This window comes from Heteronotia binoei, chromosome 6 (assembly GCF_032191835.1).
Source record: "Heteronotia binoei isolate CCM8104 ecotype False Entrance Well chromosome 6, APGP_CSIRO_Hbin_v1, whole genome shotgun sequence".
NCBI classification, from domain to species: Eukaryota; Metazoa; Chordata; class Lepidosauria; order Squamata; family Gekkonidae; genus Heteronotia; species Heteronotia binoei.
This window is the reverse complement of record NC_083228.1, coordinates 57,029,375-57,317,732: the sequence shown is the minus strand read 5'-3', so window position 1 is coordinate 57,317,732 and position 288,358 is coordinate 57,029,375. Positions and strand designations below refer to the sequence as shown.

Sequence of the window (288,358 nt, the reverse complement as noted above, 5' to 3'; positions counted from 1 at the left end):
TTGAAACATCTCCACCACACTTCTTTTTCCATTTGTTTTTTTAAAACATCCAGCTTGATAAAGATTTTTGAAGAACTCAAAGGCTTGCTGGTTGTTTTGCTTCATTTGGGTTAGTCATAATACATTAAATATTGCATTGTAATGGGAAACCACTGTCATTAGTTAATTGGATTGCTGAACTCAGCGTTCAAAGATTGCTAGTGTGTGCATTTGTGTGTGGGAGGGAAATAACTTGTCTGTATTAGAGATGGAATCAAATGTGCCTTCTCACTAAGCAGAAGACATGGTCTTTACTAAGACGTTGCAGCTGTTTTTCTGAGTCAGACCCTTCATGGCTTCTTTCCCAAAAAATCTGGGCTAGACAATATGGACAGTAACAGGGATTTATTAACTTCTGCAATATAAGAACATAAACATTGCCTTGCTGGGTAAGACCAATGTTCTAATAATAGCCACCTGCCTCATAGATGGCTGTGAGGATAACTACTGTTAAGAAATTTGTATGGCACAGCAATGGTTTTTATTTTTTTAAATACATATTTACCAAATGTTAGTGCCAGTGAAATATGATTCGGCACACTGTGAACTTTGTTCAAGGCCTGATTTAAACATGAATTTGGTGAGGCAAAATAGCTGTGACATTGCACAGCTTTTGTTTAAACTGGGAGGCAACCTACACAAAGCAGCTATACATGCTTAGCAGGCCAGTACAATGACTGCTCAAGTTACCAGTCTTTGGTGTAGTAAGCACACAAAACCCATTTCCCACAGGTAATCCCAGTGTAAGTGATGCCACTCATTGGGCTTTTGCAAAGTCACATGTTTTTTTCTGCTCACCTACATCAATTTAAACGAGGCTGAAATTGGACCACTGCCTGTGTAAAACAGCTGGTGCATGCTTAGATGGCATACTAACAATCGCCAAAAGCTGTAGCAATGCTAACCAGCAGCAGGGCTTTTTTTGTAGCAGGAACTTCTTTGCATATTATGCCACACAAACTCAATGTAGCCAATCCTCCAAGAGCTTACAGTAGGCCCTGTAGAAGAGCCCCATAAACTCTTGGAGGATTGGCTACATCAAGGAGGTGCAATGCAAAGGAGTTCCTGCTACAAAAAAAAGCCCTGACCAGTATCCATGCACAAAAGCACTGTGGGTTCAGACTACAGTAATTCTGCATAAGACTGAACAAAGAAGGAGTCAAGTTGCACCTTTAAGACCAACCAAATTTTATTGCGAACGTAAGCTTCATGCAGTTTGTTGTTGAAGAGAAAATGTATTTCAGCCCACAATACCTGATCCCTTCGTCTGAAGTGTGCTTAGAGAGCACAGGAAAGCTTGCTTTCTCAATAAAATTTGGTTGGTCTTATAGGTACCACTTGACTCCTACTTTGTTCAACTGCTTCAGACCAACACGGCTGCCCTCTTGGATCTATCTGCAGAAGATTGCTCTTCACATATTCTGCGAAGGCAGCAGCCCTGTTTAAAGAAGGCTTCAGGAGTTCTTCTGACCTTCCACCCTGCCATTTTAACCAGGCCTCTGGCAAGATGGAGGTCAAACTTCTAACCTTGGGATGTTTCTCACTACTTTCTCCTCGGATTTGTCAACGCCGGCGGGCCTGTTTTGCCCCGAAAAGGACCCTAGTAAATACAAGCATGCAGCCGGCAAGCGTGACTTGAGGACACCGCCCAGCGGGCGGAGCGAGGACGGCCTCTCGTCATAATCCTCCTCATGCTGATGAACAACGATGACAGCGAAGGCGAAAAGTGACTAAAGGAGGAGCTGTCGGGCGGACTGTCCAAAGGCTCTAGAGGCGCCCAGAAGTTTCCAGCTGGGCAGCTGCCCTGCGTTTCTCCTCCTCCTTTTCCTCCCCCTTCCCCTCCTCTTTGGCGCGGAGCTGCTATTTCCAGACACTTCCACCCCTTTCTGTGTCCCCTCCCTCTCCCCATTGAGCGATAAAGGTGCTCGGCTGGCCGCGGTGACTCTCTTAACTCTCCGGTGCATGGCCCGGCTGGCTGCGGCGTGCTGCTTCCTGCTGTTTGTAGATCTCACCGGTGTGTGTGCCCCGCCAGTTTCCCTTCCTTGAGCGCAGCATGAGCGCGGCCGCTCAGTCCGTTGTGCACACCGGCGGAGGTGATCCCCTGCCTCCGGGCTGGGAGGTGAAGATCGACCCGCAAACCGGCTGGCCTTTCTTTGTGGATCATAACAGCCGCACCACCACTTGGAACGACCCGCGCCTGCAGGGGGACCACCTGAAGGTACTGCCGGGGAGCACGCTGGGGCTGCTGCACGGAGCCTGGTTTGCCCCCCTTTTGCTTCGCGCGGGAAAGGGGACAGGGCAGCGTCCTCTGCTCGCTTAGGCCTAAGTCAGCTGAGTTGTCGAGGACAGGGCAGCAGGGGCCGAGTGGCCCTTCGGTCCCTTCCTTCTGGCCCCTGGCGTCAATGATAATGTGGTTGAACTGGAGGGGTCCCTGGGAGGTCTCGAAGGGAGAGACGGAAGACTGTTTGCGGAGAGCATTGGGAGGGGGTTCGGCTTCCTTCCTCAGACCTTGCTCGGGACATGGCACTGACGAAAGGGGGAGCAGCAATTTTTGACCGGTTCGGGATGCGGGGAGAGGGAGGGAGCGCCTCCCAGGACACGGGAGTGCGGATTCCTTCTCTTCTTCAAACATGGGTGTGAGGGCGGAGAGGGGAGACAAACTACTTGGAGTACTTCTTGGATGGCAGAGGAGTAGGTGTGGGTGAAGGGGGATTCTTTCTCGGTATATGGCATTGTTGCGGGAGTTGAGGAGTCATTTCCTTAACTCAGTTTTTGGCACTTGTGAAAAGGGGGGTGGGCTGTCAGTAGAGGGCCTGGAGGGCAGCCCTCGCGGAATCCTGCTCCACCCTCAACGCACGACGGCGCCTCTTGAAGGACAGCGGCCGACCGCTTTCCCGAGGAGCTGTTAGCAATGCAATGGGGCAGTGCCAGGAAAAGCCTCCCCCCCTCCCCCTCCCCACATGGCAATGCAGTGAGGCTAGGAGCTGGCTTTTGTCTCTGACGCACTGCAGTCCTTTTTTATGCGTTAAATCATTTGATACCTCAGCCCTTGCAGTGTTTATTTAAAGTTGGTTAAGTCTAAGGCAGCCGGGAAAGAGACAAACTTCTGATTTAGCTTGCAGTGGTATGCACCTCAAGCAAAAGACAGCATTTCTTTCAAGTGCATTCCTGCTGGGGTTTCCTTTTCTAGTTTGCAAAAAAAAAAAAATGTTATAGATGCTCTTCAGAATTGATTATGATTGAAAGATTATGTAAAAACAAGTGTGTCGTTTTGTGACTATTAGTTTGTTCCTTAGTTATGCAATGACAACTTGTCTGAACTAGGAAGTTTAACAGCCTAGTGGAAAATAATTGTTGGGTGTTTTTCCTATATGCTTAATAGGCATTTGTCTATGCATGCTTTAGAGATTAGTACAGTTGATGAAAGAGTCTGTCATTTGGGGAGAAGGCTGTATTCATAATATTCAGATATTACTGGGATATATAGTTGGGCAGACAGTTCTCACCAGGAAGCTGAGCAACTCTGTGCTAGCAAGAAACAGCACTGGAAGGCATTTGAGTGGCTTCACTAGAGCAATGCATTTGGCCTTCACCCTAAAAGCCTTATAGCCTCAGCTGCCAGGGAAAGTTCTTAATGTTCTGTAAAGCAGTTTCCAGCTGTTCCTGTTAAAAAGTGATACTGTGCTGGTGGTCAGATAGCTGCAAATCTGGGACCCAGAAGCAACAGGCAAATCTTCATTATGGATTTAATAAATTATTCTCCACTATTTTGTGAATATCAGGAGGGGGGGGGATTCTGTATTTACAAAAATCAGTGCTGAGGGAATACCTATTTTTTTAGTTATAGATACACTGCCAGAAAGTATATGTGGAAAATTGGAATTCTACATGGCTAAAAGAGAGAAATGGCAATCAGTGATAGTGAAAATATTGGTGAAAGTAAAAATGAATACTAGACATAGCTTATATATAATGGTACCACCCCTACCATAGCTTATATATATATATATATATATATATATATATATATATATATATATATATATATATATAATGGTACCACCCCTTAGTGCTGACTGTGAAAGATTGTTCTTCAAAGGTGATGGCCTGATGTGAAGAAACTAGGGTTGTCAGGGCACCCCTCTCTCCCATGGCAGGGCATGGGGGGTAGGGTTGCCAGATCCAGGCTGGGGAACTCCTGGAGATTGGGGGTGGAGCCTGAGGAGGATAGGGACCTTAGTGGGGTTCAATGCCATAGAGTCCACCCTTCAAAGCATCAGGTTTCTCCAGGGAAAACAGATCTCTGTACTCTGGAGATAAACTATAATTCAACAGGCCCCATCTGAAGCCTGGCAACCCTAGAAGAAACCAAGGAATGCACATATCTTGACTTGATCTACGTTGAAATGCTGGTCTTAATGGGTGTATCCTAAATTTTAAGTGTTAAAGAACCCCAAACCCTAATTTTGATACTTACTGGGTAATCTGACAATCCAATTGTAATCAGAGTTATTCCAGTCTAAAATTATTTATTTCAGCGGGTTTAGGCTGGAATACCCCTGCACAGGATTATATTTGCCAGTTTTCAGCTTTCCAGATAGCCTGGAAATATTTTAACAATTTGAGCACACACTTTGAGGAGAGAGAGTACTTTAAGTAAATCAGTACAGCCCAGACATCTTACATAAAATAAACTGACCTAACATGGAAGAGTATTGTCAAGCTGACTGATAATGGCATCTAGATTACATGTATTTGGCCCGAATCTACAGAATTATGCAAGTTAAAGTTAACATGTTGATATGTTAGCCTCTGGAAAATAAACTGTGTTGGGTTTAAGTCCTTCAGCATGCCATGTAAAACACAGCATGTGTTGAAACTTCAAACGATGGTTTCAGTGCGAAGAACCATGAGTGAAATTCTTTCAGAAGAGATCTTTCCTGTCTAGCCTTTATGCTACAGCCCCCTGAGGTTGCTAAGTTTCTGTTGAAGGTTGGGCACCCTTGGAAATGGCATGGGTGGTCAAACAGGAGGCGCTGCAACTTGAGAGAAATCCCCCCCCCCCCCCATCAATAGAAATCCTGGAGTGGATCCAATCCAGTAAGACCATGTCTGCTGTGGAATTTCCTGTACATCTTATTTGGTGCTTTGTCAGTGAACCAGAAGTGTGAAAAAAGTGTGCCCACAGAAAGAAGGTACTTTGTTGTTTGGATCTTCGTGCAGCTTTTATAACCCCCAACTTCCCTTTGGTCTGCTATGGATACCAGTACAGTAGCCTTGTGGCATGCACAAATGAGATATGCTGGATCAATACATTCAGGTGCAAACAACAAAACCTTCCATTGTTGCATTCTAGTTTGTGACTTTTCAGTAAACATCTCTTCTATCTTGTAACGTTTGCCAGTTTAAAAATTCACAATTATTTACTGCCCTAAAATTATAGATTACCATTGAAAATACAAAGGTAGCAAGTAAGAAGATCACATTTCTTTTTTCTTTGTTATAAATTAGGGGTTATTTTGAGTTTACATGCATTATTCTAAATTAAATTAGGATGTATTTTACTTGACATACTGGCCTTTGGAGACACATAATATGCGCTTTTCCAACCTTTTAATGAGCAATGAAATGCAACTATGTGGAAGCTGGTGAAAATGTTTCCATGTAGAAGTAGCTCTGTGTGACTTATGTGGCATGTAGGACAGCTCACCACCTGGATTGACCCTGTCATGAGAAGAGTCTGTACGGCAGCACTGTATATTCCTGGCAGCAGTTAGCGTTGGCATGGAGACTATCTATGCACTGGGGCCGATCCACATTGTAAGCTGCTCCCACACATTGTAACAGCTGTGTAATGCGGTATGAAAATATTTCAGTGGCCTTCTTGTGACTGTTAAGTGTTTCACTAGATCCTCAGTGCATTGGTGTTCTCAGAACACAGACTACGTTATGTACTTGTAACACAGCACACTGAAATGCACAGCACGCTGAAATGGTCTCTTGCCTTACTAGGGAGCCAGTTTCTGGGACAGCTGGAAAGGGAAAGTCCCATTGCTGGGATATGGAGAAGCTTGATCATTGACTGTACAAAATGCAGAGTCATATCAACACACTAAGCAAGAATTAGAGCAGTTGCAAAATTAGGCCAAGGTAGGACAGCCAGCCTGAAATTTCCCTGCTTAAATTTCAAGCTGTATAAACAGAGGAAAGTTGTGATTTTTATATTGATTCAGTCGTTACTCTGAAAACAGTATCTCAATCACAAGTAGAAACAACGTTTAAAAAGCAGGGTAGAGATTATAAAAATGAGTACTACCATCATGCAGGGGTGGCCAGTGGTAGCTCTCCAGATGTTTTTTGCCTACAACTCCTATCAGCCCCAGCTATTGGCCATGCTGGCTGGGGCTGATGGGAGTAGTAGGCAAAAAACATCTGGAGAGCTACCATTGGCCACCCCTGTATATAGAACACTAATTTTCATTTGCAAACTGCGGAAAGGGCTGTGTACACTAATGGCTACATATTCATAATCATACAGATTTTATTCAATGTCAAATCATAAGCATGGTCCCATCAACTATGTTTTCCATCTCCTCTCTCCCCACCCTATACTAGGACACTCTAAAATATTAGAGGGGGCTGCTGCATGAAAATGGGAAAATATCCCATCTGGTAGTGCAGGAGGGTCAAACATATGACCTGGGAACTGTCCTATCCAGGTCTGTTATCCGGCCCATGAGCAAGGAAGAGGAGAGTGGTGGCAGCAGCAAGAGCAGCTAAAAGACCTGCATCGGGTTGGCTGACTGGAGGGTCTATCCTCCACTTTTCTCTCTTGATTGGGCCAGGCTGTGCACATGTGGCTGCTGCCCCCTCTCCGCCATCTGACAGAGATGGGTGGTCGCCATCTCCTTGTCAGTGCCTATGTGTGCTAGGCCTCCCCCTTTGCTTCAGCAGCAGAAGCCAACTCCTTCACCACTGTTGCCACCATCTTCTCCTCTGCCTGCTCTCTCTCTTTTTCCACTGCATTGCTGGGGAAGCAGCCCTTAGGGAGGAAGGAGGAAGTCATTATGTGTGAAGGTGGTGGTGTGGTGGAGCTGCTGATGGAAACGGGTGTTAGGGGAAATGTAGGAATGGGAATGCCACAGTGTATCAGAGGGAGAGGTAAAAAGGGGAAGCATGGATCAGAGGGGTTGAAGTGCATGTAGTGCAGGAAGAGAAATATAACTGTTAGGATAGGGAAGGTGCTGGGTGTTTGTATTTGGAGGGGTAGCATGCAAGAGCACTGATGTAGTTGGAGGTTAAGATAAAACAAAGTTTTGAGCTACCTTAAGGGTTAATGAGAATTTGTTGCATCTTTTTTGTATTCTAGGCATCTGCACCTTGTTTTTCTCCCCAATTGTGGACCCAAAGTAATTTACAAGTATTGTTCTACCCATCTTTGTTTTTGTTCTCACAACTGTGTAGACCAGGGTATGTTAAACTGAGAGAGCCACTGGCCCAAAGTTACCCGGCAACTTCCATGGCAGAGTGGGGCTTATGAACCTGGGTCTCCCAGTTGTTAGTCCCCATGCTTGAACCTCAGCACCATGGGATGTATGTGTCTTTGTGAAAGGCCAGGCGGTCTCTAAGTGAGACGGAAATGTAAAGAAATAAGTGCTCAGTGGGAGCAGCTGAGATATGAATGAATCATACAGAGGTAGTGGGAGAAAAGTAGTTGACAGGTGGCTAGTGAATCTGTGGAGGGTTCATGATTTTTGTGGTAGACTGAGCAAGTGTTGAGGATGGTGGCTCCAGTTCCTTGGAGAGTTTATATCATATGTATACATTTTGAGGTGGATGTCTCTAAGTGGGGGGAAAATCCTGCTTCATACACACAAATGTTTCCAGGGTTGCAGAGAAAAAGGCTGTTTACCTAGTGTAGTGGGGATGTTTATATTCAGAGAGGGAAAAGGGCCCCTGGGATTACTTGTGCCAGGGAGTGGGGTTGGGGGATAGACAGGAAGTTTCTGAGGTGGGAGGCATACTCCAGGCAGATTACGCATAGTGAGTCATTACAGTGGATAAAATGGGACATTCATACTCCTCCCCACCTACCTGAAAGGATGCCACAAATCACAGGTAGGTAGGGGAGTATTGTGATGCTGTACTGAAGGTTAAGCAGCAAATTTTACTAGTTTGGGGTTTTGAATTACACCCAATCGAAGGCTTTTGTTTCTAAAATTCTGTCGTATGTTTGGGACAGCATACATCTGTGAACAGCTCTTTTCTCTAAAAAAAGTCAATAAATAAAAAATATGTTCTCATATTATAGATACACACCTGAACAGCATCCCCAAGATTGCTACAGCACAGACATTAACTCCAGATTTTGATGCAAGTGGCATCAGTTATCAAAGATTGTTAAATAAAGGAAATTCAATTAAGAGTGTTACTGTTTTAAGCATGTTTGTATTTTGAGTAAAAATAATATTGTTAATTGGGGTTCACTGTGCCCTTTATACAGTTTGTGTCTCGGGTACCTGCCATTTATGTTAAATCTGGCCCTCATAACAAAATAGTTTGACATTTCTGTGTTAGTGCAACTTCCAATTTATATAGAATACAAGAGGAGACCACTGGTGCCTTAAAGTGCTAGTCTAACTTTTTGCTAGTCTTTAAAAGGTGCCACCGGACACATTTTTTATTCTGCTTCTATAGACTAATACAGCTATCCATCTATAATTATCTTTTAGCCATATATATTCGGGACTCCCAGTGTTGTGTCCATGATGTGGAAGTTCTGTTTTCATTGATGAACTTAAGTTCTGCAAAATGGCCCATATCCAGAGATATGGAGTGTCTCATAAGTTCAGCCCACTGATTGTAGACTTCTCCACTTTCATTGAACCTTTTTGCACATCTGCCAAGGAATTCAAGCAATTGGGTCAGAAAACAAAACCACATGTCTTAGCAGAAGATAGAGGGAAGGCCTGCATTCAGTTCATGCATAGCTAGCCTCACCTCACTCCCATTTAGACCTAGAATAGGCAACTATGGCTTCATGTTTCAGGAGATCAGCATATAGAAAAACCTGTATTTCAAGGAGGCAGATCTTTCAGTTGAGAAAACCCAGTAGGCTTCTGAGGTACTCCAGAATTTTCTAGAAGAATATTGGGGAGGTGGGAAGCTACATTAATGCTTTGGAAAATGTAGTTCTTTTTCCTCCTCTGTGTCATAGAGTTGCCAGGTCCCCTCACCTGTTTGGCAGGGGGATTTGGGGGGCATTCCAGGGGTGGGCAGGGAAGTTATGTCATGTGCCTGAAGCAATAATGTCACCCAGAACTGATGCTCTGGTTTTTTGGGCAAATTCTATGGTCAAATTGGGCTTTAACCATGGAGTTTGCCCCAAACCCAGAGCATCCCCTGTACAACACCGCTGATGCAACGAGGTGCTGGGAACCTGTTTGTTGAACTTTTGATCGTTCAATGTAGAAAATCATGGATGATTAATTTCAAACTGAAGCTGCTTTTCATATTTCTAAAACTAATATAGAGCTTTCTGTGAATGTTTGGGTTTGATCATGTATAAATAATAGTTAAAATGTTTTTTCCAGCCAGGACAATTATTTAGACTTTTTTAAAGAAAAAGGAAAGAATTGCAGAAGTCTTTGAAGAATTGCTTGGAAAACAATGTTTTGTAGGTGGTAACATAAGTAAATAAAAACAAAGTCAAGACATATGTTTTTCTGGAAATAACTTCAAATTTGTTGCTTAGGAGTGATATAAGTGGTTGACAGACTATAGATGTGTGGTTGTGGACTGGCGTGGTTACTGGAATCTGGCATCAAATTTACATTATAGGGCAGAAGCTTGAGAAAGTTGTTCCAGGGTGGTGCAAACATTCAAATGAGGTCACTTGCAATAGTTAACCATGATTGGCATTGTAATTCCATGGTTTATTATAGCAGAGCTAGGAATACAGATAACTTTAGATACCATTAAAGTGACCACAGATCTTAAAACTTAACCTGGCCACTGTGATACATACTTATAAAGTAAATACACTACAAGCTGGCAGATAATGGATGGGTAATATTAATATTCTTTTTGCTTTATAGAATTTTTTTTTAAAATCCACCTTATTGCTGTGTACTATATTATATAAGGGTGTTTGTGAAACCCGCTTGGTTTTCTACTTGCTTAAGTCATGAAAAAGAAAGCTTTGCTTATAAATGATTGGAGTTTAAAGGGAGCTATCGTGTCTGCTGGCTAATTTTCTATATTAGAACAATTTTAAAGAAACAAACCAAGTTTCACTGGGATAGTTTCCTTTTGGAAGGCTTGTAAAATTAGTCAATGAAAACCACAGCTAAGTAATACTGACATATTTTAAGATAATTTAATTTTTTTAAATGTTCCTTTTTAAGTGGTGCGTGTGTGTGTGTGTGAGAGAGAGAAAATGGTGTATTTATTTATTTTTATTTATTTATTTAATTCGATTTATATCCCGCCCTACCCCACCGAGGCGGGCTCAGGGCGGCTTACTGGACTAGGCTAGAGTACTGGACTAGGATCTGGGAGACTCACTCTGCCATGGAAGTTCAACTGGATGAGCTTGGGCCAGTCAGTCTCTCTTAGCCTAATGTACTTTAAAGGGCTATTGTTGTGAGGATGGAGTGGAGGAGATGAAATGTTGTTACCTCCTTTGAGTCCCTATTGGAAAGCAAAGCAGGGTATAAATAATATATTTGAATTAGCAAAGGAATGGAATTCCTCCCCTGGTCCTTCCCAACTTGTTTTCCATTTAACATATGTTGGGCAGATATATGTCTCCCAATCTGCTTCATGGTTGGTATTTTCCTATTCCTTGCTTGGATTTTTACTTCCTGGGGCCCTTCCGTCAGAGCTTCAAAGCATGCCAGGTTTGTCCCTTTTTATTGTTCATCTGTCTAGTTTTCTGCTTGGGATAAGAATGAGCACTGCCTGCCAATTTTGTTTTACGTTCTTGAGGAGGCCCAACCTACGTATTTGTTTTGAGGTCTGGGGAGCTTTGGATGACACGTTGATAGAATACTTATAGGCTAGATAGAATACTTATAGGAAAGTGGTAATAACCAGGGAGCTTCTGGCTTTCTAGGGAATTTTCTCCTCACATTTCAGCCTACTCTCAGTTTAGGCAGTTGTGCCCCTTTATACCTTCCCAGTTCATTGATCATCACTCTGCCACTACTTCTTCCTCCTCATTCCTACACTCCATTGCTCCCTGCATAATATTATCTGCATCCTGAACTAGTAGGAATTGCAAGAGTTAAGGCCTCTTAACTCTCCTCCTTTTAAGCATTTTATGAGGGCCACAGCCTGTACTTGAAGATCCACATGACTAGGCTTGTATTCATGAGAAGTGAAGGGTGATTATTTCTTTTGCATGTTTTACATGGCAAGATACAACATCAAGATCATAGATCCGCTCCTCTGCCTTTGAGTCATGCAATGAAAACAAATAGCTTGGTGCAACGTGTGTATCTTTCTCATTTCCAGCAAGGAAGTGTTCTTCTGTAGGGTTTGTTTTAAGGGATCTTCTTTTAATTTTTGACTTTTTGAGGGTATAGCAATGACACAAACTCTTTTTATCCTGCATTTGTTTCAGCAGCTTCTGATGGAATCTTTGAGTCCAGCTTCCATTTATGGGTGAATGGGGTGAATGCCTTGATATGTTTCTTGAAAGTCAGGAATTACATGAATTGAGGACCCATCTCAGGATGTAGTTTTGATTATTTAAAATGTTAAATAGGAAGCAGGGTGGAGTGTCTTTGGTGCTGGTTTTGGAAACCATCACAAAGCATGAAATAAAATTACAGCATTGATTAAGATAGCACAAGCAGAGTTCTACATAAACAATGATGAGCCCACTGAGATAATAAAATATCCTGAACTAAAATTTCTTGTGAATCAACTTGGCATGGTTGAAATACATGTGGCAGATATGTAACTGTTGAAGCCAGTACTGAGTGTACATAAGCATTCTGTGAGATGAATGTTACAATATAAATCAGGAGTATATCTGCTTGCAAAATAAGTAGCCATAACAAGTTATGGCTCAGGAGACCAGAATTAGCACTGTCACATTATTCAATTAAAATGGGAAGGTTGGGGGGTGGGAACATGGCATTTCAGTGGTTTCGGTTGTATAGTCCAAAAAGTGCTGCTGTGGAACTGCTGCTTGGCCTTGTGACATTTAAGCTGTGATGCCCCACAGGGATCCATCTTTTCCCCCATACTGTTTAACATCTATAGGAGAGCAGTTGTAGAAATCATCATAGGATTTGGTATGAGGATGTTCCAGTATGTGACTTTTGCTCAACTTTATCCAGGACATTTCTTTATAAGACTTTGAATGGAAGAGTTATTCAGCTTTTAGTTGTTTTTATTATTTGCTTTTACCTTGTGCTGGTTTATTAGTATTATGTTATATTCCTGGATGAATTTGTCTTTTATTGAATTCTTTTTATTTTCTTTTTTGCCTTAATATCCTTAGCAACTCTTTGCTTGTTTTATTACTGATCTTAATATTTATACATTTTAGGCTTTACTGGTTTGGTTATTTTGCTGTTCTGTTTTTATTTTATGTATAGCCTTGAGCAAGTCTCCAGAATGGCAGCATATACCTATTCTAAATAAATCATTATGAATACATGTATTTGTTTATATTATCCATTTGTTTACACGATAAAAAAAAGGACAGAAAAATTCTACATATCTACAGCATGAAACATCAGGATTGAAGGGAATTAATGTGTTGATAGAGGTTGATAGGGTGTTGTAATGAGACAGCACAGAAGTCCTGTCTAAATTGTCAACTTGTTTTGCATATCTTTTCATTGGAGTAGTTTGTGCAGTTTGAATTCATCCCATTCGTGTTAGTGAACTGCATTAAGCATTGCTGTATAATGCATTATGCTTGTATGCTTTATACTTGTATACATTATACTTGTATATAGCTATATTTAATGTACCCCTGCTTTTTGTTGATTATTAATTGATTCAAAGCCCAGACCATAATTCCAAGAAACAGAAATATGTACAAAGAGAAAACATATTAAGAACAGTGTAATAGAGAACCTGAACAAATCACAACAAAATGTGAAAATCTGCTACAAAAGGGCTAGTACATGCATGTCCTCAGTTTCACACATAAAATTTCAGATTCAGAATCATGACATTGTATCTGTTCCAGCCTTTCTGCATGGTTGAAGACATGGCTAACTCGTTTGAGTATTTGTCTCTATAAGGAATGCAAGAAAGCAAAGCAAGGACATTTCTGCTTGCCTCACCAATAATGTTTCTTTCTGCTTGCACAATGTATTGTGAGACAACTGTGTACTCTATTACAAAGGTGACACATGCAGGTGTGTAAAAGATGCCTTCTATATTCTTACTCCAGGGCTCAGAATAAGGCTGAGAGATGTCATTCTACTTCTGACCATGACTACTTGGGAAGTCACACATAGGATACAGTGATGGAATATTTTTCTTTCCCAGTTGCACAGTTTGTTCTGGCTGCACCCTTGTTTATTTTACCAATGATCTCACAATAGCAACCAAACTCTCTTTAACAAGATGAATACTGTAATTCCCATCTAGGAAGTCTTTCGGCATTCTCTTTCTACATGCAATCTTGCTAGTTAGCCACTATTAGTGGAGAGTCAGCTCACTTCACAAGTGGTTTGCTAGTAAAATAGTCTTGTTTCATCTTAAAAAGGATCTCTTCCTGTGTACTTTTCTGTCTCTTGCTAGGGACAGCAGAAGAGACAAAATAACACCCTCCATCAAAAGTGGATGGAGTAACAAAGAAGCATGTGAAGTTTTCTTCCTGCTGAACTTTTCTGTTTGCCTTCTGCTATGTTTTTGAGCCATTTTTATGGTTTGGAAGACAAAGTGTGTGTGTGTGGGTATCTCAGTGTTTCTAGTAGACAAATAAAAAGCAAGAGAAAGATACAAAGAATATAGGATAAAGCTGCCGATCCAACATTAAAAAACAGACAGAAAATCTACAGGCAACTAGTATGTTTGTGTTTGTTCTCTTTGTACCTCCCCACCATCAAAAAGCCTGGCTATCAAATGGTTAGCTAAATGGCTCCTACAGATGCCAGGAAAGATCTTCAAAGGTGAGAGATGTTCAGAGGTGGCTTGCTATTGATTGCCTCTGTGTAGCAACCATGGACTTCCTTAGTGGTCTCCCATCCAAATATTAACCAGGATAGAGACCCTGCTAAGCTTTTGAAATCTGACGAGATCAGGCTAACCTAAGCCATCCCTGCCAGGCCTTATTACAGCCTTAGCTGTTGTATATTTATTTTAAATTCTTGAGTCCCATAAATATGCTGTAGAATTGAAAACCTGTTCTAAGTGAATATCTGCAAGTCTGTCAAATATACTTAGGCATATGTACCCAAATAACTATGCAAAAATGGGAAGTTTATCAGAGACAAAGATAACTGGAAACATTGCAGTCCTGATCAGTTTCCCTGCATAAATTCCAATGTAAGCATATAGGGTTAGACCCCATTGAAAAGATGACTGCATGTTGAGGGACTTCACTTCTCAGAAACAAGACTTTCCTGCCTCCCGCTCCCACAGTAGCTTGAAATGCCCCTTGGGGGAGGGAGGGGTCATCAGGAGCAGCATGATTAGGGAATGGGAGGGCTGCAGTGGGAAGGCATGTAAGGATGTTTTCCATGGGAACCAACTCATAGATTTAACAGCCTTCAGAATGTGTAAATCAAAAGATAGTTTCATCATACGCTGGGGGAAGTAGCCTGTTATCTCTCTGTGCTGCATTGTAGAAGAATGGAAAATATGGTGTGACAAATTCTAGGAAGTCATGGAAAAGTAGTTAGGTGACTGTCATAATTATGCAGTTTATAGTGTATTTCTAAAGCAAAATGTCCATGACTGCAGTGTTTGCAAAGTACTCACTGTTTATCTTTATAGAAGTCTGGATTTGTTGATGGTGGTTCTGCTATTCATCCCTTGTTTTCTTGAATTGGAAAATTATTTATAAATTGTACCTGGCAAAAGAAAATAAATTTAGACTCTGTAAGTCTTTGTGATTTAGGATGACACTTGGAGATGTTTAGCTGTTTTAGGTTTGCACAACCAGGGAACCTCCAAAGACTTTCAGGAGTCATGTGTGTCATCTTCCCTCCTCCACTATTTATTGTTTCGCTTCCTTGAAAAGCTCCCACGGGCATCTATCTCTTCCTGCTTCCTATATACCTGCCAAACTACTTGCACGCATGTCTTCAGATTCCACACCACCACCACCCCCCAGCAGCCTCTACCCAAGAAAACTGTAACCAAATTGTAAAGTACCAGCACGCAGTACTGGCCAGTTTCACAGTGGGGGAATCTGGAAAACTTGCAGAGGGCACCTCACTATCCCCTATATCCTTCACCTCACACTATTTACTCTTTCTCTTCTGGCAGCCTTAATATTTTTACCTTTTTGTGCTTCCTTCTCTCATTTTCACTCACCTGCTAACCTACCTTTCATCTGTCCCTCACCTTCAGCTATATGTATTATTTATTTCCTTCATAAAAGTAAATGGGTAGTGTCACAAATGGCAAAGTTCATTGCAAGGGTAATAAAGCTTTTGTCAAAACCATCTGCTGTTAGTGTGGCTGATGGATAAGGTTATGTATTATGTTTACTGATTGGTTAATTGTTCAGTTTTAAAGTGTTAACATGATTTTAATGTTTGCTACAAATGTTAAATGGATACTAAGAATTTTTAATTAGTATTATAATAATTATTGTATTTATTCTTGGTGCTGCTTGCTAAGGCCATGAGCTAATGCAATGAAGTTTATGATAATGGTTTACTTCATTTATATGCTTGTCTTTTCCACAATGGTTACCCAAAGCAGGTTACATTGTTCTCCTCTTCTTCATTTTACCCTCAGAATAATCATGTGAGGTAGGTTATATGTGATAGACTCAAAGTCACCCAATGAGTTTCTGCAGCAGAGTGGGGATTTGTACCGGGGTCTTCCAGATTCTAGTCTAAAACTCTACCATTGTGGCATGACTACCACTACCATTGAACAATAGCAAGCAGCCAGATCTGTGTGAGTCATGTGGTGTCAAATTGCTTGGTGATTGCTGCCATGCTTGGCCCTAATAAATCCTCCCTCAAAGGCAAAACAGTCCTGGAAAGGATCCTGTCCCCTCCCCTTTTGTTTTACTAACAGAAGATTTCTGGCCACATTATTATAATAGCCTGGCCACCCCCACAATGACCACTGAGAACACATTTATTTCTTAAAGATACAGGCACTGCTATTGTTTTGGGTTTTTAAACCCTCAGTGCATTTTTTTCCTGTTAGATTACAGATTTTTCTGAAAACCTGAGACTTCTTTATATTTGTAGAAAAGACTGTCTTGTCTGTTTGTGGGTCCAGTCTCTGGATTAAGTATCCACGGATTTGACTGTGTTGGAAATTAGAAATATTGATGATAGTTTGAATTGTTGATACTGTTTTAAATGTATTTTATAGTTTAATTGTTTTGTTGAATTTTTCATTTAGGATACTTTCTTACATAAACATGTTGGGTCCCTAATAACAAAAATCTAGACTCTTTAGGCCTCCTGGTTTTGAAGAAATGTTTGAAAATATGGGCAGTATCTGCTAAGCACAGACCAGAAAGGGGCTATGAAGGCTTCCCAGTAGTGAAGGGCATGGCTTTTACCCCTTGGGTTTTCCATAATATCCCACACTCCAGTACATTTTGTTAATTATAAGAGAAGCCATGTTGGATCAGGCCAATGGCCCATCCAGTCCAACACTCTGTGTCACACAGTGGCCAAAAAAAACATCAGGAGGTCCACCAATGGGGCTAGAAGCCCCCCCACTGTGCCCCCCCCCCAAGTACCAAGAATACAGCATCACTGCCCCAGACAGAGAGTTCCAACAATACGCTGTGGCTAATAGCCACTGATGGACCTCTGCTCCATATGCTTATCCAATCCTCTCTTGAAGTGAATTCCCTCTTGATGCTATCTAGTCACTTTGCAAACATGCCAGACTTTGTATTTGGATTAATTTAGAAAAATTAAGCCTAGATAAGTATCATATATGGATAACTATTACAGCAGAATTTATGGTCTCTGTTCAAGGCTTTTTAAAAGAGTAGAGCAAAATACAGGGACTAGGTTTTAATCCCAGGTTCTCATAGCTGTTCTTTTCGTTCTGAGTAGATCTAAAGAATAATGCATTAACCAGAGTACAAGTTCATGCTGTTCTTTTAAGGTGATGTCACCACTTCCCTTATAAACTCTTTTTCAGTGTTCTAAGTATGCAGTAAAATTTTACTCTGGGTGGAAGTTTGGCATAAGAGTTGTTACCTCTGTCTTGATTACTTGTCGATGTGGTTGTATTATATTTTCATTAGTTTTTGCTTACAATGAACACATAAGGGGCTGCAAAAAGACACATTTAGAGCAAAACAGACAAGTGGCATTACTCATTCCGAGGCTAAAGTAAGAGAAAGAATCACTGAAAGAAAAGATGTTTCTCAGGATTGTTTCAATTTCCGATTATGATGAATAAAAAGAAAATCAGTCTTTTTTAAAAAAAAATCCTACCACCACCTCCAGAACAAAAGTGTTAAAAGATCATTTAACATATAACATTGAAATTAGATCTGGATTTAATGCAAACAATCTACATTTGAATTCAGACATTGTACAAATGGGTGTTATGTAAATTCCCTTCTAAACAGTTTTAGGATACTGACTAAACTTTATGCCAGCATAACTCAGTCTAGGTTTTGTGTTGTGAGTGGGGGATAGTAGGCTGATGTCACTGGTATGTGTCTGTGTCATTGGGTTTTCAGGTTGACTGGTGTAATCTTTGCCTGTCCCAGGTGGCAGTGCTGGTGGGGAACAACACACTGTGTCATGATTGGTGAGTGCCAGTGATGTTATTGTAGACTCTGGCAAAATTGCTGTGTTCTGGTCACCAGGTGGGAAACAAGTCCCAGCAACCACAGGGTCTAACAGAACTCTGCACTCAGGTCACATTCCAGAGACCAATCAAAGGCAAGCTCAGAAGGCAGTCCAAGGTCTCAGTCCAGAGTCAGGTTATATATTCCAAAAGGCAGAGTCAAAAGCAGTCCAAGGGTCAGGGAACAAGAACAGCTACAAAACTGGTCTGACAGCTGGTGGAGTAGTCAGCAAAACTGCAGACAAGTTGTTCCCACATAAGCCTCTTCCCTGCGAGATGACTTGGGTCCTCCACTCCTGAGGAGTACTGGGGCCCAGATCCTATGATAACTTATTGGTTTCCACCATTTCCTAAGCAGAGGGGAGACCACGGGCTTCTAGACACGCACTCCAGTGACTGGTTCATCTTTACCTCCTCTGCTCCTGGGGTGCTTAGGGAGATAGTGGCAGGTTTGGTCATGAGCAGGTTCATGTTGGGGCTTCCAGGCCTCAGGGCTCTTCTGGATCAGGGGTAGGGTTGCCAGCTGCAGGTTAGAAAACACCTGGAAATTTTGGGGTGGAGCCTGAGAAAGGTAGGGTTTTGGGGGGAGGGGCCTCAGCAGGGTATAATGCTACAGAGCCCACCTTCTAAAGCAGCCGTTTTCTCTAAGTGAACTGATCTCTGTCACTGGGAGATAATTTGTAATCCCTGGAGACCTCCAGCCACCACCTGGAGGTTGGGAACCTGTGCTTCTGTATATGAACTTCCAAGGGAGACAAAGATGGAGAGGTGAATCTTAGGTGGGTCTCAAATTCAGAGTGTGTTATGAGTGGGGAAACAACATCCAAACAGAAGGATAGACTATATCCTTTGGAAAGAAGGAGAGTAGCCAGAATTTTCAACAGTCAAGGATACTCTTCCATATGCACCCCTGGGTAATTGTAGATTCCTAGGATCCTCTTCCTTCTTCAAAAGGTACAGATTCCTAGAGTCCCCTTCCTTCTGTAAAAGATGTAGACACCAGAATCTAATTTCTGGGATATCTCCAGCTTTGACCTGAAATGCATGCCATTTGATTGAACACTGAACTAAATACATAGTCTTGCTATATTGTATAATTATTGAAAAGAGATGATGATTAACTAGGTTGTGGATTCCTGGAAACTTCTTCTTTAAAAAGTTATGGGAATCAAAATGTAGTTCCTGGAGTTTTTTCAGCTTTGATCTGAAATGCATACACTTTATATGAATGTCAAATTAGATAGATACTCCTGTTAGTATGTAATTATGCAGATGAGATTATAATTAACAGAAAAAACATTATTGTATATGAATGAAAGTGGTTTTAGAACCATGTTCTTATGCTTCTGATACATTTTTCTATTCTTTTTATAAAATGCAACCAAACATAATCCCTGGAAATTTATCACGTTTCCTGCCCTACTTCAAAAGGAAGACTTTTGAAGTTTTTCTTAATGGAGGATGAACTGTTTCACTGAGAACTAGTTTAGTCTGTTTATTATCTATTCATTATTTAATTTAAATATGTATATCCTGTTCTTAACATAAAAACATATCTAAGGAAGCATACTGTTAGTTAAAACAATAAAATATTTAAATGCATACAAAAAGTTGAGGAAAATGTTGAACTTGAATGCTGTAGAGCTGATTAATTGGCCCCTAACTGACTTGCTAAGGAGCCCCGTGGCACAGAGCGTAAAAGCTGCAGTACTGCAGTCCTAAGCTCTGCTCACAACCTGAGTTCGATCCCCGGTGGAAGCTGGGTTTTCAGGTAGCCGGCTCAAGATTGACTCAGCCTTCCATCCTTCTGGGGTCAGTAAAATGAGTACCCAGTTTGCTGGGGGGAAAGCATAGATAACTGAGGAAGGCAATGGCAAACAATCCCATTTAAAAAGTCTGCTGTGAAAATGTGAAAGCAACGTCACCCCAGAGTCGGAAACGACTGGTGCCTGCACAGGGGACCTTTCCTTCCCTTTCCCCAATTGACTTGCTGGGTGAGATGCTTCTTGGTTTTGGTTTCTCAGTCTTCGACAGATTCTGTATTTAGCACTTTCCTTCCTTCTGTGCAGGGCTCCTCAGTACTTCTTTCCCCCAGATTCTGCATTGGCATCTCTGGAGTCGAGCTGTGTGCTCCCTGTTTGTTCCCTGCCCTGTGCAAACTTTTGAGAGCCAAGAACAAGACCAGGACAAAAGCTAATGCAGAATCTGGTCTTCGTTACAAGGAGGAGTGTGAAAGATGCCAGTTTCATTGACTGTTACCAAACTACTACTAAACATTCTGTTTGTGTTTTTTACAGCACAGTTTGTTTTACCCCTTTGTACAATCATCTGGTAGCCTAGGTTTAGGATGTTTCCGGATTGTGACCTGGCAGGGAAATGTTTGAAATCTTAAAGCTTTTTTACATTTCAAGCTGTGATACAACTAACACAAATACCTGTGGGTAGGCAGGCAGGCCTTTTTGTTTGCAGTATGTTCTGTGAACTTGCTGCTAAAGCTGTGTTAGCCATTCAAGATACCTTTTGTAATTCCTTGCATTTACTACTGAGGATTATGTATCTCTTGAAGGCCCATCTTAAACCTGATGAAGGCAGACCTGTGTCTTTGAGTACTCACCCATCCTATGTAAAGGATGTCACATGAAAAGGATTTGATCATGAAGCTCATTGTTGCAGGTTGCTGAATGCGCCTAGCACTGGTCTCCTTGCAGAAGTTTCTCCTCCAGTTATTTTCTCCCAGTGGGGTTAATTTTGAGTAAAGGAGTGTAGCTGGGAGGAAACTAATCTTGAACAGTGGATGATTGGATAGTGGTAGCAATGGACATGAGAACCACTTTCCTTTAAATCATGCAATTACCACCATTTTACATGTCATTCGGGTAGATCCTCATTTTAAAATACAAGTCTGCCACCATCATACTTAGTCTGGCTCTTATTGAATGATATTTATCCTGTAAGCGACAGCAGTGCTTGTTATTTGATCTCACTTGGAGATTCATCTAGAATATGGTCCCAAAATAGAAAGGCTGCTGCAGGAAGAGCTTCATTAGAAGAGCTATCAGGGTGGGTGGGTGGGGGGAAGTCCTCTTGTAGAAAGTTTAGTGTTCATCCTGTGCAGTTTTAGTATCCACTCATAAGCATACTGAAGTATAAGACCCATTATGTTTATCTGTTTTTGAGGATTTGCACCCAAAGCAAACAGAAGCTTGGCTTCCTCTATGGACTTGCACAGTCCACCAGCATTTTAATAAGGGAGTGTTGGTGATCAGAATACTTGTGAACATTCCATGAAATCACAGGACAACAGCCAAATTCTAGGAAGGCTCATATACAATGTATTTAGGATCAGGTTCTCTGAAGCTTAAAGTTTGGGTGCTCCTGTTCTTGGTTACAAGCTCAGTGAAGAGGTTTTATGCAAACAAAAATTGCATGGATGTAGACTGTAAAAGTGGTCCCAGTATATTATTATGATGTACTTTGTGTTTACATAAGGTTTCATGGTACTTTATGCTGCCTGTGCTATGCAGACTTCAGTCAAATTGCACATAGGGATGCCTAAGAGATTCCTGTCCCTTTCCTATCCCATTCTGGTTGCTATTGCAGCACAGACTTCTGCATTCACTGCAGCACCTACTGAAATGGATAGGATTAGGGTGCCAGTTGAACAAACATATTTTAAAAATGACAAGTATTGGTATTTAGATACTTTGCTATTTATTATAATCCATTGATCAGCTGAAGAAGGCAGTTGTATCAGTCAGTTTCACAGACTTTAAAGTATATGTCTTTCCACTCAGCCAAGTTTAAATCTATTATTTATCTGCATGTAATTATATCATATAGATGTTGTTCAGAGGAGTTCTAGTGGGAATATGTGGGTGTTTTTTTTTTTTAGTTGGTGTCCTTTCCTAGCTGCTTATTCTGAACTGTACATATCCTAATTTCTAAACCTGTACTGTGTGTTCTGTTTGGTTGTTTAGGAAAGCCAGTCATCAGCAAATGGTCCATCTCAAAACAGTCCAAACCAGTCCCAAATCACAGAAGGAAATATGGTATACCCAAAGCTTCGTCCTGGTTACATCCCCATTCCAGTCATCCATGAGGGTGCAGAGAACAGGCAGCAGTACTCCTACTACCCTGGCCACCAGCCCGACATGCAGCGTGTCAAGGCAGACACAGTTCCGACAACAATGCGGGCTCCATCACCTTTGAGGGGGAGTTTTGCCCGTCCACAGTCTCCTGCTCGGGGACTTGCAGAAGCTGCCCAAATGGATAAACAATGTGGACAGACAACAGCAGCTGCACCAGCCCAAGTATCCTCCCCTCATGGATCTGAGGTAATCTAATGGTATTGTTGTGGTATATTTTTTTCATTAGAAGCTTTGTATCACTTAGGATATCCTCCCTGAAAATATGTGTGTGGGTGATATGTATGTTGAAATACTGCCTCCACATGTATTCAAGGTCCATAATTTTTTTTGATTGAACCAAATATGTTAATCAAAATACATAAGAAACTATGCAGTGTTTCTGTTGATTCTTTTAAGAGAGGAGTGGAAGCTTTCCCCCCAATACCTTACAAATGCTAAATGTGCTGCCATGATGATATGAAAGCAAATTCATGCTAGCTTTTTGTATTACTACAGTACAAATCAATAATATTAATTATGGCTTGAAAGTAATTTCAGTAACTTCCATGTGACATGGTTTAGGATGCATATGACAATATAAAGTTGAGCTATAGAAGCAGCAACACAATTGTCTTTTCCAGTAGTTTAAAAATATTTATTTCTGTTATTTATAATATATTTCTCAATGAGAATCAAAGTGGATTACATGGTGTAAGTCCAATAAAATCACAGGATGTCTCACTGAATCGTCAACAGTGCAGTAGGGTTTGGGAAAGAAATCTGAAAACAAGCAGAAATCTGAAACAAAGTATAAGCGGTTAAACATGACATGTTAAATGGTGTGGAAGAAACTACATATAAGCAGCAAAATATAAGAACATAAGAGAAGCCATGTTGGATCATGCCAGTGGCCCATCCAGTCCAACACTCTGTGTCACACAGTGGCCAAAACAGTAGCATAGGCTACATTTATGTGTCCTTTATGTGTATTCTGAGATGGTAGCTAGCAAATATACAGAAGGAATGTGGTGTAATAATTAAAATGTTGGACTAGGCTATGAGAGACCTGGTTCCAGATCTCCATTCTGTTATGAAGATTTCTGGAAAGGACAGAATTGATGAGAATCAATGCAATAGTTGATGTCTGTATGCATTTTATTATATATAAGTTTGAGCAGACAAAATCATTCATACTTCATGGTTTGTTTCTTTTCAGAAGTAAATGATGTTTACTATAATTCCAAAATGTATTATTTAATCTTAACTCATATATACATGGATGTAACAGTATAATCATAAACTGAAGGGTCTTTTTGCTGATATGGGCATGTCCAATGCATTCAGAATTCTGTATTTGTGGCAGTTTATAGTCCTTCTGTTGTTATGTTTCATGTTTCATGCTCTGTACTGTGTATATCTCCAAAAGAAATTAAATCAGTGGAGTCAGACAGTAGACAGTGTTAATTAATGAATCAATACATTTTTTTACTCAGCCTGTGGTTTAGTAGCTGTACATTTTTCTCTTCCATAAAATTCCTGTGTTTTATTTATTTTCATTTATAACCTATTTCCAGAAGGATTACTGTGTTAGTCTAAGGATAGCTTTACATGCACCTGATTAAGGGGCACAACTGCTGCAGTAAATCTGTCAGTCATGAAGATGCTAAAAGCATTTCCATTTCCATTTATACTCAGTTAATACAAAACAAATAACTAAAACATATAGAACAAAAATTAAAGTTATTCCTCTCAGGTTTTCAGTGTTCTCCACAGTTGCAGATTAGATGTGGGAGGGCCCAGAAGGGAGCCTTCTAAAGATTGAGAAATACTTCATAACATTAAAACAACTTTCTTGTGGTGTTTGTAACATCTTCGGTCCCCATGTAGGGGGGGGGGGGTAGCATTACTGGCATACCAAGGCAGTATAGGCCGCGCACGTAGATCAAATTAAGCACATGGCTGCTATCTTGAGATCAATAAGCCCTTGGTATGGATCGTTATGATAGGATAGTCAGCCATTTGCTAACTCAGCTTTAAATATTGATGAGTCTTTTTGGAAAATAAAACAGCAAACATGAAAATGAACATGATGAACATTAATAATGAATCTTTCTTTCCCCCCAGCAGCCTCCATCACCTGCATCTTCTGAATCGTCAACTGTTTCTTCTCAGTCCTCAGGCAGACCCAGCTCAGGAAGCCATCAGCTCCCTCGTGGATATATTCCTATCCCTGTGATCCATGAGGGAAATGTTCCAAGACAACCATCACAAGGCTATCATCAGGCACAGAAGACACACTACCCAGCCCAGCAGAGTGATTACCTAGCTCACCCACCAGTGTTCCACCAAATTCAAGTTGATGACCGGGATCAGAGGCCACAACGGGCACAGTCCCCATTCAAGGTGTCACAAAGAGGTTCTACAAGTCGTGAAAGCTCACCGGCCAGAATCCAGTCCCCAACTCCCATTAGAATACAGTCTGTCAGACCTCAGGTAGGTGTGATGAACCTATATAAATAACTCCCTTTCGTTAGTAGCTACTCTGCAAAATGTTGTATTAGTCTTGTAGACTTTACAAAAAAAATATTGCTAAAAACCTTAATCCATTAACTGACAAAATTGACCAGGTAATCATTGCACAATAGATTAAAAATTACAATTTTTTTCTCTCATCTGCTTATTTTACTCTTTGCAGCTCTTCATGGTGTCAGGAGAGGTCTGGAAACAGTAATACAGAGAATAATCCCCATCCATTTTCTATCAGTTGAAGCAGCCTCCAGGGTTTTTTCACATAATGCCATATTGTTAGGTTAATCAACTTTTTAAAATGGAATTCACTTCAGCCTGCTCCATTGAGTTTTGCTCTCTATAGCATCCAACTCACTAGTTCCTTTTTGTACTTTCTCATATCTTTTATCCCCATTCATATTTTTAAAATTTGTATTTTATCTTTCTCTTTTCTTCTAAAGTTCCCTAAGCAGTCTTCATAACTGTTAATGTCCATACAAGCTTCTTCTTTGAGTTAGGTAACAGCTAAAAACAACCTTGTAAAGATGGACATAAATCCCTACATAGGCAACATCTGAGAAAGGTCATGGTATCTGGGAATTTACAATTTTTCTCATCCTGTTTAGAGCTGAAATCATTATAATTGTTTTCTGGGGTTGCATTTATCACTAACCAGCATGTCATGCTTTTTCGCCAGGCATCTCAGCAACAAATGCCAACCCAAGGATCACCAGCAAGCCTACCACCTGAGGCTAAGGTGGATAACAAGGTAGGCTCATCTGGAACAGAGGGTCCTGCTTCATACATCCCCATTCAAGTCATTCATACTGATGCTGACACAAAGCCACCTCCACAGAAACCACCTCCTCCAGCAGAGGATGTTGATAAAAAGATTCCTTGCCCTGCTAAAACTGCTCCTCTAGAAGAAAGGCATATCCCACAAGAACCTGAAGCACAGAAGCCTTCAGAGACAGGAGAACTTCAAAAGCATCCAGGAGTCTTGAAAGTTGAAGCCATTCTAAACAGAGTGCAATCACTGGAGCAGGCAGTTGATTCCTTTGATGGTAAAAAAAATGACAAAAAGTACCTGATGATAGAAGAGTATTTGACCAAAGAGCTGCTAGCCTTGGACTCTGTAGATCCTGAGGGTCGTGCAGATGTTCGGCAGGCCAGGAGAGATGGTGTAAGAAAAGTCCAGAATATATTGGAAAGACTTGAACAGAAAGCAGAAGATGCCCCAGAGCCTGTACAAGTGGATGGGTCATCTTTGCCTGAAAACAATCCACAGGAAAAAATGGATGTAGATTCTATGCTGGAAAACACTGTAAAGGATGTAAATAACAAGAATACCAAAGAGCAGATCAAAATGGAAATGCAGCATCCTGAATCTAAGGAAGGAGTAGTTACCAGTCTTGCCAAAGAAACAAACACATCTGAAAATGTGACTGAACCATAGCCACAAATGAACATTAAAGTCCTCAGACTCTTTAACTTAAAGTGTGCGTTAAGTGATTTTTAACTTGCATGCATTACAGGCGCTTTGCACCAATTGGTTTTTAAGAAACATAGCAGCTTGGGACATTAAACATTCAAGTGGGGTAGCTAGCGGGGGGCATAAGGAAAAGAATGCATTATTCCTATATTCTATGCACTGCTCAGTTGTAAAATGGATGTTTACAGGCGAAAAATGTCTTGGGTTAATATTGGCAAATGAAATTGCTAGCCAGCCACATCAGGAAAAAAACAAATTTGATCTTCCATCCTTCCTTCCTTCCGTCACTTTAAGTAATAACACTTGAAAAGTATGTTAAGAAATAGGGATATTTGTGTGTTCAGAATTTCAGTGCAACATTTTAAATAGGAAAAAATAAAATATACTGTGGAAATCTGGTGAACCTGTGTGGTTTATAAATGGCAAGCATATGCATTTACGGTTCATTAATTGAAAAGCAAAATCTGTGTAATAATGTAATATCGTTTATTCAAACCAGCCAAACTAGCAAACTTCTGTATTAGTTCCAGACTAAATTAGCAATTAGTACTGATTTTCCCCTTCCTGCTGCAGATACCCTACCCCATCCATGTTGCTTCTTAGGGCCTCCTATCCCCCAGGAGTATCATTTTGTGGACATCAGCAGGCTGCTTTTGAAGGGGGGAAGGTAGGAAAATGCCATTCCATTTATATGGGCCCAACCTATAGTGTCTGTTTTTGATGCAGGATGTGACTAGAACCAAATTGCACTCATGGCATACTGGAAATAGACACCATCCATGTGAAGACCCTGAGTCTAGCAGTTGACCAAATCTCTCTAGCCTGGTGGAACATGCAGGTCCCTTTAGAAGGCTGACAGTGTAAGAAAAACGTTAAGTTTTGTGGATGCAGTAAGTAAAGAGTCAGTAATCCACATTGGTCAGAATTGTTTTCTTGACTAAATTCAGGCACCTGTAAATTTTAAAAAAAGACTTACCTGCATCTGTTCATAGCAAAATCAAAATGGCAGGTAATACTAACTAGACATCTGTTAATTACCTCTCACGGTATAGGCAATGCCGACTTATATTTGCTTTCAAATTAGTCCTTGATCTGTCTAGTTTATGTACAGTCCAGTGTGACTTGCCCAAATTGGGGCAGATAATGTATCAATCAGAGGATGAGGTACCCAGGAGGGGCATTGGCACAAGGCTCTTTGCAAGATGCAAAGTCAGTTCGTTAGGTTCTGGTGGTGGATCCTCCACACTGGTTTTCTTGCTGGGAGAAGAGTCAGAATTCTTGACATTGCTGCAGTGGCAGCTGGTGAGTTGGAGTGAAGGCACAGAGTGGTGAAGGGAGGAGTAGGGCTGAATTTCCTTACAGATAGCTGTCACTGGGAGGTATGGGATGGCATAGACAGCACAGTACAGATGCACTGCTCGTGAATGGCCAGCAATGTTCAATGTCAGCCAGTGACTCCATCAGCTGTGCCATAACCTGATTATATGCTTAGATTGGTGAGACACATGCTGTCTCATGCTTCCGTGTGGCATTTGCCATGTAACAAGCTGCAACTCCCTTTGCCCCACCTGATCTGTAATTGCATAGAAATGGAAGGAAATGTTGTTTCCTTTTTCATAAGAGATTCCATTTTCTCATATCTTTGTATCCAGTTACAGTCTCTTTTGCATCTTTAAGAACATGTTTGAGCCATTCCTATATAAAAATTTTATAAAATCAAATAATTAGCAGGAGTAAGTTTCTCCTGCTGATTTTCAGTGAGACACATGCTGTGATTACACCTAGTTTGTTTTCTGTGCCATTAGGATTAAGACAATCCTTAAGAGTCCATTGAAGTCAATGGGTCTAGGTGGGTACAACTTTTTAAAAGTTTATACTTTGAAGAAGAGTAGGGTTTTATAACCTGCTTTTCTCTACCTCAGTTAGTCTCAAAGTGGCTTAAAGTTGCTTTTTCCTTCCTCTCCCCACAACAGTCAACTTGTGTGGTAAGTGGGGCTGGGAAAGTCTGAGAGAACTGTGACTGACCCAAGGTCACCCAGCAGGCTTCATGTGGAGGACTGGGGAATCAAACCCAGTTGTCCAAATTAAAATCCACCACTCTTAACCACTATACCACATTGGTCTCTATATGGGTTTTCTAGGTAACATGGACATAAAAAATATACTTAGGCATCCAGTTTTCCTTTTCATTAAGGGTAAAGATGTAAACATTAAGTTCTGCAAGATTCAAAGTAGAATCAAATTAGATAAATCACTATAAAAGTGCTTGAAATTGGAATGAACTTTATTGCAAATTGTATCTGAAACACTGGTTACAAACTTCATAGTTCATGAGACATGAAGTTCTTATTAAATACAGAGTTCATGACTGACAGGTTAATCAAGTCTCCCTTGCTAAGCATCTGTTTATAGCAGCAGCTGTTCCAAGGTAATAGATCCTCTAAGCAGGGCTTTTTTTTTCTGGAAAAAGAGGTGCCAGGGCTCTCAAGAGGAAATGAAGGAGAAACACACAGGTGCCCCTCATTAACTTTTAAACATCTTTTGATAATTTTGTTTCCACAAAGAGATTCTGGACCTTTGTCCCACCACAGCCCCCCAGAAAAAAAGCCCTGCCTCTAAATGTGTTTACATCAGCAGTCCCTAGTTTGGAAATGTGCATTTGCCAGATCAAAGCTATATGGCTGTATAACTCAGGTGTGTATATAAAGGTCCAGGGTAAAGTCAGGTATAAAATTTGTATCTGGGATTTTATTAATACGCACTAGGGATGGGCATGAACTGGATTATGAGCCAAAATCTGGCATGAATTTGTCCTGGTTTAGAGCCCCAAACATTTACTGGACTTTTGTCCAGTTTGGCTGTTGGGGTCATTTAAACCTAACAGCAGAATCATCTGTGCCTGCCAGTCAGCTTTTAGGTTTAAATGACTGCCTGCAATTTAAACCTAACAGTGGGCCAGGTCAGCCTGTCAGCTGTGAGCCATTTCAGCAGTTGGTTTTGCTTCTCCCCCACTTGGAAGTGGTGGGGGGTAATGAAACGGACAGGTCTGATGGCTTGCAGCCATTTCAAACTAGCAGTGGGGCAGGTGCGTCTGTCAGCTGCTGAAAGAGGGGACTACAAAACCAAATGGTGATATGGTTGCCAGCCATTTCAGCCTAACAGCTGATGGGTGCACCCACCCTGCTGTTAGGCTGAAATGGCTGTAAGTGATTTCACTGGTTGGTGAAAGTGGGGGGGAGCAAAAGTAATTGGTGAAATGGCTGCCAACCATTTAAACCTAACAGGATGGGTCTGCTCATCAGCTGTTAGGTTTAAATAGCTGCCAGCCATTTAACCCTTCCCAGGTAATCCTCCCCTTTCTCTCAGCTGCAGCAAGCCATGGCTGAGAGAAAGGGGTCGCAAGCTGGCTGGTTTGTGGCAGTTTTGGCTGAGTTCAGGGTTCAGAGACCACCCTGAACTGGAATTTTCAGATTCTTGCCCATCCCTAATAAGTACCCTATGGAGATAGTGTTTGCTGCCTCCCCATATACACCTTTGACAGAAGTTTATAATTTTCAGCCAGCCGGTTCATTAGGAAAGGAGTAGAAAGACTGCAGTGTCAGTTGGGTACATTTTCAAATATTCCTTTCAGAAGGACAGATGTTCTTAAGTTTAATTCTGTTGTAATGTTCATATAAAATAGGTATATGTACCATAAATTGTCATGTAACAGATTGCCTGTAGACATGTTTAAAGGCCTGTGTACATGTCAGTCCAGAGTAATTTTAGTTTCACTTTGAAAATCAAGAAGACAATTTTCAAACACTGTGCTTCAGTGTGCTGTACTTTAGTAGTTGCAATGTGAAGTCTCATGTCCCTTCATAGTTGCTGTATGAGCTCACTGGCCACATGTTCCTTATACAGATTCCATTTTGGCCGAGAACACACAGCTGATGTCAGGCAATAAAAATACCTCTTAAATAGGGGACTCAGCTGAGGCAACTTCCAGCATGTAGGTTATAAACCTGTGTTCTTTTGCTTTCACTCTTCCACTCTCTACCTATAAATTTGTCCTGGATTGCCAGAGGTGGCAGTCTGACACCTCTTGCAATTGTCTATATAATTCATTCATTTGTGGCGGGGCGGGGGAACCCCTAAAAATCTGTAAAGAAATAATACAACTGACTTAATTAGTGAACTCAACAAGGCTATTAAAAATGTACTTTTGCGGAAAGTAGTAAGACAGATGTACCGCCTCATTTAGTAAGTCTTAGCTTGGACTTAACTTAGTATGGTTTAGTGTAAAGGGTACAGTCACCAGCTTTTCAGTCTGTCCCAAGTCTTGCTATACAGGTATGCTATTATCTCTGTGTACCACTAATCACCATGACAGAGAGCAGCACAAAAAATGGCATGGCGACATTGTGAAAATCTTTGACAGATGGACGTAGGTGTTGAGTTTGTTCAAATAGGCTTCTGCACTGATCTTGTGTAACCTAAATGGTATATGCTGTAAGAGTTTACTCTAAAGATAATTATTGTGGGTGCGGAAAAAAACCCAGTAAAAATTATTGCATTTATCTAGTGTTTGAATGCATGCTTGCCTTCATTTAAACAAACTTAGATTCAGGCAAGAGAAGTTCAGAGATGGTTTGCCATTGCCTGCTTCCATGTCACAACCCTGGTATTCCTTGAATTTGTCACATCCAGTACTAGCCAGGGCTGACCCTTCTTAGCTTCCAAGATCTGACAAGATTGGGCTAACCAGGGCTATCCAGATCAGGGCTTCCTTAATAAGTACAATCCCTATAATTCCCAAACTAGATAAAGGGGAAATGGTTGCTTGTAATTGAGCATGTGCAAGTTTAAAAAGCAGGGTGTGTGTGTTGCAAGGTATTAAAGTAGGCACCCCCAGCTGGATATTTGTGATAGCTGAAAGCTGCATATAGAGTATTTCAGTCTTTAGTGGATAGAATCAAACTTGAGAGTGACTTTGTTTTACTCCGCTTTAAATTGGCACTGACGGCTTGCATTATGTTTTTCCTAATTTAGTCCCCTGCCATAATGTAGCACTGGCATATCTTCTAACTCCCTGACCCCGACCCCGCCCCCCCAGTCATAAGTAATGGTTGTGTTACGTAGCAAGCAGATAAATAATAAAATTATGAATGAAAACTGAGCTTACTGTTTTCTCTTTACTTTGGAACACCCTCCCCCAAACATTTGCCCCTCTACTAAAGCAATTGTGCTTGGCTATTCCTTTAGAATGTGGGTCCCCAACATGGTGCCCATGGCATGCACTGACACTTTTCCTGATGCCCACCAAATGGTTTTAGAAAATGGGCAGGGCCATGAGGGGCTTTGGTGCAGCAAGGCCATTGGAGATTTGATTGCTTGTGCAGCTATAAAAAAAGCATTGCTTTCACAGTAGCTGGGCACCGCAGCTAAGTGTGTCTGAAGGTAAGTTGCAGCATTCATTTTGTAGCTGGTGCTGCCTCCTGTGGTAGCCATTTTGTAGATGCACCCGTCATGTTGTGTCAGAATTACAAAGTTGCCTGCAGGCTCAAAAAGGTTAGAGACCCCTGACTTAGAAACATGTCTCTTCCCCACATTCCTGGCATGTTTTGAGGATGGAGGGAAAGAAGTGCATTTTTGTTCCTCAACAGCACTGAATGTGTTTTCCCAATTTGTGCATGGAAAATCTGCCAACAACAGCCAAAACATTTTTTTTTAAATAGGCTACTATGATACAACCTGCACTTCATGTTCCTTAAAGGTGGCTGATGGGTCCTGTCAGACCTCTCCCTTTTTCATCCCCATTTCTCTTCTGCTTTTGCCATTATTAATTTGTGTACTAATTTCTCTCATACCCTATATGTGTGTTGGTATAGAAGTTTGACAACTGTGTCTGGAACACTGGTGGACTGTAGGTGTACCACCTAAGGACAAGTGATTGTGTCACCAGGTGAGGCAGGCTACCTAGCAGGTTAGTTAACCCATAGGATTGCCAGGTCTGACTCAAGAAATATCTGGTGACTGGGGGTGGAGCCAGGATCAAGGTTCTGACAAGCATGGCAACTCCAAAGGGAATTCTGGTCATCACATTTAAAGGGACAGCACTTTTTAAAAATGCCTTCCCTTCATTAGAAGCAATGGAGGATAGGGGCACCTTCTTTTGTGGCTCATAGAATTGGACTCTGGTTCAATCTTTTTTAAACCGTGTGTGTGTGTTGAGGAGAGGCACCAGAGGCTATGCTGAAAATTTGGTGCCTCTACCTCAAAAAACAGCCCTCCCAGAATCCCAGATACCCACGGATCAATTCTCCATTATACCCTATGCCAGAGGTGGCCAACAGTAGCTCTCCAAATGTTTTTTGCCTATAACTCCCAGTCATTGGCTGGGGGCTGATGGGAGTTGTAGGCAAAAAACTCCCATGCTGGCTGGGGCTGATGGGAGTTGTAGGCAAACATCTGGAGAGCTACTGTTGGTCACCCCTGCCCTATGGGAATTGGTCTCCATAGGGTATAATGGAATGCCCAGCAGACATTTCCCTCCCCTCCCCTGCTTTTTGATAATCCTAACGTTGGCAAAGGCTCTAAACAGGGAGATCCCTGCCCCCAACTGGGGATTGGCAACCATGATAACCTGGCATTTTTAATAGCTTCTATTTAGTCACACATATAGTCCAGTACCGAAGCAACTCTGGAAAGTTCTAGTACTCTAGGTGAGAAACTGGTGCTCAAATCCTGTCTTGAAAGAGAAAGTGTTGCCTTTCTGCACATGCTCAAACAGGAGGAGCAAGTTTGAATCTGGCTAGTACGCTTCTATTCCTACATTCCCCTGTGATCAAGTTAGTTTTGTTCAGGGCTTTTTTGGTAGAAAAATCCCAGCAGGAAGTCATTTGCATATTAGGCCACACCCCATGATGTCGCCATTGTTTCACATAGGGCTTCTTTGTAGGAAAAGCCCAGCAGGAATTCATTAGTATATTAGGCCACACCCCCTGACATCAAGCTAGCCTGAACTGCGTTCCTGTGCGTTCCTGCTTTAAAAAAAAAAAAAAAAAAGCCCTGGTTTTGCTCATATTAACAAAAATCAGTCCTCATTAAAATACCTGTCAATGTTTATTGGCCAGTTTCTGTGCTCTTGTGGGGCTATGTGAGTCTCAATAAGTATTTTCCTTTGCAACACTACCTGTTCAAAGTTGGTCTGGGTGTATAATAAAGTGCCCCTCACCTAGCAATAAGGGCCTAACAGAAGCACACAAGATGTTGACCTATTTATTTTAGTAGCATTTGTCCAGGGAATTACATAACAAATCAAAGCACTGGAAGTGTAGGGGAAAAGCACATACATGCACGCCCACACACACTATTTGTGAACAATGTTCTTTACTATTTAAACTGGACAAACATATAATACTCTGTGATTAAAATTAAGCAGTGCTGCTAGAGGCCTGCTGGCTGCTGATAGGCCATCCCTGCCCCAAGGGGGAAAGTTCATCTTCCTCCATGCCTGTGAGAAATCTCATCCAGCAACATAATACATGGCTGCTCTAAAGAGGGTGTACTTAATGCACAGTTTTAGAGTTCTATAAATGAAGTAGTTAATAACCTTGCAATATCCATGATAGAAGTTATAAAGTTTTGTTAAATTCCAAACAGATATTGTATTTTTTGATCCATTTGTTCAAAAGACTGAATCAATTACCCCAACTGAGTCAAGCAAGCTAGGACAGGATGAGGATGAGGTCTGATTATGTAGTTAAGCATTGACAATATGCATTGCCTTTGAGTACATTTGGAGATGGTCAGGTTTCAACATGCAGATAGTTGCTGGGTGTGTCTTCTTTAAATCTGATGGTAGAAAAGATGATACATCGCTAAACAAATGCATCGCGGTTGATACACTGCTAAACAGAATGTTTATAGGTTGCTGTCCTGCATTCTGGTTAACACTTCAGTATCGTATCTGGGAAGTAAGGAGTTAATGTACACCATATAAGAACCTCTATGGGTACAATTCTGAACCAGTTATGGGAAAATAAAGTATGAAAATAAAACTAAAAAAAACCCGCTATTGGCTTGCACAGTTCCTCCACAGAAAATGACTTTTTTCTTCTTCAGGTAGGTGGCTATCCTATCAAAAGGCAACCTAATACTTCCACTCAGCACCACAATAAAGCAGGAGTCCTGAAGCACCTTTTAAAAAAATGCTGGCAAACTGATCTACCCTCTCCCTGCTCCAGCAAGAAACAGCTAGAAAATTACACAGTAACTATATCGATTGAAGTTTGTTAGGGATGCCAGCTGGCTACACAGAATATCAGTTTCTAAACAGAATCTATAGGGAGGTCAGAAAACTGTCAGTGTGACTTTTATCCAAGATGGAAGATATTTGACTGATTTTGTCCATATGATAAAGCTGACTAATGTGACATTGAAAAAGATTGCAAAGTGGTAGCTGTGTCAGTCTGTTTAAGCAAAATAAAACAAGCCACGTGGCACCTCGAAAATTAACAGCATCAATCCTGACATGACCAGGCAAGCCTGATTTTGTCAGATCTTGGAAGCTAAGCAGGGTTGACTCTGGCAAGTACTTGGATGGGAAGCCTCCTTGGAATACCAAAGCCTGAAGGCAGTGGTAGGCTTTATTCAGCCACCTCCCTGAGTATCAGGGTTGGCAGATCCAGGTTGGGAAACTCCTGGAGATTCGGGGATGGAGGCTGGGGAGGACAGGACCTCAGTGGGGTACAATGCCACAGTCTGCATTCTCCAAAGCATCCATTTTCTCCAGAGGAAATGATCTCTGTAGACTGGAGATGAGTTGTAATTCCAGGAGATCCCCAGGTCCCACCTAGAAGCTGAAATCCCTATACCCTCAGTAGGGGTCAGTCACCATAGGTCACTATGACTTCCAGGTGCACACTGACATTCATGTACATGCACCTTTTAAAAAAAATTACAGCATTTATTGTGCTGAAGTTGAGTCAGTTTGGCTTCTACTATGGAAAGTTACATCTAACCAATGTTCACGTTTCTTGAAGGTGCTGGCAACTATATAGAGTGACTGTATATATAGTTGGGGGACTATATAGAGTGGGGGACTATATAGAGTGACACCATCTGGGATATAATGTATCTGAATTTCCAAAAAGCAACTGTACATTCATTATTTTATTAGATATTTATATCCCACTTTTCTCCCCAGAACAGTTTACAACACTTTTCTCATCTTCCCCATATTATCCTCACAACAACCCTGTGAAGTAGGTTAGGCTGAGAGAGTGAATGACTGACTGAAGGTTACTGAGAAAACTTAAATAATAGAGTGGGAATTTGAACTTGGGATTCCTGTCTCCTAGATACTCTACCACTACAGGGGTGTCAAACATGCAGCCTGTGGGACAGATTAGGCCCACACAGGGCTCAAATCCATCCCCCAAGCAACTTCTGTCTCCTGTTTCCATTTCCAGGGTTATTTCTGCAGCCACACCATTGCTTACTTCCCCACCCTCAGCTCCCTTAATGGCTCTTTGCTTCCTGTTTCCTGCTTCTTGACCCTCCTCTGTCTCACATGCACACAAACATACAGGCACAGAGAGAGAGAGAGATCTGTGGCTGCGTCCTGTTTTGAGTGGAAAAGGTAAAAAACATGCTTTTCTTGCTCACACATTCACAAGCAAAGTTTCTGTTTCCTTTTCTGGGCTGCTCCTCTTCTTTTGGGAAGGAAAGAGAGAAAAGAAATTTGGAGACCCATTATGACAGCGTAAGACCAACAATGTTTTATTCCAGGTATAAGCTTTTGTGTGGAAGCGCACTTCTTCTTGGGTGATTGGATGGATGGATTCTTCTGAGATGCACAATGTACATTGAGGAAATTATTTTGGCTTATTCTGAAAAGTTGTTTCTTTTTTAAAATATTGGATTTCTTAGTTCCTATCTGGATTTATTTTCTTTCAAAAAACCCCTGATTAGGAATTAGAACACTTGGATTGGTCCTTGTATTTTAGCGAGTGGAATGATTTCAGATGCCAGATGATAACAGCACACATTGGTAATGGGAAAGGAAAACCAGTTCTCAGTTATCCAGGAGGATGCACTGTCTTGAGCTTCAATTGCAACTCAGAAGTCTCTCTTTCTAATCTCCCTTTGAAACTCCTTTGTAAGAGCACTGCCTGTCTTAGATCAGCAACTGAATGTTGTGGTTTCTAATGTCTCAGACTTATGTCCATTTATTCTTTTAATTCTCCTGGACTGAATCCTTCTGGATGGACTTGAGACCTAGGTTTCCTGTCTCATTACCAATGCTGGTACTTCCGAGCCTCCTACCCCTTCTGCATATTACACCTAATCCAATCACGTCTGCTATTGTCATTCACCTGTTATTGCCATTTGACATCAGAAATCACCTTTATAAAGTTTATGTCTCTGGTACTTTGTGTTACTGTTACATTATATGGCACACAGGGCCCAGCCCAACAAAGTGACATTTATGTCAGATCTGTAACAAATGAATTCAACATCTCTGCACTACACCATACTGGCAGCTTGCACAGAATACTGTATCTAAACAGAGCTGAACAACTAAGTATGCCTTTCTAGTTTTTAAAGGGTTACTGAATAACAACACACAAAGATGTCTAGATATGGTAGCATTAGGTGCGTGAGAAATATTCAGGGTGGAAGGCGCACAAGCAGAGTCCTGATTATTCAAAGGGAGGATATAGTACTTAGTTGAAATACAAGAATGATGATAACAATTATATTGTTTTTCTCACTAATGTTCAGAAGCCTAAGGCTTTCCATATGCCAAGTATAGTATGAACATGCATGGTGTCAGACCTTTACGCTGATATCTTAGAATCATGCAGAAAACATTAGACAAGGTTGTGTGCCTAATGATGTGTAAGGGGGAAAATGGAAGAGTTCTGAGTTCAACTCCTGCCTCTCTAATGATTTAAAATGTAGACTGCAATCTGAAACATACCTGAAAGAGGATAAACCCCACAGAGATTAACTGGACTTACTTCTTCTGAGTAAACATGCTTAGAATTGAATGAGTTATCTGTTACAAGGCTATTTAGTTGTATTAGCATCTTTCCTGGAGCAAAAAGTGAGATCAGATTATTCTTCGGATAAAGCATCTATTTTATACTGATCCACACAAGTGGCCTAACTAATCTACCAGAAGAAGACTGCAGATTTTACCCTGCCCTTCTCTCTGAATCAGAGACTCAGAATGGCTTACAATCTCCTACATCAGGGGTGGCCAACGGTAGCTCTCCAGATGTTTTTTGCCTACAACTCCCATCAGCCCCAGCCAGCATGTCTAATGGCTAGGGCTGATGGGAGTTGTAGGCAAAAACATCTGGAGAGCTACCGTTGGCCACCCCTGTCCTACATCTTCTCCTTCCACAACAGACACCCTGTGAGGTGGGTGGGACTGAGAGGGCTCTCACAGCAGCTGCCCTTTCAAGGACAACCTCTGCCAAAGCTATGGCTGATCCAAGGCCATTCTAGCAGCAGTAAGTGGAGGAGTGTGGAATCAAGCCCAGTTCTCCCAGATAAGAGTCCGCACACTTAACCACTACACCAAACAAACCACTACACCACACTTAACCACTACACCAAACTAGTATTCTTCAGTTTTCAGTCAGAGATCTGTCCCAGCATAGCTGAAGAAATCAGAAGTTGAATCTCATGCATAAAATATGTGCTCTGGTACTATACCGGAGCCATTTTATAGACAGATAATCTTCTGCCAATCCTGTTTCAATAATCTGTTTGATTTAATGGACTAAATAATTTCACATTTCAAAATTCATTGATCCTTAGATGTATAAGCAATACCTGCCCACATGAACACACATGCAAAGACAACAGTGAGTTATCTAATCCATTATTTGCATGTTGGGAGGTAGAGGTTGGAAAAAATACACGATCTATCACTAAAATCTGTCACCATTCCTGAGGACTGGAAGGTAGTTAATGTAACCCCCATCTTTAAAATACGTTCCAGAGGAGATCCAGGAAATTACATGATGGTCAATTTAACATTGATACCTGGTAAGTTGGTGGGATCCATTATTAAAGATAGAATTAGTAGACACACTGATGAACAAAAACTATTGAGGAAGAATCAGCATGGATTCTGTAAGGGAAGATCTTGTCTCACTAGCCTTTTAGAATTCTTTGAAGGGGTGAACATGTCAGTGCGGGTGTGTGCAGAGTGAGCGGTGTGATATGTACAATGGTGAGCCCCAGTAAAGAAGTGACCCAGACACCTGCAGCTAGTGCTAAAACAGTGTATTTACAGATTATATACAACGTGCTCACTAGTGCAGAAAGATACATCAACTATAGGACCAAAGTGCTCCGCCAGCATGTGACTCCTCGAAGAGAGACCTGTGCACTGGTAGCACAGTCCATATATAGTTCCATCAGCCAATCCTGGCAGTCCACAGTCATGCTGACTCAGCAGGTACTTTCCACCTGTCCTTTACCGGCTAGAACCGGCTTGTAGATAAGGTCGCTGTGACCTAGCTTGCCAGCTAGATCACTTGCTGTCACATTAGAGCTGTCAGACTGTGTAAAGGCAGACTCAATACTGACAGAACAAGCATGTGATCAATGGTAACCCAATAGATACTGTTTACCTAAACTTCCAGAAAGCTTTTGATAAAGTTCCTTATCAACGGCTCCCCAGTAAGCCGGTAGTCATGGGATAAGAGAACAAGTCCCCTTGTGGATTAAACACTGGTTAATTCACAGGAAACAGACATTGAGTATAAATGGGCAGTTTTTGCAGTGGAAGGTGGTAAGCAACGGGGTACCAGTGCTTTTGAACTTGTTCCTCAATTATTTGGAATTTGGAGCAAACAGTGATGTGGCTAAGTTTTCAGATGACACTAAGTTATTCAGGGTGTTGAAAACCAGGGAGGACTGCGAGGCGCTCCAGAGGGATTTGTCAAGGCTGGATGAGTGAGCATCAACATGGCAAATGAGGCTCACCATGGGCAAGTGCAGAGTAATGCACATTGGAACCAAAATTCCCAACTATAAATACATGTTGATTGGGTCTGAACTTGTGCTATCTGACCAGGAGAGAGATCTAAGAGTCATAGCAGATAACTCACTGGAAATGCCAAGTCAGTTTGTGACTGCAATTTAAAAAGGGGGGATTATTAGGAAGGGAATTGAAAACAAATCAGCGAGTATCATAATACCCCTGTATAAACGGATGGTTTGGCCTCGTTTGGAATACTGTGTACAGTTCTGGTCACCATAGCTCAAAAAATATATTATAGGCCCTGAGCTGGATAGCCCAGGCAAGTTCTATCTCATCAGATCTCACTAGCTAAGCAGGGTCGACTCCAGCAAGTACTTGGATGGGAGACCTCCTTGGAATACCAAATATCAGGAGGTACGGGTGGGCTTTATTCAGCCACCTTTCTGAATATCCTGCATGCTCCCAGTAGGAGTCAGTCACCAGAGGTCACCATGACTGCCAAGTGTGTGCGCGCACACACACAGAGTCACACACATAAATTTAAAAAAAACACCTCCCCAAACACAAGAAGAGGTGCAAAAAAGGGCAACAAAAAGTGATTAAGCCAATGGAACACTTTCCCTATGAATAAAGGTTAAGGAGGTTAGGTCTCTTTAGCTTGGAGAAATGAGAACTGAGGGTAGGCATAATAGAGGTTTATAAAATTATGCATGGGATAGAGAAGGTAGAGAAAGAAGTACTTTTTTTCTTTTCTCACATTACAAGAACTCATGGGCACTCAATTAAAGCTGGAGGTTTAGAACAGATAAAAGGAAGTATTTCTTCACCCAAGGAGTAATTAACATGTGGAATTCACTGCTGCAGGAGTAGCGGCAGCTACAAGCATAGACAGCTTCAAGAAAGGAATGGATAAACATATGGAGCAGAGGTTCATCAGTGGCTATTAGCCACAATGTATAGACGGAACACTTTATCTAGGGCAGTGATGCTCTATATCCTTAAAGCTTGGGAGGCCATGGTGGGAGGGCTTCTGGAGTTCTGGCCCCACGGGTGGACCTCCTGATGACACCTGGGTTTTGGCCACTATGTGACACAGAATGTTGGACTGAATGGGCCATTGGCCTGATCCAACATGACTTCTGTTATGTTCTTATAAATATCCTTGCTACTGCTGGACAGCTGTTCCACTGGTTTTCCCCATCCTCCATCTGCATATAGGAAGGATTTAGGAGACTTTCTCTTGATCATACTTGTTTTGTCCATCCACTGAAGTCCCTTAAAGGTCTGAAATGCCAAAGTGGAAACTTTAAAAGTACTGTTTCCATGTAGAGGAAGAAGATATTGGATTTATATCCCGCCCTCCACTCCGAAGAGTCTCAGAGCGGCTCACAATCTCCTTTACCTTCCTCCCCCGCAACAGACACCCTGTGAGGTGGGTGGGGCTGGAGAGGGCTCTCAGAGCAGCTGCCCTTTCAAGGACAATCTCTGCCAGAGCTATGGCTGACCCAAGGCCATGCTAGCAGGTGCAAGTGGAGGAGTGGGGAATCAAGCCCGGTTCTCCCACATAAGAGTCCATGCACTTACCACTACACCAAACTGGCTCTCCAAGATGTAATCAAGATGTTGCCCTGATTCTTGCTCTCATTCATCTGAGGACCACTAACATTCACCCTTTAAGACAGGCAGGAGTTGCCAACTTTTAATGAGAGTTACTTAATGAGAAATATCCCAAGCTACTCGATCCCCCCTTTCCAGCATGTTACCAAGTCTGTCCTAGAAATGCAGAACTGAAGCTATTTGATAAGCAGCACAGGGGGGTGGGGGGAAATCATATGAAAAGCTTTAAAAGAACAAGGAAAGAAGTCCGGAACAAATCTCCTGAGATCTTTTTCTTGGTCTTCTAGGGCATGTACAAGCTTCTTTGCAACGAGCTACTAGTAGACCAGGTGCTGCTGATTGAAGACCCCTGCTTTATGATGTTCAAGTAAAGGATCTGGCAAGGGTTGATTGAGGTGGGGGGGAAAGCCAAGTTAATATAACCAGCAGGAGCAAAGCAGGCATGTCCTTTGTTGCCCAGAAATCCTAGGGCCATCTATTGAATTTCATCTGCTGAATTTCTAAATTAGTATCCATGATAAGCAAGCATGGGCATAGCACTGGCCAGTTTATCTCTGTTGAGAAAGTCTCAAAGGTGCTAGGACTCCATGATACATGATACATTTTTGAATAACCGTTATTGGAACAAGCTGTTCTTGCAACAGAAATGCAATGTCATGGAAGGATTTGATGCAGAACTGCATCAAATCAAATGGTTAACTATTGTGCTAAAAATTACTGTGCAACTTGTAAGCTGTCTTTCCTCTCCATTCATAATGATGCATAACCTTTCACTTCAATGCACTGGACATGATCTGCTCCCAATATGTTATCTGTGAGTGTTTTATTTATTCATGTTATTTATTTTACTTCACTTGTACTCAGCCTTTCTCCCCAAGGCAGCTTACATAATTCTCCTCTCCTCCATTGTACCTATTAGCCCAGCCCACAGATAATCAGGCATGGGACAGCCCCTTTCAATTGAAACAATCCATCCAGTTAAGAAGCAATCCAAGAGTTCAGACATATTTGGCAAGGAGCTGGGCTTTAGAAGAGCCTATGGAGGAAGATGGGTAACTTTTAAGAGTGGTGTGGTATCTTTCACAGTAAAGGTATTGAACAAAGCAGGAGTCAAGTTGCACCTTTAAGACCAACCAATTTTTATTTAGAACGTAGGTTTTCTTGTGCTCTTAAGCACACTTCATCAGCACAGTGAGCAAAGCCATACATAGCTGAGCAGAGCCATACATAGCTGGTAGGCAGTGGCCCAGAATGCAACATGGTACAGATTTAAGAACCAATGACAGTGAAGTAAAATTATCTGGTAGGCAGTGGTTTAGAATGTAAAATGGTACAATGACAGAATAGTAAAATTAACAAATTGAGCAAACCTTTGATCTGAGTAGCATGAGCATGAGAAAGCAACAAAACCGCAGTGTGTCAAAATGTGAGATTGTCTGTCAATGACAATGGGAGATGGGTTCAATATATGTAATGGGATAAGCAACCAAAGTCCCTGTTTGAGTGTGTCACTACAGCTAAAAGAGAAATACATTGGATAGTGATGTTCTTGTCCACCTAATTTACTTTTTAACATGTGAACATAATTCTAGTTTGCCATAGGAAAAAGGAATACAGTAAAATACAGTGAAAATGGGTAAAGCATATGTAATGAGATATACAGCCAATATCCCTATTTTGAGTATGTCAATACAAATAATTATACTGATACACAATTCTAAAAGAGAAACATATTGGAATACTGTGGATGTATAGCTATACTCACTGAGAGTGGGTTTAGCATCTGTAATGAGATAAAAAACCAATATCCCTGTTCAGTCCTGGGGAGGTGTTTGTTCCAAGTTTAATAATTTGTAATTCAGCAATTTCTCTCTCCATTCTGTTCTTGAAGTTCTTTTGCAGTAAAATAGCTACCTTGAGTAAAACAGTGACCTCAAGGTATTTGTATTGACATACTCAAAATAGGGATATTGGCTGTATATTAATGAAAAGAGCACTTTTGTGGGCAGGTGCTTAAATAGAGATTAAAACATATTATAGGCACCCTACTTGGAAAATTCTAGCCTCACCCTTCTATTCTCCTTTCAACTTTCCACAAATGGAAGTTACAGTGATTGCACAATGGAAGTGGTGTAATACTTAATTGAGGTTCAGAAAAAAATGTTTTAGGATTTTAGGGTGAAAGATGCTGTAGAAGATCAGACTGGCATTATTACTTCTTTTAAAAGTAACACCTTCCCCTGGAGTCTAAAACTACAATTTTCTATGCAACAATCCTTTGAGTTGTTAGGAGTCATTGTTGTGTTTTCTTTAGGCTACAATTATACAGTACTAAATCCTGCTGTCATGTACTACTATGCAACCTCTTTCTGCCCAATCCTGTTTGGTCAACGTGTTATAAGTCAATAAAAGGCTGAGAAAAGCCTATGGGTTTTCCCGACTACACAAGGTAATAGTACCCAGTGTAGCTTCTATTGATGTTTTACCTTGTGCGCTAACTAAAATGAACCTCCAACATCGTAACTGCAAGGTTTACCATGTTCTTCCGCTGTTGTCATTTGTCTAAGAGATCTTTGTCCTGCCTTGTATTAGAGAGCCATTTGGTCAACAGCTGGTTGTTGATTTTCACTGGGATACTTCCATGTTCTACTTCTTTTCCCCAGCATGCCATGGGCACAACCAGCTAGCCACACCCTATTGTGATCAAAGTCAGCAAAGCATCAAGTAGACATCCTATGGGATGCAGAGAGACCTTTATGCCATGGCCTGAATGATATGCACCCCCTTTATTTTTAGCATCCAGCCTGATGAAATGTTCTGGAGAAGTCAAAAGCTTGCACCCTGTTTTGTGTCATTTGATTGGTTCTGATAAAGTTATTGCAGGACATTTGTCCAGGCCAGGTCAGGCACCTGGCGATTGAAAGTGCCATCAAGTCACAGCCAACATATAATGACCGCTTAGGGTTTTCAAGGCAAGAAATTAACAGGTAGTGTGCCATTGCCTGCCTCTGGGTAGGAATCCTAGACTTCCCTGGTCATCTCCCATCCAACCAAGTACTAACCAGGACCAACCCTGCTTAGCAGCTGAGATTGGGCTAGTAGCCACTGACAGACTGATCCTCCATGAATCGAATCCCCTTTTAAAACTGTTGGTTCCTGTGGCTATCACTATGCCCCCTGGCTGCGAATTCCACATTTTTCACTGTCTAAAGTAGAGTTTTCTTTTGTCCATCCTGGAGCTACTGCCCATCAGTTTAATTGGATGCCATTTGGAGAGAGGGAGAACTATTTATCTTTGTCAACTCTCTTTGTCTCTCTACTCCATGCATAACTTGATAAACCTAATGATTTGGGGAGGAAGGGGAGCCCTATTTATCATGATATCAGCTGAAACAACAAATTTAATTTTGGACCTGAAGATGTGACCGGCTAAGCTGGTAAGATAATGCTGACAAATCTTAGTCATCATACATTTTTCACAATAAGACTTATAGAAAATCAAAACTTTGTGCAGGGTCACAAGTGGATAATAACCAACAGTCTGACTGAGATGTCAATCCAATTAATTTGCACCTTTTGTTAAGTGTGAATGTTAGGAAACTGAGCTCCCTATAAAGTATATATTTAATATAAAACAAGATTATCAGATTACCCTATTAGAAACATTTGCACCTAATAATGAAAGTTGTACACCTTATTTAAAGAACTAGAATAGCGTCAGAATAGCAACAGCAGCAAGAAAATGCACATTTATTGCAAGTGCCCCATTATTCAAAGCAGCCATAAAACGTACAGAACTCAGCTATCGGCATTACACTTGAAAAATAAATTATGTGTGTGCAATAGTACCAGTTTACACACTAAATAAATAAATAAATTATGTGTGCGCAATAGTACCAGTTTACACACTAGCAGAGGGGGTGGGGGGTGGGCTCCTTCTGGGAATCCTACCCCCCCAGGGAAAGTGCATGCGCAATACATAGCCTCTCCTCTCCCGGTGTAGTGAACGCCGCGTGGTCACTGTCTGGCTATGCCTGGCAGATGGTCACTGCAATGGCCTCTCCTGCATTACTGCATCCGTAGCAACACCTTCTCGCTGGTCCCCCCCCCCGTTTTCACAGAGTTTGCTACGTCATGGTGCGACCGAATGTCCGGTGGTATAACCGGATGGGCAGGCTGGGCCCACCAACCTCGCCAGCCTAAGAGAAGGAAAACTCTAACATCAAACCCGGGCAGATAGAGCTCGTTAATGTAACACCTACCACCCGGAGGACTCGCTGCCGGCGTCCCGGCTTACTGGGCCATGGCAGATGACCCCCAGGTGAAAGGGTGGAGCCAGTACCGCGCACACTGCGCTTCACCTAAAAAATTCCTCTGCGCAGGCCTGAAGGGCATATCCACACACACAATGCATCAAGTCCTGCAGCGATGGGCAAGGGGCGAAACGGCAGGTGGAAGATGCCACTGGAAGCCGCAGTCCCGATCCTGCATGTAGGCGGTTCAGGGTATTGGTCGCCTGATGCTAACCCGGAGACAAAAGCATTTTTCGGCAGCACCCTGAACGACCAAGCAGCCTTATCTAGGGACAGCACTGCTTGCTCCACACGGAGAGGGGCCTAGAAAAGGTGGCCTAAACAAAGCTCGTCTCCCCCACCCCAGTTGGCTAGCCGCGGTCAACGGGCATCCTTACTTGCGGTCGAAAAATAACAACAAAGAAAAGGCATGCACCTGCCTCACAAAGTGTGCAAAGACTAAAGCTTGCGTGTTGGAACATCAGAACCATGCTTGACACAGTAGGCAGTGGTCGCCCTGAACGACACTCTGCTCTAGTTGCCCACGAACTTCTCAGGTTGAATATCGACATAGCAGCTCTCAGTGAGGTCCGTTTCCCTGAGGAAGGTAGTCTTCAAGAACACGGTGCTGGCTATACCCTCTACTGGTCGGGTAAGTCAAAGGCTGAGAGCCGCCTTTCTGGCATTGGCTTCATGGTCAGGAACTCCATTGCCTCCAAACTCGAAAACCTGCCAACAGGTCACTCAGATCGCATCATGTCCATGCGCCTCCCACTTCAAAACAAGCAGCATGCAACACTCTTCAGTGTGTATGCCCCAACCCTTCAAGCAGATCCTGCAGAAAAGAACAAGTTCTATGCTGATCTACGCAACCTCATACGGAAGACCCCTACAGAGGACAAGGTGATCATCCTTGGCGACTTCAATGCCAGAGTAGGTAAAGACTCGGAAGCCTGGAAAGGAGTACTTGGCAAACACGGCATTGGCAACTGCAATGACAACGGGTGCCTCCTGCTAGAATTCTGCATGGAGCACCAGCTCACCATCACCAACACTATCTTCCAGCAGAAGAACAGTCTGAAGACAACCTGGATGCACCCACGGTCCAAGCATTGGCACCTTATCGACTACATTCTGGTGCGCCAGAGAGACCTTCGAGATGTCTTACACACCCGAGTAATGCCCAGCGCAGAATGTCATACGGATCATCGTCTTGTACACTGCAATCTCCGTCTTCACTTTAAACCCACACCCAGGAGAGGAGGTATCCCTCGGAGGAAGTTTCAGGTTGGCAGCCTCCAGTCAGCCGAAGTTAAAGCTGCCTTCCAGGCAAAACTCCAGTCAAGAATTGAGGACCCCAGTTGCCCCACAGACCCTTCTCCAGAAGCACTCTGGGAACACCTAAAAACTACCGTCCTGCAGATCTCTGAAGAAGTCCTCGGGTTCTCCACAAGGAAGAACAAGGACTGGTTTGATGAGAACAATCAAGAGATCCAAGAATTACTGGCAAAAAAGAGATCTGCCTACCAAGCACATCTTGCTCAGCCCTCCTGTCCTGGGAAAAAAGCAACCTTTCGCGCTGCATGTAGCAACCTCCAGCGCAAGCTTCGAGACATTCAGAACGAGTGGTGGACCAAGCTTGCAGAGAGAACCCAGCTGTGTGCAGACACTGGTGATTTAAGAGGGTTCTACGAAGCCCTGAAAGCAGTATATGGTCCATCATATCAGGCTCAGAGTCCCTTGCATAGTGCAGACGGCCAAGTGCTCCTCACAGACAAGGCATCCATACTGAACCGGTGGTCGGAGTATTTTCAGGTTCTCTTCAGTGCCAACCGCGTAGTTCAAGATTCAGCAATCCACCTCACCCCACTTCAACCGGTGAAAACAGAGTTGGATGAGATCCCCACCCTAGAAGAGACTGTTAAAGCCATCAAGCAACTGAAAAGTGGCAAGGCAGCGGGAGTTGATGGAATTCCACCAGAGATCTGGAAGCATGGGGGCACAGTACTACATAGCTCACTTCACAAAGTACTTGTCACCTGCTGGGAACAAGGCAAATTACCACAGGACTTTCGCGATGCAATCATCATCACCCTATACAAGAACAAAGGGGAAAAGTCAGACTGCTCCAACTACCGGGGGATAACCCTGCTCTCCATCGCAGGCAAAATCCTTGCCAGAATACTCCTGAACAGACTGGTGCCCACCATTGCAGAAGAACTCCTCCCAGAGAGCCAGTGCGGCTTCAGAGCTAACAGCTAACACTCTCCCTGCATCACTGTGGGTGAATCAGTTCTGAAGACAGTCCAACAGTTCAGCTACCTGGGGTGCATCATCTCCTCAGATGCCAAGATCGACAAGGAGATTGACAACAGGCTGGCAAAGGCAAACCGTGCATTTGGCCGACTGCACAAAAGAGTGTGGAGCAACAAGCATCTGAAAAAAGGCACAAAGATCAATGTTTACAAAGCGGTTGTGATGACAACCCTCATCTATGGCTCCGAATCGTGGGTTTTATACCGTCATCACCTGCGACTCCTTGAGCGCTTTCATCAGCGCTGCCTTCGCACCATCCTCAACATCCACTGGAGTGACTTTGTGACCAACACTGAAGTCCTCAAGCGGGCGGAGGTTACCAGCATCGAGGCACTGCTGTTGAAGACGCAGCTGCGCTGGGCAGGGCATATTTCTAGGATGGAAAACCACCGCCTCCCCAAGATTGCCCTGTATGGCGAACTCTCCACTGGCCATCGAAATAGAGGGGCACCAAAGAAGAGGTACAAGGACTCCTTGAAGAAATCCCTTAGCACCTGTCACATCAACCATCACCAGTGGTCTGACCTAGCCTCAGATCGCAAAGCATGGAGGCACACCATCCACCAGGCTGTCTCTTCCTTTGAGAACGCACGCATAGCTGGTCTTGAGGACAAAAGGAGATTGAGGAAGAATCACACTGCTACAGGACCAACCCTAAATCAGACTTTTCCCTGCAGCCGCTGTGGCCGGACCTGCCTGTCCCACATTGGTCTTGTCAGCCACCAGCGAGCCTGCAGCAAACGTGGACTATTGCACCCTTCTTGAATCTTCGTTCGCGAAGCCAAGCCGAGAGAGACACACTAGCATAAGAAATTTCAGTAAGGTACAGCTTTCTAACTGTAATATATACACAAGTAATATTGTTTGATTATTCTGTAACCTAAATGTCTTGGAGAGAGTTGAATAGTTTCAACAAGATCTTCTGTGGGACTGCAGTCTTTAGAAGCCAGCAGTCTACCAGTCATGGCAACCAGATGATACAATCCAGCTGTGAGCTTGCTCTACTGGAAAATCAGATGCATGTAAACAAATAAAGTTTCAAAGGAGGGTGTGACTGGCTAGTTTGCATCAAGGTAGTTGAGAAATTAGCTGCACCAAGGCCTGTACTTTTAGCTTCATCCAGCAGAGCTTCTGGGGAAATGAAGCTGGAATTTAGTTCTTTCCTAAACAGCTAGAGGAAGTTGATAGTTGAATCTTCCTCTTTAGGATACTTGAGCCAGTATATTTGTGCAGAATGTCTGTGGGGTTTTTTTGCTTTAAATGAATGTACAATTACCTTTGAGGATAAAGCATGCCAAAGCTCTGAATTGGAGCCAGCTTAATAGACTGAAGCACTACTTTATCACTAGGCTTGCCACATCAATGTTGGAAAATACTTGGAGACTTTAGGGGTGGATCTGGGAGAAGGCAGGGTCTGGGGAGGGGAGGGGCCTCAGTACAGTACAATACAGAGTCTACTTTTCAAAGCTGCCATTTTCTCCAGAGGAGCTGATCTCTGTAGGAGATCTCCAGGCCCCTTCTGGAGGCTGGCAACCATATTGCCGGTATGATTGTGTTCCTAGGCCCTTCGTACTAGTGCAAGTGGTGCCCCTGGATTATCCTGCTTCACCCAATCACTTACTGGAGAGGTATTAAGTATTTCATAACTCTGCCTTCTGCAGCAGACTAAAGGAAGGCAAAGAACCAAGTGAAGCCTCCACTTCAGCTGTCCTGGGAGCGGGGAAGGGTGGGGGGAGGAAACAAGCGTGCACCTTGTGAGCCTGTGCTCTAGGTTGTTTGCTATTAAGGCTAGCTCATTCTGATTTAGGTTTTTATTTTAGGAAAAAATCTCAGTCGGCTTACCACTACCTTGTGAAGTTTACAAGGCAAGAGATGTTGGGGTCTGCCATTGCCTGGCTCTGCATCACAACCTTGGGATTCCTTGGAGGTCTCCCATCCATTAGGGTTGTCAGCACACAGTTGGGGGCAGGGGAGCCCCCATTTGGAGACCCGTCCCCCACTTCAGGATTATCAGAAAGTGTGTGGAGGGAGAAGGGAAATGTCTGCTGGGCACTCCATTTTATCCTATGGAGACTGCTACCCATAGGGTATAATGGAGAATTGATTCATGGGTATCTGGGGCTCTAGGAGGCTGTGTTTTGAAGTACAGGCACCACATTTTCATCATAGCATCCAATGCCTCTCCTCAAAACGCTCCCCAAGTTTCAAAAAGATTGGACCAGGGAGTCCAATTCTATGAGCCCCAAAAGAAGGTGCCCCTGTCCTTCATTATTTCCAAATGGAGGGAAGGCATTTAAAAGGCATGCAGTCCCTTTAAATGTGATTGCCAGAAATCCCTTCAGAGTTCAGTCGTTTGTCACACCCTTGCTCCTGGCTCACCTCCAAAGTCTGCAGATATTTCTTGAGTTGGACCTGGCAACCCTAATCCAAATACTGACCAGAGCTGACCCTACTTAGTTTTCAAAATATGATAAGATCAGGCTAGCCTGGGCTATCCAGGTCAGGACTCTGATCTAGTATAGAATTATAGGAATTAAAACCATTACTAATTCGGTTTGGCAGTTGTGCAAAAAATTCTGCTATTCCTATAAGTAGCCTTGAGCATGCTCAACAGGTGTTCTTGTACCAAGCCACACAATGAGACAAGCTTTCCTGGTATATATTCTAAGATGCCCAGCCCACTGATGCATTGTTGAGCACTGGGCACCACTGTATCATATAATTTACTATTCTATGCCTCACTTCCTTATTTTACTCTGGAAAGCCCCACCTACTGTTTTGAGAATGAGTGAATAAATGATGCCAAAAGTATTAGAAACAAGTGTTACTAAAGCCCTGAGGTTTGTGTACAATACATTAAGTTGCTAGGAGGAACACTGCATAACTCTAGTAATTGAGGGAAGGCTATCTTCCAGGCCAAACAGTTTTATTTTGATGGGTTAAAGATAATTTTGCAGCTTGGTTCCTTTTGGTAAAAATGGGAGGTACACCAAAGTTTTGTTTTATTAGCTGTTCAAAGGCTTTTAATATTTAATGCTTAGACATCTTTCTTAAATGTGATGGTAGAGAAGTTCCTTTGATAGACAGATAGCTAAAGTATTTGACTTTGTTTTGTTATTGTACATCACTTCCTTATGAATATCCAATGCAAAATATCTCCTTAATCTGATTGATGAGTTTTGGAGTCTCTGCAATATTAGCCTTTTAGTAACCAGTAAACTGAGAAAGACAACATTGGTATCGTGATAGCTGCAAATTCAGGCAACAGACTGTAATATATATGAATATTGTAAAACAGCAGAATTGTCCAATATAATGCCTGTTCTTCTCCAGTCTTCATGTAGCACATTTTTTCAATATCTCAAAACAAGACATCTCTTGTGCAGGTGACATAGGAGTAGCTGTGTCATCAATATGTTGATGACACACCACTTTATATTTATCCAGATCACCTTGTGATGCTGTAGTGGTTCTAAACCCTTGCCTTACTGTTGTGGTTTAATGGTTAAGAGTGAACTACTGGAATGGAATCCTGACAAGATGAAGGTGATACTAATTGGGAAGGCTGCCTAGGCATTAAGCTGGACCCAGCCGTACTACTGTAGAAACAAATGAATGCAGCTGCAAAAAAAGAGAGAGAGAGCTTTCTTCCATTTTTAGCCCAGAAAATGGCTCCTTACCTTGACCCAGGCAGTCTGGCCATGTGCATTCATGCCACAGTTAACTGAAAGCTAAAAGGTAAAGGTAGTCCCCTGTGCAAGCACCAGTCATTTCCAACTCTGGGGTGATGTGTCACAGGCTGAGGCCGGGTCAGGCAAAGTCCAGGGGCAGTCCAAGGTCTGTAACCGGTGAGCAAAGAGGGTCCAAGGCACCAAAACCGAATCACAGTCCAGGTATCGCAGGTCAGAGGTTCAGAAGCCGAAGTCAGGGGGTCCAGAAGCCAAAGTCAAAAGCTGAAGTGGATGCTAGAACGTCAGGTAAGTGACTAGTGGCTTCCACAAAGCCTCCTCCCAAAGCCCACAGCTATATAGCCCTCTGCTGGCTAATTGCTAGCTCAGAGAGGCAGCCAGGATCCTGCTGAGACTCAAGCATCCTCACTCCAGAAGGGCCAGAATCCTTTCAAAACTCAGGGGTCTTGCTCGTGAGCGTGCCGCCCTCCTCCGATCCCTGAGGTCCTGACGAAGGCGGTCACGCACACGAGCCACCTGAGAGGGCGAGGCAGGGGGGCTTGGATCTTCTCCAGCAGGAGGCAGGGGCACTGGTGCAGGTGGCAGGGGCACAGTTTCTTCTGCAGGCTCAGCTTCTTCTGCAGGGTCCCCAGCACCCATGACATGATGTCGCATCACGGCATTTTTATGACAGACTTTTTTTAATGGGGTGGTTTGCCATTGCCTTCCCCAGTCATTTACACTTTCCCCCCAGCAAGCTGGGTACTCATTTTACCAACCTCGGAAGGATGGAAGGCTGAGTCAACCTCGAGCCGGCTACCTGAAAACCCAGCTTCCACCAGGATCGAACTCAGGTTGTGAGCAGAGCTTGAACTGCAATACTGCAGCTTACCACTCTGTACCACTTCTGGGCCTGCCCTAAAAGGAAACTCAGAAATTCCAGTTGACATAGGATGCCACAGCATGGTTACTATCTGAAGGCTGGGGGAGCGTACATATTACACTTGTTACCAATCAGTTGCTGGGTTCAGTTCAAAGTATTGCTTCTCATCTACTAAGCCCTTAATGGCCTTGGACCCACATATCTGCAGAACCACTTCTCCTGCTGTGCACAACAACAGCTTACTAATCTGAGCAAAGTTTTCTGAGCTTGTTACTCTGCAAAATAGTTAAAAAGAGTGGTATCTCCCCAAATACCTGCATTCTCTGTGGTGGTGCCAACCTTGTGGAATGGCCTGCTTGAAGAGGTCAGGAAAACTCACATACTTCTGTCATCCCACAAAATGTGCAAAACGAAAATGGTCAGGAAGGCATTTCATCAAGGCTTTAGAACTGCAATATGATGAAACAGTTCTAGAGGTTGCTGTCATCTGGCTGTCCCATTTATGCAGGGATGCGTCCTTTAGCTTCTCAGCTAGCAATATTGGACATTTATATGTTTGGTATTTTTTCACTTGCTTTCCTGCTCAGAAAGCACAAACAATGGAGTATCCCCATCAAAACTGGACAGCTGGCAACTCTAGTTTGGTGTGCCACTTTATTGTAGTGGTTAAGAGTGGCGGATGCTAATCTGGAGAACTGGGTTTGATTCCCCACTCCTCCACATGCAACCAGCTGAGTGATCTTGGGTGAGTCACAGTTCTCTCAGAGCTGTTCTTTGAAAAGCAGTTCCCTCAGACCTCTCTCAGGCCCACCTACCCCACAGGGTGTCTGTTTTGGGGAGAGGAAGGGAAGACAATCATAAGCAGCTCTGAGACTCCAAGTGAAGGGTGGATTATAAATCCAACTCTCTTCCTCCCCCCAGGTAGAATCATACACAATTAACACAGTCCTCTGCTTCCCCTGTTACCTTATCTTTCGCCTCAAACCTTTCTGTTGGGTTACATGTGGCACAAGTATGTTCATATACACAGGTATAGCTATCCTGTTCTGCAGGCTTGCAGTGATTCTGACTGCATAAGGGAGTTTTGATATTACTCAATAAAACTCTCTCTGGTAACTTTTAGCCTCAGTCTTCATTTTCAAGCCTGTGCCAGAACTTTTTTTTTAAGGCTGATTTAGCCACCTAGATCCACAGAACAGGAACATCAAGACTAGATATTTCAATGGACTGTGTAGTGGACAAAATCAATTTTGAAACTCCAGTTGATTCAGAGTACCATAGCTTAGCTCTTATCAGGAGATAGGAAAAGCATGCATATTCCTCCCATTCTGCAGACTCTCCATTGGCTGCCCATTTGTTTCCTGGTTCAATTTATGGTATCAAATACAATTCTCTTCATAGCCTAGGTCCCTCTTATCTGTGGGATGGCTGCTCCCCCTATGCTCCACTAGGACAACTCTGCTCATCTGAACAGGGCCTTCTGCAGGTGCTAATTTGCAAATAGGTCAAATCAAGCAACTGCCCATACTTGTGTTTCCTCTGTCATTGTGGCTCCCACCTTATGGAATGCTCTGCTTGAGGATCTCAGGAAGGCTTCTGCTCTCCTGGCTTTCCACAAACGATGCAAAATTATTCAAGAGGGCTTTTCTGCACAGATAACAGGGTGGCACAGTACAAAACAGTTTACAGGCATACTTGGATAAATGATTAGGGATTGTGGTCTGTACTGCCTTGTATAGCTTAGTGTAAGAAGGATCTTCTTAGGGCTTTTTTGCACCAGTTGATGTGGCATATTAATACTAATGCTATGCTCCAGGTTTTTTTGGTTGTTTTCAGAGTGAATCAAGACTCCTACAATCCTTTCATTGAATGTTCCATTTTGTGGATTATTCTGAATCACTATATGTAATTTGCCTTGAGTTTGTGTGAGAAAGACAGGCTATAAATAATGTCAATAAAGAAAGAAGGGAATATGCTTGTAGTTCATTACAATGCTTATTGTATAATTTTTCCTCTACTGCACTTTTTTCACTATTATGATTTGTAAATTGAACATAAGAGAAGCCAAGTTGGATCAGGCCAGTGGCCCATCCTGTTCAACATTCTGTGTCACACAGTGGCCAAAAAAACCCTGGCTCCATCAGGAGGTCCATCAGTGGGACCAGAACATGAGAAGCCCTCCCACTGTGCCCCCCAAGCACCAAGAATACAGAGCATCACTACCCCAGACAGAGAGTTCCAACAATACGCTGTGGCTAACAGCCACTGATGGACCTCTGATCCATATGTTTATCTAATCCCCTTGTTAAATACTGGGTTTGATACATTTGCATTCACACAGAACTAGCTTTATTGGCAACTACATACTAGGACAACATGGCGGGGCCAAGACCCTGCTTATGAACATGCAAAAGAATCACCTCCCAGCTTCCCATACCAAATCACACTAGTCAGGTTTCACGCCCTGACCGCTCATTGGTTACTTCAAAGGAGTCCAGATCTCAGGCAGAAATATCGCGTTGCTAGCGTTCCCATGGTTGCACGTGAAAGTTTCCTACCATGCATAAAGTCCAATACATAACATCCCGCTTGAAGCTGTCTATGTTGGCAGCCACCACCACCTCCTGTGGCAGTTAATTCCATGTGTTAATCACCCTTTGGTGATTGTTTTTCCACATAGGGAAGTGACTATAACAACACACTCTGTGCAACCCAGTTTCCCCTGCAAACCCAGCCCGTCAACAAGAGAAGAAAGTAATAGCTGCACTTACAAAGCCTGCTAAAAGTAATGATTTTAAAAGGAAGGAAGAATTCAAAGGTGGGAGGGTGAGGGGCAGTAATGTAGACTCAGCTAAGTAGAGGTCAGAGAAAGTAAGAAGAATTGTTAACTTCCAGGAGGGATTTGGAGATCTCCCAGGATTACAACTGATCTCCTCTGGAGAAAATGGCAATTCTGGATGATAGATCCTATGGCATTATGCCCCCCTGCGGTCCCAAGCCCTGCCCTCCTCAGACTCCCCCACCAAATCTCCAGGAATTTCCCAACCCTGAGCTGGCAACCTTAAAGGTGAGGTGTTACTGCTCAAGGAGGTACAAGAGATCTTGCTAGATGGTGTTGGCAGAGTAATTAAAACAGCAACAGTGTGTCACCTGATGGAAGAGTAGATATAGGTTTATTTAGGAATTAACATACTTGATAGGAAAGAGGAAAGACAGAGATAGGTTCCTAAATACATCTGTAGCTGAGAGAGATGGCAGGACTGACTGTGGCACTTCCAAGAAGAGAGAGGAAATAGCCCTAAGAGTAGCAATCTGGAGACAAGGAATGACATAACAGGAATCATTGAAGGTGCTAACCTCACTGTCCTATCTGTCTTCTTGCTGCCCCCTGCAGGGTCTTCTTCTTTATACACTAGATATTGCCTTTTCCAACAGATGGAGGTGAAGGTCTCAGGAGCTTCTTGTCTGTTGGATGTGATTCTCCTCAAACCAAGATCTAACATATAATTGACCCAATCATCTACTGAGGGAGGAAAACGGGATTTCCAGTGCTGTGATATAATTTATTGCACTGTTTTGTCCCTTTGTAATTCACTCAGTACATTGATTATGATATGTCATTCCTCAGATGGTTTTCAGTTTGCACCGTTTTCTAGTTCTGTAATCCTAGTCCTATTGCATTGTTTATTGAACATTTTATGTTATCCAATTGTTTTTATATTTTTGTTATTTGCCTTGCTTGTATTTTACCTGCACGCCTGTATGCCTGTTTCAAATTACTATCACCCTCCTCAGAATGGGACTGAAAGAGCGTACATATTGGGCCTACTGCCATCACAAATTACAAGATCACATATTTCATGTAGGTTATATGAGGGTGGGGACACAGATCCTGCATATAGAGGGTGAACTTGTAAAGCCCCCCCCCCCCCGGTCTTGTTTCAATTATTTTAGCATATAATTGAGGAAAGTTCAAGTATTTGATTTTAATTCTATGCTTGGGAAGAAATATGCATCATTATAACCAGCAGAGGGCAGTCCAATACTATTTACACAGAGAATCAGCTGCTGTTTTCCCCCTTCAAGACTGCTCCTGCCTGCTTCTCTTTCTGCCTCTGCTCTCTACCAATGATGATGACTTGTTAACAGAATATTGTTATGCTGTTATCATTAATTTCCCATTTTGCTCTATACACAAGAAAAAAATGCAATTTATATATCCATTACTCTCTTTCAGAAGTGTATTATCAGAATAAAAACTGCTTCTTGCTAACTCACATGATTTCTAAAACTCCAACAGATGCTCCCACAAGTCACTCCCATAACTTGGGATATGTTTGTATGCAAGGCAACTTCCAAGAAAGAACCATATATGGCTGAGAAGCCAGCAAGAACTTGGCATGTTCCAGGAGCCAAAAGCATGTTGTGAATTAAAGGTAGAAAGAGCCCTTATATCACATGTCATTCATGTCCCTGGCACGGAACAACAACAATGGTGCTAGTCAAAGGAGATTTAAATGATAGCAACAATAGCTGTGACGGCCAGAGATGAGGCAGAAATACACATTCAAATCTAAACAACAATCTTCTTGGAAGCTCTATGGGGCTTTTTCTGCTGTCCTTGTCAGTAATTATATCTGGCTAACTTGACAATATCAACTTTCATAATTTAGAATGCTACTGTTTCTAGTGTACAGACACTTGATGGAATGCTTTTAGTTATTAAAATACTTGAACTTTTCCTTTGCCAAATGCTAATATCATTGCATATCATTTTAAAATACACTGTTTTAGGGTTGCCAGCTTCCAGGAGAGGTCTGGACATCTCCCAAAATCATGCCTGATCTCAAGATTGCAGAGGTCAGGTCCCTTGGAGAAAACTGCTCCATGGAGGTCAGGTCCCTTGGAGAAATCCGCTCCATGGCATTATACTTCATGGAGGTTCCTCCCCTCCTCAAATATTAAAATTAAATATGAAATATTGTTGAAGGTTAAATACTGAAGTAGAGCATTATTTGTGAATTCAATACCACTATTTGTAGAGGAGAATGTACAGTTGACTTTGGCCTCAGCAGTTCAAATCAAATGCTGCATTCTGCTGGACTGTCTGCAGGGATCTGCTTGTTTCCTTATATAAGTGAAGCCTCTAACAATTAGACAGCAGGCACATGACTTCTGTCTTTGAAAATGAGATTCCAGAGGGTTAGTTGTGCGCATTTGCTGCAGCCAGAACAACAAAGAGTCTTGAAGTATTTGTCATGGCAAAAATGTGTATGCCAGAGCCCACTTTATCAGATGCGGTCTAGGGGTGCGAACTCATTTGTTATGAGGGACGCATCTGACATAAATGAGACCTTGTTGGGCCAAGCCATGTGGGGGCCGGGCCATGTGTGTACCTATTTCAGATTAGGTAGCAAAGATATACGCTTTGTAAAGGACACAGATAACACAAAGGTTTTTTTTTTTTTAAGTTAAAATAAAACATGCTTAAATCATTAGCACTTGTTGGTCTTAAAGGTACTTTCTTTGTATCTCTCCCATGGGATCCAGGGAGCTGGGCAAAGGAAGATGGGTCTCTTTCCTTCCTTCCCCAGAGACCAGGAAGGGGAGAAGCCTTAGCCAATAGAAGGAAGAGAAGCTTGGCTCAGTAGCCCTGCTGTGCAATTTAGAGAGCCTGGCAAAGCAAGCGCTGCCTCTCCCCTTCCTCCCCAAAGAATCTTAAGTCAGTGGAGGAAAGAGCTCTGTAGCTCCTGTGCAACTGAGCAAACCTTGCAAAGCAAGCTGTTATGCTTGCAGGAGGAATACAAGCCAAATATACAGGCAGAACACAGTACTAAGACCTCAAACAAACAAAAATGGAGCAACTGTGTTATATAATGATAATTAAATATATTTATGTATATGATACTCTCCTCACAATAAATATGCTGCCAAAGAACTATGGAAGACACCAGGATATTATTTCTTCTCAAAGGTAAGTTTACCCCAGCTATTTCCTGAATCAGACCTGGCAACCCTACCCAGAGGTCTGGATTTGAGTTTTGTTTTATTTTTAACTCTGTCAGCAGGGGTAGATGGGAGATTGACAAAATACCAGCAGTCACTAAGGTGACAGCTAGGTTTTGTGCCCAGGTGATTAAACAGAGGAATAATATTAAACAATAGGGTTCATAGGACTTTCCCTCTCTTTTGTTTAGATTATGAGCAGCCATTACTTTCCTAAATAATAATAACTGCTGTTTCAGATACATATTACTTTCCTAAATAATAATAACTGCTGTTTCAGATACATTGTATACCAGCCTAATCTTATTATAATATTATAGAATTGTATTGACTATAACTTGGATGTATAGCATATTTGTTAATAGTGTATCTTCTATATAGCATATCTTTTAAATAGCATAATATTGCAATAGTATATTTTTAGAGAGTCCTATCTTACCACTTGGTTGTTGTATGTATAACCTTATTTTCTTTTATCTGGTCTATGACTGTTATAATAAACTAATACTAGATGGGAGATGTATTCAGAAGGAGAGACTTGAGAGATATGCATGTGCAGGTTGTCAGAATGAATCACAAAGAAAGAAATGAGATTCAGTGCAGTCACAGCTCTTCATGGTGAGACATCAAAGCATGCACTTTACAAAATAGAAAGTCAACTTCTGAAAAGCCATAATACAGATAAATAACCTTATAGGCTGACCTCAATGACCTGTCAGCAGAAGACATTGCTGGCTGCAAATATCTTTCCCAAGTTCACTTTCCTCCCAACAGTCTCATCTGACCCCAGAAGAGGCGCTTGGAAGTTGGCTGAAGGGAGGGGCTGTGGCTCTGTAGTAGAGCATCTGCGTTGCATGCAAAAGGTCTCAGGTTCAACCCCTAGCATCTCCAGCTTAAAAAAAGAAGAAGGATCTCTAACATCTCTTAGAACCTCCAGCTTAAAACAAAACGAAAAAAGATCAGGTGATGCAAAATACTTTTGTCTGAGATCCTAGTGAGCCACTGCCAGTTACAGTAGGCAATGCAGACCTTGATAGACCAACATATATGGCAGCTTCATATATTCACATGAGACCCATGTGAACTAATAGCCTACCAATCCAAGGCAGTTAACATGTTACAAACATACTAAATAAAAACACATATTTTAAAAAGCACATCATTAAAACAATTAAAACCAAAGCTCAAGTACACATTCAGAAACATAAAAGACCATTAAAACATAGAACAGGAAAGCGGGACCACTGAGAGAATGCCAGATGAAACAAACAAACAAACAAAAGTCTGCATTCCATGGCAGAAGATGATGATAGGAGGCAGATGGACAAGTCACCTTGAGGAGAGACTTCCAGAATGCCATGATCGAGAAAGCCCTCTCCCGGGTTATTGCCCACCTAAATCCAGAAGGTGGGGGCACCCAAAGCAGGGTCTTGGAAGATGACCAAAGTGATCAGGTAGGTTTGTAAGGGAGCAGTGGATCCTTCAGGTATGCTGTTTCCAAGCCATATAAGGCTTTACGATCAAGACCAGCACCCTGAATTGTACCCAGAAACAGACTGGAAGCCAGTGCAGATGTGCCAAAAGTGGAGTGATATGGTCCCTATGACCCTATCCAGTCAATATCCCGGCTGCAGCATTCAGCATCAATTGAAGTATCTGAAGGCACACACAGATTATGGACAGTATTTTCTTTTGTTTTTAAATGCTGCAGGGATGACTAATCGCCAATAGGCACAGGATGTTATTTTTTTGTTGTGGGCTTTGCTGGTTAACTACTTAAAAAAAACACGTTCATAGCATGTTGATTAAAAAAAAGCTGTTTTCAGGATTTAGTTAAAAAACAATACACCCTTCTAAGTCAATAGAATTGTATTATGAGCTGGACCAAACACCTTTTTGCCAGTATCAGCTTCTTTTCTGGGTCATCCTTTCTATACCAGACTCCCTAGGGAGGAAAGAAAAAGATGCATCCAACAGAAGGTGTCTCTCTCTTCCCCCATTCAAATGTCATGGGGGGAAAAACCCTGGCATTTGTTTTGTAAGAGGGAACCTGGCAATCTGGAAATCGGAGTTTTCCTTCTGGCTGTATGACCTTGGTGGATACTGGTACAGTTTCCACAAAAGTGTAAGAGGCTCAACTGCTAATGGGGGAGGAAGGGTTGCCGGTAGGGTTGCCAATCCCCAGGTGGGGGCAGGGGATCTCTGGTTTGGAGGCCCTCCCCCTGCTTCAGGGTCATCAGAAAGCAGGGGGGGGATGTCTGCTGGGCACTCCATTATTCCCTAAGGAGACCAATTCCCATAGGGAATAATGGAGAATTGATCAATAGTTATCTGGGGCTCTGGGAGGGCTGTTTTTTTGAGGTAGAGGCACCAAAGTTGCAACATAGCATTTGGTACCTCTCCTCAAAACACCCTCCAAGTTTCAAAAGGATTGGACCAAAGGGTCCAATTCTATGAGCCCCCAAAGAAGTTGCCTCTATCATTCATTTTCAATGGAGGGAAGGCATTTAAAAGGTGTGCAGTCCCTTTAAATGTGATAGCTGGAATTCCCTTAGGCGTTCAATTATACTTGTCACAACCTTGCTGCTGGCCCCACCCCCAAAGTCTCCTGGCTCCACCCCCAAATTCCCCAGATATTTTTTGAATTGGACTAGTTGCTGGGGCGGGAGGGCAACACAATTGCCATTCTGTCAGTGCTTCTATGCTGATGCAAAGAGCACAAAGGAGAAGGGTAGTGTGGAGATGATGAAAGCAGAAAATGGTAGGGTTGCTAGCCTCCAGGTGAGGCCTGGAGATCTGCTAGAATTACAGCTGATCTCCAAAGCGCAGAGATCAGTCCCCTGGAGAAAATGGCTGCTATTGTGTGCATGTGGTGGATTCCATGTGATTATATCCTGCAGAGGTCCTTCCCTTCCAAGCCCTCCCTTCCCAGGCTCTACCCCCAAATCTCCAGGAATCCCCCAACCTGGAGCTGGCAACCCTATGAGGCAACTCCTTCCTCCTAGCCTGTTATGTATTGATACTGGAATGTTTCTGGGTGTGCTACCAGAGACTTTGCTGAGCTTGAGGCTCCAGAACAACAATAGCCACCTGGACTTTAGGAGGTAGCCAATCAGGAGTCAATGGGCCAGTACTTGTACCTAAATAATAACGACCACTTCATAGGAAGCAGTGCTAAGAGTTTTGGGGTTGTGGGTGGGGTCATTTGCATGCATTTAAGCAGGACTCTTGGCCCTGGGTTCCAGTCGTAGTTTAGCCTTTGCAATGCTGTAATCACGAATAAAGAGCTGTGCTCACTCTACTATGAGCCTTCTCATGCACTGAATCTAGTATTTTATATACCCACTGCTTCCTCTGCAGGGGCACCTTTGTGTACCTCCATGTGAAAGCGGCTGACGTCTGTTTTGAACCATTTATGCTTTTGTGGCAGTGGTGCCAGTGTCTGCCAAGGTCACACAGCCAGGAGGAAAACTCAGATTGCTTGGCTGCCGAACCTCTATGCCAAACAAAAAACAATTTCTCTCCCAAGGTTATGGGAATGACCTATATAAAATAGCACATGCAAAGGCAGCAGTAAACATTTCCAAGTTTCACATGATAGTCATCAGTAAGTCCAGTTTTGTGAATGTAAAACAACTGCAGAGGGAACTGCTGTTATTTTAATCCTACTCTTTTAGCCCACTGGAGAATTAGAGGCCTTTCATTAAAAGCATGGTGCTTCACTATGCAGAAATTATACTATAAGCCACAATGGATGCATCATCTAGAGAGAAGACCTAGTTGCTTATGCTCTTTATTTTAAAAGTCAGCCAACTATAGCTATTGTAGATCCACTTTATTAGAATGTGTTTCCTCAATGTGTCAGGAACTGAAATTCCTGGATGATATTAGGGCAGTAATAATTTCTAGGATTTCTGCCTGATAATGAGTTCTGGAGAACACAAATGCTTGCACATGGTTTGTATTGCTTGTGTAATCCTGATAAAAGTTATTACATGGCTTTTGGTTTTGGTTTTTGCTTTTTGGAAGAGAAATCCTAAAACTGAAGAACCCAAGATTTTTTTTTTTTTACTATGCCAATAAAGGTACTGTCTTTCTGTTGAACCAAAATGACAGGAAATTGGATGCCTGGACAAGAAAATGTATCTTGCCTAACCAAAAAGTTCATGGACTATTATCTAGAGTTTGGACTATGCATTGTAATCTTCATACAGATAGAGATGACGGCAGGAAAATGTAGATATATTTCTCATATTCATTTCCAGAAATATAACAAAACACTTAGAAACCACTTTCTGTCACATATAGTTAACGAGAATGTTGCATGGGAAAACAGCATGAAGAAACAGCAGAAGAGGAATGGAAGTGAGAAAAGGAATGGAAGCAAGACAAGAATATCTTGGTATTTGTGATTTTCAATGATATTCTGCTAGTGAATATTTTGTTTTGGACATGAATGAGGTCATCTCTGTCTTTAGCATCCAGCAGCCATGTAAACACTAAATAAAGGGTCTGTAATGATGTGCCAGCCTTTGGCAAACTTTCCCCCTCCTTTGTGAAAGAGATGGTGCCAATTCGCAGCAGATCTCACCATGCTTAGGCAGAATTTTTCTGCCAAGAAAGGAAAAGCACACATTGTTTTCTATTTATGGCCCATTGTCCTGCCCTGCAGCTCTTCTGTGACAAGAGTGATTTATAGCTCATGGTACTGAAACTAATATTTACCAGATAAACAGATGCTCTATGCTGCAAAAGAGTTCAAAGAAAATAACTAGAAAGAGTGAACATACAATCTCCTGAGAGAAGGCTTCAAATATAGCCATGATAACCTAAACAAGCTTCATAATGCTGACTGATTTTTCAGTCTTACTGCTTTGTAATGTGCAGGGAGGGGGCTAACAAGCCATAGTGCTGTAGCAGCCTTGTCAGATCCAGATTCAAATCCCTCCCCTCTACTGAAGAAGTTCGCTAGTTGTCCCTAACCTATCTCACAGAGCTGTTGTGAGGATAAAAGAGGAGGCAAAAATGATATTGTAAGCTGCTTTGGATCCGGGCCGGGGAGAAAAGCAGAGTATAAACAAACAAAAAGGTAGGTTTTAAACATTAAAAAATATCTTGAGAAAATAGTAAAAGCTGAGGAGGTTGTTATAGTGGTTTCCCAAGCTACCATGTCATATTTTTCCCTATACACACACACATATTTTAATCGATTGTCCTTGCTATCTGCAAAATTGCCCCTCTTTATTATGCTTTCATAATTTTATTTTTCATTCTTCTCCCCCTATTTCTTTTCTTTATTCTCTATCCCTGTAGAAAGTTAAAAATAAAATGTATTTCAGAAAACAAGCAAACAGATAGGTGTCAATTGCTCTCTGCTCCACCCGCTGTGCTTTCCCCACAGGATAAGTAGTTCAAATGCCTTTTTTAAAGCAATGTGTTAATCAGATGGATACTTTCTCCTATATGTAGCTCTATTAGTTGCTTTAAAAAAGCTTTTCTTCTGTTTTTATTTACAGCCTGATCCTAGGCATCAGCTGCAGCTACAGTGACACAAATAATGATTTACACAGCTGCAAGCAAATATCCTATCCCTGTCTAGTAAAGGGAATGGGGCTTGTCAGCTGTTCTGCCCTGCTTGCCAAGATCCTGCCCTCCAAATATTATGCTTACATTTTTCCACTGTGGCTTCTGTGAACGACAATGCTGCACAAACAGCAGGAGAGGACCTAGCTTATTATCTCCTCTGCTCCTTTCCGAGAAGTGTTAATGGTTTTGCTACAGGGAAGCAGCCCTTATCATGGAGTTAACCACTTATATTATGCAGTCCTGTGAACTTCAGTGTTCACTTTACTGTATGTGGTTTGCATCTTATGAGGCCAATCAGAAAAGAATTTCTGGGGCAATCAAAAAACCTACAGCAAGGAAGACAATCACACAGCAAACCATAAAATATTAAAAGAACAACTGGCATCCTCATTGTAATTGCATTACTAAAATTGTCCTGCTGAAACATACCACAGAATGGCTGTCAACCACTTCAGAACAGATTTCCAGATCTAGTAAACAACAGGAAAATAGTCAGAAAGAAGAAGCTAAAGCAGATAAGACTCTTGCATGCAGGGCTTTTTTTTGTAGAAAAAGCCCAACAGTAATGCATCTGCATATTATGCCACACCCCCTGATATCACCATTGTTTCCCTGATGCCAAGCCAGCCAGAACTCCATTCCTGTGTGTTCCTGCTCAAAAAAGCCCTATGAACATGACCTATGACCTCCTCATTGAATTCCAGGGAGGAATAAAGGCAGGCTATAAATGTTATGACTAGGACTAGAATGTTGATTTGTTGTTATTTTTGTTTATATCACTAATGGATCTAAGATTTCCTCGTGGAAAACTTTGGGGCCCACAAATCAGCCAGAACATCCTTCAGCAGCACCAAGAGACACTTACTCTTTCTCCCATACTGTAACCGCCCTCTAGGCCAGGAGTGGCCAAATTTGTTTAATGTAAGAGCCACATAGAATAAACACCAGTTGTTTGAGAGCCGCGAGGGAGGGAGAGCAAAAATATGGGAAAGTATGGAAGAGAGAGGGAGAGGTGGAAAGAAAGCAATTTTAATTTTAATTTTAAATGCACAATGTCAGATGGCTTTGCTTGGAGGTATGATTTAAAGAGACAAATGCCTTCTCTGAGCCAGCTGATGGGGTATTGGGGGATTGAGAGCCACACAACATGTATGAAAGAGCCACAGTTTGGCCAACCCTGGTTTAAGCTGTAGTCTTGTGAGTGAAAATTCTACTTCATAAGCTACTAGCATTAAAGTTGTGAGCTTCTGCATAAATTATTTTGCTCTGAGGCCATTTTTCCTGAGCTAAGACAAAAATGTGTGAGCCAGAGGCTAAACACTGTGAGCTAGCTCACACTAACTCAGCTTAGAGGGAACATTGACTGCAACCCTTTTTTTTACAGCTCTAGCTTCAGCAATGCTGTCTGCAGCCATGCTAGCTCATGGTTTCCTCTCCGGTCAGTGTCAAGTCATCACTTCCCACTCTTCTCAACTGCTCTGCCTCTCCCATATGCAGTTCCTCCCCCAAATGAAAACTTTTGCTGTTTATTGTTTTTATTTTACCTGAGTTTGAATCAATATAAAGGTCTTGATTCCTAACAATTTAAGGGTTAACTTTTGCTACTTCATCCTCCCTTCTCTCTCTTGCTCACACACATATACAGTGTCCTTCATTCAGGTGTTCAGGGCAGAATAACAAGCCATGTTCCAGAATAGACTCCCTGGTGAAAGACACTAAAGGACAAAGTGACCCAGTCTCTCAGTTTACCAGGTAGTTTTATATTTCCTGTGAAAAATACTGCTGACTATTGAGATTGCTTTGAATGCATTTTGTTGTATATGTCTCAGAGGACAATCAACACCTCAAAAGATTATAATTGCTTCAAGGCAGCTGCTCCAAACTGCAAAAAGCTGAGGGAAATCACCTGAAATTGGTAGCAGTGCTCAGCATCTCTTATCCTGAACTGTGGTTACCATATGCCAGGGGTGGCCAACAGTAGCTCTCCAGATGTTTTTTGCCTGCAGCTTCCATAAGCCCCAGCCATTGGCCATGCTGACTGGGGCTGATGGAAATTGTAGGCAAAAAACATCTGGAGAGCTACCGTTGGCCCCCCCCCCCCTGCCACATCACTGGAAATTGTGCCAATGACGCTTCCACTAAATAGGTATATTCCCAGACAAATAAGAGGATAGCAGCCAGCTACATTTGTTTTGGACAATATTACAATGAAATTAGCTGCCCGCCCACCCTCATGCAGCCCATTTACTGAATTCACATCAACCTATTATGCATGGGTGTTTCCCCTTGGTTTCACTGTGCATGTCCATTGGGTTTTATTTGTCATTCTGCATTGATCTTCCTCCTTTCAGCTCTCAGTTTGCTTTCTAGTCACTGTTTCCCTGGGTTTTCTGAGAGTGCTTTTGTGACAATTTTCCCCTTTCCCACTTCCAAGCTGAAGGTAATTCAGAAGTGTATAGATTTCCTTGGATTTCCCCCTCACCTTTTTACTGAACCACAAAAGTCACTCCCCTGTCCACACTGAGGTCATGTCATTCTGCCCACTCTGACCTTCTGCCATCCTCTCCCCTTCATCACTGTACAAGCTCCATTTCCCCCTCATTTTAAAATCTTTAATTTTTTTTACAAGCATCATGAGTCTACTGATATGAGACTACTGCTAGTCTTGGATTGCTGAATAAAAACATTAAAACAATGGGAAGTTTAAAAGAAGCTGTTCAAGGTTTAGTTCCCTGATGGTATTGTCTTGAAGGGAGGAAAGAGAAAACCATGCAAATTTGCAAGGAAGGGCAGGTAATTAGTGTTACTATGCAGTTGCACTAGGGGCAATGGCAAAAATATTCTCCCCATCATTTTTTTTTCCAGTTTAGCGCTTCTGCCAGAGGACTCTTCCCTCATTCAAGCTGCAGCCACGTACAAAGTGTGGTGGAGTTACAGACAACTTTGTTCAGGTGTGTACACACAAACACACATTGTCAACTATCACAGTTTGAAATGCCAGTGTCAGTGGGTTCTACCATGCATTCTGTACACTCAATGTGTTTCCTCATATTACAAGATTTTGTGATTATTCCCCATTTTTCACAGTGGCTGGTAACACTGCAGAGAATACCCTAGAGCTAGGCATAATGGAAAAGGCAGCTTTGCAGCTGCTTGTCAATTTGTTTAAAAAATGTGGTCAGTTTCAACATTGTGTTTCCCCCTTTGCCTGTGTTCCTTTCTGTTCCCTTTCATTCAACAAACTAATACTAAAATGTACGCACAAAACGTGAACTGCAAGGATTTAAAGAAGCTTGCTGAACACCAGAGGTTTACAAGATTATGCATGGGACAGAAATGGCAGAGAAAGAAGTACTTTTCTCCCTTTCTCACAATATGCGAACTTGTGGACATTCAATGAAATTGCTGAGCAGTCGGGTTAAAACTGATAAAAGGAAGTACTTCTTCACCCAAAGGGTGATTAACACGTGGAATTCACTACCACAAGAGGTGGTGGCGGCTACAAGCTTAGACAGCTTCAAGAGGGAATTGGATAAGCATATGGAGCAGAGGTCCATCAGTGGCTACTAGCCACAGAGTATTGTTGGAACTCTCTGTCTGGGGCAGTGATGTTCTGTATTCTTGGTGGTTGGGGGGGGCACAGTGGGATGGTTTCCAGCCCCACTGGTGGACCTTCTGATGGCACTTGGGTTTTTTGGCCACTGTGTGACACAGAGTGTTGTACTGGATGGCCCATTGGCCTGATCCATCATGGCTTCTCTTATGTTTTACTACTGCATGAGTGCAGTAGGGCAATTGCTTAAAAAAGGCTTTAGACACCATCACCCCCACACATCACAAATGACATTCTACTGCCCCCCCCCCCAATTGTAGCTGCAGAATAAATAAATCAGAGGGAAAAGAATGGTGGTGCGTAAGGCACAGAATCCTAAGTGAAGATTAAAGGTTTACTGCTCTGAAAATCTGCAGTAAGATGTACATGTGTAATGGGGCCATCATGGGAAAGGCCCCATGTGTTCTTTTGTTGGTCCAGTGCAGGGCTGAAGTTTTCTGACACTGGGAAGTATGCTAGCTTTGACAACACAGCAAAGAGAATCTTACAAGAAAGAGCATGTTCTGGAACTTCACCAAACCTCTGTAAGTAGGATTGCCAGAGTTCTTTTACTGCCCTGCTCCACCTGTGCCTTTAAAAGTAGACATGCAGATAAATAGCAAGTCAAACTGGCCTGTAAAATGATTGGGGCAGATTTGCCTAATTAATTTCTGTGGATCAAGCTCCTGTTACAGATGCAGGAGCAAAGCCAGTAACAAAAAAAAAAAAAAGCCAATCCTGTTGCAACTATGCAGCACAACTTGCACATGCTGTTGTCCATAGCCCTGCTTCAACAAAAGGGAAGTAAGGCTACAAACTGGTCAAATATAACAGGATTTAACTCAATCAAAGGAGGTATCTGTACAAAAGTAAGTCTGAAATAGGATTTTTTTTTTAAATGGATTGTGCTTGCATGCCCTTAATAATTTTATGACACATACACAGGAATTTAACAGCAGCATTTTTCCCATACAGAATCCAGAGAGTAGGTACAAGCCCTTAGCAGCAGCCTCATCCATGGACATTTAGCAAGTGAAGCTTTTTCAGGCATTTGGGAAAAACTTGTTTGATTTCTGCAAGGCAGTCTTCAGATTCATGACAAGCTTTAAAAGGCTGACAACCTTATTCCCATAGAGGATTGTTTCCTACTGTAAGGTGAAGTATAATTTTCTTTCTGAATTAAAGCTGGAGAAACATGACACAGAAGAAGAAAGTGACAATTCAACCCATATCTCATTTGATTTATGCTACCATCAATTGAAACTACAGAGGAAGATTAGAGGCCCTTCTAGGCATCTCACAGGAAATCTACTTCAAAGGCCCATTCAGGTTGCTGTCAAGCAATGAGATAGATGCCAATCCCACACCCAGCCTTGAATTGAATGCAAGCATGGATATTGTTCTGGGTATTTAATATTTTAAAAGGAAGTAACACAAATTCTTTAGAGATGCTTCAAAGATATGGTTCACAGCTAAAACCTAAATGCCTGGCAATACTTTTAGCAAATCTCTTTCCCATCTATGTGACTGTCAACTGGAATAGCTCTGAATGTTACTTTTTGAAGGTGGGTGATTATTTGAAAAGTATTTTTAAAGTGCTATTTTCTTTTACAGATCTCAAAAGAACAACTACAGAAATAGTTTTGCAGCAGAAAAAGGACAAGGGAGCTATCCCTTGATCAGTATGTACTTATCTTTAAAATGGAGATGGACACCTGTCCTTCTCAAGTGATTGAACCAGAAAGCCAATAAGGTGGCTCAATACTCAATTAAAGAGATGGTGATAGGTGATCTCAGGTGAGTGTCAAAGGTGCAGCAACACGTAGTATCACTGTTTCACTGCAATAGCATTCTTTGTAATGATCTTAGAGGAGGGTTCTTCTATCACTGGTTGATATATACCTCCTGACTTGCGAATTGCTTTCTGTATTCTGTTCTTGAACCCCACAGCAACAAAGGATGGGTCAAGAAGTGGATGGAAGTCTTTCGTTACAGGAGAACTGAATGCTCCAGCTCAGTATTCTTCCACACTCTAGATTTGAGTAATTTTGAAATCTTATCACAGCATTGGCAAATGCCAGTATGTCTTTATTTGCAAATATTTACAAGAGTTATACAATACCTATACACACACACACACATATGCTGCTGTGCTTGCAAATGCTTAGTGTGCCACAAAAGAAGCCTAGCTCATGGGTGGATTATGAATCCTGAGTCCTAACCCCTTCCCCATTTGATGAGCAACAACTAGCACATTTCTCCTTTATTGAGATTAATTCTCAACAGTATCATGATCCATGGTTCCCCATAGCTGCCAGATTTCTTGTATGTGGACCATAAATTTCTTCTTACCCACCACATAATAAAGAACACAGGCTTTTACCTGTTTATGGGCTTTGCATTTCAATAAACAAGAGCACAGTTTCTGGGATGAAGAGCCAGAAATACCAAGTAACTTGCCAGAAGTAAGAGAAATGACTATGTTTGGCTTAGCCATGCCCACTTGGGCAGAAATCACATTCATGTCTTCACAATATATTACATTCTAGAGTGGGCAAGGCTATATCTTGGGCTGCCTTTCCTGCTATAAAATAATCCTTTACCACCCTCCACAAATAATAGCTTATAAAAATATTTGTGAAAGATATTCCTTGTGTTGGTCAACTGCCCAAAAGTCTTCAGCACTGAAAAATTACAAATCAATATAAATAAATGTTTTGACATGTTTCACCATTCAGAGAGAGCCAATTTAGTGTAGTGGTTAAGTGTGTAGACTCTTATTTGGGAGAACTGGGTTTGATTCCCCACTCCTCCACTTACAGCTGGTGGAATGGCCTTGGGTTAGCCATAGCTATCACAGGAGTTGTCCTTGAAAGGGCAGCTGCTGTGAGAAGCTCTCAGCCCCACCCACCTCACAGGTGTGAGAATAATACCCCTATTTCCAGAACATCGTAGTCACCCGTTTGGTTGCCAGGGTGCCTGGAGACTCAACTCACACACATCTACCAGGAGAATGTGGGTTTTGTCTTCCAGACTGGAAGGGACGTATGAGTATTAACAGCCACAATGTTGCAGCAGCACTCCGTGTCTCTCGAGGAGGGCTGACCAGGAGAACAGATGGTTTCCAGTCGCTCCGTGCGATCCCCATCTCGGCCACAGAAGCGGGAGAAGGTGCGCCGCCAGGAACTATCCAGGCAAGCGGTTTCCAGCCTCGACCATAGAATCCATCTTGAGAGGCTAACCCCACCAGCAGCTATCTTCCTGCAGTGCCAGACTTCATAACAGCGAAGCGGGAGGCTCACGTACTCAACAGATGTTACCTATGCATAAAGCCATCAAGCTTATCTTAGGCGTGGATCCTGTCAGACCACCTAAGCCTTTGTCCAACGGAACTCAAGACAAAGACTGGTGCCAATAGAAGATCGAAGAGGAGGAAGAACATCTTCACCCAGAGCCTAGGTAGCAATTTGGCCATCAATTGTCACCTTTTTAGATAAGTTTGATAGACTTAAGTACCCCCCACCTTAATAATTTTTCCCATTCTTTCCCTTAATGGTCATCCTGGAGCCTCCCCCTTGGCCCATTGTTACCTAGAAGTCCAATCAGGTAACGAAGGCCAAGTCTGCTCATTGGCTAGCTATGAGCATCCAATCAGGTAACTAAGGCCAAGTCTGCTCATTGGCTAGCTATGAGCATCCAATCAGGGACCGCCAATTAACTGGCTATTGGCTACTGCATAAGTCCAGCCCTTATGGTCATTGCAGAGCCTCCCCTTTTTCTGAGGTCATGTACCAGCTGACCACCTGTCATCTGCCCCTGTACCTCCCATCCCCTAAGGGCTCAAGGTAGTCCTTATAACTTGTGACCCAGCTCCCCACAGGTGTGCATCTAGCAGTACCCTAGTTCCGCTGTCTAGATACATCCCCGATTCCTGATCAGCTGAGGGTCCCCTCCCCCTAGTCCTCATTCATCGCCATTGGAGCCTTCCTTGAAGACTACGATTGGTAAATATCACCCTGTTTGTCCATCCTTGTGTTGTCTCTGCATCTCTCTCTATTTTTCTTAGGACTGTATGTATGTTTTATGAGTTTATGTGTGTTCTATATTTTTCTACAATAAATTTTTAATTGTTTTTACTTAATCAGTGTCCTTGGCAATTTTACGCAATAATTTCTGGACGTGTATCCTGTATACATAGATTCAAGATCCTTTTTAAGCCAGGTGCCCACCTGTCAATTCCTCAACCTCGTTTTGAGGGCATTTTGGCTTACACAGGGTGACTGTTTTGGGAGGAGAAGATATAGGAGATTGTTAGCCGCTCTGAGTCTCTGATTCAGATAGAAGGATGGGGTATAAAACAGCAGTCTTCATTAAAAATGTGGGAAATTACAATGTCTACAGATTGCTGTATTTTTATGTAAAAGTATTCGGAAGAAAGTCTCACTAACTTGCTTCTGAGTAAAAAGCATAGGATTAATTGTGGCAGTGGTTTACTGAGGACTCCTTGCAGAAATCCCTTGGCACCTGTCGCATCAACCATCACCAGTGGTCTGACCTAGCCTCGGATCGCAAAGCATGGAGGCACACCATCCACCAGGCTGTTTCTTCTTTTGAGAACGCACGCATAGCTGGTCTTGAGGACAAAAGGAGATTGAGGAAGAATCGCACTGCTACAGCACCAACCCTAAATCAGACTTTTCCCTGCAGCCACTGTGGCCGGACCTGCCTGTCCCGCATTGGTCTTGTCAGCCACCAGCGAGCCTGCAGCAGACGTGGACTATTGCACCCTTCTTAAATCTTCGTTCGCGAAGCCAAGCCGAGAGAGAGAGGGGGTTTACTGAGTAAAAATTCACTAAAAAGTGTCACTAGTGAGAAGATAATTCAGGATTTTAAATAAAAATGGTAAGTATACATGGCACAGTGATATTGCCTACAAAACTTTAAAAATCAGAAATAATAGTTTTCATTGAGAGACAGTTTCTTGTGTGTGTGTTAAAATACTGAGCCTGTAACTAGTGTTTGTTTGTTGCTTGGGCAGTTCTGGCTGGAATCAATTAGTAACCAGAAGAGAACACAAGGTAACATCTCTTAAAAAGAACACAAGCAGAAATTTCTTATTTTTGTACAGTGGTTTCTTCCAATACCAACAACATTCATAGCAGCCTATTCATACATAGTCCAGATGTTAACATTGTTCTCTCTTAAACTCTAACAGTGGCTTCGTATCCAGCTCCATATTTAACACAAACTCCTTGTTTCCAATTTCAGTGCCCCAACCCTTTTAGCCCAGTGATACCCACTCTGCAGTTTGTGGAAAGCCACATTTGCAATTATCAATAACCAAAACAGCCACATTACTACTGAATGTTCAGTGTGCCAACTCACCAAACACACATATGCAATATCTCTCTCCTTATTGCTGTTGAACCTTAGCCAGCCCTTGTCCATGAGAAGGGTTTCCCCCTTTTTCTTCCCATTAGGGTTGCCAGCTGTGGGTTGGGAAAAACCTGGAGATTTAGGGGGTAGAGTCTGAGGAGGGTAAAGTTTGGAGAGGGGAGGTACTTTAATTGGTATAATTCCAGAGTCCAACTTTTGAAGCAGCCATTTTCTCCAGGTGAGGTGCTCTCTGTTCACCTTGAGATCGCTTGTAATCCCAGATCTCAAGCCACGACCTGGAGACTGGCAACCCTACTTCCTATTATCTCCTCAGAATGAGGCTCAGCAGAGAAAGTCACATTACCATGGGAGATCAAGCTTGGCATGGAGGGGTGGGGGGGAGAACCATTGTCAACCCACTGTGGCCAGCTCTTTCTGCTTCCAGTAGTGGCCTAGGCGCTGTAATGAGAATGCAGAGGCTGTTAGGAAGGGTGTGTGTATGTGTGTGTGGAATTCCCTTTCTTTCCATCCCTGACATGGGTCCTGAAGCTCACAATTTACTCAAACCACAGTACCTGCAGTGGCAGCTATTTCAAGGTGTGAACCACTTGCCAGCCATAAGCCTTATAGGGTAATGGCGCTGCTTACCTTGTTGGAATATGAGACAGGTGTTATATTGGGAATCAGTGCTCTGATACCTTTGTCTCTGCGTACTTCTCTTTTCCACTCTCAAAATGTTTAAGCTCCCTGGGGCAAGGATCTTACTTTTCTTCTTATGGTTAGGATCCAACCATCTTTTCCATTGGTGAAAAAGGGAGGCAAGTGTGACAAATCAAAGCCACATCCAGTCTTCAGGAGACTTTTATCAACCAATCACCACTCTCCAGTGAACTAGTTGATTGGGAGGGTGGGGGGGGGGAATGGTTGATGGAAGTAGACAGTTAAACTGCTGAATAGGGCTGGGTAACTAGAAAGAGTAAGATGGAGTTATGAAATCAGAACATATCTAAAAATTCCTCATGCCAAGGAGCGAATTAGAAGGGCTTTCCTTTGGATAAGGTAAAATCATAAACCCATTCTAACAAGTGTCAGTCTCTCAGTGAGATGCTTTGGCTGAAATCCAGGTTTGAAGGCCACACAGTTACTAAATTGTGAAATGAAACATTGTATTATCTCAATTTCAGTTCTATAGTTCTGAGGTCAATATAGGGTTGCAAGGTCCAATTAAAGAAATATCTGGGGACTTTGGGGGTGGAGTCAGGAGACATTGGGGTGGAGCCAGGAGCAAGGTTGTGATAAGCATGATTGAACTCCAAAGGGAGTTTTGGCCATCACATTTAAAGGGCTGCACACCTTTTAAATGCCTTCCCTCCATTGGAAATAATGGATAGGGGCACCTTCTTTTGGGGCTCATAGGAATTGGACCTCCTGTCCAATCTTTTTGAAACTTGGAGGGTGTTTTGAGGAGAGGCACTGGATGCTATGCAAAACATTTGGTGCCTCTACTTCAAAAAACAGCCTCTCAGAGCCCCAGATACTCACAGAACAATTCTCCATCATGCCCTATGGGCATCAGTCTCCATAGGAAATAATGGAGTGTCCAGACATTCCCCACCCCTGCTTTCTGATAACCCTGAAGGGCCTCCAAACTGGGGGATCCGCTGCCCCCACCTGGGGATTGGCAACCCTAGGTCAGTACTGGTGAACCACTAAGTTTTCTACCGCTGGTCAGTGAATCAAAATAAAACTTCTCCTACAGGAATAAGCCCTGTCTCAATTTACATTTAATCCACTCAGCACAGTATACCAAATTCAAAGAACCCTCAGATGTTTTGACTGTTCAATCAACAAACAAACCAGTCTGCTTTCATATCACATTACCACTTTTTCTGCAAATACAACACCTTAATACAACAGAAAAAGGCACAGAAACAATGCTGACATTTTGGCCCTTACTTCCCTCCCACCCTCAGGGAAGAAGTGTAATAGAGGGGTCCTCTTTTACTACCCCCGCCATCTCCAAAGGCTTTTGTCCTTTCCTACACAATTTAATGAAGGTGAGGTTAAGGGACCTGCTTCCTATGCAATGCATTTAAAAGCTAAAATAAGGCAGAAAGATTGCTGGAGGAAGGAGGGCGTGAATAGTACATGGCTTGCTTTCAACATTCCTTCTGTTTTACCAACCCACACATTTCCTGTCTGCCAGCAACTGCCAATAAATCGCTAATTCCTTCTAGCAATGCCAGGCCCATGAAATCTCTGTCTAAATGTCATTTCAAGGGCAACTGCGCTACCACAATTGGGGATTTTGGTAAGAGGTTAGCAGTGCAATGGACTTAAAATTGAGAAACTATGCATTATAAGGAAAAGTACCAAATTAGATCACTGAAGGCCCACATTAGTCCTGCACAGAATATGTGTGCTTGACATGTTTAGGAGCATGCTTCACATTAGATGCTAGTGACAATTCTGCTCAAGAAATGCAACCCTACAATAATCCTTTGATAACAATTACCATTTTAAAAGGGATCAGAAATAAATATTTAATCTTCAGATCTGTCTCAGTGGAAGGAGTGAAAACCCTCCACCTGTCCTTGCTCAGCAAGGAATAGAGGAAAACAGATTAGACAATTTTCTCTCTCCAGATAAGCAGGCTTTGAATTAGAATGATTCAATGATGAGAGAGAAGAGAAAGGGACCAATGACAAAAATAGCTAGAAATTGAACCGGGGTGGAGAGAGCAACACAGAAGCAAACATCTTCTTGACATTTCCTGCAGAAAGATATATGTTGTTAGAATGTATCCATCTCAGCAGCCAATGGAATAGCACAACTATAATAGCGCTGGCCTACATTGCAAAGACACTAAACTGCATTGTAAATAGACAAGGCTGGCACAAACAATTAATATGCGGGCTTCAAAAAAAAGTTAGACAACAGAAAACAAGACAGCTTTTTAGAGAAAGACTTAGCAGCTGCATTTTGAAACCTATGGTATAATAGCATCTACCAGTGCATGCCTATTTAAGTCCTATACTGTCAACTGTGGCTTTTCAAATACATAAAATTAGGACAAGGAAAAAAGCTATTTGTCCATATGGATTACTGCAAGCTTCTTTCTGAATAGCAAGAGGGAGCTTCATTAATACAAGACTAAATATAGCTTCTATAGATGGAAGATTCTCCTGGCCATTATCATGTTGAACAACCAATGTTTCACAAAGGAGAAAGTTTATCTATATGGAACCAGCCTTTATTATCCCGGGCAGTATGTGACCGTTGACCTGTTCATCCAAAACAAATGTCTGTCTGAATTTTTTTTCCCCTTATAGTATGCCTGTCAATAAATGACGTTACAAGGGGGGGGGAAACAAATTAAGGAGCATTTGACCTGGAAGATATTGTAGCCATGCAGTATTCTGTTCCAGTTAAGTCCTCTTCATGGATTGAAATTTATGTACACAGTATGTGAGTCGTCACTTAATATAAGCCAATGTGGTGTTTTCTCCCTCTCTCTTCAGTACTCCATTGCAAGGACAAATGTAAAAGGTCTGCCTTTTCTCACATGTTCTCAAATGTAAAAGGTCTGCCAGGTCGCCACTCATTTCAGAATGTGAAAATTTGTAAATGCTAATTCTTAAAATTATGTAACAAGACATTAACCACTGTTTCTAAGGAAATCTTGTTCCTAAATCCTAGAGTTTACCAGCCTTACTTGAAACTAGCTGTCTTTAAGACAGATGTTACATAGTAATGGAGAAGGATAATTTGACTTAGGGTTGCAGTCCCAGCCATAAAGTTCTATACATGACTAATTCATCTCCTCTGCACTTTCAAAAGACCAATCTGTATAATGTCAGTATAACAGCAGTGGTCTAAATTCTGGAGAATATAATATAAAATCCCCATGGCATTTTGATTCCATGGATGTTGCAATATTTTGTTGGAGTTTGTGGGCTCTGTGCTGCAGTTGGTCTGAGATATGGATTAAAGTCAAATTGTGCTAAACCTCTAAGGAAGATGAATAAAACATTAGTTTTTTTAAAGCACAATTATTTTTATACAAACACATATTTATGCATACTTTGCGAAATGTAGGATGAAATAGTTGACCACATGGTCAGCGCCCGTAGTAAAATTGCTCAAACTGACTATAAAGAATGTCATGGTAGAACTTGAAGCTGTGTTTCACTGGAATCATTGCAGAGACAATTATAAATAGGATTTGAATAACTGATATTGCAATTCCAGGAGACAGCAGAATAGAAAAGGAAGAACAGGAGAGGTTCACAAATACCAAGACCTACAAATAGAGTTAGTGTGCCTCTGGGAGAGAAGGAGATTACCATTGTGTCATCTTGTGCTCTTGGAGCAGGGTCTAGAAGTCTCAAGAAATACCTGCACATACTGGGAACTGAGAACTAGCTCAGTTCCAAAAAAATGTTGCTTGGAACACCAAGAATCCTGAGAAGATATATCTGCAGTTCCCAATAACTTGGCTGAATGTTGAATTGCAGAACACCATCTACCAGGCAAATGTCTGACTGTGACAATTCATAGTAATAATAAGAATAAGAAGGTGGTGCCTGGGGATGAAGTCTTCTGGGTCAGGGAGGCAGAATTTAGAAGAAGTCTGTTGATAGAGCTAAGATCAGCACTTTTTGCCAGATCCACAGAAGGCCGGGGTGCTCTCACTAAGTCATCAAGGTGACTGCTTGTTACAGCACAATGACAAGGCCCAACTGCTTCTAGCCTTATGTGTTTTGGGAACTGGTGTCCCTTTCTAGGCAGGCACAGTGGTCCATGCCCAGGAGGTAATGGCCCTGATAGAGGAAACTCAGAGCAAAAGATATATGTTTATTTATGCTATACAACTTTTGGTTAAAAAAAAAAAAACTCAGAAGGGAAAAATGCAAACCCCAAATACAAAGCTCTGTTCAGGCCATCTTTTTACTTGGAACTAGTTTTTTTGTGTGTGTGCCCTGAAGTCTAACTTTTCTGCTTGCATATCCATTTCCCAGTGGCAGATTTTTCTTTTTGATTTTAAAACCTGCAGCTTTATTTAATCTTAATGCATTACAACAATGCCAGAAACAAGAATGCAAAAATATAGTCAAAGAAGAACCAATAAATAAATATATATAAAACCACAATAACAAAAATAATTGAGCAAACATAGAAGTATAACCATCTTAAATGAGTAGAGGAAGAACATTAACAAGATTTATATAAAACCCCATAGCAAAATAATTATATAAACAAATAACAAATAGAAATAAAAAATAAAAAAATAATAGTAATAACAATAATAATGGAAGAAAAAAGAAAAAGGGAGAATATAAATAAATATATACACATATATAAACATATATACACACACATATATAAACATATACATACACATTCATATATATACATGAGAAATCAAATAAAAATAAAAATAGAATTAGTAATAATTAAAAACAAATAAATAAGAGACCCTGCACCCAGTAGTGGAGATCCCTAAGCCCAGGAAGGGAAAAAGATAAAAAGGGAGAAAAGAATAAATAAATAAATAAAATATTAAAGATATAACTAAGTGTGATAAACCCGATTTGATGGGAGAAGATCATGTCTAGACATAAAATCTGAAACTGGTGCCCAAATTTAATAAATTTATAATGAGGACCACTGTGGCATGAATGAGCATGCTCTGGGACTATTGAAATTTTCTGCATAACAAATTGGTCCCAGATTTTGTCAAACCAGGCCTGCCGAGTTGGAGGTGAAAACAATTTCCATGCTGATGCGATTGTGATATGAGCAGCAGCCAAAAGGATATGAATGAGATCTTTATGATGAGTGTTTAAAACTGAGTCATCCCATAAGTCCAAAAGCAAAAGTTCAGGAGACATTTGTAGGGATTGTGATGTAATCAAGTAAACTTGTTTTAAAACATCTACCCAAAACTGCTGGATAAGGGACATTCCCACCAGCAATGAAGATAAGTGCCCACAAAACCACAGTTTTTCCAACAATGCAGACTAAGGCTAGGATTTATCCGATGTAAAATTCTAGGGGAATAATTCCGCATGACATGATCTTAAAAAATTGCATTTTAACATTGAAAACTGAAGAAGAATTAATAGGGGAATTCCAAATGTTATACCATAATGTAAAAGGAATATTCCTTTTAAAATATTTCTCCCAAACCCTTTGATATTGTGATGGCAAAACATCCAAACCAATCAAAATTTTATAAAGTTTTGACAGTAAGCCTTTTATAAATATGGAGCATTTATCAAGAATCAATTAAAAACTTGTGAAAGGTCTATTAAAAGTCCCTATTCTCAGATGATGGTCAATCATGTTTTTAAGCTGAAAGTAATGAAACCAGGGGACAGTCTTACAAAGAAGTCCATCAAAATAAGATTTCGGCCTCATTCTGCCATTAAGTATTAGATCTGTCAGGTTTTATACATTTGTTCTTTTTGCCTTTATTTTTGGGTCTGTTGATTTTTTTCCATCCTTGTCTGGATTATTGGTTTACAGTTTGAATTTCGGTCGCACTCTTGGATTACAAATAGGGTAATCAGCCCTAGATTACAGATTTATACTTTGCAGCTTTTATACTTGGAATTTAATGGAAAGGCCTGGTGTTGATTTGGATTACAATTGAACTAGCTTTGCTTCATATAACAGACAATGGCTGCAGCTCCAGTGAACTGAACTGAATTGTTTTCTCTGTTGACTATCTACTGTGGTGAACTGAAAAGGGGTGTTTATTATTGTTTTTAGTACTGTTTTGACTAACACAAACTGTTGATAAGTTAGAAGGTTGTTTTTATTTTTGAACTGCTTTATAATAAAGAAGGAGGAAGAGGAGGAAGAGGGAGGAGGCTCTGGGGAAGAAAACCCAAATGAATCACAGAGATACCATACAAGGCAACACCTCAAAAAGGATAAGAAAGATAATGATAATCCAAATCCATAATGGCTTCAATAGTTTCAATTAATGTGAATTGACTTAATTCTCCTGTTAAAAGGAGGAAGATATTTAGATATTTGGCAAAATTGGAAATGGATATAATTTTACAAGAAACTTATATTCTAACGAAAGACCAACATTTTTTGAAAAACAAAAAATTGGGCAATTTATTCACAGCAACAGACAAGTATAAGAAGAAACGGGGTGCGGCAACATATATTAAAGATAAATTTAATCCGCAATTGCAATTTGCCTCTGAAGATAGAAGAATTTTATTGGTGGAAATTACAGTGGACAATAAAAAAAAAAATTACTTGCAAATATTTACACACCAAATGATCACCAAGAGAAATTTTTTCAAGACCTGCGTCTTAAATTATCAAATTTGGAATATGCAGAATATTGTTTAATAGGAGACCTTAATGCAGTTTCAGATAGACAACTGGATAAAGAAATGCACGAACAGATGAAAAGTAAAGGTCTTCAGTTACCAGCAAGTTTTTGGAAATTAGCAGAAGAAATGGATCTGGTAGATGTATGGAGAACAAGATATCCCAATTCTAAAGATTTTACTAAATCCAGCCACTAGGAGCTTTGCCATGCCCCCAGCAGCCCTCATTAATCCCTGGAGAAGCCCACACCACCCTTTCTCCACTTCTTAAATGATTCTGGGTGGAAGGTGACTTGCTGGCCTTTTGACTTGGGGGGGGGGAGGCCCACAAGAGCCCCAGGCAAGAGGCCTGCTTGGGCTGGCTGGATCTCTAGCCAGCCCAAGCAGGCGTCACTTGCCTGGGGCTCTCCCTTCTTGTGTTGGGTTGCTTTTGGCTAGAGTGTGTGGCATATGCTAATGAGTTATGCTAATGAGCTCTCCACCTATTTTTCTACAAAACGATCCCTGGTTATAATTGATATCAATAGTGATATTTCCATTTAGTGCATTCTGTCTTAAAAGTCTAACAAATCTGCATGCAAACTCTAGGATGATACACACATTTTGCACATCTTTATGTATGTAAAGTACCACATCTGTTTTATGGCATTTGCATCACTGTGGCGATTACAGTCATGCTGACATTAAACTGGCATAACTCAGGGAATATTCAGGCTGGCTATCTTGAAAACACTGCACTATTATTATCAAATACAGCATTTCTGGGAAGCAGTTAAACTGATGAAAAACACTGGTGCACAAGAATCAAATGTTTGCAAAAAAATAAAAATGCTGTTTCTCTTCTGTATATATCTGATTTTTAATGGCATATATATTGTTGCAAGTTTGACAGCTGTGTGATCAATTTGCTGTTCTACTAGTTTGATTAATTCACGCTAGAAAGAATTCTGAATGCTTCATATATCTTTGTTTGTAGCTTTTGGATTTCTTCAGAGAGCTTGTGATCTCAGACCACATAGCAAAATCCATTATTTTTCTTCATTTTATGCACATATGCCACTTGAAAATAAATAAGAGCAAGATCTGATGAGCTGCCACATTAGCTGAAGAATCATTTTAAATATGCAATTGCTTAAAAAAAATAAGTGCAAGTTTTACTGATGTTTACAAGCATCAGGTAGGTTTAGGAGTCTGTGTCCAAATGTGGCCTTCTGCATGATATAGATGTGACACTATAGAATATTTATGAGCTTGCAGCGAAATCAGAAACTTGTGCAGACCTTCATAATTAAAGCAAATTATTCTCCTCTATATAACTATAGTAAAAAGAACTCTGCTGAATCAGACCAGTAGTCCTTCTAGTCCAGCACTCTGTTTCACACAGAAGTCAGTCAGTGACCCTGGAATGCCAACAGGGCATAAAGGCCAAGACTTTCCCCAGATGTTGCTTCCTAGCACTGAGTTTCAAAGGTCAATATAGAAACTCCCTTTTACTCACCATGGCTAGTGGCCATTGATCGGCCTATCCTCCATCAACCTGTATAAGAACACAGAATTATAAAGCACTAATTGTATTCCTTCCAATAGCTATCAGGGTGGACTGGGAAATTATAAAGCCCCACGGGCAATCTAACTGAGCAGCCTCTGTGACATTTCAAGAGGTAGCTCAGCTACAATCTGGCCAGCAGCGCTGATAACTTGTATCTCGCAGTCTGTTGCCTATTCCCACTTCACCAACTGGTCATTGTTGCCACTGAAAAGCCCAAGCCACATTGCACCCGCAACACTGTACAGCTACTGGGCTTTTTTGCTCTGCTTGCTTCTGGCCACCAAGGCAACAGCTCACCAGGAAACCTTCCCTGTAATTTAAATGTGAATTCAATTTGTATGAAATTAGATATGGAGAATCTCTGTAGCAAGTCATACAACTTTCTCTAATTTAATGAAAATGATTCAACAACAACAACAAAAAGCTGCTACAGCACTTTAAATATTGTGGCTGGAGGTGGGGAGCAGTGAGGTCTTCTGTTTCGGATCAATGCAAATTTTGACTCGCAGTCTGTGGTTTTGCTCACTTCCTTGACTGCTCTGCTCTGCAGTCTTCAAGTCAACAGTTTTTTTCAATCTATAATTACATGGAATGTATTTCAAAATGCTTAATTCCATAATTACATGAATACATGTGATGTGAAATGTAGCTTGCGGCCAGGCTTATCTTCTTGGTATCTGTGTTGTATACACATGCACTTCAGTTTTTGTCATTGGTTTGTATGTATCACACTGTTGTAGTCTGGGTTGTGTTAGTTTGGTCTGTGAATGTCCAGAAAGCATGTGTGAATGCTTTTGTACAGTGGCACAAGGCCTATCAGCTTATGCCATTTATGTATTTTGCTGCCAAGTCATAGATTTGTGAAGAGAATAATTAGCCCCAAACGAGCCCAAACATATACTAAACCCATCGTCCACTATATTTTAATGTAATGGCAAACCAGAATGACGTATATATTTATGTTACATGTTAAAAGGTAAATTAGTTGGACAGGAAAAACTTCTGGGAAAGAAATGCCCTCATTTTGATCCAGGCTTATTAGCAATAGAATAACAGACATTCTCAAATTCTGACATGCTACTGTTTTATTGGTTTCCTACGCTACTGAAACTCAGATCAAAGGTTTTCTGAATATGTTAATTTTACTATGCTGCTATTGGGATTTTAACTTTGTACCACTTGCATTCTAAACCCCTTCAGCTATTTGTAGCTCTGCTTACTGTACCTCATTCCTTCTCTGAAGAAGTGTGCATGCGCACAAAAGCTTACATTCTGAATAAAACTTTGTTGGTCTTAAAGGTTCTGCTTGACTCCTGCTTTGTTCTATCCATAGATAAGAGTTGCCAACCTCCTGGCAGTACTGGGGATCCTCTTGACAGATGTCACATATTTATCTCTTTTTAAACTTAAAACGTTGATTCCACCTCCACTTTGGAAACAGCTGCTTTGGAATGTGGAATGCATGACATTATGTTGTACCCGACCGAGGTCCCTCCTCTCCCTAAACCCCAAGTTCCAACCTCCAGGTATTTTCTAAAGTGAGGTTGGTAACTCTATCCACAGAGAAAAATCATCTGACATTTTCTTTAACTGGGTTGAAGGGCAGCCTGGAATCAAAAGCAGATATATGATTTTGAAATACCTGCACCTGTTCATGAAGAACATTACGCATTGCCTTTTCAATAGGAAAACGTGTTAAGGTCCTCGGACTGAAGGTGTTTTTCCAGTTCTGACTCTTTTCGCTAGAGTAACTCTACAAAAACTGCCTCCAAAAAGCTCCTTACAGACTAAGCAAGACGAAGAGCCCCTAATAATATTGGAAGGGAAGGGGGAAGAGTGGATGATTGATGGGCTATCGTCACAGCAGTACGAAAACGCGAAACTTCTCACTCCGCCAGACCTCCTCGGCGTCACCCCTCCGCCGCACGACAGTTGCGAAGGCAGGCCTCTAGAGGCACGCTATCCCTTTAAAAAAAAGAAGGCCTGGCGGATGAAGCCACGTGACCAGTGTGCCGGAACCCGCCGACTCCGCCGAAGCACCAACAGGAGCGGCGATAGCGTCAATAGAGGCGGGGAGGAAAGGAGAGAAAAAAGGTGGGTAGAGGTCGCGCGCTGGCTATGCGCGTTCCCGCCACTCTCCCAGAAGCAGCGGCAGTAGTAGTCTTCGGCGGCGGCGCTGCTGCTGCGCCGGTGGCGGGGAGAGCGCAACGTCCCTTCTGTGGCTGAGGCGCGGTCCTCGCTCCGGCGCCACCTCTTTCCCTGGGCCACCATGGAGCTCTTCCAAGCCAAGGACCACTACATCCTCCAGCAGGGTGAACGGGCGCTCTGGTGTAACCGCGTCGACGGCAGTTTCCAGCTCCGTCCCGGTGAGTGAGTCAGGCCGGTGGGGAGGGAACGCCTGAGGGAGGTTGTGGGCTCGGTGAGGGAGGGATACATCGCCTGGAGGACGAGGAGGAGACGGGGATCCTTTCCCGGGGAGGTGGGAAGAGAGAGGGACATTTTCTCTCTTCAGGTGATTCTGAGGGGTGGCCTGACTTGGGCGGTTGCGGCGGGAGGGGGCGCACCTGTGCCGGGGCTGGCTGAGGAGGATGTGGGGCGCTGGCGCAGGTGGGAGGGGAGAGTGGCTGGAGCAGCCCGGGATAGGCTCAGGTGGGCAGGCGAAAGGTGAGGGCTTGAGAGGAGTCTGCTTCTTGCGTGGCTGGTCGTAGGCTGAAAGGGAAGAGGAAGTGGCTGGGCAAGTGCTAGGAAGCAGGTTCTTCGAAGCAAAGGAAAGGCCTGGGATGGGCTGGTGCTTCGTGTGTTGGCGCGGTGGGGGCATTTAGGGACAACGAGGCTGTAAGATTTGGGCTGTTGGCTGGGTCATGCAGTGGCTTCAAAGTGGTTGAGGGATTTTAAAGCCTAACAACGTATTCCAGGATAGGATGTTTTTGGAGTTGGAGTGCATTTCATCAGATGTTGTTGTTACAGTGTTTTCTTATGCAGAGTGTGATTCTACTCTAAGTCCATCGATTAGATTTGAGTGATCAACACAAGAGAAATTCTGAGATTATGCGAGTTTGGATTTTGGGGCAGACATTATATCAAACTGTGGCTCAGGAGCCATATGTGGCTCTTTCACGTGTATTGTGTGGCTCTTGCTGGCCGGCCTGGAGTAGGCGTTTGTCTCTTTAAATTACTTTTCCAACTGGCAGCTTGGAGAATGCATTTAAATTTAAAGTAGTTTTCTTTCCACCTCTCTCTGCCTTCCTTGTGGCTCTCAAACATCTGATGTTCATGACTTGTGGCTCTCAAACATCTGACATATATTGTATGTGGCGCTTAAGTTACTCAAGTCTGGCCACTTCTGCATGATACTGACAAGTCCTAATAGTTTAGTTAACAGCATCCTATGCTCATTGATTCAAACCCAAGTATGCCTTTGGTGGTGGAAAGTGCTGTTAGAATGGTAGGGGGTTAGGAGGTTTAGAATGAAAGGAGGTTTTCCCAGGGTGGGGCTCTCCATTGCACTCTGGGTGTGCTGGTCTCTGCAATTTCTCCAAATGCGGGAAACTGGACTGCATAATTTGTGGAGTAATTCATCGGGTCATATTGTTAGTGAGCTGTTGGGGGCATTGCTGCACTTGCTGGCATAATGCATAAGGTTTACACTGTAGGAAGCACTACTCTCTTCGTACAGGTAATGTGTTGCTTTGCATGCCATTTTGTTTCATTCTTTTCTGGATGTTTTCTGTGACTTGCCATGTAGGTTATAAGCGATTAACATGAATTGTATGCAGGTACTCTGAGCCACATGGTGCAGAGTGGTAAAGCTGCAGTATTGCAGTCCTAAGCTCTGCTCACAGTCACAACCTGAGTTCAGTCCTGGCAGAAGCTGGGTTCAGGTAGCTGTCTTGAGGTTGACTCAGCCTTCCATCCTTCCAAGGTTGGTAAAATGAGTACCCAGCTTGCTGGGGGGAAAGTGTAGATGACTGGGGAAAGCAGCGGCAAACCACCCCATAAAAAAAGTCTCAAATGACTGGTGCTTGCACAGGGGACTACCTTTACCATTTTTACTCTGTGCGGATTGAATTGGACTCTCAGATGCCTTTGAATGCACTTAGGTTGGAGCATCATCCCAAGCATGAGGCTCTCTAACACCTACCCCAATATTATATTATAGTTGGTTTTAACATAATAAAGTATTTTTGCAGCAGTTGTAGCCGTGTAATAGGAAAGAAGGTAGAGGTTCTGTTTCAGTAGAAAAATAGTCCAGTGGTAGGGTATGAGCTTTTGTGAATCATTGCTCACTTTTCTGGGTGCTACTGAACTCTTTTCTACTGCTACAGAAAGACTAACGTGGCTATTCATCTGTTCTGACTAAAGTGAACTTTTAGCCTGTACATGTTCTACATATAAGGGATGGATGAGTAAACTAGTTGGTGGGTGTGAGTTTATTCATGACATCTTTGGAGCAGGCAGTTTTACAGGGTTTGTTAAGTATATTAAAGCATACTGCTAGATCTGGATCTATTGCTAGATACTTTACTGCTAGATCAGGGGTGGCCAGACTTGATTCATGCAAGAGCCACATAGACTAGATGTCAGATGCCTGAGAACTGCAAGGTGAGAGGCAGGTTTGGGGAGTGGCCTGAAAGTGACATCACAACAAGGGGCAGGATTTCAGTGATAAATGCTACATCATAAGAAGGGATGGAGCTCATGAAGTGCCACTACCTGACTTTTGATCTGGAGGTGACATCACAGGACATGATATCACAAAGTGATGTCACATCCTAGCTAGATGCCACCCCACAGCAAGGATTGCTAGCTATATTTCAGTTACTACAACTTTCTAAACCTTTAAACTTTAAATAGTGGACTTGCAGCTGTCAAGTACTTTTGGTTATTGAGCGACGGAGAAAATGGGAGGGGAGAACTCCTCTTTTATCAGATTGTTGTTCTGCACCTTCCTCCCACCTCACCAGAAGGAAACAAGTGGAGGGGAAAAAAGAATCTGAAATATGTTTGCTGGAGGATTCTTCCTTTCACTTGCACACCCAGTTTTCCATTAAAGCTTTTACCCAGAATTAAACTTCGTTTGCCCTAAAGGTGCCACTGGTTTCAGACTTTGTTCCTCTGATCCAAGACATTTCACAAAGCTAGGAATGCCAAATGCCCTCTTGGCTGCTAACTCCTACTCCAGAAATCATCACTGGAACATACTGGGGCTTTCTTCCACCAAGTGTATCCGCAAAAGTGCTGCAGAGACTATGAATGCTGAATGTATAGTCCCTTGTACATTAAAATTACAAATATCATTTGGTTTGTGTTGTTGTTTGCCGTGCAGCTGTTTTTATTTTGTTATTCTGCCACTGAGAGCTGAAAATCCACCCACCCCAACTTCCTCTCTCTCTGATTCTTTCCTTTAGTACCCTGACTGGTTAATATGAGATCTAAAAAATGTCCAGACATCAACTATCAACTTACTTTTGGTTTAAGTTGTTGGGGGTGGGATGAGATGCAGCAGGATAATTAAGGACAAGGGGCAGACTAAAGCAGTAAGGAGAAAAACCCCCATATCTATTATAAAAGCACATTATAGATTCCAAACAGCACATGCCTGAAAAACTGTTCTGTTACAAGCCAGAAAATTCAAGAGCCAAATTCATTTTTCAGGATGCAGCCCAAAGTAGTTAGGTTCCATAGTTTACCAACAATGGTTAGGTTCTTCTCCCCCTTTCTGCTTCCCTTCTCAAATACCTTTCCTACTTCTATGCTTTCCCAGTCTCCCAGAAGCAGCAGCAACAGCAGTAATGCTGATATTATAATGCCGCTGTATAGCTCTGTAGTGTGACATCATTTGGAATACTGTATCTCAAAAATTACATCTCAGAGCTGGAAAAGGTACAGAAGGTAATCAAAATTACCTTTCCTATGAGGAAAGACTAAAGTGTCTGGAACTTTTTAATTTAGAAAAGAGAAAGTTAAGGGGGGACATAATAGAGGTTTATAAAATTATGCATGGGGTGGGGAGAGTTGACAAAAAAGATTTTTTTCTCTCCCTTCCCCAAAATACTAGGGCTCAAGGGCATCCAGTGAAGCTTATGGGCAGTAGGGTCAGGATGGATAAATAAGAACATAAGAGAAGCCATGCTGGATCAGGCGAATGAAGAACATAAGAGAAGCCATGCTGGATCAGTGACCAAAACCCAGGTGCCATCAGGAGGTCCACCACAGGGGCCAGAACTCCAGAAAACCTCCTACTGTTGCCTCCAGGCACCAAGAATATAGCGCATCACTGCCACAGACATAGTGCTTCGTCTGTACTATGCAGTTAATAATCACCGATGGACCTTTTCTCCATATGTTTATCTAATCCTCTCTTAAAGCTAGCTGAGCTTGTGGCCAATACCATTTCCTGTGGCAGTGAATTCCACATGTTGATTACTTGTTGGGTGAAGAAGTATTTCCTTTTATCTGTTCTAAATCTTCTACTCATTAATTTCATTGTGTGCTCATAAGTTCTTGTATTGTGAGAAAGGGAGAAAACTATTTCTTTCTTAACCTTCTCTGTCACCTCTCAGTTGTCATTTCTCCAAGACCAAATCTCTTTAACCTTTCTTCATAGGGAAATTGTTTAATCTGCTTAATCATTTTAGTTGCCCTTTTCTGCATTTTTTCCAATGCTATATCTTTTTTTGAGGTGCAGTGACCAGAACTGTACGCATTATTCCAAATGAGGCATCATCATCAATTTATAGAGGTGCTTTATGATACTTCCTAATAATTCCCAGCATAGCATCTGCCTTTTTTATTGCAGTCAGACACTGAGTTGACATTTTCAGTGAGTTACCTACCATGACCCCAAGATCTCTTTCCTGGTCAGTCTCTGCCAGTTCAGACCACATCAACATGTATATAGTTAGGCTTTTTGGCTCCAATATGCATTACTTTGCACTAGCCCATGTTGAACCTCATTTGCCACCCTGATGCCCAGTCACCCAGCCTCAACTGATCCCTCTGGAGCATCTCACAATCCTTCCTGGTTCTCACCACCCTGAACAACTTAGTGTCATCTGCAAACTTAGCCATTTCACTGCTACACCAAACTCCAAATTATTAATGAAACAAGTTAAGAAGCATTGGACCCAGTACTGAGCCCTGCGGTACCCCATTCCTTACCACCCTCCACTGTGAAAACTGCCTATTTATACTCAGTCTGTTTCCTGTTAATAAAGTAGTTTTTAATCCGCAAGAGGACTTTTCTTTTGTCCCGTTACTGAGTTTACTTAGGAGCCTGTTTATTTTTTTTTGGGGGGGGGGGGTTGTGTACCCAGAAGTCTTGGCAACCTCTGGTGACTGACCCCTACTGGGGGCATGGTGGATATTCAGAGAGGTGGCTGAATGAAGTCTGATGAGATCAGGCTTGCCTGGGCTATCCAGGTCAGGGCTACTTAGGAGCCTTTGATAAGGAACTTTATCAAAAGCTTTCTGGAAGTCTGCATCTGTTGGGTCACCCTTGTTCACATGTTTATTCATGTGGAAAAGGAAAGACTTCTTTACACAGAGTGATTAAAATGTGGAATGTGGATTAAACTGTCAGTAGATATTGTGATAAAAGCCCCATGGTGCAGAGTGGTAAGCTGCAGTACTGCAGTCCAAGCTCTGAGTTTGATCTGAGTGGAAGCTGGGTTCAGGTAGCTGGCTCAAGGTTGACTCAAAGTCGGTAAAATGAGTAACCAGCTTGCTGGAGGTATAGTGTAGATGACTGGGGAAGGCAATGGCAAACCATCCCATAAAAGTCTGCCATGAAAATGTCCTGATGTGACATCACCCCATGGGTTGATAATGGCTCAGTGCTTGCACATTTACCTTTAGATATAGTGATAGCCACAGGAACAGACACATTTTAAAGTGGAGATTGATGGAGGATAGGTCTGTCAGTGCTTACTAGCCATGATGACTGAAGGAACCTGCACATTCAGAGGCACTAAGCCTCTGAATCCCAGAGCCAGGAGGCAACATCAGAGGAAGGTCTCAGCTTCTCTGGCCTGTTGTTGACTTTCCAAAGGAACTGGTTGGCCACTGTGTGAGACAGGATGCTGGACTAAATGGACCACTGGTCTTGATCCAGGAGGGGCTGTTCTTATGTTGGGGAAGAAATAGGGACAAGCAGTATGCAGCCACTTACCCCAAGAGGTACAAGGGATTGACCATAAAGGGTGAAAATAGGGTTTTTCTTGAGGGCAGGCCAATTGAAAAATGGATCAATAAAGCTGACTGATTACAGTGTTACCTGACCAGTTTGGTAATGATCATGTAGGATTGTGTGTGGGTTGGATGCATTTAAGAAAGAAGGAAAAGGCTGATGAGAAAATGTGCTTTTTCACAGTGCCCTATAATGGAAGGAATTAATTTTAAAAGTGTTTATTTCATTAAGGGTGAAGTTAGATGCATTGAGTCATCCTGTTGTATTTAGATGCTGACATACATTTGCAAAGGTGGGGTTAGAGGTGTCTTTTTAAAAGAAGCAGGATGTATATGGACCCTCATCTTCTGATTTACTTCTAGTTTTATAACAAGGCTAGGAGTAAATGTTTAAACACAGAGCTGCAAGGTAAGGTGAAGAAGGGGAAAAGGTTTAGCCTCACCTCACTTATGTGCTCTGTTTTCTATAATATTGATCCCATCCAAAGTTACATTTTAATAGTAGTTACATGTCTTAATTTGACACAGTAGGATGTTTAGATCGTTTGTAACTTAGATTTAAGGCTGGGTAAACTTGCTAGAGAAGGCAGGTAGGTGGTGATCTTGGGAGCAACAGTAAGGTGTAAAGGTAAAGTTAGTCCCCTATGCAAGCACCAGTCGTTTCCGATTCTAGGGTGACGTTGCTTTCACAGTGTTTTCACGGCAGACTTTTTATGAGGTTGTTTGCCATTGCCTTCTTCAGTCATCTACACTTCCCCTCCAGCAAGCTGGGTACTCATTTTACCGACCTTGGAAGGATGGAAGACTGAATCTTTGGTCATTTTTACAGAAAATTAAATTGTATATATGTAGTAAATGTGAAAGTGATTTTTCAAAAACATATCAGAACAAAGTAGTGATCTGTGTTCTGATTGTCCAGTATTCATCAACTCAGTTTAAAGAGTTGTCTCATTGCTTGGTTGCAGGCCTGTGATTCCCTTTGCCCTGATAAATAGAGCATATTTCCACTCTTTCATATGAGGAATATGGTGACCAGCTTGCTTTTTATTTTGGGAACTAAGAAATTCATTGCGAACAGTTTTTGCTGATTTGAAGCTTAATGATCTAACTACTGCACTTGTCAGTCACATTCAGATGCAGTTGTATGTATTTGTGCATCAGCCACTCCCATACTCTTTGTGTATTTCAAATCTATATCCAGTCAGCTTTTACTGTTTTTTTTTTACCATTGCTCACAAACATTGTCATTGTAATGTAAGCAAGAACTTTTATCGTCCCTTGGTGATTTAATAGCACAAAGAATATACTTGAGCCTATTGGGGGAGACATGGGGCGTTTTCGCACTGACTTTAATCAGCAGCGACGCCCCTCTTCACCGCGCAGGATCGGTGCGGATTTCACACTAATTGCCGCGGAGCACCCGGAAGAGCCGGAAAGTCCTGCGGCTTTTGCGGCGCAAATGGAAACTGTTTTTTGGCGGTTTCCGTTTGCGCCGCAAAAGCTGCAGGACTTTCCGGCTCTTCCGGGTGCTCCGCGGCAATTAGTGCGAAATCCGCGCTGATCCTGCGCGGTGAAGAGAGGCGTCGCTGCTGATTAAGGTTAGTGCGAAAACAGCCATGGTCAAATCAAATCAAATCAAATTTTATTCTTATATCCCGCCCTCCCCCACCAGAAGGCGGGCTCAGGGCGGCTCACAGACATGACACGTCATGATTCAATTAAAACAAATAAGCAACATTTTAAATATAATACAGTTACATAAATAGATTAAATCGTTTTCCTAGAATCGGAAACGACTGGTCACAGTATGCAAGTAACAGATACAGAAGTGTCTTAGTTCTTTACAACAGAATCTTTTAATTACAAGTCAGTTTCTGTGTGGCACACCTATAAACTAAATGGCAAATGTAACATTTTGAATGTATATATGATTTATTTTTCTTGATATAAATATTGAAGTTTTGAAGCTTGAAGGTACTTATGAGTCCTTGTAAAATGTTGTTCCCATTTACTACTGATAAATGCCAGTCCTTTACCCCTCTGTTGTTTTTTATGTTGCAACATATCAGTATAATCTATTTTTGTATGCTCATTGATACTGAAGTTAGCTTTTTATTTCTGTCTTCCAAGAAATCATGTGGCAAAATTTCTCCTGCTGCAGATTACAGAAGGTGGTAACACTTTTGAACTTTTTTAATGAAACAACTTTCTTGCCTAGAGGAAACTGGCAGCGCATCACGACAATAAGAGGGAGTAGGCTAGCTATTTTTCACTTGTGTGGACTGAAACACTTGTTAATTATAAAATACATAGAATATCCTATAGAATTACTAATATTTGTCTTCTAGAGTGGTAAAGCTGCAGTACTGCAGTCCTAACCTCTGCTCATGACCTGAGTTCGATCCCAGCAGAAGTTGGTTTCAGGTAGCTGACTTGAGGTTGACTCAGCCTTCCATCCTCCCGAGGTCAGTAAAATGACTACCCAGCTTGCTGGGGGGAAAGTGTAGATGACTGGGGAAGGCAGTGGCAAACCACCCTGTAAAAAATCTGCCATTAAAACGTTGTGAAAGCAACATCATTCCAGAGTCGCAAACGACTGGTGCTTGCACAGGGGACTACCTTTACCTTTTTACCTGAGTCAACATATGAACCTTGTTGCCAGAATAACTTGTCTTTGGGTTTAGAAGAAGAAGAATTATTGCAGATTTATACCCCGCCTTTCTCTCTGAATCAGAGAATCAGAGCAGTTTACAATCTATATCTTCACCCCCCCACAACAGACACCCTGTGAGTGGGACTGGGTGGGACTGAGAGGGCTCTCACAGCAGCTGCCCTTTCAAGGACAACTTCTGCCAGAGCTATGGCTAACCCAAGGCCATTCCAGCAGCTGCAAGTGGAGGAGTGGGGAATCAAACCTGGTTCTCCCAGATAAGAGTCCAGGCACTTAACCACTACACCGAACTGGCTCTCCTTTACATTATCAATGTTTGTATATTCAACTATATCTCCTTTTGTAACTGTAGCTTTTCAAATGGGAGAACTATCTAAGGCAAGGGTGTAAAATGTCCAGCCCCCAGGCAAGAACCAGTCTGCCCAGGGCTTTAATCAGGCCCACAGGGCTCCTTTCTCCCCCTCCCTCCACCTGTCCTCACCTTTTGAAGCTTTGAGGCTGCCGAACTTCCCTTCTTGGCTGCAGCAGGGAAGCAAAGCTGCAAAGAAAATGCAGAGTGGATATTCCATTAAGGTCTTTGGGCACAGAGACCTTAATGGAAAATTCATTCAGTGTTTTCCTTGAAACTTTGTGTTGCAATGTGTTTCAATTGAATGGAGCTCAGTTTAACTTCCCAGTGTTCCTGTGGCCAGCTGAAGCTGCCTGGAGTTGTGTCCTTGCAAATACAGGGTTGATTGTTTGAGCTAGCTTTTTCTCTGCTAAATGGACTTGAGAACTGGTGCCTAGTGAATACTATAATCTGGAAACCCACAGCCAAAGGGGGATATTACACTGGAGAGCTATTGCCACTCTGAGTAGACCGGGGGTGGAGAGGAGCTTACAATGTTCAGCCATTTCATGTTTTCCCAGGCTGAGAGCATTTTGTATTTTTAGTTTCTGCTGTGATCCTTGTGCCTTTTCTTCATTTTTTAAAAAAATTGCATTGCCAAATGATACTATTCTCCTATTTTTTCATTTTAAACAAAATATTCCAAGAGTTTTAAACGTTTGTACATGAAATTAAAAATAAGATATTTAATTATGTTTGCCAGTGCCCTTTATAAAGTTTATATCTCTGCTACCTGCCATTACATTTTATTACAGACATGACCTGGTCCCAGAAAATTCCCATTTATGTGAGAATTGGTTCTCCTAACAAATGAGTTTAACACCCCTGATCTAAGGGTTACTACTCAAGCTTAAAATCTTAAATAGAACTAGGGTGAATTTAGAAATGTAGTGTGATGTCCCATTATGTTTACTTAAATAATGGTGATAAATGGTTTGCTCATGTTTGGTTATCATTTAGAAGAGAGACTAGAATGGCTGTGCTGCATAATATGCAAGACCACAGTTAACTTTGAGGAAAACCTTGGCTAGGTGTGGTGTTTCAAACTTCAAATATATTCTTATATACAAATGTTTTCCATTATTATGTGTAATGGGATGTTCTCTTTAGTAGCCTAGCAGCTATACAGCTTTTGCTGTCATAAATTTCACTTCTGTGGTGACTGAATGTGTTTTGAGGCGAGTACAATTCTATTTGTGTCACACTTACTCATAACTAGAGCTACATGTCAAAAGATCAGCTTGAAAAACGGTACTTTTTTTGAAGTTAGTAAGGAATTTTAAAGGCATTTAATAGTAATTTTTGAAGATCTGAAACCACTGGTGTTAATTCATTAAGCTGACTTTAGTTTTGGAGTTTTAAAGATTAAATTCCTATTAAGATCATGAAGAAATGCATTTTTTTCTTTGGAGGTGTGAAATGAGCAAAACCATCACTCTGGGTTTTAAAAGTTGTTCGTTCTCTCTCTCTCTCTTAGCAGAGATGAAGGGAAATCACTTCAGTTGCTTTCCAGACTTAATTCAGCAGGAGATGGGTTGGTCAAGCCCCGCCCCCAAGCAGGGAACAAAGACTTGGACGAATTAAGGCTAGGAAGTCTTCAGGAAGAAATGTCTGGAGATGTCAGGGAAAGCTTCCTTGACTTGGCTTGACTGGGTCAGTGAGAGTGGGAAAGAGAAGTGATAGAACTCAGGGGAGCAAAGAGGAAGCTCTCTTTCTTTGGCTGCTGAGTCCATGAGAGCAGACAGAACTCTCAACTGAGAAGGCATCCAGAGGAAGCTGGGAGTCCTTATCCTCTCAGTGGGCAGTTCTTACAAACCTGGCAGATGGTGCCAGGTTACGAGAGAGAGAGAAAGGCCTCTCCAGGTGTTGCAAACACCTTGGAGGGTAGGGTGGAACAGGGCCTGCAAGTCTGCCCAAGTCTGTAGCTATGATGGGGCCCCCAGGGCCCTGGCTCCATTACTTTAACACCAGTGCAAGGGTCCCAGCCCCATCACTTACCACCCCTGCCTTCAAAGTTCCAATTTTACTTATTGCACTCACTGCTGCTGCCGCCCTCTCTTGCTTCTGCACCTGTCATGTGGGTTTGAAGCCAGATCTTAAAGAGGTGCTGCTCTGTTTCTAGGGTGCATGATTGTGTTGATCAGGCTCTTCTCCTTGTGTTCTGGTGCAGCTTTCCCCAGTTTGATTGCCTCGTATCTACAACAGCCAACCTGCACATGTAGCAGACTGCTGGAGAAAATGCATTGCTACAAAAGTGCCCAGCCCATGGCTGCCTGCAGCTGCAGTGGTCTTACCTGCTTGCTCACCTGCCTGCAGCTACAGTCCTGGTGCAAAACAATCCCCTGCCCTGCCCCCTGACCAAAAGCAATATCATTTTTCTAGAACAAAGGAGCTTGTGCCCCACAAAAAACATGTACCCCACTAAATGAAAAATCCTGACTATGTGCCCCATTAAATGAAAAATTGTGGCTATGACCCTGTGTTTGCCTCTTAACAGCTGGTGTATATGTTTGTACTTTTGCAATTGAATTCTTTTAAGGGGTGCAAATGATTTTCTCTCCTGCTCTGAATTTTAAAGATGTTCACAATATTTCCCCCGTTTCCCCCTTCAGCCACCTGTGTGACTTATGTGGGCTAAATTATGCAGTATAAATGGTTACAGTAAGGATGAGGAAATGGCCAGAATTGCCAGTGCATCTTTTATGGCTGGTAGAAGCCTTCTTATACCACTGGAAAGGAGGAATAGGATCCAGTGCATTATCACAGACAAAATGATACCTTCATGTAGCACGCAGTTAATTTGGGAATTCGCTACTTCAAGATGTAGTAGTAGATTTTAGCTTAAATTACTTTAAAAACTATTTGAATTCATAGAAGATTTATAGCTGTTAACTATAATAATAAAACTTCTACTTGGAGACAGACTGCCAGAAATTGAAACCACACTTGTGAGTGTGTGTGTGTGTGCTTGGGCTTTAGGTCTGTCTTGTTAATTTCCCAGAGACCACAAAGAAAACGTTTGGAAGACAATTCCAGACTCAAAGGACTGCTGTTCTGATTCAGCATGGCTGTCAATATTTTAGAAGCAAAACAGAAGTCATAGTCAGTGGGTATGTGTGTACCTTTGAGAAACTGAAATGTTTCAGAAACTGAAATGGGTCGAGAAAGTTGTCTCATTGGTAGCTCTAGGACTTGATAGGCTCAAATCCATATGTCCTCCTTAAAATACAAGTTCTCCTTTAAATGGTTTGTGGCTGAATCTGAATTATATTTTTCATTGTGCTGCTATGGAAATTTGATTTTAAAGTGCAATAAAATATGTGAATTTCTGTGTGATTTTCCTTTTTCCTTTTCATATTTATGCTCTTACTAAGATATTGTGCATATACAGTTTGGGAAGTAGGATGGGGGGGGGGGGAAGGCTCCTTTCCAATATTAAAATCTCTAGTACTATTCATTAAGGAAGAAGCATAAAGTTGATATAACTTATTGCTTCATTCTAATAAGTGGCAAAGTACCAGCACTTGTTTGTTTTACCTCTTTGTTGCAGAGCTGAACCAGTAGTATCAATTGATCTATATGTCTTGAGTACAATAGGGATCAGTGTACCAATGTTGCTGTCGCCAGCAGTATTTAAAATAGCATTTGAATTGCAAGTATGTAAGCTTCTGGCTGCTGATGGTTTCTCTTTGCCAACTCAGTAGTTGCTAATCTTACCTTGAAATAGGGCAGATATTTTATTCCAGAAAACCTAATTGAGGTGATGTACTCAATTTAAGCCAAAGTAACACTGCTTCATGTCCCTAAAATCTGTGATTGAGTAATACACCAAGAATAGCAGTCTGTGGATCCTTTTTAATTACAGTGAAAGCAATTATATATACAAAACATAACTCATTTGTCTCTGGGAATTTTTAAAACTGCTTTCATTAGAGGCTATGAACTACCAAAGTGAATATAAGGGGGAGGGGAGTACACACTATATGTTCAGATTGTATTTGTTTTGAGTGTGCATGGTTGTCTCTGCAGTATTTGAAGTTATCAGCTATGGAAAGAAATCCACTAACTACATTTTATATGAGAGTTCAATTTAAATGCAAGTTATTTCTGTGAAAAATTCATTCTCAGATATGGGGAGAGGAATATTTAGGTTTTCTAAACATAGGTTTTGGAAAGCTGGGCTTTCTTTTGTAGCTGCCGAACAAGGGAAGAGCCTGAATGGGGGAATACTAGTAACCTGTCCTTTTTGTCATTGCTGGTCATTAGAGAAGTACCTGTCTAATAAATTCTAGCCATAGACAGGAGAGACTGTAAATTGCAAAACCCTCATTCCTAGTCTGGATTTGAGTATGGCTGACTGTAGCTCAGCCTGGTAATGATAATTTGGTTGTTACTTGCAAATTTTCACTGTCAATCAGTGCTTTCTCTTTTTGACAGTTTCATAACAGGCTGGTAGGCCAATTCATAAAATTGTCGTTGTCTTGAAAGGACATATTCTGTTGCTCAATGGCTAACAAGATGCATCTGCAAATTCACAAGAACATAAAAGTGAGCTGTAAAGGTTAAGGTTTGGAGAAGAGAAATGACTTGATGATAGACTGATTTGCAAATCATTTGCACTGTCTAATTCTCAACATGGCCAAATCTGTGGATACTTAAAATGTGGCAACTGGAGCCATAAGCAGGCAAGACAGATCTTTCCACAAATCTGAAAAATGCTTCAGGTTTACAAAAAAGCCTGAAATTATTTTTAAAAAGATTAAACTAGGGGTTAACTTCCCCAAATAATAGATGCAGCATCTTTAGCTTTAAGAAATTCATGTCCTTGGCTGTTGCTAGACAACCACACAGTATTGCCAGCCTTCAAACCTTGGTTTCTGTCAGTAAAAGGCAGGTGGAGGGGACACGGCCCTTTTCAGGGCTGTTTGGGTCTTTACAGGAGAACTCATGGGGTCAGGCCTGACAGCAACCCCAGGGATACTTGCTACCACATGACTTTCATGATTTATAGAGGACTGGCTGCTACTGTTCAACTACAGCCACTCAAGAAAAGACTGTAGTATAGTGGTTAATGATTCAGACTAGATTATGGGAAACCCAGGTTCCTGCATCCTGCCATGGATGCTCACAGGGCCAGTAACATACTCTTATCAACTTACCTCAAATGTTATTCTGAGGATAAAATGGAGGAAGAGAATGGTGCAAACTGTTTTGTGTTGGTATTATGGGAAAAGGCAAGGGTATAAATTAAGTAAATAATAAATGTAACTTAAAATAAAGGACAAATAAAAGGTAGATGTGTGGGAAGGAAGGAGAGAAGAGAGTGGGAAAGGTGAGGATGTGGGACACGCCAGCGAGGAAAGAGGAAATAGTGTGGTGAGGGGGGTTACAGTGGAAAATGAGCCGTTACAAGTCCTTGTGGATACCCACTGAACAACTGGACCTTGTGTAGTGGTTGGCACCATGCAACTGGGACAAATCCAGGGCTAGGAAAGGAGGAAAAGCTGAAGACATGTGGCAAATAAAGGTTGTTTGGCTGGTGTGTGAAGTCAGAAGGAAGCAAGGAAAGGGGATAGACTGGGGGCTTTCAGAAAAGGGAAAGAGAGCCTTGATCTGGATAATCCAGGCAAGCCCAGTTTCATCAGATCTTGGAAGCTAAGCAGGGCCATCTGTGGACAGAAGCCCTCCAAGGAATACCAGGGCTGGAACACAGAGGTGAGCAAGCAAGCTACCTCTTTGAAACATCCACACACCACTAGGGATCACCAGAAGTCAACCATGACTTCCCAGTTGCAAGCCTGCACACACACAAAACATACCAAAAAGAGAGAGAAGAAAAGGAAAAGAGGAAAATCCTTGCCATTCCCCTGTTTGTATTTTAAAATATCTTGCACTGAGTACTAGTTCAGGTTGTATTACAGTTTCATACTTTGTGATATTTGCTGAACAGAGTCAAGTTAGGTCTTATAAGGCTGACTCAGCAATGTTTAAGCAGTCTACTGTTGAATTCTATATTATATTCTGATTCTTAAAGAATTTGGGCTGGATCCTGTGACTTAATAGCAGAAGCTGGTGATGGTTACAGATCTTTCTCATGATTTTCTCTTCTTGGCAGTCTTCTCTGACCCTGCAAAATCTTATTTTTGGTGTCACAGAACCTGCATGTAATAATAGTATGCAGGTAGGGAGGCAAGTGGGTGAGGTAAAATCACCTTTTCTGTTGCTTCAGCACAGCACTGCTGACAGAGAAGGGGTAGAATGGCTTTGCACTGTCCCCTGTAGATATAAGAACGTGGGAGAGTTTTGCAATCCTCTGATCTGCAAATCTCAGGAATTAACCCATTATCTTAATAATTAAAGCCACTGATAATCTTGTATCAGTGAACTAGAGAGATGTAGAAATGCTTTTACACATTATACTAAATGTATAGTACTTCTTGGCAGAATTATTTTTGTACTTGGTATTGGTGATCTTTAGAATGTGAAGTAGTCTTGACTGCAGCCTCAAAAGTTGTGTAAGTGAAAGATTCCCAGTTCTGGTATCAGTTGGTACAGCAATGTGAATTCAGGTTGGTTTACATATTTCATAATTGACAGTGTGAAAGAGCTGGATGAAAGAATCATAACTTCCAAAAGTTGCTGGTTGAGATGGCAGTGATGATTCAGTTATGATTCAATGTGAAATTTGTTGGATATTGTAACACTGCATGTTATTGTAACTCTGCATGCAAGAGGATATGGGAGGGGAAGGATTAAGAGAAATTTCTCATTTGGTACAGCTGGCAATTGGCCCCACATTCTCATTGGTTAAATGTTGAGCCCCTTGACTGTTAATTGCCTTCTGTTTCATCTTATATAGGACCTCTCTTCTCTCTCTTATCTGGGCTTTGAGCTGTAGCAAGTTAAATTTGTCACTGGAGCAGGGCCTGCTACCTTGCCAATCCCAGTATCATGTCTGGTGTGCCCTAAGAAACAATAACAGTTTCTTCTCTGTGTGTAGTGTTTAACTAAAGTTATTTAATGGCTTGGGATTCATGATTTTGCCTCCCCAGTTCTGGTTTTTACTTGTCTGACTTTGCAATGTAATGGATTACAGATGATGGTACACACATCAGAATAACAGGGTTGCATTGGCAGTACTATTCTAGTGAGGTTTGTTGAGTATCAGCATGATCAAGATACATTTATTTTCTACATATAGGATACCCCTTCTTGCCACTCATATTACTGAGAGCAGTGTATGAAGTTACATGTGATACACGGATAAATTATGCAAGTTACAATCAAAATTGAAGCTCTGATCACACTTGACGCATTTAAAAATGATAGTCTTCAATCTCATTCTTTCAAATATACCTATCCTTATTTAATTTCCAGTGGAGAATAGCACTCAAAAACATGAAATGTTCATGATTGAATTTTTTGTAATGGGTCATTGCTGCTTTAAGAATAATTTGATAAACCTGGTTTGATAAATGTAGATCCTACATAGCAAACAGGTTGTATCACGTGGCATGCTGCAAAGCACCAGATCATCTCATTTTCCTTATTCACAAAGAGTGGAAGAGTGTGGTGAGCTGATTACCAGGGTATCTGAAATTGGTAGGTATATTTGTCACCAGATCTGATTTCCTTTTCTTCTGTAAACTATAAATTAATCACTTGCTCTCTACAAAGCAGTATCTCCTGATTCTTTTATACTAAGTTACTGACACATCTTCTGCAGAGAAGAATGACAACTTTCCTTTTCATTTCTTGTTCTACTAAACTGGCTTGCTTGAATTGCAGCCAGAAGCTTCTGAACTCCAATTGCTTCATCATCAATAATAATAATAATAATACCTTTTATTTATATCCTGCCCTCCCCGCCGAGGCAGGCTCAGGGCGGCTAACAACATTAATCAATATAACAAATGATACAATACCTTAACAGTAGATAAAAAATGAATTAAAATTCTTAAAGCAGTAAAACAATACAATTAACATCTTGGTGCTATTCTGACCGATAACAAAATCATTTAAGCAGTCTCTCAGTGTTTAGTCGGTAAAGGCTTCACTAAAGAGGAAGGTCTTGCAGGCCCTGCGAAAACGGTCAAAGTCCTGCAGGGCCCGTACTTCCTCTGGGAGCTGGTTCCACAGGTGTGGGGCCACAACAGAGAAGGCCCGAGTGCGGGTACTCTGCAGTCTTGCATCCTTCGGCCCTGGGATAGTCAACAGGTCATTCCCTGCTGACCTCAGTGCTCTCTGGGGTTCGTATGGGGAAAGACGGTCCCTCAGGTAGGCAGGTCCTCGGCCATATAGGGCTTTAAAGGTAATAACCAGCACTTTGTAACGAATCCGGTGTATAACTGGCAGCCAGTGCAGTCCGCGCAGCCCTGGCTGTATGTGCTCCCATTTGGGGAGCCCCAATAACAGCCTAGCCGCTGCGTTCTGCACCAGCTGCAGCCTCCGGATTCGGCACAGAGGCAGCCCCATGTAGAGGGCATTACAGTAATCCAGTCTCGAGGTGACCGTTGCATGAATCACTGTTGCTAGGTCCTGGCGCTCTAGGAAAGGGGCCAGCTGCCTTGCCCGCCTCAAATGGAAAAAGACTGACTTAGCAGTAGCAGCTATCTGGGCCTCCATTGATAGTGAGGGCTCCAGTAGAACTCCCAAGCTCTTGACCTGGCGGGAGAGGTATTTCCCTCCCCAGAGCGCCCCGGCCCATGCAAAGGACTTCTTTCTTCGCTGGATTTAGCTTCAGCCCACTCAACCTTAACCAGGTTGCCACGGCCTGCAATGCCAGGTCCAAGTTCCCTGGGACGCAGCCAGGCCGGCCATCCATTAACAGTTAGAGCTGGGTGTCATCCGCATATTGATGGCACCCAAGCCCATACCCCCGGGCAATCTGGGCAAGGGGGTGCATATAGATATTAAATAGCATCGGTGAGAGAACTGCTCCCTGAGGCACCTCACAATCTAGTGTGTGCCTCTGGGACAGCTCACCCCCGATTGCCACCCTTTGTCCCCGATCTTCGAGGAAGGAGGAGAGCCATTGTAAAGCCAACCCCCTAACCCCTATGTCGGCGAGGCGGCGGGTAAGTAGCCGGTGGTCGACCGTGTCAAACGCGGCCGACAGATCTAACAACATCAGCACTGCCACGCCACCTCGATCCAGGTGCCGTTGGAGGTCATCTGCCAAGGCGACCAGCACTGTCTCCGTCCCGTGACCCGGGCGAAAGCCGGACTGGCAAGGGTCTAGGACGGAAGCGTCATCTAGAAATTCCTGCAACTGCAGCGCCACTGCCCTCTCAATAATTTTACTTAAAAACGATAAATTAGAGACCGGTCGGTAGTTTGCCAATTCGGCCGGGTCTGCTGAACTTTTTTTCAGGAGGCGGCGGACCATGGCCTCTTTCAAGGGTGTTGGAAAACGCCCCTCCAGGAGGGATCTATTTATGATGTCCCGTAGAGGACATCTAAGCTCCCTCTGGCAGGATTTAATTAGCCAAGAGGGGCAAGGGTCCAGGTCACAAGTTGTTGGGCGTGCAGAGGAGAGAATTCCGTCAACTTCCTCCAGGATGAGTGGGTCGAAGTGTTCCAGAGCCAAACCAGAAGACAGGCACGAAGCCTCGAGTTCGTATACTGTATCCAATGTGATGGGCAGGTCCTGGCGGAGCGACGTGATTTTGTCTGCAAAAAATTTCGCAAAAGCCTCACAGCCTATTTCTAATTCTCTAATATTTGGTCTGCCTTGAGGCAGTGTAGTAAGATGTCCAATTATTCTAAACAATTGTGCCGGGCGCGAATTTGCAGACGCAATCCTGGCCGCGAAGTAGTCTTTCTTCGCGGCCTTGACTGCCATCTCATAAGACCTCATAAACGTTCTGTAGGATGTTATCGCTTCATCACGAGTGTGCCACCACTGCCTCTCTAGTCATCTGAGCCCTTGTTTCAGCCGGCGTAACTCCAAGGTGTACCATGGAGCCAGCCTCGCACGAGGGCGCAGAGGACGTCGAGGTGCGATCTCGTTGATCGCCCTGGATAGCCGATCTTGCCAGGCATCAACCAGGGCGTCAAGGGAACCGCCACTGGGTCCCCTTGACGGGATCCCGTAGGGCCATTTGGAACCGTTCCAGGTCCATCAGGCTCCGCGGACGAGCCAAAATAGGCTCTCCGCCCTTACAGGTTTGGGGCAGCGTCTCCATACGGGCCTTGAGGGCTAGGTGATCCGACCATGGCACCGCCTCTGTCGCGATATCGTTCACCCGAATCCCAGACGCAAAGATCAAGTCTAACATGTGCCCCGCCTGGTGCGTAGGAGTCGTAACAAATTGAGAGAGTCCTAGTGTCGCCATGGAAGACACCAGGTCCAATGCCCGATTGGAGGCCGCATCATCGGCATGGACATTGAAGTCACCCAGGACCATAAGCCCTGGGTACTCCAACGCCCAGCCTGCCACCGCCTCCATCAGGGATGGTAAGGCGCTGGCCGGTGCATTAGGCGGACGGTACACCAGCCAGATCGCCAACCCCTCTCCGACATCCCACGCCAGGCCGGCACATTCAATACCCTCGATCCTTGGGGCCGGGAGAGCCCGGAAAGAGTAACCCTCCCGTATGAATAACGTCACCCCTCCCCCCCGCCCACTAATCCGCGATTGGTGAAAGACCGAGTAACCCGGGGGAGTCATCTGGGAGAGAGCCACCGTCTCCCTCTCTCGCACCCAGGTCTCGGTCACGCAAGCCAGGTCCACGTCCTGCTGAAGCAGGAATTCCCTCAGGATCTCGGTCTTATGGACCTGGCGTTGCATAACACCAATGACGGAGGTGGGCAATTCCTCTTGGCCCCACTAACTGTCACTGTTGGGATGGGAAGTAGACTGGAAGGGGGCCGAGCACTGTTTTGTCTCCACCCCCTTCTCTTATATCTCTGTCTACTCCCACCGTCATATTTTCCCTTCCCCAGGAGCACTGGAATTCATCAATGGCTAATACCTTAACTTTTTGTTTTATTGGACAAAAAAAAAGATTCCAGTTAAAGAGAATAACATACATGTTAAGGGTACTTGTAGTTCTTTTTGTGTTAGTCAGAATTTTGGTGTTTTTTCCCCCTCTACAAGATGGTCTTAAATACCAAACATTCTAAATTAAGGTTTTAAAGTCCAGCTTCATGTTAAAAATGGTATCAGTCTCCTAGAAGCTCTAGGGTCAGAGCATTTTTGCTTCTTGTAGCTTCTCCAGGGTGTGGCATGAACTTTCTGCAGTTTTTAGTATTTTGGCTGGTGACAGGATATCCTCCTGCTTGTTTTGGATGCCTGTGCATCTGTTCAATAGTTGTATTCCAGGTAAAAGGTCTGTCTTTTACTAGCTGACACTAAAGTTAAAACTGGATGCCTACACTCTTAGGTTATATTTATCTACTTGTGTAATGCATTTTTGTAAAAAAAAAAACGTAAAAGAAATAATGGGAGTGTTTTCTCTGAATAGTAGCAGGAATTTCTTAAGACATGGAAGCATACATTAGGAGAAATTTGTTCTTGCAAAAAGTCAGCCTACAGGAGGATCCCTGTTCCTCTGAAGGTTGTTGTATACTGCCAACTTGCTGTCATGATGTACCATCCTTGCCTGTGCTCAGCTGTGTGCTTGATGTTAAAAATGAGCTTGGTCCACAAAGTTGCTTCTTTCCAGTGCTCAGATCTGTATGTCTTATGACTTTGCTGGGACTCTAATTTTCTAAATTCTTGCACATATGTATCTTATTTGAACCATTGAGTTTTTGTCTTTTTGGTAGTTATCTTCCAGCTTTGCTATCTGATTTAAAGTGCTAGGGACTGAATTTGGAACCTTCTGCATGCAAAAAAATCTGGCCTAATGCCCTTTTCCATGCACAAGCAGCTGAACTAGAAACCAAGCTGCCCAACTAGAGAGCAACACTTCAGACCACATTGCCAAAGGAAGCAGATTCAGAACGAAAGTGTTCTTTAGAAGTAAACATTAATGTGGTTATCCATTTTAATTTCCTAATACACCTTAAGTCAAAGAGGGAATGTATATTTCCTTCCAGTGTATGAGAGCTAATTAATATGAAGGAAAATTGCCCTGTTATTGTATGCTACGGTGTTAAGTTTCTTTATTCTGTGTAGTTTTGAAGAGTCATTAGGATGATCACTGGCTTTTATTTTCTCAAATGGAGGATAACCTTTTTTCTTCTTCCCAGAAGACTGCAAATTTAGATGTCTCATTCTGTAGAAACCACATATTAGAGGCCTTTCCATTGCAACCTGTTTACCTCTCTCTCACATGCACACACCCATACCCACACCCTACTCTCATTTGGTTCTGTGGAAGTTTGCATAGTGTCTTGTGGTGTTTGGTTGCTTCTATTTTTTTTCCTGTGGACCAGTGCAGGTACATATAATCTGTCTGCAGTTTTTAAGACTGTTGCTTTGGGGTGGCTTCAGATGTGATTCTCTCTCTCCTTCCCCCCAGTGAAATTTCATTCCCCAGGTTGTCAGACTAGATTGAGACTTCTGATACTACAGCATTTTTTTAACAAGCAGTTATTCTGCAACTTAATAGAAGCATCAGGCATAAAGTGTTATATTCCACCAGACAATTTAGTCTTTTGTAACTTGTACTATTGGTTACCATAAAAGACCTTATAAAGAACACTTAAATATCTGAATTCAACCTAGGCCTTCAATATACTTAGCCCCTGCATTGGCAGGTACTGCGTTGTTCTGAGCTTTCTGTATACTCAGAGTAAGATCTTGCTGCACTATCTGAATATGTAGTTATGTATACAGCCAAGGCTTTTTAATAGAAAAAGCCCTGCAGGAATCATTTGCATATTAGGCCACACCCCTGATGTCACCATTGTTTCATACTCATTTTACATATTAGACCACAATCCACAATGCCAAGCCAGCCGGAACTGCATTCCTGTGTGTTCCTGCTCAAAAAAAGGTTTGTATACAGCCAAAACTGATCAAATCATGTGGAGATTCATACTTCAGTCAGCCTGTATCCTTATTATGAACTCTGAATGACTCATGTTTATAAAACAGACTTTTTTGCAGAGTTATTGTCTAGTTTGAAATCTGGAATTAAGCATACAAAATGAATCTTAAAACAGATATTGGAAATGAGCTTTTGGATTGTTGCAATAGGAATTTTCGCCTTTGAGGGTTTCCATTCCTAGCCTCATGTTCCTCTTGGTTATAGCAAGAAGGGCTGCTGTTGAGAGTTCCAAGAAAAAGAAATGGAACACTCTTCTTGTCAGAATCTGTTATGCACTAGCACTCTAATCTAGTGATGAAAGCAGAGATGTTTACCACTTCCTGTGGACTGGACTGCTTTCTAGCTGGGTCATAAGTGAAATTGTAAACCTTGTGTTATGAAAGCTTATGATGAAATGTTCTAGCCTTTACAAATACCATATGAAAAGAGTGAACCTTGGTGATTCAGCCTGTAGCTCACAACAAGGATTCTTGATTTCCCTGTTGGCACTACTACAGATGCAGAGGCCACTTGCAATTGCAGTGGGGTGTCAATGTGGGAATTACGTGCATACTTATCTTCCTCAGCTGCCATTTCCCTGCATTTTTGTCAAGCCACTAGAGGGCTTTTTGACAGCTTTAAACATTGGTAATTAGTTATCACATGGCAGTGTGTGTAGTGTAGCCCATAGATCCTAAGATTGTCTGGCTGCCAAAAGTTCTAGCCCTTTTAGCACCATGCATCACTAGGTAGTGTGCTAGACCTGTCTTTAAGGCAAGATATGTTTCAGAGGTGGTTTGCCATTGCCTGCCTCTGTGTGACACCCCTAGTATTACTTGGAAGTTACCCATCCAAATACTAGCCAGAGCCGACTCTGCTTAGCTTTTGAGATCTGACAAGATTTGTACTGTCACAACTCCTGTTCCAGATCTTTTTCTTGTTATTGGATTTTATACCACTTAATCGATAGTGAGTCCTTCAAACTGGAAAGTTGCATACCACATACACCCTTGTTTTATATTAATGTATGTTCCACTGTCCCTTTTAAATGTCTGAGGTGATTTGTTTCTCAGTAGTGTGTCTGCTTTGATATGTACACAGAATTTCCTTTTCCTGAAATAGAGAGCACATCAGTTACAAATTCTTCAAACCCCTTTCCCTGGGTCCTACAGAGAATGTAGTGGGTAATCTGGGTTGAGGATGACACAGGAGTAATATATAACAAAACAAATAAGTTTATTTGGTTGATAAGCATGGTGTGTAATTCCTTCCCACTCTAACTTGCTAGCTGATGCAGTACCAGTGTTGGTTATTCTTGAGAGTTACAATATTTATTCTTTCAGCAGTTTTTAAGGTAAAGACAATATTTAGACAGCTTGAACAATTGCACTTTTCTTTCTCTAGGAAACAGCATTCAAACCCTGCCTGCCAAAATGAATAATTACAATCCCAGCCAGATTCCCTGCATGGTCCAGATTTCCTGCCTGGTCCAGGATACCCCTTATCTCATCTCTTTCCAAAATCCAACTATCCTTTTTGTCCATTGGCTATTGGCAGTTAACTTGCCTCAGTTTTCCCCCCTCACTTCACATTCTATTCAGCCTTTCAAACAACGTTCCCTCTAAACTGCAGAGTTTTGTGAGCACTTCTACTTTGCGAGCTACTGGTATTGTTGTGAGCTACTGACATTAAAGTTGTGAGCTGCTGCATAAATTATTGTGCTCTGGGGTCATCCTTCCTGAGCTAAGACAAAAATGTGTGAGTTGGAGGCTAAAAATCTGTGAGCTATGCTAACTCAGTTTAGAGGGAGCACTGCTTTCAAATACAATTTGTTCTCATTGAACAGGGAGAAAGAGGTTAAAATACAAACATGCTTTAAACTTTGCAATATTTTAAAATGGAAAGGTGGGGTAAATATACTTTGCAGTCAGGGCCGGCGCTAACGGTTCTGCCACTAGAGGCAGACCCCTACACCATGCCCCCCATCCGGCTAGCTTCTCTTTTTTTGTCCTCTGTGTATGCAAAGTGCGTGCATGCCACAATGACATCACTAAACGTGATGTCATCATGAGGCGGACTAGGGAGCAATGGGCAGCACACAAGAGTGCTGCCACACCGCTGCTTTTCCCCACACCACACAGTTTTTTAACAGCGCCTGGCTGCTTTTGTATTGAAAGTGGCCGAGCTGCGCCTTTATGGAAAGGCGCTGCTTGGCTGTTTTCAACCCAAAAGAGGCTGGGTGCCTTTAAAACACCCAGCTCTTTGGAAAAGAAAAAACCTCAAAAGACAGAGATTTTGAAACCAGCCGGATTCCCTCCCCCTCAAAGTGGCTAAATTCTCTCCAGCCAGATTCCCTCCCCTGCAAAGTGGAGGGAGGGAGAGGGCTCTCCTGCCTGTGCTGTCCACTCGAGGGACTCAGACCCCGCCTCACAGGGAATCAGCAGGATGGAACCTCTGCCCTTGGTGCTGCTGGGACTGGCAGCGCTGCTGGGTGAGTGGCGGAATATGAAGGGGAGTGGCCAGAGAGCAGCGATGAGGAGCAGAGCTTCTCTGGTGGACTGGGCACAACTTGCAGTCCTGCTTGGTTGCCAGCAGCCCAGGAGCGTGGGGGCTGCCAGCCACCCCCCCCCCCGGTCTTGAGTCTCTGCTGCCGCTGAGGCTGGTGTTGTGTCCTGGCACTTTGCTGCCACCCCCCCCCCCCAACATTGCGAGGCACCAACAGCCTCGGCAAGGTTGGGAATGTAGTGGCGGTGCATGAGGAGAGGGGGTGCCTCCTGGCGCCCCTAGGCCAGGTGGTGCCCGAGGCCGCCGCCTACTTGGCCTACTCCCATGCACCAGCTCTGTTTGCAGTACAGTTGTAGTTAAGTAATGCATGTAATACATTTGCTGTTGTAGTTTCTGCTAAATAAAAATGAGGTAGAGTTGACTGTTGAAATCACAACAGTGAACGTATTATGTGCATTAGACCTTATTTCTTGAAACTTGTTTTCATTTTTAATGGGTACACAAGAACACACATGAAGCTGCCTTATATTGAATCAGCGTATCAACAATGAAGAATCATGTGGCATAGAGACCAAGAATTTCTATTTAAAAACGTATTCATGATATATGGGGCCTGCATATCCATTTGTGCAAATATATATGGGGCCAGTCTGGATCCAGTTGTGCAAATTCTCATTCTAGGTTTGATGTTTTAAATAAATATGTGCTGTACCATATGCTATACCATAACAGATAGTAGTAATGAGAGTATCTTAATCTAGTCATCTTAATTTAATAGCTCAAATGTATGTGTGTATAGTGTACTCTTCCAAGTAAAAATATCTTATCTACTAAATGAATGTATCATGAAGACTGCATATACTAATGTCAGAAAATGAGAACATATTTTTTGTGGAAGATAAAAGAGAAAATGTTTATTAAAACAAATTATACAAATTGTGGTGCATTTAAAATTGCCTGATCACTGTGGTTTACATAGTTCGATGTTTTTATTAGTAATGTCTGTTTCCTCCCCTCAGCTACGGACCTTCTCCTTGCTTGGAATCCAATTTGTCTGGGGCTGATAGAGGGAATCATTGGGAAAATTCAGCTTCATACAGGTATGGAAAAATTAAAATATTTTACCTTGGCCCAGTGATGCTTAAGGTAGCATTGAAAATACTTTTTGCTTTGGTCTAGGAAAAATAAAGTCCTGACCAGTATTTACTGTCCTTGATTGATGGAACTGAAATAGCCATTGCCAGCAATTCTAACAAATGAACAGACCAGTCTAACTAGCGTGACTATGTTTAGATCAGGTTCCTCTCAATACATAGTTGTTCATTCGTATCTGAAATTTTGTTTGCATGATGTGTCATAGACAGAGAGGGAATGACATCTTCCTGTACATGGTTTCATGACGTATACATAGAGTGGTTTTTAAAATAAAGGCATTTGTTTTGGCCGGAGACCTTGGCTTGAGAGTGGTAAATGACATGCTGTAAAAGGGATACAAAAATAACCAGGCTTAGAGAAAGGAGGGATTTTATTTGATTGGAAACATTCCTGAAGGCTTTTCTTCTCATGTTGTATCCTCAAACATTGGCTGCTTCATGTTGACACAGCAAAAGTTAAAGAAGTTCATTTTTCCTAATGGAATAGCATTATAAATGCTACCAAAGAAGCATCTTGTCCACACTGAAATATTTCATAAGTGAAACCATTACTTAGAGTATTCTTGGCTTCTTACCATGACTTTACTTGGCAGGTCTTTTATTTGTAATCTATATCAAATTAGAATTTGACACACATTTAATAGTCAAAGCCACAAAATATTATTTTTAGTTATGCTGTAAAAAACTTCTCATGACACTAGCTTTTATTTCGTAACAAACTGATGGTATTAGTGTTGTCATAGAACAAAGATGGCCATGGTGCTAATTGTGTATGTTATTGAAGACAGTTTGTGCATCTTGGCATTCTGTCATTGAATTGAGCTGGCATACAGGCTACAATAAAACTGAAGTCCTGTTGCACCTTAAAGATTTCTCTCTATCTACTACTGCTCATATGGTTATCACCTTAGGCAGAAGTTAGAGCCAAAAAATATTTTTAAAAACTTTACTCTGTATTATTCATTTTATATTTGATTATTACACCTATGAATTTTGCCACTGTGAAGATGACACGATCATTTGTATCTGGTAGTAGCCATGACACCTGGACTCACACATTTAGCAGTTCTGTATTTTTAAGTTAAGGGGTGACTAAATTAGCTCTCAACTTGTTGCATATAGGACACTCCATAATCATATGTTTGATAGTTTCAATTTTATCATATGGGCATCTGCTATTAGAGTATGATGCTCTATTTTATCTGCCCTCCAAAACCACCTAGGGAAGAGCATTCATTCTTGCCAAAGTAAAAACTCTTCTTAGATTTGAGACTGTCAGTTGATAAAAATATTTTGGCAATTGCATTGGGAGGATGCAATTCACAAATGGAGTAAAGAACATATACCCTGCACACCCTAATAGACATATTTTTAACATCCAGCTTCCTTACACACATTTGTCTTACATCTTTCATTTCTGTATCCTTAATCATATCATTCGTTATTCCTTGGATTTCATTTTCCAGTAGTTGGTCCCATTGGTTATAATGTCTATTGGCCTGGATAAGCCCAAGTAGAGTGGACCCTCCTTCAGATTTTAAAACCTTAACTTTGAAGAGAAACGCTTTAATCCAAGCTATGGCTTCCATCAATAATTTGCCTACTTCTGCTCTCTGGCTTCCATCAATAATTTGCCTACTTCTGCTCTCTGTGCTATGCCTGAGACATATTTGGAAGTAGTCAATAAACATCAGAAAAAGTCATACTGGGTGGAATCAATTTTTTTCAGAAATAGCCTGAATCTATGTTTTCTGCACCATCCAGGAATTGGTTTAGAACCTTATAATTAAATACCTTTAAGGCCAAGGGGACAATTTCACCTCCATATAAATAAGTGTTTTACAGTTGTCCTTTCTACCCTCAAAGTAGAGATCCAAGTTATTTTCTATGTAAGAGATGCTTCAATGTGGATTCCTAGATATTTAAATTGATTGACCTGTTCCATAGGTTGGCCTGCTATGTCCCATTTGAAGATTTCCCCCTTTTTTCCTTTTTGGTGAATACTATGACCTTGGATTTCACCATGTTGATAACAATAAAGCTCAAAAGTTTTTATCAGCTTGTGGAGGCCCACTGTTGACCTAGACATTATCACTGCATCATCAGCATACAGAAGGATTGGAACTTCATTCTTAGATAAATGTGGAAGATGACATGCTTCCTTCAGGAGACAGGATCTGAGGTAATTTATATATAAATTGAACAACGGGGGCACAAGTAAACATCTCTGCTTGACTCTTTTGTCTATGATAAACCGCTCCAGTAGGTGTCCTAACTCTCCACATCTAACTTGGGCAGAAGGGTGGTTGTAAAGTTGTTGAACTAAGTAAAGGAGATGTGGTTCAGTGCCATATTTCTTCAGCTATTACCATAGCTGAGGTTTAGAGATTGTAATAAATGCTGATTTTAGGTCCATGAAGGCAGTTGCCATCATGCCTTCTCCAGAACTCGTGTATTTATCAACCAAGAACTGGGGGGTATGGCAAGGGTTGATGGTACTTGCTCCTTTTCTGAAACCAACCTGTTAATTTTCCAAAATGCTACTTTCCTTAACCCAAGTCCCCAACTTTTAAAGAAGTGCTGCATCATAAAGTTTTCCTATAGTGGACAGCAAGCTTACTGAATGGTAATTTACTGGGTCTGTCAGATCTCCCTTTTTATAGATCAGAGCAATTGTTGTGCTATGCCAGACCTTGGGCATACTTCCTGTCTTGTTTATTTCAGTGAAAAAGCAGCCAAAATCTGTGCCCATCAATCTGGATCAATTATGAATAGTTCAGCCAATATTAAAGCAGGCCCAGGTGCTTTGCTTTTGTATTGTTTAATTAAAGTTCTAAATCTCACTTGCTGATACCATGAGCCAGTCCTTCGCACCCAATGGCAACATCAGCCTACTTTCCTGGGTGTCTCTATTTCCATATGTGAAACAGAAATACAAGAAGCTTCCCAAACAGTGGCTGAAATATGACAGGGTACGGAAGCTGTGTATTTAATCCTTTTTCAGTTGGGATCAGAAAGTTATTATTATTATTATTGGCCGAGATAAGACTTTCCCAATCTTTTTGGGGCCTCAGACTTCTTGAATTTCAATAGTTTTTTATATTGTTTTTTCAATTTCATAGTACTCAGGAATATCTCTGCTGTATTTAAAGTTCTGTCTATACAGGTACCTGATTGATCTTTTGAGTGCCTCACAGCCAGAATCATACCAATTATTTCTGTCAGTTGTACCTTGTCCCATGGGTTTTGCTGTTACCAAGGAAGGCTTGAGGAAGTAAATTAAATCCATTCAAAACTCCATATTACCCATGTTCTCAGTTATTTGGGAACCTGTATATCTGGTTTTTATCAGATCCATTTGTGTTTTTGCTTTCATTTCAGTGGCTTCACATCACCTCAGTGATCTTAAGTTGCTATGTGTCTGAGGTGTTATGTGTCTGAGCCAGTTTGGTGTAGTGGTTAAGTGTACTCTTATCTGGGAGAACTGGGTTTGATTCCCCACTCCTCCACTTACAGCTGCTGGAATGGCTTTGGGTTAGCCGTAGCTATCACAGGAGTTGTCCTTGAAAGGGCAGCTGCTGTGAGAGCCCTCTCAGCCCCACTCACCTCACAGGGTGTCTGTTGTGGGGGGAGAAGATATAGGAGATTGTAAGCCGCTCTGAGTCCAATTCAGAGAGAAGGATGGGGTATAAATCTGCAGTTGTCGTCTTCTTCTTCCTCCTCCTCTTCCTCTTCTTCTTCCTCTTCTTCTTCTTCCTCCTCTTTCTCTTCCTCTTTTAAATGACCGACAGGAAACTTCTAAATGTAATAATGATTGTACAGGATAACGATTACCCCCCAGATAATCCTTAAATTCCAGGGATTCTACTTTTTGGAGTAAGTCAGCAGAAGCAACAAAATAGTCTGCTACATTTGCCTCTAAATGATTTAAACAGGTAAAATTTCCTTTTCCATCCAATTGTGTGCATCCATTTAATATTATCAGATCATTCTTTAGTAATAGGATGCAAAATGTCTGCCAGATCCATTAATTTTCTTATCTTTAGATCTTCTGTATCTCATAATTGGTCCTAATATGGATAGGCATTTCTTAGGATCTAATACTTCTGTACTGGTCCCCTCTCATTCCCATACTGTCCCAGAAAACTTTTTAAATAGAAACCTGGATGTTCCATACTAGCAGATATACCTACCATATCCTTTTATTCGACACCCTCCCCCCATTTGCAGATACTTTGGTGCATAGGGGGCACACCCATGGCTATTAAATGTGTGAGAAGGGACCCAAGGGAACTGCCAGGGGAAGGAAAATGTTATTTCATCCATGCTCTTCTTCTTCTACTCTTTCCCCTACTTATCCCATCTCTTGTTCCTGCTATTGCTTTTTTCACCTTCCTTTGCTGATTCCTGTTTTCCTTTTCTGTGCTACATTTTTCTGGTTCCTTCCCTTCCTCCCACCAGCCTTTATTGCTTCGTTTCCCATCCTCTCCTGGCTCCCCTTCATCATTACATCCCCCCCCATGTCCCATCATTGCCCATGCTCCCCTTTGCTACTCTACTTTCATTGCTTGTTTTTCCTACGTATCCCCTCTCAGCATGTGGAGAATGTCTCTCCCAGTGTCTTGAAAAGGGCTGTAAATTGAGCAGCAAATTCCACTGTGCATTCTTTTCAAGGTAGTGTGCTTAAGCAACTGCTATATTGGAGTTGGAGAAAGAGGACCTCCTCCTGATTAATGATTTTAAGGGGACAGCATCCTGTTCTTTCACCACTCAACACCATCCAAGTTATTCCCTATAGCCTAGTTAATCTTAGCTTTTATATAACAATCTCAAGTTGTATTTCGTAAAGGCATTGTTTCTCAATGCAATTAGTTACCCTGAATCTGATTATTTTTGCTTGTTTAAATGAAAATCTCTGAACACCTTTGAGTTATTTCTGGTATCACTAAAACTGTATATTGGATTACAGTTCTGTTGGTGCCCAAAGTTTGATGAATCCCTATGTGCACTTTCCTGCTATCTGGTTTATCCAGTTAGTCTTTTGCAGATAGAACAGATATATGAGTGACTGGAGACAGTTGTCTGAAAAATGGGATAAAACCATAATAATTTTGGATAAGCAAGCCTTATATGTGCTTTTCTTTGAAGAGTAATGCAAGTGATGTTTAGCCCTCTTTTGAAATGAGATATTGCAAGAATGTATTAATCTGATGGAGGGGGGAAGGGGAGGGGAAGGAGATGATGATATTAATAATTTAATGCATACCTTGCCTTATTGCATAGGTGGGCTCAAGGCAGCTTACAACATAAAATCCATAAAACAATAAAAACAGTAAAATAATAAAACAGTAAAGCAGTGGATGGCAGCAATAAATACTAGCAGAAAACCTGGCTAAAAGTACACCAAAAACTCCAGGGCCCCAAATAATATTGAGAGCAGCAGGGCACTGGGGAAGAGGCCAAGAACAGGGGATGCCAGACTATTGAACGTCTGTCCTCCGGTGAGCTACGTTTCTCTGGTTGATTTCAAACTAGTTAAATTTCGAACTAGTTATATTGTATGTTATATATCTGAAGCTCTTGGATTGAGTGAAGTGAGAATAATTGAATGGACATGGCAGAATAAATTTATAGAATTTATACTTGTACCACTGAGAGTCCTAGTTCTGAATGCATCCCTTTGTAAAAAGCCCTTCAAGTAGCAAACTAGTAAACCAGGGGAGGGATTTAGGCTATAGCCCTAAAAACACTTTAAGGTAGAAGCATGGCAAAGTAAGTACCATTGAGTAAAATGGAACTTCTACGAAGACCATCTTAATGCAGTTTTCACTCTGATGGACTTCATTATGCACATGCAGGGGTTTTTTTTTTGTGCATGTACATTAAAACAGGACTGCCACAGATAATTAAGTGGTACATTTCACAATTCCATCATATCAGCCCAGGCAGTCATTCTGCATAGTATATAGAATGGTTCTCAGTTTAGAAACTTGGAAAACATTGGAAATATTGTCTGTTGCAATTTGTACATATTTCTTATTTTACCAGCTTTAATAAGGGAAATTCCAGACTGTTTTGTCATACAATTATCTGTAGACACCAGTGGTGACAACTGAGCTTATCTTTTTACGTTTGTTTGTAATTTATGCAATTATGAATGCTGCTGATGTCTGATATAATGGAAGGAGAACTACATTATATGTCCTTTTATTCTGTGACTGTCCCAATACAGTTGGGATGATCCCTCAGTATTGTTGTTCTTTGTAACTTTTTATACACACCAGCAAACACTCTTTTATCAGATAAAAGTAATATCTGTTGTAATCCTGACACATAGTTGAACAAAGCAGAAGTCAAGTTGTACCTTTAAGACCAACCAAGTTTCATTGAGAATGTAAGCTTTCGTGTGCTATCTAAGCACACTTCATCAGATGAGGGGATCAGGTATTGTGGGCTGAAATATATGCAGTTTGTTGTTTAAGAGTGCAAACTGGCTGTGGTCACATGATACAACTGTGTGGCTTGGCCATTTGGTCTGGATAGCCATAAAAGGCAATAAAGTTCCCTGCCAATTGATGTTTTTGCAAATCACAGAAGGACATGTATTTCCTAGTTGTAGGCTACCTAATTTACTTATCAGCATCAGTCTATACATTATAAACATAATTCTAGTCTGCCGTTAGAAAACAAGAATACATAAAATGAAAATGGGTTAGGTATATGTAATGAGATGAATAGCCAATATCCCTTATTTGAGTATGTCAATATAAAACATTATTCTGATACACTATTATAAAAGAGAAATATATTTGAATACTGTGGATGTATAGCTATGCTCACTGAGAGTGGGTTTAGAATATGTAATGAGATAAAAGACCAATATCCCTGTTCAGTCCTGTTCCAAGTTTCATAATATTTTGTAATTCAGCAATTTCTCTCTCCATTCTGTTCTTGAAGTTCCTTTGCAGCAAAACAGCTACCTTGAGGTCACCCACTGAATGCTTTGGAAGGTTAAAGTGTTCTCCCACAGGTTTCTCAGTTCTGTAATTCCTGATGTCAGATTTGTGTCCATTTATCCTTTGGCGCAGGGTTTGTCCTGTTTGCCCTATGTAGAGAACTGAAGGGCATTGTTGGCATTTAATCCTGACATGTAGCTTCATTTTTGTGTGATGCTGAATGCTTCTATTTAACCCAGAATCTGAGGCACTCGCTGTTCAGCATGAAGTAATTGCAGGTACTGGTTTATAGCTTTCATTGGTTTAAATGTAGTATCTGATCAAACTTTTATAAGCAGTCTTGGTGTTTTGTGTCCAAGTTAACAAGCATGCTGCATTGCTACTGTAATGAAAACAAGTTGTTGATTCTTTGGGAAGCTGAGATGGAAATTTTGCAATACTTCTTTGTATGATGGAGGTCAGTGGTAATTTTTTGTTAGTTGAGCTTTGACATTTTTGATTCATAATAAAAAGCACAGGTATTAGGTAAGTAAAAGGCTTCTTAGCATCATGGAAATATAGGAGAAAAATACTTTCAGGATACTGAATATACTTCAAAGGCCTTCATATTTGCTCATGTATATTAGTAACTTGATTGGCTTGGCAAATGTGTGAACAAAACTATGCTTTACTTTTGTAGCAATGTGTGGTTATTTCTAAAAATAGCTGTGGCAATAGTTTTAAAAAACATTGATCATAATAAACCAGGACTAACATGCTATGGATGCTAAGGAATGGTTAATGCAGTCATCCTCTCTTTAAGGTAGAAGCATGGCAAAGAACTAACTTTGGAAATGTTTGTGGTGCAGGAGGTGGGGGGAGGCAGGAAGGAGGCTTGTCCGGCTGCATGGTACCCTCAGGGCTATGCAGGGCTAGGCGAGCTTGGTCTCCTCAAGTGTGCCACGTCAGGTGGGGCATCGGGGTGGGTGTGGGCAGTGGGAGCTCAAGGGCTACTAAAATTGCCCAGCAAGTGTTGCTCACCCTCTGATCTTGGCTCACTGGCTTCCCCACCCTCATATATTGGCTATGATTCATGTGTTACTTTATTATGCTTTACTGTCGCCGCCTGGCATTGGGGCAGATCCTTTTTTTGGGGGGGGAGGCTGTGCCTTTGTGCCTGTCTCCTCCATTTTGGGGGCTCCCATAAGGAACCTCAAGATGGGGAGCCACTCAGCTGCATGTCCAGGTGGGGCCTGCTGGCTGGCTTACACCACCAGGTGGCAAGAGGCAGTGTCCACATGTGTCCCAGTATCTTGCAATTCCATGGTTCTCCAGCCCTAATCCTGTGTACCTAGCATATTCTAAGACTTCTCTATAAAAGTTTACAGCTTTCAGAGAGATGTTTGTGAGATGTGTGCTCCATCTGCTAGATAATATTTTCCAGTTTGGCTTTTTTTGAGATGTAGTGCAGTATTTAAATTATTTTTTGAGTTCTGATGACGTAAAAATTTTTGTGTGATGCCTCTTCATGAGGCTAATGCAGAAGGCTGCAGTACAAGCAGGAGTGATACAGTTCCTTGCCAGCAAACTGCAGGACTGCTGGGTCTATTCAAACTGTTAGAGAATGAAGCAGGGCAATGCTGGGTCTAATGGACAAGAAAGACCTTTAGCTAAATGTTGTTGTATTCATTTCTTTTCAAGACAAGTTATATGCCCTGAAGTTCAGTTTTAAATAATAAATCATAAAGTTAAAGGATTTTGTTTGTTGTTGCCGCACTGTACAATAAAAATCACTTCCCCCGCTGCTTTCAGCTATGTAGATAAAGCTGGGTGTAGGTCTGATAAATGCTGCTCTTTTATATTTTTAAAGAAGCAGCAATAGAGGAAAAGGTGCTGGGTGTGCTGACTGTGGTCCCAAGACTATCTTATAATATGGATAGAGGGTTATGGATAGGCAAAGGTCCTAGCTGTTTCTGTCAGTCACCAATCATCTGTATAAAAGTTGCTAGGTCCAACTCAGAAAATATCTGGGGCTTTGGGGGTGGAGCCTGGAGACTTTGAGGGTGGAGCCAGGACATTTTCCCATTCCCTAAAATAAAAATGCAGCAGTGCCATTCCTCTGAATACAGTCTTCATTTTCTCATCTCCCAGCAGCTGCACTTTCACTAAATGAAAGTGCACACACTCACAAAGCAATCTAAACAAGCAGTTTGCAAGCACACATTTTTGTGATCTCACTGGGGCAATTTACTCACAACAGTTACTGAATGTAACTATCAGCTGTATTTCAACCAATTTCTTCAGTCTAACAGGAAAACGAAAGGAGAACAGCCTTTCATCTGTTGTAGTAATAGTAGATGTGGGTTTCTTACAGATCTGCCATGGTGGTTGCTTCTTGTTCGCCAAAAAGTTGTTGTTGGCAAGCTTCCAGGAGAACATGAAGTATGCAAGATAACAAAGATTACAGCAGTACCACTTTCAGAAGCAGAACCTCAGGACCTGGAGTTGGAGGTAAGATTATTCTGAAACAGTTAATTAGAGAATTTGTGCAAGCCGTAGTTAAATAATGGTGATCCACAACCCAACCTATATACCATACGGGTATAAAGAAATGACTCAGTCCTCTGGAATAAAACTCACTTCACTCCTGCTTTCTTGTTATTTTTTATGCTTGATTATTGAATGTATACAGAACAAAATCAGCCTTGTACCTAATTACACTCGTGTGTCTGAAGTACTTGCAGTTATTGGAATGTGTTTATTATGGCCAGTGTTACGATTCTGAGCTGTTGTTTGTAAAGGTTGTTTGCTAAGTTTAACTGTTCTGAAATGTAAAATGCAAATATGCTACCTACATATTTGAGTGAATTTCATGTTAAATATAACTGGCCCAGATTGAAACACTGCTAATGTATCTCTTGTTTTTTTTAATACACTCACTGTTGTATCGTTATGTCTCCTAATTCTATGTTTTTATTACTTAGCTCTGTAAAAAACATCATTTTGGAATAGACAAACCAGAGAAGATTACACAGTCTCCAGATGACTCTAAATTTCTGCTGAAGACCTTCACTCAGATTAAATCAAATGTTTCTGCTTCTAATAAAAAGAAGGTGAGTTTTTTTGTGGGTGTTGCATGCATACTTTTAGCTATGAAGTGGTATGAATATTCTTGTAACCTGCTTTTCTCCAAACAATTCAGAGTAGCTTGCATATGTTTCCCAAGCCACTGTCTCTCCATTTTTTTTTAAAAAAAATCTCTTCATCTTCCCTGCTTTTTTTACTATTGTTTAGCTTTTCTTCTGCCTTCCAGAAATTCTAGAGCAGTGATACTCAGGATTGGGAACCACATGAGGCTGTTCAGAATGCTACTTATAACCTTTTTCTCACCTTGGTCTTCTTGCTGCAGAAACAATTCATCCCTTGTTTTTTGGACCACATGACACTCTTAATTCTACACACTTGTTCACTGTCCATTTCTCTACCCACCACAATATAACAAAGTTGGAGTCCAGTAGCACCTTTAAGACCAACAACGTTTTATTCACAATGTACGCTTTTGGAGAGGGCGGGATATAAATTGAAAGTAATAAATAAATAAATAAAGAAGCGCTCTTCATCAGACAATAGTATGGGATGGAATGGATCCACCACAAATTTACCTCAAATTTATGTGTACTAATGGGGGAATTTTTGTGTAGCCTGTGGAACAAATAGTGACTCCCTAGAACTGTTTCAGATTGGGAAATGACATGGGTGAAGCCTTAATCCCTTCTTTCTGTAATTCTGATCTGAATTGGACTCTGTGTGCTTGTGAATTAAGTTGCAAGCATAGAACTCCCATAGTGGTTGTGGGGGATGCAATATTGTAATGCATTAATAGATCCCAAAAAATGAGACAATGTTAAGAACGAAATTTCCAGTTTGTCAGATGTCATCTGCTCTGTGTCTTTGAATCTCCCTTTCTCAGGGCTTTTTTTTTATTAGCAGGAACTCCTTTTCATATTAGCCCGCACACCCCTGACATAGCCAATCCTTCTGGAGCTTACAGTAGGCCCTGTACTTAAGAGCCCTGTAAGCTCTTGGGGGATTGGCTACATTAGGGGTGTGTAGCCTAATATGCAGAGGAGTTCCTGCTACAAAAAAAGCCCAGGCAAAAGGAAAGTATGGATGAAATCCTTGTGCTGGTAGAGGCTCCATTGCAACTGCAAATGCATTCATAGTGGCAATGAGAGCAAAATGGGGAATTGCCCCTGTATGGAAACAACCATAGTGTTAGAGATGTATTTCAAAACATTTATTCCCCTGATACAATAGGCCCCTGTCCCTTGGGGCCATATAATCTCTAAACTGCATAATACTATATCTGAACTGAAGGTACAAGACCTTGTTTATATTTCATGGCTTACTCATACTTTTAACAACGGCTAGAGAGGAGCAGGTTGGAAGGAGGCTATTTGCAGTATGCTTGCCAATCCCCAGGTCCCAGCAGGGGTTCTTCTGCTTTCCCAGGCTCCTTCCTGCTCCCAGTCAGCTGGCCAGCGGGGGAAAGCCCTGCCCCCAGAGGACCATGTGCCTTTCTACCTCCGGAGGCTTCAGTCTCCAATTGAAAGGCTTCCTCAATCAATCAATCAACCTTTAATGGCATGTAAAAACAGGTTAAAAGGACAATGGGTTGAAAAACAGAAAATAGGTTAAAATACTGGACATCAGGATTAAAGTACATTTACATAAGATCACAGTTAAATGGGACAACAAAACTGTTTCTTGTCTTGACGAATCATTTTGGCCCAGTACAGAAATAAGGCAGTGTTTACAGTTATGTCAGGAGTAACATCCTTCAAAAGAAACTGGACCTTATCTGGATCAGCCAGACCCATCTTATTTAAAAGAATAGGATCCAAAAATCGACCACGAATACTTAGATAAAAGGGACAATACAGGAGAATATGTGAAATGGTTTCAGTAGATCCAGACTTACATGGACATAGTCTGGCCGGGTAGGGTATGTTCCTCTTGGGATGGTGCGTCTGTGTTACTTTGAAGAAGTTGACAGCAACTCGTGAGTAGAGAGGCCAATCCCTCGCTTCAGAATAGCCAGAAACGGGGGTGGGTGGGAGGAGAGGGAAACGTCTGCTGAGCACTTCATTATTCCCTATGTGGAGATAGATTCTCATAGGGTATAATGGGGAATTGATATGGAGGTTTTGGGGGCTCTGGGGGAGCTGTTTTTTGAGGTAGAGGCACCAGATTTTCAGTATAGTATCTAGTGCTTCTCCTCAAAGTACCCCCCAAGTTTCAAAACAATTGGACCAGGGGGTCCAATTCTGTGAGCCCCAAAAGAAGGTGCCAAGGCTATCCTATCTATGCCCAAACTGCCAAGCTTGTATTCTGTTAACCCTATCCTTCATTATTTCCTATGGAAGGAAGACATTTAAAAAGGTGTGTTGTCTCTTTAAATGTGATGGCTAGAACTCCCTTGGAGTTCTATTATGCTTGTCACACCCTTGTTCCTGACTCCACCCCAATGTCTCCTGGCTCCACCCCCAAAGTCTCCAGATATTTCTTGAATTGGACTTGGCAACCCTAATTTGCAGGCAGGAAATAATAATAATAATAATATAATAATAAATTTTATTTCTACCCCGCCCTCCCCGCTAAGCGGCTCAGGGCGGCTAACAGTGAATAGTATATTAACATAAATAGTAAAACATTAGATTAACATTTAAAATTAAAAATATAAAAACCCGTTAATTCAGTTAAAACACTTAATTTACATTACATTATATATATATATCTGGCAGTAATGGCTGTTCTGGCGCTGATGCTGCCAGTTTAAATGGTGTTAAAGATGGCGGTTCTTCATTCATTGCAACTCAGCAGTCCGTATCACTATAGGCGCATCTAAAAAGGGCAGTCTTGCAGGCCCTGCAGAACTGGTCGAGGTTCCGCAGGGCCCGCACCTCCTCCGGGAGCTGGTTCCACAGTGCAGGTGCCGCAACTGAAAAGGCTCGCACCCTGGTGCTTTGGAGCCTGGCCTCTCTCGGCCCAGGGATGGTCATTTTGTTTTTACTTGCTGACCTCAGTGCCCTCTGGGGTTCATACGGGGAGAGACGGTCCCTTAGGTAGGCAGGTCCTCGGCCATATAGGGCTTTAAAGGTAATAACCAACACTTTGTACTGGACTCGGTAGATAACCGGCAGCAAGTGCAGTCCGCGCAGCCCCGGCTGTATGTGCTCCCATTTCGGGAGCCCCAGTAGCAGCCTGGCCGCCGCATTCTGCACTAGCTGCAGCTTCCGAGTCCGGCACAGAGGTAGCCCCAAGTAGAGGGCATTACAGTAGTCCAATCTTGAGGTGACCGTTGCATGGATCACTGTTGCGAGGTCGCGGCGTTCCAGGAAGGGGGCCAACTGCCTTGCCCGCTTCAGATATATTTCAGTATATTTCAGTATAGTTCTCTGATCAAAATGTCCCCTCCCCCCCCCCAACATGTTAGCTTCATATTCCAATGAGATCCATTGAGGACCTAGCCTGTGAGAGATTAGTGAGATACATATGTTTCCATTAAAACTAGTACAAAAGCTACTGTAAAGAATTTTATTTCTGGTTAAGAAAGAACACTAGAGTTAATTATCTGAAGTAATGGTTCTTTCTACTCAGTACATAATATCTCTTCTGATATCTGCTTTTTTAGGTCAAAGAAAGTAAAGAGAAGGAGAGACTAGAAAGGAGGCTGCTAGAAGAATTATTGAAAATGTTTATGGACTCGGATTCTTTTTATTACTCTTCGAGTTACGACTTAACAAACTCTGTGCAAAGGCAAAGTGCATGTGAGAAGGCCAACTTGCCGCTTTGGAAGAAGGTAAGTATGTGTTGTCAAAAAGTTCTATCTTTTGAGATAGTCATCAAACAAATGTGTGTATATGAACAAAGCAGGAGTCAAGTTTCACCTTTAAGACCAACCAAGTTTTATTCAGAACATAAGCTTACGTTCTGAATAAAACTTGGTTGGTCTTAAAGGTGACACTTGACTCCTGCTTTGTTCAACTGCTTCAGACCAACACGGCTGCCCACTTGGATCTATCTAAATGTGTGTATATATTTCTAATGGTTATGTCTGGCTTTAAAACCACAGTTTGTTTCCCTGTTTGGTGTTCTTGCCAAAAATGTAAAGAGTTGGGAAGTTTGTTTATTATTATAGCAGTCCTTAGACCAGCCATACAGAAGGAAAATGCAAATATACAAAGTTCTGAGATTTTAAAATACTGAATTTTTTTTTAAAAGTTTAAATTTTGTTCAACATCTGGTTACTATAACTGCATACTATCTAACTACCATGCAGTTTCTGTAACTTGAGTATCACGATAAGGAAACTGGCTACTTGGTAGGTAACCTTGGGGTATCTTATCAGATAGAAGAAACTCAGGTTTAGCTTTTTCTGGAAGGCTTAGTTTTTTTCAGTTAGCGGGGTGATGATCTCTTTACATTCCACCTCAGTGTTTTCCAAAGTGGGCGATATTGCCCCCTGGGGGGCACTGGAACAATCCAGGGGGGCGGTAGTAGACTTGGGTGCAATTGGGGGGTGGTGAATAAAAATAAGGGGGTGGTGGAAGCATAAAGGGAGAAGAGAAGAGGGTGGGAGGTGTCAAAACAACATGTTTCTGGGAGGAGTCCAGAATTTCTAATTTAGAGAAATATTCCAGTTAACAAAAATAGAGGGTTCCTTTTTGTCTATTTAGTGCAATTTCACCCAATTAGACTAGTAAAGAGGACCAGAACTCTTTCCAATTAAAAGATAAGAAGGATGCAGTTTATTTACAAGGCAGACAAACAAGAAAGACAGAAACAAAAAACCTTACTAGTCTATCCTAGCCAATACTTGCTATAGCTAGCAGCTTCTCAAGGTTGCTTGCAGTTTCTCTCTCAGCAATACAGTTCAGGTCAGGACAGTGGAAGCACTGAGGCAATTACACAAACTTCTCTGAAGTGTTTCAACCTGTAGCTTGCTCCTCACAAGGTTTTCTGCAAAGTGTCAAGCTTCTTACAGTACTCTGGTTACCAGGTGGTTGCGTCTATTGATTTCAACCAAGCACAATGCCCCAGACACAGAGTCCGATTTCCCAATCATCTTACGTGGCTCTCAAACTCCTCAGCAGGGCTTCCCTCTGATTTTACACTATTTGCCCCAGGGCTGCAGCTAGCATCTGCTTTTTCGTGACACAAACTGGGTTTTAGAGGTTTCTGTTTGCGGCGCAAAAAAGCTGAAGCTAGCTGCAGCCCCAGGGCAGATAGTGTGAAATCAGAGGAGCTCGGGAGCGGTGTAAGACGAGTGGGAAATCAGTCAGAGTGTCTTCTCAGGGTTGCCCCTAAAATTTTATTTTTCATTTCCCTGACTTTCCCTGACCGCCATTCAAATATAACTACAAGTTAAAAAATGAATAGGTTGTGTTGCATTAATACAAGACTTAATGAAATGTTCTACTCTACTACACAAGTATCAACTGCTAAAATATTTGTCAAAGTAAGAGATTTAATATCAGCTTCTTTCAACATTAACTGCAGCAACATCTGTTTTGCAATTGAACGAAAAATTACACCAAGATGCAAACTTCAACTCAAGTAAACTCTGAATGCTGACAAGTAGAAACTTTCCAAAGCTGGGAAAGTTTCACTTTCACTTTCTGGTTCCAGAAAGTGTAATGAGCAGATCAGCTAGAAAGGAGGTGGAGTTTTTGCAATCTAGAGAAGCAGACAACTCTCTTTTGCAACCTTTATGCATGGGAGAAGTCAGGAAAAAAGGTGAGAGAGCTGGTACTCTGTAAACTCCAGCAGGAACAATCACATTCGCAAAATTTACTTTGCGTGGTGCAGAGTAGAAAGTGCTAGTTGTCTGTGAAATCCAACAACGGCAAAACCCATTTGCAACTCTGTGCTGGGTTTAGCAGGAGATAAAACGTCCATTCCATACACAAGCATGACCTGGAAACATGCTTATTTTTATATGTAAGTTAAATGCAGTACTAGCAGGTAGGGATGAAAACAGATGTTTAAAGTTTGTGTATTGCTAAACGTTTAAACTAGCCTTGCTTTGCCAATGCTACAGGCAGACCTTGGAAATCATGCAGGTACAGAGCTCAACAAACACATTAGGCTGGTTGTTGGGGGTGGAGCTGAGAAAAAGGTGGAACTGGGAAAGGGCATCATTAAGTTTTCTTGTATTCTGCTACTTCCTGTTGGCCCAAGAACAGATCATTCTCTTGCAGCAGCAGGTCAAAAATCCACTGCTTGAATATATTTTAATCTCAATTTCCCTGACTTTCCCTGACCAATTTCCATTTCCCTGACTTTCCAGAAAGTGGCAACCCTGCTTCTGCAGGGCCAGTGCATGGGAGTAGGTGGGTAAGCGACTGCCTAGAGTGCCACCCTCCCAGGGGTCGCTGCTGGGCACCCCTTTACTCCCCCTTCCCTTGTGGCATGATTGTGCCAGCCAGCAGGCAAGCCAAGAGCCCCAGGCAGTGCTACCACGCTGCTGCTTTTCTTCGCAGGGCAAACATTGCCTGCGCTTGTTGGAGGCTTCCAAGGAAGCCTCGAGCACCCCTTTTACCACTGCCTGCTGCTTTCAGGTTGAAAGCGGCTGGGCGGTGGCACCTTCCCATTGTGTGTGTTAGAGCTGACAAGGGGAGGGTGGATAGTAATTATAAAGAAATTTCAAAAATTGTCTGTGTATGGGAATGTTACTATGGTTAATTTTATAAAATAATTTTAGAATTTCAAGCTTCAGAGTGTCTTCTTTACAACATCTTTGTTTAATCTGTATGCAAATATGTCATTGAAACTTTTAGTCCACTTCTTGAAGGTAGATTTCCAAGGGGGGCACTGCATAACTTTTTTTCCTGAAAAGGGGGCATTAGGCCAAATAAGTTTGAGAACCTCTGTTCTCCCTTATAACATTTAAAAACATGGGCTGTGTAGTCTCAACCTTCCTTAACGGACAGGTACAAAGCCTTTTTGTGAAAGGAGTATTCTTATATTTCCCTTCAAGTACTGCAGAAGGGAGGGCAGAGCACCTTGCCAGAGTGAAAGCTCTTCTAAACACTTTTACTTCCAAAGACGTTAAATGGTTCCACTGTGGTTTTGATGCTTGCCCTCATCATAGTATTTTGTAAGCTAGAGAGAGTGGTTTGGCATTCTATAGCTCCAATTCTCTGCTTAACTAATTTTTTTTTAAAAAAATCAAACTGTTTCAGAATCAATATAACAAAATCATATAAAATAATGATATATTAAATATATCTGCAAACTATCAACATAGGTAACAATAAATGAAAAAGTAAGACATGAAATTATATGACTGCTGAGAATACAGTTCACCAATACTAGACTGTAAGACATACTCAAAGTTAAAATAAGACATTGTTTTAGTTTAGAAATATAGCATTTTGTGGTACATTTTTTTGACTGGTCATAGGATAAGAGCCCCTGGGGAGAGGGGACAACCAATTCTCAACAGATAACTCTGAACAGACTTACCAGTTTGATTGGAAATTGTCACAGTGTATCAGAGGGAGCAAACCTTGTGGGTTAAGATTTCCCTTTAGCCTATATATAGGTAGAATACAGAGCCAGGCCTTGTCTTTTAGACAACCTGTCTCCAGTCTTACCTGGCATTTGACACACATCTAGGGACCAGGAGTTCGGAAGATGCCTTGATACTCTAAATATTATTTGAAAAATTCACTTAGAAATGTGTAACTTTCAGGTTGATGACAGATTCTTTTGGAACAAACACATGGTTCAAGATCTGATCAATATTGGGGTGAGTGTTTTTTTATTGTAAAGCTTGTACATTCTTAAAATGATTTCTATTACTTTTTATCAGTCTCCAAGTACCGTTCTTGTGGGACTTATTAAACTAACAAACAAAGAAAATGGCTATGGAAGTATGCATTAGAGTAGAAGAAAACTTAAATAGATTAAAAAAATTTCTTTCAGTGACCAAGTGCAGACATAATGCAAGCTTCCTGTAAATTGTAGCTTGAGAATTAGAATCCAGTGTTGTAATGAGCACATGGTCAACCCTCCTCCCCTCTACCAAGTGGTTTCTCAGTGTAGCGACCATATTTACTAGTGCTGGATAGGTCATGATTCTTTGGTAGGCCAAATTGTGCTTGACATTACAATTCCATGAGTGGAAGTCCAGATGTCTAATTTGACCTTATGAAGCAGCTGTAGGATGAGGCAGGATCTCGATTATGGCCATGTTGCTTCTTAAATGCTTCTTGTGCCATTTTTCCCAATGAGAAATGGCTCATCATAATCCAAAATATTCTTGTCTCTCTTCCCCTCACCACTGCGGAGCTTAAAGCATTGTGGGAGGGGGACATTTCTGATTAGGGAAGTGCCATACAAGAGTGGGAAGTGTCCCCCCTCCAGTACCACAACCCCAATCGATTGAGTGCTGAGTGCTGTTTTTTTTAACAGCAATAATGCATACTTGGAGCCAGTCACAGTAGTTTGGACATCCTATGTTCAAGAGAAATGCTCATGACTGCATCATTTCAGCTAGAAAGAGGGAGTTAGCTTGGAGGCTAAGGTCAGGAAACCGTTGTCCTTCCAAAACAACATATTTGAATTCTTTATCCTAGAATAGCAACTGAACAATTATTTGGTATGCCTCTTTCATTAGATTTTAAACACAGGCCATCCAAGATCATCTTTGAACACTTTGTTAAAGGAGTCAAAGTTTCTTGTACAGATGAGTTAAGTAGCTGTTAGGATCAAATAGGCAGACATCCTTATTAAATTGCTTCATTCTAAGTGGCTGTTGGGCTAGCTGACTCCTGTTGAATTTTCTGTGCATGCACAGCTTTTTTTTTTTAAACACCTAAGAGCTCTTTGAATAACACTGGTGTAGAAATGCTTCTGTTTGTATACAGAACATTGGTGTAGGTGTAAATTTCTATGTTAAAACTTTACAGAATTGTGAAGTGGATTTTTGGATTACCCCAGTCATACAGGGATTTGTACAGATTGAAGAGCTTGTAGTTAATTATAGCGAAGCTTCAGATGAAGAGAAAAGCAGTCCTGAGACACCACCTCAGGAGTCCATTTGTGTGGATGACATTCACCCATGTTTTCTTGTGGCACTTATCTCCCGTAGAAGCCGCCATAGAGCTGGTAAGCATCTGAAATGCTTCAAGATACCCTAATTATTTAAACTATTTTTTTTAAAAAAACCATTTAGTTACATGGAAAATATCTTGCTATTACTGTTCAGATCCTTGTACAAGCTTTAGCCCCCTTCACTGAGCATTGTTTGTTTTGTAGGGATGCGTTACAAACGAAGAGGGGTTGATAAAAATGGGAATGTGGCAAATTATGTAGAGACAGAACAACTGATTCATGTCCATAACCACACCCTCTCATTTGTTCAAACAAGAGGCTCTGTGCCTGTGTTCTGGAGCCAGGTTGGTTATAGATACAACCCCCGGCCACGATTGGACAAATGTAAGTAACACAATACTCATCATTTGTGCTATTTTTACAATATTGTTTGGATTTAAGATTTTATTACTGACTTTATTCCTCTTCCTGCTGCAGTAGAGGTGATTGTTTACGCTCCTTTTACATATATCTGGGATGATATGATTGCTCTCATGCTCCAGGATCTAGAAAGCTTCCACTCACATGGCTCAGTTTTATGTGATATTTGAGTAACATACTTCTCAAATGGTTAGTTGCTGCTTATTCTGCAAACTTGCAGGTTCTGTGAGTGGAGTCAGTCCTTTGCTGTAGCCCCATAAAAGGCCATTCCTGAGGGTAAGAGAACTGCTGAATGGCATGAGTGTAGGGGCTACAGCAAGAAGGGGGAATCAGCAGAAATGTTTTCCCCAACACTTGGGCATGAGGGTTTGGTCTCCTCAGAGCTTCACTTGCCCACCTGAGGGAGATTTCTGCTGAGGACAGTGAGGGAGGATCTTGCTGCTGGTGTCATGTGGCTCAGGTTATAGGGGAGGTCACATGATACTATCAACAAGATCATTCCCTGCTGCCCTGGTACTGGCGCACTGCAGTGAGACATGGGGGCAGGGCATTCAGGTAAAATTACCTGCTTCAATTAAATAAAAATTCTTGGCTATGGCCCTGAATTCTATCATCTTGCTAGAAATTCTACCATTTTTCTTGGTTTTGTTATCTCTTTACTAGGCTGAAGACCCGAACCAGACCCAAACTGGAGCCAAAGTTCAATCCAAACTTTGGCTGGTTCAGAAACCCCAAACTGAGGTTCAGGGAAAAGGAGCCTTTCCCAAACAGGGGGGGCCCTGAACAAGTTCAGGGCAGACTTTGCTTAGGCGTTCGGTTTGGCCCACCCAGTTCACAACCTGGGTTTTCCTGGTCTGTGCCCATCCCTATACATATTTGTAATTTGTAGTACTTGATGATTCAGTTCATCTAAACGGTAAGTAGAATTGAGGTCATTGCCATTACTTGAGCAGAGAAGCTATTTTTAAAGAATTTGTAAGGATCACTTTGTTATTGAGCCAGGCCTTGAACCATCTATCTCAATAAAACCAATCTGAAAAATCTGTGCCTTTGGTTCTCTTGGAAGATTGCATGGAGATCACTTACTAGGATTGGAAGTTCAAGAAGAAAAGCCATGATAACTCAGTCACTGTGTTATAGTTTGTCAGTTGACTTTTCAGAACAGAGAGCTTCTCAACTAAGAGGGAAATCAAGTATTTACTTTTTTTAGCTTTCTTAAATAAAGAAAATGCAAATGTTAAAAATTCTAAATCACATTTTTACCCAAGGTATTTTTGGTGGGCCTTCAAATAACTATTGACTGTCTTGAATTTAGCTGTTAACAGTTCCTAGCATATTCTAAAGGTACATCTGCACAAGGCTTCAGAGAAAGCGGATGTCTTTATAAGTAGAGTGGGGTAGGACAGATATTCATGACAGCTGGCTGTTTTAACAGCTTTGCACTGTATGCATAATCAGGATGAGGTATCATCATGCAGTTGTGGTGTACCCCACAATAAGGATTTTCAGGCCACTTTTTGAAACAGTCCAGTGTCTCGTACTGCAAAGATAATTTCTCTTGGAAAGAGAGTCCGATGATACTATTTTGCCAGTACTCTTCACAGAACATATTTAGAAATAATTTGCTCTTGTTCTTTGAGATCTGTGCATATGCTTAATTGTTGTGTGGCTGTGCAATAAGTGCATCTATTAATTCTCCAAACCATATGTTCCATGTCTCTTTGCTTCAGGTGAAAAGGAAACCATTTCATATTTTCGTGCACATTTTGAGGAGCAGTTGAAAATTTACACAAAACAGGTTGGTTTCAAATAAGATTCAAATGCAGAACCTTCAAATGTAGTCTGTAATTCTTTAGAATATATTTTTGGGAAAAATTTCAGAATTTCAATGATTTGTAAATTCAGACGTTTACCTCAATTTTTGATTTGAAATTATAATCTTGAATTCAGGAAGAGACCCACCAAGACAAGATTATAAGCAGTTACACAAAATCAAGAATATACCAAGACTGATCTATCACTGACTTAGTGGAGTACATAGAATGTGTGAGGTGTGTATTGACTTTGCATGGGGACCACCTCTTCCTTTCCACAAGACTGGCCTTTTGCTCTCATGACTCCATAAGTTATCTAAGGGAAAGTAATTACTTGATTAGAGTTTCTCCCTCCCTTTATGGGTTATCTTGGCTGCCTACAGTCTCTATGTAATTTGAGTCGTAAGTCTATAGAAATCCAGTCACCTAATGATGGACAAATGCATTCAAGCTTCTTAAGCATCCGGCTAAGAGTAAACTCTTGCAGCTGAAGAGGCTGTATTGTCTTCCTGTCTCGAATGCTGAAGAACTATCCCATAGAGGAAAAGATTCTGTACCTATGATTTTTCTCCCCCAGCAATATGCCATAGCTGGTCCATAATGTGGGATTATGATGTCATAATATGTTGGCTTTGTAAGAGCAGTATATACTGATTTACTTACCTACAGCTGGAAACATATGAATTCTCCTGAGCTAGGCATATTTGCCATTTTTTAATAACACCCCCCCTTAAATGTGTAATCTCTTTGCAAACAATTGGTGTTGGCTTTATACATATCAGTATTTTTAAAACATGTTAGATTTTCAATATATAACACAATACAAAATATAGCACAATGTAACAATATTTCATTCTCTCAGCTACAGAAAGAAAGACACATTATAATAACTCATAAATGCAAAAGGAAATGCTTTCTGTTATTCCAGAACATTACAAACAATGCCTGACGTTCAGTACATTTAACTCAATATTGACAATTATTTCTGTTATCAATTAGTAATAAAGCAGAGTTCCAGAAACAGTAGAGCCATTCATTCTGAGTTACCTAGCTTTTCCCATTTTGTAGTTATTGCCAATTTAGCAGTGGTAAGTTGGCACAAAACCAGTTCTGTATCTGACAGAGCACCATGTCCTTTTAAAATAACCCAACAAAATTACTTTTGAATCAGGGCATATTGTAATACACTGTTTTGTTAACAAACTGAATTAGTTTTCAGGAAGGATTGCATTTCTAACACACCCAAAGTATGTTTTAAAAATCTGCCATAAATAAGCCACATCACCAACACTCATCTCTCATATTTTTGCATATAGTGAAAGCCTGTGCAGAGTGAGTAATTTATATTTTTATTTACTTAACATTAAACAGGTTATCATTAACTTGGTGGACCAAGCTGGACGGGAAAAAACTATTGGTGATGCTTTTCTTAAACAAGTTTTGCTGTATAATAATCCAAGCCTTACATATGTTTCATTTGACTTCCATGAACACTGGTAAGATGGTAACCAGTTCATTCCTATAAATTAACATGTTGCATCATAAAGTTCTTCATATGTGCTTTTTATAAGCTGCAGTAATTCAGAACTAGGTTTTACAGCTTGAGCTGTCTAGTTCTTTCAAATGCTTTTGTTGATTCAGGATTTCAAGTTTTTAATACACTGCTGTTTTGCAAAATGTCATTATAAAAGCCCTTGATATTTGGCTTTCTTTCTAAGAGTTTACCAAGTGAAATGAAAAGATTCAGCGGCTTTTTCAACAAAAATGTGTATGAGGCTTATTATAGTGGGAAACACAAAGGATATAATTTTGATTTTCAGACTTCCTGTGATCATAATTGAGTAGTGTCTGTATACACTCATCTATCAATAAAACTCACAGTTAACTGTTTTCTTTCTATTTTTTAGCCGTGGAATGAAGTTTGAAAATGTTCAAACACTAACAGATGCCATATCAGACATTATTACTGATATGAAGTGGTGCTGGTAGGTATTCATATGGGGCCTTGACTCTGAATAGAGAAAACTATATGGACTATTACTTAATGATGGGTGTTAATCTTTTTTGTGTGTGCTACGTTTAAAATAGGGTATGGTGCATGAGGGGGGCAGAGAGCCTGAAAAAAATGGAGCAGCGCTGGGGAAGGCACCACGACAGCCTTGACTTTCACCCAGTACAGTATGATTCAGTTGCACTGTAGCATGGGTAATATGTTATGTGTAAACTGGTAGGACTGGGCTTGTTTCAGTAGCCCCACCTACTTTGGTCAAGTTTGACTCTTATTGCTATAGTGTTGTTGGATTACAGTGGATGGGGGTATTCAAGTACACTCTTCTTCAGGCTGCCACTTTTGTTTGCTTGGTTCCTGGTAAGGCCTTCCCAATTCACAATGGCAACAATCCAAAAATGTTTTTCAGTTTTATTTTAGTATATTTTTCCTCCTTTTGGTTCCAACAATTGCTTACCCATTTGCTCCTCTTATTGACTTATTAATTTTCCACAGAGTAATAAAACTGGAATTTTGAGGTAATTTTGGTTTTTTCTATATAATAAAAGTTTTCAGATAGTTCTTTCCGTTAGGCCCTTCCAAATCCTATCTGGATTAAAAAAGCTGTCACTAAAATATAAGACATACCTACCAAGAGTTGGCATTTTTTATTTTTGTTCGCTGCTGCTGTGGTTCTCCTTGCCTTATACTTAAAATGACACACATGTCCCTCCAAATCCAAGGTTGCTTTTCTTTTCATCCTCACCCCTCTCTCCATGTTCTGGAGCACTGTACCTTCATTTTTTTTTTTTTTACACCTTGAAGCTTGCTCATTAATAAGTGGCCAGAATTCACAGACGAATCCCAGAACTGTGGTGTAAGAAGTTACTATACTACTGTTATGGGAATTTCTTAGAACATATGCATCTGGATGTCTCCCTAAGATGAAACTGACTCTGTTGAAGTGTTGTAAGGACAAGCCAAAAGAGAGTGTTCTCACTCTCAGACAAATGGATGATTGAGCTATGTATTTAGAGGGCTATCTCTGCTTTCCTAATCATGGGCGGGAAATACAATTTATGAGTAATTTTCAATACCTCCTGTGATGTCCAAAATTCTTTCCACATGGACATGAGCACCTTCCCACATGGAGGTAAGCACTGGAGCCAGGTGTCTTCCACTTAAAAAAACCCCCAGCAAAACCACTAATTAGGGTTTGTAGAATCTTTCGGGATCAAGTGCCGTGTTCTACTGGAGAAAGTTTTCCTTCCAGACGTTTCGTTCTCAGCTGCGGAGAACATCCTCAGTGGCGTTGCAGCCGGAGCAGGCGCTCAGACCTTCTTGGCTGCTGTGCATTGAGTGAGCAGCCGGAGCAGGCGCTCAGACCTTCTTGGCTGCTGTGCATTTCTCCAGTAGAACACGGCACTTGATCCCAAAAGATTCTACAAACCCTAATGATGTTACCAGCCGTGAAAACCTGAAATCTTTGAAAACCACTAATGTTTGCTTTCTTTTTTTTGGAAGGGTGGACCAAGCTGGCGTTATTTGTAAGCAGGAAGGAATTTTCCGAGTTAACTGTATGGATTGTTTGGATCGAACCAATGTTGTTCAGGCTGCTATTGCTCGTGTAGTTATGGAACAGCAGGTATTGTGACTGTAATGATAATGGAACAAAACCCTTGTCAAGGAGAACAGTGTAAATTTGTCAGTTTAGTTGTTGATGGCTCATAACAATAAGGCCAATAAGGAAATGTATGTATGATCTCTTAGTTATTAAATTGCTTCAGAATAAAACTGCTATAAAGCATAACATTATTCAAGAAAATGCTGGTTCTAAGGATGCCAGAAATATTTCTCTTGGTATGGCTATAGAGGCAACACTAGCTTGTAAATTTAAAGCTCAAATTTTGAACTTTTTCATAGCATGCATGATCTTTTGTCAGAGGTAGGTTCTGTACTGTCAAAGAAACAAAATTTCTTATATAACAAGTTCTGACAGTTACAGTCCAGACAAAAGAGCAGACAAAATTAAGGATATCCTAAACCTGGGGTGTCGAACATGCAGCCCATTGGATGGATCAGGCCCCCAGAGGGCTCCCGTCAGGCCCACAAACAACTCACTGTTGTCTGCTTCCTTCTTCCTCTCTCTTGCTGCCTTCTGCGTCAAAGCTTGCTTTGCCAGGCTTGCTCAGTCACACAGGAGCTGCAGAGCAAAGCCTCTGTTTTCTCCACTGACTGAGGGAGGAGGAAGAGCTTGCTTTGCTGGGGTCTCTCAGTTGTACAGCAGAGCTACTGAGCCAAGCCTCTCTTCCTTCTATTGGCTGAGGCTTCTCCCCCTCCTCATCCCCTGTGGGGAAGAGAAAGTGTGAGCTTCTTTTGCTCAGTTCCCTCCATCAGACAGGAGAGATATAATGCACCTTTAAGACCAACAAAAAGGTTTTATTTAAGCTGTGAGCCTTTTGCTTTGCTACAGAGAGGAGTGTGTGTTATGTTGGCTCTATGCCAGGGTTATCCTGGGTGCAGCTGGGTTTGCTTTCCCCTTTTCACTGTATTCATGCCTTCATGATTCTGTCTTAGTAGGACAGCAATGTGAATTGATTAGATTAGGCATAACAACAAGCCAGTGAGGTGGATTCAACTGAGATTGTGTGCCAAGACCAAGCTCACCCAGCACGTTTCCTTTGCAGATTGGGGATTTTGAACCTAGGCTTCCCAGATAAGTAGGCTGATACTGATCATTATACATTTCTCTCTCTGTATTCTTGCACTGCCTCATAGCAGTTATTTCTTTGGGGAAGACTAGTTTTGTAGAACATATAGCCCTTAGTCTATGTCATGGTGCCTTCACATGTTCTTGACCAGCACATGAACACCTTATGTACAAATGCTCACAATACCCAGCCATTTCATGTTTTCCTCCAGCTCTTAGGCTCAAAGTATTACATTTGATGACACACGTAGCCTGGCCTGTCAAGGAACTCATTTATGCCAAATCTGACCCTCATAGCAAATGACACCATGTCCTAAACCGCGTGGGATCTTTGTACTGATGAGGGCAAAGCCTGGGACTTCAGACTGTAGTTCTGGCATGACAGATATGCTCAAGTAACACTGCTTAACATTGAGAAAATTTTGAGGTTATTTTTATGGATGTGCTTTCCGCTTATGGCTTGAGTACTTAGATTTCACTTGCACATATCTTATTTTTTTATGTAATGGCAATCTGTTATCACGGTGATTATATGGTTTGTGCTGTGTAGCACATACAGTTGTAAACAATATTGACAAATGAGAATTATTACTTTTCTGTATATTCAAAATAAACATGGCCTTACTGCTACGGAAGCATAGTGCTGCCAGAGAAAAAAAGAAAGCTTTATGCTTTGTTAGTAATGAAAAACAAATTAAATTCCAGCTGAAGAAATTGGGTGTTATGCCACCAGAACAGCCTTTGCCTGTGAAATGCAATAGAATCTACCAGTTAATATGGGCGAACAACGGTGATGCCATAAGCAGACAGTATGCTGGAACAGCAGCTTTGAAGGTAAAATCATCTCACTTCAATTCAAAAATTTTTGCAGCTCTTTTCTAGTGTTTGCTCTTGGGTTATACATTGTTTGGCAGAGACTGTGTTCTGAAGCTCCACACTTCTGAAGTGTATGCAGACTGTGAATCAGACATCAAGAGAGAAAAAAGAGGCTTACACCTTCCCTAGTGGTGTTTGACCAACAAGTACAGCAGCACGGGATGCTGTTTGCTGTGTTAGAAGCTACATGTGTATTGATGAGCTGCATATCACATTTCCATAGTGGGGCAAATAACATCCCCAGGGATGTTTTAAGTCAGGAAAATGGTGGGGAAAGGTCTTATTTTTTTAAAAAATGTTTGTGCTGAAGAGGATCTAAACTGGTAGGCTGCACAGTATTTGAGGGTGTGGTCCTTCCAAGCCCCGGCTCTCTGCATGCCTTGTCCCAATCTGAATCAGGCCCATGCGTGTCTCGGAAGTGTAGAACTTCAGAAAATGTCATTCTAGTCAACTCAGCTACATCTTTGGGGAAAATGTAACATGTAGCTAGGCCCTTGGTCTTTAGCCTGTAATTGTAGTGTATGTTGTAAATACAGTACTTACTTTTTCTTATTCAGCATTTAATTAGTACGCTGATTAGATTATATAGGTGAAAAGGATAAGGTTATAATAGTTATTGTTAATGTCCTTTTTGATTCATGGAGGAACAGCTAAATGAAAGTGCATTCTAAAGCTGAGCAGTACAAAGTGTGGAAGAACTGGCTACTCTTTTTGATGCTATAAAGAGCTGGTTGAATATTTGCCACATGGCTTAATCTTCTCAAAAGCGCTGAAGGACGACTTTTCCTCCAGTGATATTGCATTCATGCTTTCATTTATGTTTATCAGATTATATCTTAAGAAGTAATTGACTATATATTGAATTAATACCATTTGTTTAATACATTCAGGAATTGATTTCAGTAATATGTTCTCCTGAATTCTAAAGGCAAGTGACAGTATCTGTCTGTCTAAACAGGTACTTTAGTTTTCACTAATACTAAGTGGTCCTTTAAAATATCAGTGCATTGTTATTTTAGCAAATGAAATAAAAAGCTGTATTGTCAGCATTTATAGAAGAAATAGGCCCATAGGTTTATGTTATCAAAATCTCAGAAATCCTTGTAAATTCTATCCCTTTTTTTAACTCTCCTGAAAGTCAATTCTCTTTATGTATCTCAAGTGAAAATCTTTGCATTTCTATCTGCTTGCCCCTTCTGCCCCTTGTTAGCCTCATCATACTCATTTCTGTTTCTTTAGTGCTCCTATTAATTACTTTTTGCTTTCCTTCAATCTGCTCCAGGTTACCACTTTTCTCAGGCACAGCTCATATTCCTTTAAAAATCTCAAGATTTTTTCTACAACTAAAATAGCAAAAAACATTTCCTTTTTGTTTTCCCCACCAATTGACCTGATAGTCTTGTTACAATTGTAAGTACTAGATATTTGGATTTCCAGGGCAGACTGACTTCAAAGTAAGATAGTAAACATACTTTATCATTCTGAAACACAAATCATCCTCAAATCAAGATCTTATGACACTGAATACTTGTGTCTAATTCATAGAGAAGACACTACAGACTTTAGACTGTTAATAATTTTGAAACAAACTGTTTACATTCAAATAATTCAGAAAGTGTTTAAAACTGTAGGTTTTGTATTTAGGCATTTGCAAATAAAGCATAGGCATTTGCAAATAAATGTTACAAACAAAAAAAAAATATTTCCAGTAGTGACTCTAATGTGTTCAAGATACACAAAATTACAGTTGATCTGAAGCTTTATTTTCCAGCTCTAAAATGATAAACATTTCTTTATGAAACAGCTGCTGGAAGAGGACTGTTGTTGGCTTTTTATTGTCTGTAAAGTTATTGATATTTTATCTTTTGTGCAGCTGGTTACATAACATGACACAGTACTTATTTGTTTATATGAAATGGGCAATCTTTTGTATCTTTAATAAAAATTTGAAAAAAGATTGTAAAAATGCCAGAATGTCTCGAAACCTGAGTGTCTACTGAATGTCATACGCATGAATTACCAATGGATTGTGTATTTAATAATAAATTATTAAATGTGACAGGGTGACTTCACAAGGACCGGTGAAAGGAAGCTGGCAGGAGTTATGAAAGATGGAGTTAACTCTGCAAATAGGTACTACTTAAACCGCTTCAGGGATGCTTATAGGCAGGCAGTCATAGGTAAGAAAGTGTTGGTCTGTTTTCACAATAATCACCCATTATGTATCTGGATTTTTTTTAAAGATTTTGTTATTTTGTGGTATGTGGTGGTGGTTGGGGAACAATGCTTGTCTCAAATACATGTTAAATTGCTCAATCTTATTTGGCTACTTTAAGTTGTATTAGATAGTCTCTTTTAGTAAAGTTTCTTAAAATGTCCTTAAATTATTAATAAAATGTATTTTTTTATGTTTGGTAAAAACTTACCCAAAATGATAGGTTAAGTGAATGCTTTGATCTATACACAATTCAGTATTAAATATAATTAACTCCCAAAGCTCCAAGGTTTTGCTTCTGCATAGTTGTCTGTTTATACAGCAGTATTTGTTTGATATTTTACTCTTGGGTCCTCACTGTTTCCCTTGTTGATTTCTCTGTTTGTATAGATTTAATGCAGGGTATTCCTGTGACAGAGGACCTCTATTCTATATTTACAAAAGAGAAAGAACATGAAGCTTTGCACAAGGAAAATTTGAGAAGTCATCAGGAGCTAATCAGCCAGCTATTACAAAGCTATATGAAGCTGCTTTTACCAGATGACGAGAAATTCCATGGTGGTTGGGCACTTATTGATTGTGACCCAAGGTATGGGGAATTTTCTGCTGGTTATATACAATATAGAATCTTCCATAACTATTACATTTGTTGTCATGAGGTAGCTGAAATTTATTGTGGGGTGTCCTGCTGGAGAGAGATTACGTTCACTATGTGTGGTAAAGTGATGGCGAACTTTTACAGTGGGGTTCTTGATGCAGTTGGTTTGTAGAAAGTACTGTATTAATAACTGTTATTAATGTGGAATGGTATTGACATACTAAATGGCCAGTTTCTTTGTTGAAATAAAGGTATAGCAGACCAAGATTTATTACTTGAGTTGAATAGGGACCTCTCACCTTCTCAAGCTATTTACTGTTTGCTGTCTTGAGACTTAAAAGCTAGTAGATAAGTTGCCTCTTCAGACTGAGTGGGTGCTGATTACTAGATCCCATGGCAACAGTTAGAACTCCTAACTAGATGGAATACATGGATTGTGTAGGATGTTAGTATACAACTCTGTCTGTGTGTGAGAGAATGTTATTGTCCCTTGAGATTGGCCCATTCTGCATAGAAACTACATTAATGTTGTTGCACAAAATGCAGTGATAGGGGAGTGCACCTATGCCACAGATGCATAGCATGTAATTTGTTTATTCTGAAGTCTTCCAAGAAATAAAGGACATTCTCTCATCAGAAATTCTGAATGAACACCCTTTTACTTTGTCAGGTTAATATATGTTGATGCATATAGTAAAGTTGGAAATTTATGAAATATTATGTTCACTTTTGTTTAGCCTTGTCGATGCCACTCATAAAGATGTTGATGTTCTGTTTCTACTTTCCAACTCTGCATATTATGTAGCTTAGTAAGTATGATTCCTTCCACTTTTCAAATTGAAAACATTCCATGAAATCCTAGTTCCTTTTTAATTCAATGAGACTGTAGGTATGACTCCACCCAGATCTAATTTTGGGCATTGATGTTTATTTGTCTAGTTATGATGATGAAGTTGACAAAGTAAATCAGTACCAAAGGCTGAGCCTTGATGATTTGGAGAGAATAGAAATAGGTAAGATTTGAAAGTCATTGCATTTTGGCATATTATTTTTGTCACATTTCTTGAAAATATATGAACAACAGTTGAAGGATTCCCTTGCTTAATATTGAGATTCCAGAGCTGAAATTATATTCTATCTTTCTGTTTCTAGGATGCTAATACTTTTCTTTCTTTTTTATAAAAAGGACCTGAACCAACTCTCTTTGGAAAGCCCAAATTCTCATGTATGAGGCTGCATTATAAGTACAAAGATACAAGTGGATATTTTCATACTCTTAGAACTGTAGTGCGCAACCCTGAAGAGGATGGAAAAGGTAACACTGGCAGATATCACATCCGTTATGCTAGACGTCATGTGCCACTTCTGTTATAAGTATTTTTGAATGCTATAAAAAGAGCAAAGAATTTATTACAAGAATTGAAAATTTCCCTTTGTGAACAGTAATATTTTCACTGGAAATGAGCAAAGTAAATTCATATCTTTTCCAGTCAAATGGGTAAAAATGTGTTTTTTGCTCTTGTTTGCTCTATTGCTGTTTTCCTATATAGTTTAGGGCTAAGTTGAAGCTGACTTCATTGATAAGCCTGGTCTTGTTCAAGCTGCAAAGGGGAGAGCTGCAGGTAGTATGCATCTCCATACGTCTCTTCAAATCCTGCAGATAGAAAACTATCATGTTGATAAGGAAGTTAGGCTACGGAATCCCTTTTCATGGCATAATAGTTTTCTATGTATAAATTTTTTAATAAGTGAATGAGCATGTCTTTGTGTGAATTCACACACACAGGTTTGCAGTTAATGGAAAACGAGGCCTAAGATTTCAATCAACAGAAGTTTAAAGACAAAAATATATCCTATCAACAGCTGGTAACAAAAGAACCAGGGTTATTTTTTCTTGGCTTACATGCTACTGCTTTCATATAATTTAATACTCAGTTGCAAAGGTTTATAAACCCAGAGATCAATGGTTTAAAAAGTTGTACTAACTGCACATATTCTTTAAAAGTGGGTAGTATTGACACAGAGTACTATGATAGTAACAAAAAATGTAGCTGCTGGCTTACAAAGCTTATACATTTCTGATGCTAGGGATGGGTTCAAGACTGGGTTGCTAAGGACTAGACATAACAACACCTCCCATCTGTCCCCTGAAAAAGTTGCAGATGCCTTCCTCCTGACACAAAACTGAACCTCAGGCTGCCCCATTTATTGACGTTGGCGCTGGGAGGAAATTCCCAAACTAGAGGCAGTCACAACTTGAGCACCAGATTCAAAAATTCCTTCCAGGATGCCTGTTGATACCTGTTGATAAATCACTTAAATTATTAAAGAAGTTTTACTCACTGTACTATAAAGTATCCTGCATGCAATGAAGCAAAGGGATGAAAGGTTCTAGGAGTAATTTATCAGGGTGATTGACACACTGACCTAGATGGTGAAAATATATCTTGGAATCATAACATATTGCCATTAAGATTTTAAAATGTACACTTCCAGGCTGTAAACTCATATTTTCTTAAATCCTATGGGTTCTATTCATATTACATACAAAAGGGGAGTATGAGGGCTTCTTGATATGTTAAATTTTTGAGACATGAGCATCTTTATGTTGATTTTTGTGTATTAGCTTTTGTAATTCTATAAGTAACAAAAATACTCAGGAACATGACAAGCCACAAATTGTATTGTAGACACACTACAGTGCATTGCAGAGATGCTCCGAATCACTAGACAAGCCATGGGATCAGATTTACTTATTGTTGAGAGAAAATTGGAGAGGTAAGCATGTTTTATTTTTTGTTTTCCTTTCCCAGAATTGTCTGAGCCTCCGATGGTTTGGGGGTATAACACTTGTACTAGCTACAGTTGTGAACTGCCATTAGTAAGTTTGAGAGCTGGTGTACCATCATGACTAAGAGAATAAGCCATGATCTGCGAGGCCTCTGGTTCACTTCTGTCATAAAGTCATTTAATTAACTTTGCAAAACTGTTTTCTCTCAGCCTTGATAGCCTGCTCATCTGCAGCATGCTAGTTTACCTTACAGAGATGTTAAGGATAACAAGGCCATTTGTAATGAAGTGCTTTGGGTAGTGAAAGTACCACTTACACTTGTCATTCTTCATAGTCTGCCTTTTATAGTTTTCCCAAGTGGTGTAGTGCTGTTCAGCCAATTTTTCATTGCTTTGCCAAAGTCTGTGCATTGAGATCTCTTCCAGTAATGGCTTGGGCCATTCAGGTGCCTTCCTTTTTTTGGGCCATCAAGTTGCAGCCAATTCATGGCAATCCTGTAGATTTTAAAGGCAAGAGCTATTCAGAGATAGTTTGCCTTTGCCTGCCTCTAGTGTTCCCTGATGGTTTCCCATCCAAATACTGACTAGGGCCAACCCCAATTAGTTTTCGAGATATGATAACAGGCTAGCTTCGGCTATCCAGGTGTACCTTCCCTACAAATGCTAAATTTCAGGACCAGCAATATGAATTAGAGTATGCCCTCCATAGCAGTGGTATTGTTGCTTCTACCTCTCTTTTCTGGGAGGTTATGTAGAGAAGAGGCTTTAGAACTTTTTGTTGCACATGTAACATGAGGTTGGGAAAGCAGCTCTCTGAGCAATTATATTCTGTCTTGCAGCAGGTTTAGAGTTTGGTGAGGGCATGTGGCTTTCAGAGCTCAGCTACAGTCTGCAGATACTATTTTTTTATACCTCATTAAACAAAAATGTCTTTAGTATAATATATTGTCTGCATATTAATTAAAATGTTGGCAGTAAATCTGCTTGAATTTATGTAGCAGAGCAAGTGATTTATCTTCTTAATTTTGCAGAAAGAGCAGTAAACCCCATGAAGACATCATTGGCATCAGATCGCAGAATAGAGGCTCACTGGCACAGGGGAAGAATTATTTAATGAGCAAGTTCTCTTCTCTTAATCAGAAAGTAAAACAAACAAAATCAAATGTAAATATCGGCAGTCTTAGAAAGTTGGGGAACTTTGCCAAGCCTGAAATGAAAGTAAATTTTTTAAAGCCCAATCTGAAAGTAAATCTTTGGAAGTCAGACAGTAGCCTTGAAACAATGGAAAATCCCATGACTGATACTAAAGTCTGTGCAGAATCAGACATTGAGATTTCTTCAGATAATGACTCATTCCATTCAGATGACTTCCTTACAAATTCTAAGTCTGATGAGGACCAGCAATTTGTTGACTCCCTGGAGACCGTGGGCCAGATAGATTATGTTCTACCTAGCTGCGGTATCATTGCTTCTGCTCCTCGTCTAAGCAGTCGGTCCCAGTCTATAAGCAGTGCGGACATCAATATTAACATTCCCATTCCTACAGAAATCCATATTGAACAATGTGGAGATCAAACTAACAGATCTGAATTTGAAGGCCAAGCATTTCAGGAAACTCCATCCAATGAGGATGCAGCAGTGGAGTTTACTAAGCCAATTGATGCATACTGCCACCGATTTGTACAAGATGCTCAAAATAAGATTACCAGTGCTTCAGAAATAGATGCCAGATCTCAAGAGCCTCACAAGGAAATGGATCGCATTAGCAATAATTCTAAGAAAATGGACCCTTACTTTATAAAAGAGATTCCATCTAGACCATCTAGATTAGATGTCCTAGTTACAGAGCCAGGCTCACAGCTCTTAGTAGTTGAACAGATTAATTCTCCTAGGCCTCGTAATACCCCAGGCTCTGCATCTAGTGTTCTTGAAGCTGAACCAGGGTTTGATACGTCACCTTCGCCGGCAGAGAATAATGGTAGCAGGGCAGTCTCTCCCTTTGCAAAGATCCGCAGTTCCATGGTCCAGGTAGCTAATATTACGCAAGCTGGTTTGACCCAAGGAATTAACTTTGCAGTAGCTAAAGTTCAGAAGAGTCCAGCGGACCCAGAATCTGTAAATGAGATTCAGCAAAATGAACTGAGAGAAATGTTTACACAGTGTCAGACGCGAATAATTCAGATCTAGTGATCAAGTCGTTCTACTTCAGTTGTACATATTGCTAAACAAAGATAACAAAAGCCCTTATGAAAAACTGACTGCCATTGAGTATAAAAATACTACCAATAACTATGTTTACAGAAAGTCTTGGGATAAATGAGAGTTGAATTCTGAACTGGTTTCAGAACTATCCTCTGGTACCTGTTCTGGTGAAAGTAAATCTTGCTAAATAAGTAGCTCATTCACCAGTTTCTGATATGCATATTAGATGGGGTGATCAGTTGCACAATTTATCTTTTTTTAGACCAGTTCTGATGAGTCTTCTGATTTCTGTAGAATATTTATACTGTGGGCCTGTCACTGGGTACCTGTTACCTTACTAATCTTGCACTGTAGCAATGAAATATTTTACTCACAGATGACATTCTATTTATTTTTCAGACTAACTTTTTTAATTTAAGCTTTTAATGTGTGTTCCTTGATGTTCTAGTTGCATTCCTAAAGAAATAGTCTTTGCAGATACGTGTGCATACTAAGGGTTTACTTCTTCCTACCTCCTTTAATTTACTTCTATGGTATCTTGGAGCAATCTAATATAGTAATGTATAAAAGCTTGCAGTGCAGCTACTGAAAGAATTTTTTTGTAAATGGTGTATCTGGAAGCTATTGTGTGTCTTCTGTTTAATGACCCTAGCTCTGCTGTTGACCAAAACCCTTTGAGGAAACACTGGGGTCTTGTCTTAACAGATAACTGAATGTCAGATATACTGTGTCCAAGACATTAGAACATTGTCTAAACCTAACTACCAAAAATACCATACAAAATTTATACAACCATAAAATTATACTGCTGATATTTAAAACTAGATTAATCCAAAGGATTTCAAAGCTGTTCAAGTAGTAGAAATCCACTATGAGATCATCTCAGCCTTTGTTACAGCACTGATTGGGAATGAACCGTAGTGTTTGTCCTGGGATTCCAAAAGCCTGATGTGTTGGGATACATTTCTTTATCACTTACTGGTATATATCCCAGAACAATTGGCTGATGTTCCATAGTAGAACATAGCAATAGGAACAGTGACATTGGATACTGCTGTCTTGTGCTTCTTAGCCTTAGTAGTCCTCCACTCCTGAGCCAGGATCTCTTTATGTTAGTACATGTGCACTATAGCTAGGCTGCACGTGATGTTCTAAGCAGTGGAACAAGTGTCATAATGATAGTACTGTGTCTTTGAACATCTCTAATATAACAGAAGTGATCATCAACTTAACCTGATTGTCTTTTTGTTGGAAGCTTTTGATACTGGTTCCATTTTGTTATTTATTTCTTACTTTGTGATATGTTTCTTTTTGGAGTGTCTGTACAAATTGGTGACTATTTAAAATAAAATTGTATTGTTTTAATGTGGGAGACATGAGAAATATTTTAATAAAAAATGATATACAGCAAATGTTAGTGTACTTGGTTCAAAACAAGCACAAACCCACGAAGACTTGTGGGGGACATCTTATTTCCCCCTTGCCCACTGTTCTTTCCCTTCCCTGAAAGCCCCCATAGTCTCTCCCATTTTTTTGGCTTCCTTCTCCCCTTCTGAGTGAACAAGCCAATCTACCCCACTCCAGTCTTCAATGATAGTACCGATAGTACCCCAGCAGTCTTTACCTAGGAAAAGTATGGCTCAGTTGCACTGTGCCAGCCGCTTGGCCAGGCATATTTGATTTGCTTGATAGCTACTTAAGGATTTGTGGGGTAGGGGGCACATCACTTTCCCCTGTATCCCCCTCCCATATTATTCCCCTTTCCACCTTCCTAGTAACCCCCATATCCTCTCCCCTTTCCCTGTCTCACTTTCTCCTGCTTAGCCGTTCACTAACCTACCTTTTATCTGTCATCTCCAGTCTTATTTATTTACCTTATTTATACTGTGCCTTTCTCCGCAGTGAGGAACAAAGTAGCTTATATTCTCTCTGTTTTACCCTGAAAACCCGTGAGGTAGGTTTGATAGTAAAAAGCAGCCAGGCCTAGGTGAATCATGCAAGTAGAGTGGTATCAAGTTGTCCAGGGGTTCCTGTCAGGCCTGGCCCCGATGAGTTCTCCCTCAAAGGCTAAAACAGCCCTGTCCCCACCTTACTGAAAGAAACCTAGAATGCTGGGGGTACTTAGCAATGGCTGTTGAGGGAATCCATCTCTTAAAGCTACAAGTTCTCCTTTATCATTTTAGGTTTTTAAACCCCATCATTTTTTTTTAAAAAGCGTGTAGAAAGATATGCCTTGTCTGTTCACTGCTCCAATTACTGGATTTAAGTATCTTCAGATTGGGCTGACTTGGATATCAGAAGAACATGCAAGGGGAAACCTGCCAGGACTTGGAGTAGGCATCACATTTTCCCCTTCCCCCACAATTTCCTCTTTCCCTTCCCTGAAAGGCACCATAGCATCTCCCCTTTTCTTGCTTCCTTCTCTCCTTCTGACCATACAGCCAAACTACTTGTCTGCCCCTATCTTTTGCCCCACCCTGGTCTTCAGCTCCCCCTAGCAGTCTTTACCCAGGAAAATTATGGCCCAGTTGTGCTGTGCCAGCTTCTTGGCCAGAGCCTCTAGGGAACCTATGGTCGTTGCGTGGTGCCAGCCGATGGGACAGGCCCACCCCTTGACGGTACTCAATTAGTGCTGTCGGCAGAGGTGAAGAGCTTAGGGGTATTCCTTGATACCTCTTTCTATGGAGGCCCAGGTTGTTGCTACTGCAAGGGCCCAACAGTTGGCCCCCCTACCTTACCCCCTGTGATCTAGCCAGTGATTCATGCAACAGTCACCTCAAGATTGGACTGTTGTAACTCTCTCTTTGTGGGGCTACCCTTGATACTGCTCTGGCAACTCCAGTGAGTGCAGATGCTGCAGCCCGGTCATTAGCATTGAGGCTTATCTGGGTGCAGATGCATCCGGTGCTGTGCGAACTGCACTGGCTACCCTTGGAGTACTGGATCCATTTCAAGGTGCTGATCCTTACCTTTAAGGCCCTTTGCAGCCTGAGGCCTGCATATCTCGGGGACCGCCTCTCCCCATATGAGCCCCCCCTTAGCCCTGAGGTCAGCTGCACATCTTCTTGTGATCCCTGGTTCTAAGAATGCCTGACTGGCTTCAACAAGGTCCAGGCCTTTTCGGCCTGGGCCCCCACGTGGTGAAATGAGCTCCTGCTGGAGATCTGGGCCCTGCAGGATTTATACAAGCTTTGCAGGGCCTATAAGATGGAGCTCTTCCACCAAGCTTTTAATTGATCCAGCGGGTGTCCCTTGAAGTCATTGCTTCCCCCGGCCCCTTATCAGTACCTCATCAGCACCTTACCGTCTAGGTGCTTAAGGTTTGTTGGATTCTGTAATTTTACAGATTTTGAAATTATCTAGTCTGGATGTGGTTTAATGTTTTTGTAAGGTTTTTAATGTTATAAGCCGCCCAGAGACCGCTTGCGGAATATAAATTGAAAAATTAATTAAATGGCAGGGAACCCTCAAGGACTTGTGGGGGACACATCACTTTCCCCCATATCCCCCTCCTCCCTTTCTCTGCTACTCATGGACCTGTCTTTTAACTACCTCCAATTTTCTGCATCCTCCCCACTCTCCAAATCTCTAGGAATTTTCTAACCTGGAGTTGTGACCTTATCTCCTTCCCACCCAGCAGCCAACCTACCTTTATTTTCCCCTTTGTCTTAAGCCTCCTCCTTGCCCCCTCCCCACAGGAAAACTGGCTGAGTGTATTGTGGTAGCCACTAGGCCAGACCCACATGCACAGTAGGGACTTCCCCCTGCCTAAACTATTTCCTCTCCCTCCCCCTGGCAACTTCCATACCTTCTCCCCTTTACCTGCTTCATTCTCCTCAACCATTCACAAAACCTACTCTGCCTCTCATTCCCAGCCTTATTTTTAGCTATCAGATTTGCTTTGATCTTTTTTGCTACCAGAGCAAAAAGTGCCATTCTGTTGGATATAAAAGGGTTGGTTATCTGATAGCATGAAAGCCAGTTTATCAGTCAGACATGCAATAAGCACTAGATAAAATGTTGGCAAGGAATTTTCCCCTTGGCTCCAGATATTGAGGACAATTTAAAACATAATGGTCTACTGAACTTCTGCAGATATAGACATGTCTTTGTTGCAGTGTGCATTGACATTAGACCAGTACATCTATCTACTGAGCCTGCACTGTGTGTTCCTAGAATAGTTGCTAGAATTCTCTGAAGAAAACTGTATTGCAGTGTACAAAATCTGAACGCATCACATGAGAGTAAGCAGTGAAGCGGCTAAGTTTGTGGAGGAAATGAAGTTGTTCAGGGAGGTGAGAACTGTGAGGAACTTCAGAGAGATCTGTCAAGGCCGGATGAGCAGACATCAACATGGCAAATACAAAGTAATGAACACTGGAGCAAACTCCTAACTATGAATACGCGTTGATAGGGTCCAAACTGGCAGTAGCTGGCCAGGAGAGCGGTAGACGACTCACAGAAGATGTCAACTCATTGTGCAACTACAATTTTGTGCATGGGACAGAAGGTAGAGAAAGAGAAATTAACACTAGAATTAACTGCCAAAGGAAGCAGTGGCGGTTATAAACAGACAACTTCAACAGAGGGACTAAACATATGGAGCAGAGGTCCATCAGTGGCTATTAGCCACAAGGTGTAGATGAACACTATGTTTGGGCATTGATGCTCTGTATTGTCAGTGCTTAGAGGCAACAATGGAAGGGCTTCTGGAATTCTGGCCCTGCTCGTGGACCTCCTGAGGGCACCTGCGTTTTGGACTGGATGGGTCATTGGCTTGATCAAATACTTTTATGTTCTTATATTCAAGGCATTTCTGCATTTTGCAAGTAACAATTCATGTTTCATGTCCATCCTTTCAAGGGCTACTGCAAATACATTAGGACCATACCAATACCTTGTATACATGTTAAAGTATATACCTGCTATGTTTTATTCTGAATAGGCAGAGAAGAGGCACCCAATGCCATTAAGACTGGTGGGACATTCTACACAAGATATGGACAGAGCCTCTGCACTCTTAGACCATATTAGATTGGAAGGGTTCTGCAAAATCTGAAAGCTTACACAAGCGTGTTTAGGTTGGATTTTCCTGTACACCTTCCTTGAAGCATCCTTTCCCTAGGAAATCATGATAATAGTTGCTGTAGAAGGAGTTCTCAGACCTCCTTAGAGGCTATATAACTGTAGCCTATATGAAGATACTCTTATTTTCTGATATCTTGTTTCTATTTCCACTAACATTCATATTATATGGGTTCATGATATGTAGTGCAGTATGTTTTAACTAAAATTAAGTTCTGTGCCAAGTTTCTGTAATAACGTAAACTAACAGAACACCAATCCACATTCAGCTTTTCTTCACCATTAGAGATTTTAAGCTCATACAGAAAAGTTACAAAAGATATTTGGAATTTAGTTGCCACCATCAGGGCTTTTGGGGAGGGAGATAACCTGAAATCCCTTGCAGTAATATTTTTCCTGTTTTGTTTCATTGTATTTAAAGTCAACCCAATTATGAAATGATACTAAACAATGCATATATATATGCCAGCAAATAACCTTGGTTGGATTACCAATTTTTAGATTCAGGCAAAATCCAACAAAAACAATAGTATTGTTTCTTTAGTAAAATAATAGTTTTGTAGTAAAATTTAATATCAAACACTTTTTTCATAGTTACTAATTCTCAGTTACAAAACAAGTCCAAAATTTTATAGTCTGTATTAACCCACTGAACACCTAAAGTGTGTTCAAGCTGAAAGAAAACAGCCATAATTTTCAGGTACAAATTATCTACAAAATCCAATATAAACAAAAGCTTAGATTAGGCAACACTTGAGGTCACATGAGTACAGGAGCCAGAGCAGCTTTAGAGTTCATTTCCATTGAGAGACTTCTGCTGCTGCAGTCTGGCTTTACGCAGTGCCTCCAACTGCTTTGCTCTTAGCCACCGCTCTCTTGACAATGTTGTCTGTCCGGCACTGAGTGAAAGGAACCTGTATGCAACAAGGGTAGTGAAGAGATACTTAACACAAGAGCACAGTTAAATCTGTACTATGACACTCATACCTTATCTGTACTATAAACATATGAAGCTACCTTATACTGAATCAGATCCTCGGTCCATCAAAGTCAGCATTGGCTACTCAGACTGGCAGCGGCTCTCCAGGGTCTCAAGCTGAGGTTTTCCACACCTATTTACCTGAACCCTTTTTAGTTGGAGATGCCGGGGATTGAACCTGGGACCTTCCTGCTTGCCAAGCAGATGCTCTGCCACTGTCCCTCCCCTGTAAGGTATGATGCTCATACCTTACTGTGCAATTGGCTTATAGATCAATTAGTTTAACTGACAAACGCAAGCAGTTGGATTCTATGTTCATAACTAATGCATCCATTTAATTTCCAAATGCCCAAAATTCCAACTTTGGCAACCTCTTAGGTTTGGGGACAACTGGAAATAATCAACAGCATTTCTCAAGTATGCTTGGGTCTAAGCCATCAGAACTTTACAGATCAGTACTACATCTTGAAATTGGGTATAGAATGGAAGACAGACACTGCAGCACTAGGGCCATACATTTCTCCACATCTAATTAATTTTGGGGCAGGGTAAACTGACAAGCATAATTGATATGTATTTCAAGAATAGGAAAAAATGAATTATATTTCCTACTAAATACGTATGATTTTTTCTGCTGTTACTATAAATCATTTAAAAAGTGAATAAGGTCTTTATGCAACTTCAGAGGGTACATTTAGATATTGCCATTTTAAAAAACAGCTTTTTAAAAAAAAGTTACACTCTGTGGGCTATTTAAAAGAATATGAGCTCTGGGATAGGTGAAACTTCAGAAGTTAAAGGCTACGAGGCTCCTCACCTTGCTATGAGCAGAGTTCTATGCAGGTCATCAGCTGTGATACTCTCAGGATCATTTTTCCGCATTTCCACAAAGTCATCTTCTACCGCCTTTGAGAGATTGTTTTGATTAAATGCAAATAATTAAAGCTATACTATGTAACCAGTAAGTTTTAGATCTACAAGTAATAACTCCACAGCAAATAACATCAAAAGCAGTATTATTAATGAGACCAGATAACAAAGGATTGTCAAATCAACCTCAAAATAGGCATCTATGTTGAATTTTTAAATGTTCTCTTCTAAGTGTGAATGAACACAGTGCTAACAAACCTACTGAAAGAATGTTGTTTCCACCATAAAATGGCAAAATGTGACCCTGGGGCCCTCTGAAAACCAAACTGCTTCCATAACAGCTAGGAAAGGCCCAACAAAATGTCAAACACATTCATAGCTGAGTGCTAATCCTCCCAAAGCTTCAATTAGATTTATAATGCAACATGGCAAATGTTTAATTGGTACCATCAGAAAAATCACCTTATTGTCTACAGGGGTGAAATAGGTACATGACTTCTCGCATGTCTGCTTTGAACAGGATTTTTATTTTATTGCTGCTTAAGAGTCAAGTTGCATAACTAACCACAGTGCTAGGCAGAAAAAAAGTCTCCACTGCATGCAGTGCTTACTCAGGGTAGCTGCGTGCTCAAACCACTGGCAATCCTCAGCTTCTCTACCTGGGACCTGCACAAGCTACTCAAGTTCCAACACAGGAAGCCCTTCAAACCTCTCCAATATATCCCATCTAGAATCTTTATTCACTCAAGGTAGTCTTCCTTGTAGTCATTAACTCAACTGGCCATGTTGAGCCAGGCCATGTGTGTACCTATTTAAGATTAAGTAGCAGAGATATATAAAGGACACAAACACATTTTTTTAAAAAAACTTAAAACATAGCACTCAGTGGTCTTAAAGAGAGACTTGGCTCAGTAGCTCTGCTGTGTGATGGAAAAACAAGCTCTGCCTTTCCCCCTTCCTCCCCAAGGGAGGAGCCTCAGCCTATTGAGAAAGTAGAAGTTTTGCTCTGTAGTTCCTGTGGGACTGAGCAAGCCTTGCAAAGCAAGCTGTTATACAGAAGGGAGCAAGAGAGAGGGAGAAGGAAGCAGATGACAGCCAGTTGCTCCGGGGCCTCATTCAGCCCTCAGGTTGCATATTTGACATCCCTGCACTAAGACATCTTCTTTTCCCAGATTCCTATCAGCAAGGACGCATGTAGGATGGTAATCAGATTTTAAACATCACTTACATCTTCCGGAGGGCTCTTATCAGGCCCCTGAGCAACTGGCTGTTGTTTGCGTCCTTCTGCAACTCAGATTGCTTTGCAAGGCTTGCTCAATCACACAGGAGCTACAGAGCAAAACCTCTATTTTCTCCATTGGTTGAGGCTCCTCCCCCTCCTGATCCTCTGGGGAGGGAGGGAAAGCCAGAGCTTCCTTTGCCCAGTTCCCTGGATCCCATGGGAGAAATACAAAAAAAGCACCTGTAAGACTAATAAGTACTAATGTTTTAAGCATGATTTATTTAAAGGTTTTTTTTAATCTTTAGTTGTGTTTGTGTCCTTTAAAAAGTTTATATCTCTGCTACCTAATTTTAAATAGGCACACACATGGCCTGGCCCGACAAGGTCTCATTTATGTCAGATCTGGCCCTCAACAAATGAATTCGACAACCTTGCTTTACACCAGTGGAATGGCAATTACATCCACATTTGAAGTGTTGTAAATCCGATGCATAATGGGAAAGCTTGGAATACAAAACTGCCGTATTCCAAACCTCACTCAAAGCAATTTAATCCCCCAATCTTGCATATGTACCTTGGTAACTTCATCAGATATACTATAATCCAGCAGTCTCAGCAGGCTCAGGTAAATGCGGAACTTGTTCAGGATGGATGGCAGCACTGCTGTAAGCAGACTGTTCATGTGTTCTTCCATGTTGGGGGGAATGAGCTGCGGCTGTAGGTGGACCTGACAGTCCGACTAAAGAAATAAATTGCATAGTGTCATTTCTCAGTTCACCATTTTCAATCCTGCACTCGAGAGGTATGTAACCTTTTTAATTTTAATGATATACAAAAATGTAAATTTGGTATACTTGAAGAAGTATAATTCTTCCAAACTATGGCTTGAAACTACCCCTTGTTTTACGTTTTCCAGAATCTCAAATGTGATACACAACTGTGTAACACAGAACAAACACTTCCTGCAGTTTAGTGCCCATTCTCATCCTGCACCTGCAGGAATAAGTGACAGTTGTGGATAAAAACCAAAGATTTTTTTCTAATCTGTGCTATTCTGTTGTGGCCCTACACTAAGCTTCACACTTTAATGTTAAGCAATTTTTAAAAGTTAAGGTCTGTTAAGGCAGTGAGGAAAAGCAGTAAAAACTAATGCTAATAGGTCAGTGCAGCACAAACCTAGCTGGGCCTATCTCTGGAATGATACATTTCTTTCTTCATTAAAAAGCTAACACACACAGGTGAGGCTTGCTTGAAACAAGCACTGCCATACCGGTAGGAGTGATCTGCCCTCTGAAGTGATAAGGACATTAATGTTGCATGGGAATTCCATCTGGTGGTAACTGAAGTCATAATCCACCTTCTGCCAAGTTATCAGATGGCCGAGAGCTGTCACATTGTGTACACCTATGAATACAACAGAACAAATCCTCTATCTGGATACAAAGTAAACAGATTTGAAACAAAACAGTATTCTAAACATCTGGCGGAAGCAATTACTCTGCAGAATGTATTGGCATTTTGGCAGGAAGAAAAAGATGATGTTTCATCAGAAGTGCTCCCGCATGATGTCAAGGCTAATCTAGGATTTGCTCCAATAACATTGCAAACTGGAACGAGACATTTTAAATAAAGATGTCATTTTTGTACTCTTTTCTCCTGTACCCAGGCCTCAGATTCAGTGGGAGCTCACAGCAGTGCAGCTCCTGCACCCTTCTGAGAGTTCCACCTCCTTGTCCACGGAATAGTATGTGCAGCTGCATAACAATCCCTGGATGAGCTCCACCACCTATTTTTCTACAAATGACCGCTGCCTGTACCAAGTATGGAACAAATGCTATGTTCTAGTGTGCTTCTGCAAAGCTCACCCCCATAAAAAAGTGTCTTTTGCCACTTGAGTGTCAGTTATGAATTCCTGGTGTTCTAATTTGTTTCTTGAACCTTCAAGTAGCAACGTGCTAGTTTAAATTAGAAATGTGTAGCTTTTCAAGTTCTTTCATCCTGTTAGTGCCAACATTTAGTGAAAGGCTACAGTTCGAATTTCTCTGGGATGAATTTCTTTCCCAAGCAATCTCACTGTCTCTCTTCATTCATTCTTGGTGGTTGGAAAGTTCTGTCAAGTCACAGACATGGTGACCTCACAGGGTTTTCAAGGCAAGAGACATATCAAGGTGGTTTGCCATTGCCTGCCTCTGCGTAGCAACCCTAGACTTCCTTGCTGGTCTCCCACCCAAGTACTAACCAGGGCCCAACCCAGCTTAGTTTGCGAGTTCTGGCAAGACTGAGCTACCCTGCACTGTCCAAGTCAGGGTTCATTCATTTTTACTACCCCACTTCTGTTTAGCTGAAGAGTAGTGAGGCATGTGTGTCTGTCAAAATCTGGCAGTGTTCATTTGCTAGATTAAGTGCTACTGCTGCAGTCTTCTACAGCTGGAAGAGACAGCTGCGTATAAAATTCAAGGATGGCAAGAGAAGGCACCAGTCCATTTTAATCTCAGTGTCTCTTTCCTCTGGTCTGAAAAAAGCACTGCAATACACTTTCAGTTCTAACAATAATAATAACGTTTTATTTATATCCCGCCCTCCCCACCGAGGCAGGCTCAGGGCGGCTAACAACATATCAATACAATAAATTATACAATAGGTATTAAAAACAGCATTTAACCTTAAAAACATTCCAGTTTAAAATTACACATTAAGTATTTCTGGTGCTATTCCATCAGTAGATACGATGGCGGATCTCATTTAAGGCGAATCCATCAAGCGTTTAGTCAGGCAAAGGCCATCCTAAAAAGGATGGTCTTGCAGGCCCTGCGGAACTGTTCGAGGCTCCGCAGGGCCCGCACTTCTTCCGGGAGCTGGTTCCATAGGTGTGAATCTGCAATAGAGAAGGCTCGTATACGGGTGTTCTGTAGTTTTGCCTCCTTCGACCTAGGGATAGTCAGTTGGTTCTTCCCCGCTGACCTCAGTGCTCTCTGGGGTTCATATGGGGAGAGACGGTCCCTCAGGTAGGCAGGTCCTCGACCATATAGGGCTTTAAAGGTAATAACCAGCACTTTGTAACAAACCCGGTAAGCGATCGGCAGCCAGTGCAGTCCGTGCAGCCCTGGCTGTATGTGCTCCAACTTCGGGAGCCCTAGTAGTAACCTAGCCGCCGCGTTCTCCACCAGCTGCAGCTTCCGGGTTCGGCACAGAGGCAGCCCCATGTAGAGGACATTACAGTAATCCAGTCTTGAGGTGACCGTGGCATCTCTGTTGCTAGGTCCCGGCGCTCTAGGAAGGGAGCCAACTGCCTTGCCCGCCTCAGATGAAAGAACGCCAACATGGCAGTGGCTGCTATCTGGGCCTCCGTTGATAGTGAAGGCTCCAACAGAACTCCCAAGCTCCTGACTCGTCAAAAACCGGGAGAGGAATTTCCCTCCCCAGAGCGCCACGACCCACGTAAAGGACCTCTGTCTTCGTCAGATTCAGCTTCAGCCCACTCAGCCTGAGCCAACTTGCCACGGCCTGCAATGCCAGATCCAAATTCCCTGGGACACAGTCAGGCCGGCCATCCATTAGCAGATAGAGCTGGGTGTCATCTGCATATTGATGACACCCAAGCCCATACCTCCGGGCAATCTGGCAAGGGGACGCATGTAGATGTTAAATAACATCAGAGAGAGAACTGCTCCCTGCAGCACCCCACAATCTAGTGTGCGCCTCTGGGATAGCTCACTCCCGATTGCCACCCTTTGTCCCCGTCCCTTAAGGAGGAAAGCCATTGTAAGACCGACCCCCTAACCCCTACGTCGACGAGTCAATAACTGATGTTTGACCATATCAAATGCAGCCGACAGGTCTAACAGCATCAGCACCACCACGCCACCTCGATCCAGATGCCGCTGGAGGTCATCTACCAAGGCGACCAGCACCGTCTCCGTCCCATCTTCATTATTCTGTATGCTAATTGTCCATCTACCTTGCATATGACAAATTGTTATTTGTTTCCATTCTTTTATGTCTAAGGAAGTGTGAATGCAAACGAAAGCTCACAACCTGAAAAAAACTTAAAGGTGCCAATGGACTCTAAAAACATAGGTATGGTAGAGTGAGAGACCAGGAGTCCATCCCAAGTTACAGGCTGCAGCCAGTCAGACACACAAGTCAATTAAATTGATGTACTAAGAGGCGAAGCAAACAGGTTGTGAGGCACAAGGGTCTTGGCTATGGAAATGAGGTCTATACACCCTTCAGTGCACCCTCCCCTCAGGGAATCCTGGCAGGTTATTTGTACATGGAGACTCCGGCTTTTCCTGTCCCATCTTTTCCATGTAAGTTACTTGTGTTGTCTGTCCCGTCATTCTAAAGGCGGCAGAGGTTGAACACAGCCAGGTTATCCACCTCCCAGCTCTTACTGCAGCTGTGGCTGGACAGAGAGAGCAGAAGACGGACCTACCTGGCAGATGTCAGGGCCCCTAATGAGAGTAGTGTCAGGATTTCCCCTGCCACCATAGCTCCTGTGGCCTGAGGGAGGAGTGGCCAGACTTCAAGTTCAACCAATGGCCTTGGCCAGTGCAGAGCAAAGGTGCTTACCCATCAGTTGTCACTGCTGCCACCCATATAAGCCAGCCTTTCTGGTGTCTGCTGTCAGGACAGGCTGAAAGGACAGGAGCAGCTGCAACCCCCTCCCCTCAGGTGTCAGCTCCTTTCTCACCCCTCATGGCTCCCAAGGTATGATTGGGTGTGTTGGGGCTCCACCCAAACACAGGTCAACAGTGAGATAACTCTGCAGCAGTAACAACCATCATTATACATTCTAAGTGCAACAGTTCAGTTTCTAACTAACATATTTTTAACATAAAACGGACAACACTCAAGTACCAACCTTGTGTGTCAAGCTGTCCTTGCTCAAGCAGAGTCTCATCTATGACAAGAGAAGTATTGCTTGCCAGTTGTAGTACTCCACTAACCAAGCGATTAGCTGTGTAATCTTTATGAGGCTTAAGCTGTAAGCAGTTCATGTTCTCTATGGTCATTTGCAGGCGGAAGGACTGCCAAGAGAAATGAAAGCAAGACACTGAGTCATCAGCCCTAGAAATGCCCCCCTTCATGTGATCTGGGCTACCATACTTCATTAAACAAGAAATAGAGCTGCAACACAGATACAAAGCTGAAGTTTAAAAGAGAGCAAGAGCAATCAGAAACATAGTTCTAATGGCAATACAAGTGTTAACACCTCCAACCATTTATAGATTTATGTTTAATTAGTAAATATTTTAAAATAGTTTAATGATCATGTAATTCCAAGATTAACAGAGAGATGTGAGGGTTTTTTTGGTCAATTGGTTTTAAAAGACTAGTAGTACTGCTCTATGGATAATTAGTTGTTGTTCATTTGCACAGTCAAGTCTGACTCTTTGTGACCCCATGGACAGTCACACCAGGCCCTCCTGTCTTCCACCATCCTCTGAAGACTGCTCAAATTCATGTTTGTTACATCATTTAACGCTGTCCAGCTATCTCATCTTTTGCCATTCCCTTCTTCTTTTGCCTTCTGTCTTTCCTAGCATCAGGATCTTCTCCAGTGAGTGCTCCCTTCTCATTTGGTGGCCAGAGTATTTGAGCTTCAGCTTCAGCATCTGACCTTCCAGGGAACAGTCTGGGTTGATTTCTTGCAGACTGATTTGATCTTCTTACAGTCCAAGGGACTCTCAAGATTCTTCTCCAGCACCACATCTCAAAAGCATCTATTCTTCTGCGCTCAACCTTCCTTATGGTCCAGCTCTCACAGCCATACATTACTACTGGGAATACCATCACTTTGACTATAAGGACTTTTGTTGGCAGGGTGATGTCTCTACTTTTTATTATACTGCCCAGGTTCGCCATAGCTGTCCTCCCAAGGAGCAAATGTCTTAATTTCATGGCCACAGTCACCATCTGCAGTGATTTTGGATCCCAGAAAAGCGAAGTCTGTCACTACTTCCATGTCTTCCCTTCTATTTGCCAAGGTGTGATGGGGCCAGATGCCATGATCTTAGTTTTTTTGATGTTGAGTTTCAAGCCTACTTTTGTGCGCTCTTCTTTCACCCTCAACAAGAGGTTCTTTAGGTCCTCCTCACTTTCTGCCATTAGAGTGGTGTCATCTGCATATCTAAGGTTGTTGATGTTTTTCCCGGCAATCTTAATTCCGTCTTGTGCTTCATCCAGGCCAGCATGATGTACTCTGCATATAAATTAAATAAGCAAGGTGACAATATACATCCTTGTTGAACTCCTTTTCCTATTCTAAACCAATCAGTTGTTCCATATCCCGTTCTGACAGTTGCTTCTTGACCCTTATACACGTTTCTCAGGAGACATGTAAGGTGGTCTGGTACTTGCATCTCTTTAAGGACTTGCCACAGTTTGTTGCGATCCACACAATCAAAAGCTTTAGCATAGTCAATGAAACAGAAATAGACGTTTTTCTGATACTCTCGTGCTTTCTCCATAATCGATTAAATATTGGCAATTTGATCTCTAGTTCCTCTACAAATTAGAATAAACCCACAAAAGTCAATAGCTTTTGAATGGAGCAACTGTGCCCAGGAGTGCACTGTAAATCCTAAACACATTTGTTTTGTTGTCCACAATCCTCTGAAATATATATCATATTCTTGTATTATATGCAACAATACTGAAGACAAACTCTGTTGCAAAACCAGCAATCCTCATGCAGCTGCCTTTTGGTCTTTCTGCAAAGAGATGCCATTTACTGCCATGAACTAGAAGTTCTGATTATTGCAATTATAGTGGGCCACAGATCAAATTAATGGAGGGTTAACAGCCCACATGAGCATCTTGGGGTCTTATGTTATTCATCTAAATACATTAAATGTTGAATAGCAGCTGGCTAGATTTTAATAAATGCTGGTTCATGCAATCAAACACCAGAGTACCATATTTTCTCACAAGCCAACATGTTTCTTAAAATATTCTTTCTTCAGAGCCAGTTTACAGACATAAACAAAAGATTACGATTGAAACACAGCTGCAAATTTGCACAAATGTCTGTCATTTCAGAATGCTCCACAAGTCAGTCAAACTACTGAACAATAAGATATCCCATAAAGAATATAAATGATGTTCTTACGGCAGGAACAAGTTGCTGAATAATACGATAAATGTGCTCGGTGAAGACACTATTTCTTGGACAGCCGCTTAAGTTTATAGTGAACTTTCCAAGAGGAAGGACATCTCTTCTTGCATAACTAGATAATACACAACAGACAAGTGGAAAAGCTGAGATTGCTAGAGTGATTATAAGCGATTGCTAGAGTGATTCTTTCCTGTATCTTTAGCCACCAGTTAGATATCTTACATCAGAGGAAAGTTAAAAAAAACCAGTTCCTCCATTCACAACTGTGTGAAACAGATTTCAAAATTTATACTTTTATATTCCCAAAGAGGGCACAGCTTCATACGCAAACAAAATTTATGTGGATGGGAAGAGCCTGAAGTCATAAAGATGGACACAGGAAACTGTTGGTACTGTTATCACATAGTGAACCATAGTTGGGCCATAGCTCAAAATGCAATTGCACACTTCCCATCCACCCCCATTATGTTTGTGGTGGTGGGGCAGAAAGGTTATCACAATATCTGCCATTCAAATTGAGGAAGAACTTGGTTATACAAAACAGATTCTCATACACACTTTTTAGAATCTTAAATGTTCAATAGTTCATGAACTTAAGCAACTAATTTTGTAGAGGACTTAACAACCTCTCCAAAGCACCAACGTTTAAAAAAAACCACGCCAGTAAAGTCAAAATTAGAACCCATATTTATAGGAGTTACTGACACTAACATTTATCTGGATGTACCATAATACCTTTTATTAGGGTTCTTCTGAGCAATTATACTTCCCCTTCATCCAAAGGGAAAGTTTAAGCTCTGTCCAAGGAAAACCCCCCCAAACTTAAAAGAGAATATGAGTACAAGTGACATAAAAGATGTCAGCCAGCCTTGTACTGTGGTAGGCTTATGGCCATGATTTAGAAATTGTCTACAGATATGTCCCTCTCTTTTGAAGACAAGGGCTCACTGTACGTATACACTATGTAAGCTCTGTAGAGTAACTGATCTAGTATCCTCTTGCACCTGTCAGGCAGCCAAACAAACTAAGAAAAAATTCTGTTTTTAGATTTCTGATTGGTTCTTCAACCCTAATCCTATTATACTGATTACTCAATGTCCCCCTCTCCTGTTGATTATACTGGCTCACTCTGTGTAATACACCTTGAATCCAAGTGAGAAAGCTAGACTATAAATAATGTACCGTAAATAAAATAAATTTTAAAAGGCTTTCCCCACATCTGCATAGCTGCTCTTTTGTCACTTTCAACTTTGGTTTAAAGGTAAGGGTTCTTAACAGGAGTCTTGTTACTTACACTGTGGAGATGAGATGCAATATAAGATATTCAGCAGCCAGGCTGTCTCCTAAGAAGGCATGAGTAAGGAATCCAAGAAGTTCTGCTCTGACTGGTGACAGTTCTGACATAAAACTAGAAACAACTAACAAGACAGCACCAGACACCAATGTCATAAATATTATAGCAATCATATCGAGTACAGCGTTCATTTACACAGTTAAATTCCACTTGAAGCCAGTGCAACAGCCAGTTCCAAATTCAGTATAAGAAACAGTTCACTTTTTCTCAGCTTAAGAACACTAGGCTGGATCTCAAAGAACTGCAAGCAGAACCCAGCCTGCAGAACAGATCTTTGCCAATCTTCCCTTTATAGAACAACCCTGTTCCTTCAAGCTGCTCTCTGTATGTTTGGTCAACAGTTTCCATTTTCTTGCATGATTCAATCTAAGTCATAAACAAAGAATTCCACCATAAATACAGCAATAGCAAATCCAAGCAACTCCCATCTTATAGGTAGATTCAAGTGTGCTACCGTGTGGGTCTGAAGCAGTAGAACAAAGCAGGAGTCAAGCAGCACCTTTAAGACCAACAACGTTTTATTCAGAATGTAAGCTTTCGTGTGCTTTTGGTCTTAAAGGTGCTTCATGACTGCTTTGTTCATCTTATAGGTATTCATACAATGCTATATGCTATCAGAAGAAAATATGACTCACACAATTCTACATGTAAAACCGTAGGCTACTGAACAAGCTGTGTACAATTATTTTCACCTAGAACAGATTGCCTCGATCCAGTTTATAAGAGCTGCATTGCATTGTAGCTCTCAATCACTAAACATCAGTTTATTTCACTTCTTGTTAGTGTTAAGATGAATAATTAACAAAAACAAAATATCTATTCATCTAAAGCTCAGGACTGTACCCGAAAAAGTCCAAACTAATGCTATGTAATCCTATTGGAGGTATGCTTTATTTATTTATTTTATTGGGTTTCTTTAACACATTTCAAATAATTGATCTTAGCGATTTAGGAAAAAAACCTGTAATTTACTCTCTATATATCAATATTTGGAAGGCAATATACCACAGTGCCAAAAGTTTTAAATTAACAGTATAAACAATTCATTTCCTCGTATGACTTGGCAATGGTGATCCATGCAATGGTCACTTCCAGGATTGATTACTGTAAATGTGCTCTATGAGGGCCTACCCATGAATCTGATCTGGAAACTCCAGCTGGTACAAAATGTGGTGGCACACCTGCTGTCTGGGACTTATATGCAAGCACACATTCAACCACCACTGTGCCAGCTGCATTGATTGTCAGTCAAATGCCAGATCAGGTTCAAGCTCTTTGCGGCCAGGGATCAGCATACTTGCAGGACTGTCTCTCCTCATATATGTCCTGCAGGGTCAGTCCCCGGACCAAGGAATGTCCATCTGGCCTTGGCCAGGGCCTTTTCAGCTCTGGTCCCAGCCAGGAGGAACATGCTCCCAACTGAGATGGGGGATTTGTTACAATTCTGCAGGGCCTGTAAAATGTAGCTGTTCCACAAAGCTTTTGGCTGAGGCAGTGGATGTCCGACAACATCAGCTTTCCCTGCATTTGCCACCCATGGCATTTTCAAATCAATTGTCAACAGCTGCTGAAGTGATTCCATCTTGATTCATCACTTGTTCTAGAATGGGATCAGAGCACCTAGTATGTCACTAATCACGAACTGTCAGTTAGGGAACCCACGTGATTTTGCTTAATGTTTTTACTTTTAAAAAATGTTTATGACCAAACTGCGATTTTAAACTGCTGCTGTATTGTGACATGTTGCGAGCCACCCTGAGCATGCTTGCAGGGTAGGACAGAATATAACCGGCAATAAATAAATAAACTTCTAAAGATACATATTTACATAGAAAAAAATTACATTAGTGTTTGTCTATGCACGCAGAAAGCACAGACCACTACTACCAGAATTGGAGGAATTGGACCGGATATGGCTCATCATAGTGGATTACCATCCTTGGCTATTGAAAATGAGCAGATTATCCACCATTGTTCCACAGCCTCTAAGCACTGAGATGCCTTCGAAGAAACTGTACCAGGAAGAAAAGAGAAGGTGGCTCCCTCCTCCTGCCAGAACAGCCTGGCTGTTTTTTCTTCTGTTTTATATTCAATAATGTATGGCAGGTGCAAAAGATAATGGAGGATGGATCACACTTGTGGAACAAGTGCAAGCTGACCTCCAAGCATCTTCATGCTTTGAATTTGTGAAGTCTGCTTCTTGGTTTCTAGTGAGTGGGTGCCCCCTGCAGGACAGGACTAAGGGTCAAACTGGCATATACACAAAAGGAGCAGTAACAACATTTTAGGGATACTGTTCAATAAAGGAGTTGTGACGGTAGGTTCTACTTCTCCCTAAGAGTGACCATTAAGAACTGATGGCATGTTGGTGAGTGGAAAACTGGAAAACAGCAGTTAAGAGAAGGAGTTGGGAGCTGGCAGCTAAGGAGCTGAAAGGGAAAAGAGTGTGTCTAGCTGAGTGAAACTGTGGAGAAAAGCTGTTTACAGCTGGCTGAAAAGAATCAATATGTAACAAAGGATTTCAGTTGTGGGACTACGGAAACAGTTTAAAAGTTCAAGGGAAAAGAAACATTATTACCTCTACTTGCCTTTCCTCAGTGTTATGTTCAAACCATAAATAAAAATTAACTTGTTTAGCCCTGTGGGCTTTATGTCTCAGGGAGAAACACATACACAGAGTGAAGATTTGAGGTGATGACGAAATGGTGGCAGCATGTGAATGGAACAGTGCATGAGGCCCCAATCCCAGTAACTCAGTGAAGTGTTTGAGAAAGGAACAGTTATTAAAGGGGGGTGGGGTACCTGTCTATGAGTGAGAGAGGGGATCTGAGGTGTGACATGGCCATGGCTCTCTATACTTTGAAAGAGACAAGAAGAGTGGTGAATATGATGTCCTGTCCTACTTGTAACCCTCAAATTGAAGTAGAGGGTGGTAGGCACTCTGAGTGGTGAAGGGGCATCACAGAGATATTTTATTATAACATATAACCTTTAATAAATATCACCTATTCTCAAGAAAGGATACTTTTAAAATCAAAATCTAAAGTTCAATAGAACCAAGGCAAATTAGAGTGGAATCCTAAGTATGCACACTCAGGAGTAAACTCCATGGAGTTCAATGGGACTTAAATACCTAACAAAGGGTCCTCCAATGTGGTGCCATTGGGCACTGTGGTGTCTGCCAGCACTTTTCCTGGCACCTGCTAACTGTTTTCAGAAAGTAGGCTGGACCAGGTAGCACTTTTGCCTAGCAAAGTTTCTGATTGGCTCAGAAGATTTTTTTTTAAATGTTGCCTTGGCAGCAGCTGCTACCACTGCACAAGGATATTTACTGTGTGACTGAAGATTAGCTGTGGTAGCCATCTTACAGCTGGCTTTGCCTCCTGTGGCAGCTGTTTTGCAGCAGCCATTTTGCGGCTCCACACACTACACCATGTGAGAATTCCAATGGTACCCACAGACTCAAAGAGGCTGGGGACCCCGGTGCTAACAAGTTTATTTGAGACTGCAGCCCTAATTTCCATTTTTATCCAGTCATTTTAAACAAAACTAAGCGACCAAATTACAGTTGGCAAAACCACCACCACCTATAATGTTACCTGTCTATAATTAATTCATTTTAAAAGTTGGCTAAAAAGAAATTTATAACTTATATTTTCTTTTTAAATAAGTTTCGTGTAGTGGTTAAGTCTCTGGACTCTTATCTGGGAGAACTGGGTTTGATTGCCCACTCCTCCACTTGCAGCTGCTGGAATGGCCTTGGGTCAGCCATAGCTCTGGCAGAGGTTGTCCTTGAAAGGGCAGCTTCTGGGAGAGCCCTCTCAGTCCCACCCACCTCACAGGGTGTCTGTTGTGTGGAAGGAAGATAAAGGAGATTGTGAGCTGCTCTGAGACTCTGAGTGGAGGGCAGAATATAAATCCAATGTCTTCTTTTATACAGAAAACAGCACATGGAGTCTCTCAAAATTAGCAGTGAAACATACAATAGCTTGTTATTAGGAAATCAATTTGTACTTCAGAAACAACATTTATCAGAGCAGTAGCTACCACAGCAGACCTAAAAAGTGTATTTTAGTTAAATATGATTGTGGGTTGAGGTTGGACTAGAATCTGGGAAATCCAGGTTTGGATTCCCACTTTGCCATGGAAACTTTGGGCCAGTCACACACTCTCAGCTTAAACTATCTTACAGGGTTGTTATGAAGATAAAACTGAGTAGAGGTGAATGATGTAAGCAGCCTTGAGTTCCCATTGGGGAGAAAGACAGGGTACAAATTCCTTTCCCAAGCCTAATCAGCCTAATCAACAGACTAACCCACAAAGTGCAGGGGGAAACCTGGTGCCAATAGCTCTGGTTGACAGCAACAGTAAACACTTCCTCTACAAATATCAGTTATACCTGCATGGGGAAAAGGAATGACTGTATAAATTGCTTCCAGCTTTTAGGAAGTTGCTGAGGTTTATTTATCAGATAAAAAAATCACCAAGTATGTTTGTAAAATTCTCAAAACCTTTTTTCTAGAACAAACAGCTGCCATGTTAAGCAGCAACTTTAAATACATAGGCCCCCTGGAAACAAACTAACTTCTATGAGCATGAGGAAGAGAAAACAAAGTCCAATTTGGACACTCAATAGTAATGACACAACGTTCCTCTTATACACTTACAGCTTTTGCTTTCCTCTTCATTAAGGCAGGCAGGCAATAATGGATTTATGTGCTGAAGTTTCTGTGCTAAAATGACATGGATTCTGGGAACTAATGAGGCTGGAGGACTATGAACTCTTTGCTCTTCTACTGTGTCCATAGAATCCATAGAATCCACTGGAGATGATGAATTCTCTCTAGAAAGTAAATAGATTCGCTTAATATTGTGTGCAATTGAACAGCTGCTTTCTGCAAGTATAATTACATACGGAATCCCAGAAATAGCGAAGGTTGTACTCTTCTTCAACCATACCATGTTAAAACAGGCTTCCAAGAATTTAACCTGGCATACATGCACTTGTATGGGAGAAAGTTATAAACCCTATACAGGCTCTAAGAGGAATAAAAACATGTTCCTAATAGAGCCTTTTAGCAGTTGGGGGTCAGGATAGAACACGAGTGCTGAAGGAAGACAACGTAACTGAAATCTTTTTCCATACTCAGGTCAGCAAGGAAACTAAATGAGGGAAAACAAAGTTATTTCTGACACCCTGCTGTGAAATTAGTGGTATTTTAATGGCTCAATTTATATGGCTTTATTTATTTAAAATATTTTTGAATCCATGCCAGGAAACTAGAATACAAAACAAACTGAACAAAGAAACAAACAAAAAACTACAAGTCAACACCCATTAAATCACTAACACTTTCTATTTTGAATAACTTAATGAACTCAAAATAAGATATATGAATAGACAAACTTTCAGCCTCCACTTTTAATGACCCTCACAAGAAATACCAGTTATTTACAGACTTTCCCACATCAGCATCATCTGTGATACATTTGGTTCCTCTACTTTAATTTCAGCCTGCCTATGCTGGAAGCAGATGAACTGGGCAAGAATACTTTGAAATTACATTGAAATAGCCATACTGTGAACAAATAAAGGAAAAGAAATTTCAGAAAGGTTCATGAACACAGTACAGCTGAGAGGGAGGGATATCAGTATTTAAATACATAACAAAATTCAATAGGGTTTGTAACAGACAACTATTCTAGGCTGACGTTTTAAACAAAAGTTTGAGAAATCACTAAACAGGATTAGTATGAAATTCTGATTCCCGCTACTAGACTACTTTGACATTTAGGAGCAGTGCAAGGAGGTTTCAAATCTCCTCCCTAGTTAAACTCAACAGTGCATGGGCACATACAGTAATATACACATAGGGCTCATTTCACCTGGTAATGGAAAACTAAGTTTGTATTAAAAACGGATATTTTCACTTTAATACACTAGATATATCTGCCAGACTCTCTGTTCAGACAGTGTAGGAAGGAAAGCGTGTATGAAGCTGTCCTAAATACCTTAAATGTACAATTAAAAGGCCTGTTTGCTATGGGAAGGTGCACCACTATATCAAATTTTTGCTTATTCTGTTCCAGATCTGCAACTCACTGACCCAGGTGTTGCCATATTATATAAAAATACTAGTCATTTTGAAGTCATTTATGAACATTCTGTGGTATTTGAAATGATAAATAATTGCAAATTTGGATCTTATACAATCAAATATTACCTGTCTTCGTTGTTCAGTATGTTCAGGACTGGGTCAACCGATAAAATCCCATACACTTCAAGGACATCATTCACCTTGAAGTTATCCCAGTTTCCATACATCTGCATGAAGAGTATTTTTGTTTAAACAATTGAAAGATTATAGTGATATAATGGAGAACAAGGGCAATGTGTTTCCCTTGCAAAATCATTCAGAACAGAAACAGAAATAAAACTGTAGAGACTAAAAGGAAGAAGCAGTATCAGTCTACCACATTACATGTTTTATCATGGCTGCTACCTTCAGTCATATAGATCATACAGTATTCTTCCATAAACTAGCTGACATGTGGCCCAGAAATATAACACACACATTATGCTGCTGATTTCACCCTCTCCCTCTATGATTCCCTGCATTCCAAGATATGACTAAGTAATAGGGAAGAGATATCACTATATAACTCTAATGAACATGAGTGGTAGTGGGGAAGAGGAAACTGTCTAATGTTACACTTTATGTTGGGGAGTTGCACATGTCTCACAAGCCATTTAAGTTTCTACTTTATAGACAGATGCACAAATATCACACCCCTCTCTTCTGTGCTGCAGTAATCACCTGTAGTAGTTACCTGAGGGTGTGTGTGTGGAAATTCTCCAACCCCAGAGAGGCTGGAATGGCTGGCATCAGGTGTTAGCTATTTCATCATGTCTCCTCTATCCCATTCTCCTTTTCCTGGTGTAGTGATTTTAAAGTCCACCAGTAGTCTTCCACTATCAGGTGTAAAATAATACATGTTTATAAGAGTACCTGATACTCTCCCTCCCCTTTTTCTCCTGAAGTGGGTTTGGAAAAAAGAATTCAAAAGACATGGGACATAAACATAGCTTACACTTTACTGAAATCAAGAGTCCAAAGGAGATCACACAAACTTTTTAGAAGCAGGGCAAATGCAAAAATTCCCAAATATTCCAGGACAACTCCATCCTCAGCAGATGCTCATGGATTTATGAACAATCAGCATGAGGGGTGGAGGAGGAAAAGAGCAGAATAAAGGAAGTGTCTGATGCATAACACAGAAGAGACAAGCTTGTGGCAAAATAAAAGAAAACATATACATCAAATACACTATTTCCTGGTATTACGTTGCCATTGGAGGACCCATGCTCTAGAGGAACAATGCATCACTCATACAGCACCCTCAGAAATGTGTATTTAACTCTTGTGATTTGGCAAAGAATGCCGATTCCTGGCCTGGGATGCTGTTGATGGGAAGTTGGTGTTCCCTGCTTGAAAGGAAAAGAGCCAATCTCTGGCCCCAGTTTTTTTTTTTTAAATTTGAGCTGAAGGATAGATTCTCAATTAGCATATGGGGGTGTGTACAGAGTTAAAAGGCAAAAAGGATGCTATGCATTAACTGAATGGAAGTGTGAAGACAGTGATGGAAACTAACAAAAAAAGGGAGGGGGAATTTGCATAATGGCATAATTATCACATATCCTATGTCATAAGAGTATAGATTCCATCCTCTAAGAGCTCAATATGAGGCAATGATTGTCTAAGATGAAACTGGAAATACAACCTGATAAAACAGGATGAAGCATAATCACAAGAGCAAAGGACGCATCAATATTGTCTCGAATGACAAATTTATGGATCCTATGTACAATTCTCAACATACTATTGTTTTTATCAACACTGTCTTTAGAACAATGTTTTTTAAAAGAACATTAAGATGTACAAAACGAAGTATCAACAAACCAATATCATATGTATCACCTGCAGCTTTCTAAATTGCACATTTTTATTTCCATCCACAAATCACAAGTAGGTGATCCTATTTTAGATGGTGCTCAATAGGCTTCTTACTTTCACAAGGCATGCAGGACCCTTCTCTCCTGGGAGTGGAAAGTTTAAATCCAGTGGAGGTGAGCAGTTTAAGGATATCATCTGATGTGTTGCTGAAGCTTCAGTTTCTAATCGTTTTGGCTCTCCGCTCCCATGGATATCAGCTATGCTCCCTGTAACAGGAAACAGTCACAGTTTCAAATCATTTCAAAATGAAAATCTTCCTGCTTTTAGTTTGGAAAGGAAAGGTCCCCTGTGCAAGCACCAGTCGTTTCTGACTCTGGGGAGACGTTGCTTTCACAAGGTTTTCACGGCAGACTTTTTACGGGGTGGTTTGCCATTGCCTTCCCCAGTCTTTTACACTTTCCCCCCCAGCAAGCTGGGTACACATTTTACCGACCTTGAAAGGATGGAAGGCTGAGTCAACCTTGGGCCGGCTGCCAGAATCGAACTCAGGTCGTGAGCAGAGAGTTCAGACCGCAGTACTGCTGCTTTACCACTCTGCGCCATGGGGCCACTATACTTTTAGTTTAGAACATGTTTAATCAAAATCTTTTAAAATGCTGATTTAACTGGAGCTTTACTCTTCATTCTTCACCTTTCAGAGGGTTGGAAAAAATACTTATCTTTAAAAAATATGTTTGGATTTCGAAGAAAAGGAGGAGGAGGAGATTGGATTTATACCCCACCCTTCACTACCCGAAGGAAACTCAGAGCAGCTTACAATCTTCTTTCCCTTCCTCTCTCCACAATAGACACCCTGGGAGGCAGATGGAGCTGAGAGAGCTCTCCCAAGAACTGCTCTTGAAAGAATTTGTGACTGACTCAAGGTCACAACAGCAGGTGCATGTAGAGAGGAGTGGGAAATTAAACTTTGCTCTCCCAGATTAGAGTCCATGCTCCTAACCATTACACCAAACTGGCTTAACATTAAAACATAGCTATAAATGGCCAGTAATTGTGAAACACCAGTTGGCAGATTAATCCACAGGAGGTATTGATCTTGCTACATTAAAAAAGACTGAAGGATGAAATATTCACATGCCTATGAATCCCCGTAACTCTGCTTTAGCTGCAGGAATGCAAATCAGCATCCTGCACTAGTATTCAACTCATCATCTAAAGTACTAATGGTACAGCTTAGGTATCAGATCTGAAGGTCCATATATCCCTGTTACTCTGGGGCAAAATGCATCCACCAGTGGGACACATTCCCATTAACCAACAGGATTAATTCCTTATTCCAGATATCAGTTCCCCTTAGGGTTGCCAGATCAAGGTCAGAAAAACCCTGGAGATTTGGGGATTTTTCTGCAAACCTAGGCCTTCTTCAGGGTGTAGAAAAGCTCTGTTTTTCCCATTCACAGCTCAAGTCACAAGGTTTAAGTATCGTAAGATTTGGCTGACATCGCTATTTGAATATACAATGATGATTTAGGGCTTGCTTTTATAGATGTTGCTTCATTACTGAATGTGTGATAATGGATCGCTCGTGCCTTTGTTCTACACCCAAGACTGAAAAGAGATCCTTTTCTTGAGAAGGCATATTGCTACGTTCTTTGCTTTGTTTCTTGGAGGATGACCATACCGATTCCCTTGCTCTTTTAAACCTGTGTTGTATTGTGGGTGACCCAGGTTCAAATCTAAAGATATCCTGACTTTGATATTAGAATATAAGATGGATCTTTGTGAATCTGTCTTACTGAACTCCAACTAATTTCAATGCCTCAAACCTTTCTTACTCTCAGAGAATACAATGTATGTAAATATTCTGCAGGAAGCTAGTCATTTTTGGGGGTTGGAGGAAATAAAGTTGTCCCATTGTCCCTGTGGTTGCTTCTTTACTTTCATCCAATATAGTCATGGTATACCTGAACATCTATGGCATATCCAGCTACTGGAGTCATGCTCCTTATGTGACACTGCGTCCCTGGATTGGCTCTAACCTTATTTCAACAACCAGAAAGAGAAAGTTTACGTAGACTATAACCTGAAACATTTCTTTATAAATTCAACAGGGCACACAATTCTATTTGTGCATCTGAGAGTACTGGGAGGTACAAGTTCTGAAAAACAAGTAACTTTTAAAAAAGTCATCAGAGACTCAGCTGATACCTAGATGCTGTTCCCTCTGTTTAGATGGATGCAACTCCGTATCTTCATCCTCCTCATAACTTCTCTTGTGACGACTTGGTGTGTAGGATGTCGAAGGGCAAACTCGAGCCTGACTCGCACTGGCGTAGCCATAAAAGTTTAAGTTAAAGACAACACTTAGTGATCTGACAATTAATTAGCACAGATTTGAGAATATTCAAAATACCAAATCAATTACATAAAATAAAAGTAGACAGAGAAGTGCTATCCTTTCATGATCCTCTTCGGGATCCTTGGCCCCCTTGCGATTCCCTTGATGCTCTGGTTGATGCCTGGCAAGATCGGCTATCCGGGGCAATCAATGAGATCGCACCCCGACGTCCTCTGCGTCCTCGTTCAAGGCTGGCTCCTTGGTATACCTTGCAGCTATGCCGGCTGAAACAAGGACTCTGACGACTAGAGAGGCAGTGGTGGCACACTCGTGGCGAAGAGGCGAGAACATCCTACAGAATGTTTATGAGGTCTTATGAGATGGCAGTCAAGGCAGCGAAGAAGAAGTACTTCGCGGCCAAGATTGCGTCTGCAAATTCGCGCCCGGCACAATTGTTTAAAATAATTGGACATTTAACCATACTGCCCCAGGGCAAACCAAACGTTAGAGAATTGGAAATAGGCTGCGAGGCTTTTGCGAAATTTTTTGCAGACAAAATCACGTCTCTCCGCCAGGACCTGCCCATCACCTTGGATACAGTACATGAACCCGAGGCCCCATGCCTGTCTTCCGATTTAACTCTGGATCACTTCAACCCGCTCAGCCTGGAGGAAGTTGACGGAATCCTCTCCTCTGCACGCCCTACAACTTGTGATTTGGACCCATGCCCCTCCTGGCTAATTAAACCTTGCCTGAGGGAGCTTGAATGTCCTTTACGGGACATCATAAATAGATCCCTCTCGGAGGGGCGCTTTCCATCATCCCTAAAAGAGGCTCTGGTCCGTTTCCTCTTGAAAAAAAGTACAGCAGACCCGGCTGAATTGGCAAACTACCGACCGGTCTCTAATTTACCGTTTCTAGGTAAAATCATAGAGAGGGCAGTGGCGTCACAGTTGCAGAGCTTTCTGGATGACGCTTCCATCCTAGACCCTTGCCAGCCCGGCTTTCGCCCGGGTTATGGGACGGAGACAGTACTGGTCATCCTGGTAGATGATCTCCAACGGCATCTGGATCGGGGCGGTGTGGTGGTGCTGATGTTGTTGGACCTGTCGGCCGCGTTCGACACGGTCGACCATCGGCTTCTGACCCGCCGCCTCGCCGATGTAGGGGTGAGGGGGTCTGCCTTACAATGGCTCTCCTCCTTTCTCGAGGATCGGGGACAAAGGGTGGCAATTGGGGGCGAGCGGTCCCAGAGGCGCACACTGGATTGTGGAGTGCCTCAGGGGGCAGTTCTCTCACCAATGTTATTTAATATCTATATGCGCCCCCTTGCCCAGATTGCCAGGAGACATGGACTTGGGTGCCATCAATATGCAGATGACACCCAACTCTATCTGCTAATGGACGGCCAGCCTGACTGTGTCCCAGAGAATTTAGAGCGGGCCCTGCAGGATTTGGCAACTTGGTTGAGGAGGAGCGGGTTGAAACTGAATCCAGCGAAGACAGAAGTCCTTTGTCTAGGTCGGGGCGCTTGGGGAGGGGAAATACCTCTCCCGGTCTTCGAGGGGGCGCCGCTGAAGGCGGCGCACCGGGTTAGGAGCCTGGGAGTCTTACTGGAGCCTGCATTATCAATGGAGGCCCAGATTGCAGCCACTGCCAAGTCAGCCTTTTTCCATCTAAGGCGGGCAAAGCAGTTGGCTCCCTTCCTAGAGCGCCAAGATCTGGCAATGGTGCTTCATGCAACGGTCACCTCGAGACTGGATTACTGTAATGCCCTCTACATGGGGCTGCCTCTGTACCGAACCCGGAAGCTGCAGCTGGTGCAGAATGCAGCAGCTAGACTGTTGCTAGGGCTTCCCAAATGGGAGCACATACAGCCTGGGCTGCGCGAACTGCACTGGCTGCCAGTCATATACCGGGTTCGTTACAAAGTGCTGGTCATTACCTTTAAAGCCCTATATGGTTGAGGACCTGTCTACCTTAGGGACCGTCTCTCCCCACATGAACCCCAGAGAGCACTGAGGTCAGCCGGGAAAAACTTGTTGACCATCCCCGGACCGAGAGAGGTGAAGCTGCAAAGTACCCGTAACCGGGCCTTCTCCTCTATAGCCCCGAGCCTATGGAACCAACTTCCAGAGGAAATGCGGGCCCTGCGGGCCCTTGAACAGTTCCGCAGGGCCTGCAAGACCCTCCTTTTCTGACTGGCTTTCGCTGATGAAAATGGAAATTGCTAAGGAAACCGCCGTCATAAACATAAACAACAAACATAGCATTAGCACTTTACTAATTTTTAATTTAATCACTTTTAAAGCTTATGCAGAATTTTAATTAAAATGTTTATAATGTTTAAATGTATTTTTATCTATTTCTGTATAACTAAACCTAAACTATGTTGTTAGCCGCCCTGAGCCTGCTCCGGTGGGGAGGGCGGGATACAAATAAAATTTTGTTGTTGTTGTTGTTGATGACACATACCTTAAGAGATACAAGGACAATTTGCTCTACCAAATATGCTTAAAACAAAAGCATCCCACCTTTTAATCATGTTAAGTTTTCTTATCATTCACAAGGAAAATCAGTTTTCATTTAAGTGGTTTCACAGAGATGGAAATATGAGGACAAATCAAAAAGCAATACAGGGCAGGAGCAGATCATATGTGAATGGGGATTGGACCTGATCTGGCCCACTAAGACTTTTTCAGCTATAACTGAATTTTCACCTTGTGCATGCTATCATTAATATTCCAAATCTCAAGAAATCAAGATATTCTAAGAATCTTAAACAGCTTTCTTCTTGCCTATTCCTCTAAAAGGAATATACCAACATTCTCAGCTATTCCTAACTGCCTGAAGCAAGGCGACATTATCCATTTGCAACAGAAATATATTGAAGACAGATGTTTTCTGTTCCGCTAAATGTGCTCTTTAATTTTGAGACTTTAGGTATCATCATAAACTTTAATTCTAGGATTTAAACCCCAAGGCTGATAAGTAATTACTCAACACATTTCCACAAGTATCCTTTGCTGAGTATTTCTGGTGTTCTTAAGCGCTGTGCAGAATTGCTTTGCTTTTTTTCCTGTGGAACTTCAATCTACTGCAGACTAAGCTTCACAGAATTAATTACTAGTACTTCGTGGATCAACTACAGGAGCAAGTCTTTATTTTCAGATGACTTCTGACCGACTATGATTTTAAAAATCAACTCATGTAAAATTATTTTTATGAACACATGTAAAAATTTGCCTTTACATTTTCCCACTACTGAAAATTACCACAAAGTTGTTTCTAAATCCGTAAAACATATTTTAACTATTTTCACCTCCCATTTTGAATAATTAATTTCTGATATAAACCATACAGTGTATTTTTGTGCATGTCAGAAAAACGTAAAGCGAAAAAAGTCAAAGGATATTTCTTTCACCCATGCTGATTCTCCAGGCACTGGAACACAATAAAATGTCTGTCTCTCTGCAGTGACTACTTTTGTAGGGTTTAAGTCTATTTCTTGATGAGGCTAGAAGAGAATAAAAGATATGCAGTGCTAAAATACAGTAACGTATGAAACATAGAAAAGGATATTGTTCTAATGATAAACATTGCTCATGTTGTTGCAGAAAAGAAATAATGTATGTAAAGTGCTTTAAGAATTTTGGAATGCTGCCATATAACTGTGAAGTTATTTTGTCATTTCTAACCCCAGACAGTTCTAAGCAAATAATTATCATCCCTCTGATCTAAAATCACTCACTGAACTCATAGGTGTTAACAGTCCAGACTGTATTTCAAACATCAGAGATTTTTGGTTTAGTATGAAAGCCTTGTAGCAGCCCTAACAGCCAGATGTGTCTCATGTCTTCAGTGTTCAGAAGTTAAGCATGGTTAATACTTGGATGGAAGACCAAGGAAAACTGACTGTTATGAAGTAGACGGCAATGGCAAGCCACCTCTGCTCATCTCTTGCCTTGAAAATCCTAGAGGTGGAACTTCATAAGTCAGTTGTGACTTGATGGCATACTTTAACTTAGGAAAGATCATTCTATATATCCATCATCTTTTACAAGATTAACATATTCTCTTTCAGTAACAATCCGCACAACACAGATGATACTTGTAACCATTTAAATATAATGAGAAAAGATCTGGCTTCCCTATTACGAAGCAATAGCAAATTTCTACAACTAGTTAATATGGTATTAGGACACAAACACCTACAAAAATTAATTTTACAATATTATTCAATTTCTGTTTGAGACTATGTTTAAATTAAATTTCAATATAAAGATGTATAATTAAGCCACAAACAGTTTCAAAGATTTGTAGTGTTCAAATGACAATCCTGGTAAGAAACACAGAAACTCCTTGGTATCTTCATGACTAACACACACAGAGGCATCAGTTTTCACATGCAAAACTTCTTTTAGGTATCTGAACAGCAGACTACTGCCTGTGAAAACTCATGCCACAATGAATCTGTTTAAGCCTAACAAGATTTTTTTGTTGCTTTTGCTGCAAAAGATGCACAGCTTCTCTTCTAGAAGCAATGCTTAAATAAAGTTTGTCTGTGAGAAAAAAGTGAAAAGGATTAGATGATCCAAAATGCTATGTCAAAACTTTCCACAAGTTGATAGCACAACCTTTTAACCACAAGAGTGCCTTACAGTATACAGGGGTAGGGAACGTTGGCTCTCCAGATGTTTTTTGTCTACAACTCCCATCAGCTCCAGCCAGCATGGCCAATGGCTGGGGCTGATGGGAGTTGTAGGCAAAAAACAACTAGAGAGCCAACATTCCCTACCCCTGGTATAGGTTGTAAATCCCTCCAGTGCCAAACACATGTAAATAGTGGTATGAGAAACCAACTTTTTACCACTGGCACATTTGGATAAGGAAGATGCCCAACATATTATTGAGCAAATTGAATGTTTGTATCATTACAATTTATTTAGAGTAAAGTGCAAGATAAGGTGGGTGGAATAAGCCACACACATGGATTGTTCTTCTAACAGCAGAATTAAAACACATTATGTTCAAATCTAGCTTCAGTTTTTTAAAAAACAACTTTTTATTTGAGCGCCTGCTAGATTTGTATTTAAAGATCGCTGCAGAAAATAATGAATGCTTGGTTTGGTTAAATTTACAGCCATAGATTTCAAGTACTACAGCACTTACCCCACATTCTGCTATGTCTCTGTATTTTCCAAAATGTGTAACCTGTAAAAATATGTGACATCACTGTACTATACAACATCAGTTCACACCTATTTTTGTGCACACATATTCCTGGACAAGGCACTCTTTCTAATTGTACAACAAAGCTTGTACCAGTGGAGCGCTATATGACTCAAAATACAAAACAAAAATAAACATGGCTAAGATTACCCTTATGCAAAGAGAAATTTAATTTGGAAAACAAATGCAGTCTATGTTCTCCTCCAAGCAGCCATGAAATGTCGAAACTCTTAAAAAGGTGAAAACTGTAGATAATGTTGTCAGCGTCCAGTGTGCCTCATCATGCTGTTGCTATTTATGGCAATGCCCAGAGTTGAGAATCTAGAAAGTTTCACAAAGCTACATTGCATTAAAAGTCCACTGACTGGGCAAACAAACCATGAACTGCCAAACAAGATTAGGTCAATGGACTGGTCCATGCCCATTCTAAAGACCCTGCATCCATATAGTACAAAATTATTGTAGGCCAATTGGAAATAAGAAATACCATTGATCAGGACTACAATGCTCCGACCTCACTGCAGTATGGAGAGAAATTATTTTCATCTTGAAATACAAGAAGATACGGCTCCAACTATTGACTCAATAGCATCTCAAAGAGCACATTTGCAACCAGTGCTCCGCCAGCTGCACAGGCTTCCAATTGAATACCAGATCATGTTCAAGGTTATGGTATCAATCTTTAAAGACCAACATATCTGTAAGACTTTCTGAGGAACGGCTGAAGGAGCTGGGGATGTTTAGCCTGGAGAGGAGGTGGCTGAGAGGTGATATGATCACCATCTTCAAGTACTTGAAGGGCTGTCATATAGAGGATGGTGTGGAATTGTTTTCTGTGGCCCCAGACGGTAGGACCAGAACCAATGAGTTGAAATTAAATCAAAAGAGTTTCCGGTTCAATATTAGGAAGAACTTCCTGACCGCTAGAGCAGTTCCTCAGTGGAACAGGCTTCCTTGGGAGGTGGTGGGCTCTCCTTCTTTGGAGGTTTTTAAACAGAGACTAGATGGCCATCTGGAAGCAATGAAGATCCTGTGTATTTGGGGTAGGTGTTTGTGGGTTTCCTACATTGTACAGGGGGTTGAACTAGATGACCCTGGAGGTCCCTTCCAACTCTATGATTCTAAGACTGTGTCCCCTGAAGTGCTTTATGCTCTGCAGATCAACATCTGCTGCTGGTCCCTGGCCCAAAGGATATTTGCTTAACCTCCACCAGAACCAAAGCCTGGTGGAACCACTTCCCAAGTGAGATCAGGGCCCTGTGTGTTTTATTGCAGTTCTATAGGGCCTGTAAAATGGAAATGTTCTGCCAGGTCTATCGTTGAGGTGGCCAGTTCCCTATTAGATCTGCCTCCCCTGTTCTGCCTAGCAACTGTGTTGCAGTTTGCGGTTCTGCCCACTTGCCCAGGATTTGGTTTTTAATGTACATTCATACAGAAGTTTTTTTTTTTTTTTAAGGAATTTATAAATTGTACTGATTACTATCAGGTTTATTTTAAGTTTTTATATTTTGTAATTATGCTTTAACAGTTTAACTGTTTAATTCTGTTGTAACCTGCCTTGAGCCGCTATGCAGAGGGTGGGCAGAACAGAAATTACATAAATAAATAGTGTCTTTCCTTAGTGACTAGTAGAGGAGATGCAACTACCCTAAATTCAGTTACCTCTGGGACATGCAGCTGAGGCTGCATAAGGTCTTAAAGTTTAGCCCAGCTGCCCCACCAGTTCTGCTATCAATTCTCATGATCCAAGTATTGGGCTTCAAGCTCTCTTCATGTAGCAGCTCCCTTCATCTTTAAGATTTGTAGGCATTCTTGTAAGAGAATGGCAGGTCTGGTCTTGAGAAGTTCAGGTCCTTCCCTCTACCTTTCTCCTTAATCCAAGTAACACGTCACTATTGCTTCTCTCCTGTCACCAGCTACAGGGCTCCTTAGGTCTGGGGTTGGATTTTACCTTTTTGTATCTTTCCACAGGTGGAATAGGAGAACATTTGGCTTAGGCTATTTCCTACACTCAGATCAGGCCCATTGCACCTGTGTCCATGCCTTTGATTTCTGAGAGAAAGCTGAGAATAGAGGCGAGAATGAATTAGCAGTTTATGCTCTGTATATACCAGAAGATGACTGGATCTTCTTTCATTTCCTAGGGATTAGACAGCAGTCAACAACTTCCTTTGCTTCTGCGTAAGCTGCACAGAAAACAAGACACTTTCCCCCCTCTTTCATATTCCCCTAGAGCACAGAGAGAAGAAGGGACTGGTGGTGACTTTAGGAAGCGGCAGGCTATCTATGAATCCCTGCAAAATGTGGACTAAGAACAGGAAAACCCACAAAAAGGCAACAGTAAAAATCACAATGAAGAAAAATATTAGCAATTTTAGTACGTACACGTGATTTAGTATGTGCGTCCACTGTTTCATATATATTCATGTAAAATTCAGGATCAAACATATCTTGAATCATGCACCGAAATTTTACTAAACTATTGGGCTTCAAATAATGCAGAGGGACATCATTCAGTGAAGGTACCTGTAAAAAATAAGTTCAATGATCATGAGTCTTACACCAGACAAATAACAGCATTCCATGCTCTTCATCTTAACCATAAATCTAAAAAAATCACAAATTAAAACTGGTCTCATTCACAAGGGATCAGTCAATACAAAATTTGCTGGATTATTAAAGAAGGTAAACTACCAATCAATATCTTGTGCGTGTGTGTTTTAAATCAGAGTAAATACAATTTTTAGTTCCATAATATTTTTACTAGTAAGCATATATTTGTTTTCTTATATTCCATCCAGTGCAATGTTTAACTGCTAATCTTCAACACTTCTAAATCATCAGGTTTATTTATGTTGAGTGATAATCATATTTTACGTTATGTTCTTTGGGCTGACTGTTTGTTTCCCAAAGAACTCTGATGTTCATACATTTCATTCTAACAACAAACCCTTTATAATACAGGAGTTTTACCCACCACCAACTTCAAGAACAATGAAATATGTAAACACAGATTACAAATAACTGTCAGTGATATACTTATTCTCCTCCCACATGCTTTTCTAGCTTTCCTTTTGTTTATGCCTATCCCTGTCGATGGTACACTCTCATCCTGAACATATGTAATACGTTCTCCATAGGCAAATATACTCTTTAGCTTATTGTACTTATGAAGTAACTGCAGACTTGATCAAATGCAACTGCTGCCAATACAATTAAGAAAGATGAGCACTATATTACCTCCTCATCAAGACTAAGAAAACTCTCTATTTACATCTGATGCTCATTGAACTAAGAAAATCTATATGCAGTGATAAAAAATTGCCATAAATTTGGGGAAGAATGATGCATAGGAAAGTAAGTATTACATATCAAACCTAAACATAATTTAGTGCATTAACATCATAAGATGAATTATTTACAGCCTAGTTAGCATATACAATTGTACTTGTGTCAGATTTATGGAATTTAAATGTAGAAGTGTTATAGTTTTGTATATATGAAATTGGAAAGATACCCAATCCTTGAGAGATAATGCTACAAACTAATATTTTAGTTTTTGCCATGTGATAGGCACGACAAAAGTCTCAATTAGAAAAGAAATTGATAGTAAACAAAGGAAACTGTCTCATACAGTCACAACAGAACTGGTAACATATCTGGATTATCAAGTCAGTGAAAACACTGAACTCTTCTATACAGCACCTTTAGGACCAGCAAATGATGAAGTGTGCATACACATGAACACTTATACTCATAATTAAATTTTGCTGGTCTTAAAGGTGCCACCAGACCCCCAACTTTGTTCTATTGCTTCAAACCAACATGGCTACCCACCTGAATCTAACATTATAGTACAGGGGTGGTCAAAATGTGGCTTGGGAGCCACATGTAGCTCTTTCATACATATTGTGTGCCTCTCAAAGTCCCTACCATCCAGTTGGCCAGCTTGGAGAAGGCATTTAAAATTAAAGTTGCTTTCTTTCCACTTCTCCCTCTCCTCCCTATCTTCCTTCCTTGCAGCTCTCAAACATCTGACATTTATTCTATGTGGCTCTTATGTTAATCAAGTCTGGCCACCCCTGTTATAGTATATCAACTGTAGTGTTGCCAAAGCATTTCACATTTAAACATATCCTTGAAAATATGTTGCATATGTTTCGAATATCCACATGAATTATCATCTAATGCTGTAGGTTATCTCACATAGCAGTTTTCATGCTACAGATTTGAAATCAGTAAAACTGGATGATTTTTTGTATCCCCCCCTGTTCCTGCTGTGAATGCTGCTACGTATGCCCACATCTCAGTCTTCCCTGCGCTTTCCTTGCTGTACCTTCTACCAGAGAGGGCTTTAAAAATCAATGATTAACGTATCAGTGTAATTTAACACTATCACATCAATTACATATTATAAAAAGCCAGAAAAAGCCCTCTGCTGATGGCGCAGATACTGGCACTTGAGGGCTAAGCTATGGAAAATGATACTGGCTTGGGCAGGACCTGAAAAAAAAAAGTAAGCCTTTTCAGCTACACAATGTGCAAAGATGCTTTGATTGCAAACTTTTTCAAACAATCATGAAAACTGGGAGAACTTGGAAAGTGAAATTTCAGAGAATGACATCCTGGGATGCTCCCAACCCGCCCTCCACTCAATTTTTAGACAAGAAACTGACCTAAGACCTCTGTGTGGAACAAGCCCTTTGTCTTAAAAAACATCTTACTTACTCCAAAAAAGAAAACATTTCATAGGATTATTTTTAATGTGCTTCCTAAAATAGTAAAATTTTCCACTAGAAAAACTGGTGGAGGGGATAGAAAAAATTGGAAAAGAAGTTGCCTGGCCCTGATTTCTCCCCTCAGGCCTTCACATCTCTGTCTGGAAAATCATTTTCTGTTTATCTGCTCTGAACCTTAATTCCACTTCAGGTGCCTCCTTCAAATCAATCAGTAAGTTCTGTAAATGCAAGAAGCCCTGGGGGGAAAAATCTAGAATTTTGTCACCAATACAAAAGGACAGGCTGAGCCTTGAGGAATTCTTAAGAAAACATACACTTACCCAATTTGTTGCATTATTTTCTTTTAGCTTCTCTCTGAAATATTCAGTTACTTTTCTCTCCCATTCAGGATCTGCATTATTTTGACCTGGAAACCAACCAACCAAAGAGAATTGTATCAGTACATTCTACATTCTAATATAACCATTTTGCTGATCACATATTTATTCTACCTTTCTACAAAGATTGTCAGAGCAGCATACATGCTTCTCTCTTATTTTATCTTCACAACTATGAAGCAGGTGTTTATAAGTTATAGTTTACCAAAAAAAATAGGAGGTAGCATGCAAACCTAATCCACACTCCTCCTTATGAATCAGCTGAGCCTCTGGATTTCAGATCAAGTTTGTTGTACCAAGAGATTTAACTCAGTTCATGTTTCTCTTTTTGATCTCCGTCTACCACATGTAGTGAAGGAAAAGCCTTGTTTACTTTTGCCATTGGAGGACTGTTCTCCTTTGGCACTGGGCTCAATTTCTGTAATTTTCATATCAGGAACTTTCTGAACAGATTCAAGTTTGTATGGAAGCAGAATGTATATGATTAAACTCCAGTCCAAAAAATGTTAGTAAGAAAAAATGCCAAATAAAATAGTCTCAAATTTGTAATTTTTCAACCACTATGTATTCCAATACATAGTCTAGATAAAACAATTTCTAGTTAATCGAAGAAACCAGATTTATACCCCACCCTTTACTCAGACTAGTTTACAGTCTCCTTCACTTCCTCTCTCCACAATAGACATCCTGTGAGGTAAGTGGGACCCAAGAGAACTCTCTTGAGAACTGTTCTTGAGAGAACAGCTGAGAGAACTGTGAGTGACCCAAGCTCACTCAGCAGCTGCATGTGGAGGAGTGGGGAATCAAACCTGGTTCTCCCAGGTTAGAGTCCATGTTCTACACCAAACTGGCTATCAACTAGATGCAATATGAGAAACTGGGGGTGGTGGGGGGAACCTTTAATGGAGCCTATGATATGTTAAGAAGATATTTTCAAACATAATATCGTTTGCATTCGTTGTTCCATTATCCTACGTTTTGTATTTTTCACTATCGCATGAATTTGGATCATTTTGTTCTCAAACAGCTGATGTAGTAATTATCTTTCCCTTCTAGTATTACTCAGCAGATTGCAACACTTCTATACATGATAATGTCAAACCAAGCCAAAAAGGGGCAGCTTGGCTTTGGGAAAAAAACAGTTGTTCCAATAAAAACATCCTTACACAGTAGAATGATTATTTCCCCCCTCTGTAATTGTATGCACAGCATGTACTCTCCATTTTTGGCTCACAGGCCTGACTAACCTGTCCCAACTACTTCTATCAATACTTTTTTGATAGAGGTAGTTGGGACTACTACTCCTTAATCCCTTTCTGCTATTTATTCCATTCAAACATTTGTTTTGCATTTTACAAAAGTAGCCTTTGCAGTGAGAAGAGAACAAGCATATCCATGGTAACTGATAGCAGCAATGCCTCATTACAGAACTTTTAACATCTTAAATTCAAACTACGGTATGTACCCAGCAATATTCTGAGTGTACATTTTTACTGAAATCTTACAGGTCTCCGTATGTTTAGCACCTTACACAGATCTAGTCCCTATGTAACCTTCCAGACTTACTAATCCGTATATACTCCTATAGTTATAGACTGTCACAAAGAATAATGATCAAAAAGTTAATGGTAAATGCATGGTACGTTGTTGAATTGACTTTTCCTTATTTCAACACATGGTGTTTTTAGCCTCCGACTTGTCTTGCTAAATTAACAGTGTCCATCTGAAACGACTACTTTGATTTTGCCACAGTTGGTAGGGAAGTTTAAATATATACAGGCAGAAAAATGTTCCAGTTATAAGTACAAAATAGGTTTACCGTAGAACCTGATATCTGTACAGAGACAAACATAACATGAACTGTCTGCCCCTGCGGTGCCTAACGAGAGAGAGAGAGAGAGAGAGACTGATTCTCTCCCTTAACATTATGCCACAATGCTAACCTCCTAGCAATTAACATAAACGTACGCATGTTAGCGTAGGAGACTATCTAGAAGACGCAACTGATTGGAAGGCCTCCCCCCCCCCCCCACTCCAGCAGAGGGTGGGAGAAGGCAGCCTGTACATGCTCAGGGAGACTCTTCTCACTACCACACAGCTTCCAGGGCAGGGAGCCTTTAAATTTTAAAAAAGGACCCCACAGAAGCTCTCAACTTAACCGCATTTCATCATTGTCTCCCACTCTCAAGATTTTGACGAGGCCTTAAGTGCATATCAGCGCTTGGCAATAGTTTTGCTTCACCCTTTTCTTCTCCGCCTTAAACCCTTTAAATGCACGCAGACACATTATTCGCCGTCTTCTTCCTCCTTCCTCAAGGGCCCCAGCCCAACTCTTCTTCGCTCTCTCCCCCCACCCTCTTTATCTTTTCTCCCGGGCCTCCTCCTTCCCCTTTCCCTCATAGCATCGCTGCCCGCCCTGCCTGTGTGTTGATTTCCCCCCCTCACCGAAGATGCCTTGCACGATACTAAGAGGGCAGTTCAGCCAGTCGGCCACACACGGCATCCTTCCTTCTTCTAAGGCTCAGGTTAGGGCACTGAAGGTGTGGAAAGCTCGGCTTCCCACCGCTAGGCAATGGCGCAGGCCGCGGAGCAGGCTGCTGGAGAAGAGAGTGGCGGTGCGGCCAGGCCGAGCTGAGTTCTGTCCTCTCTTCACCTCGCTTCTCTCCTCCTCAGCGCGGGCTCCAGCTCGAGCTGGCGGGAAAGGAAGGAGGAGGGCGTTGACTCCAACAGCGCCATCTTGGAGCAGGGCAGGCTTGCGGGCGGAACAGGAAAGGTCGGTGCTGAGAGGCCAGTAGAGAGAGAGAGAGACGTGGACGCACCGCAGTGATGGCTGCTCCGAAGGCCTCCGTGGCTAGCGGTTTCTCGTCAGGCGCCAGTGGCACCAACTTGCTCTTTTCTTCCTCGGCTACGGAGTTTAATTTCACTGTCCCCTTCATCCCAGTAAGCCAAGCTCCTGCGCCGCCGCCTCCCTCTGCCACCTCGGGGCCTGGTCTCCTGCCCGCCGGTAAGAAAAAGGGAGCTTGGAAGGGAAGAGGATTTAATGGCTAGAGAGAGCGAGAGTTTTTTTAACAATGTTTGTTAGGTTTGTAGTTTGCCTGATCTAAATGACTGGTAACAAGTGAAAACATTTGACCGCGAATAGGTTGGTAAGCCTCTCTCCCTACCCCCCCCCCCCCTTTTCCCCTTGTGGATCAAAATCTAATTGACAGGTCCGGGGAGGAGGATGGAGAGAAGATTTGAAAGGCTGCTTTCGAAGAGAGGCTTAAGGAAGAAAGTGCTGCAGTGGGAATTAGCAGGGGATTCCGGAGTGGGAAGGTGTTGGGACTTCGCCGCAAGATGCACCTTCTTTGCAAGGTCTTACCCCTGGAACAGAAAGCGTAAACAGAAATGGAATGGAAATGCCCTTTATCAGAACCGCGGGTGTTTTTCTGAAGTTTGCAGGAGTGGTTCCCAGTGTGGGCTAGTGGTTAGAGTGTTGGAATAGAATTCGGGAGATTTAGGTTGGAATCCCCTCTGCTACCAAACCTTGTTGTGTGTCTGGACCGCTTGCGCACAGTCTCATAATAATCTACTTTGCAGGGTTCTGGTGTGAATAAGATGGAGGAAGTGGTCGTTCTTGGGCCCCCACTTGGGAGGAATGTGGAATACAAATGAAATAAATATGTAAAAGTTGAAGTTTTCCCCACCAGAGGATGGGAGTAAAGAGAAGGCTCAAGGAGACCCTCTTCTCACTACCACTCAACTTCCTGAAGTGAAGATCTTTCAATTCAGCGTGGTGGTCGTTCCATACCTTGTTATTACTTTTTGTGTTAAACACTGGAAGGCCTATGTGTGTATGCTGGTATCTGTGAAGAAAGGGAAAGGAGGATCACTAAGAGTTTTTAGAGAACCAGGACACGGGAAATCACTTCTGGGAATGCTGATGTTGTGAAAGAATGCTGATGTTTTTAGATGAGAATGTCACTGCTTTGCGGAACTAGCTGGGTTGGCTCTTGGTTTATAGCAGGGGTGGCCAAAATGTGGATTGGGAGCTGCATGTGGCTTTTCCCCACATAGTGTGTGACTCTTGACGCCCCCACCACCATGTTGGCTGGTTTAGAGAAGACATTTCTCTCTCTAAATCACTTCTCCAAGCCAGCTGACTTGGAGAATGCATTTGAAGTTAAAGTTGCTTTCTTTCCACCTCCCCATCTTCCTCTCTTCTTTGTCTTGTGGCTCTCAAACATCTGACATTCAAGTCTTGGGGCTTTCAGCCATCTGATGTTTATTCTATGTGGCTCTTACATTAAGCAAGTTTGGCCACCCCTAGTTTATAGCAAGGTGCTTTTGGGGAACAATTTTTGGTTTTGTGCAAGCATATTTGGAAATATCTATCACAGACTAGTCAGTAGATACATACTTCCATCACTCTGCTGTACTTAATGATAGGATTGTTTTTAAGAAAGGGATTCATTCCATAGTTTCTTCAGCACATGTTGATTTGCATCCTCATTGTTGGAGAACCTGAGCTGCGTGCAATAGGTCCCAAGTTACATACCAGACACCCCCATTTAAAAACATTAACATTTCCCAAACTAAATAGATAACTTGGTCTGATTCTGTGTAAGCTGGAGGCCTTTTTAGGGTTTCTGTGAAAGCCTTATATGTTTGTGCAAGTGCAGAACTTCAGTCTAATGGTTGGATCACTGTTTGGCACTGAATTGTAAACATATTGTAACACCCTACTGTAATATGAAATTGCTGAATTATTTTTGTTGATGTCATTTATTCATAAATGCAGCTATAGATTATGTATGAGAGCTGGTTAGATCAAGCAATTTCATTTTTATTTAAAACAATCTTGTGTTTTGAGATGGGTTTTTTTTGTCATTGTAATTATCCATTCCTACTCCACCTTCTCAGAGCACTGCACTTTTGTGCAAAACCAGGGGTAATTTGGCATCTTAAAATGAAGACTGGGTTCTTATATTGGTGTAGGAGCCACAGCAGCTCCTTTATGCACTGCTGGTTGCATGAGAATCCCAGGATAATGTGGGATAAACCCTGCTTTGTTTTTAGGACACTGACATTGGCAGAAGCTGCAGCATGTGCTGTTCATATTATCCAGTGGTGAGTGAAGAAGTGACATTCCAGGGGCTTCCATAACACAAAGATAATATAAGAACCAGCCCAACAAATTTATGTGGCATAACCTTCTCAAGGCTGGATTCTCCCCTTAGTCAGATGCATGTGGAAACTGATTTTATGTTAATTCCACTACTTCTTCCATGGTAGAAAAAAGCACAATCTTGTTACTTTTTCCTGCATCCAACTTCAAGTATACTTACACTGGTAGTTGCTGAACTAGCATTTTAAATAGAAAACATGGCTGGCTTTGGAAGGACAGACTTGGGATTTAAAGTGGACAAGTAACATACTTCATTCATAGGGTTATAAACTGTTAGTGCTTTGATCTGCAGAGGTACACGTTAAGAACATAAGAGAAGCCATGTTGGATCAGGCCAATGGCCCAACACTCTGGGTCACACAATGGCCAAAAAACCCTGATGCCATCAGGAGGTCCATCAGTGGGGCCAGGACACTAGAAGCCCTCCCATTGTGGCCCCCCTCAGCACCATGTTATTAGGGTAAATGGATCCAGAAGCACAAAATGTGATTGGACAAGTGTATTTAAGGGTCTTCAGTGCTTCTGCACTGTGATGCTTTAAAAAACCCAAGCATTGTATGCAAGATTGGTCTGTTCTTAAGCTTTGTGCTGCTGCTCATGTCTAAATCATTCAGTTAATCTTAAGATTTCACTCACTTGATTGTGCTCATTGTTTAGAATCGAAGACTTTCCATGCATGGCTTAAAGAATCATCTTTGTAGATATACCTAGCTCTATTTCTCAACCCCTGAATTTTCTTCTTACATTTAAACTCTCATTTCTAATTGCCTGTCATGATATTTCATCATTTCAAACTTAAATGGACAAGACTGAATCCATCCCTCAAATCTCCAGGAGTTTCCCAACATGGAGTTGGCAACCCTATCTACTTTCCAGCAGCAGTAGCAAGAAGCCAGGCCTAGGGTAGCCAGCTTCCAGGTGAAGCCTGAAGTTCTCCTGGTATCACAACTGAACTCCAGACAACAGGTCGCTCTCCCCCTGGAGAGGTGGACTCTTGGAGGGTGGATTCTGTTGCATTCTATTCAGCTGAGGCCGTGCCTTTTACTGACAGAAGCAACGTTGGTTGCCTAGCAGCAGCCTCTGGCTAGCAGTTTCCCTAGTAGCCCAATCCTTATCTGTCCTGGATTGAAGCTGAGGGGAGGAGGGAGGGAGTGACAAGAAAAAGGTGGCTGCCATGGCCTCTGAGGAAATGGTTCATGAGGCTGTAGTAGAGCGGCAGCCCTTTCTGAGGCTGGTTGATGGAGAGGACACAGATAAGTGTTTGAGATGTGTCTGTCTCAGAGGTAAGACTGTTCTAGCAGTTTGTTCAGTGTTCCCATGTCTGTAGTAGGTGGGGACAGGGAAATCATCCAATGGGAACCCAGAGGTGGTGACTTATGCATGATGGGCCAATGGTTTTTGGAGTGGACCCCTAAGCCAATGGGAGACCTGGCCTCACCATAGGCTTTAAGAGATAAGCCAGTTTCATGTGTGAGGAGTCTGGTGATGTCTTGAGGTGGTTAAAAATTAGTTCAATTTTGGGGTGGTGTCTAGATACAAAAAATTCTCAATAGACAGTGAGAGAATAAGTGAAGGTTAAAAAGGTAAAGGTAGTCCCCTGTGCAAGCACCAGTCATTTTCAACTCTGGGGTGACGTTGCTTTCACAATGTTTTCACAGCAGACTTTTTACAGGGTGGTTTGCCATTGCCTTCCCCAGTCATCTACACTTTCCCCCCAGCAAGCTGGTACTCATTTTACTGACCTCGGAAGGATGGAAGGCTGAGTCGACCTGGAGTCGGCTACCTGAACCAGCTTTTGCTGGGATCGAACTCAGGTCATGAGCAGAGGGCTCCGACTGCAGTACTGAAGCTTTACCACTCTGCGCCACGGGGCTCTTCCCTAAGCAAAGGTTACAATATAACTAATCAGTAGGATTAATCAGCAACATTGCTTTCAAATTCTAGCTAGTATAAGGAGTAAAACTTGAAAGAAATTGATTTTAAAAATACTTTTATATTTTCATCTAAATATGAGCTTGTTGAACCTATCTTTATAATTGCTCATACTATGCTTTTAAAATTGGCCCTTAAGGTAAAGACTCTGGGCGTTTTCGCACTGACCTTTTACTGGCGCGACCACCCTCCTCACGCCGGCGGATCTGCAGGGATTTCGCACCAGAAGCGCCGGCGCAGCCAAAAGAGCTGGCTACTTCCGTCGCGAAACCCGCTCAAATGTTTTCCTGCTTCTTGGCGGTTTCCGTTTGAGCTGGTTTCGCGACGGAAGTTGCCGGCTCTTTTGGCTGCGCCGGCGCTTCTGGTGCGAAATCCCTGCAGATCCGCCGGCGTGAGGAGGGTGGTCACACCAGTAAAAGGTCAGTGCGAAAACGCCCTCTGTTTCCTATTTACATCAAGAATAGTGAGGAAGATATTTTTTTAATGAAGGATTGTAAATATGGCGCACTTTACTCTTGTCATTATGGGCTGGATCCTGGAGTTCATAGACTTCCAAGTTATTGCCTACAGTGGAATCCAGGCACTAGCTTCTAGGAGATGCCATCCTGTATATCACTAGGAAGATCATCCAGTTTTTTCACCTGGATGAGTTTGTGTAGTCCTCCTAAAGCTCTGCAGTTTACTGTGTTCTGATATGGAAACTTTTTTTTTTTTTAAAGGATGCTTTTGTCATCTTTTAGAAATAAAGTGTTCTTCCCTAACTACCATTCCTTGCTGCTGAAGAAATCTGGATCCTTAGTTATTGTACAAAGACAATATGGACAGCAACAAACAATTTTTTAAAGTTATTTTGCACAGCTTCTTTCTCCAAGTATATTTAAGAGGTTGTGGGTTGACACATATGGGAGGTGAAAGTCTGGAGTGCACTAGGTATAAATCTAATATGCTGAAAATACTGGTGAACAGCTTGGTTAATAGATGATCTTAAAAGTCTGCTTCTGGAATTAATACCACAAAATTTTAAAATCTCCAGGAGAATTTATTAGAATAAGTACAGAAAGAGTTCATCTACTGATTAGCTTTCTGCTTGCTAACAAAAGACCAATAAAAATAATGAACATTGCTAATATAGTTTTCAATATAAGTACACTTTTTAATATTTTTCAGTATTTCTTTCACTGCAGATGATGCTACTGATGTTGGTGAAGAAGACAGCTTCCTTGGCCAGACTTCTGCAACTCCTAACCCCCCATCAACTTTCAGTTATTTCTCACAAGTTCCTAGCAGCGGTGATCCCTTTGGAAGCATTGGGCAGCCACCCTTAGGAGTAACAACTCCACCACAAAGTGTAACATCTGTTTTCTCCAAGCCTCCTGTTTCTCTCCCTCTTCAACCTGGAACACAGGATGGGCCAAATGCTTTTCCAGCATCTCTTTCCAAATCTCAGTCTTTTAACACACTGCCTACTTCACTACCTGGCATTGGGTCCTATCAGACCCCCCAGCAAACTGGCCCCCCTCCAACCAGCTTCTCAACTCCACCTCATGGCACACTGCAGCAAGGCTACAACCCATATCGTCACACTACTTTAAGCAGTAGAGCCAATCCTTACATTACTCCTCCACAGCTGCAGCAGACTCAGATACCAAGCCAGGATGTTCAGCCTCCGCCCTCTGTACCATCTATGCAGCTCTATTCAACACCTCCTGGGACACTGCCACCGGTATGAGTATTGTTTATTAGCTGCTCATTATTAATCTAAATTTTAAAGGTGCTATATGTGGTGCATCACAATGATGTAGTGACTTAGTTTTTTACCCTTTTTCATCTTTCAATGCTTTCATTAAATATTTTAGGCAAAAGTTGAGTATTAAACTCGGTTCTACCCATATTGAAATCAGCAGGCTTCTTAACTTCATCTTTTTTCATTTTTTTCAGTTTCAAAATAGCTTTATTTAAACTGTTCGCAATTGTACATAGTTTATAGTTTCAGCAAAGCATTGAACAACTACAATATGAGATTACAGTATCCAACAATTAGGGTACGGAATTCCGAAGAATGTCCTATATTGTCTCCAGTAAAAACGAAAACATTAGAGCAAATACTGAACAGGTTGAAAAGATGTCACGTTACAACAGAGTAAGACAAGAAGCGAATATGTCATATTGAGTATCATCTGGATTGATGTTGTGCATTGGAATCTCAAGAATAAATGGCAACCATTTATGTAAAAAATATGAATCTCTTAATTCCGATTTAGTCGGATTAACATCAAACGTTATCGTGTCTAAAATAAAATAGTCCCAAAGCTTCATGAGCCAAGTATGTTTCGAAGGAGCTGTAGTTTTTTTCCATACTACAGCTATGGCATGTTTTGCAACTACAAGCATAAAAGAAATGAGCTCTTGCGTAGGCTTAGGAATCTGAGAGCCTTCCCATAAGTTTAACAAAGCCAGTTCTGGGGAGGGAGATAGAGAAAAACCTGTCATAGAGGCTATTTCTGCATATAGTTGAAACCAAAAAAATTTAATGAGTGGGCATGTCTACCATGAGTGGAAGTAAGAGCCTATATGTCCACAGTTTTTGTAACACTGGGGAGAAGCAGATGAGGTAATATGAGATAACTGAGTTGGAGTCAGGTACCATCTCGCTGTTACTTTGTATGTTTGTAGGTGGACATTTAGAGCTCTGGACTTTGAAGAACTCCAAATCATGTGCCATTGATCCTCTGTTAAAGTTCGTTGGATGTCAGCATGCCATGCATTTTGATAGTGTAAGATTTGAGGAGGGTGACAGGAAAGCAGGATTTTATAAATTTTGGAGATCATCCCTTTAATAGGTATCGAGTCATGATGGAGAATTTTTTCAAATGCGGACAAAAGTACTCGTAGAGGAGATTTAAAATTATTAGAGGCGAACAATGCTGAATCTGTAGAAACTCAAACCAAGGAAATTTAATACAAAATTTAGTCTCCAGGGCAGATTTATCAAGTAAGTGACCTTTGAAGTGATGTCAAAAAACGGTTCAAATTGGAACTCCCCCATTGCAAGAAGGAGGTGGGAGATGTCACAGGTACAAACCAATCCTGTCCTGTAAATGTTGAGAGAAGAGAAGTTGGTGGTGCTATACTTTTAAAATATTTGTGTCAAACTTGAAATGCAGAAGCAAGAAAGACATTACTATAAGAAGTAACAGAATTTACTTGTGACCTTCAAAAGTTCCTCTTGAAAGAGAGTTGGAGCTAAATAGCAGGATTCTATCCATTTCAAGTCCGTTTGGTATGAGGAGCGGTAAAGCTTAACAAGTCCAGAAAGGATAATTGTGTCGTGATACAGGGTAAGATCTGGGGCAGCCAGACCACCTTCCAAAATGGGACGGCGAATCATGAAGAAGTTTAAACGTCTTTTGGACTGCCAAAGAAACCCATTTAGTTGAGAGTGCCACTTTTTTAGGGTAGGAGAAGGGATACAAATTGGGAGGGCTCTAAAACAAAAAATAAATTTTGGTAGTATAATAGATTTGATAATTTGGATTCTTTCCAGGAGCAACAGAAATTTGGTATTCCAAGAAGATAGCAGCGATTTGATGGTTCTAGATATTTCCAAATGATGTACCTTAACTAAATTTTGAAGATCTGATGGAATGGAGACACCCAAATATTTCCAAGATGTATGGACCCAAGCATAATGAAACTTTAGTTGGATATGACGGGCTAGGCTTTGTGATATATTGATTGGATATAACAGAGATTTATTAAAATTAATTTTAAGGCCCAACACTTCTTCAAAAATTAATAGAATTGAGTTAATACATGGAAGGGAGACTGAAAGATTTGATAGATAGATGGCTAAATCGTCTGTGAAGAGACTTAATTTTACTTGCTTGTTTGCGATTTTAATACCTTGGATTGCCATGTCCTCTCTAATCTTGGCTGCTAGGGGTTCTATGGCAAATGCAAATAATAAGGTGGATAATGGGCATCCCTGTTGTTCCCCTGGATAGCTTGAGAAGCGAAGAGTTAGCATTTTTTATGCAAAGGATTGCTGTAGGTTTAATATAAAGTGAATGAATAATATGCCTAAAGTTGTCTCCAAAATTTAAAAAGCACTGACTGTAGATACTTTGGTTCAACTAAGTCAAAGGCTTTTTCGACATCTAAAGAAAGAATGCATGCATTCTGGATGGAGTTATGACAACAAAATTGAATGACATTGAGAGTTTTCCTGATATTGTTTGTGAGATCATGACCTGGAATTAATCCCAATTGGTCAGTCCCTATATATTCTGCAATGAATTGATTTAGCCGGTGGGTCAGTATGCTGGTAAAAATTTTATAATTGGTGTTTAGTAAAGATATCAGGCGATATGACTTGGGGTCAAGAGGATCCCTACCCTACTTGTGGAGAACAATAATTTTAGCCATAGACCATGAGGGGGGTATAGAGCCAGTGCTCAGGACATGATTAAAAAGATTTAATAAATATGAAGAAAGGGAAGAGTAATAAAATTTTTCAAATTCAGATGTAAAACCATCAATTCCTGGAGATTTATTAGTTTTTAAGAATTTCATTGCTGCTAGTAGTTCTAATTCATCAGTTGAACGATCTAAGTAATCACGATGTGAATCAGATAGCGACCTAAGAGAATTGATTGATTTTAAAAAATTTTGATTTCTGGGGAGGGATTATGTGAATTATATAATTTAGAATAAAATTCATGAAATATGTGCAATATTGGTTTAAAGGAAGTGTGAAATTTACCTGTATGGTCTTTCAGACCTGCCACTCCAACTTCAGAGGCTTGATGTTTAACTTTCCATGCTGGTAAGCGCAAAAATTTGGGACTTTTGCAACAATATGATTGTCTTAAAAATAACAGATTTCGTTTTATCTTTTGGGTTTCAAAGGCTTCCAATTTTTTGCTTTCCTCTAGGAGTTGTTTGTATACTCTGGAGCTCCTCTAAGTTTTTGAAGTTAGCATATATTTTCTGTACAATCTGTTCACGCTGTTTTTTATGAGCAGATGTTAAATGATTTTTCCCCTTAGGACAGCCTTACAGGCATTCCAGATCACAGGTAAAGCAACATCATCTGTCAGATTGTGTTGAAAGAAATCTACGAGGTCTGCTCCAATTTGCTTGGATATTTTTTTCTCTTTTAAAAGGTTATTATTAAATCTCCAGGTATAACTCTTATCCAGAGGTTCTGAAGTACGTAAAGTACGAGAACTGGGGCATGGTCACACCATTGGTAGAAGTCTAATGGTAGAAGTAAGAAGGCTATTACAAAGGGATTTAGAACAAAAGATATAATCAGTTTTAGTGTATGTGCTAAAACGGGCTGAATAATAAGTAAAATCACGTTCACCTTCATGCAGGAATGGCCATGAGTCTACCAGATCAAGATCATAATTTGATGCAAAGCTGTGAATTGAGCTTTTGATTTAGGGAAGAGATTAGAACAAGAGTTGACATTAGATTAGAACAGATTAGATTAGAAGAGATTAGAACAAGAGTTGAGATTAGAACAAGAGTTTATCATGCAGGTTATGCATGAGATACTTAAAATCTGCACCTAACAAAATGGTTCCTTCACAAAAAAGTTTCAGTTTGGCCATCACCTCTCGAATAAAATCCAGTTGCCCAGAGTTTGGTGCATATACAGAGACTAATGGAGTCATAGTGCCATTTAGAATGCATTTGACAAATATGTATCTACCCTTTTCGTCTTTTTCCACGTCTTGGCATTGAAAAAGGGTAGAGCTAGAAATTAAAATTGCGATTCCTCTAGACTTAGAGGAGCCAGAAGCATCAAAAGTAACTGGAAACCAGTTAGATTTAAGCAATGAATTTATATTGTTTTGAAGGTGAGTTTCTTGCAGAAAGGCAATGTTAAGGTTCTGCTTTTTAATGTAAGTAAGTATAAGTTTAGCTTTAATTTTATTATTTTACCCCACAACAATTGAGGGTGAGAACCTTTAGGCTACTATCCATTAGGGCCTTCAGTGTGGATATGAACAATGCTAATCTGAACTTAGAAAAAGGTATCAAAAAAGTATGCCAGGCAAATAAAAGTGTGTTGCATCTTACGGAGTTTGAGGCTAGAAGTGTATGAGTTTCTAAGGTGGAATGCAGTTTTGTTAAAAAGACTCTCTAAAAAAAGAGCAATTACCCCAGAATGAGGGAAGAACAATATAGAACATGGTAGGAAAAAATAATTCAACGTAGCAGCTATTTTCATAAGGCATGAGTTGCTAAGCCATAAAAAAGCAAGAAAGAACTGTAGAGTATTACTCTGAAGTACGTTACCAAACTTGTCTCTGCGTATAAGCGTCACCGATGGTATCCAGACGTTAAATGACTCTATGAATGCAGAGAACCTTGATGTAGGAAACAGAACATATAGTTCAACATTGGAAACATTACAAATACAGTTTAAACCAGGTGTCAATGCATCAACATAACTGTCGATGCAAATAGATGTAACATGGGGAAAAAACAAAGAACTCCCCCCCCTCAACCCTCCCACTCTTCCAGCAGAGTTATTAAAATGTAGGCTAAGCCAAAGAAATAAAAAAAGGAAGAGAAAAGCCCTCCGCCCCATGAATATAGGTCGATCCATTCTCAATTGGTGTGGTTGACATTGTGTGGCCCAGGTCATTCTCTGAAGCAGAGCAAAAGGTGCCCTTCTTGCATGCCAACACATTTTAGTGAGAGGCAGAGAAACATAACCCCCCTATACCCCTTCCACCCTGTTTCCCACCTAAGAAGAAATGTTTATTAGTAGATTTAACTTGACATAGACTGTTCTTCATGGTTGCAATGAACTTAATCTTAATTGATGCCATAGTTTAGCATTTGACCAATCAAATGAAAGTAAAGTCAAAGGCCACAGCCAACATGCCATCTTTTGAGCTGATATATTTAGCTCTGATAAACTGAAGAGTATGGTAATGGTCAACTGTACTAGCACCTCTGTGAAATCCAGTTTGGTCTCATCCCAAAATAACTTTGTCCTCTATCCATGATAATAATTTTTTGTAAAGCAGGGAAGCATATAACTTGCCCACCACTGACAGCAGACTGATTGGATGATAGTTGCATGGATCTATCGAATCACTTCTTTTGTAGGTGGGGACTATTGCATGGAACCAGAAGGTAGGCATGATACCTGGCTTGTTAATCTGAGAAAAAATAGATGACAAAATCTTGATCCACAGCATTTACTGCAAAATAACTGTAGGCAATAAAAGTGCAGCGTTTAAAGCCATTTTCCTGCTAGCTGTTTGCTGCTTCTGCAAAGCAAATAGCTAGTTGGCTTTCCTTTACTCCATGCAACAGGAGATGGATGCTTCAGAAGAACTCAGGAGGCATCACCTTTATCTCTACAGAGATCACCTTTTCAGAAACATCTGCCTCCATTGTAATAATTCAAAGGGTTGAGGGTAGAGTGGATTCTTATAATCCGGAAACAAAATTATAGTTTTACACTGCTTCTCTTTTCAGTTTTCATCACCTCAGTCAGCATTGTTGCCTCAAACATCTGCATTAGCTGGTCCTCTGGTGAAGGCACCTCCCACCTTGTTATATAATCACTATGAGCCAGTTCAACCACATTGGTTTTTCTGCAAGGAGGTGGAAAACAAGGAGGTATGGATGCCATTCAGTGTCCTAGATTCTACACATCTCGAGGAACTCTATAATTCTGGTAAGATTTAATAAGGTCTTTCCATTTTTTTTGGTGTGTGTTATGGCCTTCTGGATTTGGTTGCAAAAAGAGATCAAAAGTCTTGTAATTCCCAAAGAGGGGACAGAGCATATTTATACTTAAGAAAAGGATTCACTTGTCCATTCTCATTCAGTGATTTGTTTTATTTGGGAATATTGTGTCTGGTAGATCCCACAATTGTAAATGAACGTGACTGAAGGAAAATGCCGTGTTCTGCATTTGCTTTGACAGCTGGATCTTTGCTTCAGTCTTCCATGATTGTTTCTTGTAGAGACACTAAAATTAGCATTGTTGATCAGGAGAAGTAGAAAGGGCAGAGCATATCTCCATTCGCAAGAGTGGCAAACATTACTTTGTCAGTCATTACAGATAAAATTCAAATTAAAATTCCAAAAGAAATTAATTCATAATGGACAATACAAAGAGCAACAAAACTCCATCTGTACCAATTTTCCTCTGTCATTCCTCATTTTCATATTATTTCTCCTGCTGCCTCTTCCATTTGGTATCTTCTAAGATTTCTTCCAGTACTTGTAGTGCTATCCTTTCCAAAAGACTCTACACTCCTGAATATTGGTAGCCAGTTGAAACTATCCGGAATGCTTGTCTGTGAGCATGCTAGACTTTTAAAATATACTTAAAATATACTCATCACCAGTGAACAGAGTGGAACAACGAGGGAAAGAGACATGCAATAGTAAATTCAGAAATCTTTCCAAAAGGTTAGGTTTCCCAATAGCATCTTGTATTCAACATCAAAAATTCACTGTAAAACTGGGGTGGGGTGGGGGTAGTGAGAAAATGGATTCTGGAACAAACTTTTCACTTGTTTCTACTAAACATGTTAGTCATTTTGAAGGAATGTTCATATTGATATGGCAATGACATAATTTTGGTATTTGTAGTACAACCTGATCCAGAAAATGTGGTTCTAAGTACTGATGGAGGACGCTATGATGTTCACTTGTATGACCGGGTGAGGAAAGCAGTGTATTGGGAAGAAGAGCCGTCTGAAGTGAGACGATGTACTTGGTTTTATAAAGGAGACAAAGATAGCCGGTTTATTCCTTACACAGAGGATTTCACTGAAAAGCTAGAGGTGAGTGTCCTTAAATTAGCTGAGCGATGAATAAATTTTTATAACTCACAAAAAAAGGCTTAAAGACTTCAATTTCACAAAAGATAAAAATACAAAACAATCATTTGTGTCGAATGGACTGTTGATTGTGTGACAGTGACTTGGTAATAGTTACAAAAATTCCTTCTTATGCTTTTTTATAAGGCCAGAATGAATACTTTCAGAGTCCAAAAGTGTTAAAATGAGTGATATATGATAAATATACAACCCTCATAATCCTGATGAAAATATCCAAGGGTAGAGTGGTTGTGCACTTAAGGTTTGCTGTTAACCCTAAAAACACTTCTTGTCATTTGATGTCTGAGTTTTGACTTTTTTAGAATAATCTGTTACAGTCAGATAAAAATTGTATCCTGTAATTTTTATAGTAGTGGCCTTGAATGACATATCTAAATTCAAAAGCAGGTTTGTGGTCAAATGTAGCTGGTCTTCTTTTGCAGGCAGAATACAAAAAAGCTGTCACCGCTAATCAGTGGCATCGTCGTCTGGAATTTCCAGGTGGAGAAACTATCGTTATGCATAATCCTAAGGTAATAATGGTTATAATGGCTTCCTTCTCATCACAGAGTAGTCTTATAGGGGTGGATCTGAGACTTCATAACATATTCTTAAACATATTATTGTTTGAATTGTCAAAATGCCCTCAGTAATTGTGCTTGACTATGAGACTTCATGGAAAGGTAACACCTCTTTGAAGTTTGGTGCAACCCTCATAGTTTCCTATCTTAAAGGATTTAGCAAAGAGTCAGATTCAACTGTGGGACTGAACAACAACAAGGAGAGTTTTATAAAAACAATGCCATTCATTTATAAATAGCACACATTTTCAGGTTGCTATATGGATGCAAATTTAGTGGAATGCATTTTGCTAGCAGTAAAACTTGAGGTTCTGAACTGTAGAAATGAACGTTGCTGTCACTTGTCAAAAACTCAGCCTTTGAAAGGTCTCTTGAGTCAGGTATATTACAACTGGCTTTGTTGAGTCATCTAGCTGTTGGCTTCTCATCATCCATTTTGGGCAGTTCTAATAACCCTTGCATGCTTTCAAATTAAAAGTTTATAAAGGGCTTGAGAGTATGTGTGTTCAAATGCTGGTATTTTTACAGGTTATTGTTCAGTTCCAGCCTTCTTCAATACCAGATGAATGGGGTACCATACAAGATGGCCAGACGAGACCAAGAGTAGTAAAACGTGGGATTGATGATGATCATGATGAAATTCTAGATGGTGAGTGGACTAGATATTTAAGCACAGACCTCTCTTCTCTTGTCATTACATCTGTGTAATATGCTTTGTTGGGGCCAGGAAATGGAGTAGATCTTGTTTTCTCCAGGTCCTAACTGTGCCTGATCCAGATTTCTTAGGTTGTTGTGTTGGGAAAAGGGGTGAGTTTTTTGGGGTAGATGGGGCTGGATTAGTGTAATAGCTTCTTCTTTTCAAGGATTTTGTTTTGCTGGGGACCTTCCTTGAAAGTCTTAGATGGGATATGTATCCACATGTTCTCATATATCATTCTTCCATTGTTATCTAGGATAGTAATGAAGACACGTCACTTTTCAAAATGGCTCTTTTTTGTGAATTTAATAGGTTATTGCTTCTGATTTTCATTCTTCCAGGTGAAGTGTCTCAAATTGACCATTTGGTATTCATGGTGCACGGCATTGGCCCTGTTTGTGACCTTCGATTTAGAAGCATTGTTGAATGTGGTAGGTTTTTAGTACTAATAGATTTATATAATTTAATATGGTAGTTCTATTATTAGCATGTTCGGGTTAATCCTACTCCCGCTATCCAGGTTTTTTCCTTTCAAAGCTTTTATATTACTCAATGAGAGAAATACTATCCGTTGGCATAGGGCGCGTGACTGTAAACTCTTGGGTTAAACTACACAGTTAGTTACAAGCAGTGCCCATTCTATATGACATGTGTCACATCAAAAAAGAATCTTTTAAGAATTTGAATAAAAATGCATGTGAGTTGGATGGGAAAGGAATGAATGGCTGGATTTTCTGAGGGGAATGGCCTCCATGCTTGAGAGGAGAGGAGACAGACTCTCACCATTCCACAATTAAGGATACATCACTCTCCAATTCTGACATATTTATCACTTATGCTATGTTTGTCCCCTTCGAGTTATTATTATTATTTATTACATTTAATGAATTGACCTACCCTGGCTAGCGCCAGGCTCAGGGCAATGTACAACAGTAAAAAATACATATATATATATATATATATATATATATATATATATATATATATATATATATATATAATCAATTACATTAAAAAATTTAAAACCCTGATTGTGTCTTTAAAGTGCTCTTATTCAGTTGAACCCAAACAGATGATAGTCATATATACTAAGCTTATTATTCTTTTAATCTGTTAAAATTACTTTTATTATTCTGTATGCTTTTACTGTCCATGCTCTATATGTATAACTGTTATTTTTATTTCCATTTCATTGTATCTGAAGAAGTGTGCATGCTCATGAAAGCTCATACCTTGAATAAAACTTTTTGATCTTGAAGTTGCCAGTGAACTCAGACTTCGTACTGCTACTCCAGACCAACATGGCTACCCATCTTGATCTAGAAATAAAACCTGTATCTGATTTTAAAATTGTCAGCAAAAGCTTTCGATAATGAAATGTATAGTGGATGAATTTCTGTAGTTATTGAAATGACTTTGTGCATAGAAATCATGACTGTTTCAATAATAGAGAGAAAAGCAGAATGATGCTCTTAAGTGAACTGCTCCTGAAGCCTTTCTCAGAATAATATGGCTTTCACTGTTGTGGTTGGGTATCACTCCAGAATGTTTTGGAATTTTAAAAATCAAATGCAACTGTATTCTTGAATAAGTAGCTTTCAGTTCTGTTGTTCATAATTTAAAGTCATGATTTAAAGTATTGGCTAGATCAGTGTGAAGTAGTGCTGGAAAATAAAATCAGTGGGTGCATGTAAAACTGTTCAGATAACAGCCTATGCTATTATGTGTTTTATTTTTAAAGTTGATGATTTTCGGACAGTGTCCCTAAAGCTGCTGCAGACACATTTCAAAAAGTCATTAGAAGACCAAAAAGTGAGTCGGGTTGAGTTCTTGCCAGTTCATTGGCACTGTGCTCTGCATGGGGATGCAACAGGAGTGGACAGGTAAGCCTACTATATAGGACTACTATACTGAAATACAATTTTTGCCAAAAAGCAGTGTATTCATTTGAGTTCAATGACTGATTGTCTTATAAATAGTAAACGTTCCGTAATGCCAAGAATTACCATCTTTTAATTTTTTTAAATTAAGAACTTTCCAAATGTGCATTATACCTTATGAATAAGCTCATTACCATCTTATGATGCCAACTCATTTTGTTTCATTAAAATATGTTTAACATAAGAAAAACCCTGCTGAATCAGACCAAGGGTGGTCAACCAGATGACTTTAGTAAGCCTGAAAGCAGGTTAATGAACCATTGGGTCATCATGGTCAGACCATTTGTCCATAAACTTGTCTGGTGTACATTTAGAGCCAACTTGTGATATTGAGTTTCATAAGTTAATTCTGTGTTGTATGAAGGAATACATTATCTTTCCTGAACCTACTGCATTTAACCCTAAGTTCTAATGGCAAAGGAGAAAGAGAGTAAATTACACTATGAGTAATGGTGTAAACCCTTTAAACCAGGGGTGTCAAACATGGGCCTGGGGGCCAAATCAGGCCCCCAGAGGGCTGCTGTCAGATCCCCAAGCAACTGACTCTTGTCTGCTTCCTTCTCCCTCTCTCTTGCTTCCTTCTGCATCTCAGCTTGCTTTACAAGGCTTGCTCAATTGCACAGGGTCTACTGAGCCAAACCTCTCTTCCTTCTATTGGCTGAGGCTCCTCCCTCTCCCGGCTCCCTGGGGAAGGAAGGAAAGAGCCAGAGCTTCCTTTGCCCAATTCCCTGGATCCCATGGGAGAAATACAAAGGAAGCACCTTTAAGACCAACAAATGCTAATGTTTTTAAGCATGTTTTAAGTTCAAATAAAATCTTTAGTCATGTTCGTGTCCTTTAAAAAGTTTATATCTCTGCTACTGAATCGTAAATAGGTACACACATGGCCTGGTCCACCATGGCCCGGCCTGACAAAGTCTCATTTATGTCAGATCTGGCCTTCATAACACATAAGTTCTACACCCCTGCTTTAAAATCTAGCTGATCCTATTAAAAATGAGCAAAGTTACAGCCTGTGAGAACTATTGCATATAGCAAAATAGTGTGGTTATCTTCTAAGATTGCTTCTGGTTTGGAGAACAGATGTGAAGGAATTAGCAGAGATATTTCAGCATAATGCATTATGAAAGAATGAGAAAGGCAAAATGAATTGAGACATACAGAACATCGGGAGGTGTATTTTGACACCACTTACCTACTGTATAGTACACATGTTGGAGGGAAGCACAATAACTGTCAGTTTGGGTCTAGCTCAACAAGATAGCAGATAGTTTAAAGGGAAGCTCTTGGTTGATGTATAGGAGCCTGTCGCTGTAGGTCAAGCAGTCTTACCGAAGCAAGTCATGGAGAGAGTTGCTGTTAAAGCAAAGAACTGACAGGTGGTGGGTATAAAGGAGGATAAAGATTGCAGTAGGCATGGAGTTGTTGTGAAGTCTCATACCTTAACTTGTGATGTGGACTGTGAAAATATCCTTCACAAACCATGTCTACTTACCTGGATCTTTGTTTTTTAGTAAAAGTTTCACATTGTTTATGAATACGGCTAACTATATATTTGAATTCCAGGAATATTAAAAAAATAACTCTACCTACCATTGGACGTCTTCGTCACTTCACCAATGAGACTCTGCTTGATATTCTGTTTTACAATAGTCCGATCTACTGTCAAACCATGGTGGATAAAGTAGGATTGGAAATGAATCGTCTATATGCACTTTTCATGAGCAGAAATCCTGATTTTAAAGGAGGAGTCTCTGTTGCTGGTCACAGTCTAGGTAAATCTAATGAAATGTGATAAATTTAAGTTTGAGGAAGAAAAAAAGTGTTCATTGCACAGCCTTTATAGTGTTGTTTTAAAAACTGGGACTCTCTTTGGGCTTCTTCAGCAACATATTCCTCTAGGATGTGGTCTTTTAACCTCCTTTACCACACAAAACTGAAATGTATCTGTTTAAATCTGAATAGAAATCCACACCAAACAATGTATACATTGTCTTATAACAGTAGATAATCTTTGAAATTCTCTTTTCTATTTTGTAAAAAAGGATAAATATTTAAAAAGTGTGCATATCAGGCAGTAGTCTTAACTTTCCTTTCAATTTGGACTAATACAAAGTGAAAAAAAGAGTTCTGTCTTGTAGCATATAACTGTATTATAAATTGTGTTATACTTGGGTTAGATTTTTCTCTTAGAACAAAACTGCCGCTTCAGTTCCCTGCTTTTGCTTTCTACAGAAAACCTGGAAAGTAATGTTATAATACCTTGTTTTGGCTTCCCAGGTGCCTTAATTTTGTTTGACATACTGTCCAACCAGAAAGATTGGACTTCCACAGTTAATTCTATGACTCCTGCTGCTGCCAATGGTGTTGTGAAGGACACTGCCAAATGTGACCAGCAGGTATTTGTAGTATGAAGTAATTGTGTTTGAAATTTGTATAGTTAGAACAAATATTTAAAGATGTCTTGAAAGTAAAAATAACCATGCTACTAGAAATGTACAATACTTGTCAACCTCCTGCAGTGTCTATCAGGTGAAAATGTATGCAGCTGTCTTATACTGACCATTGGTCCTTCTGTAAAACAATATGATATTTAATCTAGAAATATCAAGGATCATACATGAGCTCTTTCATGTGCAAAGCATGTGCTCTGTTACTGATATGTGACCCTTGCTTTAGTGTTGAATTTCATGCCTTCACACTGTTGCATTTGGCCTTTCATCTACCTTGAAGATAGGGTAACTTATAGTTGGATCTTGTTAACTGGACCAAGATTTATGTAAATAATTCGGTAGCAATGTATGAAAGTCTATTGTATTGGAATTCCTTTTTTCCCCTAGATGACAGTAGATTCGAATTCTGCCAGTTCACTGCATACTCTTTCCAACAATGAACATTCAGATCATGACTCAGAGGAGATTGTTCCATCCTTACAAGAAACCTTGGAGGCGCTAAGCTTGTCTGACTATATCAGCACATTTGAAAAGGAGAAGATTGACATGGAATCCCTGGTATAGAAATTAAGTACAATTAATACTGTAAGGCCCAAATTAATAGTGAATGTTAATTGATATTGGGCATCTACGTTTACAAGAGATGGAAATAATCTTTTGAAAGTAAAAAAAAATTATATGTGAAATTAAGAATTTTTTTTGTATATGTGGGTGTGCACATGCACCTGGAAGTCATGGCAACCTCTGGTAACTGACCCCTACTGGGGCCTGGAGGATATTCAGGGAGGTGGCTGAATAACTCCTGGTATTCCAAGGAAGTCTCCCATCCAAGTACTTGTCAGAGTTGACGCTGCTTAACTTCCAAGGTCTGATGAGATCAGGCTTGCCCGGACTATCCAGGTCAAGGTAAATTAAGAATATATTTTGACAGGATCTTCTCAAGCCATTGCCTGAGATGATGTTCCTTGAGTAGAATGTGTAGAAATGCATAATCCTGCACTGAGATTATTAAATTCTTACGTTTAGAAATATTCTACTGGTTTTTTGGGCATTAAATTCAAGGCAGTTTACAATTTTTTTTTTTAAACTTGAACATTAACAAAAAATATAAAATAGGACTTGCAGCCTAAATTAAAAGTACAGATAAAAATAGCAGGAAACCAGCATTAAAAATATGAAAGATGGACCTTGCCTCCCACAATAAATGTTAGGAGCGATAGTGTCACTGGAACATCTGGCGTCAGCAGAGGGCACCTTGCACTGGAGGAATGTGGCAGAAGAAAAAATGTAGGATCCAAGCAGTTTGTTCTTTGAAGCAGTCTCTCCTTCACTCTTCCACTTAGTAGTCTCTAGGGTCTGCAACTATGTTCTGTATGCTTCTTAACAAGACTGGCCTTATCACAACTGTGATTCTGTAACACTATTGAAATATATATATTTTTGATACAAAAGATGAAGTTAGAGTAACTTATCTGTGTTTCTTAAATGGGTTAAGTAACTTTTTAAAATGTCTACAACTTTATTAAAAATGTGTTTTGGGTTCTCCCCCTTTTAAAAAAGCTAATGTGTACCATTGATGACCTGAAGGAAATGGGAATACCTCTTGGACCACGAAAGAAAATTGCAAATTTTGTAAAAGACAGAGCAGCGAAACAGGTAGGAAGCAACTGGTTTGTGAGGTGGAGGCTTTTTTATAGGCTTCTGTTTTCTGGAAATATTTCAATGCCATAGAGCAAGTCAAAGAAATACAAACTAGGCGCTGCAATGCAAAATTTGTTTCTCTATCTTTGGTATAAACATATATTTCTACCATACTACCACATTCTGTGCTGAGGTTTCCACGCCTAACACGTGTCTCATCTGTATCCCAGCCAAGTGTAATAAAACCACTTGCAATGAGTCAGGCTCCAACTTTAATCAAGATTTAACCCCAGGAGTTAAAGAATGAGGGAGAGGAAGCAACGCTATTAAAATAGATCATGGCTGCCACTTGAATTGAAACCTTTCCTAGCTTGCAGTGAATAAGAAAGTGTTGCTTGAAGCAGTCAAGAAACTAGTCTGAACAATGTGTGCCAGCATGTTGTATCTCCCAGAAATCTAAATGTGTACAGTGCCAAGCAGTCTTGATGGAGATTGAAGGAGAAGAAAAATGATCTTCTATGATGGAAAAAACTTGTGGCTTTGTAGTGTCTTTCCAAAATATCTCTTGAACTTAATATTTGGTCTACATTTTACACATTTTTTTTGGAACATGTAATTTTAAAAAAACTAAAATGTGATAAATATGGCAAAAACACAAAGAATTTCACTACTCGTTACAGCTAGATGGAAGATTTATAACTATATGTCCCCACCATTATGCAAGAAGAGTGCAATTCTAGGAAGACCCTGAGATATATACTAATCAAGAAGGTGTCAGATTCGGAATACGTCAGTCTTGCCATTTGTTCTTCCTGTTATTATTGCTTTTTGAGAATGTGAGCATGATGAACTGTAGATCAGCCAATTTTAATATAAGATCCCATGAAAATTGAGTTGCAAAATATTAGAGATGAAAAATTGAGCGCATCAACATCAGATGCATTAATGTCTTTCAGTATTTTTGTGATATGTAAACATGACAATATTTAAAAATATCTCCAACGCCGTAAGTGCTATATAGAGAGCATAATCTCTGACTTGTTTAACTAGAAAGGCTATGGCAGGTATCAGCAGCATAAACATTTTCCTTATGGTGTTTAAAATCTTTGCTTCAATAGGAACAGAAAAAAGCAGCATTAGAAAAAAAGTTAGCAATGGCTTCCTTGCTGCAAAATCAGGGAGAAGTTGGTCAGACAGGACAGAAGGTTACCTTAGCTATATCTTCAGAACCTGGCAAACTCCAGGATCCAACCAAACGAAAACTTCCAGTTGGAGCATCAGTTTCGTCTGCCCACATTGATTATGAGTATTTTGAAGTGGGTACCGGTCAGGTAAGCTACATGAATTAAAACAATCCAATTTATTTATTTCATTCATATCCCACTTCCCCATTTTAACTTCTAAGCTTTTTGGTAGAATGGGGATTTAAACTGGTAGTCTCGCAGATCCTAGTCCTACACTCTAACCACTACATCACGCTTGCTCTCAATTTATGGATCTGCCTGTTTTGCCTTATCTGTATAGCTAATAGCCATATGATTATATGCTGGTTAGGGGATGGGTTATGGGACTAAAGAATAGCGTAAACCATATTGCTGGTGCTGAAGCTGTAAGTAGAGCATGCATGTGAGTGTGCATTGTGAACTAGTCCAGCTGTGCTAGAGGAACACCATTGTTAACAAAATATGTGTTTGTTTACCTTGTTCTGTTGTTGGCATATAACCCCTGTTCCAACTCTGGGGTGAGAGCCAGAGACTGTGTGAACAAACTGACATGCGAGAGAGCTGCTATTTATCTTTCCTTTGTTCTCTCCCTCCTAGGTATCTGTGGTTTACAGCACACTAGACTTTGAGCCAGAGATTTTCTTTGCTCTGGGCTCTCCAATTGGTGTATTTCTGACTGTAAGAGGAGTGGAAAAAATCAATGAAAATTACATGCTTCCTACTTGCAAGGGTTTTTTCAACATTTATCATCCGGTTAGTGAGAAGTACAGGATTTCAGTCACCTTAGGTGAAGGGATTGCAGACTGATTACTCATTTGGTTTCTAATTGCATCATTTTAAAAGCTGGGGGTGGGTGGGAAGCTAGACTGAAACTGCTCTCTGGTACCTTCTCAGGTGCTGCTTCATAGAATGGATAGGTATTTAGGAATGCAGACCATTGGTAAGCTGAATACTTTAAAAAATTGCATGCAATCCCTCATGCAGCTTAAGTGAATTGAAATTCCATCCAAATCACTGCGATGTACTGGAGCTGTGCAGTGGATTACAGGCACTTCTTTGTGGTACTTAGGTTAAGTATTTGTTTTGTGCACAGGTTTCCTGTCATACTGTTGTCTTTGATAACATGTTGGCACTCACTTCTTGCCAGGGAGTGGCCTACCCTTTTTAAAATCTGCTCAGTGCACTAATATTAATTGTATTTCTGTTTGGCCCCAGTTCCTGCTTGCAAACCTAAACCACGCACCAGTCTTTACTGGAAGGTCCTGTTGTTACCCACACTGGACCAAAAGAAGGGGAAATTAGTTTCAAAAGGGTACCAGAAAGGAACCTGATTGGTCCAAAGTGTAAAGTTTGAATCTCACTGGCTGGTTCGTGTCGAGATGGAGAGTTTCAGCAGGGGAGGATGGTTTTTTTTAAAAAATTAACCACTACACCACTACACCACACTGGCTGAGAGCCCTGAGTTCACCTGACACCAAAACCCCAGCAGGGGAGAGGAGTTCCCAATCACGCAAGAATGTGCTGTGTTTCTTGGCTTTTAACAAGTTTCCTACCCCTCTCTATGTAATTGTGATCAGCCAAGAGAAGAGAGACTGTGGAGCCGAGCTGAGCATATATATATATATATATAATTCTGATCCCATAGAGCAGAATGGGAACTCTGTTACTGGCAGCCTGCAGTGTTTCCAGAGCTGGAGAATTCCATTCCCCTTTTGCCTTGGAGTTTGAGTGGAGATGTCTGGAAATGTAATCTTTCACAAACTACCATGAACAGCACTATAGTTCATGAATGTTCTTGTCAGGCATCCTTACACGAACATTGTTTTGTGAACCATGATCCAGCCAAAATGCTTGATGAACTTTACTTTGTGAGCTGGTTCATGCCCATCCCTATTTGTAGATAGTTTCATGGTTCTCTGAATATAGACCATAGACATTTGAAATGTAGATTTATAATACTTTTTCCCTTTCATTTCCAGCTTGATCCAGTTGCCTACAGATTGGAACCTATGATTATTCCTGATATTGACCTAAAGCCAGTTCTTATTCCACATCACAAAGGCAGAAAAAGACTTCACCTTGGTAAACAATACTTAATCTTTTTGTCTATTGCTAGAGATTATAATTTAGTGTGTGCCTCAGTTAAAGTCAAATTTTACAGAACATGTTCTGATGCGCATTTTGAATCTGTAGAAATAACAAAAAGGAAGATAAATTCTATTTTTAAGATATTTTCTAAACAGAATAAAGAAAATTTGTGGCAATGAAACACTGAGCTGTGAGTTTTCAAAAATTGCAGTAGCTTCTTGAGATGATTAGTTCATGCAGACAATCACAAAGCATCATATTTTCTTTTTGTCAAAGCAAATGAGGTTTGAATATAATACAGCTTATGGTTAAAGAGATTTTGTTATGCTAGAGAGTATAGTGAAATTTCTGGAAATGTTTATGAAGCTTTTTTTTTGAAATTGTGAAGAAACTGGATGTTCTGTTATACCAGCTAATTTGCCAAACCTAAAAAGCATGATATGTGTTGTGCATATGCAAGCATTTGGAAGGTAGATATACTGAAAAATGTTATTTTGTAAAGTAAAAAGTGTATAAATTAGTGTCAATAATAATTACAAAATGTCAATAATAATTACAAATACACATGAAGATTGAATTGCCATCTGTCATCCGATGTTACCTAAACATCTCGTGTCCATTTGGCAAAAGAAAAAAAAGTTGTAAGTAGAAATATGAAACAAAAAGGAACTACTTAAGATATAATGTTCATTTACACATGCTCATGAAGAAATAGGAAAATTTAGTTCTAGAAACACAATTTTCTTCTGTTTCTTAGCGTTTAAATTTGATCATTACAGTTCTGAACACCTTCCATTCTGATTATTTGGTTCTACTTTGATCTGCTATTTTTATCCAAACAGAAAATCCCTATAATGTAATTTCCATAATTTCATCAGTCATTTTGAAAGACTCCCTCCCCTTTTTAATTTTTCATTGTTGAGACTTGAGGCCATCACATGTCTAAAGGGTTGAGTAAAGGGACTAGATGTTAATATCCAACAGCATGACTTTGTGTTAAACTAGATATGATATCAGGAAAACATGAATAATTAGCTAGAGCGGTCCACAGTTTAGGTTGGTAAGACATAATTTTCCCATATGAAGTTTGTCTTTTCCTCCCACACAGCAAATAACAGTTATGGGGAACCTGATTTGGAGATTAGGATACCAGCATGAGGTACTGAGTTTGACCCTCCTCTTCTGTGCTGCTGCCCTAACCTAAACCAGGGTTCATACACAACTGCTATTCTGTCTTCAGACAACCAACCAAGAAATGTGTTCCCAAGTTTCCCTTTTTCATGTCTACTTATTTATTTATTTACTTCATTTATAACCCAGAAGGGCAGGCTGCAAGTCATCAGAATGCTGACAAGCAATTGTTTAAAGTTACAATCTGAAAGTGTTAGCTCTGAGAGTACATTCACCTTTCCTTCAGATTGTGCCCTTGTGCCCCACAAGAAACCTGCTTAAATTGCTTTTTTTTAAGGATCCAGACAGTTAGTATTATTTACTTACTTACTTACAAAAATGTATTCTGCCTTTTTGCTTTACAAGGGCTGCCAAGGCAGCTAACAATTTCAAACATGTGATAAAATTGCATTATAAAATCATTAAAATCACACACTCCTATTCCAAACATATGTAATTAAAAAAAACAAATTAAAAGACAAAGTTAAAATACATATAGAATATAAAAATATTGGTTAGTTGAAATACACTGTTCTTCTTTCTTAAATTATGTCTAAAATTGGTGCCGCTTGAATAATGTTCAGTTCTTACAACTGATATTTTTTTAAAAGGCTCTCCTAATTTCTAGGAAATACTTCTCTTTTTAGAACTGAAAGATTCTCTATCTCGCATGGGATCAGATCTGAAACAAGGTTTCATCAGCTCTTTGAAAAGTGCTTGGCAAACCCTGAATGAATTTGCACGTGCTCACACATCCTCGCCTCAACTCCAAGCAGAGTTGGAGAAGGTGGCTAATCAGATTAAAGAGCAAGAAGAAAAGGAAGCAGTGGAAGGTTAGTTGGTGCATTGGCTGCATATCCTTTTTAGTAAGTATCAGTGTTGCAGTTAGCTTTTGAAGGTGGAAATTGTAATTCTCAATTCTCCATTAGACATCCACCTGTGATTTCTGGCCTCTGGATAAGTTCTCTGGCTCACATTGTGGTTTAATTTTTTTTTTTATTTTAAGCATTTTTGCCTAAAGGAGAGCTCTATGCAACTTAGCTCATGAACTTCAGTTGGTCAAGAAAGTCTGAAATGTTTATTTGATAACCTATTAACTTTTATGTGCTGATGACTAATGCTGGAATATGTCCACACAAGTGAATGGCCACCTTGACTTCTTACCTGCTTCTGACAAATCTTTCTAACTACCATGTCTGGATTTTTTTTTCCTTTTGAGAAAGAGAGATGTTAAAATAAAAGTAAAAATAGGCAGATGAAAATAATGTGCTTTTCCTAACCAGGTCAAATGAATTGCATTGAGTATGTCCAGTAAGAATTTTGATATTGTCTTTTGGAAATAAATTGCTTTTGAAGGTCCCCTTAGTGTCAGGAGCAGACTGTCAAGTGTTATGAAGGGCCATGGAAAAAAACCATGTCAGAAGGCCCCTTGATCACCTAAAATGTCCCACAGGATTTTCCTTTGTGTTTTAACCATTGCTGTATTTTTTTAGCAAGTAAAGGTTTCAACTTGTGATCTATTTTCAACTTGTGATCTACTTTCATCCTCTTTCTTTTTTTGTGGTATCAGAAAAGATCACTGAAAGCCCAGATCTTTCAAAAGATGAAGATTTATCCATAAAAGTTGGCCTGCTAAATGGAGGCCGTCGTATTGATTATGTTTTACAAGAAAAACCCATAGAGAGTTTCAATGAATACTTGTTTGCTCTACAGAGTCACTTGTGCTACTGGTAAGTTTTCTTTTTGTTTTAATATGATACTCACACATCAAATATGTTTCTTTGCTTTATTGTTACTGTCACGACTTTCCTCTTAATGTATGTAGTGCTGCCACCAGGAATTTAATTCCAAACATTTTATTTAACATTCCCCACCGCATTGTGCCCAGTTGTGCTTTTTCGTTGGACTGTGTGGCCCTGAGAATGAGACTCTTATGTTATTCTAATATATGAATAAAGGTTTTAATAAAACAAAAGAAAACTTTTATTTGTACCTGAAGCATTTCAGTTTCAAGATGTTTATAGCTTAACTCTTCAGTGAATAATAAATTCTGACTGAGGTGTCACAGTCTTTCACTCCACATACATCTCATTCTCAAATCTTCCTTCTCTTCCTAACTCAAATTTCTGCCAGCTTCTGTCTCACGCAGTCCTATATTAGGTTTTGGCTCTCTCTCTCTAGTCCAGAATATGTCCTCTGGAGTATTCTGCTTTTCTTCTGTAGAATCTTAATGTCTTTCACAGGACAAATATGGGCCAAATTAAAAGTTAGGGGGTTTTCTTTTTTTGGGGGGGGGGTTCATTAATTGGCTCTAGGTTCCCCCAATCCAACTCATGATGCATGGAATGTCATTTCAAAGATCACAGAGAGTCCTTTTCTATGTGGAACCGCAGCATGGAGGGGAGGGCATTCCCTCTCCCACTTTCAGAAGCTGAAGTGGCATCAGGAATGGACTATTCCAATTATATGCTGCTCCAGAGTTATGTAAATAACTCCCTGCTTGAGTCATTTCAGTTTATAGGGCTCCATCTGATCTTTAAAATGATGTTTTCTGCTAATGTTGCATGGCTATAGAGAAAATACATTGAGTTGGGGGAACAGAGACTCAACTTGCCAAAAACTGTAATGCCTAGTTTGGCCCGAAGACAGTGGTGTTTAATGGGAAAAGCAGGGGGCCTTAGGGTTGGGCTTGTGCATCTTAATTTAGCATAATTAAAAAATTACTGAAATAGTAGGTGGTGGTGGTTGATGCATGCTGCGGTTTTGCCTTTATTTTTCTTGAGACACAGCTAGTGAGAGTGTTTCTTGTCAAATAAGCAACTCAGCTGAAAACACCTTGTAATGTGAAAGTTTGATTCCAGTATTTTAACTGAATAGCTGGCCCTATAAAAGGTATTTTATAACTTGCTGTTTGTGCACACTTTTTTCTGAGATGCATTCTTACGCTTCAGTCCATTTTGTTTGGTTTGTTATGAAAATAGCTGCACACTGTATAGCTTTTATCCACAAGATGGCACTCTTTAGTTATGCTTATTCTATAAAACTAATTAAGACTGCTAGGCTTTTAGAAAATACATTTCAGGCAATCTAGCAGGATGACTCCAGGTAACTACTTAAGATGCTTCAGTTGCTATCCTTGATATTGCAGACAAATATGTTGTCATAGTATATTTCTCATTAATCAATAATATTTACAGTGATTATTTTTACTATTGGCAGTACAAGGTTGGGCATATGAAAAGTGTTCTCTTTTAGAGCTTCATATTAAATTATCCAGACTTCCATAAAGAGAAACTCCAGCATGAAATATACTGTCTGATAAGGAAGATTGCCAACAGCCTGGAGAAAAACTGCCTAGCTCCTTTAACATTGCTTAATAAGATGTTACTTATCAGGTGATGACAAGTAGCTGTGTGCTGTGAAAATTTTAAACTGTCCATTTGCGCACATTAGGACTCTATAAAAGGGGCACAACAATTTTTTTCTTCAGGCTGCTGGCCTTGAATTTTGCTTCAAAACTTCTGGATGAGGAAGGCCTTATTAAGCTTTACTTATCTTTGCTTTTAGTGGCTTTTGAGAACAATAGATTGTTTGCATTTTGTAGTATAACAGTTGGGTTGGACCCAGGCTAAATTAACAGTCTCCACTGATTCCCCCTTCCTGCTACGGCCCCCTCCGCATGACATCCCCTAGGAGTAGCATTTTGCAGAGATCAGTGAGATGCAGTGGGAGGGGGAAAGAGGAAAGTTTTGTTCTACTGCTGTAAAATTATGTCAGGATTCTAACATATACAGTAAATTGAGTGGTATGGGTTGATAAGTGGAGGGTCACATGGATGACACTTACTTTCATTTGACCTTTGGTATCAGTTCCATGTTTTTGTGAGTGAGTTGGGACTGACCATTGAAGTATAAAGGGTGAATTTTGCCTGGAGTTGGAGCTTAATATAGCTCTGTGCCTTTCTTAGAGAAGCAGTGTTGGAATGCACAGTGTACTGATGGAATAAGGAGTCCACAATAAAGCAGAGCCTGAGCAAATATAGTAACCTGATCAGCAGATGAGTAACATGGGTGCTGCCTATAAAGGATAATCTCTTCTCCAACTGGAACAGGGAAAGACAGGCAGAGTATAGCTGAACTTTTTGGATGTCAAGTGATGGGATTCCACCAAGCTTAAGGCTAGTATTAGGGAAATCTTACTGGGAGCTGACTTTTGCACTCATAAACTCCAAACAAACAGCAGTGCCCTGAGAGCTATCCCCTTTCAGAAATTCTACTAGTCATTCAGTCAGGCTTCCAACTTACTGTGTTTGGCTGTCTTTGTCCTTCTACCCCATAACCCCCATTTGGTTATGGGGCACACTATCTCGATGAGAGCACATTCAGCCAGTGCTGAAAGAGCTGCACTGGCTACCTATTGTGTTCCAAGTCCATTTCAAGGTGTTGGTATTGACCTTTAAAGCCCTTTATGCTCAGGGGCCTGCCTATCTATGGGACCGCCTTTCTCTGCATGCTCTACAGAGAGCACTGAGTTCAGGGACACAAAACCTACTGTCCATCCCTGGACCAAAGGAGGCCAGGCTATGCTCCACACATGTTTCGGTGGCAGCACTAGAAACATGGAATGCCCTCTTGGAGGCCATAAGGGCCCTGTGGGATCTCTACTTTCCACAGGGCCTGCAAAACTGAACTGTTCCGACAGGCCTTTAACATCTAAGCCGGGAGAGGACTGCCACCCCACATCGCTAAGAGCTACGACTACTATACGATCACCATCAGGAAAGAAGAGCCCGCCTATATTGAAGTTGTGCAGCACCATAGAATGTTTTAATTGTAATTGTATTTTATTGGTTTTAAATTGTAAATATAAATGTCTGAACTGACTGTTAGCCGCCTGAGTCCGCTTGCAAACAGGGCAGGATAGAAATTTAAGGTAATAAATAAATAATAAATAAATAAATTCTTTTGTACTATTTCTTTCCAATTTGGTTCTCTTCTCACCTTGGCTTGGCAAGAGTAATTCAGATCATTTAATGGTTTCATTTTGGCACCATCTGAATGTCTCTGAAGTGCAGTCTCTATTCCATTCCTGCATGTACCTCTTCTTCATTTTTTTTCTCCTTTAGTTATTGTTCTCTTTATTCTTCCTTCTTCCTGCTGGGTTCCACACCTCCAACCTTTCTTTGACTGACTTAATAGTTTTCCGAGCTTTTCCTGTGACACATGTGGGAAAATAGCTACTTGCTATGCATGTGGGGAAATAGCTGTTACTTGCCAATATATTTACTTTTTCTCAGATAGAAACTCAAAATACATTATAGTAATAAAATATATGCTATAACATTGCAAATATTAATATTTTAATTTACTATGTCCTGATAGTAGCATCAGTAGCTAGAAAGTTATACTGCAATTCAGTTAAATCTATAAAAGCTCAGCTGAAGAAAAAGTAGAGATACCACAATTGCATGAGTCAGGCACAATAAAATGCCCAGGTTGTGGCTCCTGTGAATCCATTCCATGACTGGAATTGCTTCCCCTATGGCAGAAGATTTCTTGTGCCAAATGTAACGACAACCAGAACTGAGTTGGGGGATCCAGTCCTAAATCTTTCTATGGCAGTAAAGTCTTGGACATAGCTTGGCTAAGTGGTGCAGTGCCATGGAAATAGCCAGTCATATTGTAACTAATGAGTCATGAAAAACAGAACGTTCATATTCCAGCTTCTGCAACTTTCATTTTGACTAGGATTAAAACCTTTCATGGGGAAGACAGTGGAACTGAGAACCAGAAAGCTGAGCCAAAAGGGATCCTAAGAGGCAAGGTAGTTAAGAAGCCAGAGGTCCTAAGGCAGTGTTGCTGAACAGGTAGGGCAGGGATAGACTGCAATATAAGGTAAATACAAGTGAAACAAAAGGAGTCTTGAGGAATAATAGAGCCAAGAAGAAATACAGATGTACCTAGATAAAGTTGAATGGAATGCTGCATTTCACCCACTGATACGAACTATGCGGTCACCTTTATGGCTGGAAGCTTTTAGTTTAAGTGTAGTAAGCCTAAACAAACAAGCAACTACTTCAAGACTGTGGGAGGAATAGATGAGGAGAGGGGAGATATGAATGAGAGCAAAGTAGAAGATTAAAGCTCCAAGGTAGTGAACACTTCAAGCCACAAGATCACACTGCGGTTGCAAGAAGGAATGTAAAATAAAATGAAATAGGCTTTGCTCGCAGTAGATAATTTCTTGGAAAATCACCAAATCTTTTTTGTCTACAGGGAATCAGAAGACACTGCTTTGCTTCTCCTGAAAGAAATATTTAGGACTGTAAATATCTCTCCTGAACAGCCACAACATTGATGTATAGATACTTGTCATTTGGAATGCTTGTCATTTGGAATTTGTAAGTATGCTTCAAGTTGAGTATGGCACACAGTTGTCTCTGATGAAGGTACAGAACTTCATGCAAGTCAGAGAAACCATAGGGCTAATCTTGTGTAGCATTAGAGATTTTTATGCCAATGAAAAATAACCATTATATGATAAAGAAAAATGTATTATTTGGTCAGAAACAGTCTCATACAATGGTAATGGAGTTAGCAGCATAGTTGGAAATTGAGTTAAAATATTGAAAACATTAGGTTGGATCCACTGATTTGTGTCTTCAAACCTCCAACTCCCTCCTCATGCTATTCTTCGGAGAATCCTCTGCTTCCCAGGAGCAGCATTTCATGGGGCATTTTGAGTAGAAGCAGGAGGCAAGGATGTCACACTCTGATGGAAATCCTCTCAGTGAAAAATCTCAGTAGGATCCAAGCCAGTGAAATAGTCAATAGTATATTATCACTGTACGCATTATAGCATATTAATCATGGGGGAAACTAGTCATTTATATGTTGCAAAATACATTGTACAAGCAGGGAACCTACAAGCACTTGTGGGGATCCCTACTGTTCCCCTGTATCACCTCCCCCACATTAGGTCCTCTTTCTCTACTCCTGGCAGCTCCTCTCCCCTTTCTTTGCCTCCTCTTTTTTGACTCACCAGCCAACCTTTCTTTTCTCTGTTCCCCAAGTCTTCAGTTTTATTTATTATTTATTTAATTCATTTGCTCCCCATGGGGACCCAAAATATCCCACATCATTCTTCTCTCCTCCATTTGGTACTCACAATTAACCTGCAGGGTAGATTGGACTGAGAGAGTGACTGTTCCATTGTCATCCAGCAAGCTTTCATGGCTGAGTGGGGATTCTAACATGAGTATGCCAGATTCTAGTCTGACACACTAACAACTACATCACACTGACTCTCAAGTTTCCTGTGTTCCCATCTCCCAGAAGCCTCTCCCTGGGAAAGGCTAGCTATGTTGCAAAAGGCATGTGGTAGCAAATTGCTAATGTGAGTTGTGTGGCTGTTCAGGTTGTGTGGAGACTGCCAGTAGGCCCAGGTGAGTTGTGTGGCGTCACGTTGTAGCCAGCACTACACCTGGGTGAATCAAGCAGATTACATTGTAGTAAGTTTCCCAGTGGGCCAAATTCTGATGAGTCCTCCCTCCAGTACAGGAGGGAGGGGAGCAGGGGTAGACTGAGAGGCCAAATTAGGTCTGGAAACAATATCTGCTTTGCCTTTTACCGACAAAAGCTAAAGTTTGAAGCAACCCCCTCAATGGCCACTGAGATCTCTTTAAAGATATATGTACATACCAAAAAGGTTTTATTTTTCTTTTAGATTTCAAATTTTTCTGCAAACCTGGGTCTTTTCTCAGGTTTATAGAAAAATCTGTGTCTGATCAAGGTTTCAGTCTCCATATTTAAGTGTCCCTAGGTTTGGCTGAGAGTTAGATATACCAATATGTGTACAGTATACATAGGCACCTTATATCTGATTATGAATTTGATTCCTTTTTGTGGAGGAGGTGAATTTGCAGGGGAAGGAGGTGGTGTCAGTGCAGTCAACAAGATGGTAAAGGAGGAAGGAGTGAGGAGGGTTTAGGTGATAGTGGCTTGAGGTCTGGTGGAGGAAGGAAGAAGGTGGTGATAACCAAGGAGGCAGGAAGGAGGGGCTGAGGTGAAAAAGAGAAGACCTGGAGATTAGTGGGATAAGCTTCCTACATCCTGTGAGCTCCTTGCAGGTTCCCTGCTTGCTGCTATTTAATGCCATTATTGTCTTACATTTTAAAAAAATGCTACATATTTTTGAATAAGTAAAATCTAATTTTGAAGCATTTCAATCATTTAAAACAAGCAAATATTTTATAGGACTATTTTTTAGGTCTTCTCTCAAATGTCCTATTTTTCCACTGGAAAAAATTGAAAAAACTGGGAGGATTTTTTCCAGAGTTTCCCTCCCCCTCCAGGTCTTTGCATCTCTGGAGAGCCTGAAGGAAGCATTGTAAATAAGCCAGTGTTCCTTGGCAGTGAGTTGCTTGCACCTGAAATGTATTATACACTAAAAAGAAACCTGTCTTCTGCACAAGTGTCAGCTGTTTTAGTGGAAGTACTAGCTTTATCTTCTGTGACCTCAACTAAAATCTACTTCTAGTTTAATATTTATTTCAATCTCCTTCTTCCAGATGAGTTCACTGGGCCATAATACTGGGCACTTCCCACTCCCCCTTTCTCTTTGTTCCTAGCTTATAAAGCAAGCAGGTCAGATCCTCTAGAACAGGGTTGTCAAACTCATTTGTTATGAGGGCTGGATTTGACTTAAATGAGACCTTGTCGGGCTGGACCATGTGTATCATAAAATGTAATGCCAGGTAGTGGACATATAAACTTTATAAAGGGTACAAACACACAATTATTATTTTTACTTAAAATAAAATATGCTTAAAATATTAGCTTGCTTGCAATATTTTGTTTTACAGTCTCTGATAAATGTCACCTCTTGCTATGAATTACTACATCAAAAACTGCAGACAATGTCTGTGCTGTACCAGTCCTGAATATGTGTTGTTCAGGTGTGAACATCTGTAAGTTGCAAACCTACTTTTGATTCATTGACATTCATTACAGACATCTAATGGTCAATACTTTGAGCCTAAGACCCAGAGGAACATGAAGCAGCTGGGCATTGTGAGCTTTTGTACAGAAGTTGTTTCACGTACTGGTCAAGAACATGTGAAAGCACCATGGCACAGATTGAGCGTTATGTGCTTGTCTACAAAACTATAATCTTCCCCAGAAAAATGACTACAACTTAAAAAAAAAGTACAACTCCCTCCCACCCCAAGAAACAACTACAAGAACAGAGAGACAGCCATGTGAAGTGGTCAGTGTCAGCTTACTATATGGGAATTCAAGACCCCAAATCAAAGGAAAATGTGAAGAAAAATTAAGGAAAATTTGCTGGGTAAACCTGGGGTGGAACACACTCTCAGCCTAATGCTGATATTTCTCTTCTAAATAGTTCACATGCTTTCCTATTGAGAAAGACTGGAGGGGATGAGTACAGTGAAAAAGAGGAGGGGAACCCAGTAACACCCATAACAAGCCCAACAAAACTCTCTCCCTCCCTCTCTGTAGCAAGGCAAAAAGCTCATACCTTCACTAAAATGTTTCTAGTCTTAAAAGCACTCTTTGTAGCTCTCCTGATGGTGGGGAAACTCTGGCTCTTTCTTTCCTTTCCTGGAGCACAAGGAAGGGGAGGAGCCTCAACCATTCATTAGAAGGAAGAGAGGCATGTCTCAGTAGCTCTGCAGGCTGATTAATTGAGCCTGGCAAACTTAATCACCCAGCAGAACTATAGAGCTAAGCTCCCTCAGTGGCTGAGGCTCCTCCTCCCTCCTCCTCCCTTTGGGGAAAGGGAGGGGGGAGAGGAAAAGGCTGCTTAGCTGCCTGGCTTATCCGGGGAGAAACAAAATGGTGACAAAAAAAAGCAGGCAAGGGAAAATGAAGCAGACAACAGCCAGTTGCTGGAGGGCCTGATTGGAGCCCTTTGCGGGCCCTGATCTGACCCACGGGCCCTATGTTTGACACCCCTGCTCTAGAAAGCTTTGGCCAGTTATGCTGCAGAATGGAAACAAGGAGGAAAAATTTCTCTTGCTTCTTGTTCTCTGAGCTTTCTTATATTATTACAATTATGAGTCATCCCATGTTTCTGCTGGCACATTGGTCCTTGTCACGATAGGTAGGAGATAATTTTTTCATCTTATTTTAAATGATTTTTAAAGCTTCAGAAAAAACATAAAACAAGTCACATAAATATACATATCATTTCAGGACTGACTTCAGAAATATTGACCTTGATAATCCATTGAACAAAAAATACTCAACCATTTAAGCTTCTGTAACACCAGAGTACTGTACTCAGTTGTCATAGTAGCGTTCTTCAGCAAGAGATGTGTGTAGAGAGGTCAGTTGAAGTGTGGGGTGGGGTGAGGGGGGGCTTAGAGTTGAACTTGTACCAGATGTTTGTTCAGCAGTTCATAATTAGATGTCCCTGCCAGCTTCCCTCAGCATACTGCAGACCAGTATGTGAAAATATTGGGTTTAATGCTTTAGTATTTTCTTATTACATGAGTCACCAGTTGCAAGAAATGCACAAATGCAATGCTAGGAATTGTTCTAATTACTCCAGGGACTCAGTGTAATATACACTCTGGCTCAGACCATGCTGCTTCATGACATATTCATGCTTTGCTTGTTAAGCAAAGTTATGTTTAAAATACAAATGCCTGTAATCATTTGCACTACAGGATGTCTAAAAAATGTGAAGTTCTCCAGTGAACTTTCTACACAGACAGCAATGGGAGAGGGTGGCTCACTATTTGCTCTGCCATGGAAAGCTCATAGGAAGCAATGTAGATGGCAGCATCTCCAGCATAATGAAGAACAACCCAGTTGCCAGCATTATTACAGTTGTTCAATTAAAATACATTTTTAAGCAGAAAGTGTTCTGTTGTTGAATTGCTTACATCAACAAAAGTACCCTGTATTTTTTCTGCTTCTGCTTGAATGCATTTTTAGAAATTGCAGCAGAATGTAATGCATTATCTGACGCATGATCCGCACTGATGAAGAGGCACAGCACCTGTAGAGGATTGTCAGCAGCTCACTAGAGCTTTTTGTTTTGAACAGGCAACACAATGTCCGCTTGCTGTGTACCACTCATCCATACAACTTGCCTACATTCAAGTTAGTTGTGCCATCCAGATACCTGAGCACATTTGTAAGAACTTAACTAAGGGCTTCTATTTCACTGACTTCACGTGTGAAACAAAATGTTCCTGTTTATACTGTGACAGTCCAAATTGCTCTAAAAAACATGGTCTTTAATTGATTACCAATACAAATACAAACCAGAAGCATATGCTGAGCTGTTTCTCTGCTTGTGCGAGACATTGTGTAAGCACTTTCTGGACACTGTAATATACAGGTAGGAAAGTACTATGTGTTGCATGAGGTTTGGGCAAGTGGAACAGTGCTAAGTCTATTTACATTTCCACTTGTCATCGCAGGATCCAAGCCCACGTATAGCAGACCTTGTAATTACAGAATGCAAATAAAGTCTAAAACTTTCTAATTCCTATTGCATCCGTTTTAAACAATGCATGTTTCTAGGTTTATTTTAAGAGGAACCAAAGAATATCCTTAGCTATTCATTAGTGCTAGCATGACCATACTACTGAAAGGCTGCATTAATGTATCAACATAGCATGTGCATGCCCATGTATATCAGCATGGTGCACTGATATTTTCTTTGCAAACCTTTTGGGGTATCACTTTGAATAAGAGAGTTAAAAGACCAATATCATTCAGCATCTGTGTTTGTAAAACTGGAATAGCTTACTTTGAAGTATGAGCTTTTATAGTATGCAAAACAGGATTAAAGGCATTTTTGTGTGAGCCAGTGTCGTGTAGTGGTTCAAGTGACAGACTCTAGGACAGGAGTCCCCAATCCCCGCTCAGTGGTCTGCCTGGAACCGGTCCACAAAGCCTGGCCACCCCCGTTTCCTCACGCACCTCCACCACCACTCTCTGTTTTAAGGCAGAAGAAAGAGCAATGAAGCGCTGCCTTTCCCGGCTCCTTAAGGGCTGACCCCCTCCCTCCCCGTGCCGATCTTGGCAAGAAAAACCTTTGTAGCAGTGGATGGCAAACTGCTGAAGTGGCCCTGCCCTTTCCTCCTCTTCCTGGGTGTGGGAAGGAAGTGGGGTGAAGAAAAGGGCGGCGCCACTTCTTCAGCGGGTTGCCGTTCTTGCTACAAAGGTTTTTCCCACCGAGATCAGCGTGGGGGGGGGGGGAGTGGTCAGCCCTTAAGGGGCCGGGGAAGGCGGCGCTTCACCGCCCTTTCTTATGCCCTAAAACAGTAGAAACGGAGGGTGGTGGAGGAAGTGCCACGATGAGAGGAAGGCTGCATGGCTGCAGAGGGGGTGGTGGGGAGGCTGCATGGCCACGGAGGGGGGGGGGTGAAGAGGCTGTATGGCTGTGGGAGGTGGCGGGGAGGCTGCATGGTGCTGTGGGGGGGCAGGGCCGAATTTGGTGCCCCCACCCTGCCAGCCCTGGAGCCACGGTGGGTAGGCTGACCTTGGTGCTGGTCCCTGACACCACAAAGGTAGGGGACCACTGCTCTAAGAGACTCAGGATTGAAGCTCACTTGGTGACCTTGGGCCAGTTACATACTTTTAGCCTAACCTATCTCACAGGGTTGTTCTGGAGATAAAAATGCAGGAGAGAAGAAGGATGTGACTTTGGAAGGAGGAGAAGGGTGCGGTATAAATGACATAAATAAAATAAAAAGTTGCATGGTCTTGTCACATATGTGCAGTCATATGTTCTTTCTGTCTCACATTCTTCATTCTCTTCTGTCAGCACTGGTTTGGCACAGAAAGTTTCTGTTGGAAATATTCCTGTTTGATTCCTATGCTGTTCCCCCCCCCCCCCCTCTCTTACGCTACACTGTTAGGCAGGAGGCTGGGTCCAAACTGAGGGAGAAGCTGAAAGGTTGAAGGCATTGGAGGTCGAATGCAAGCCTGACACATACTGAAAAAAGAACAAAGCTTGCAATTGGCTATCTCTCATTCTCTTTCTTATGCAGCATTTCAAACTTTCCTTCTGGGTTGCTAGCAGAATTTTGAGGTGGCAGCACCCATTCTCTAGTCACAGGTGACCAAAGAGGATTCACTCTGCAACCCTTGGATTCTCTACTGCCAATTTTGTTTCATTTTTTAAAATGTTGGGATGCAGGTATGAGAAAGCATCATCTGCTTCATGCTTACCCCTCCCAAAACATAAACCATATTGCCAAATGTAAACGACTCTTCAAGAAACACGTGGCATGCAGATTCGTTTTCTATCTGTCTTGGTCACTTGATTTTATAAGACTTGCATTTTTTACAAGGCTGTATGGTTTATTAAAAGAATGTTGGTAAACAGCAATAATCTTTTTATTTAATAAAATATACTATTTTCTCAGTGTCTTAAAAATGTGAATGATAGCTTTCAGGTTTCTTCATTGTAAACTTACACAAACCATTCATGAAATGAGTTTCTTATGCTGGTAGGCTCTCTATTAAGATTTTATAAAAGACATCTGAGGCAGTTTTCTTTAATGTGTGTGACATGATCTTTTACTCTTCACAAAACAGAGAACTGACCAGACTGGACTGGCACTCTTGCATTTTGTTCTGTGTTCCTTTACGCAGAAAATAGAAAAAGATGAGCCAAACACAGTAATTCTTGTTTGACAATGATGGTGGTTAAGATGTATTATTCTTAATAGGATCTGAAGTGTGGACTTGTAGAAATCAAATACACTTACAGCCCTGCAACAGACAAGGAGTCTTCTGAAGATAAGGAGCTGTGGCCTGGCCAAGAACATTTCCTACTTTCTCCTGCTGAAATATGTCAAACAGAGAAATCTCTACATGCTGGACTTCTATAACTTCTTTGCTGTTGCTTTTGATTTTCTTTAGCATATTGTCTAACGTCACTAATGAGGATATTACAACTTATTTTTGCTACTGTTTTGCATAGTGGACTCTTAAGTGGATTCTTAAAAGTATATGATCTTATTTTCATTTTTGCGTTCTCACATTGATTTGTATAAAGATGGTTGTAGCAGTGTTAGTCACAGAGTTTGCAAAATAAATGAGGTGATGCTGTAAATCTCTCTTGATAGATACAATAGTGTGGCTAATATTAAAAGATACTGTGATGCCAGAGGGCCTTCTCCAGCAAGCTATATGTTTCTTTCAGCAGTACTGTGTCTCGGAAAGCAACACAATGTTCTCAGTACAGCCTTTTTCATTCTGAATATTTGGCACTCCGTTCATCACAGTGAAATTTCGCTTCAGTCATTTGTTACACCAGAACAAAGTCTGTCAGAGGAATGCAGGATGAAGGAGCTTCTTGTCAGGTAGCATAACAAGTGAGAAAACCCTTTAATAAATCCTGGATTAAAGTTGTCTTGGAAGAGATTCTGGAGCTTTATAGTTGGTATTCAGATTGCATTCTCAGTTGTCCTGAATAACATATCAAAGAATGAAAGATGTCCAGAGGTTTTCCCAAGAATTAACAATAGTGTTTGATGTAAGGAGTGTGCTGAAGTGCATAAAGGCAGACCAAATAAATGTAGTATTTAAAATAAAAACAAGGAAATGTTTGTTGATAACCACACTGTTAATTTAAAGGAAAAAGCTGCTGGGTAGGGGTTAGTTTCCCTTGCTCAGTATTGTTTAGTGTTGAAAGCTGTTTAAACTGTTCCAATTGATTGTGTAGAATACAGAAATTATATTTGGTCCCCAATTTTGAAAATTTGTTAAATCCCAATATATGAAGGCATTCCCAGTTTACTCATTTGAATAAATAGAGAAATAATTTTAATTACCTTTGTTATAATTTAGAATTCTGGTTTGAGCAGGTTGGCTAATCCAGTTTTACATAAAGTGTAAAATAGAAGCACAGTGTGGGTATTTGACTGTTAAATTTCATCTTCATGAGTGCAAGAAACATTACCATGTGCCCTTTGCACATTGGTTGGTTTGATTTATACTCTGTCCTACCCCACAAAGTGGGCTCAGAGCAGATTACAACAGGGTCCATTAAAATAATAAAAACAGTAAAACCTACAAAACAAAGGATGACACAAAAAGCAGTAACAAAGCTCCAGTGTCTCGTGTCTAGCAGAGAAATGGGAAAAGAGCCTTAAATGGGAGGTCATTCAGGTTGCAATCCTGAGGACTCTTTCTTCAGAGTAAACTCCTTGAATAACATGGGACTTACATCCAAGTAGACCTGCTTAGGATTCTTCCCTTAGACTTATTTCTGTTGCAAATGTTTCTGCTTTCTCATCCTATGGGCTTTATTAAATAAAATGAATTCTGTGTGATATACTTTTGTGCAGAAGTACTCAAGGTCTTTGTGATGCAAGCATAAAATGCTTAGTTTGTCTAATGAGAGAGATGAAGTTTTGTGTGATGCATGCATGTAGCACTGGGAATCCTTACAAAACAGAATGGGATTTTTTAGTTGCAATTTGGGATTGCAATTTGGAATTAGCTTTCTGTTCTGCAGAGACAGCGCATGCACACATGAGCAGCCACATCACTCTGCTTTGCATCTATCAGGCAACATAGCTGAACACTGTGACAGCTACACCTGTAATCCCGCACCCCTCCCCCGTTTGTTGGGGAGAGAGGACTAGCAGCAGCCATAGAGCTAAATCTATTTTCTCTTGCATGCTTGCTCCCCCCCCCCACAAGAAGAGAGAGAGAGAACGGATAGAGAAAGAAAAGGAAAGAAGTAGAAACGAAAACCCTTGCAAATCACTCATTTGTTTCTTAAATGTTTAATGCTATTAAGTTGAGCTTCTTCAAGATGGAGGTTTGTAATATGCTAAGTTATTAATATTCATTTCCTTTGTGAATTTTATTAAGTTAAATATTGGCAATGCTGCCATGGACTAGTAGCACTCACTAAATTGGTAGGGATTTTGGAACATTTAACTTTTTCACTAACTAGTTTCTGCCTTGGCTTTCTTTGCTACCTTAGTGTTTTTTTGTTCTTATTGCTTCTGCCTCGTACCCAGCAGCCAAATTACATCTCTGTGACGTCTTCTGTCATCTTTAGGTAGTCAATCTTTAATAAACACTTCTGTTGTTCTTAAGAAAGGCATCTGTTGTTAAAATGGTGAAATTTTAATGTTGAACTGAACAACCATGATTTACTGAGCCCTGTTATTTTTGTTCTGTCCTGGAGCTGTGTAACTGTATGTTAACATGGTTACAAGGAATTTATATTCAGGAGTCATATGTGTGAACATGTTGATTGTCTTGGATGCCATTGTTCCTGGTATTCTAGGTTATCTGTCCAAGGGCACAACTAGTCATTACAGCATCCACCATTTTGACACACAGCAGTATTTCAGCTGAAATTGTAAATGTAAAAATGCTGATCCTGGGTAGACCTGCAGCATGGTGTGACTAAGCATGCTTCTCTCCACACACACACCCCCCGGGCAAATTTCAACTACTAGAACAGCTTTATGGGAGCTGTTTCAGCACTTGAAAAGATGTATGGGAATGGTGAAGAATGCCTGGTCCCACCATACTGTGGGCGGCCTTAGGACACTTAAAATGGCTTGCAGCTGTAAAATGACATCCACAGGTGTGCCTTCTTGATGTCTTAATGTCCACTTGAGAAATGTTTGGAAATTTCAGTTGGTCAAGAATGCAGAAACCAGGATATTGAATGGGGGTGAAGGAACTGTTTCACTCCAGGGTTTTTTTCACAATCAATGTTATTTTATTATATAGAATGAAAAAATACTATGTTTACAAACTTATGATAAATTTTGGTTACATACACAAGGTTGTTTATACAAAACTAGCATTGTTATGCATAAATACACATAATATAACATAGTCCCAAAAGTAAATACAAAATAAAAAATAAATTAACATGAAATAATAGCGGAAATCAAAAAGGCATTTGGTAACCCTTTGTCAAGAAAGAATAATTTTCTTATGAATAGCACACTGATTGATTGAGGAGGAAAATGCAGGGTCAACATCAATTTTATCTAATATGGGATACCACTTGGCAATGAAATTCTGAACTGCTTTTATGGGGTCAATAACATCTATATCAGCTGTGATTTTATTCATTGTAATAAAGACCCATATTTGAATAAGCCAACTGTCGATGGTTAAATTATGTAGAGATTTCTAGTTCTCGGCTATAATAATTTTGGCTGCTGTTATGAGGGAAATAAGCAAAGATATTTTGGAGGAAGGCACATTAACAATTTGCCAATTGTTAGTTTCACTCCAGTTTTGACCATCAAAGCCCTATATGGTTTGGGATCAACATACCCAAAAGACCACCTTCTCCCTTATGAATCTGCCGGACCATTACAGTTACCTTTGGAAGCCGTACCTTCGGGAGCCGTTGTTTTCTAAGATTAGTCAGGCGGCAACCCAGGATAAGTCTCTTCTTGGTTATGGCACTAAAGCTCTGGAACTCTCTCCTCGGAGATTTGTCTGTCTCCTGTTGCCATTTTCTGCTAGCAGGTGAAGATTGTTTGGTTCTATTTGGTGTTCCTTCAGGGATTCTTTCTTCCTGACCACTGTTTAATCACTGTTTTTATGTTGTACATATTTTAATTTGGTTTTGTTTTAATTATGTGTACATTTGGGGGGTTGATTTTAATGGTTGTAAAATGTGCTTTTATTATGTATGTTTTAATTTGTTAGCTGTCTTGGTGACCTTTGTAAGGGCAGAAATGTGGGATATAAATTTTGTAAAAAATAGTTGTATGCTGTGACAGGAATTGGGAACCTGCAGTCCAGTAGTTCTGCTTCTGTCTTGGATCATTATTAGAAGATGGTGCAAGCAGGAGTGGCCTCAGACATGGGTCAGCTGGGTGGCCACATATCCCTACCTCCAAACAAGGGGGGCAGAGCAAGTTCTTACTGCTGCTCATGTTAGCCCAGTTTGGACTGAGAAGGCTTGGGCAGACAGCTTATGGTAGTGGCTTCCCTTCACCTCACGGGAATTTAAATACAATGAGAAATGTGCATGGGAGTTTACATAAGAATCAGTCACCTTGTATGACAATCCAACTCGTTTTTTTTCCCTTCTTGAAGAGAAGTATTCATATATCTCCTTGATTAGTTAAATGTTTATTTACTGGCAGTGATGGGCAAGGAAAGAACAGAGAAAAAGACTTGGGGCAGGGGGAGAGCCCTCAGAGCCCTCAGCAAGCACAAGAAAAATCCTGCTTGAAGTTCAAACAGCATTTCAAGAAGAAAATTAAAAACTTCTTAATTAGTACAGCATTTACGTTCTCTCGGTCATCTAAGCATTTCTTGAAATGGTCAGTTTGTATTTTTAAAAAGCCCTGCTGTGTTCTTAAGTTTTTAAAGGAAACACAGCTGTGGCATTGAAATGGATTATACGTTGGAGGGAGCAAATGCTCATCACTGGCACTTGTTCTGTAGCTTTTTGCAAGGTTCCAATCTGTTCCCCTTTCAGTTTAATTTCTATGTGAAGTTGCTGGAAGAAGTCTAGGGATTTTTAAAGTATAGTGTTGTCAATATGTGGATGGCACTCAGTTGTATTTGTCCTTTGCGTCAGCAGCAAAAGATTTCCTGAATTGGTGCTTGGAGTCTATAATGGGCTGGATGAGAGAACCAATAAACTGAAGTTCAGTCGAGACCAGGCAGTGCTGAGGTGGTGTTGACTGGTAATAAGAAGATGAAGATATTGGATTTATATCCCGCCCTCCACTCTGAAGAGTCTCAGAGCGGCTCACAATCTCCTTTACCTTCCTCCCCCACAACAGACACCCTGTGAGGTAGGTGGGGCTGGAGAGGGCTCTCACAGCAGCTGCCCTTTCAAGGACAACCTCTGCCAGAGCTATGGCTGACCCAAGGCCATTCCAGCAGGTGCAAGTGGAGGAGTGGGGAATCAAACCCGGTTCTCCCAGATAAGAGTCTACACACTTAACCACTACACCAAACTGGCTCTCCAGTTGGTGGAGGAAATTGGTGGAGGAAAAGAGGGGCAACATGTTCTGAATGGAATCATACTCATTCTAAAGCAGCAATTCACAATTTTGAGGATAATTTAGATTCTGAGTTTCAGTTGGAGGCATAGATCTCCTTTGTGATATTAAGTGCCCTCACCAAGCTTTGCTTGGTGTGTCAACTGTGGACTTTCTTCAGTAGGCATGATTTGGCCACACTTATCCATACTGTGGTTGCATCCATCTTGGATTATTGCAACGCACTGTATAAAAGTCTGCCCTTAGTAACTATTTGGAAGCTTCATTTGGGAAGTGAATACTACTAGTCCCTAGCCTTGCTCATTTTGGGCACAAGAGATTGATATGAGGCCCAACTTTCTAACCAAGCTTTTAATTAGGGTTGCCAGGTCTGTGTTGGAAAATACCTGGAGAAATTGGGGTGGATTGGGGGGAGGGGAGGGGCCTCAGCATGGTACAATGCCATAGAATCCACTCTTCAAAGCAGCTGTTTTCTCCAAGGGAGCTGATCTCTGCCAGCTGGAGATCAGTTACCCACCCACCCCTCAAATGAAACACTATACACGTTATGGGTTAAACCGGGACTTTATTTACACAAAAGCTGATCTGCACCATTACATATCTCATAAAGCACAGGTTGCATTAAGCTTACAAAACTAACTTCCTAACAGGGCAAACCCACCCCAGTTCAGGGCCAGGGCCGTACCCGTCACAGCCCACACGTCAGTGTGTAGGGGGATGGGAGCGCATATCTCCGGCCCATGACTGCGAAGTCTTAAGGCTGGTCATATGATTCCCCCAACCCTGAAGAGGCTCTCAGCCAAGCCACTCGGACTGCCAAACCTCTAGGTAGCCCAATTGAGGACTCCCCCATTGCTGATATCTCAGGGTGCTTGCCAGTTCAAACTCCTTTTAACCCATGCTTTTCCTGCCTTCCCAGTTACATATAGTCATGCACAAATACTTTTTCTAGATAGTATCAAGCCATACTATATGCTTTCCTGTACCAAATATGTTGACTTCAAATTCTTGCTACTTCTAATTTCTTGTTTATTGAAAGTTTTGAGCTGGATTTATGCTGTACGTGTTTGCTTAGTTCTAAGGGAGCCTTTGATGGAGTGGATAGAAGACTTCTAAGTTGTCAAAATGTCTCTCTTGCTATATTTTCCTGCTAGGGCTTCCAGCTTCTAGGTGTAGCCTGGAGATCTAAGGCTTTTACAACTGACCTCCAGCAGATATTAGCTTTCTTGGAGAAAATGGCTGCTTTGAAGGGTGGATGCTATGGCATTGTACCATGCTGAGGCCCCTCCCCCCAATCCACCCCCAATTTCTCCAGGTATTTTTCCCTCCCCTCCCCCCACCCTCTCCTGGATCCACCCCCAAAGTCTCCAGGTTTCCAACACAGACTTGGCAACCGTAGTTCTGTCCTATGCTGCCTTGACCCTTAAGAGTTGTCATGGCAGGATCCTGCTTTGGGAGAGCAAAGTTGGAATGTTGCAGGTGTAACTTCCACATGTAAATCATTAAACCTACATCATTCTGTGGCCTTTCTAGTATGCATGCACGTGCATGGTTCCAGCTATTTCTACCACTAAATATATAGCACTGGTGTGCTAGGGGCTGTAAAATCTAGCATCAACAGGTACATAGTTTACTTCAGTGTGTGGTTAGCTTCCTTTGGTTCATATAAAGTGATTTGTAACTGTTTTTTTCCCATGTAACAAAAGGTGATAACTTCACTAAATTGGATAACTTTAAGGATTGCTGGTTCCGCCCCCCCCACCCCCCCCCGACATGGCTCCTGCAGAAATCGAGTAGTTGCAAGTTTTCTCAGGCTGCAGGTGAAGGGATGAGAAAAATGGGTTTATCTATATTGTTACCTATACATTGACAGGAAAAATAGAGGTGGCGTTGGGTGGCTTTGGCAGTACCAATCAGAAGAATCAAAAGCTATCACGAGATACTAAAACAATTGAAACAAACTGCTGAAGTTCAAGATCACCATCAGATGTCTGGTATTTAAAAAGTTTTCCTGTTAACTTATTTCAGCTTTTGAACTAGGTACTTAACTCTGATTCTACTCCCACGAGTGTCTGCATAGCCTTTTAAGCTTTCCCTTGCCTATGGCAGTGTCTACCTTGGAATTATCTGGAAAATATGTTTTGAAAACTGGAAATAACCTTTGTGTTGACTGATTAGGGCTGATAGTTTATTTTAATTTCATTCTGTCTCTTCAGCACAGCACTAAAGAACTGTTTTCCTATTTATCCTTTGAATCAGGAACTGATTGTTTTTTTTTAAAAAAAATATTATTACAGCCTTAGTTGGGTGGGTACCTTCTATTTTTTAAACTGATGATGAGATTGCTTTCTGACCTAGACCTAGGGGGTTCAGAGGAAAAACTGAAAATAATGCTGAAAACAAACCAGTCTATGGGAGAATTCATAAATACAAGGAAAATTTCTCTTGAAGACAGCAATCTGGACCTGGCAGTGAAAAGTATGCACTTTCAAGCTCCAAAGCTGTGTATAATTAAATGAAATTTCTAAAATACATAGCTTTTTTGAGCAGGAACACGCAGAAACACAGTTCTGGCTGGCTTGGTGTCAGGGGGTGTGGCCTAATATGCAAATGAGCTCTTACTGGGCTTTTTCTGCTCAAAAAGCTCTGCTACAATAATTTTTTACATAATTAACTTGATGTGGCTTCATGAGAAACATAAGCCCATAATAATATAAACTTCAGGGTACACTGATGATATGTAAATAACTGCATAGTTCTGAACATCTGCCCCATGGGATTATAGTCAGAGTGCAACATGGTCAGTTTCCTCTAATGCACCTAGTCACAAAAAAATGGATTGTCTCAATAAAACAAGCCACAGCCTTCAATTTGCAAGACCTGAGCAAATGATAGAACATTTGGGAGGTCATTAATTCATAGGCACGATGTGCCTTCTTCATTGCGGCTCCCACCTTGTAGAATGATCTATCTGAGGAAGTCAAGAAGGCTCTCATTTCTTTAAAAGGTTGCAAATGTAGAAACTACTATGAACCACTGGACAGATGATGGGTGGTGTGAATAGTCACAGTTCTGTCCTTGGAGCACTGCTAATCAGTGTATGACAGCAGGGTGCCTACTGACACTTTAAGAAAACTTTGATAGACATCAAATAAAGTTTGGTGAAATAAAAGGTTTTTTTCTCTTTTTTAAAAAAAGAATCCTCAGTTAGTGTGCATCCTCCTGAGCTGAGAACATAAGTGGTGTTATGAGGTTTTAACTACAAAGGGGAAAAGTGTAGAGAGCCTTGATAAATGGAATACAAGGAGAAGAAATTGGGGAAGTTGGCAGATATGAAGTACTGGTTTAATGTCTCAGGATCTGTTTTGCAGAGTTGAAAAGCGTCAGTTGATTAAAAAAAAAAGTCAATTAGTGTTCCTACTATAAAAAATATCCATGAGCTGGAAGAAAAATATTCTGAGACTGCTCAGATATGGGTGGCATTGGTGTTCAGGACTAAAAAGATCCGAGGTGTGGGAAAGCAATGTAACTGTTTCCACCTTTGATAGTAAGGAAAAGCTAGAAGGTGAATAAATCCAGTAAGAACATGCATAAATGAAATTTTAATGAAGGATAGGAGGGTTACTGTAATTTTATCTGATTCTGTTTCTTGTGCTAATATTTAAGTCAAAGGAAGCTGAAACATAGTGGAAAGATGATGATCCACAGAGTCATGCTAAAAATGGAGGGAGTCAAAATGGGGGTGGGAGACTAAATCAAGAATATTTTATGATATACAGAGGTATATGTTGTGGTGCAAGGAAGTAAGGATACCTATACAAAGAACTTAGAGCCTCACAGACACAAGATGGCTAATCATGCTATGCTGTATGACTTCCCCGATGTTGCTTTAAGATCAGCCTGAAGTATGGAACTTAGATTCAAAGCCTTGCTTTCTCTTGTCCCTTTACCATGGCAGAGGCAGTGTTCCAGTGCACAGTTCATTCTTCTGGCTTCTGTTCATGCAAGATCAGCATTTTTAAATGAACTGCAGAGCACTTTGTACCAGAGGAAAGGGCTGCACAGTGGGAGACCAACAGGGCCTCCAACAGGCTTAGGATCTCACTTTGAAGCTTCCCAGCAATGTTTTCCTTGCTATTGGCGAGTGGGTTAGGAGGTAAGGGGCAGTCAAGCTTTGGGGACGGGAACAGCTTTGAATGTTGTGTATTGCATTGCTTCCATTTTGAGAATACATCAACTCTTATGTTTTCCTTTCCCTATGAAGAAAGGTTAAAATGCTTGGGGCTCTTTAGCTTGGAGAAACATCGACTGCGGGGTGACATGATAGAGGTTTACAAGATTATGCATGGGATGGAGAAAGTAGAGAAAGAAGTACTTTTCTCCTTTTCTCACAATACAAGAACTCATGGGCATTCAATGAAATTGCTGAGCAGTCGGGTTAGAACGGATAAAAGGAAGTACTTCTTCACCCAAAGGGCGATTAACACGTGGAATTCACTGCCACAGGAGGTGGCGGCTACAAGCATAGACAACTTCAAGAGCGGATTGGATAAAAATATGGAGCAGAGGTTCATCAGTGGCTATTAGCCACAGCATATTATTGGAACTGTCTGGGACAGTGATGCTGTATTCTTGGGGTGGGAGGCAAAGTGGAAGGGCTTCTAGACCCACTTGTGAACCTCCTGATGGCACTTGGAGGGGTTTTTTTTGGCCACTGTGTGACACAGTGTTGGACTGGATGGGCCATTGGTCTGATCCAGCATGGTTTCTCTTATGTTCTTATGTTCCTTTGGTGATGTCTCACTTTGCAAGCCCCATGGCACAGACTGTTAAAGCTGCAGTACTGCAGTCCTAAGCTCTGCTCACGACCTGAATTCGATCCTCAGCGGAAGCTGAGTTTTCAGGTAGCCTTCCATCCTTCCGAGGTAAAATGAGTACCCAGCTTGCTGAGGGGGAAGTGTAAATGACTGGGGAAGGCAATGGCAAAGCACCCCGTAAAAAGTCTGCCATGAAAACGTGATAGCAACGTTACCCCAGAGTTGGAAACGACTGGTGCTTGCACAGGGGACTTTTCCTTTTCCTCTCCCACTTTGCAAACTGTAGTACAACTCAAAAGTTTGTTCAGGTAAATATATTTACAAGACAGAAGGAGCCATTTCTTTGGAAGTATTCTCAATATGACGTTCAGGAGCTTAATCATAAATGTGGGTGACTCCAACTAATCACATATCCTGTTATCCATCGATCTATGAGATCCACCTAATGCAATCTACTCCATGGTATGCTGCAAGGCAGACAGATGAAGTACTGAATGTGTTTGCAGCATTAATTCAAGAAGATTCAAACCATGTTGCAAAGTAGAGGTCAAGTGGTCCTCCCTCTCTTGAAAAAAACTACATTAGATCCGGCCGAATTGGCGCATTACCGGCTGGTCTCAAATTTGCCCTTTTTGGGCAAAGTAATAGAGAGGGCTGTGGCGTTGCAGCTACAGAGTTTTCTGGATGACGCTTCCACCTTAGATCCTTTTCAGTCCGGCTTTCTCCCGGGCCACGGGACAGAGACGGTGTTGGTCGCCCTCATGGATGATCTCCGACGACATCTGGATCGAGGTGGTGTGGTGGTATTGCTGTTGCTAGACCTATCTGCGGCGTTCGATATGGTCGATCACCGGCTGCTGACCCGCCGCCTCGCCGACGCAGGGATTCAGGGGTTAGCCTTACAGTGGCTTTCCTTGAAGGTTGGGGACAAAGGGTGGCGATTGGGGGAGAGCTGTCTCGGAGGCACCCACTTAATTGCAGGGTGCCTCAGGGGGCGGTTCTCTCTCCAATGCTATTTAACATCTTTATGTGCCCCCTTGCCCAGATCGCCCGGGGACATGGGCTGGGTTGTCACCAGTATGCTGGTGACACCCAGCTCTACCTATTGATGGGAGGCCGGGCCGCTGATGCCCCTATAGATCTGGACCGGGCATTGCAAGCCGTTGCTGATTGGATCAAGCTGAGGGGGCTGAAATTGAATCCAGCGAAGACAGAGGTCCTTTGCCTAGGTCGCAGCACCCCAGAAGGAGGGATTCCCCTTCCAGCTTTTGATGGGACGCCATTGGTACCAGTGCGTGAAGTCAGGAGCCTGGGAGTGCTACTGGAGTCCTCCTTGACAATGGAGGCCCAGATAGCGGCCACTGCCAAATCCGCCTTTTTTCATCTTAGATGGGCAAGGCAGTTGGCCCCCTTCTTGGAGCGAGGTGACCTGGAAACAGTGATCCATGCAACGGTCACCTCGAGATTAGACTACTGTAATGCCCTCTACATTGGGCTGCCCTTGTACCGAACACGGAAACTACAGCTAGTGCAGAATGCAGCAGCCAGGCTGCTAGTGGGACTACTCCGGCGGGAACACGTGTGGCCTAGGCTGCGGGAACTGCATTGGCTGCCAATTGTATACCGGGTTCGTTACAAGGTGCTGGTTATCACCTATAAAGCCCTATATGGCCAAGGACCTGCCTACCTCAGAGCCGCCTCTCTCCATATGTTCCCCAGAGAACACTGCGTTCCAGTTCACAAAATCTTTTGGAAATCCCTGGGCCTAAGGAGGCCGAACTTACAACAACTAGGGAGCTGGCCTTCTCTATAAAAGCGCCCCAATGGTGGAATCAGCTGCCGGAAGAGGTGCGGGCCCTGCGGGACCTCAACCAGTTCCGCAGGGCCTGCAAAACTGCCCTCTTCCAAGAAGCCTTCAAGACGTGACCAGAATGAATATAACGCTGCCTGGATAAATAGAGACTGTAGCACCACCGTATTGTTTTAGCTTTTTAACATTAATTTATATTTATATTTGTATTTGTATTTATACTGCGAATTGATTTTACCTGTATTGTTATATCATGATACCACATCATGTTTTTGTAAGCCGCCCTGAGCCTGCCCCGGCGGGGAGGGTGAGATATAAATAAAAACTTATTATTATAAATATTAATGGAAAAGCCATTTCACCATGTATCTGAAGAAGTGTGTGTGCACACAAAAGTTTATACCCAGAATAAAACTTCGGTCTTAAAAGTTCCACTGGACTTGAACCGTGTTCTGCCATTTCACTGTCATTTGAGAACAGCAAACATCCTCTCTTCGGAACACATGTCACTTTCTATTATTTAGCTGTTACAAAAGTCCTACTGTAAGCAATAGGGTCTGACTCTTAGTGTGGATGACATTTTGAGGTTGATTTTGTCAGATTCAGTAATGACAAGGCTAGTGCTTTGGTGGGAGAAGATGCGCCTGCTCAAATTCTCCAGTCTTTTGAGCTACTAAAGGTATTACTTTTAAAGCCCTGTTTCATAATCAACCTGGTATGCCTGTACTGAGCACCACAAGGCTCCTGCAAGGTCAGTGGAACAAAGTGGATTTGGAAGAGTGCAGTCATAGAAGATGCTACTTAAAACCTATTTGATATCTGGTACAATAATGCTCTTTGGCTGATACAATAATGCTCTTTGGCTATTTAAAATCAGCAAAATATTCAAATGTACAAATATATCAATTTGGACTCTGTTGTATTTAATGTCCTGTAATTCTGATCCTATAATTTTGCAAGAGAATCTATCAAAAGGAAGCCAGCTGGAAATTACAGTGATGATTTCATAAGTGGCACAAGCATTGTAACTATCTTGGGAAATGTTGATAAATCTCTTTTGCAGTCTTCTCATTCTATATAAAACCAAACAGTCAGTTTGCAATCAACATATTTTAATAACCAAGAAGGATAAGCTTCTGAAAAAAATGGAAATTACCTTGGAAAAACAGTCATTTTTGTGCCTGTGATATTACCCTTCTACTGTTCTGTACATTCTAACAGATTATTTCCAGCAATGTGAACATTTCATCTTCATTTTGTAATCAGTATCCTAAGCCAACACTGTTAGTATAAGCGTTCATGGGTATCTAAGCACACTGTAAAGGTTTATCTGTAAGCTTTCCCCCCTTTTTTGTCTGCTTTTGCTGCCATGCATATTAATAGCATACTGTATTTTTTTTCTCTTTTGGGCAGCAATTGACATTTTTTACTGGAAACCAGCTGTATAAATATTCATTCTCATGTTTACAGTGACTTTTGTGGCAGTACTATCTTGCTGTGACCTGCAGGCCCTGTTCCACTATGCTCTTCAAGATGTCTGGGCCCAGTGGCTGTTCAAGGTTTCTGCCTGGTTTTCCCCATACCTGGAGAAGCTTTTCTCTCCCTCTCTTGATTCAGCAACTGTTAGCACCCAGCCTTTTTAGGAATTGCCCACTGAGAGTCCCAGTTTCTTCTTCCTATTCTAACGCCTTGCCTCTGGGTCTTCCGCTATCCAGAGACTGGTTACCGCAGAGACAGCTTACTGCCTTGTGTGCTACAGCTGGGAGTATTCACTTGCCAAATGACAGCTCCTCCCTTTCCTCCTAGTATTCTTTTAAAAATAGTGTGTCTGGAGTGATTGAGGTCCAATGTGGTATAGAGAATCCCTACCAGAATTAAAAGTTATAAAGCATTTATTAAAAAAAAATGTCCACACACACGTCCACTCAGCACATTTGGAAAGGGATCCAAATGAAAAGGTAAAACACAATTCTTCTGTTCCTCCCTCTGACTCTGTACATGCCTTAATGGATTTTAGTATAAGGCAGTTGCCTTAGCTTTAAATATAACAGTTCTAAAGGGTCTCCATTACCTTGAAGCCTCTGCTCAGGTGTATAGACTGGCACAGGGCAGTGGCCACCTCCTACGGACCAATTAAGAGTTCTTATTGCCTTGATGGAATCAGCACAAAAGAGAGACTCCTCCTTGACCAATGAATTTTATCATCTCTCTTTTCTTTTTAACCAGGTCTGGAAAGGTCAAAGAAGCTTTTCCTGAAGCCTTCTTGTTTCTTATGTCCTACAAATCTCTGTTCCCTGCTAGGTATCACCTGTGCATGTGTGACTTGACCATCTCCAGGGCTTTTTTTTCAAAGCAGGAACTCCTTTGCATATTAGGCCACACACCTCTGATGTAGCCAATCCAAGACCCTTGTAAGCTCTTGGAGGACTGGCTACATCAGAGGTGTGTGGCCTAATATGCAAAGGAGTTCCTGCTACAATGTAATCTCATTGTGTCCGCCAGGCCTACCATTTTTATTGATATGTGAAGCTGGTGAGCAATTGACTTCCCACTCCCACTTGTACTGTGCAAAGAGAAAAAAAACAACCTTTTAAAAAAGAAAGAAAACTTTTAAAAATTCAGTGTGAAGGTTTTGCTCAGTTCAAACCTCCAAAGAAAAATGCAAGGAATCTCTGCATGCTTTTTGATCTGTAAAAATGCATGCAGCTGTGGACATAAGATTTGTCATTACACTGGCATCCTTTTCTTAGGTGATTTCTGAAGACTTCTAGTTTAGGTGTAACTGCTTTCTTTGTTTGGGGTGTTAGAAGGCTAGATCATATTTCCACTTTTGCCATAGAAGCTTGCTGAGTGACTGGGCCAGTCACACTCTCTCAGCCTAACCTACCTCACAGATTGTTGTGAGGGTAAAAGAAGAGAGAAAATGTAAGCTGCTTTGAATACTCTCTTAGTCATTGCTCAAGATCTGTTGATCCAAGGAACTCTGAAAAGGAAAGGAAAAGTAAGCTGCTTTGAGTCCCCATTGGGGAGAAAGGCAGGGTACAAATAAATCATATTTTTGCAGCTAGAGAATGTCTGTTCTGAAGTTTGGATCAGCTCTGCTTTGTACATAGTCAAAAGCAAAAGTGTGAATCTGCCCTTAGAAGGCTCACAAGCACAGTGTTTGTGTATTCTTGGCTGATTTTTTTCCTCTGTATTTTTGGAGGGGGGGCATTGACATGACTGTGTGTGTGACTGAACAATATGGACTGTCCATTTTAGTCAATATAGGCTTTTAGGATGCTAGTGACTTTCCTTTTTTAAAGGAAGATATTTTCTCTGTCTTGAAGTCTAGGTAGCATAATTTTTACTATTCATGATGTTTAAAGGTTTTTATAATTTTATAGAATAAATAAAACGTGTCAGATGGCTTCTCATAGATGCTTATATATGATCTTTTTAGTTTAAACAGGGGAGGGGGAGGTCTCCCCAGAAAGTTTGATATTGCCCACTTTGACAGGTAGAGAAGGCTCATGAATGTACCCTGGAGACACAGAAGCCTATCAGAGCAGTGAACTGAATCTTCCAATAGGAGTTATACACTGGAAAATTTAAGACTGGTGGAGAGGGTGTTAGTAAGAACTTAGGTTTTGAAGGTTGGGAGTTAAAAGTTAGGTTTTGTGTTAAGAGAGAAGGGTTACTTTAACAGGAGTTTGAATTAAAGAGCTGAGAAAACATCAGATCTTTGGTTACATTTCCCTGTCTGGGTAGCAGTAGAGGAAGAAGAGTAGGTTTTTATACCCTGCTTTTCTCTACCTATGAAGTCTCAGTAGGCCAGCAGCATTGGCTGGGTCTAGCATGTAATTTAGTTGCAGCAGACTGCGGTGTTGATATGTCTTAAATGTGCTTGATAGTGTACTCCTGAGGCATGTACTGTGTTAAAGTTAATGTTCCACAACTCCTGGGTAAGTATTAATATTGTTGTTCAGTTTAAAAGAAATGTGCTTGTCAGGTTTACCTCAGTTATCAATCCAGGCAAAGTTCCTATCTAGGGATGGGTACAAATCAAACCATGAAGCAAAAATTTATCACGAATTTTGCCCTGTTTGCGGTTCATGAACAGAAGTTCATGATGGGCCTACCATCACAAACTTCCATGAGCATTTAATACAGTTTAAAGAGTTCTTTTAAACCCCTGCTTTCTGTTCCCCACAAAAGCAGCCTGAGCAGCAGGGACACGCTCCCTGCTTCTCAGCTATTTCAGGCTGACTTGTGCCTAGGGTGGCCATAATATCTGCAGGCCAGCAAGGGACACCTTGAGGGGGGAATGAATGTGTGCGCGCGCGCGCGAAGCGTGTGCCGCCGCAAGCAGGAAGTGACGTCACTTCCGGTGACGTCATGCCACCGCCGGAAACACCGCCGGCCCTCCTCCACGCAGGGGGGGAGGGGAAGTGGCCGAGGGGGGCTGGCGGCGACGAGATAGCAGAGCCTGAGCCGCAATGCACTAAAGGGGGGGGAGAGAAAGAGGGAGGGAGAGAGAGAAAGCAAGCCACATTTTATTTTATTTTGCAAGGCCTCAGTCCCCAGCTGGAGGAGAAGGAAGAGCCCCGCGTCTTCCACGGCTGGGAGGGGGCTTGGCAAAAAAAAAAAGGCGCGCCTTCGCAAGCCAGGGTTGTGGAGACGGGGCGGGGGCAGGCCTCGAGGGAGCCGGGCCCGGGGAAAGCTCTCCTCCAGACAATGCACCAAAACCCGGGGGGGAGGAGGGGGGATTCCCGGAGGCGGAGCAGCAGCACAAGCCAGCGAGTCGCAGCAGCAGCAGGCAGGCCCCGCCGCCGGCTCGCCCAGCCTGGCTAAGTGGCAAGGGGGGAGGCATCACTTACATGGCTGGGAGAGTGGCGGCGGCTGCAGAGCGAGGCTGGAGCCGAGGCCTAGGCAGGCAGGCGGAGTAGTTGCAGGCGCTCCTCCTCCTGGCTGCGGTTGCTGCTGCTCTCGCAGGGAATCAGCCCATGGAGGTGCTGCCAGCCCGGGCTATGAATGGAGAGCCGGGCGTGAGGAAGGGAGGCTTCGCGTTGCGCTTTCCAGGCACAGCCATGCCAGGGTGGCTTTGCAAGGCGAGGAGGGCAGCGCGGCTGGCTGGCTGGCTGGGGCACCGGGGCTCCCGCAGCTCCCCGCCTTGCATGCTCGCTGGCTCCCAGTTCCTCCAGCCTTCCCTTCTTTGAGTCACTCGCCTCGGCTCTGCCCAGGGACGCCCGTGGGGTCCTACTGCCCGGCTGGTTCCTTTTTGCAACTCTGCTGCTCACCAAACCCCACTCCCCCCCACCCTGTTTCCATTCAAACGCATTTCGTCTTTCCAGTTTGGGAAAAGAAAGGAAACCCGACCTGAAAGTGGGTTCGCGCCCCGCCGTCGCCGTTGCGTGCAAGGAGCGCTTCTGCCGCTATCATTCTGGGACCAATTTCAATTTCACCCTAAATCAATTTCGCACTAGACCGGGATTTGATTGGTCCCAGGTTAGCCAACCCGTGAGGTGGGAATTTGGGGGCAGGGGCGGGACTTTCCCGGGTGGCCGGGACGATCTGGCCACCCTATCCCTGACCATCATAGCAATTGAAAGATACCTTGCTACCGAATTTGTAATATGGGGATGCTGATCAGATAATAGAAGGAAAACTAGCCTCCCTTCAGATAAAACAGGAAGGGACTAATTATGAAATTATTTAAATGCAGCTCATGTGAAGCAGACCAAGCCCCAAGTACTTCAGGTTTCTCATGAGTAATAGAGCCACATTAATGCACAGTGCTCCAAAATTGAAGGATATCTTTCAGAAAATTAAACTACACACCACTCATCATCTTCAGGTCCTTTGTAGTCTAACAATCCAATTAGATTCTCCTTATGGAAAAAAAAACCTTAGGGGATCTATAGTCTCATTCACACAAAACCTTAAAATGGCAGTTCTATGTTAATAACCATCAGTTCCCCCACACACTCTTAGCACCTGCAAATTCTAACAAACACCTTTGGTAAAATTGGGCTATGTTAGAAAGATAGTTCTGTTAATTACTTCCTCATGTAAGTTGGACTCTAGATGATATGAAGTATTAGCTATGGAGTTAGCAGGACTTTTTTTGGTAGTTTGACCCTCATTCTTAAGCGGAAAGCTCCATTGTTAATGGGATTGGTATTTTACTTAAACATTTTGGTCTATCTGTATTAAACTTTGTGATCAGTGGTAATCCAGTGTTTCTAATGTTACCTTCATTTCATTTTCTTTTTTTCTAATGCAAGCATTCACTTTGCACCTTTTTCAATTTCTGTATAAATTTTGGACTAGAATGCTGACAAGTTGTCACACTTACTAAACAATTTCAAGGAAATGTACAAGTTTCAGTACATTTCTCTGTACTCTAACAGTATAATTGAAGGGTGCTTTTGACAGGTTTCTATAGGTATGAATCTTAAAATGCATGACCACAAGCAATTCAGTCATGAATGGTCTATTTCAACCTGTTGTATGTAGGAAATGTTCCAGAAGCGTCTCAGATTGATATGAGTTGCAATAATAAATTCTTCAAATGTATAGTTTTGGGCTTTCCAGCATGCACAATATCTTTGTCTACACATTCCCCCCCTTTTCTGATTAATACCCAATTTGAAGGGGGTTTAGTAGTCATGATTGATCCTTTTTAGTATAGTTAATTAAGGTACTACATGATTATTGCATTTGGATTTTTTCCCCCTGTGATGTAATTCAAGTAGTTACAGAGTCAGCAACAGACATACATCTAACTGTTCTTAATTACCTTTGCTTTTATTTTGGGTCTTACAGTGAATGTGTGTTTTTAAAAGTAGTTTTAAGGGCTCATGGTGGTTACACTGGTCTACAGTGACCCCATTTTGTAATTGAACCTATATTCACACTGTATATAGAACACAGCTTGATTTTAATTGTTTATGTAATGATGCTGCAAAATCAGCTGCTCTGAAGAAATGGCATTTTTTTCTTATGTATTGAACAAACTTGATTGCATCTAGAGATCTTTGTGAATGGTGCAAAAAGATGCTCCAGCACTATAAACTGACATGAATCAGCAGAGGTGGAAGCCATTTGTCATGCAGGCAGGCGATTTCTCCACATCACCACTCATGCTCTTGTTAACCTGCATGGTTTCCAGGCTAAGAGGGATCTTTTGCAAGAGGGATCATTTACATTTCTGCAGGGAATAGTACATCCAAGAAAAAGGAGTTTAGACATCGAATTATATAATTTTGTGAGATTTCATTGGTTCACAAACTTTCAACAATAAGTTATTTTATTTATTTCATTCAATTTCTATCCTGTCCTCCCATTTATTTACATGAGAAATTTTCCAGCACATAGAAATTCCTAAAGGATACAGCTTAATCTAACCTAGATTTGTATAGTCTAGGTTAAAACAATACCTAGCATAAAACAAAGTTTTAGTCTAGCGGCACCTTTAAGACTAACAAAGTTTAATTTTGAGTATAAGGTGGTAATTTTCCTAGAAAGCATTTTCCCAGGGCACTGTTTTTGGTAGACTGTAGTGTAACTTGAACCCTGTAAATCCAATTGGCACCAAATTTGGAGGACAGGTAGGGGACAGTCAGCCAGAGATCACCAGTGAGCTTGGTCTCTCTAGCCCACTGGGGGGGGGGGGGGGTGTTCTATCAGATCATAAACCTCACAAACTGTAACAGTTAATGAAGTGGCTAAAAGAGAGCCAATTGGGTGTAGTGATCAAGTGCGTGGACTCTTATTTGGGAAAACCGGGTTTGATTCCCCACTCCTCCAATTGCACCTGCTGGAATGGGCTTGGATCAGCTGTAGCTTTCACAGGAATTGTCCTTGAAAGGCCAGCTGCTGTAAAAAGCCCACCTACCTCACAGGGTGTCTGTTGTGGGGGGGGGGCAGGTAGAGGAGATTGTGACCGCTGTGAGACTGAGATTCAGAGTATAGAGCAGGATATAAATCCAATATCTTCTTATTAAAGTTTTTGATGGTCTGTAGTTTGTGAATGGGGCATATCATGAACCACAGACCAAATTGCATCTTCCTGGTTTGTACCCATCTCTAGTTTTAACTTTCCCTTTCCCTCCATGAATACTGGTTCATCCATTTCAAAAGGTTTCAATACAATGCCACCACCCTGTCCCTTAAAATCCATTCATATGGAGAACAGTAGGGTGTAAACTTGTGTGCTGTAGTTTACAGCAAAGATTTTGGCTGTGTGGTTCATGAAAAACTATGGACGGTTTAAAAAGAAATGGGTATACCATTAAATGGTTTTGGTGCACAATCTGTATTCTGGGCAAGAGGCAACTCTTAGGACATAATATGGAGAAACAGAATGGTTTCCAATTGGTAAATATATCAAGGGGGAAAAGGGAGATTGCAACCAAGAAATCAGAAGTAGGTTGAGATTGGAAGGGCAGCCATGAAGAAGCTGGAAAAAGATTCTTAAGTTTAGGGCTGTGTTTCTGGCAACCAAGATCAAGATAATTTATACTATAGTATTCTGCATTATTATGTATGGGTATGAAAGTTGGACAATGTAGAAAGATGACAGGAAGAAAGTTAATTCACTTGAAATATGCTGTTGAAGGAGAGTTTTATGGATACTATGGACAGCAAAAAGACAAATAAGTGGATTCTAGACCAAATCCTGAACTCTCCCTAGAAGCTAAAATGACCAAACTAAGGCTGATTCTGCAATCACCTTTCTCCAGAGCAGGCTTCCGTTTCTGGGCGGAGCAAACTGGCAATTTCGCACCAGTTGCTCCGCGCTGGCATTTTGCGTGGGGCAAACCCACGATTTGCCCTGCTGCAGTGTAAACCTGTTTTTTCAGGTTTACACTGTGGTGGGGCAAATCGCGGGTTTGCCCTGCATAAGATGCCAGTGTGGAGCAACTGGTGCAAAATCACCAGTTTGCTCTGCCCAGAAACGGAAGCCTGCCACAGAGAAAGGTGAGTGTGGAATCAGCCTAAGATTATTGTACTTTGATCACATTATGAGAAGACCGGAGTGACTGGAAGACAATAATTCTAGGGAAAGTTGAAAGCAGCAGAAAAATGGGAAGACCTGATGCAAGATGACGGCCCTCAGTTTGCAAGACTTGAGCAAGGCTCTTAATCTCATTTCTCCCCCCCCCCTCCCAGCAACAACACACACCCTGTAAGGTAAGTGAGGCTGAGAGAGCTCTCCAATAATTGCCCTTGAGAGGAACAGCTCTGAAAGAGTTATGACTGATCCAAGGTCATACCAGCAGGTGCAGATGGAGGAGTGGGGAATCAAACAGATCATCATGGATATACAGATGGCTCAAATGGTTATGGAAGCTGCAAGCATCACCACCATGATAATGGAGATTGCTGCTGGGAAACGTCATCTTTCACCTAGAATTCAGTTTATTTACTACAATTTTCCATGTTGTCTCAGTTTTTCCTTTGCTAGGTTAATGGTTCAGCTTCCTTGACTAATGTTTTCCTAAGTGTTCGAAGATTGTTCGCTCATATTGCTGTTCAAATAATAATCAGAGATTGGTCTGAAATGAGGAAGAAGGGTATATGTGTGTGTGAGTGACAGAAAAGAATGAGCAGTATGAGTTAGAAGTAAGATGAGCTGGTTGAAGATGGAGTGCTTCAGAGTACCACAACCTTCTGGAGATCTGACATGGTGTAAGTGACATGCTGGTGAAAAGCAGTGCCTTTTTGCCTACTCCTCTGCTCTATTTTTAAATTGCAGTCTCCAGTGCACTGTCATCCATATGGATCCAACCCAGGTAGTGTTGCCCTTGGTAATTCTTACTGTTCTGAGAAGGTGAGAGTGCAACAGTATGAATAAATCCCTGTGTAGATTTGAAATTTATCACATGGTGTCCTTTTGTAATGTGACCTTTGTATAAAGAGCGATTTGTTTGTCATGGCTCAATAGCTTGTACAATAAACAGTCATAAGCAATACAATAAACAAAAGTGCTATTTGCTCAGCAAATGCATAGGTTGCCTCTCCAGTGACTTGTTTAACTATATTTGGCGGCTGCAAAACTGCTATAAGAGAAAGGAACAATTCAGTGAACCAAATTAGATAGATGGCAGACCTTGGATGTTGTATAAAGAGGGCTTTTTTGTTGTTGTTGAGCAGGAATGCACAGGAACACAGTTGCAGCTGGCTTGGCAGCAAGGGATGTGGCCTAATATGCAAATGAGTTCCTGCTGGGCTTTTTCTACAAAAAAGCCCTGTGTATGAAACTGTATTTAGTCCCACTGTTAGGATACAAATGTTGCTTATTTTATGAATGAATACTAACTGATATTATGCAAGGAACCTATATTTCAAATGTTTATAGCAGTGAAAAGTGGAAAGTTTTCAGCGAGAACCCTTTCCCTGGCATTGTTAGGGTTTTACAAATTATGCATTGTAATAGGCAAATGAGAATAATTTTATTCAGATTTTGGTGAAGTACAACAAAAATAACATGAAGGGTACCTTGTCTTCCTTCCTTCCTTTCATTCTAAAACTGCAGTAACTTTTTCTTGCATGTAGTCTAATATGAATGAGCCAGGATTTGGGATAACAGTCTAACTAAAATGATAGCACAATGATGGCAACTGAACTGTAGTACTTGTATTACAGCTAATGAAGACAGTTATATATATGGAATTTAGAAACAGCCACAGTTTGCCTTTTGGCTCACTTCCCAGATAAAAGGCTATGATTGTTTGCAAGTACAGAGGCTGCCTTCCCTGCCTTGTAGGATATTATTTTGGCTCAAGAGAAAACAGAGCAGAAAAGTGCTGCAGTATTAAAAAAATAAACTCATTAGATTCAGAATCCAGGCCCAGACCTTTGTAGCCTATTTTCCTGGTGGCACTCTGAAGTTTATTGTATTTTCTTCATCTTCTTTTGATGTTTGGCATTTTCTGCAAGTGCTGTACAAAATTTAAACTTCATACTAAACTTATTTCTGCTAAGTGCTCACTGTATATAAAACCCGCTTTCATAGTCCATGGTGTTTGTTTTTGAAAACTGGAAGGTTTTCAACTGCACTTTATCAGGGAAGAAAGTGCAAGAAAATGGCAATGACTCAAGCTGGTGCCCATCATGAAAAACAAAGAATGTCACATTCTCTAAGAGTTTTCATAAATAAACAGCAATTTTAGTGCCCACAATTTAAATTGGATGATAATATAAATTTCCTATTAATAAATGCACCTGTATAGCACAAGTTTCCCATTCTAGTGTATCAGGCCATATTTATGTGACCAGAATCATTCAATGAAACTTTAATGTGCTTTAACTCCTGTTTTCAATGAAGAACTTTTTCAAGAACATCTTTAATACCCAGTCTATACAATATTTGCTGATGAACCCAGTTTGTGATTAAAAATGCATTATGCTTAGGATATGGATAAGAGTTTTAAAATCAGGGCTTGAGACAACTTTTCCTTCCTCCCTCTGCCCTTTTTGATTTCTAGTTGGATGAAGATTTCTGGTAACAAGACAAAACTGGGCACAAGCTTTTTAGTTCTTTCCTACAAACACTTAGTCCTACACTTGCAGGATGCTATCAAATGAATGTTTGTTATTTCATTCTAAATGTACAGAAACTGGTGCAAGAAATGTGTGTTCCCTCTGGTTCATTAGTATGTTACTCTGGTTTGAATGGCTGCAGCAGACCCTGTAGAATATGAGTTTACAAGGAATTGCAGAGATTGAGGTTTAAAAGGAGCTATCATTGATGGGCTGTGCATCGCTAGGAATCCAACAAACGAACATTAGCATGAGTTTACAACTGTCTTTTACAGGATTTTTAAAAAAGTGACTTGAAGAGACATTATCAGCAAAATGATGCTTTCTTTCATTTTGCTTGTAATCTCCATGGCTGTTGCTCAGGCACTGATGTATTTGTAGTGCCTTATTTTTAAAATTTGCACCCCCCCCCCCCAAAAAAAAAGGCTGATTCAGCTTGTGGTAGATACATCCTGACCCAACATGTCCATCACAAGCTGTTTTATATCTAGAATGAGGAGAGAAGCCTCATGAAGGAGTTTTACAGTCTGTCAGAAATTGTCCCTGTGTGAAAAATTGCTAAAGTTCCTATAGCTAAGAATTGCAGTTGACCTATAGAGAAGCTGTAAAGGGAGACTACAACATGAGATTATTGAACATGAATTCATCAACAAATTCAGGACAATTGTCCTCTGGGCTGAATAGGGACATAGAATTGTTATTTTATTACAGATGCTAATTTTCTGCATTTCCCACCTCTGTGCCTATCTCACAGCTCTCATAACGCTGATTATATTTTGCATAATACCTCTGACTCCAACTGGCCCTTCTTTGTAACACTCCTCCCACCTTCTGGCCTGAATAAAAGGGGTGATGGAATTCCATCCCTATTTTTGTCTGCTGAAGCAAACTTTGACTCATGAAGCGTTTATCAAGATTCAAAGCAATATACCGTAACTTGGAGGTTATGTAAAGGAACATCTGGGGGAGATCCCCTGTTGACTTTGATGTCTCTAGCTTGCTCAAGATCTGTTCTATACACTACTGATTCTAGATAGTCATGAACCTAATAAACTGAACCAGTTCATTTGACTCCTAAAAGTTCACAATGGTTCATGGTTCGTGAACTGGGCATGTCATGAATAATGAACTCAACCACATTTCCCCAGTTCATCGCTGTCGCTAAGTGTGACAAGGCAAATTATACACTGTGAAGCAGAAGCCACTATGGTTACAGCTAGATATTAAAGACAGTTTGGGATGCAAAAATCAATAAAATTTCAGATATTCTGAAATCAGGGAATTCCTAGAATTTATATCTGTCTAGCTGAGGTTAGTTTAAAAAGAAACGGAAGATAATTTGCTTGCTTGAAGGAAGCAGGCTGTAACTTCTGTACTGTTGGGTACTGTAATAGTGTAACCCCATATAAAATTTCATTGGCCTGCAGTCATTCCAATCTGAAACACTACTGCTCCCGGCTTCCTGTTCCCCACATGTATGAACTCTACACAAGAAGTCCATGTCTGAAACATGCCTCCAGTCTTTGAATATTTGCTTCTAAAATAATAAATACATGCCAAGATACACCATTTTACACAGTTTCACATATTCCTTATATTTGCAATTGAATGTGTATATAGGTTTGAAGCTGTAAATCTAGATTTAAGGGATTCCAGTCTTGGAACCTTTTATGCCTAATGCCACCAAATCAAATCACCTGTAAAACCAGCTTTAAAACTGGCATTATATACTGCCTATGTGACCATTCTAAAGAATGGTCCGAAGGGACAATTCCTTTGGTGTGTATCCACTTAATTTGTGTGTGTGTGTGTGTGTGTGTGTGTGTCCCTAGGAGTGCCTACAGCTAATACAGTTGGTACTTCTGTACTGGGGGCAGAGTTATAGTCTGAGACTGAAAAATGTCTATTAGCCAGTGAATTTCCAACAACAGCTGTCATTATCCTGTCATCTTCTGTCCTGATTTCTACCATTTTAAAAAGCAGCAGTTGTTTCTTCTTTTAGTTAAAAAAATATATTAGAAAAGCACAATTGTCTTATGCTTGACAGCAGTTCAAAATATGCATCAACAACCTCAGTGTGTCAACTGTGAGGCAGGGCATGGCATGGTGCTTTAACGTTTATGCACATACGTTGACAGAGAAGATATATTTGTTTTCTCCTTCAAGGTTTAACTTCTTTGGGCTCTTGACAGCTTTTGCTACTTGCACCCGAGGGCAGTGATTTACCAGGGAGAGGTACCAGTTTATGTTAACAAAGAAAACTTACTACTCTGCCATTTATAAGTACCTTAGGAAGCTCACAGTTCAAATACTTAAATACGAAGACTCTAAAACCAAAATAAAATATCTTTTAAACTTTCTCTCAGAATTGTTTTTTTATTATAAATTTATCAAGCAACAAATATCAGTAAGTAGTGAGCAGCAAACACAACATTGCTATAAAAACAAACTTTACACTATGAGGTGCAAAAGACAATAAATTATTATTTTAAAATTCAGAACCAAGTTTGTTGTTGTTCAGTCGCACAGTCGAGTCTGACTCTTTGCGGCCCCATGACAAAGTCACGCCAGGCTCTCCTGTCTTCCACTATCCTCTGAAGTCTGCTCAAATCTGTGTTTGTTACATCAGTAACGCTGTCCAGCCATCTCATCTTTTGCCGTCCCCTTCTTCTTTTGCCTTCTGTCTTTCCCAGCATCAGGATCTTCTCTAGTGAGTGCTCCCTTCTCATTTGGAGACCAAAGTATTTGAACTTCAGCTTCAGCATCTGACCTTCCAGGGAACAGTCTGGGTTGATTTCCCTTAGGACTGACTGATTGGATCTTCTTGCAGTCCAAGAGACTCTCAAGATTCTTCTCCAGCACCACAGCTCAAAAGCATCTATTCTTTTGTGCTCAGCCTTCCTTATGGTCCAGCTCTCACAGCCATACATTACTACTGGGAATACCATCACTTTGACTAAACCAGGGGTGGCCAATGGTAGCTCTCCAGATGTTTTTTGCCTACAACTCCCTTCATCCCCAGCCATTGACTATGCTGACTGGGGCTGATGGAAGTTGTAGCCAAAATACATCTGGGGAGCTACCGTTGGCTACCCCTGGACTATACAGATTTTTGTTGGCAGGGTGATGTCTCTACTTTTTATTATATTGCCCAGGTTCTTCATAGCTGTCCTCCCAAGGAGCAAACGTCTTTTAATTTTATGGCTACAGTCACCATCTGCAGTGATCTTGGATCCCAGAAATGTGAAGTCTGTCACTACTTCCATGTTTTCCCCTTCTATTTGCCATAGTGTGGTGGGGCCGGATGCCATGATCTTAGTTTTTTCAATGTTGAGTTTCAAGCCTACTTTTGTGATCTCCTCTTTCATCCTCAACAAGAGGTTCTTTAGGTTCTCCTCACTTTCTACCATTTGAGTGGTATCATCTGCATATCTGAGGTTGTTGATGTTTTCCCCGGCAATCTTAATTCCTGCTTCTGATTCATCCAGGCCAGCATTCCGCATGATGTACTCTGCATATAAATTAAATAAGCAGGGTGACAATATACATCCTTGTTGAATGCCTTTTCCTATTCAAGACCAATCAGTTATTCCATATCCCGTTCTGACAGTCGCTTTTTTTACCCTTATACAGGTTTCTCAGGAGACATGTGAGGTGGTCTGATACTCCCATCTCTTTAAGGACTTGCCACAGTTTGTTGTGATCCACATAATCAAAGGCTTTAGCATAGTCAATGAAACAGAAATAGACGTTTTTCTGATACTCCTGAGCTTTCTCCATAATCCAGCGAATGTTTGCAATTTGATCTCTAGTTCCTCTACCTCTCCGAAACCCAGCTTGAACTTCTGGTAGTTCCCGATCTACGTACTGCTGAAGCCTAGCTTGTAGGATCTTTAACATGACCTTGCTGGCATGTGAAATGAGTGCAATGGTGTGATAGTTTGAACATTCCTTGGCATTACCCTTCTTTGGGATTGGGATATAAACAGACCTTTTCCAATCCTGTGGCCACTGTTGCGTTTTCCAAATTTGTTGACATAATGTGTGCATCACTTTAACAGCATCATCTTTTAGGACTTTGAATAGCAAAACTGGGATACTGTCATCTCCGCTTGCTTTGTTGTTAGTAATGCTTTCTAAGGCCCATTTGACTTCACACTCCAGGATGTCTGGCTCAAGGTCAGCGATTTCACTGTCATGGTTGTCAAGGACATTGAGGTACTTCTTGTATAATTCTTCTTTGTATTCTTGCCACCTCTTCCTGATCTCTTCTGCTTCTGTTAGGTCCCTACCGTTTTTGTCCTTTATCATGGCCATCTTTGCACGAAACGTTCCCTTGATTTCTCCAATTTTCTTGTAGAGATCTCTTGTCCTTCCCATTCGATTATTTTCCTCTATTGCTTTGCATTGGTCTTTCAGGAAGGCCTCCTTATCTCTCCTTGCTGTTCTCTGAAAATCTGCATTCAGTTGGGTGAATTTTTCCTTTTCACCTTTGCCTTTTGCTTTCCTTCTTTCCTCAGCTATTCGTAAAGCCTCATCAGACAGTCACTTGCTTTCTTGCATTTCTTTTTCTTTGGGATGGTACTGATTGCTGCCTTCTGTACAACGTAACAAACCTCTGTCCATAGTTCTTCCGGCACTCTATCAACTCTGGTTCCTTAAACCTATTCTTCACCTCCACTGTATATTCATCCCTGTATATAAGGGATGTGGTCAAGGTCAAACCCGAATGGCCTGATGGCTTCCGCAGTTTCTTCAGTTTAAGCCAGAATTTTGCAATGAGTAGCTCATGATCTGAGCCGCAGTCAGCTCCAGGTCTTGTTTTTGCTGACTGTAAGGTGCTTCTCAGAACCAAGTAGCTCTAAGTATTTGCTTGATTTCTAGGTGCTGCAAGTAAGGGATAAGCAGTTAAATACAACAAATAACTGCAACTCTAGCTTCTCTTCTGGTTTGACCTTGTTTCAATAATTTGTAAAGTTTGCATGTGTTTTTCCCCCAATCTCATTTGTTTACCAATATTTTGTACATGACCATGGTCAACCAACACCTCCTAAGCCAGACCTGAGCAGGAGACACATTGGTTGTTTCCAGTTCTTAGCCACTGACAGCCTTGAAGTCACTATCAAATTTATCAAAATATAACCATATTTATTTTCTAGTGGTTCTTCTGTTTGGCAGAATAGAATCGACAGTGGTGGAGTGCATTTCACAGTTTATAATTCCAGTCATAGTTTTGCATATTTTATACTGGGATTTTTTAAAATGATAAGAGGTCCACCAGATGTGATCTCTTTCTCTTGATGGCATCGCCGACATTAGTCAGAGGTAATAAATCATTATTTCTCCCAGAAATTTTAATTGATTGATTTTTTACACCTAAGCCAGATATTTCAATGTATTATCAAAACTGCTACCTCACAAATAATTGCATTTGTCATTTTAAATCCATTCAGTTATGTTTTTGACACAGTTGCTTGACTGAAGCTCAATTTAATTGCATTTTTCCTCTGAAAAGTTTTGAAAGCTCAACCTAAACCTTGTAAGATAATAGAAATGTCACATTTTTATGTTTCACATCAGATATAAATGAAACTGTTGTGCAATATTCTATAGCAGACAAGAAATGGGTAACACTGGAGAGCAAAAAAGGAAATCAAGAAACAAAGTTAGAATGATTGATGGATATAACTGCACTTGTTGAATAATGTTAGTTTTAGAATATGATGAAAGACAAGGTCAGATTTCAAAGCAAGAACTTCTTAAAATCCAAATCTTATAATCATGGTCTGAAGATAATCTCTGTCCTCACTTCCTCTCTTTAATCAGCTCAACATCATTATCATAATATTTAATAATCAAGTAGCTGGTCCGATATCAAATAACAAAAGCAGCAAAACCTAGGCACCTGCAGGCAGGATAGGAGCTCTCATAGTGAATTTCACCCCCAGTTCTGCAGAAATTTTTCACTTTGTAACTTTGTATTATTGGCACTTTGTATTGTAAAAGTTTCACTCCACTCAAGGGAACAGCCTGATGAAGGCTGAATAATGGCTAAACTTGACATTAGCTTAATCCCTATTTCAGCATTTGAAAAGGCATGGGGCATGGGGAGAGTACATTGTGCCACCATGCTACATAGCAATTTTTAAACGACTAAATTCTTTCCTAAAATAACATTGGCAACCACAGGTTGGACTCCCATCCAGTGTTCCCTCTAAGCTGAGTTAGTGTGAGCTAGCTCAGAATTTTTTAGCCTCCAGCTCACACATTTTTGTCTCAGCTCAGGAAAAATGGCCCTAGAGCAGACTAGTTTATGCAGTAGCTCACAATTTAATGCCAGTAGCTCACAAAATAGAATTTTTGCTCACAAGACTCCACAGCTTAGAGGGAACATTGCTCCCATCACATTTTTTCTGCCTTCAAAACTGAATTGACCATCTTGAACTCTAGTCTTCTTCTCTTCCCATGCTTCAGGCAGGCTGGCTGTCCTGAATTCACCCATCCATCTCTTATTGCTGCTTTCTAGATGGGGGGAAATTATATTGCAGCTGTAATATTTCAAACAAAATCAAGAGGAACCCTATTCATCACTGCAAAATGTAGCAAACTGCCATGGGGGCAGAAGGAAAAAAATTCCTCACTGTTTACACCACCAGTTTACTCAACTAAACTGCATTGTGGTTAGGGCTGCAAGTTTTAATTGTTTTGAGCAATAGATTAGCAACTAGAATGTTAGTTATTTAGTGAAGGTCAGTTTAATCAGAAGAGCCATGAATTAACACCGCCCGCCTTTTTACTGGAATGGTTAGTGAAAAAGAAAATACCAAAGATAGCCTTCTAACAACGAGCTGTAGGTTTTGTTAAATTATGAGTAACTAATTCAGAGGTTGTTTTATAATCCTTACTTATATTGGCATTTTTGTGATATATACATATATTTAAATGTAACAAATTAAAAGTGATTTTGGATTGAAAGGCTAAGGATTATATTAGTGTATTCATTACTAAAGAGGGCCTTAAGGCTAGTGGTGCAATCCTAAAAAAACCCACCTTCCTTGGGAGTAAGCCCCATTGATGATCAAATTGCATTTTGAATAGACCTGATTAAGATTTTTTTTAAGGTATTTTAATGCTGAATGATTGCCTTGAGTCTATGTTAGAGAAAGAAGAACTAAAAGTGTTGGTCTTCCTCACAGAGACAGAGAGCCTTGATTGACAGGCTTTTTTCAAGAGATCTGATTGGTTAAGGTGAGTTGAGCAGGGAGATACTTCAGAACTGAATACTGAGAATTCAGTTTGAGTCTAGCCCTGTTGGAGAAGAGTTGGGTGCTGACTGAGTCTGAATTCAGTCATGTCTGAGAAGAGTTTAGTAATGATGAGTTTGAGTCTGCTACTGACGGAAAAAGATTTAGTGGTTACAGAGTTTGTGTTTAGCCCTGACTGAAAGCAGTTTAACACTGAGTACTGGGAAGGTTGGTAGGAGGAGTGGGTAGTTAGGTGAAGACTCGAATTCAGGCCAGAAAGGAAGATAGATCTTCTAGTGAGAGAATAATTTCTCTACTTAGTTAAAACAACAAGATAGCTCTGAAGAATGGAGATATCCCATGTTCTTTTAAATCCTGACAAGTCAGTAAAAAAACCCTCAAGAGAGGTACTGATGTGTTTAGTGAAGGAGTTTGGGTACTGGACAGAGTACCACTGCCTTCTGCAAACCAAAAGAGCCAAATATGCTTAAGAAAGTATACCGGAGTGTTTAGGAAACACTGAAACAATTGCCTCTCATTTTGAAGATTCTAAGTAACTGTGAAAAGCTTAAGAAACTCTCAGTTGCTTTAAACACATAAACTGTAGTCTGTGCCTTAATTGATTTACCTCAGAAATTTTACCCCTGATTTCACATAATGTTTCCCCTCAACATTTAATAAAATATTTTGTTATTCTTGAACTTTTAAAAAGCCTCAAGTACAATTTCAGTGGTTTAAGTTAAAAGGGGATCTTGACCATTCCTTCAGGTCCCAGGGCTGAGCCAGCAGCAAAATTTCATATTGTGACAGGGTGGGACAGCCATTGTTCTTCCAAAAGGAAGAAAATAGAACCAAAGGGCTGCTCAATCAAAAAGGAAGTTTAGAAAAATGGAAGGCAAATCTTGCTTCTGAGGGAGGGTAGTGTGCTAGGTCATCATAATGCCATGTTTCTACTTCACATGAATTACACAAATGCCTCAATAAAACAATAGGCACAAACTTATCACAAAATCAACCCTTATAAATACAAAATCTCCAGCAACCAATGAAACAAGAGTCTTAAAGTCTAACACTAACAGACAAGCATCTGGCAGGATGAATATGGATTGTCATGGTGACAATTCAAGATCTACCCAAGTTCTTCGGAATTGTAGATATATCTTCACGGAATTCTTGCTATTCCAAGTTACACTGTCTTTTGGAGCTGAGCTGGTGTTATTTGTTCAAGGCCTGGAATATCCAGGTGAGACTTCTAGGTAGTGCTTCAAGGGCTCTAGTGACAGCTGGCACAATAGTCACCGTCTTCTCCCAGAGGTGCTCTAACTCTATTTGTAGATCTTAGTATGGAGAAGAAATTGGAACAGTTAATGTCAAATGAATTTTCCAAGGAGACTCACTATCACCACTGCTCTTTGTCATTGCCCTAATATCACTCAAAATTCGCAACAGCACAGGCCTAGGATATCAGATTTCAAAGACAGACTCTGAGATTCCACAGTTATTATATGGATGACTTGAAAATGTATAGAGTAATCAGCAGAGATTAATTGTTTCTTTACTAAGTACAATTTGAATATTGAGCAAAGATACAGCAGGGGACTACTACTACTACTAGTACTACTACAACTACTACAATAAAGAACTCATCCCATCTATAGCAAGGCATTCCAATGCTGACAATTTAGCTTTGATTAACTGAAACCATAGACATTGCAGATCAGAGGTCAGATGTATTTCTCAAAAGGGGGTACAAATACATTTGGACAAATCTAGGCTGGTGAACAGGCCTATATAAGGAAAGACAATTCTTCAATAATTTATGAAAGTTAATTATACCCAAGTTTCCTGTTTCCAAAGAGAGTTTACATTCTTTTTCATCTTCTCTTTTGTTATCTCAATTGAATATGTTATAGTTTTCAGTGCTGACCAGGCAGCAGCCATTTTGAGATGCTGGCCACAGGTGACAGTGCTTGATAGAAGCTAGAGCACTGTGCTTGAGCTTCTAAGCAAAACCTGAAATAAGTGAACTCTTTTAGCCTCAAAAAGAATGTGTTCACTTATTCTAGGTTTGCTTGGAGACTTACACACATATACATACAAGCACATATATTTCTGTACCACATGGACAGTGTATAATGCAGAAAATAAATCAGCCAGATTTTGTGGTTCATAGCTGCAAAATAAGAACCAGCATAACCACAAATCAGAGTCAACCGAGACAAGGGGCTGAAATATCTTTGCCTGGCATCCAAATGATATTAAATATGTTGCCAGATGAATCTCTTAGGAAAGACTGTTCCAAAATTGCACCAACACAGGAAACATATGCTCTCTAGTGATCATCTGTCTCAACTAACTTGATAGGGACTCCAGAGTAAGTCCTCAGTAGGTGACTTCAATATATCCTTCAGGGCAGGCACCCTAAATTGTTCAGCTTTAACAATTATAGCATCTTGAATTGCACCCAGAAATTGTACCCAGAGCACACTACAGGAAATGATTTACCCAGATTTATCCAGAGTGGATGTCCATAGTTAGATTGCTTAAGAAGGTGTGCATTGGACAGGACATCCTCAAGCTAGTGAACCACCCCAAATACTCTCAATCCAAGCTGACCCCTCAGAGCCAGGCAGGCTACTGATGAAAGTGCTTGCCATGTAGCCTGTCTTGGCTGGATCCAAGACAGCAGTGACCCAAGAGGAGGCACCTATCTCTACTACTGGTACCACTCCCACAGCTCCAAGTCAGGCTGCATAGCAAATGTCTTCCTCCACAGCCCAGCTTTCATGAGAAGAGGCACATGCTTCCATCGTGGGCTCTCTTGCCCTGGGCCACACAGCAAGCACCTTCCTCTACAGCCTGCTTTGAATGGATCTGAGGTGGCAGTCACAAAAGTAGGCACGTATCTGCCATTGCTTTCTTCCGCATGGCTGTCTTCTCAGCCTGGCACCCCAAGTGGCCTGTTGAGTTCGTTAGGTGGTGAACTGGCTGTGTTTGAAACTGGCATTTTGGCAAAACATGATTTGAGCTGCAAATGTAACTAGAGTATACAAAGATAAGGCCAAGTTGAAACAACCTTGCAGCTGTGAACTTGATCCTTTAGTGGAGTGCTTTCCCCATCCAAATTGTGGGGTGGGGGGAGGATTTTTGGGAAACAAACTACATTGTTATAATTCAGTCAACATCATGTCTCTGCCCAAAATACTGAAATAATTTTATATAGCTACTAAATTAGAAAACTCAGTAGTAACTTGTGTTTACAGAGATACTTTTCATTCAGAATTACATAACCATTGAATAATGTTGTATGTGTTCTATGACAGAGTGGAAATAAATGTTTGCACCATTCCTTCATATTGATGAAAAACAAGACAAAACAGTCTGACATCTCCATATTACACTTGTAATCCTTCTGCAAGGTCACCATCAAATCTACTGATCTCCCAAGGATTGTTTGAACTGTCTGGTGAATGGTGATACATCCTTTGTTTTGTGTTTTGTTTTTTTGGTTCATCACTTTTCCCCCCTCCAAAGGGTTAAGGTATATCCTTTGGATATACAAGAAATCTTGATTGCACATGAAATGAATTTTGACTTTGGTTTCTTCTCTTCCTGTCCATGTTCTGTTCAACAGAAGCAGAATCAACCTTTGCTGCCTAGTCAGAATGGATAGAGGGGTGAGGAAATTTGCAAGTATTTTTCACTCTCTAGTATTTTTTTTACATGGTTAGTAAGAGGAAAGGCTGACTTAGCAACTACCTGTCAGTCAACTCTATGCTTGCTGGGTTCCTGCAATGAGGATACTTATACTTTTAAAGTAATTTTGAAGAAGAGGGAATCTTGACAAGTGCAATTTAGCAATTAAAGATGAGAAAAATTGCATCTGCTAAAACAGCCTATTCTGTTAAAATATCATTTTAATGTGGTCAAAAGAATGTGTACCTGAAGCACATGCCAGGGTGGATGTGGCCCTCTTTCCATTTTGGTCCAAATATGCAGTATTTTTTTTTTTTTTTAGTATATGGAAGAAATATTTACTTCCACCACCACTCACTGCAAAAAGCTGTTTCAGATTCAGGATGGTAAAAAACACACATGTGTGGGCAAGAACACACACAAACAGCCATAAGGGATCTGTTGACAAAGAAACAAGGCACCTTTATAAGTTTGGAATGAACCATGAGACTGAAATCAGAGACTAATCCTACTGAGAGGAATAATACAAAGTTCTGGGCTGGAGAATTAAACTCATGCTGTCAGCTTGTTACCAAGCATTCATGAATATCGCTAGAGCTAGATGTTCTAAGCTCCCACACACTGTTCAAAACATTTTCACTCAAGAGGGGAAATAAGAAGCCCAACAGAGAGAGGGGTTTTTTTTTGTGATTTTGTTCTTTTTTTTAAAAAAAGCTGTATTTCCATACAGATCCAAGTAAAAGTTGCCAAGACAGTCTGAGCATCCAGGCATTAAATAATTCAAAAGGGAAGAGGGGCAGAGCCAGGGGTCAGATGCTTACAACACAGGGGTAAGCATAAGTAGGAAAAGGCTGTATTTGGGAACAGCTTTTAGATCAAGTTGAAGAGTAAGAGGCTTGCCTTGTGGCTAGAACTGGAATTTGTCCTCAAATCAAGCTTTTGCTCACCTAGACCTACCTCATATTGTGAGCAATGAAGTCTTGGATGCTTGTCACATGTTTCTGCTTCTTTCTGTTACTGGATCGCATTTGGATCATTTGCTGCCCAGAGGCTGTTATTTCGAATCTTCCAACAAACCCCCAAAAGTTTACCTCCTGAAGAACAACGCAAGATCTGATATACCCTCTGTCTCATTTGAATGGGAACAGGGAAAATGAGTTCCCAAGAACAATAGAACAGTGAGACATATAGATGGACCTGGTTTTTCTTACTTCTTTTTTTTTTTTAAATAAGAGCTTGGCCTCATTGCTCGGTAATGGGTTGGAGTCCATAGAGAAATTGATGATTTCCATTGATTTCCCCCACTTCCTGAAGCTCATTTCCCCTTAAAGCTGTTCCTGTGTGCCTCCTGTCCCCCAGGAGCAGCAGTTTGGGGACATTCTGGCTGCAGGACGGGAAAGGCAAAGAGCTCACATTCTGTTGACAGAAATCCATCCTATCAGTAGAACTTACTGTTGGATCCAAGCCATTAGTTCATATTCTTAAAATCATAGGATTGGATGCCGCAATCACAATACCCCTTCCTTGCTATCAAGATAAAATAACTTATGCCTAAAGAATCCATACTGGATGTTGATTCAGTTTCTTTTTGAAAGCTGACAAGATCTATATACTCTCAAGTGGACTAATTCTGTCTCTCAATTAATCATCCAGTTTTCAGGTGTGCAACAACAGTTTTGTAGTTTGTCCAGGTGACATCTTCAAAGTCTAGGTTGTGAGAAAAAGACCCCTAATTTCAGTAATATACAGACATCGTAATCACCCATTTGGTTGCCAGGGCGCCTGGAGATTCAACTCACACACATCTGCCAGGGAAGTGTGGGTTTTGTCTACCAGAGTATAAGAGACTTATGTGAGTACTAACAGCCACAGCATTGCAGCAGCAATCTGTATCTCCGAAGGAGATACTAGCCGAAGGAGTACTAGCCAGGAGGACAGATGGGTTTCCAGCCGCTCTGCGCACGCACCATCTCAGCTGTTGCAGTGAAAGAAGTTGCGCCGCCAGGAACTGTCCGGGCAAGTGGCTTCCAGCCTTAACCAGGAAAGCCATGTTGGTAGGCTAACATCATCAGCAACTATCTTCCTGCAGTGCCAGACTCCATAACAGTGAAGCAAGAGGCTCACGTACTCAACAGCTGTCACTTATGCATAAGCTTATCTTAGGCGTGGATCCTGCCAGGTTGCCTAAGCTTTTGTCCAACGGAACCCAAGACAAAAGATGGTGCCAGTAGAGGAGTAAAGAAGAGGAAGAACAGCTTCACTCAGTGCCATAGTTATTGTATAAATCAGGTGTTACCTTAGGTATCAATTTGACTCTCTATTGTCACATATAGATAAGTTTGGTAGCTTGTTAATCACTTCCACCCCAATATCCTCACCCATTCTTTACCCTAATGGTCACCCTGGAGCCTCCCCCTTCTTGCCCATTGTTATCTGGAAGCTCAATCAGGTAACTATGGCCAGGTCCGCTCATTGGCTGGATATGGGTATCTAATCAGGTGTCCCTAAGAAACTGGCCATTGGCCACTGCATAAGTCCAGCCCTTATGATCATTGTGGAGCCTCCCCTTTTCTGAGGTCATGTACCAGCTGACCACCTGACATCCGCCCCTGCACCTCCTACCCCCTAAGGGCTCAAGGTAGTCCTTATAACCTCTGACCCAACTCCCCACAGGTGTGCATCTAGCAGTACCCCATTCCTGCTGTTTAGATACATCCCCGATTCCTGATCAGTTGAGGGTCCCTTCCCCCATCTCCCTAGTTTGTTGCCATTGGAGCCTTCCTTGAAGACTGCGATCGGTAATTATCACACTGTTTGTCCATCCTTATGTTACCTGTATATATTTCTCTCTATTTTTATTAGGTCTGTATGTATGTTATATGTATCTATTATCTTGTATGTGTGTTCTATATTTTTCTGTAATAAAATCATAATTGTTTTACTTAATCAATGCCCTTGGTAAATTTAGCAATAATTTCTGGAAGTGGAATCTGTATACATAGATTCTAGGTCCTTTTGAGCCAAAGTTGCTCACCTGTCAATTCCCCAACCTCTTTTGAGGGCATTTTGGCTTACAAGGTGAATGGCATTGATCTATCAGTATTTAAGTTTCTTCAGGCTTAGAACTGGGATTTTTAATTTTTCAGAGGGCCTGTTTGGAGTCCCTGGGGCACTTAAAGTTAAATAATGAGTCTATTTGTGGGGTAGGGTTGGATAAATTTTCAAAAATAAATAATAAATGTTAAGATCAAAGTACAGGTTATTAAAATAAAATTTCAGTCCCAATCTTCAAAAGCTGGCCAAAACAGCATCATTTTACAGGGGGGAAATATGCCTAGGATTCCTTGGGGAAAGCTATGACAGTTCAAAAAGTATTTTAAAAAGACAAGTATAGTGCAGTGTAGTGCCTAATAGAACAGCTCTCATCTGTATTGGATGAAGACTACAGTTTACACTTGATTTATAATTTTGTTTTTCATTTCTTTTCCCATATGGTTTGTGCCATATGTACAGGATATAATTGCCATGTGGAGATCTCTGCTCTGTAGTGAAATGTAGGCATCACTGGTATTTATGAGTGTATGAAGTGGAAAAATAATGAATTCTAGGAAACATCTTTGTTGTAAAAAAGATTAAAGTTTCAGTTTTCCTGACAGGGATATATTACCAACAATGACTTCTCTATCACGTTTTGGAGGAAGAATAAAAATCCCAAATAATTACTAAAGTAGGCCTGCCAAGAGATGCACTCCTGTTACTATGGCACTCCTAGCAGCTTCTTATGTTACTTACATAACAAGATCCACAGTCCCAGTGCTTTTAATAAAAATGAGGGGTCGTGGCAGCATACTTCAGAAAAAGGATGCCAGCTGCAGATAGTTTAGCTCCATAGTTCAGAACTTGTGTAGAACAATGGTCTGAGTGACTTTGCAGCTGACATTGGTAAGACAAGGAACACCCTTCTTACCTCCTAAAAATATTTGATGGGCACCAGGAAAGGTGTCACCAGATGCCATGGTGCTTATGGGCACCTTGTTGAGGACCCCTGCTCTGCAGCAATTGAGAAATTGAGGAGAAATACATCAATTAACAGACACCACATTTATTGCTTTGTGACAGTGGACTCTCACCACCAATCTCTAACTCTCACATTTTATTGCTTTTGCTGTTTTCCCACCCAACTAATGCTATCCAGACCAAACTTGTTATTCTTTTAGTTTGTTAATTTCACTATTTTGCCACTGGATTCTAATTTTGTACTGTTTTGCATGCTTAACCGCTGCCCACAAGCTATATGTAGCACTGCTCACTATACTCCATTTCACTATTTGATGAAGTGTGCAGCACATGAAAGCTTACATTCTCAATAAAACTTTGTTGGTCTTAAAGGTGCTACTGGACTCCAACTTTGTTCTGTTGCTTCAGACTAACACAGTTGCTTACCTGGAGACATTTGCATTGATTGCTTTTATGTGATGGAGACTTGGAGTGAGTGTCAGTCGAGAATGAAGCATATGGGTCATAGGGCTGTAAGACTTGAATATGGTTCATGTAGGGCTCTGGTGTCTTTTAGTTGGACTGTTGCTTATAAACATGTTGGATGTTAGGATCTGGCATTAATAATTCTGGTTTGTGCCATATTAGCCCTTTGGAAAAGATTATAAGTTATGGTCCAGAAACTTCAGACGGCAGTGAACATGGCCAGAGATAGCCCTAGCCACATCTGGTAGGTCTTATACAAGATGCTTTGCAGCAGGGTCCCCAGCATTTCTGAGCCCATGGGCACCTTTGGAATTCTGACAGAGAATGATAGGTGTAACCACAAAATGCTGCTACAGGTGGAACCCACCACAAAAATGACAGAGCCTTTCACACAGAGGAAACCAAAGTACAGGGGAGAAAGGGTGTAATTTATCAAATAAGCTGAGAAAGAGGAGTGAGAGAGAATAAAACCACCACTGTGGTAGTAGCTGCTACTGAAACATTGTTATTTTAATCTTCCTAGCCAATGAGATTACCACTGGCCAATTAGAAGCCCTGCAGACCAAGCACCCTTCTCACTTCCTAAAAATACTTGATGAGCACCAGGAAAGGCGTCACTAGGTGCCATGGTGCCCATGGGCACTACGTTGGGGATTCCTGCTCTGCAGTAGCACCTTGCATGATGACCTCATCATCAGAGGTTCATAAAATCATAAGTGGCTGCTAGTTTCAAGGAGAGGACCTGACATAATGAGGAATATGTTGTTGTCCTAGTTACAGTGTTGCAGAAAAGGAGAATATATGTCAGTGAGTACCTAAATACTAGGTCTGTCAACATTGATTTAGGTGGGCATACAGATATATGCAGATGTCTGATCCTACAGACACCAAGTTTAGCATATGTTTCTCTGATACGATCTGCACTAGAAGCCAAACTGAAATTCCATGTCATGTATTTTTTAGTACAGAGGATTTTTTTTTGGAGGCTGGTCCAAAGTATTCTTGATGCCTGTTTTCTTCCTAATGGAAAGCGTTCAGTGTAGATCAGATAGTATCAAATGATAGTTTTTAAACATTCAGCAACTTGAAAACTTCTGGCCTTTGGCATGACAAGACTATGAGTGTTTCTAACAACGGAATTTTCAATGTATTTAACAAAACATGCCAATTCCAGTCAGATTATTATATGATGACGAGCAGCCTGGTGTGCACCTTCTTTGTGCTTATTGGTGCATTCTGCTTAAATAGATTAGACAGTGGAAAAGACTGAAGAGCTGCTTCATTTTTCTCTTTTGCAGACAGTGCATCTCTGCACAAAGAGATAAGCCTAATAAAAGGAGGATGTCTTGTGTCTTGGTATCCCTTGGTAAAACAGTGACTGCATATCACTTGTTGGCCTTTAACTCTCACTAAACTTGGATGAAAAGAACAAGAGTAGTTTTAGTAGACATGAAGGATGGCAAGTGTAGAGTGCAATTACCCTATTGTTCCCACAGAACCGGCTGAGGCCAATGTGCTGCTCTAAAATAATCCACTCTGAAGAGAAGAGCCATTGATTTCAGTAGAACTTATTTTCAAGCAAGTTTATGGGACTGTGGGCGCAAAGTCATTTAGGATGCTATCTTTCTATTGAATGAGCTGCTTGTGCAAGCTTTTGAGTGTGTACTTCACAAATGATGTCAGGAATTTTGTGTGTGTGTGGTATTTGTTGCTTATGAATATTTTCATGGGTGGTGGGCTTAACCTATTACCAGTTCTATAATAATTTAAGAACATAAGAACATAAGAGAAGCCATGTTGGATCAGGCCAATGGCCCATCAAGTCCAACACTCTGTGTCACACAGTGGCAAAAAAATTTTTTTTTTATATACACATACACTGTGGCTAATAGCCACTGATGGACCTGTGCTCCATATTTTTATCTAAACCCTTCTTGAATGTGGCTATACTTATGGCCGCCACCACCTCCTGTGGCAGTGAATTCCACATGTTAATCACCCTTTGGGTGAAGAAGTACTTCCTTTTATCCGTTTTAACCTTCCTGCTCAGCAATTTCATGGAATGCCCACGAGTTCTTGTATTGTGAGAAAGGGAGAAAAGTACTTCTTTCTCTACTTTCTCCATCCCATGCATTATCTTGTAAACCTCTATCATGTCACCCCGCAGTCGACGTTTCTCCAAGCTAAAGAGTCCCAAGCGTTTCAACCTTTCTTCATAGGAAAAGTGCTCCAGCCCCTTAATCATTCTAGTCGCCCTTCTCTGAACTTTCTCCAATGCTATAATATCCTTTTTGAGGTGAGGCGACCAGAACTGCACACAGTACTCCAAGTGAGACCGTACCATCGATTTATACAGGGGCATTATGATACTTGCTGATTTGTTTTCAATTCCCTTCCTAATAATTCCCAGCATGGCGTTGGCCTTTTTTATTGCAGACTAATTTACACTATATATGCAGGAAAAGGTGAATTCTCAAAGGAATACTGAACACATCAGAATTCTAGAATCTAATAAAAAGAGACCATTTATCTAAAAAAATTCCTATTATAAGAAGACAATCCATTATACTTCTTGATTTTATCCATTTTTAATATGTATAAATGTTAATATGAGATTTAAAAGTAGACAGTCTATTTTTAACTTTAAAATCACGATAAGTCATACTGGTTTCAGATTGGATTCACAAAACCATACAGGTTGCGATCCTATCAATTTTTCCACTGGATCAAGAGGGAAAGCAGGCAGACTAGCCCTGATCCCAGGGCCAGATTTAAAGGGGGGTGGCAGAGGGGGGTGCTTGCCCCGGGCGCCACTAGAGGGGGGGCACCAAATTGGATATGGAGTCCATTTTGTTCAATGGGCCCATAAGGGGGTGCCATTTTTTAATTTTGCCCCCCCCTCAAAAAACATGCAGATCCAGTCCTCTGCTCTCTGTAACACATGTTGCAATAGACCTGTTAAGTTCTGCCTCTCCTAAAAGTGACCAATGGGAGCTGACAGAATGTTTGTGAGAGGCTGGCAGTTAAAGACATTAGTTCAGTCAGAGGGAGAGTTAGAATTGGCCAGCTAAGTAGCCAGAAGATGAAGCCAGCAAGTGGCAGAATGGCAGCCTCACTTGTAACAAAGAATCCTGAATCCCTGAATAGAGCTATGGTTCAAAAGTTCAAGCATGCAAAAGCTTTGTAATTGTCTACTTCAGTCACTCCAATGTTATGTTTAAGCCATAAATATGTTAACTATTTGTTTAATCCTGTGGACTGGATGCACATGGTCTTGGGGAAAGAAACACGCACACACACAAGATCTTGGCCTATTTATGTATTAGGATATGAATTTGTGGTGGCAGCATGTGACTAAAGCAGCATGTAAGTCCAGTCCCAATAACTCTGTGAAGTGTCAGACTGGCAGAAGATTGTTAAAGCTACCATATCTAGTGGTGTCTCTGTAAAAGAGAGAGGGGACTTGGCATATGAAATGGTCAGGGCTCTCCATGTATAAAAAGAGGCAAGACTCATGGCAAACTGTGACTCCCTGACCTACCTATGGTTCTAAATCTGTGTGACAGAGGTGTGTGTGTGTGGGGGGGGGATAGGGTTTGTCTTGTATGTGTTTTTGTTCAGATAAATTCTATAATCCTTGGCATAGTCTTTCTGGTGTGTGTGTGTGTGTGGCAAAATGAATGCTTACTCTTCCTTTTGCCAGCAGAGAAAAAAGGAAAATCTAATACCTAAGCACTGCAGGTGAGAAATCTAAAAACACTGTGCAAAAATGATTAAAGCGCAACAGTAGCTGAAACATAGATGAAACAGAGAACTTTCAGTGAGCCATTGTGCTACAGTAGGTAGAATGTTGTAGCTTTGATAAGAGAAACTGAATTCTAATTACTGCTTACTAGTGCAGCTCTTTGTAAAGTTGCAGTTTCAACCTAATTTACTGTACAGAGTTAGAAATTGGAATGTTGAAATGATATAAGGATATATTTTAATATGGCATGGGGGCTTAATAATAATAATAATAAAATTTTATTTATATCCCACCCTCCCCGCCGAGGCGGGCTCAGGGCGGCTAACAACAGAAGGAAGTCAAAAATAAAACTGGCTTTCTAAGTATGCTAAATATGTGTAAATATGATTGATCTCATCAGGTTTTAAATAATAGTATGGCATAGTATGGCTTAGAATAGTATGGCATATAGCCTCATGTAGCATACAAGTGTGTATTAGGATGTGTTCTTCATATACCTCAAAAGGCAATTAGTAGGACAGTTTTAAAATGTCAATCCAGAATAATTGTCAATGGACTATTTAATCCAGGGGTGTTGAACTCATTTGTTATGTGGGCTGGATCTGACATAAATGAGACCTTGTTGGGCTGGGCCATGTCAGGCCGGGCCATGTGTGTTCTTATTTAAAGTTAGGTAGCAGAGATATAAACTTTATAAAGGACACAGACAAATACAATAAAAGATTTTTAAAAACCTTAAAATAAAACATGCTTAAAACATTAGCACTTGCTGGTCTTAAAGGTGCTTGCTTCGTATTTCTCCCATGGGATCCAGGGAGCTGGGCAAAGGAAGCTCTGGCTCTTTCCTTCCTTCCCCAGGGAACCAGGATGGGGAAGGAAGAGAAGCTTAGCTCAGTAGCTCTGCTGTGCAATTGAGACAAGCTCTCCCTTCCACCTTCCTCGCTAAGGGTGGAACCTCAGCCAATGGAGAAAATAGAGTCTTTGCTCTGAAGTTGCTGTCTGATTGAGCAAGCCTTGCAAAGCAAGCTGTTATGTAGAAGGAAGCAAAAGAGAGAGAGACGGAAGCAACAAGTTGTTCGGGGGCCTGATAGGAGTAATCCGAAGGCCTGATTCGGCACCCAGGCCAGATGTTTGACACCCCTGATTTAATCCTTGGACAGTCTGCTGGAACAACACTGTAAGGCTCACTGAGGTTTATTCTGGAATTGAAAAGCAATGCTTCCTCTGCCATTCTTTGCAAGTTTAGTCATAGTTTAATAATAATAATAATTTTTAATTTATATCCCGCCCTCCCCGCCGAAGCAGGCTCAGGGCGGCTTACATGACATAAATACATCATTACAATAATACAGCAATAAAATTCATAACATTTAAAAGTACAATTACATTTAAAACAGCGTTTAAACTAATAATTTAAAACCACAGTATGATATGGTGCTACAGTCTTGATATATGCATATAAACATAGTTTTCATGACGATGATACAATGGTTCCACCGTAAAAGGCCAGCTGGAAGAGGATGGTCTTGCAGGCCCAACAGTTTCAATTAGCTTGCACTTTAATTGTGCTTTTGCTGCTGAGAACAAGGAAAGCCAGTGTATATCATAACACCACACACCCACTTAATTCAAGGTATGTTTAGCATAAAGTTCCAATATGCAGTTGGAAAGATTTTTCATTTTACATAGTCACTGCCATTAAACATTTTGCTGCATCTGGACAAAAAATATTTTTGGCGGGGGAAGGGGAGGGAATTTGGTGTGTAAGACATCTATGAGAATAGGGAGTCAGTTGTATGTATTGCATAGTCAGCACTGGTCCCATGTCCACCACTGTCAACTACATGGCAGAGCAAAGGCTACTGCGAGTTTAAACCCACTGCAAATGAAGATTGAGAAAGCAGCAGAGAAACATTAAAAGCAGTGTTTTCAACACTTATGATAGCAACAAGTGTCACCTGTGGCCATTGCCCAATCACTTCCTCGGCTGCCACTGCACAATCCACCTCCCCTTCATTCGCATCTACACCACACCTCTCTACATCTCACTGCTCCCACCCAGAAGACAAAGCAGAACATGCTTGCTCCGTCTTTACCCCATGGATGTTTTGAAAAACAATAATAATAATAATAATAATAATAATAATAATAATAATAATAATAATAATATTTTATTTTTATATCCCGCCCTCCCCGCCAGGCGGGCTCACCCCTGACAACAATACTGATTTTATGACTCATTATGAATTTAGGCAGATCATGAGAGGGAGGGCAGGAAGGGATGAGCCAGTTCTTGGCACTTTAGCCCTTTCTTATATGCTCAAGGCAATGCTGATCACCACTTTTAGGGTCAGGAAGGAATTTTCCTCCAAGGATCCTGGGGGTTGAAAATGAAGAAAAATAAAATAGAGAACCTTTGGACAAACAAATCCCAAATAAGCCAAATCCTGGTCATTCTAGCTGGAGTGTTTTGAATGAATTAAGCCACTAAGGTCAATGAAAGCACTGGAGCACAACCAGAAGGGCAGCATGTTCTATAAATAAAAACAAATTACTCCACCTCCCAGTCTCCCTCCTTGACTTATACTGGATGAGAACTGTGAATTCCTGCACTCCTTTTTTTGAATCTTCATTGTCCATCAAAGACATGACATCAAGGTGACCTTAAAAGTTACTGCGTGGAAATCTGTTACAATAACTCATTTTACTTCTGGTTAGTGAGTTACAGAACTAATTTTAAAAATATAAATGATTTTTTAAACTGCAAGAACAAAGTTTAGATCATTGTTGTACAGTGATATCTGTTGTACAAACAAGAAGAAGGGTTTACAGTGGCAATCTGCAGCTATCTCTTTACTTTTTATCTTTCAGCTTTAATTAATAAACACTGTTGTTTGTGGCAGCTTTATACAGCTGACTGAGCTCAGCGTCACTTGAGAGCCCAATAAAGCCAGTTCTACTTCACTTCCTACTTGATGAATCAAATTGCCTGGTGTACTATGGATGTAATTGGTTCTAGTTGTAAGTCTGATTATGTAATCTCTGGGTACAGCAAGCAAAGTCATAGGCAGATCAAAGAGGAAAACAATTCCTGTAACAATGAGAGTATTACAGTTAGATATTGGTAAACCATGACATACAACATCAAGGCTGCAATTCCATCCTAGCTCCTTTCCATATTTTAGGTTGTGGCATTGTAAAAACATACCCTTTCTAAGCAAATAAGCCTCTATCTTGATAACTTGGGCCGTGGGGTTTTCTTCCTGTTGATCTGCTAAGGCTGTACTGTTGAATTAGTGCCAATATTGTTTAATTTGGGTTTTTACAAAATGAAAATGCTCTTACAGTTTTGACTGTAATCAGCAAATTGGAATAGCTGTTGGTGCTGGCAGTACTGCACAGGGATCCGTGGAAGGGTCTGAGTTTGCTGGATTGTGGTGGCTTGCACAAGACAGATATGCTGCAAAAGGAAGGGGTGAAGCATTGGCACCAGCATGCTGGTTCTCTGCCTGTCATTGGCACATCCATATTGTTCAAAGGATGCAGGCACAGATCTCTGTGGTTCATTTTGGACCACTGAATCTACAGACCCTAGCAGTGTTTTTTCAGTAAATTATCTACTTTATCCTGCTTTATCCTCTTACCATCTGTGTGTCTAGCTAGTTTCCTTTGCTCTGCCTACTATGCATCACAGTCAGCTTCTGCACTGAAGCTAGTCTATAAAATCAGCCAATATAATTCAGATTATTTGAATAGTCCAAAGATTCACTCTTCTCTGATTTTGTGATCCAGAGAACAGGTCTACTCACCCTTTTCCACTATATTGGTAGACCTGGCCTCTGGAAAACAGGTCTACCCACCCTGATCTGCTATATTGGTTGACCTGGCCTCAGACTGTCACCCTGTGCTGAGCCATACGAACTGTATTGGTTCATTGGGCAGTCGAAAGTTCATGATGGTTCACAAACCAGGCGTGCTGCAAACTGCGAACCAAACTGAACCACATTTTCCCAGTTTGTGCCCATTCCTACACCTAACATGCCTCAACTAGAAAGGCTGATTGAAAGATCACTTGTTGTGTGCCTACACTGGTCCCAGAAATGTAATGTCTTATGGATTCCAGGCAACGTATAATTTTATATAATAATATAAATTCTTTGTCCCCCCCCCCCCCATAATGTTTCTAAAGCTCTTCCAACTCTTTATGTCCCATATAAACTTATTTTCTTTGTGATATTTTAAATGTCTAAACCTGTCCTGAGATTCCCCACTTCAATAATTCCCTTAACAGTTGGCAGTGCACTAAACCCCCTCCCCCACAAACTTCATATTTTTGACAGATACTGAGAAAAGAAACAGAGGAAAAAGGACTTTCTGTTCCTTGAAAACATCAAAGTTTTGCTCATGAACTTTGTGTTTGGGGATTAAGTAGTTTTGACAAAAATGTGTCCTGCTTAGAAAAACTTAATAAGCACATAGACCTAAAAAATATTTCAGTTTTCCCACAGTTTTGCACTTTTGTTAGGCATCTCTTTCAGTCTCTTTTGCATTTGTAATATAGAAAACCATCCCCCAATATTATATAAAACTCTTGTCTCTTTCTAATGGATCTAAGAAACAGCACTCAGGGGGTGGGCTATTTGTATGGGGCTTGACTTGATGCTAAGTGGCTCTCAGTAAGTTTTAGAGAACAATATAGGCTACAATCTAGCACTTAATTTTCAGGGATCCAATTTAACTTCTCTTGTGGCTAATAGTATTACCACAGATTGGAGTTAGAATAGATTTCTCTGAGTATTAACCTGCCTGTACTGTTTTCTGCACTTGGGATAACAGTACAGTGGGAACAAAATCTGTCATAAATTTGCCAACCACCTATGATTGGTGATTTAAAAGTGCCATGGGACTGCAGTACAGTGGTATGAAGGGATCTTGTTTCTCTTTGCACCTTTACAAGTGTTTGAAATGGCTGCCTTCCCAAGGCTTGGAAAGGCATGGAGAGGGAGAGCACCTCTTCCTGCTGTGCCGTGGGCCTTACAGCAGGGGTGGCCAATGGTAGCTCTCCAGATGTTTTTTGCCTACAACTCCCATCAGCCTCAACCATTGGCCATGCTGGCTGGGGCTGATGGGAGTTGTAGGCAAAAACATCTGGAGAGCTTCCGTTGGCCACCCCTGCTTTACAGCATTTTACATCACCCACATTAGTCTTCAAAATGGCTTTAAAATGGGGTTAGCACCCTTGGGTCTGACTTGGAGAAACCATCACATTTAGTTTGGCTCATAGACTTTCCATATCAGAGTGTATATGGTACTCTGGCCATACATTTTTGTAAAGGTGTGTAGATAAATAATGTAATTCATATTACTAATGTAGTAATCTGTGGGGGGGAAAGTCATTTTTAAAATTTAGCATCATTCCCTAGCATTTCCACCATTTCCTCTCTATGTCATCTGTAAAAAGGGTTCCAAATGAATGAGCACAGGCATTTGCCATTGCAGAGGTATCATTCAGCACCTTCTTTTGTATTGCCAAGAAAGTCCAGGGATCTAAATTTCCCACAGACCCTTTCTGTCTTGAAAGTCTGCGTGAGAACTGTCATTCAGCTGTCATGTTACCTGTCATCCATTAAAAGCCTCTGTTTTGAAGATCTGTCAGCTAAATCCAGAGATCTCTGAGGCAACTGATGACTAGCTAAAAACCACCCCGAACAGTGAATGCTGGATGCAGTGGAAACAAGTTTCTGGTCTATTGGTTGAAGCCATAAACATGGTGTGTCCATGGATGGAAGGATTTGTGTTCAGTATTACTTTCTCCTCTCCTCCAGGAGCAGCATTTGTAGGGCATTTCAGGCTGCAGTGGCAAAGAGGGGAAGCTGAGAAAGTCACACTTCTGAGTTCTGAAAGAATTCTGCTCATAGAAACATTATACTGATTTCAAGCCATAGGTTTTCATCATTTGTTTTAAAAGATCACATCACTGGTTAGCGTAAATAGAAGGATCTCTCTGTATTATTATTAGGAAACATTTGGCAGTTGGTTGTACATAATGTATTTTCATGTGGGCTACATTAGCCAAAGTTTTTTTGTGTTTTGTTTGTTCTGCTGTTCTGGGCAAACTAAAAGAATTGGACAAAAAGGATGAAGTGGAAGATGATGAGGAAGTCTTCTGCCTGAAATCCTGGAGACCCATACTGTCCTTGATAGACCTTATTGCATGTAGAACACTATAACAAAAGCATATTAAATAACCAACCAAATACTATTTTAATTTTTAAAATTTCAGTAATTGAATTTTATTTTTAATGTCAATAATTTAACCCTTGGGCTGGCACTGTCCATATGTTTTATCTCTCCAGAATCCATTGACTTTTAAGGGCATAACATTTTTAAAGGATAAACTGAACTTTTACATTCGGAGTGAATTATTGGGTAAGATAGTCATAACCTAATTCTAAGATGCCCCACAGTTACAGTTTGATAGCTATACAGTTCATACCAATAGTATGCAAGTTTATGCAAATCACACAGTATTAATCAGAGAGGCAATGGCGGCGTACTCGAGACGAAGCGACTCGAACATCTTATAGAGAGGTTATGAAGTCCTATGAGATGGCAGTCAAGGCCGCAAAGAAAACTTACTTTGCGGCGGAGATTGCGTCCGCAATTTCGCGCCCGGCACAACTGTTCAATACAATCCGGACCCTTACAACGCTGCCACAGGGCAGACCAAATTTTAATGAATTGGAAATTGGCTGTGAGGCTTTTGCGGATTTTTTTGCGGATAAAATCGCATCGCTCCGTTCCGACTTTCCTGCCATATTAGATACAGTTAGCGAACCTGAGGCTCCGTGCCTGTCTTCGGATCGCGTCCTGGACGGCTTCGGCGCGCTCAGCCTGGAAGAAGTTGACAGGATCCTCCTATCTGCACGCCCAACAACTTGTAAATTGGACCCATGCCCCTCCTGGCTTATTAAGACCTGCCGGAGGGAGCTAAGATATCCTATACGGGATATCATAAATAGATCCCTACTGGAGGGGCATTTTCCATCAGCGCTCAGAGAGGCGGTGGTCCGTCCCCTCTTGAAGAAAACATCGTTAGATCCGACCGAATTGGCACACTATCGGCCGGTATCGAATTTGCCCTTTTTGGGCAAACTTATCGAGAGGGCAGTGGCGTTGCAGCTACAGAGCTTCCTGGAGGACGCTTCTATCCTTGACCCCTACCAGTCTGGTTTTCGCCCGGGCCACGGGGCGGAGACGGTGCTGGTCGCCCTGGTGGATGACCTTCAGCGGCATCTGGATCAAGGCGGCTCGGCAGTGCTGATGTTGTTGGACCTATCGGCAGCGTTCGATATGGTCGACCATCGGCTTCTGGCGCGCCGCCTTGCCGACGCAGGGATTCAGGGGTTGGCCTTGCAATGGTTTTCCTCTTTCCTTGACGGTCGGGGACAAAGGGTGGCGATTGGGGAGGAACTGTCCCGGAGACACACGCTTGATTGCGGGGTGCCTCAAGGGGCGGTGCTCTCCCCGATGTTATTTAACATCTACATGCGCCCCCTTGCCCAGATTGCCCGAAGGTACGGGCTCGGGTGTCACCAATATGCTGATGACACCCAGCTCTATCTGCTTATGGATGGCCGGCCCGCCTGCGCCCCAGAAAATTTGGACCGAGCGTTACGGGCAGTGGCTAGGTGGTTTAGGCTGAGCGGGCTGAAGCTGAATCCGGCGAAGACAGAGGTCCTGTGCCTTGGTCGCTGCGGCCCGGGAAGGGAAATCCCCCTGCCAGTTTTTGACGGCGCGCCACTAACAGCGTCGGGCAGGGTTAAGAGCCTGGGGGTGCTGTTGGAGCCTTCACTGACAATGGAGGCCCAGATAGCAGCCACTGCCAAGTCCGCATTTTTTCACCTTCGGCGGGCGAAGCAGTTGGCCCCCTTCCTGGAACGTGACGACCTGGCAACAGTGATTCATGCTACGGTCACCTCGAGGTTAGACTACTGTAATGCCCTCTACATGGGGCTACCCTTGTGCCGGACCTGGAAACTGCAGTTGGTGCAGAACGCTGCTGCCCGGCTGTTACTAGGGCTCCCAAGACGGGAGCACATTCGGCCGGGGCTCCGGGATCTGCACTGGCTGCCAGTAATATTCCGAGTCCGGTACAAGGTGTTGGTTATTACCTTTAAAGCCCTATATGGCCTAGGACCTGTCTACCTTAGGGACCGTCTTTCCCCACACGTTCCCCAGAGAGTACTACGCTCGGGTTCACAAAACCTGTTGATAGTCCCCGGGCCAAAGGAGGCCCGTCTAAAATCCACCAGGGATCGGGCCTTCTCAGTAACGGCACCTTATTGGTGGAACCAGCTGCCGGAGGAGGTGCGGGCCCTGCGGGACCTAGGGCAGTTCCGCAGGGCCTGTAAGACAGCCCTCTTCCGGCAGGCCTATAATACTGACTGACAAGGAAATCTTTTGGATGGAACAAAATGCATCTGTAGACCGCCGGTTTTTATCTATCTTGCTTTTATTAATTTATGGTTTTAATTTTACTTGTAAGTGTTTTAAATTGTAGTATTTGTATTATCATGTTGTAAGCCGCCCTGAGACACTTCGGTGCGAAGGGCGGGGTATAAATCCCAATATAAATAAATAAATAAATAAATAAATCATGCAAACAAAGCCTTGTGGTTCATTTACTATTCCCTGATGTTGAATGCGATGCCCATCCCTGTATCTATCTCTACACTCATGACAATAATTTCTGTTCAATTTCCTGCCCTTTGGTTGGTCACAACAATGTACCTAGTTTAATAAGACATTCATAAGTGTTGCATTAGGATTTTTATAGAATGGAGGGAAGAACAAGGTCAGCTGGTAATTTTTTATTTCTTTCAAATGCTATTCTGCAGTTACAGCCTTGTGAACTCTTCTGAACTGACTTTTTTATTGCGCTCTTTTGTATGGATGTAATGGTTCTTTCATTTGTGTGTAAAAGCTGTTTCTTGGTTTTGTTTTCTTAACTTTTGTATAGGAAAGAGACCCAGATTGAGCTCTGAATTGTAGATTTCTCAGGCACATTAGAGGAGCCTTTGTACTTTGATGGCTTTCTTCAAGGTTTTGAATGTGATTTTTCCAGCAAATGGATCACATTTAACCTATTTCATTTAAAATATTAGTATTTTGCTTATCTATTATATGCCAATACAATATAAAGAAAATATGGGAACTACCAAAACAGCAATGCAATAAAATCATAACAGTTAAATTTCCATTAAAAAATAACTCCTAAACAGAAACATCAGACTGTGATCAGCTTTATTTGGTTTATCCATTCTCAAATGCTTTCCATCCCATATGGCCACCCATTTAACCTCCAGTAACTGTGCCCCAGCTGAAAACTTGTAATGTAATGTAATGTAAAATTTTATTTATATCCTGCCCTCCCCCGTCGAAGCAGGCTCAGGGCGGCTAACAGCATTTCAAGTAAACAATACAGTATTAAAACATTAAATTCACATTAAAATTCACATTAAACTTGTAAAACTTGTGACAGGAGCAGACCATTAGAGGTCAGTAGCAGCACTTTGATTTAGGTCCAGAAACAAACTGGAAACCAGTGGAGAAGGTAGAGCATTGGAGTGTTATGATCCATTTGCTGGGTCTGTGTTTGGTCTTTTGCCATGAGCATAACTACACAGCATGTTCAGCTTCTCCTGGCACACTGAAGAAAAATGACAAACCTGCAAGATATTTGAATAAAGCAAGGAAAACAATCAGCATGCAATAATCTGACAATGACTGGGAAAACTTCAGGAGGATTGGAGATTCTTAGCTGAGTTGGTTAGACTGCAAATACTTTTAACATATGCATTTTCACACTAATGCTTGGGGACTGTGGTTCATGTGTGGAGGTAGAATCTAGCCCAGAATGAAGCCATATCAGACCCACTGTGTCCTTCTGTCCTGAACCACTCAGAAGAATTTAAGAAAAAAATACTACCTAGAGATCATTTGATCCTTCTGTGGAGGTCAGTTTGTCTGCCCATTTGAATTATAATTCTTCTAGGGATGGGATGGCTGAGTGTTTTATTCAGTGTCCTAAACAGGGTTGCAAATAGTTGCATGTGCATTCTTGCTCTTGCACTAAGGTTTAGCTACAGGAGAAGACAATTGCATTGCTTAGGAAAACATGCAATATTCTGCCTTGTCCCATATTTCTGAGTAGATGTCACAATGGTTGCTGGCCAGCTGCCTAGTAGGATGATGAAAGCTGTTGAATGCATAGATACAAAAGCTCCATGTAAACGTAAAAACACATCCCTGGGCGCCTCTGACCTTGAAGCATGATTGCTTTTGCCAGCAATCCAGCAAGCTTCCTAATACGGTGATGGATGCAAAAACAACACAAACAAAATGCAAAATTGTTTTATATTGCAGTCTTAAAGAATGGGTGGTTGATTAGACAGGAAATGTACATGGCAAATGGTGTAAATTTGATTTTCAAGTATATTGTTTGCAAGGAAAACTGCATTTCTGTTTGCAACTGACCTTTCATGGACCCTCTTTCTTTTTTCTGTTCCTTTGGACCATTTCCTACCACCAGTGTGTCCTCTCAAGCCTTAGAATATTAAATCTTTCTGCGGCAGGTCCATATACAATTAAGTTGCAATAAAATGAACATTACAGCCCACAATAGGCTATCAGTGTTAAACAGAGGTGATTCTATGCATAAAACAGGCAATAACTGCAGATAATAGTTTGCTGAATTCAGTGTTGTTTGTGCTGCCTTGTGTTCTCAAGTCATGACTAAAGTGCTCTAATTGAAAATTATTCCAGTTTTTAATTTTTTATGTATCTCTCACAGAGTCAGCTTAATAAGGCAAGGGAATGAAGAGATGGTTGGATAAAGAAATATATAAATGAAGTAGGTAGAAGTGTCCTATACCCAAGGTTTTCTGTAATCTGTAACCAATATTCTGTTTTAATAATTGCTTTGTGCTGCATTGCATTTTTCTTTGTTGTAAACAGTGTGTGTTCTAATAAAAATATGTCTCTGTCTCCACTGATTATATTTCCAATGTCTTTAGACTATGATTGGTTGTGTATATCTAATTAATTATTAATTTTTTAAAAATGGGTGGTAACAGGATTACAGTATAATCTTATGTATTTTATTTATTTACCTTACATTTATATCCTGCACTCTCTGCAAGCAGACTCAGGGTGGTTAATAATCAAATAACATCTAAAAACAAATACAACACTAAAATTACTAAAATTATTAAAATAAAATGCAATGGTGCTACTCAAAAGATAAACAGGAGAATTTCAAAACCGTTCTTCAGCAGACAATTTCATTTCAAAAATAGCTCTTTCAGAATTTCATCATGACCATCTGTGGTCCAGAATTATTTCAGTCTATATGGTTTAACCCTGGAGTAATTGCATAGCATTGCACTGTTACTGTTGTTGTATTGCTTTTTGAGTGTATTTTGCCTGTGCTATGAAGTGGAATTCCTGAGATAAACCATGTGAGCACAAACATGAAGGGACATGGGAGAAAGAAGCCAAAGTCTACAAAAGAGCAATTTGTTTACTCACTGAGTGAAAGCCTGAATAACTGGCTTTTTAACTTTGTAAAGTGTTTTTCTTTCCCATTGTAGGGTGCAATCACACAAGAGATTTGGCCTGACCTAGCCACACCTCCTATCTGGATTAAAAATATCACTATGTGATATTGCATACTTAGATGTTTTTAGAAACTGTTTTTATGTCTTATGTTTTTATTGTTGTTTTATTTCATTTGGTCACACAAATGTGACTGTGTGACCTCAAATTTCTGAGCCGCCCTGAGCCTGCCTCAGCGGGGAGGGCGGGATATAAATCAAATAAATAAATAAAATAAAGAGGCTTGATCACATGTGTACATATGGCTTCCGAGCCACACCCATTCTTACCCCATCTCCTGCTCCCGTAGTGATAGAATTAGGATTCTAATAGGTCATTGTTTCAGCATGTTCCTGTTAAAAGAGTTTTTGATTTCTTCCCAGAGGAAATGGCCTGTGCTTAATTTCACATATATGAGATAATTAATGTTTTGCTTGCTCCTGCTTTAATTCAAGTAACAGTGCATATTGTTTAATGCCACTCTGCTATCCCACGCAGTACTGATTCTCGAGATGTTAAACCAGTTAAATGGGTAAGTACCTGATACTAGTTTCTTCACTATGCAACTCAAGTTGGAAGCAGAGTTAAAAGCCTAGATTTCTTCACTTCTTCACTATGCAACTCAAGTTGGAAGCAGAGTTAAAAGCCTAGATTTCTTCACTTCTCCCGGTATGACAGGCCTTTAGCATGAACTGAAAATACAACCTGGAACCTCCTGAATTGTCACAGTGAAGTTTGAGGCACATTATCAGTATGTGTGGAGACAAATTCTGTCCATACCTTGTCTTCTCTCCTTCATATCTTATTATGTCCCTCTCCTGTCCTGATTTATCCTACTAAAAACATATGTGGGTATTTCCAAAGCATTGTATAGGCCTTTGAAATCTAAAATAGCTTTTTGTTACTGGAAAAGTTGAGTAGTTGTGTACCTATTTTATATTCCTGTTGTTGGCCCATTCTTAGATGCCCAAGAGGCTGTAGCTTTTTCTGATATTCACTAAGCAGCCAGCAACTCCCAAAGATACCAGAAAGGATGCCTCAAACTCACTTTTCTTGTTTCCTAGCCAGATGCTATAAACAAACACAGAATGTCAAAGCTGCGATCAGATGAGCTGTTTGATCTGGTATCAGAGAGCAACATCTCCCTCCCATTCCCTAGACATTGGCACCCAGTTATCACCCATCTTTGAATCTGATTTATTTGACATCAGGAAAAGTCTAGTCTTTACGGATGTCAATAGTTTCACCCCACATTACCAGTTGTCTGAACTCCTCTGTTGCAAAGTCAAGCCGTTTGGGAAGTCTGAATATTCCTTTCCATTTTTGCCTCCTTTTATTTTTTTTATCAGTTAGCGATGTGTGCATAAGAAGATCATCACTCCAAGGTTTTGAATCACTACTTAGGTGTTTTTGCACCCAAACACCCTTTCAGGATTGGGAATCCCTGGGAGAGTAGTTTTTCATCAACACTTCTGAAGTGGTAGCTTTTTGAAGTGCAACTGGAATGCAGTGAGTGCAGGAGTGGGACGGGAGGAAGCTGTTCGTGTTTGGTCACACTGCCTGCATCCCATCGCTGTGCCAGTGTAAAATGCCAGTCTGGACCCAGCCAAGGTGTTGCTATTTGTTCTGCTTCTCTGTCCCCCCGCACCCTCCATACTTCAATGCAATGTTTATGAAAAGTTGAAAGGATCTTTGTGGGAAAATTGCACACCATCTTTGACCAGTTCCTGATTTTTGAAAACAAGCTGTCAGATAGAGGGAGAAGAAATGGTGGCCATATGATTCAGATGCAATGAAAGTGTGGGGGAAATTACTGTGTGGTTACTTCATTGCCACAGTGCATTTGCATTTGCAGCAGGAATGAGAGGTACATAGGGCTGCCAATCCCCAGGTGGGTAACAAACAAAACCACTGCGTAATTACACATTGCAAACATATGCTAAACAAATTTATTTTATATTCCATTACACATATATATTTTTCTCTCTCAAACCAAAGTTCTTCACAAATCAAAATACAGTCTTTTCTCACATATATTATTGTAAGGTGGTACTATAGTCCATTGTCACAAAACTTCTTGATTTGAAAGACGTAGACAGTCCTGCAGTGAAAATAACTTCTCCTTTAGGGTAGCAGACCGAAGTCTGGCAGGGGCAGCGGCTACACAGGTCCTAGGTTCAGTCTGTGTTTTGTTTGCCTTCCACTAGCCGCTATTTTTACATTCCGGAACTTAAATGTAAATAAAATCACCATTTAACATATAAATCAAACACAGCAAACAACACGCCTTTATTGGCATAAAACAGATTTAGCAGTAAAATAGCAATATAAATAATATAAAATCCTAGATTATAGAGTACATAGGGAGCTAATATAAAATAAGTAAAATATATATGAGTCGAGTTTAGCCAAATTAAATAATTAAAACAAATAAAATGTGGTCATTCCAGAACCATTCTCTGTCATATTTCCATGGCCTGTTGGAGAAATCTAGCCACCATTAAAGTTACCTCAGCGCAAGTGTCATTTAAAAGTTTGTGGACTTTGCCTGAATCAGCACAGCCCAACATATCTGCTAAGATATCTTTCAGGTATATACAACGAATATCATCATAAAGAGGACAGTTCAATAATACATGGGAAATAGTTTCAATACACTTGGAATTACAAAGACAGTGTCTATTAGAGTACTCAATTCTGTTAAATCTACCAAATAGGATAGCAGATGGTAATGCATTACATCTTGTTAACGAGAACGCACACCGTTGCTGTGGAGCTTGTAGACAGGAGAAATACGACGCTAATTTCCCTACTGAGAGAGGAAGTTCAAAATTCAGCGGGGAGCAAGACGTTGGCCAGGCTATATAATGTTTGCATTTCAATATCTAGAATTCTGAGCTTAAGTTTCAAAAAAGCATCTTTTAAGGATAGCATAAGAAGTGAATCTAAATCAATGCCCATAGATTTAATTTTCCTCTCAATAAATACTAGCCAATTTGACAAATTAGATTCTGAGAGCAGTTAATATAAAAGGCTCTCTGAGTCAGAGTGGAAATGTAGCCGTAGCCAGTATTTAAATGACATTAGCCATGCTTGTGTTTCCACAAGACTCGTCCCTGTTTCTAAATACAAAACTGCATATGGTACGCACTTTGGGAATCCCAGAATTTTCCATAGGAATTTTGATTGGACACCTTCAATGTTATTATCCAAGGCTGTGATCCACACTGGGACCCCATATAAAAGCTGCGGTATCACTTTAGCCTTAAAGATTTTTAGCGTGGCTGAGATAAACTGACACTTATCTTGACCCTTCATACAGTCTTCCTTAGACTCTTCCCTTAATCCTTCTATACACTTGTTGGAGTCTATGTCCTTACCAAAAATCTGCTGGAATAGTCAGACTAAACAAGCAGCTCAGTTACTTTTAAATTCTCATTCCCTTTTGAATCTTAGAAGGGTTTTAACCACCGCAACAAATTCTTCAGTGCTAACAATAGCCTATGATTCTCTGGTATGTAACATTCTTAGTTCACTAAATGTTAAACCTAAAAATGTAAAAAAGGAAAGAAACATAAAATCTCTGCAGCCCTGGTTTGATGAAGAATGTAGAGCCGTTAAAACTCTGTTGTGTAACACCTACAGATGTTACTGTGACTCTGGGGCTTTGTCTTTACCATCAGAGTACTTTGATCTTAAAAATCAGCTGTCCCAGGTTATTATAAGCAAAAAGAATGATTATGCTAAACTTCAATGGGAGGAGCTATACCAGGCCATAATCTTAAAGAACTCTAAAAAATTCTGGTCTATTGTATCAGGTGCCCATAGAGTTGATTCCCCTTCTATGTCTGCCATTTCCCCCAATGTCTGGTACCAATATTTCTTCTCTATGTTCTCCCAAAGTAAACTATACACTTCTAGACCTTTCGAACTTTCTCAGGTAGATCTTCCGGAGTGGCCCTCTGTGACTTCTGATGAAGTTAAAGATCTAATTTTGCAATTGAAATCAGGTAAAGCTGCAGGACCAGATGTTATTCCCTCTGAAATCCTAAAGTTAGATCCAGATTGGTGGGCTACTCTGCTCGCATCTCTCTTTACTAGTATTGACAGAACAGGCATAATTCCTAAAGCCTGGCTTAATTCAATAGTGGTTCCAATTTATAAAAAAGGAGATCCTGCCATTCCAAATAATTACAGGCCGATTAGTCTCCTATCCACCATTGGTAAATTATATTCTAAGTATCTGCTGAGGAAACTTGAACAATGGATGACACGAGAAAAAATTCTTGGTCCAGAACAGCTGGGTTTTTGTGAAGGCAAAACTACTCTCAATCATTGTAATACTTTGTCCCATCTAATTTCCAAATACACTATTAGGAAAAAGATGAAATTGTATGTAGGCTTTTTTAGACTTAAAGGGAGCATTTGATTCAATTGACAGAGACCTGTTGTAGGATAAACTGGAACAAACAAGTATTGATAAAAGACTTCTCATGCTCATTACAAAATTATATACTTTCAAATTTTGTCAAGTCAAATGCTCTTTATCAGGCAATCTTACGTCAAAAATCCCGTTAAGAAAGGGGGTTAAACAAGGTTGTGTGTTGGCCCCCTTTTTGTTTAACCTCTTTCTTAATGATCTTGCTCCCCTTTTGTCAGATACTGACCATCATAGTCCAAAACTTGGTGCCAGACATGTTCCCTTACTGTTATATGCGGACGATACAGTCTTACTATCTTGTTCCAGAATTGGATTAAAACGTTTGCTTGTTTGCTGTATCGCCTTCCTTAACAACAATAAGCTCCTATTGAACTATGACAAATCTAAAATTGTTGTTTTTTCCAAATCTTGGAAACCAACTAAATGGTCAATAGGCGGCAAAGAGATGGAACAAGTAAAATACTACAAATACCTAGGAATTCATTTTCAATATAACACACACCTTCCAATACTAAAAGTTTTCTGTTTAACAACGTTATCCATTCTTTTATCCACACTAAGCAAACTGCTTCCTGATACAATCTTAAATTTGGTAGTTGAAATCCACCTTTCTCTTTTGCATCTGTCAAAATTTTCATTTTAATCCAGGAACATCTGGCTGTTTTTTTCCTGGAAAGGGTGCTCTGGATTAGATGGCTCTTTGATTTGATTAAATGTGGCAGTTCTTATGCATTCACTCAGCTTTTGTAATGCAGCGTTACATCTGACCATGTATTCTATCAGACACATAAAACTTAGTGGAGGACATACAGATCTTGGGGGTGCCACAAAGACTGAACATGCATGTCGTTTTTTCCCCAGTTCATGTTTTTTCTTTCATATCTATTATGCTAATCCATACAAGAGAAAACAAATTCTTTTTTTATTGCAAATAAAAATGTAAATTGCTCACAATTACACTGCATTTATATGATTTAATCTCCAAGCATTAAAAAGCAAGACCAATAATCTAACCTTGGTTGGCCATTAATGAAGCCATTATATTATATATAAAACTCTTTAGGAAATGTGACAAATGGCATAGAATAAATATCTCTCCCTTTCCAATAAAATTGGCATTCAAATAGGTGATGGCACATCACAGGCATTTCAGATCAGCAAACAGTTTCCCATTTCAAGATATTGTAATAGATGTTACAGTTACTTCTGTGCCTCACTTTAGGATTCCGTTCTCCAGTAACTGCCACTACCACTGCCACCACCAGGAAATCCTGCTCCCTCTCCTTTCAGATCTCTGCTGGAGTTCCTGGTCACCCAGGATTTGTGTCTGTGTGAGAGATGTAGTTGCGGACCTGGGCTTTCCTTTCCTATTCCCTATGACTTCCTAGCCTGACACTGCCCATTCACACTGCCTCAGTCAAGCCACAGTCACTCAATTTAAGAAAAAGTAGTTTAATAGCAAACTATAATCCCACTGAAAGCAATTTACTGGAAATATTCAGAAGACAATGGGATCCCTAAGTGGCAATGCTCTGTTCTGCTCACCAGGTTGGAAACAAGTCCCAAGCTATAGCAGGTCTGCCAGTACTATTCCAAAGTCAGTGTCTACTGTTCAGAAGCAGAATCCAAAATCACAGGCCAAGGGCAAGTAACAACATAGGTCATCAGCAGGGTTACAGACAAGTCGATCCCACACTGACTGCAGTCTTGGATAGGGAGTTTCCTGCAGCTGTTTCTCCACACAAGCTGAGTCAGCTCCCCTATCATAGCCAGCCCTGCCACTAGGCAAACTATGCAATTGCCTAGGGTGCTAGTCTTCTGAGGATACCAAATTGGGCACTCGGTGACATTATCAGTGCAGGGGGGGGCAGGCACCAGAAGTTAACCTTGCCTAGAGTGCCAGCTAGGCTAGGGCTGTCCCTGTCCCCTACTTATGTGGAGTACTGGGACTCAGATCCTGTGGTGACTTATCTGTCTCTCCTAAGGTTTCATTAGGTCAGCAGGTGCACACTCTTGTGCCTGGTCTATGCCTTAGCCCTAGCCTTGCAGTTGGCAAGCATCTTCTCAGGAGGAATGAGAGTGGGAGAGGGTGGTTGTAGAATCTTTCCTGCTAAAACCAGTTTTGCCCAATCCCCACCTCCATGAAGTCTGAGCGCAATTACTTTTAAGGCTTTAGGGCCAGATATTGAAAACCATCCATCCTGGCTCTGTAGCAGTGTCATCTAATGGCTGGAACCAACCCTGGGGCTTATCTCTGGCTCTCAGCCCATTTGTTAAAAAAGAGTGATGTTTTTCCTTTATGGAGTTGCTTTAACTTTTTATTGTCCTTTTTGTAAAACAGACTGGTGGTTTACTCAGGGCTAGGAATGGGCACAAACCAGTTCACAAAGTAAAGTTCACCATGAATTTTGGCCTGTCCTTGATTTGTGAAGTGATGTTCGTGGAAGGGTGCCCGGCACAAACAAAACTCCAAGGCAGCCTCTCCTCTGTCAGCTGTTGGCAGTTACGTAGAGAGGCAGGGAACTTGTTAAAAGCAGACTAGCAGAGCATATTCATTTATTCCTTCCTGGTGGTGAACTCCTCTCCCCTGCTGGGGGCTTAGCTACTGGATCCATGTTTTATATCCTCCTGATTGTGAACTTCTCGCTCCTTATGGGGTTTAGGTGTTCAATTGACTTAGCACTCTGAGCTGCCTCATCTCTCTGCTCATGCCAAGTGGTGAGGCTTAGCTACTGGGTGCCTTGGCTGAGTGGAGACCCATGTTTTACACCCTCCTGATTGTGAATTTCTCTCCCCTGCTGGGGTTTGGGTGTTAGGTGGACCCAAGGGTGCCCTATATTAACTATCTATATTAACAAGGATCTGAGCCATCCTGTCCCTCTGCTCAAACCAAGTGCCAAAGCTGAGGACCCACGTTTCATACCCTCCTGATTGTGAACTCTTTCCTGCTGGGGTTTAGGTGTTAGGTGGACTCAAGACTCTAAGCTACCCAGTCTCTCTGCCCATGCTGAGTGCCTTGGCTGAGGTCCCACATTACCCTCCTGACTGTAAACTCCTCTGCTCAGCTGGGGTTTGGCTGGTAGATGGACTCAGGGCTCAGGGCTCATGGCCACACAAGAGAGGTTGGGCCAGATGACAACCTTGCATGACCAGTAGTCCAGAGGTTTGGTGGTCTCAGGGCACTTGGCAAGGTACTCCCAAACCATCACCTCTATCAAATCCTCCACCATTGCATGACTGGCATAGTGAGGCATTTGGCAACCATCATTCTGCCAAATCCTTCACCACTGCATGCCCGAGATTACTATGGTGTATTTCAGCCCTTGGGGGAGGGGACTGTGAGAGTTGTGGGCATGGTTCTCCTGCTTGTCTGGTAAGGCTGGGGTACCCGCCAAGCTGTCATGAGGTTACTTTGGGGAGCCCTGTCAGAAGTCTCATCATACCTGCTTTTCTGTCATTCCAAATTTGCCTGGCACAGCTGGCAGCGGAGGGACAGTGGCTCAGTGGTAGAGCATCTGCTTGGTAAGCAGAAGGCCCCAGGCTCAATCCCTGGCATCTCCAACTAAAAAGGGTCCAGGCAAATAGGTGTGAAAAACCTCAGCTTGAGACCCTGGAGAGCTGCTGGCAGTCTGAGTAGACAATACTGACTTTGATGGACCGAGAGTCTGATTCAGTATAAGGCAGCTTCATATCTTCATATGTAAATCAAGCCATGGCTCTGCATATACAGAATGCATAGCACATCACAGTGTCTCTTCCTTGGTGCACAATCATCTAGAAGTCAACACATACTAGATTCTTTTTGAGGAGGGATGGTGGCTCAGTGGTAGAGCATGTGCTTGGTAAGCAGAAGGTTCCAGGTTTAATCCCTGGCATCTCCAACTAAAAAGTGTCCAGGCAAGTAGGCATGAAAAACCTCAGCTTGAGACTAGGGGTGTGCATTCGGTTCAGCCGAACCGACTAAACCCCCGAATCACCCCTGATTCGGAAGTATACAGCGCCGTATACTTCCAAATCCAATTCACAGACATTATATGGGAGCCATATACGGCTCCCCGTATACTTCCAAATAGATATTCGGAAGTCTACAGAAGTCTATGGGAAAGGCGGGAAAGGAGCTTCTGCTGCTTGCCTCCTTTACCGCCTTTGGAAGCCTTTTCCCGCCTCTCCCATAGCCTCCCTGGAATCAGGGAGGGAGGGGGAGAGAAGCCCCAGCAGCAAATCCAAAGCATGCATTGCAAATGCATGCTTTTCAGGGCTGTTGTGTAGCTGATGGCTGGGCTAATCCCCCAGCCATCAGCAACATTGTTGTTCTTTTGTTTACTTGGGTATCCAGGTAAACAATTTTCTCTGGCCAATCACAGAGCAGTGGTATTTTTTATTGTTGGCCTTTTCTCAGTGATCTGTTTATATCTGTTCTCTGTTGCTGGTTTTGCATCCTCCTGTCCTGTTGTTCCTTTTCCTGGTTCTGTTTTTTTTGTGTGTGTGGGGGGGTTAAAAGTTAAGTTTCTTTCTGTCACGTTTTGGTTTTTTTAAATTACCTCTGGTTGGTGTGGGGGTTGGTGTGTGGGCTGTGTGGGGTGGGTCACTTTCATGTTTTTATAGAGTTATTTTTGGAGTCTGAGGGTGCTTTTGGTTTGGCTAGGGCCACTAAATAAGCTGCCCCACTAATAAGGGTGTTTTTAGGGATTGTGTTTTTTGAAATTTTAAAAACAATTCAGTTTAGGGCTTTATCTTCTTTTAAAATTCAACTAGGCCAGAGAGGGGTGATTTAAAAAGATTTTAGGTTTCTCATAAAAGGCAGCGTGACTACTAGGCCACACCAGGCTCCCTTTTAAAGAGACTAGGGTTGCAGTACATCTTGCTTTCAAATAGCGAAAAGCCTGGATTGTTGGTATGTAGCCGCAACCCATGAGTACCGACTTCTGCTCCAGAAGTGTCAGCACATCACGGTTCACTTCTCACACAGCAATGCGGACTCGTATCTGCTTTGTGAGAAACAGACACTGACAGGCATGCCAGGGCACCGCCTGATCGATGATGTCAGCACACGCTGGAACTCCACCTGTACCATGCTGGAGCGCATAGTGGAGCAGAGAGTAGCCCTGGATGCCTTTGTCTCTGAGATTAGGGTCTTTCAGGATGAGAACCATCTCACCCAAGAGGATTGGGTGGTCATTTATCAGACTGTGGAGGTTCTTGGGCCCTTCAAGACCCACACAGAAATGCTCTCGTCTGACATGACGAGCATCGCACTGGTCATCCCCATGGTCCACATGTCCCGTGAGGACCTGACCTCATTTCTAGTGCCAGCTCAAGGCCGTGCAGATGTTCTTCCAGCGGTGTGCGCCCTGGTTGTTAGGCTGCAAGAAGGGCTTGAGGCCCACTTTCAGACTTTCACCCAGGATAAGGTCTACATGATGGCAATCATGTTAGACCCGTGCCTTAAGGGCACGATCACCGGGCGGGCCAATGAGCTTGATCGCTGGTGAGACGACCTCTCCCAGAAGGTCAAGCGCTGCAGAGTCAGGGTGGGCCCAGTGCTGGTAGCTGAGGAGGAAGGGGGTGGAAGCAGCTCATCTGCCACTTCAACTGCTGTTCATTCCCAACCTCCCTGTTTAGTCAGTGTTTCCCACCAGACTCATGCCAAGAAGAGTGCCGAGATGACACTCATCAGGCGGCTCGTTGGCCCCTCTGGGAGCGGTAGGCCCCTGAGAGTGGAGACGGGTGCTGCGATGGTGAGGGACTATCTTTTGGAGCCCAATGAGTTGCAGGAAACGTCTCCTTTGGACTACTGGGTCATGAAGGAGGGGGTCTGGCCGGCCCTCTCCTCCGTGGCCAAGGTGTTCCTCTCATGCCCACCGACGAGCATGCAGAGCGAGTGCATCTTTTTGCATATGGGTGACATTGTCTGCCCACATCACAATCGCTTGCAACCGTGGACAGTTGAGCAGTTGGTCTTCCTGAAGGTCAACTTGCCTCTGTTTGGCTCCCCAAATGTAGACTTAGTGAATGAAGTGAGCACCTACTGCATCCTCTCTTGGCCCGTGCTTGGAAGGTGGTTGTAAAATGTTCTCCCACTAAACATAGACTAGAGTCCAAATACAGCCCAAAAACTCACTCACAAATTGATTGGCAGTGCAGTCCCCCACCCCTCATCCCTCCCCAAACCAAAAGTCAGTGCTGGTTTAAAATCTGCAAAGCAATCCAAATTTCCCCAGTCCCCATCCGCACATGCCTAATAATACTGAAAGGGCCATTACAGCACCCAACTGTAACCGACAGCACCCACAGGCCCAGCCAGGATAACCCAGGTTTTTTTTTCAGGGGCAGGAGGAAGAAAGAGGGAGGTGCCAGTGATGACAGGCAGCCAGCAGCCATACCAATGCTGAGGTCCCTCTAATAGGACAGTGATAGCTGGTGTGTTGCTGCTGAGCTGAGAGAGAAGGAATGGTTCCCTTCCTCTCACACAATCTGAGGTCCTCCCAGTGTTCTTCCTCATTTGGGGTGCAACTCTGGCTCGCCTCCTCATGGTGCACCCTGGGTAACACGAAAGAGCCTGGACCAGCCAACCATCCATCACTCAAGGTAAGTCTAAATGCTTCTTGCTTTGTGTCAGATACAGAATGATGTGGAGCTAGGTGTGGTCCACCGCTTCTCTTGTTTAAGAGTTGTGTTGTTTGGGGCAGAGCTGGAGATCTGGCATCTGTAGATTGTGTGTTCTGTGGCAGGGAAGCTGGCATCTGGGTGAGAGATCCAGAACCAGCATGCTTGTGCTTGACAAGCTCTCCCCAGGTTGTTTGGGGGCAGGGCTGGAGAGCTGGCATCTGGGTTTGCTGCAGCCAGGTCCTTGAGCAGATTATGTTTTGTGTGGCAGTGACATTGGCAACTGGGTTTATATTGGTTCCAGGCCAGCAGGGGTCATAGATGGATGTAGTGTATTTGGGTCCTATAGAGATTCTCTG

General features: G+C 41.2%; 4 protein-coding genes across 7 annotated transcripts; 3 read left to right on the top strand and 1 right to left on the bottom strand.

The window, feature by feature from the left end:
- The first annotated feature begins 1,756 nt into the window (after window positions 1-1,756).
- Window positions 1,757-26,545, top strand: BAG3 (BAG cochaperone 3). Of its 3 annotated transcripts, none has more exons than XM_060241519.1 (4): window positions 1,757-2,257; window positions 22,002-22,358; window positions 24,324-24,644; window positions 25,357-26,545. In XM_060241519.1, exons 1-4 carry the CDS (start codon window positions 2,093-2,095, stop codon window positions 26,113-26,115), a joined length of 1,602 nt encoding a protein of 533 aa, XP_060097502.1. In that variant the 5' UTR covers window positions 1,757-2,092; the 3' UTR covers window positions 26,116-26,545. The 3 variants fall into 3 exon arrangements, with proteins under 3 accessions (XP_060097502.1, XP_060097500.1, XP_060097501.1); XM_060241517.1 differs by having other exon boundaries at window positions 24,276-24,644; XM_060241518.1 differs by having other exon boundaries at window positions 1,758-2,257; window positions 24,279-24,644.
- A 56,954-nt stretch (window positions 26,546-83,499) lies between these two features.
- On the top strand, window positions 83,500-145,353 carry INPP5F (inositol polyphosphate-5-phosphatase F). The gene is made up of 20 exons (XM_060241516.1): window positions 83,500-83,751; window positions 109,137-109,217; window positions 118,581-118,717; window positions 119,191-119,319; window positions 122,901-123,068; window positions 126,966-127,022; window positions 128,185-128,383; window positions 128,534-128,713; window positions 130,480-130,547; window positions 131,935-132,059; window positions 132,471-132,548; window positions 134,075-134,195; window positions 135,966-136,094; window positions 138,199-138,316; window positions 138,742-138,940; window positions 139,687-139,758; window positions 139,889-139,962; window positions 140,136-140,264; window positions 141,640-141,727; window positions 142,771-145,353. Exons 1-20 carry the CDS (start codon window positions 83,655-83,657, stop codon window positions 143,924-143,926), a joined length of 3,405 nt encoding a protein of 1,134 aa, XP_060097499.1. The 5' UTR covers window positions 83,500-83,654; the 3' UTR covers window positions 143,927-145,353.
- Window positions 145,354-149,561: 4,208 nt separating this feature from the next.
- Window positions 149,562-183,777, bottom strand: MCMBP (minichromosome maintenance complex binding protein). The gene is made up of 16 exons (XM_060241515.1): window positions 183,658-183,777; window positions 181,156-181,241; window positions 178,482-178,622; window positions 176,037-176,078; window positions 174,254-174,381; window positions 170,735-170,847; window positions 168,641-168,792; window positions 166,796-166,896; window positions 165,239-165,414; window positions 160,512-160,635; window positions 159,212-159,329; window positions 156,962-157,127; window positions 153,368-153,501; window positions 152,672-152,836; window positions 150,823-150,911; window positions 149,562-149,940 (listed from the first exon to the last, which is right to left on the bottom strand). Exons 1-16 carry the CDS (start codon window positions 183,713-183,715, stop codon window positions 149,814-149,816), a joined length of 1,920 nt encoding a protein of 639 aa, XP_060097498.1. The 5' UTR covers window positions 183,716-183,777; the 3' UTR covers window positions 149,562-149,813.
- Window positions 183,778-184,018: 241 nt separating this feature from the next.
- SEC23IP (SEC23 interacting protein) lies at window positions 184,019-222,156 on the top strand. 2 transcript variants are annotated; one of them, XM_060241512.1, is made up of 19 exons: window positions 184,019-184,216; window positions 189,496-190,034; window positions 195,818-196,019; window positions 196,946-197,139; window positions 197,619-197,708; window positions 198,285-198,405; window positions 198,795-198,884; window positions 200,195-200,336; window positions 201,960-202,168; window positions 202,674-202,792; window positions 203,234-203,404; window positions 204,407-204,502; window positions 205,606-205,818; window positions 206,308-206,463; window positions 207,690-207,792; window positions 209,616-209,801; window positions 210,539-210,698; window positions 215,244-215,368; window positions 222,002-222,156. In XM_060241512.1, the coding sequence occupies exons 1-18, from the start codon at window positions 184,039-184,041 to the stop codon at window positions 215,323-215,325; spliced, it is 3,051 nt and encodes a 1,016-aa protein (XP_060097495.1). In that variant the 5' UTR covers window positions 184,019-184,038; the 3' UTR covers window positions 215,326-215,368; window positions 222,002-222,156. The 2 variants fall into 2 exon arrangements, with proteins under 2 accessions (XP_060097495.1, XP_060097496.1); XM_060241513.1 differs by having other exon boundaries at window positions 196,946-197,143; window positions 197,623-197,708.
- Window positions 222,157-288,358: the final 66,202 nt, after the last annotated feature.

Bases quoted from the DNA above. Each gene is read 5' to 3' on its own strand.
- BAG3 (XM_060241517.1), top strand. From the start codon at position 2,093: ATGAGCGCGGCCGCTCAGTCCGTTGTGCACACCGGCGGAGGTGATCCC. The intron at 2,258-22,001 runs GTACTGCCGGGG...TTGGTTGTTTAG, and splicing joins TGCAGGGGGACCACCTGAAG to GAAAGCCAGTCATCAGCAAA. The intron at 24,645-25,356 runs GTAGGTGTGATG...CTTTTTCGCCAG, and splicing joins TACAGTCTGTCAGACCTCAG to GCATCTCAGCAACAAATGCC.
- INPP5F (XM_060241516.1), top strand. From the start codon at position 83,655: ATGGAGCTCTTCCAAGCCAAGGACCACTACATCCTCCAGCAGGGTGAA. The intron at 109,218-118,580 runs GTATGGAAAAAT...GGTTTCTTACAG, and splicing joins GAAAATTCAGCTTCATACAG to ATCTGCCATGGTGGTTGCTT. The intron at 132,549-134,074 runs GTAGGTATTCAT...TTTTTTTGGAAG, and splicing joins ACTGATATGAAGTGGTGCTG to GGTGGACCAAGCTGGCGTTA.
- MCMBP (XM_060241515.1), bottom strand. From the start codon at position 183,715: ATGCCGTGTGTGGCCGACTGGCTGAACTGCCCTCTTAGTATCGTGCAA. The intron at 152,837-153,367 runs GTATGGCAGTGC...TTATTTCTTTAG, and splicing joins AGGGCAGATCACTCCTACCG to TCGGACTGTCAGGTCCACCT. The intron at 149,941-150,822 runs GTGAGGAGCCTC...TGTTGCATACAG, and splicing joins AGAACTCTGCTCATAGCAAG to GTTCCTTTCACTCAGTGCCG.
- SEC23IP (XM_060241512.1), top strand. From the start codon at position 184,039: ATGGCTGCTCCGAAGGCCTCCGTGGCTAGCGGTTTCTCGTCAGGCGCC. The intron at 197,709-198,284 runs GTAATAATGGTT...GTATTTTTACAG, and splicing joins TCGTTATGCATAATCCTAAG to GTTATTGTTCAGTTCCAGCC. The intron at 204,503-205,605 runs GTAGGAAGCAAC...TTGCTTCAATAG, and splicing joins AAGACAGAGCAGCGAAACAG to GAACAGAAAAAAGCAGCATT.